This window comes from Lethenteron reissneri, chromosome 69 (assembly GCF_015708825.2).
Source record: "Lethenteron reissneri isolate LAM-NWPU_2019-01 chromosome 69, ASM1570882v1, whole genome shotgun sequence".
NCBI lineage: Eukaryota > Metazoa > Chordata > Hyperoartia > Petromyzontiformes > Petromyzontidae > Lethenteron > Lethenteron reissneri.
The window spans coordinates 7,570,854-7,858,159 of NC_083847.1; the positions used below are offsets into that span (position 1 = coordinate 7,570,854).

The 287,306-nt window shown below is 48.3% G+C and overlaps 13 protein-coding genes, 3 long non-coding RNA genes and 1 pseudogene across 20 annotated transcripts in view; 2 read left to right on the forward strand and 15 right to left on the reverse strand.

Moving 5' to 3' along the window:
- Positions 1-7,282: 7,282 nt before the first annotated feature.
- LOC133360458 (mucin-5AC-like) lies at positions 7,283-34,384 on the reverse strand. Of its 4 annotated transcripts, none has more exons than XM_061579176.1 (27): positions 34,226-34,384; positions 33,309-33,641; positions 33,077-33,160; positions 32,645-32,800; positions 32,193-32,351; positions 31,178-31,609; positions 30,460-30,528; positions 30,010-30,342; positions 29,773-29,856; positions 29,341-29,496; positions 28,901-29,056; positions 28,469-28,624; positions 27,854-28,009; positions 27,185-27,616; positions 26,077-26,145; positions 25,527-25,958; positions 25,307-25,375; positions 24,709-24,861; positions 22,092-22,523; positions 20,384-20,800; positions 19,578-19,709; positions 18,395-18,481; positions 17,250-17,422; positions 15,590-15,660; positions 13,418-13,569; positions 10,961-11,097; positions 7,283-9,971 (listed from the first exon to the last, which is right to left on the reverse strand). In XM_061579176.1, exons 19-27 carry the CDS (start codon positions 22,435-22,437, stop codon positions 9,870-9,872), a joined length of 1,617 nt encoding a protein of 538 aa, XP_061435160.1. In that variant the 5' UTR covers positions 22,438-22,523; positions 24,709-24,861; positions 25,307-25,375; positions 25,527-25,958; positions 26,077-26,145; positions 27,185-27,616; positions 27,854-28,009; positions 28,469-28,624; positions 28,901-29,056; positions 29,341-29,496; positions 29,773-29,856; positions 30,010-30,342; positions 30,460-30,528; positions 31,178-31,609; positions 32,193-32,351; positions 32,645-32,800; positions 33,077-33,160; positions 33,309-33,641; positions 34,226-34,384; the 3' UTR covers positions 7,283-9,869. The 4 variants fall into 4 exon arrangements, with proteins under 4 accessions (XP_061435160.1, XP_061435159.1, XP_061435158.1 ...); XM_061579175.1 differs by having other exon boundaries at positions 19,578-19,706; positions 25,527-25,961; XM_061579174.1 differs by having other exon boundaries at positions 25,527-25,961.
- On the reverse strand, positions 28,452-64,190 carry LOC133360681 (mucin-5AC-like). Its single transcript, XM_061579472.1, has 34 exons — positions 64,181-64,190; positions 63,801-63,959; positions 62,850-63,182; positions 62,606-62,692; positions 61,662-61,817; positions 61,215-61,373; positions 60,164-60,595; positions 58,760-58,828; positions 58,211-58,642; positions 58,008-58,076; positions 57,026-57,184; positions 55,188-55,343; positions 54,536-54,694; positions 54,038-54,193; positions 53,599-53,754; positions 53,167-53,322; positions 52,719-52,877; positions 51,802-52,134; positions 51,564-51,647; positions 51,132-51,287; positions 50,753-50,845; positions 49,166-49,321; positions 48,717-48,875; positions 43,835-43,990; positions 40,048-40,203; positions 39,601-39,759; positions 38,014-38,169; positions 37,134-37,292; positions 35,547-35,702; positions 34,669-34,824; positions 32,645-32,800; positions 32,193-32,351; positions 29,341-29,496; positions 28,452-28,624 (listed from the first exon to the last, which is right to left on the reverse strand). The coding sequence occupies exons 1-34, from the start codon at positions 64,188-64,190 to the stop codon at positions 28,452-28,454; spliced, it is 5,730 nt and encodes a 1,909-aa protein (XP_061435456.1).
- Positions 64,191-65,128: 938 nt separating this feature from the next.
- Positions 65,129-66,639, reverse strand: LOC133360597 (uncharacterized). Its single transcript, XR_009757279.1, has 3 exons — positions 66,313-66,639; positions 66,069-66,155; positions 65,129-65,278 (listed from the first exon to the last, which is right to left on the reverse strand). It is a non-coding gene; the product is annotated as an uncharacterized LOC133360597 (long non-coding RNA).
- A 1,304-nt stretch (positions 66,640-67,943) lies between these two features.
- On the reverse strand, positions 67,944-70,205 carry LOC133360596 (uncharacterized). Its single transcript, XR_009757278.1, has 4 exons — positions 70,058-70,205; positions 69,109-69,441; positions 68,865-68,951; positions 67,944-68,077 (listed from the first exon to the last, which is right to left on the reverse strand). It is a non-coding gene; the product is annotated as an uncharacterized LOC133360596 (long non-coding RNA).
- A 113-nt stretch (positions 70,206-70,318) lies between these two features.
- LOC133360682 (basic proline-rich protein-like) lies at positions 70,319-85,072 on the reverse strand. Its single transcript, XM_061579473.1, has 13 exons — positions 85,060-85,072; positions 84,752-84,907; positions 84,095-84,250; positions 83,435-83,593; positions 82,042-82,374; positions 81,798-81,884; positions 80,854-81,009; positions 80,196-80,354; positions 72,555-72,887; positions 72,311-72,397; positions 71,367-71,522; positions 70,713-70,868; positions 70,319-70,323 (listed from the first exon to the last, which is right to left on the reverse strand). Exons 1-13 carry the CDS (start codon positions 85,070-85,072, stop codon positions 70,319-70,321), a joined length of 1,956 nt encoding a protein of 651 aa, XP_061435457.1.
- Positions 74,193-75,674, reverse strand: LOC133360598 (uncharacterized). Its single transcript, XR_009757280.1, has 3 exons — positions 75,349-75,674; positions 75,105-75,191; positions 74,193-74,316 (listed from the first exon to the last, which is right to left on the reverse strand). It is a non-coding gene; the product is annotated as an uncharacterized LOC133360598 (long non-coding RNA).
- Positions 85,073-88,653: 3,581 nt separating the features above from the next.
- LOC133360683 (mucin-2-like) lies at positions 88,654-130,088 on the reverse strand. The gene is made up of 30 exons (XM_061579474.1): positions 129,983-130,088; positions 120,838-120,870; positions 119,266-119,406; positions 117,609-117,726; positions 116,829-116,967; positions 115,579-115,665; positions 113,914-113,986; positions 112,127-112,264; positions 110,193-110,348; positions 109,786-109,874; positions 109,374-109,500; positions 108,371-108,481; positions 108,086-108,215; positions 107,594-107,643; positions 107,417-107,446; positions 106,580-106,683; positions 105,465-105,610; positions 104,738-104,876; positions 103,709-103,810; positions 103,082-103,276; positions 101,869-102,108; positions 100,405-100,558; positions 99,205-99,330; positions 98,164-98,311; positions 96,729-96,766; positions 95,579-96,256; positions 93,982-94,038; positions 91,942-92,097; positions 91,284-91,439; positions 88,654-88,826 (listed from the first exon to the last, which is right to left on the reverse strand). The coding sequence occupies exons 1-30, from the start codon at positions 130,032-130,034 to the stop codon at positions 88,654-88,656; spliced, it is 4,086 nt and encodes a 1,361-aa protein (XP_061435458.1). The 5' UTR covers positions 130,035-130,088.
- A 27,137-nt stretch (positions 130,089-157,225) lies between these two features.
- On the reverse strand, positions 157,226-163,340 carry C69H15orf40 (chromosome 69 C15orf40 homolog). 2 transcript variants are annotated; one of them, XM_061579380.1, is made up of 5 exons: positions 163,178-163,340; positions 162,271-163,089; positions 160,833-160,959; positions 159,797-159,933; positions 157,226-158,176 (listed from the first exon to the last, which is right to left on the reverse strand). In XM_061579380.1, exons 2-5 carry the CDS (start codon positions 162,370-162,372, stop codon positions 158,078-158,080), a joined length of 465 nt encoding a protein of 154 aa, XP_061435364.1. In that variant the 5' UTR covers positions 162,373-163,089; positions 163,178-163,340; the 3' UTR covers positions 157,226-158,077. The 2 variants fall into 2 exon arrangements, with proteins under 2 accessions (XP_061435364.1, XP_061435363.1); XM_061579379.1 differs by having other exon boundaries at positions 162,271-163,340.
- Positions 163,341-167,690: 4,350 nt separating this feature from the next.
- Positions 167,691-175,010, reverse strand: LOC133360684 (beta-1,3-galactosyl-O-glycosyl-glycoprotein beta-1,6-N-acetylglucosaminyltransferase-like). The gene is made up of 2 exons (XM_061579475.1): positions 174,969-175,010; positions 167,691-169,025 (listed from the first exon to the last, which is right to left on the reverse strand). Exon 2 carries the CDS (start codon positions 169,020-169,022, stop codon positions 167,691-167,693), a length of 1,332 nt encoding a protein of 443 aa, XP_061435459.1. The 5' UTR covers positions 169,023-169,025; positions 174,969-175,010.
- Positions 175,011-198,503: 23,493 nt separating this feature from the next.
- On the reverse strand, positions 198,504-202,169 carry LOC133360685 (beta-1,3-galactosyl-O-glycosyl-glycoprotein beta-1,6-N-acetylglucosaminyltransferase-like). The gene is made up of 3 exons (XM_061579476.1): positions 202,165-202,169; positions 199,528-200,984; positions 198,504-198,574 (listed from the first exon to the last, which is right to left on the reverse strand). The coding sequence occupies exons 1-3, from the start codon at positions 202,167-202,169 to the stop codon at positions 198,504-198,506; spliced, it is 1,533 nt and encodes a 510-aa protein (XP_061435460.1).
- Positions 202,170-216,638: 14,469 nt separating this feature from the next.
- On the reverse strand, positions 216,639-218,090 carry LOC133360524 (beta-1,3-galactosyl-O-glycosyl-glycoprotein beta-1,6-N-acetylglucosaminyltransferase-like). Its single transcript, XM_061579306.1, has one exon. The coding sequence runs from the start codon at positions 218,020-218,022 to the stop codon at positions 216,709-216,711; it is 1,314 nt and encodes a 437-aa protein (XP_061435290.1). The 5' UTR covers positions 218,023-218,090; the 3' UTR covers positions 216,639-216,708.
- Positions 218,091-226,439: 8,349 nt separating this feature from the next.
- Positions 226,440-227,635, reverse strand: LOC133360686 (beta-1,3-galactosyl-O-glycosyl-glycoprotein beta-1,6-N-acetylglucosaminyltransferase-like; annotated as a pseudogene).
- A 7,532-nt stretch (positions 227,636-235,167) lies between these two features.
- LOC133360514 (zinc finger protein 70-like) lies at positions 235,168-242,056 on the reverse strand. Its single transcript, XM_061579294.1, has 2 exons — positions 241,936-242,056; positions 235,168-239,565 (listed from the first exon to the last, which is right to left on the reverse strand). Exons 1-2 carry the CDS (start codon positions 242,033-242,035, stop codon positions 238,289-238,291), a joined length of 1,377 nt encoding a protein of 458 aa, XP_061435278.1. The 5' UTR covers positions 242,036-242,056; the 3' UTR covers positions 235,168-238,288.
- Positions 242,057-244,764: 2,708 nt separating this feature from the next.
- LOC133360687 (zinc finger and SCAN domain-containing protein 2-like) lies at positions 244,765-258,662 on the forward strand. The gene is made up of 7 exons (XM_061579477.1): positions 244,765-244,925; positions 245,377-245,478; positions 247,332-248,709; positions 253,155-253,196; positions 254,558-254,659; positions 254,849-254,986; positions 255,588-258,662. Exons 3-7 carry the CDS (start codon positions 247,374-247,376, stop codon positions 256,718-256,720), a joined length of 2,751 nt encoding a protein of 916 aa, XP_061435461.1. The 5' UTR covers positions 244,765-244,925; positions 245,377-245,478; positions 247,332-247,373; the 3' UTR covers positions 256,721-258,662.
- A 978-nt stretch (positions 258,663-259,640) lies between these two features.
- On the forward strand, positions 259,641-266,049 carry LOC133360572 (uncharacterized). The gene is made up of 7 exons (XM_061579372.1): positions 259,641-259,995; positions 261,375-261,487; positions 261,857-262,256; positions 262,701-262,787; positions 263,641-263,842; positions 264,672-264,853; positions 265,605-266,049. Exons 5-7 carry the CDS (start codon positions 263,775-263,777, stop codon positions 265,982-265,984), a joined length of 630 nt encoding a protein of 209 aa, XP_061435356.1. The 5' UTR covers positions 259,641-259,995; positions 261,375-261,487; positions 261,857-262,256; positions 262,701-262,787; positions 263,641-263,774; the 3' UTR covers positions 265,985-266,049.
- A 2,403-nt stretch (positions 266,050-268,452) lies between these two features.
- Positions 268,453-270,912, reverse strand: LOC133360489 (zinc finger protein OZF-like). The gene is made up of 2 exons (XM_061579250.1): positions 270,780-270,912; positions 268,453-270,414 (listed from the first exon to the last, which is right to left on the reverse strand). Exons 1-2 carry the CDS (start codon positions 270,883-270,885, stop codon positions 268,907-268,909), a joined length of 1,614 nt encoding a protein of 537 aa, XP_061435234.1. The 5' UTR covers positions 270,886-270,912; the 3' UTR covers positions 268,453-268,906.
- Positions 270,913-275,279: 4,367 nt separating this feature from the next.
- Positions 275,280-287,306, reverse strand: part of LOC133360689 (zinc finger and SCAN domain-containing protein 2-like) — a 14,233-nt gene continuing 2,206 nt past the window's right edge. Inside the window, exons 4-8 of the mRNA XM_061579478.1 lie at positions 286,241-287,306; positions 283,088-283,145; positions 278,124-278,436; positions 277,153-277,266; positions 275,280-277,020 (exon numbers count right to left, since the gene is read on the reverse strand). The exon at positions 286,241-287,306 is cut by the window's right edge and continues 168 nt beyond it. Coding sequence (XP_061435462.1) covers positions 275,786-277,020; positions 277,153-277,266; positions 278,124-278,436; positions 283,088-283,145; positions 286,241-287,306 — 2,786 coding nt within the window. The 3' untranslated portion in view covers positions 275,280-275,785. The remainder of the gene's footprint in view (positions 277,021-277,152; positions 277,267-278,123; positions 278,437-283,087; positions 283,146-286,240) is intronic.

Sequence of the window (287,306 nt, forward strand, 5' to 3'; positions counted from 1 at the left end):
AATTTCCAGGGGGAGGGGGGGGCAGAGGTCGCTTCCAGAGATTGATGCCGGCAGCACGAGGTCACCCTCGAAGCCTTTTGGCATCAGTTGCTCGAGAAAGGGGAACGGGCAACCCGGGGGTGGTGTTGGGAGCGGTGGCGGTGGTGTATCGGACGTCATGCAATTGCTGTTGCTCATGTGTGCGCATGTCGCGTCGTGTTTTTTTTCTTTGGGTGCAATAAAAGTGGCCGGTGCGGCGACAAATCCTTGAAGACTCAGTCGTGCTTTTCCACGCCGTCGGCGCGTACGTGCATTGCGTACGTACGTATGTACGTACGTACATATTTGTCTAAGTACGTGTGTGCGTGCGTACTGTCTCGGCCTCGCTGTGCGCTGCGTTGCACCACTATCCGAGTAGCTAACCTCGCATTCAATAAAACTTCAGAGCCAGGGTGAACATCTGACTCCAACGTATTTAATGAATGACGCGAGGTAAAACTGATGGAAAAACACAGCACAAAATACAGCATTTGTTAATCCTTGCAATATCAATACAATTGTAGTGGTTTAACACGCGCCAAGGGAGGAAATTGCACACACGTGCGTGTGGGGTACAGTGGGGGCATATCGGGGCACGCAGCTGTTGCCAGGGGAACGAAGGGTGAGTCGGAGATGGGCCGCTGGGCAATTAAGGATGCGAGGCTGTAATTGGCTGGTTGTTGTTGTGCGTGGGATGGCGCCTCCCAAGTCTGGGAAAAAAGACAGGTGGCAGCGGGCGCTGGGGGTGAGGGGCGTTGGGAGGATGCCAACTAATTAATTAGGAATTAATAAGGACCGGGGATAAATAGAAGGGAGTTTGAGAGTTGCAGGGAGTTGGAACGGAGTCGTGTCTGGGAAAGGATGCAGATGGTCGGAGCTGAAGAGAAGTATAGGGTAGCAGCGGAGTAACGGAAGTATAGAGTAGCAGTGGAGTAACGGAAGTATAGAGTAGCAGTGGAGTAACAGAAGTAAAGAGTAGCAGTGGAGTAACAGAAGTAAAGAGTAGCAGTGGAGTAACAGAAGTAAAGAGTAGCAGTGGAGTAACGGAAGTATAGAGTAGCAGTGGAATAACGGTAGTAGTATACAGTAGCAGTGGAATAACAGAAGAAGCTTAGAGTAGCAGTGGAGTGAAGGAAGAAGTATCGCGTAGCGGCTAGAGTGGAGTGAGACGCAGAAGCCGCGAGAGAGCGGCTGGAGTGAGATGGAGAAGCCGAGAGAGAGCGGCCGGACTGTGACGGAGGAGCAGAGAGGAGAGTCGGGAGAGACGGCAGAGCAGAGCGAGCGAGACCAGCGGAGCGTGGCAGGCGAGCGAAGAATGTGCCGGAGAATGTTGCTGGAATGTGCTGCGCTAGTAGAAATAAAGTGACGGCAGAAAAGCAAGAAGTTGTCCATGCAAAGTAAAGCACTACACAATGAGTGAACACTGCAGCATCATAACATTGTCTTAGATAACATGAATCTCAACAATAGGTCCTGGATGGACCAGGCACCTACATTAGCACTGAATAATCACTGGATAAGATTTGAATCTCCTTCCCCTGTGGCGTGTTTGGTCATGACCAATCTGTGCGCGAACTCGACCGTTGGATTTGGGAAAGCCATCAGGATTCTGCCTCGGAAGACTTCGTATCCGGACAAAGATGGAGAAAACACGAGGATAACGTGGCGCTTGCTCGGGGACTCATCGGCGACCAAGATGGACGACATCGGGGCCGACTGTTCGAGATCAACTCGGTGGCAACTATCGGGGCTGAAGATCGCTGTAGGAATTACGTGCGCGTCAGTTGTTACACTCGGAACTGTAAATACAGGTAGTCCTCTACTTACGATGGAGATGCGTTACGACGACCCCATCTTCTTGGTTCTTTCGGTAAAGTCACGTAGAAGGGAAAAAATAAAATAATAAAAATAAAACATTAAAATAATTCTCACGACGTTTCGGCCACAATGCAAGCAGCCGTCCTCAGGTGAAGAACAGGTCTGTCGGAAGGACAGCATCTGAATGAACACCACCAGGCTTGGAAGCGTATATTTAAGCTGGGTTGGAGGGGCCGAAACGTCGTGAGAATTATTTTATTATGTTTTATTTTTATTATTTTATTTTTTCCCTTCTACGTGACTTTACCGAAAGAACCAAGAAGATGAATCCCTGCAGTCACAAAAGCTTTAAATCGAAAGACCCCATCGTAAGTCGAAGATGGCCTATAGCCTACCCAGGAGTCTTAAAGAATGGTGATAATTTAGCAAAACAGAGCAATTTACAGTACCAAACTGTATAAACTATAAACTGTATGTATTTATTAATTACAATACTGTATTGCACAGTACAATGTAAAGTAAAAGAACAAGGTAAATTCTTAGCCTACCTATATGAACTGCAATTTAATAGAAAGTTTATTCAGTAAACAATCCTATCTGCATCACACAAGGCGGGAGATGCGTACATCCCGGCAGCATCCCAACGTACAGTATCGTACCTCGGACGCTACTGCGTTTGCCTGCCGCGCCAAATTTCAAATATTTTACAATTTTGTCATATCGCTATCGCCATCGTAAGATTGAAATATCGTAAAGTCGGACCATCGTAACTCGGAGACTATCTGTACAGTTAAGTTAGAAATGAAGCCCTACTTCTACAAAAAATTCATGTCTCTAAGGAGCTTCTTTACAAAGGTATCTTAAGTTAGGCTTAATATGGTAGAATTGACGCCCGTAGGTTCCCAAGTCCTCTGCAAGTCACAATAACATTTGAGTTTATTCTCATCTAGATGATGATGATGATGTTTGTGTTGATGTAGGTGATGCGAGTTCATGAAGTTGACAATCGTATTGATTATTCGTGTTCATTTTTTTGGGGGGGTTAGATCACGTTATAAAGTGTCACAATCTGACCCCAAAGAAATCAGATACCAATCATAATATTAGTCGTGAAAAGCCTACTTGTTGCATAGTTATTGCTAATTACAGTAAAACCTCATTATTTGATCATTCGTAATTGGGGACAATTCGGCATGGCTGCGCTTTCGGCATATATTTAATGTATATTAGTAATTCGCCATGAGCAGAATTGCCGTACCGAATGATCCAATTTCGGCAAACACGTGGAGCGATGCCGCACCCCACTACCAGAACAACGACTCAGTATAGTGGCGGTGCACGTGGTGAGCGCGAGTGCAGACCTGTTGCTTTCGACTTTTCCTTGCTTGTGCACTCTGTGCAAGCCACAACCCTCGTCGTCTACACCTACATCAAGAAGTAATAGAAAGGGACTGAAGTATAAATCGCTTAGTCTGCGAGATAAATCCAAAGAATTGGATAGACTTGATGTAGGCGTGTCAATATGTATGGTGTGTGAAGAATTTCGAGAACAAATTTAGATTATTTTTAATTGGGGCAGGAGGCACGGTTGAGTACCATTGTACAGAATATTGGATAATTCGTCAAGGCCAGAGCCCCATGTGTCGAATTAACAAGAGTTTACTGTATTTTCATTTTGATTGTTAACAGTTGTTTTTCATGATGTGCACGATACATTTCATATATATTAGTTAACCATAATGTAATGGTCGATTACTCTAAAACCTTGCCTATCGCGGGGGTTATGTTCGTGAAAATAGCAACAATCAGCAGTTTCACACTCCGAAACTACAAAGGCATACAGGGAAAATAGGGTTTGCTTCGGGGTTTTGTAATACAACAACCCCTGCCATTAGCTTTATATTACCCTACATTAGCCCAACATGAAATGAGCAGTATATTTTGTTCAATATCGGATCTTATATGGTATTAAAAGTGGTGGTTGCAAGCCATGGAGTCAACATTGCGGGGGACCAAATCTTCCAGGGGTCTGGGGGACCCCCCCAGAAAAAAAAATCTAAATTTGAAAACAAATTTCCTGCCCAAAATATAAAAAAAATTCACTAACACATGGGATGTACTTTATATTTTTTACAATAATGTCTAATAGTATATTGTATTACATTGCTCTGTTTTTTTTCTGTTTTACCTTTTCTTGTTTCATTGTATGTATAGTGCTGAACTTTACGCGGACAACTTATTATTTTTCCGTCGTCACTTTATTTGACCAAACTCACCTCTTTCTCTCAGTCTCTCTCCCCAGACTCTCCTCTCTGCTTCGCCCGTCTCGCTCTCCCTCGGCTTCGCCGTCTCACTCCAACTGTCTCTCGCCTCCATCTCACTCCAACTGTCTCTCTCTCGCTTCCGTCTCACTCCAACTGTCCCTCTGTCTTCTCTGCTCCGTCTCACTCAAGCTGTCGCTTTCTCTCAGATTTCCGTCTCACTCGACTGTCTCTTCGTTCCCGTTCCATGTAGCCTATACTTCATGGTCTCTTATTCTTGATGCCTCACCACTACCCTATTCTACCTCTATTCTTATCGTCTCTACTGCTACCCTAACTTCTTCTTCTGCTCCATGCTACCCTTATTCTATCTTATCATATCTTCTTCTCTGCCTCCGACCGTCTCCGTCCAGCTCCCCGCACCACTCCCCGTTCTCACTTCTCAGTCGCTTCCCGTATTTATCCCAAGTCCTCTATTACTTTCCAATTCTAATTACCAGCCACCCCACCATGCCCCGCGCCCGCGGCCCCCGACCGCCACCTGCTCCCATTCCCAGACTTCCTGACAACAACAACAACAACCGGCCAATCACTGCCCTGCATCCCATAATTACCTAACGAGCCGTCTCTGCCCGGCAGTTGTCCCCCAGCAACACCTGTTTGTCCTGATACGACCCCACTGTTCACAATCCACACGTGTTTACAATTTCCCCCCTTGGCGTGCGTTAAACCACTACATACATATATAATGGCAGAGATTAGGAATTAATAAAGTACAACCATAACCACAATCATATAAACAGAAATCTATTTTATAGCAATATATTGGGGGGGGACATTTTGAGCATATTTGAATATTGGAGGCAAGAGAACATGGGGGAGAGGTTAAAAAGGGGTTTGTGAAGGCCTGGTTATAGCTGGGGGCTGGAAGCATTCAATAGTAGTAAGGGTAGTGTTAGGGGTAGGTGTAGTGATAGGGGTAATGCTATGGGTTTGGGTAAGTTTGGTCATAGCTAAAACTATTTAATCTTGATTTGAAGCTTTCGTGACTGCAGGAATCCATACTCTTTGGTTCTTGAGGTAAAGTCACGTAGGTAGAAAAATAAAAGATCACGACGTTTCGATAGCAACACAAGCCATCGTCCTCAGGTGAAACAATACAGCAGGCTGACTGCTGAGGCAAGACGAAATGCAGCGAGAGAGCTACTGCCACCAGGGGAGATATACGTGCGTGGTGGGTACACCCAAGGGTAAGTGGGCGGGGCCAGGGATGGAATTTTCAGTAAGGGGCCGTCCATAAATGACGTCACGCACCTAGGGGGGGGGTCAGACATTTGTGACAATGTGTGACGAGGGGGTAGGGGGGGTTTGAGAAATGTGACATCACATCAAAATGAGCAACTTTAAATAAATATAGAATTGTTATAACAATACTAATTGTTATAACAACACTCCTACAACATCAGAGTGCAGCACCACATTAAATACGCACTACAATGACAATAGTTTAAAGCGATTTGAAGCATGTTTAATTTCAAAATGGAAATATGGTTTTGGGGGGGCGGGGGTGGGCAGAGCTTTGCGACGTCATATTTGAGGGGGGGTCTGACTTTTTGTGACGCCGTGTGACGAGGGGGGGGGGCGGCAAAAATCGTCCAAAATCGTGTGACGTCATTTATGGACGGCCCCTAAATGGCCAAATCCGCGATGTGAAACCCCGCGATGTGCAAGGTTTTGTTGTACATTACAAATGACGATGTTCGTGATTTAAGTGTTGAATTTGACGATGGTTATCGAGTTAGTAACGATGTAAGTGTTGATATTGATGACGATGCTAATGATGTATATGTTGGTTTTGACGATGATGATCATGATGGTGATGAAGTGATGATATTAATTTTGCTGCTGTAATTAGCTACTGCATGGGGACACACGAACATACGCAAAGGACATGGGGAGACATTGGGACACATTGCTGCTGTAATGTTGCTACTGCATGGGAGACTATTGCACAGCCTACACATCGGGCAGCAACGCCATGAACAAGGGAAGCCCAAAAGTCTATCGGTGTGTAAACAAGGAATCACTGTCGGTTTTGTATGCAACAGCCTATCACACAGTAGGTACACGTGTCGTGACTAACGCGGAGACAGGTAGACTTGGAGACCACTTCTTTATTTAACAAGCACCATCGGGATAAAACACTGGGCTATGCCCATCCCCAAACCCTTATCAACAGTTTGCCTTTGACGACCGCTTGTGTTGCGATCGAAACGTCGTTATTTATTTCATTTTATTTTCTACCCACGCGACTTTACCGAAAGAACCAAATAGTATGGATTACTGCAGTCACGAAAGCTTCAAATCGAGATTAGTTAGAACAGTTGGTAGGCCGTCTGACTAGCGGCGCCCCGGGATGGTGAAGACGAAGACGACGACGAGAAGAACGGTGGCGATGGACTTCAGCGGCACGGCAGGAGATCACCCCACTTCCAGCGACAGCCACGAGGTTCCCCACAGGGACCCCTCTTATACGGCCAGCGTGGCCACGCCCCCTTTCTGGAACCTACCAGCGGGTTCCTGATGGACCCCTTCTGTGAACTTCCCCCTCGATCCCCCTATCGTGTATATCACGGCCTGCCGACGTCAGAACTGCCGTACGCCGCAGATCCCCTTTTTCGCCAGCAGCCAGCGCTATGCCACTACGCATGCATGGCAGGCTGTATGCAATTTGCTGTTTTTCTTGGTTCTTTCGGTACAGTCACGTAGAAGGGAAATAATAAAATAATACACATTAAACATAATAAAATAATTATCTGAATGACGCTGTCTTTCCGACAGACCTGTTCTTCACCTGAGGACGGCTGCTTGCGTTGTGACCCGAAGCGTCGCGAGAATTATTTTATTGTTTTATTATTATTATTTTATTATTTCCCTTCTACGTGACTTTACCGAAAGAACCAAGAAAATGAATCCCTGCAGTCACGAAAGCTTTAAATCGCAATTTGCTGTTCTTCGCTGTGTTATATGTCTGTGGATCTGTATGTAAGGCTTAGGGCTCTATGCGAGTCTTTGGGCAATTTTGAGTCGAGTGTTTTTTGTCAAATTTCCTGCCTCCTTATTGGTCATCCAGAAATCTCCACCCCCTGCCCCCCCCACCACAAAAAACAATCCACATTGTAGAAGAGGAAAATTTGGGATTTATTGTTTTTATTTGCATAGGACATTTGCAGTGCAGAAGTTGTACAGAACCCCAATCGTCCCCCCATCGTTGCTTAACACTATGCCCGGAGAATGGATACAGCAGATTCATATTGACGATTAAGCAGACATTGTGATGATCTGGGCTTAGGCAGGACATAACAGTTCATTTAAGGAAGAACACGGCACATTGGAGACTATAGCAGTACATTGTAGAGAGCAGGAGAGATGCGGCGAAGTGACCGCTTGGTTGAAAAACAAAAGCCTACACAGCTGAGCCAACAGTTGGGCTTACTGGCTTCACAATTCTTTGGCGACAGCGGATGAACATCATGAACGGCATGAGACCATCACATGAATGTGTGGATACTTTATGCATGAATGGAGCATCAAAGACACTTCACCGTGTGGGTGTGTGATGAACAACTTTAAAGTGATGGGACATCCAGTGGACCATTCGCTGTTACTATTCTATGAAAAGTTTCTGAAATTTCTGAAAGCTCTTGACTGGCTTACACAACTTAATACCGAACTGTTATATGTTGCTATTCCTGCTTGCGACATGCCCATTGTAGAGCCACTAGTACCCGTTGTGTTAACAGAACAAAACCGACTATTAACTCGCAATCGCTGTCCCTGAATTGGGAAACGTGGAATATCGAGGGGGTATGGAATCTGTACAAGTCTTGCAAGTGTAGATGTATGTGTTTGCTTCTATATGCTAATGTGCAAATATGTGCTAATGGATTATAATGTCCACATCTGATCCACAATGGAGAGATAAATTGTATGTATTATATTTGTATTGAACATATGTATCGTGGTGGCAGAGCAGTGGTGCAGTTGTCCGGATTGACAAACGGACTGTAATATATAACAATTATCACTTCATCCGGTCAACGGTGGTGAATCTTTGCTGATTTTATCTGTGCTACATATCGAGTAGTAGAATAGATTAATGAAGTCTAGAGTTTTCCTTGCTGCGGCCTTGCTCAAAGATAGAGGTGTGGTGTCTGTTATGAACCTATAAAGAGAACCAGTAATCTGCTGTAAGAAGAAATAACCCTGAATATGCCCAGTCTTGTCACATCTCTGAAGCTAAGTGGAGTCGGGCCCGGTTAGTGGCTTGATTGGTCCAGTGCCAGGTTCTGGATAAATAATTGGCATTTTTTGTATTATTATGTAAGTGCTGAGTGTAGTCCCTTCGGATGTATGTGTGGTTTGTTTTCTTTCGGATTTTCCAATTTCCTCCCACATTAAGTGCAATTCTCACGAATGGAATCTTCATCGAAGCGAACCCGAGGCGGGTGCAGTTGTCGCCATGAACTGTAGCAATATCTGAGTGATGGATGGTGGGGTTATGCTTAATAGTGCGGTGGTGCGGGGGAAGGGGAGTCACACTTTCAGCTCAGGTGACCAAAAGCCCCGTGCATCGATGGGCTGAGATGTGTTTTTAGTTGTGCAATGTATTTAAGTCGTTATCACTCCTATGTAAGTGCCATGCATATTTCTATGTCTCTAGCAGCAAATATTTATTATCACTATGTTACATTACATGTTCTACTGCAGGACGATCCATTTATAGTTAACCCACTAAAATAATATGGAGAAATCATACATAAAACAACATTTTTTCAAAGCCTCTACATATCTCCCACCAATCTCAATACAATGATGACATTTTAACAATATCCTCTGCCGGATATGGAGCCATCGCTTTCACAATATTCGGTCACTTTTGAGAAGTGATCGAATATTGGAGTATCTATAAATGGACCACCCTGTATATTATAAGTGCAGATGCTTTTGCTGTTGGTGGAGGACGTGATTGTGGTTAATGTTGCCAGTCGTAATGCGTCATCAATGTGTTTTGTGGTGGTGATGGTCGCTGTTGTGGTTGTATCGTTTGTTCCGGTTGCATCGATTTGCGATGACGGATATCTTGACAGGATTGTTGATAATGGTAGTTGCTGTTCTGGTGGTATCAGCGCCTCTTGGTTTTATCGACGATGAGAATCGTAGTGACGATGTTGCTGGTGAGAGGTATTATAGCTACCAAATTTCTGGTTGACCTTCCGGAACATGTAGGGAACTGGTGGCCCCTCCCTCAGTCAGCCACACCTCCTGCTGATAGGCCCCATCCACTCCTCTGCCAATTCCACCCATAACATGAGTTAAGCATAAGGCATGAAAATATAAAATATTGACAAGATCCCAATGTTCACAAATGCGCTTCAGCACACCGGGACAGCCTTTCTGAAACCATCCCTGCCAAACCAGGACGTTTGGTTGCTTTAGGTGATACTGGTGGTGATGGCAAATCTGTCCAGAGAAGATTGTGCGGTCTGATGACGTTTACAAAGATGACGATGAGGATGGTGTATTGTGACAGGCATTACTCTCGTGGCTACAGTAGCAGCGGCTCTGGTTATTTGAGTAATTTGCTGGTGACAGGTGCGATGCGAGTTTTGCCAAATGTGTTTGTCATTGCCGATGTGGGCTGACATTTCTGCAGCTGCTGCTGCTGCTGCTGTTTCCATTGCTGTGTGAGTTGCTTCACCACGGAGATGTTCAGAAAGACTTGCGGAGGTCCAAGTGCGGGTAGTACATTCCCCATGGGATCTTCAGCACTTTGTAGGCGTCGCCTCTGTTCTTGAAGTATCTCACGAGAGCCTGTGATTGTTGGCCAAAAGTGTGTGTGAGGTTGGGAGGTGGGGTAACAAAGATGGAAACAATCAGCCATATTTAGATTTATCCACAAGTATGCACGCCAGTGGCAGCTCCTGCAAAATCTCTCAGGGGGGGCAAATGTTTGGATGATTGATAAGGATAAGGTCCACCCTATGCAATGGATAAATTAACAGCTTAAGCATGTAAAGGCAACTTCACTTCTTTAATATTAATGAAAAATAAAGTGACTCTTACAACACATCTTGTTTGTTTCTATACTCACTATTATTACAATCCACTCAGTTTCTTTTATTAAAGATTCCACTAGGTGGCGACAAATAATATTGTTGACTGAAACGTGCTTACGTATGATGACGTAAGCACGTTAGTGCGAGCCCTCCCGGAAGCCATAGAGAATGCATTGCAGCGCCCGCCGTTCAAAAAAAAACATCTTTGAATGTAAGTCTATGGGAACACTCTGGGCGATTCTCAGCCGGAGTGAAATCGCCCAAAAAGAGGCGGTACTCCACAGAACGTGACATGACGCTGATTGGACTATATCCAGAGGCACAGTGACGGCTAGCGTAACTCTGTGGTTGAGATTTGTGGTGCGTCGCCCAATCGCCCTAATGAAGAAACCGCCCCTGATGCACGCACATGTTTTTTGTGTTTAATTTCTTGCCCTTTCCCCATACCTCCGATTAGCACAGTTGGATACTTACGTAAAGGAGAAGTTCACACTGGAATTGCAATCCAAATTGGTACACCACAGTCAATCGATTGTTGGGTCACATATGGTAGATTTAAAAACGTTGTTCAGCGTGGAAAAATAGGCTAAAATGCTCCCCAGAGGTATAGTCTAGAGCTCCCCCTAATGGAGACTCTTCCATCAACAGTGGCTTGAACATACAGCTTTCGAAGCTGTGCAACGGTGTTTTTGTAAGACGTTAAATACTATACGGACGAAATAATGAACGGGCATGTTGCCATACCAGCACGATGTAGGCGATGATCAGGGCCAACAGAATGAGGCAGCAGAGGGCGATGATGAAGTAGACCCAGTATGGCAGGGATCTGTTCGGACTTGAACTTGTATTCGTATTCGTGTAGTACACCACCTCCTTGTCAACTGCACCGACACACACCGCAGACAATTTTAGCCACGGTTCATAATTCTCTTTCCGGTTTGAAGTCATTGTTTAAAAAAAAATCCTCGATTTCATCACGCTACTGGCATAAGGTCACGATTTCATCCTCACCACTTAATAGTTGTACCGCACCTCTCGTGCGGTAAATTTCGAGGTGCCCTGCGGCAGGAGACCCCCAGTATCGGCAGTTATTGTGTGGCACAAGGTGAAATGTGACATCGGCAACTAAGTGGGAATTATTGTTCCAATAGGGAGTGATATTGGTTACGTGATTTTTTTAAATCCAGTTTCAGTTCTATCAGTAATTGACCATGACGCTGATACACAATGGCCTCCTTTTTGAATAACGTCACGTGATCTTTAACGTCCACTGTGAAGCAGAATGCGCTTATTTGTGGTTAATTAACCCACAGCTTAACCAGCGTGGCCACTGGCCTTGAACCGAGAGTCGCTGCAACAAACGGAAAATGCACTACCGATTGGCCATATTACCAGCCATGTTGATGAATTATTACAAACCAGGGTCCACATTTAATTTAACGATCCTTTGAGTAATGTGTACCATCTCAGCTATTGTTGTCTCATGTTCAAATTTTGTTTCATTTGTTCCATTACCATGAAGTGAATGTATGTCATTTAAATACGATTTGCATAAAAGTACATAAATAGTCCTGTCCTCAAAATCAACCAGAATATGCCTGATCTTGCCGGATTTCAGAGGCCAAGCATGTTTGAGCCTGGATAGTGGTTAAATTGTCCATGCATTGTATAGGTGTGGGCTAATGCAGGTCTGTGTTGTCAACAGAGGGCCATGCTTGAAAAAAAATCACTGCGCAGTCATTTATGCTCTTACATATGTATCGCATGCCTTCACCAATAAACACCATGATGTGATGTGTTTTTTCATTTTAAAAAACACATTTAAACAATAAAATGAGCAATGACTATCAGGATAAATAAAACCTCGTTATTTCGGTATTTGATCATTCATAATTTGGGATAATACGGCACGGTTGCACTTCGGCATATATATAGTGTATATTAGTAATTCGCCATGAGCCAATTTGCCGTTCTGAATGGTCCAATTTCGGCGTACACGTGGAGCGATGCCTGCGCCCCACTACCAAAACAACGACTCAGTATAGTGGCGGTGCGCGTGGTGAGCGTGAGTGCAAGACCTGTTGCTTTGGACTTTACCTTGCTTGTGCACTCTGTGCAAGCCACAACCCTCTCAGAAATCTCGTCTACATCTACATCAAGAAGTAATAGAAAGGGACTGAAGTATAAATCGCTTAGTCTGCCAGACAAATCAAAAGTTTTGGATCGAATTCATGCAGGTGTGTCAATGTGTATGGTGTGTGAAGAGTTTAGAGAACAAATTTGGTGCAGGAAGAATTGTACATAATTCGGAATATTGGATAGTTTGGCAAGGCCAGAGACCCATATGTATCGAATTAAGAAGGGTTTACTATATAACGATATTTCGTAAAACAAACGATATGGTTATGCATCTTAAGGCGTACACATTTTTTTTTTATCATAGTTGTTGAGCACGTGCCCAAAACTCCAACAGGCCATCAATAATCAGCACTGTTAAAATTGTATTAGATAAGAGCTAGTACGTTTTTTTTGTAATTCAGCAAGATTAAAGAGACGACGGCGAATTCTAAATTTGAGAAGTGCGACGAAAGAAGCAGCAAGAACAGGTCCCTGCGGGATGGGCTGGTAGGAACGAACAAATGAATGGCTATAATAATATGAAATGGCAGGGGTACGATACGAAGGGAGAGTTTGAGGCCTAGTTCTAGGCTTTAGGCCTAGCTGTAGGCTTTAGGCCGCTGTGAGTTAATTTTTTATTTAAATGTTTTAATTAAAAACTATCTCAGGGAATTATAAGGGAATGTTACACTTGTTTAGCCAGGAAAGCCTCACTGAGTCTAAAGGTTTTTGTAGGGTCCTGCCAAGTGTTTGCAGTAGGGGGCGATGTTGCTACACCTAATGGGACATCGGACGGACGGACGGACGATATAATCTATTGTAGGCTGGTTCACTTCGTTCCTACCAGTATAACGGTTGTCACCTGGAGTATGGTGGATGAGAGTGATATGGAAGAGACAAAACAGCCATTCTGGTCGGAGTAGTAGTGATAGACGAGCGACAAGGAGGAAACTAACCGTCGGTGAGCAAGTGATCGGAGTCAATCGGCAATATATTATAGGACTGCCGTATCGCGCAAACCCTACCCAGGAATTGTAACGGTGTGGGTTGACGATGGGCTCCATGCCACTCCTCTGTACTCACCGTACACCTTGAGGCTGCCCGGCCGCAGCCGGTACGGTCCCAGGTAGGTCATGTTATTGGTTCCTTCGGTGAACTCTTTCATCAGCGTGGGCACGTTCTCACCACCGTTCTTTAGGAAAGAGCATTTGCCCTCCACAGTAATGGAGCCGATCCTGCAATGAGAGAAGCAAAGCTGCTTCTGTTAAGTCGATTAAAAACATGTACAGTCCACTGCTCGCAGAAAGGACCTCCACTATACCCCGCCACATGCATCCTGTGTTGTACCTATTTATACAGATGGGGGGGGGGGGGGGGGTGGAGTATTTAAACATTGGAAAATAATAAAATCTAACAACCTCCCCGCAACCCAAGAAAGGGTTTTGATAATCTGATCAATGATTGAATTAACAATCTCCAGGACATTAGTCACTTCTGTGGCTGAACTATTCGCTTTTATCGGTGGGTTTGTGGTTAGAGCTCCTTGGCTACCGTGGATGTATTTATGTACGTTGAACTTCTTTTGCACCATACATAGCCAACCGTGCTAATCGGAGGTGCGAGGAAAGGACAAAAAACTAAACACAAAGCCGTTCTCAAGAAATTCGTTTTCAATCTAGAGTATTTAAACGTGCGTAGCTCCTGGAGCTTCCTACTATCAGAACAAAGAGAGACACCCGCAGAAATGCACTCGAAAGGGTGCAATGCACCGACCGTCTTTGATGGATAGCCAAAATCCGCTACGAGGATGACCAGAATTGGCGTGATGGTGTATGTTCCTTGACGAGATCAGCAAGGATAATACTGCAGGTATATTAACCATACATGTTCACCAAATCCTTTACCGTAGACTTTAAGATCCCAGGACATAATCTGAGGAAAAGTATGACATGTGCGTTTGCATCACAGCCCAATTTGCCAAAGTTTTGAGATTACTCACAAATTACGAAATTAGAAATAAAAACGTAGTAACATTGCCCCTTACCGACAGCTTATACGCATTTGCAGGAAGACCCAAGTCGGCCGAAGACATCTAGGATCCTGGACCAAGCCCTCCAGCCCTTATCAGGACTAGGGCTCAGTGTCACCAGTGGTCGGGGAGAGAGCCCCTAGGTCCAGCCAGAGGACGCTGGGATAGCAGGGAGATTAGATAGCCTGCAAGGTCCGGAGGCTGTACCTCCTTAGAATAGGAGCTAAGCGTGAGCGTGGAGCTGTACAAGGTCCGGAGGCTGTACCTCCTCAGGGTAACGGGTGACGGGACCATATACCCCTTTGTGCGATAGGGACTGTGTATTAAGACAATAAACAGTGTGTGCCATAAAGAAGTTCAGAAGTCCGTCCTTTACAACACTACATATGCACCATGTGCTTCACAGGGACAGCTAGCCAATGGGTGGGTTCCTTGGTTAGACTTCCGGTGCATTGGAATAGTTGAGATGAAATAGTGATGTATGGGGTTTGAAATGATGAGGTATTTAAGCTCCGTTATACTTCTAAATGGTAAAATAACGCCATCTAAACAAAACTTCACACTCAGAGAGCAATAATGAACCAGTTTGGAAACAGATGAAATGTCTTCACTTGTGAGGCTTTCGTGACTGCAGGAATTCATCCTCTTTGGTTCTTTCGGTAAAGTCACGTAGATGGAAAATAGAAATAAATAAAATAATAGATCACGACGTTTCGATCGCAACAACAAGCGACTATCTTGTTGTTGCGATCGAAACGTCGTGATCTATTATTTTATTTTATTTATTTTTATTTTCCATCTACGTGACTTTACCGAAAGAACCAAAGAGTATGAGTAAGTTCTAGATTTGAAGCTTTCGTGACTGCAAGGATTCATATTCTAAGGTTTTCGGTAAAGTTACGTAGGTAAAACATTTTAATTAATAAAAGTAAAATAAAATAAAAATCACGACGTTTCGGAGGCAACACAAGCTTCCGTCTTCAGGTCGAACCGTCACAGCACGATAGCTGTATCAAATATCTTACTTGATACAGCAAGTATCTTACTTGATACAGCAATCGTGTTGTGACGGTTCCACCTGAAGAAGGAAACTTGTGTTGACTCCGAAACGTCGTGATTTTTAGTTTTATTTTACTTTAATTCATTTTAATTTAAAATGTTTACCTACGTGGCTTTACCGAACACCTTAGAATATAGTACTGAGTAAGATTAAATGTTGTTCGTACCAGAAGCTTGAGACATTGTATTCCCGGTATAAATATCTTGCCCGCTGTTCTTTCTGGAATAACTTGGTAATCTATGAGAGAACAAAGAGAAAAATATTAGCCTTTCCCGGACAAGAGACATGGCACATGTGGTGGTTGGTACAAGCAGTTATTGGTACATGTAATAGTGTCATACATAGTAATGCAATGCAATTACATCATGCATTTACAAATCATCTAAATGCTACTGCATCTGAATGTTGCCTGACCGGAAACAGTGGAATGTATATGTTATAGAGGGAAAGAGGCCGTCCAGTCATGGGCAGAGGAAAACATGGAAGGTCGGCAGCCGGGGGAGTCAAGAACATGGATAGGTAGGAGAAGGTAATTCCAGACTATGAAGAGTAACAGAGAGGAATAAGCAAAGATTGACTGCGGGCTTCTCCAAAAGCTTTGGATGCTGCAGCAGAGAGTGTTTGTCGGGGAGTAGAGTGAGGTGTGAGGTGAGTGATAAAGGAGCACGTGGAGAGAACTAAAGTGAGATGAGAGGGGAGAGAGATAGGAGGATTGTGTGACCCCCACTTAAACATGGTACAATTGTAATACGAGAGTTCACCGCAGAGGTCGCAACCGGGTACCCGATACCCGTACCCTACCCGATACCCGGCTACCCGTACCCAGCCGGGTACGGGTACGGGTACCCGTTTGCGACCCTGGTGCGGCCGGGTACTGGTAGGCCGTGAGTCACTGGTGAGTAACCGTTTGTCGCACATTTCCCAACGTCTTGTCTCTTCTCACAATTCAAGTTCCTAGAATCAACCCACCCACGCCTGCAACATGGCTTCATCCCAGAGGTCGCAATCAGGTACCCGATACCCGTACCCTACCCGTACCCGGCCGGCCGGGTACGGGTAGGGTACGGTTACGGCCGGGTACGGGTACCCGTTTGCGACCCTGGTGCGTACGGGTAAGGAATCAAAACCCGTTTGCGACCTCTGGGCGCGAGTAACCACCGAGCCGCGTGGAACGGAGTGCAGCCGTGTCAGAGAGAGAGCGAGAGAGCAGAGCTGTCTAGCTGTGGGAAAGAAGTAATAAAGACGAAGACACAAGCCCAGATCGTCGTCGCAGTGGCTTATTTGCGTGGTGGTGCGGGAAGCCGTTGAATCTTAATGGACTCCCCACTGTATTGTATAAAGGCGGTGAGTGGTATAATTCTAGATTTGAAGCTTTGGTGACTGCAAGGATTCATATTCTTAGGTTTTTTTGGTAAAGTCACGTAGGTAAAACATTAAAACATTAAAATTAATAAAAGTAAAATAACATAAAAAATCACGACGTTCCACCTGAAGATGGAAGCTTGTGTTGCCTCCGAAACGTCGTGATTTTTATTTTATTTTACTTTTATTAATTTTAATGTTTTAATGTTTCACCTACGTGACTTTCCCGAAAAAACTTAAGAATATGAGTGGTATAATGTGAGTCGATGAGTGGTGACTGTCATGTGAGCAGGACGTGTCTGATGAAATGTCAGAAGCGCGTCACTGGTCCAGGGGAGACAGTTAATTCAGATGCAGCAGTAGGGTTACGGCGGTATCATTTTTTTCTGATACGATAGAATATCAACTTTCACGATATAATGACCATCACCAAAACTTGTGATATGAATACAGCAGTTCCTTACCTCCGTGGTGATGTTTCTGGCATATTCAATGTAGAGTGGCTTTTCAGGGTTGTAGAGATCCTGATGAAATTCACGATTGATAATGGTGAACTGGACCTTGTATGATTCCAGTTCCTCTGGTTTCTTGGTGGTTGACACTGTGGTGGTGGTTGTCTTCGATTTGGTCGGTTTCACTGAAAATACACAGAGCTCAGATCACACTTGCGCTTATGTTCGAACATGTCTTCATCATCAGCAGCCATGGTCAATCCACTGCTGGATAAACGTATTCTCGAACCGCCATCATCTCTTGACGATCCTACGATGTAACGATCCACCCAGCATGTGCACTGATTGTATCGCTTCATCAACTCAGTGAATTCCCGCAGATGTCCCTGATTCCTTGGACCATCGGCCATCGTGCCCTCTAGCCATGACGTGTCCCGTCCCAAGCCCACTTAGATTGCTGAACAATTTGAGTTATTAACTTAACCTGCGTTTTCTCATCCACGTGTCACTCGTTTTGTCTCAAAGCAATTCTAAACATAGATTTTTCCATGCTTGTTTTCACGCTTAAGCTTCTATTCATGTTTCTGATCGATACCAGCGCTGATAATATGCAACGTAAAAAACTTTATTGTATAGGCACTTAGGAATGTTGCTTCAAATATTATATTTATGAACCTAAGATCATCACTCGCTCGTGTATTTAGAGAATTAATAAAGCACAGAGTGGGATGTGAAATGTCATGGTAGGAAATAATCTGTCATCCCCATGTAGATGGGTGCAGTCGGTTGCCACCTACTGGCAGACTAATGACCTCTTAAATACACCTTGTGCAGCACAGGGACATCTACCACGGGGGGGGGGGGGGGTGTCTGCTTGTCTAGACTGCAGATATAGATTTATTTATTTGTTATCCTGGTCAATATTCGAATATTCTAATGTTAAGAAAATGCAATGCCAAAATATGACTATGGAATAATTATCTTGTCTCTAATTATATGGTTGCAACAATTAAATAAAATTGTCTTATACCCCGATAATGATGCATTACACTTCTATTAGAGCTGTGTTTTGAAGGTGATAGGTCAATCTTACTGACTTGTTTTTTTTACACAACTGGAAAATTAACAATGTTCACGTCCCAATGTCGTGTAGTTACCTGCAGCTGCTGTTGATCGTTTCTTGGAGGCAACCGTGGTTGGTTTTTTAGCCTCAATTTGTTTGTGTGTTGCTGGAACAATCACTTCTGCACAAAATATATATGGATTAGGGTGTATATGTATATAATACAACACGAGACAACTTCATCACTGAATATGATATGTCCACAAAGGAGTTGTTGCCATGGCAGGTTTGGAGTCTTTATCTCTCTTCTAAAGTGACTACCGTCGTCACTGTTCCCATAAACTTCACTCGTTGATTCCTGCACCCATGTTGAAGACTCGGTCTACCAGACTTGACTGTTGCGTCTCATCCATACTGTGTTCAACCAACAAATAGCTATTTTTCGGGTCATTTGGTAAAGTCACGGAGATAGGTTCAAAGAAAATGACAAAAAACTAAAATATTATTTGGGTCTTTCAGTAAAGTCACGTAGATAGGTGATTTTTTGTTATTTTCTTTGAACCTATCTATGTGACATTACCGAAACACCCAAAGAACATGAATTCCTACAGTCACGAAAGCTCGCAACACAAGCGGTCGTCTTCTGGAAAGGGGGGGGGGGTTAGCTCCCAAAGACAAACTGTTTATAAGGGGTTTGAAATGGGCGTAGCCCAAATGTCAGCAGCCAATGGCAATGCAGGTGGTGGGCAGCCAAACCGACGTGGTTGGTTTTCCACCACCTGGCGGCCCTTTGATTGCTGGAAAACCAACCACCATCGGGTTGGCTGCCCACCACCTGCATTACCATTGGCTGCTGACATTTGGGTTACACCCATTTAAAACCCTTATAAACAGTTTGCCTTTGGAAGTTAACCCCCCTTTTCCTGAAAATGACTGCTTGAGTTGCGATCGAAATGTCGTAGTTTTTGTTATTTTATCTGAACCGATCTACCTGACTATTTACAAAAGACCCAAATAATATGAATTCCTGCAGTCACGAAAGCTTTAAGTCAAGATTCAACATATAGCTGGTGAAAACATTTATCTTTCAGCGTCTTCCCTGGCACTGCTTTACATTGGAATTCCATTCTACTGCCTCTCTTCCCTTGTTCAAGTCAATAAATACATTATCTCCGATTGCATTCATGTTTTCAAGATCAATGGTCAATCTTACTGACTTGTTTTCTTTACACAACTGAATACTGCATGATCGTGTCGTCCCAATGTCGTGTAGTTACCTTCAACTGCAGGGGTCTTTTTGGGTTTATTTTTCGTTGTTTCATGAGCAGCTGCTGTTGATCGTTTCTTGGGGGCCACCGTAGTTGGTTTTTTAGCCTCAATTTGTTTGTGTGTTTCTGGAACAATCACTTCTGCACAAAATATATATGGATTAGGGTGTATATGTATATAATACAACACGAGACAACTTCATCACCGCATATGATATGCCCACAGCGGAGTTGTTGCCATGGCAGGTTTGGAGTCTTTATCTCTCTTCTATAGTGACTACCGTCGTCACTGTTCCCATAAACTTCACTCGTTGATTCCTGCACCCATGTTGAAGACTCGGTCTACCAGACGTGGCTGTTGCGTCTCATCCATATTGTGTTCATCCAACAAATAGCTATTTTTCGGGTCATATGGTAAAGTCACGTAGATAGGTTCAAAGAAAATGACAAAAAACTCAAATATTATTTGGGTCTTTCAGTAAAGTCACGTAGATAGGTGATGTTTTGTTATTTTCTTTTAACCTATCTATGTGACATTACCGAAACACCCAAAGAATATGAATTCCTGCAGTCACGAAAGCTTTAAGTCAAGATTCAACATATAGCTGGTGAAAACATTTATCTTTCAGCGTCTTTCCTTGCACTGCATTACATTGGAATTCCATTCTACTGCCTCTCTTCCCTTGTTCAAGTCAATAAATACATTATCTCCGATTGCATTCATGTTTTCAAAATCAATGGTCAATCTTACTGACTTGTTTTCTTTACACAACTGAAGAGTGCATGATCGTGTCATCCCAATGTCGTGTAGTTACCTTCAACTGTAGTGGTCTTTTTGGGTATATGTTTAGTTGTTTCATGAGCAGCTGCTGTTGGTCGTTTCTCAGGGGCCCCTTTGGTTGGGGCCTGAGTAATGGGTGGTGCAGGGGGGCCACCTGCTCTGGAGCAGCAGAATCTGACCTTGTAGTTGTAACATGGCAGTCCTCCTTGATCCTCATTTACACATTTCAGTCCTTCATTCTTGTCACAAGTTATTGTCTGGCCCAATTCCTCCCATGGGGTATTAGGGAATCTCTCTGCTTTGCAGTCAATTTTTTCCACTGATGAGTCAGCCAGACAGACCACTTTCCCTGAGGCTGTGACCTTCTGGTAAGATTCCTCATCTCCGCCATTGTCTAGATCTGGATATTGCTCATCGTACCACTGAGACCAGCCTGTAGCACAGTCTTCTTCTGCAAAGATATCATCTTAATCAGTCTTCAAACGCAAACATATTGGGAGATGTTTAAGACATGTTTATGCATTAAAACAGGCCGAATGACAGTCACCGAACCCCATCCTTGTGTTTCAGTTGATTTTGTTGCCTCAATGTGTTGCTGTGTTGCTGGAACAATCACTTTGCACACAATATACATTAATTAAGGTGTATCTAATATTAAACAATACACATCTTCATCACTGAATAGGATACGTGCACAAAGGAGTTGTTGGCACGGCAGGTTTGTAGTCCTTATCACACTTCTATTGTGACTGCCATGGTCACTGTTCCCATAAACTTGACTCATTAATTTCTGCACCCATACCATTGGAGCCTCATTTGTCAGTAAAAAATATGATAATTGTTTTTTTTACCCTCCTATCTGGCAACAAAACTGACACCTTTTTTTACAAAGAGTCATGTTTGCATAGACCACAATACCTGCAGTCATAGTGGGCCTTTTGGCGTCATCTGGTCCAACACCATGTGAGACTGGGCTCTAAGGAAAGCTGTCTCGGGTGTGGACCAATCAACTTCAAGGACAGTGCATACATTATCAGAGTTGTGTTTTGTTTACATTCCGTCAATGCAAACATGACTCCTTGTAAAAAAGGTGTCGGTTTTGTTGCCAGATAAAAGGGTAAAAAACAATTATCATATTTTGCTACTGGCAAAGGAGGTTCCAATGGTGTAAATGCTTAACCCCGAGCTCTCATACTCTGATGGTGCATTGTCTTTGAGTTGTGCACCTTTTGGCGTCATCTGGTCCAACCCATGTGAGACTAGGCTCTAAGGAAAGCTGTCTCGGGTGTGGACCAATCAACTTCAAGGACAGTGCACATTATCAGAGTTATGTTCTTTTGTTTGTATTATGACTGCAGGTATTGTGGTCTATGCAAACATGACTCTTTGTAATAAAAAGTGTCAGTTTTGTTGCCAGATAGAAGGGTAAAAAAACCAATTATCCTGCACCCATGTTGAAGACTTTGTCTACCAGAGCTGACTGTTGCATCTCATCCATACTGTATTCAACCAACATTTAGCAGGTGATAAAATGTGTCCGTCTGCGTATTCCCTTGCACTGCTTTACTTTGAAATTCCCTTTTATTGCCTATTTTACTATGTGGCTACAACCTCGTTCAATGCAATGCGTACATTAACATATATCTATTATACCTTCAAAACTGTTTGTTAATAACCACTTGCCATTTTCGGCTGATGCTCAAGAATTGATGAATAAATAATGTCACGTGTCATAGAATTACCTTCAGCTGCGGTGGTCAGTCTTGGAGTTGTTGATTTCTCTGGATTCTTCAGAGTTGTCCAAGGACCGACTGTTTTGGGTGGATGTTTAGTTTCCTTCCTGGGTGGAGCATTAGTTGTGATCGGATGAGGACTTACCACCTCAGAGCAGCAGAACCTGACCATGTAGTTGAAGCATGTCAATATGCCCTGGTTCTCATTCGCACATCTCAAGCCGGTCTCCTTATCACAGGTGATCGTTTGCCATAGTTTTTTCCAATTCTTATGTGGGAACTTATCCGCTCTGCAGTCGATTTTTTCTACAAAGGTGTTATCCGGGCAGACCACTTTGCCCGACTCTATGACCATTTGGTAGGTTTCCACATCGCCTCCATTTGCCTCAGTTGGAGTGTGCTCGTCGAACCACTGGGACCAGCCCGTACTGCAATGCTCTTCTGCAAAAGCGGACATTTTCCAACAAGACATTTTCAGATATATTAAAACATTGACTTAAAGCTTTCGTGACTGCAGGAATTCATATTCTTTGGGTCTTTCGGTAAAGCCACGTAGATAGAAAAAAATCTAAATAATAACAATATCACGACGTTTCGATCGCAACACAATCAATCGTCTTCAGGTGAAAAGAAGACAATTGATTGGGTTGTGATTGAATCGTCGTGATATTATTGTTATTATTTTGATTATTTTTCTATCTACGTGGCTTTACCGAAAGACCTAAATAATAGTTTAAAACATGTCTTCGTATTCTCCACAATTTTATCCCAATTGTGCTGTGGGCATCACGTCACAGGACAAAGCATACTTTACGATCTCACAGAGCAGTGCAACCCTTCATGTTAGAGAACAGCCCAACAGAAACGGATATGATGGCGCATCTTTTGAGATCTTTTCAAGTGACCTGTGCTCCAGACATAGTTAGAATGAAGCACTTCCCACCCGCCCCCCACTCACTCTGTACATAAAATTGAGGTGTGTCATATGACAGTCAAACTGATGATTTAATTTTGAGAGGGCAGAGCCACATACAGTTGAGGACCCGGTGGCTGCCTGAATTCACGCCCAAAACCTTATCAGTGCTCTAACCTCTGAGCCACTCGGCAACCTCAGAAGGTTATTCTGGCACCCCCCCACCCACCTCTCAGGCTCAGTCCTTTGTTATGTAGACTAGCCGTAGTCTCAAGCCGCACCTTGCCATAATAAAGGCTCAGTCCTTTGTTATGTAGACTGGCCATAGTCTCAAGCCGCACCTTACCATAATAATAAAAAGTGGGCCGTTCCTGGCCCATTACCCCCACCCTCAAACAGTATATATACGGGGTAGTATCCCTTGGAATCTCTCATTTACTTGATACAGCTATCGTGCTGTGACGGTTCCACCTGAAGATGGAAGCTTGTGTTGCCTCCGAAACGTCGTGATTTTTATTTTATTTTTATTTTACTTTTATTCATTTGTATTTTTTACCTACGTGACTTTACCGAAAAAACCTAAGAATATGAATACTTGCAGTCACCAAAGCTTCAAATCTAGAGTTATATTTCTAAACTGCTGGTGAAAGAGCCTACACCAAAGGCGGCTAAATAGTGGATGTGATGGTTGCACATATAGCCATCGCATATCCACCCTGACCAATGAACTGCTCACACCCAGTGCAGTATTTGTGCATGCTGTGACTGATATTTGATATAGATGTTCACACATCCCAAATGTTCACGTGCATGGTGTAACTCAGTTATTTTTAAATCCTTTATATTAAGTTCGCTTGCTTGCTTGCTTGCATGCTTGCTTGCTTACGACCGTGCAAATCTTTCGGTCGTTTTTTAACCCACTTCCCATGATCCAATCGAGCTGACATTTTCCACACAGACTCGTTGTACCAGACAATTAATGTTCGTGAAAAAAATTCCCAAAATGTTGCACTTTTTAGGCAAAAAAAAATATTTTACATATATTCAAAAGAACTCATTCTTGGCTTTGGCTGAACGTCACAGTATAAGAGCCCAGAGCGTAACCCCTCCACAGGCCGTGGTGGAGTAGCGCAGTTGGTAGCGCCCTCGCTTCCCATGCCAAAGGTTGCGGGATCGATCCCCGCGTCCTCCACAGGCGAATATATTTTTAAATCCTTTATATTAAGTTCGCTGCCACGCATATAAAAGATTTATAGTGATAAACTTTATTTTTACGGGTTATACTTATTTTATATAGATTTTCACATATCTACATACACCTCAGTCCCCAGCAATACAAATATGCAACATTGTACAGTAAACCAAATCGATTGACATTTTCCCACGTGACAATTTCATTTGATTGACTCTGTCCGGTAGTGGAGGGTTATAGTTAAAATTTGACTTTATACTTTCACGATCTTACCCCATAGAAACAAATTATAATTCACATTGGTCGTGAAAGCCTACGTATAAAAATATACAGTTTTTCAACTCGACAAGATATAAACACTTCATAAAGAATTCTTCTTAAATATGGAGCATATATTTTCGTGGTGAAATTCATATTCCTATTATGATGGCCAAGGATACATAACTCACCTGGATTTTTGAAAATTCTATTGATCAAAACGTATTAAATTATGCAGGCCATTATTTGGGAAAACAACGTACCGTCATCTTCCGTCGTTGTAGATATTGCTTTTTTGGTTGAGGTTTGTGGTGCTTTTGTGGAGACATCTGGAGTCTTTTGTTTCGGAGCTGCTGAGCTTTTCACTACAGCACTCCGTTCCGTTGACTTTTCTTCAACTGCTTGTGAGGACGTCACTTGGAGAGAAACGCGGCAGAAAGAAAACGCAATGAGTGTGGGGAGGTTCAACTATGAGTTTGATTTATTCACTTTCCCTACAATGGTGATAATGAAGCTCTCGCACAATGCAGACCAATTCAATTCTGATCAAGTGTGGTCAAAATTGGAAATCACTGCTGTATCCCTGTTTATTTTACATTGGAACGTGTAAGTTGCCTATGCAAACTGAAGTAAAAAATGTGAGCGTCAAAAATCCCCGGTCAAATGTCATATTATCCAAATATGATGTTGTAACTAAGTTACAGTGGGTAAGGATATATGTCAAATACTGTCTTTAAAATGTAATACAAGTTTCATGAATGAAATCTTGACAATTATGATGAAATGGTCTTTTAAAAAAGATGATTAGAAAAACGAACACTTATTTTCTTAAAATATGCTGTCACGTTTTCCATGATTTACCTTTAGGTGTTGGTTTTACAGATGGCCGTGGTGCCTGTTCTGTTGCTTGTGTCACAGGAACACTGCGGCCTGCAAATAAAACGACAGAACTTAAATACATCAAATTATATAGATTTGGTGTATCCAATTTATGTTCTAAATGCAATGACATTTATTAAGTATGAAGAAAACTTTTGCTCATTAAAATCAATACTGATCACTATTCTCACTCCAAGTTTACCGTCAGCTGCAGTGGTCTCTTCGGGCACTGGTGGCGACTCTGGTTTGCTTTTCTTTGTTTCTGGAGCAGCTTCTGTCGATGCTTTCTCAGGGGCCCCTTTGGTTGGGGTCTGAGTAATGGGTGGTGGCGGGAGGCCACCTGCTCTGGAGCAGCAGAATCTGACCTTGTAGTTGTAACATGGCAGTCCTCCTTGATCCTCATTCACACATTTCAGTCCTTTATTCTTGTCACAAGTTATTGTCTGGCCCAATTCCTGCCATGAGGTATTAGGGAATCTCTCTGCTTTGCATTCAATGTTTTGCACTGGTGAGTCAGGCAGACAAACCACTTTCCCTGAGGCTATGACCTTCTGGTAAGATTCCTCATCTCCGCCATTTTCTTCATCAGGATATTGCTCATCGTACCAGTCAGACCAGCCTGGAGCGCAGTCTTCTTCTGCAAATAAATGATCTTATCAGTTATCAAATGCAAACAGATTGTGGAAAAGATTTAAGCCCTATTCATGCATTCAAACATGCCTCGTGACTTGTTACCACAATGCAATGCTTACCTTGTTCGGTGGGTGTTTTAGTTGGTTTTGAGGCCTCGATTGGTTGCTGTGTTGCTGGAACAATCAATTCTGCAAAAGAATATACGTGAATTATGGTGTGTATAGTATGAAATAAAACACATCATCATCACTGAATATGATACGTCCCAAAATCAAGTGTTTTTTCAGGACAGATTCGAGTTTCTCTTGATTGCAGTGAAGTGAAACCAAGTGTTGGGTGTAGACATTGAAATGGAAGACTTCCATAAAGTGACCAACTGGTTGGCTTTTTACACCGTTTGATTTTTAAAAAGTTGTTAACATTGATTTATACGGACGAGTGGAATGGGGGAATAATAACTTCAGAAAATGCGTATCTGGAGCAGTGTGTGAACATCACCACTTTGGAAATTATCCACGTGCAGTGTGTGCCTGTTAAATACATGTATTACCTGAAGCATAGTGTTTATCAATATAATATACATACACGGTGGCTTTCGAACGTGTATTTTTGTTAACATGGATTATAATATATCGTTATTTTACCTCTCAAAAACGTGTTAAATGTAATTTTCAATATATTTTTGAACGTACATTTTTTGTAAGTCAAACATTACAAACACGCGTCCAAGCATTATGCTCGTATCCCAAACTATAGGGTTGCAATTGTTGATTCAAAGTTGTCATTGGTCCCAAAGAGATGCAATACTTCCTCTTGGTGGAATGTTTGCAAGGTGAAGGGTGACAATATTACCGACTTAACATTTTAACACGTCAGAGGCTTTCGCGACCAATATCATCCATAAAATAGGTTTTTAGGGTTAAACCCGCTACCACACAACACAGCCAATTAGTAAGGTTTGTCGCATAAACAAAACATGCCAAATCATTACTAGTGTGTTGAAGATTGCAAATGGGGATTTGCTCTCCAACACACTGGTGTACTGTACTAGTAACGAATTTGCATGTTCTGTTTAGGTGACAAACCTTACTAATTGGCTGTGTCGGGTGGTGGCGGGTTTAACGACGTACGTATATTCACGCGATCTAATATTATGGATGACTTCATATTGTTTTATAACTCGTAGAGAATGTCTGTTGTTCATGTGCCCAGTGTTGTCATAGTCACCTTCAGCTGCAGTGGTCTCTTCGGGCACTGGTGGCGACTCTGGTGTGCTTTTCTTTGTTTCTGGAGCTGCTTCTGTCGATGCTTTCTCAGGGGCCCCTTTGGTTGGAGCCTGAGTAATGGGTGGTGGAGGGAGGCCACCTGCTCTGGAGCAGCAGAATCTGACCTTGTAGTTGTAACATGGCAGTCCTCCTTGATCCTCACTCACACATTTCAGTCCGTTATTCTTGTCACAAGTGATTGTCTGGCCCAATTCCTGCCATGGGGTATTAGGGAATCTCTCTGCTTTGCATTCAATGTTTTGCACTGGTGAGTCAGGCAGACAAACCACTTTTCCTGAGGCTATGACCTTCTGGTAAGATTCCTCATCTCCGCCATTTTCTTCATCAGGATATTGCTCATCGTACCAGTCAGACCAGCCTGGAGTACAGTCTTCTGCAAAGATACATTCTTAATCAGTTTTCAAACTATGACTATGCATATATCAACTCCATTTACTCTAAGAGATTGTTCTGAAAGCTATAAAATGTATCAAACCTATGAATGTCCCATTGGTAGGAGTGTACATCAAAATATGAATTTACATACAGCAAGTATTGAGTGAATCTCTACATCATGTATGGACTGTACATAGAGCTACTGTATTTTCTTTGAAAATCAACCTGAACACACCTGGCCCTTCGGAGGGTGAGGGTTCTAGCTTCTTGATGCCAGAGGTTGAAGGTGCGGGTGACTTCTCCTTCGGTGCAGTTGGTTCTTGAGGAGGAGCGCCACTCTCTTCAGGAGCTGGCTTTGTTGATTTTTCCTCAACCGGAGGTTTCGGTGTCACTTTGAAAGAAAAGCAAGGGATGGATGTTGACAGAATGAAGATTGCTGATGCATTCTCAATTACCCCTTGAAAAATGTTGTAAACAACCTTCAGACGATACTTTTAATCTGCCTTTCAAATGAGTTACTGGAAAGTGTTCTAAAATAATGTACAATTTTGCCAAACCACTGTTCATTTAAGGCCTCCTCACGCTCTCTTTAGTGTGAATGTGGGGATCATGGATGGGGAAACATGGAAGTACAGCACAATAAAGGGTTCTGGCATTCTGCACTCTGTAGTCCACATTGTAAATATTCAGCCTTATGACATCAGTTATGCAGGTAGTCACCCATTTAAAAGTCATCCTTGCGTCACCCTATTTAGTTTCTAGCATCTAACACAATCAGTCACATTCTGTGTGATTTGATCCTAAGCAGTATAAATCTGTATATAAATATACTCTTAGAAAATGAACACACCTGGCCCTTCTGAGGGCGATGGTTCTGGCTCCTTGTTGCTGGCGGTTGGAGGTGCGGGTGACTTCTCCTTCGATGCAGTTGGTTCTTGAGGAGGAGCGCCACTCTCTTCTGGAGCTGCCTTTGTTGGCTTTTCCTCAACCGGGGGTTTCGGTGTCACTTTGAAAGAAAATCAAGATACAGATGTTGAAAGAATGTACATTTAAAAGACGTGGGAAGATGGACACACAGTAGAATAAATGCGTTTAGCATTCAGCCCTCTGCCGCCTATAACTTGCAGTTTATAACTCACATTGTGGACGTGGTCACCCGTTCATGCCATTCAGTTACAAACATACTTCGTCTCTGAGATCTAAAAATGTAGTTGCATTTTGCGTGATTTGATTATGAGCATTATGTATCACGTGTTTTTATATTCTTAGAACATGGACACACCTGGCCCTTCTGGCTTTGAGGGTTCTGGCTCCTTGATGCCAGAGGTTGGAGGTGCGGGTGTCTTGTCCTTCGGTGCAGTTGGTTCTTGAGGAGGAGCGCCACTCTCTTCAGGAGCTGGCTTTGTTGGCTTTTCCTCAATGGGGGGTTTTGGTGTCACTTTGAAAGAAAGTCAAGGGATGGATGTTGACAGAATGTAGATTGTTTAGACGTGGGAGCATGGACATACAGAACAATAAAGGTGCGTGGCATTCTGCCCTCTCCAGCCACATTGTAAAAATTTTGCCCATGATATCTGTTACACAAGTAGTCACCAATCCAAACCTCATCCAGGTGCAATTTTAATTCGATTATGAAATCTAACATATTAAGTCGCATTGTATGATTTGATCCTAATTATTATACAGCCGGTATATATATAAAATATTGCAAAATGAACACACCTGGCCCTTCTGGGGGTGATGGTTCTGGCTCCTTGTTGCTGGAGGTTGGAGGTGCGGGTGACTTCTCTTTCGATGCCGTTGGTTCTTGAGGAGGAGCGCCACTCTCTTCTGGAGCTGCCTTTGTTGGCTTTTCCTCAACCGGGGGTTTCGGTGTCACTTTGAAAGAAAATCAAGATACAGATGTTGAAAGAATGTACATTTAAAAGACGTGGGAAGATGCACACACAGTAGAATAAATTCGTTTAGCATTCAGCCCTCTGCCGCCTTTAACTAGCAGTTTATAACTCACGTTGTGGACGTGGTCACCCGTTCATGCCATTTAGTTACAAACATACTTCGTCTCTGAGATCTAAAAATGTAGTTGCATTTTGCGTGATTTGATTATGAGCATTATATATCATCTGTTTTTATATTCTTAGAACATGGACACACCTGACCCTTCTGGCTTTGACGGTTCTGGCTCCTTGATGCCAGAGGTTGGAGGTGCGGGTGTCTTGTCCTTCGATGCAGTTGGTTCTGGAGGAAGAGTGCAAACCTCACTGATTGGCTTTGCCAGGTGGTGGTGCATTTACATACACATTTACCTGATTAACCCAAAAAAACACAATTATGAATGATGGCATTTCATATGTTATCGATGTGATTTTGCAACTAATTCCAGAATGGTACCTGGGCTTGCTTTAGATGGAATTGGTGCAGGGGGTCCACCTGCTCTGGAGCAGCAGAATCTGACCTTGTAGTTGTAACATGGCAGAAAGTCCTGATCGTTATTAGAGCATTTTAAGCCTGTGCTCTTGTCACAAGTGATCGTCTGGCCCAATTCCTCCCATGGAGTATTAGGGAATCTCTCTGCTTTGCAGTCAATTTTTTCCACTGATGAGTCAGGCAGACAGACCTCTCTCCCCGAGTCTATAACCTTTTGGTAGGATTCCTCATCTCCGCCATTTTCTTCATCAGGGTATTGATCATCATACCACTCAGACCAGCCTAAAGCACACTCGTCTGCAAAAATATAACATTAATCAGTGATGAAATTCCAGCAGATTTTGCAAAATATTTCAACCATATGTATGCATTCAAACAGGCCTCAAGATTATGTTACCACACTCTAATCCTTACCTTGTTTGGTGGGTGTTTCATTTGGTTTTGTAGCCTCAATTGGTGGCTGTGTTGCTGGAACAATCCATTCTGCAAAAAATATACTTGAATTATGATGTGTGTATCGCATAAATAATACACATCATCATTATCACTGAATATTACATCTCCCAAAATAATTTTTGATCGGACAGATAAGTAGTTTTGAGTTTGGTAACATTGAATCATAGGGACGAGTGGAATGTGGAACAATAACTTCAGAAAATTAGAATCTGGAGCACTGTGTTAACATCAGAAATTGGGAAATTAGCCAGGTGTAATGTGTGTATTTATTACGTGGATACCTGTAGCATGATGTTTATCTATATAGCATGCGTACACGGGCAATGTATTTTACTTGATTTTGTTTAATTTTCAAACGTTCATTATTTAAACGTGTATTATAACCTATCATGTGATGTCACAAAACGTCTTTAAAGTAATTTTAAATGTTTTTGATCTCACGTGTTTCGAATATATTCATAAGTCAAATATTGGAAAAACTGCCAAAGCATTGTTATTATTATTTTCCAAACTATATGTTTTAAGTGTTGAGTAAAAGCTGTCTTTGATGCCAATAAAGATACACTACTTCTGATTGGTAGAATGTTTACAAGGTGAAGGTCGGTAATGTTACTGACGTGATTTAATTTAACTAGCAGAGAATTGATGTTGTTCATGTTCCAATTGTCATAGTTACCTTCACCTATAGTCGTCTCTTTAGGCACTGGTGGGGACTTTGGTTTCCTTTTCGTTGTTTCCGGAGCAGCTGCTGTTGGTGGAATTTCAGGGGCCCCTTTGGTTGGGGCCTGAGTAATGGGTGGTGCAGGGGGGCCACCTGCTCTGGAGCAGCAGAATCTGACCTTGTAGTTGTAACATGGCAGTCCTCCTTGATCCTCATTTACACATTTCAGTCCTTTATTCTTGTCACAAGTTATTGTCTGGCCCAATTCCTCCCATGGGGTATTAGGGAATCTCTCTGCTTTGCATTCAATGTTTTGCACTGGTGAGTCAGGCAGACAAACCACTTTCCCTGAGGCTATAACCTTCTGGTAAGATTCCTCATCTCCGCCATTTTCTTCATCAGGATATTGCTCATCGTACCAGTCAGACCAGCCTGGAGTACAGTCTTCTGCAAAGATACATTCTTAATCAGTCTTCAAACTGTTACTATATATCAACTCCATTTCTACAAAGTAATGTTCTGACAGCTATAAAATGCATGATACCTATGAATGCACGCTGGCTACAAGTGTACAGTAAAACATGTATTTACGTACAGCAAGTATACAGTGAGTCTTTATCATGAATGGATTGAACATAGAGCTACTTAAATTGTTGTTGAATATCAACCCGAAAGCCTGGTGAGCTGCCATACCCCTTCTGTTAGCACCAAATACATTTACAAAGTCACGGTCGCTCAATTACTCTGACACAGGCTGACCTACTGCTTCGTAAATTCCTCCTATTCTTTACCAATCCAGCCTAGAGTCTGTTAGTCATACCCTGTTCCAGTAAATGAGCCAAGTTTGGGAATGGAAGACTGTAAAGCAGGACAAAAGCCCAAATTGTAAATGCTGAAGGACACTAGGATAGCCTTTTTGTCACCGGGAATGTCCTAGCACAACCAGAACATATGGTTGCTTTGACTGAACATATGATTGCTTGCAATATATTATCCACATGCGATGTTGCAACTATTTCCACCATTGTACCTGGGCCTGGAGTTGCGGGTGATGGTTCTGGCTCCTTGCTACTGGAGGTTGGAGGTGCGGGTGTCTTTTCCTTCGATGCAGTTGGTTCTTGAGGAGGAGCGCCACTCTCTTCAGGAGCTTGCTTTGTTGGCTTTTCCTCAACGGGGGATTTTGGTGTCACTTTGAAAGAAAGTCAAGGGATGGATGTTGACAGAATGTAGATTGTTTAGACGTGGGAGCATGGACATACATACAGAAAAATAAAGGTGCGTGGCATTCTGCCCTCTCCAGCCACATTGTAACAAAAATTGCCTATGATATCTGTTACACAAGTAGTCACCAATCCAAACCTCATCCAGGTGCAAGTTTGATTTGATTTTGAGATCTAACATATTAAGTCGCATTGTATGATTTGATCCTAATTATTATACAGCCAGAACATATATATATAAAATCTTGCAAAATGAACACACCTGGCCCTTCTGGGGGTGATGGTTCTGGCTCCTTGTTGCTGGAGGTTGGAGGTGCGGGTGACTTCTCCTTCGATGCAGTTGGTTCTTGAGGAGGAGCGCCACTCTCTTCTGGAGCTGCCTTTGTTGGCTTTTCCTCAACCGGGGGTTTCGGTGTCACTTTGAAAGAAAATCAAGATACAGATGTTGAAAGAATGTACATTTAAAAGACGTGGGAAGATGGACACACAGTAGAATAAATGCGTTTAGCATTCAGCCCTCTGCCGCCTATAAATTGCAGTTTATTACTCACGTTGTGGACGTGGTCACCCGTTCATGCCATTTAGTTACAAACATACTTCGTCTCTGAGATCTAAAAATGTAGTTGCATTTTGCGTGATTTGATTATGAGCATTATATATCATGTGTTTTTATATTGTTAGAACATGGACACACCTGGTCCTTCTGGCTTTGAGGGTTCTGGCTCCTTGATGCCAGAGGTTGGAGGTGCGGGTGTCTTGTCCTTCGATGCAGTTGGTTCTGGAGGAAGAGTGCAAACCTCACTGATTGGCTGTGCCAGGTGGTGGTGCATTCACATTCACCTGATATAACCCAAAAAAACACAATTATGAATGATGGCATTTAATATATTATCGATGTGATTTTGCAACTAATTCCAGAAGGGTACCTGGGCTTGCTTTAGATGGAATTGGTGCAGGGGGTCCACCTGCTCTGGAGCAGCAGAATCTGACCTTGTAGTTGTAACATGGCAGTCCTCCTTGATCTTCATTTACACATTTCAGTCCTTTATTCTTGTCACAAGTTATTGTCTGGCCCAATTCCTCCCATGGGGTATTAGGGAATCTCTCTGCTTTGCATTCAATGTTTTGCACTGGTGAGTCAAGCAGACAAACCACTTTCCCTGAGGCTATAACCTTCTGGTAAGATTCCTCATCTCCGCCATTTTCTTCATCAGGATATTGCTCATCGTACCAGTCAGACCAGCCTGGAGTACAGTCTTCTGCAAAGATACATTCTTAATAAGTCTTCAAACTGTTACTATATATCAACTCCATTTCTACAAAGTAATGTTCTGACAGCTATAAAATGCATGATACCTATGAATGCACGCTGGCTACGAGTGTACAGTAAAACATGTATTTACGTACAGCAAGTATACAGTGAGTCTTTATCATGAATGGATTGAACATAGAGCTACTTAAATTTTTGTTGAATATCAACCCGAAAGCCTGGTGAGCTGCCATACCCCTTCTGTTAGCACCAAATACATTTACAAAGTCACGGTCGCTCAATTACTCTGACACAGGCTGACCTACTGCTCCGTAAATTCCTCCTATTCTGCTACCAATCCAGCCTAGAGTCTGTTAGTCATACCCTGTTCCAGTAAATGAGCCAAGTTTGGGACCGGAAGACTGTAAAGCAGGACAAAAGCCCAAAGTTTAAATGCTTCAGGACACTAGGATAGCCTTTTTGTCACCGGGAATGTCCTGGCACAACCAGAACATATGGTTGCTTTGACTGACCATATGAGTGCCTGCAATATAATATCCACATGTGATGTTGCAACTACTTCCACCATTGTACCTGGGCCTGGAGTTGCGGGTGATGGTTCTGGCTCCTTGCTACTGGAGGTTGGAGGTGGGGGTGTCTTTTCCTTCGATGCAGTTGGTTCTTGAGGAGGAGCGCCACTCTCTTCAGGAGCTGGCTTTGTTGGCTTTTCCTCAACGGGGGGTTTTGGTGTCACTTTGAAAGAAAGTCAAGGGTTGGATGTTGACAGAATGTAGATTGTTTAGACGTGGGAGCATGGACATACTGAACAATAAAGGTGCGTGGCATTCTGCCCTCTCCAGCCACATTGTAAAAAAATTGCCTTAGATATTTGTTACACAAGTAGTCACCAATCCAAACCTCATCCAGGTGCAAGTTTAATTCGATTATGAGATCTAACATATTAAGTCGCATTGTATGATTTGATCCTAATTATTATACAGCCGGTATATATATAAAATATTGCAAAATGAACACACCTGGCCCTTCTGGGGGTGATGGTTCTGGCTCCTTGTTGCTGGCGGTTGGAGGTGCGGGTGACTTCTCCTTCGATGCAGTTGGTTCTTGAGGAGGAGCGCCACTCTCTTCTGGAGCTGCCTTTGTTGGCTTTTCCTCAACCGGGGGTTTCGGTGTCACTTTGAAAGAAAATCAAGATACAGATGTTGAAAGAATGTACATTTAAAAGACGTGGGAAGATGGACACACAGTAGAATAAATGCGTTTAGCATTCAGCCCTCTGCCGCCTATAACTTGCAGTTTATAACTCACATTGTGGACGTGGTCACCCGTTCATGCCATTCAGTTACAAACATACTTCGTCTCTGAGATCTAAAAATGTAGTTGCATTTTGCGTGATTTGATTATGAGCATTATGTATCACGTGTTTTTATATTCTTAGAACATGGACACACCTGGCCCTTCTGGCTTTGAGGGTTCTGGCTCCTTGATGCCAGAGGTTGGAGGTGCGGGTGTCTTGTCCTTCGGTGCAGTTGGTTCTTGAGGAGGAGCGCCACTCTCTTCAGGAGCTGGCTTTGTTGGCTTTTCCTCAACGGGGGGTTTTGGTGTCACTTTGAAAGAAAGTCAAGGGATGGATGTTGATAGAATGTAGATTGTTTAGACGTGGGAGCATGGACATACTGAACAATAAAGGTGCGTGGCATTCTGCCCTCTCCAGCCACATTGTAAAAAAATTGCCTTAGATATTTGTTACACAAGTAGTCACCAATCCAAACCTCATCCAGGTGCAAGTTTAATTCGATTATGAGATCTAACATATTAAGTCGCATTGTATGATTTGATCCTAATTATTATACAGCCGGTATATATAAATATATAAAATCTTGCAAAATGAACACACCTGGCCCTTCTGGGGGTGATGGTTCTGGCTCCTTGTTGCTGGAGGTTGGAGGTGCGGGTGACTTCTCCTTCGATGCAGTTGGTTCTTGAGGAGGAGCGCCACTCTCTTCTGGAGCTGCCTTTGTTGGCTTTTCCTCAACCGGGGGTTTTTGTGTCACTTTGAAAGAAAATCAAGATACAAATGTTGAAAGAATGTACATTTAAAAGACGTGGGAAGATGGACACACATTAGAATGAATGCGTTTAGCATTCAGCCCTCTGCCGCCTATAACTTGCAGTTTATAACTCACGTTGTGGACGTGGTCACCCGTTCATGCCATTCAGTTACAAACATACTTCGTCTCTGAGATCTAAAAATGTAGTTGCATTTTGCGTGATTTGATTATGAGCATTATATATCATGTGTTTTTATATTCTTAGAACATGGACACACCTGGCCCTTCTGGCTTTGAGGGTTCTGGCTCCTTGATGCCAGAGGTTGGAGGTGCGGGTGTCTTGTCCTTCGATGCAGTTGGTTCTGGAGGAAGAGTGCAAAACTCACTGATTGGCTGTGCCAGGTGGTGGTGCATTTACATACACATTCACCTGATATAACCCAAAAAAACACAATTATGAATGATGTCATTTAATATATTATCGATGTGATTTTGCAACTAATTCCAGAATGGTACCTGGGCTTGCTTTAGATGGAATTGGTGCAGGGGGTCCACCTGCTCTGGAGCAGCAGAATCTGACCTTGTAGTTGTAACATGGAAGTCCTCCTTGATCCTCATTTACACATTTCAGTCCTTCATTCTTGTCACAAGTTATTGTCTGGCCCAATTCCTCCCATGGGGTATTAGGGAATCTCTCTGCTTTGCATTCAATGTTTTGCACTGGTGAGTCAGGCAGACAAACCACTTTCCCTGAGGCTATAACCTTCTGGTAAGATTCCTCATCTCCGCCATTTTCTTCATCAGGATATTGCTCATCATACCAGTCAGACCAGCCTGGAGTACAGTCTTCTGCAAAGATACATTCTTAATCAGTCTTCAAACGGTTACTATATATCAACTCCATTTCTACAAAGTAATGTTCTGACAGCTATAAAATGCATGATACCTATGAATGCACGCTGGCTACGAATGTACAGTAAAACATGTATTTACGTACAGCAAGTATACAGTGAGTCTTTATCATGAATGGACTGAACATAGAGCTACGTAAATTTTTGTTGAGTATCAACCCGAAAGCCTGGTGAGCTGCCATACCCCTTCTGTTAGCACCAAATACATTTACGAAGTCACGGTCGCTCAATTACTCTGACATAGGCTGACCTACTGCTCCGTAAATTCCTCCTATTCTGCTACCAATCCAGCCTAGAGTCTGTTAGTCATACCCTGTTCCAGTAAATGAGCCAAGTTTGGGACCGGAAGACTGTAAAGCAGGACAAAAGCCCACATTTTAAATGCTGCAGGACACTAGGATAGCCTTTTTGTCACCGGGAATGTCCTGGCACAACCAGAACATATGGTTGCTTTCACTGAACATATGATTGCTTGCAATATATTATCCACATGTGATGTTGCAACTATTTCCACCATTGTACCTGGGCCTGGAGTTGGGGGTGATGGTTCTGGCTCCTTGCTACTGGAGGTTGGAGGTGGGGGTGTCTTGTCCTTCGATGCAGTTGGTTCTTGAGGAGGAGCGCCACTCTCTTCAGGAGCTGGCTTTGTTGGCTTTTCCTCAACCGGGGGTTTCGGTGTCACTTTGAAAGAAAATCAAGATACAGATGTTGAAAGAATGTACATTTAAAAGACGTGGGAAGATGGACACACATTAGAATAAATGCGTTTAGCATTCAACCCTCTGCCACCTATAACTTGCAGTTTATAACTCAAGTTGTGGACGTGGTCACCCGTTCATGCCATTCAGTTACAAACATACTTCGTCTCTGAGATCTAAAAATGTAGTTGCATTTTGCGTGATTTGATTATGAGCATTATATATCATGTGTTTTTTATATTCTTGGAACATGGACACACCTGGCCCTTCTGGCTTTGAGGGTTCTGGCTCCTTGATGCCAGAGGTTGGAGGTGCGGGTGTCTTGTCCTTCGATGCAGTTGGTTCTTGAGGAGGAGCGCCACTCTCTTCAGGAGCTGGCTTTGTTGGCTTTTCCTCAACGGGGGGTTTTGGTGTCACTTTGAAAGAAAGTCAAGGGATGGATTTTGACAGAATGTAGATTGTTTAGACGTGGGAGCATGGACATACAGAACAATAAAGGTGCGTGGCATTCTGCCCTCTCCAGCCACATTGTAAAAAAATTGGCTATGATATCTGTTACACAAGTAGTCACCAATTCAAACCTCATCCAGGTGCAAGTTTAATTCGATTATGAGATCTAACATAATAAGTCGCATTGTATGATTTGATCCTAATTATTATACAACCGGTATATATATATATAAAATCTTGCAAAATGAACACACCTGGCCCTTCTGGGGGTGATGGTTCTGGCTCCTTGTTGCTGGAGGTTGGAGGTGCGGGTGACTTCTCCTTCGATGCAGTTGGTTCTTGAGGAGGAGCGCCACTCTCTTCTGGAGCTGCCTTTGTTGGCTTTTCCTCAACCGGGGGTTTTGGTGTCACTTTGAAAGAAAATCAAGATACAGATGTTGAAATAATGTACATTTAAAAGACGTGGGAAGATGGACACACATTAGAATGAATGCGTTTAGCATTCAGCCCTCTGCCGCCTATAACTTGCAGTTTATAACTCACGTTGTGGACGTGGTCACCCGTTCATGCCATTCAGTTACAAACATACTTCGTCTCTGAGATCTAAAAATGTAGTTGCATTTTGCGTGATTTGATTATGAGCATTATATATCATGTGTTTTTATATTCTTAGAACATGGACACACCTGGCCCTTCTGGCTTTGAGGGTTCTGGCTCCTTGATGCCAGAGGTTGGAGGTGCGGGTGTCTTGTCCTTCGATGCAGTTGGTTCTGGAGGAAGAGTGCAAAACTCACTGATTGGCTGTGCCAGGTGGTGGTGCATTTACATACACATTCACCTGATATAACCCAAAAAAACACAATTATGAATGATGGCATTTAATATATTATCGATGTGATTTTGCAACTAATTCCAGAATGGTACCTGGGCTTGCTTTAGATGGAATTGGTGCAGGGGGTCCACCTGCTCTGGAGCAGCAGAATCTGACCTTGTAGTTGTAACATGGAAGTCCTCCTTGATCCTCATTTACACATTTCAGTCCTTCATTCTTGTCACAAGTTATTGTCTGGCCCAATTCCTCCCATGGGGTATTAGGGAATCTCTCTGCTTTGCATTCAATGTTTTGCACTGGTGAGTCAGGCAGACAAACCACTTTCCCTGAGGCTATAACCTTCTGGAAAGATTCCTCATCTCCGCCATTTTCTTCATCAGGATATTGCTCATCGTACCAGTCAGACCAGCCTGGAGTACAGTCTTCTGCAAAGATACATTCTTAATCAGTCTTCAAACTGTTACTATATATCAACTCCATTTCTACAAAGTAATGTTCTGACAGCTATAAAATGCATGATACCTATGAATGCACGCTGGCTACGAGTGTACAGTAAAACATGTATTTACGTACAGCAAGTAAACAGTGAGTCTTTATCATGAATGGACTGAACAAAGAGCTACTTAAATTTTTGTTGAGTATCAACCCGAAAGCCTGGTGAGCTGCCTTACCCCTTCTGTTAGCACCAAATACATTTACGAAGTCACGGTCACTCAATTACTCTGACACAGGCTGACCTACTGCTCCGTAAATTCCTCCTATTCTTTTACCAATCCAGCCTAGAGTCTGTTAGTCATACCCTGTTCCAGTAAATGAGCCAAGTTTGGGACCGGAAGACTGTAAAGCAGGACAAAAGCCCAAATTTAAAATGCTTCAGGACACTAGGATAGCCTTTTTGTCACCGGGAATGTCCTGGCACAACCAGAACATATGGTTGCTTTGACTGAACATATGATTGCTTGCAATATCTTATCCACATGTGATGTTGCAACTATTTCCACCATTGTACCTGGGCCTGGAGTTGGGGGTGATGGTTCTGGCTCCTTGCTACTGGAGGTTGGAGGTGGGGGTGTCTTTTCCTTCGATGCAGTTGGTTCTTGAGGAGGAGCGCCACTCTCTTCAGGAGCTGGCTTTGTTGGCTTTTCCTCAACGGGGGGTTTTGGTGTCACTTTGAAAGAAAGTCAAGGGATGGATTTTGACAGAATGTAGATTGTTTAGACGTGGGAGCATGGACATACAGAACAATAAAGGTGCGTGGCATTCTGCCCTCTCCAGCCACATTGTAAAAAAATTGCCTATGATATCTGTTACACAAGTAGTCACCAATTCAAACCTCATCCAGGTGCAAGTTTAATTCGATTATGAGATCTAACATAATAAGTCGCATTGTATGATTTGATCCTAATTATTATACAACCGGTATATATATATATAAAATCTTGCAAAATGAACACACCTGGCCCTTCTGGGGGTGATGGTTCTGGCTCCTTGTTGCTGGAGGTTGGAGGTGCGGGTGACTTCTCCTTCGATGCAGTTGGTTCTTGAGGAGGAGCGCCACTCTCTTCTGGAGCTGCCTTTGTTGGCTTTTCCTCAACCGGGGGTTTTGGTGTCACTTTGAAAGAAAATCAAGAAACAGATGTTGAAATAATGTACATTTAAAAGACGTGGGAAGATGGACACACATTAGAATGAATGCGTTTAGCATTCAGCCCTCTGCCGCCTATAACTTGCAGTTTATAACTCACGTTGTGGACGTGGTCACCCGTTCATGCCATTCAGTTACAAACATACTTCGTCTCTGAGATCTAAAAATGTAGTTGCATTTTGCGTGATTTGATTATGAGCATTATATATCATGTGTTTTTATATTCTTAGAACATGGACACACCTGTCCCTTCTGGCTTTGAGGGTTCTGGCTCCTTGATGCCAGAGGTTGGAGGTGCGGGTGTCTTGTCCTTCGATGCAGTTGGTTCTGGAGGAAGAGTGCAAAACTCACTGATTGGCTGTGCCAGGTGGTGGTGCATTTACATACACATTCACCTGATATAACCCAAAAAAACACAATTATGAATGATGGCATTTAATATATTATCGATGTGATTTTGCAACTAATTCCAGAATGGTACCTGGGCTTGCTTTAGATGGAATTGGTGCAGGGGGTCCACCTGCTCTGGAGCAGCAGAATCTGACCTTGTAGTTGTAACATGGAAGTCCTCCTTGATCCTCATTTACACATTTCAGTCCTTCATTCTTGTCACAAGTTATTGTCTGGCCCAATTCCTCCCATGGGGTATTAGGGAATCTCTCTGCTTTGCATTCAATGTTTTGCACTGGTGAGTCAGGCAGACAAACCACTTTCCCTGAGGCTATAACCTTCTGGAAAGATTCCTCATCTCCGCCATTTTCTTCATCAGGATATTGCTCATCGTACCAGTCAGACCAGCCTGGAGTACAGTCTTCTGCAAAGATACATTCTTAATCAGTCTTCAAACTGTTACTATATATCAACTCCATTTCTACAAAGTAATGTTCTGACAGCTATAAAATGCATGATACCTATGAATGCACGCTGGCTACGAGTGTACAGTAAAACATGTATTTACGTACAGCAAGTAAACAGTGAGTCTTTATCATGAATGGACTGAACAAAGAGCTACTTAAATTTTTGTTGAGTATCAACCCGAAAGCCTGGTGAGCTGCCTTACCCCTTCTGTTAGCACCAAATACATTTACGAAGTCACGGTCACTCAATTACTCTGACACAGGCTGACCTACTGCTCCGTAAATTCCTCCTATTCTTTTACCAATCCAGCCTAGAGTCTGTTAGTCATACCCTGTTCCAGTAAATGAGCCAAGTTTGGGACCGGAAGACTGTAAAGCAGGACAAAAGCCCAAATTTAAAATGCTTCAGGACACTAGGATAGCCTTTTTGTCACCGGGAATGTCCTGGCACAACCAGAACATATGGTTGCTTTGACTGAACATATGATTGCTTGCAATATCTTATCCACATGTGATGTTGCAACTATTTCCACCATTGTACCTGGGCCTGGAGTTGGGGGTGATGGTTCTGGCTCCTTGCTACTGGAGGTTGGAGGTGGGGGTGTCTTTTCCTTCGATGCAGTTGGTTCTTGAGGAGGAGCGCCACTCTCTTCAGGAGCTGGCTTTGTTGGCTTTTCCTCAACGGGGGGTTTTGGTGTCACTTTGAAAGAAAAAGTCAAGGGTTGGATGTTGACAGAATGTAGATTGTTTAGACGTGGGAGCATGGACATACAGAACAATAAAGGTGCGTGGCATTCTGCCCTCTCCAGCCACATTGTAACAAAAATTGCCTATGATATCTGTTACACAAGTAGTCACCAATCCAAACCTCATCCAGGTGCAAGTTTAATTCGATTATGAAATCTAACATATTAAGTCGCATTGTATGATTTGATCCTAATTATTATACAGCCGGTATATATATATAAAATCTTGCAAAATGAACACACCTGGCCCTTCTGGGGGTGATGGTTCTGGCTCCTTGTTGCTGGAGGTTGGAGGTGCGGGTGACTTCTCTTTCGATGCCGTTGGTTCTTGAGGAGGAGCGCCACTCTCTTCTGGAGCTGCCTTTGTTGGCTTTTCCTCAACCGGGGGTTTCGGTGTCACTTTGAAAGAAAATGAAGATACAGATGTTGAAAGAATGTACATTTAAAAGACGTGGGAAGATGCACACACAGTAGAATAAATGCGTTTAGCATTCAACCCTCTGCCGCCTATAACTAGCAGTTTATAACTCACGTTGTGGACGTGGTCACCCGTTCATGCCATTCAGTTACAAACATACTTCGTCTCTGAGATCTAAAAATGTAGTTGCATTTTGCGTGATTTGATTATGAGCATTATATATAATGTGTTTTTATATTCTTAGAACATGGACACACCTGGCCCTTCTGGCTTTGAGGGTTCTGGCTCCTTGATGCCAGAGGTTGGAGGTGCGGGTGTCTTTTCCTTCGATGCAGTTGGTTCTTGAGGAGGAGCGCCACTCTCTTCAGGAGCTGGCTTTGTTGGCTTTTCCTCAACGGGGGGTTTTGGTGTCACTTTGAAAGAAAGTCAAGGGATGGATGTTGACAGAATGTAGATTGTTTAGACGTGGGAGCATGGACATACAGAACAATAAAGGTGCGTGGCATTCTGCCCTCTCCAGCCACATTGTAAAAAAATTGTCTATGATATCTGTTACACAAGTAGTCACCAATCCAAACCTCATCCAGGTGCAAGTTTAATTCGATTATGAGATCTAAAATAATAAGTCGCATTGTATGATTTGATCCTAATTATTATACAGCCGGTATATATATATGTAAAATCTTGCAAAATGAACACACCTGGCCCTTCTGGGGGTGATGGTTCTGGCTCCTTGTTGCTGGAGGTTGGAAGTGCGGGTGACTTCTCCTTCGATGCAGTTGGTTCTTGAGGAGGAGCGCCACTCTCTTCTGGAGCTGCCTTTGTTGGCATTTCCTCAACCGGGGGTTTCGGTGTCACTTTGAAAGAAAATCAAGATACAGATGTTGAAAGAATGTACATTTAAAAGACGTGGGAAGATGGACACACATTAGAATGAATGCGTTTAGCATTCAGCCCTCTGCCGCCTATAACTTGCAGTTTATAACTCAAGTTGTGGACGTGGTCACACGTTCATGCCATTCAGTTACAAACATACTTCGTCTCTGAGATCTAAAAATGTAGTTGCATTTTGCGTGATTTGATTATGAGCATTATATAACATGTGTTTTTATATTCTTAGAACATGGACACACCTGGCCCTTCTGGCTTTGAGGGTTCTGGCTCCTTGATGCCAGAGGTTGGAGGTGCGGGTGTCTTGTCCTTCGATGCAGTTGGTTCTTGAGGAGGAGCGCCACTCTCTTCAGGAGCTGGCTTTGTTGGCTTTTCCTCAACGGGTGGTTTTGGTGTCACTTTGAAAGAAAGTCAAGGGATGGATTTTGACAGAATGTAGATTGTTTAGACGTGGGAGCATGGACATACAGAACAATAAAGGTGCGTGGCATTCTGCCCTCTCCAGCCACATTGTAAAAAAATTGCCTATGATATCTGTTACACAAGTAGTCACCAATTCAAACCTCATCCAGGTGCAAGTTTAATTCGATTATGAGATCTAACATAATAAGTCGCATTGTATGATTTGATCCTAATTATTATACAACCGGTATATATATATATAAAATCTTGCAAAATGAACACACCTGGCCCTTCTGGGGGTGATGGTTCTGGCTCCTTGTTGCTGGAGGTTGGAGGTGCGGGTGACTTCTCCTTCGATGCAGTTGGTTCTTGAGGAGGAGCGCCACTCTCTTCTGGAGCTGCCTTTGTTGGCTTTTCCTCAACCGGGGGTTTTGGTGTCACTTTGAAAGAAAATCAAGATACAGATGTTGAAATAATGTACATTTAAAAGACGTGGGAAGATGGACACACATTAGAATGAATGCGTTTAGCATTCAGCCCTCTGCCGCCTATAACTTGCAGTTTATAACTCACGTTGTGGACGTGGTCACCCGTTCATGCCATTCAGTTACAAACATACTTCGTCTCTGAGATCTAAAAATGTAGTTGCATTTTGCGTGATTTGATTATGAGCATTATATATCATGTGTTTTTATATTCTTAGAACATGGACACACCTGGCCCTTCTGGCTTTGAGGGTTCTGGCTCCTTGATGCCAGAGGTTGGAGGTGCGGGTGTCTTGTCCTTCGATGCAGTTGGTTCTGGAGGAAGAGTGCAAAACTCACTGATTGGCTGTGCCAGGTGGTGGTGCATTTACATACACATTCACCTGATATAACCCAAAAAAACACAATTATGAATGATGGCATTTAATATATTATCGATGTGATTTTGCAACTAATTCCAGAATGGTACCTGGGCTTGCTTTAGATGGAATTGGTGCAGGGGGTCCACCTGCTCTGGAGCAGCAGAATCTGACCTTGTAGTTGTAACATGGAAGTCCTCCTTGATCCTCATTTACACATTTCAGTCCTTCATTCTTGTCACAAGTTATTGTCTGGCCCAATTCCTCCCATGGGGTATTAGGGAATCTCTCTGCTTTGCATTCAATGTTTTGCACTGGTGAGTCAGGCAGACAAACCACTTTCCCTGAGGCTATAACCTTCTGGAAAGATTCCTCATCTCCGCCATTTTCTTCATCAGGATATTGCTCATCGTACCAGTCAGACCAGCCTGGAGTACAGTCTTCTGCAAAGATACATTCTTAATCAGTCTTCAAACTGTTACTATATATCAACTCCATTTCTACAAAGTAATGTTCTGACAGCTATAAAATGCATGATACCTATGAATGCACGCTGGCTACGAGTGTACAGTAAAACATGTATTTACGTACAGCAAGTAAACAGTGAGTCTTTATCATGAATGGACTGAACAAAGAGCTACTTAAATTTTTGTTGAGTATCAACCCGAAAGCCTGGTGAGCTGCCTTACCCCTTCTGTTAGCACCAAATACATTTACGAAGTCACGGTCACTCAATTACTCTGACACAGGCTGACCTACTGCTCCGTAAATTCCTCCTATTCTTTTACCAATCCAGCCTAGAGTCTGTTAGTCATACCCTGTTCCAGTAAATGAGCCAAGTTTGGGACCGGAAGACTGTAAAGCAGGACAAAAGCCCAAATTTAAAATGCTTCAGGACACTAGGATAGCCTTTTTGTCACCGGGAATGTCCTGGCACAACCAGAACATATGGTTGCTTTGACTGAACATATGATTGCTTGCAATATCTTATCCACATGTGATGTTGCAACTATTTCCACCATTGTACCTGGGCCTGGAGTTGGGGGTGATGGTTCTGGCTCCTTGCTACTGGAGGTTGGAGGTGGGGGTGTCTTTTCCTTCGATGCAGTTGGTTCTTGAGGAGGAGCGCCACTCTCTTCAGGAGCTGGCTTTGTTGGCTTTTCCTCAACGGGGGGTTTTGGTGTCACTTTGAAAGAAAAAGTCAAGGGTTGGATGTTGACAGAATGTAGATTGTTTAGACGTGGGAGCATGGACATACAGAACAATAAAGGTGCGTGGCATTCTGCCCTCTCCAGCCACATTGTAACAAAAATTGCCTTTGATATCTGTTACACAAGTAGTCACCAATCCAAACCTCATCCAGGTGCAAGTTTAATTCGATTATGAAATCTAACATATTAAGTCGCATTGTATGATTTGATCCTAATTATTATACAGCCGGTATATATATATAAAATCTTGCAAAATGAACACACCTGGCCCTTCTGGGGGTGATGGTTCTGGCTCCTTGTTGCTGGAGGTTGGAGGTGCGGGTGACTTCTCTTTCGATGCCGTTGGTTCTTGAGGAGGAGCGCCACTCTCTTCTGGAGCTGCCTTTGTTGGCTTTTCCTCAACCGGGGGTTTCGGTGTCACTTTGAAAGAAAATGAAGATACAGATGTTGAAAGAATGTACATTTAAAAGACGTGGGAAGATGCACACACAGTAGAATAAATGCGTTTAGCATTCAACCCTCTGCCGCCTATAACTAGCAGTTTATAACTCACGTTGTGGACGTGGTCACCCGTTCATGCCATTCAGTTACAAACATACTTCGTCTCTGAGATCTAAAAATGTAGTTGCATTTTGCGTGATTTGATTATGAGCATTATATATAATGTGTTTTTATATTCTTAGAACATGGACACACCTGGCCCTTCTGGCTTTGAGGGTTCTGGCTCCTTGATGCCAGAGGTTGGAGGTGCGGGTGTCTTGTCCTTCGATGCAGTTGGTTCTGGAGGAAGAGTGCAAACCTCACTGATTGGCTGTGCCAGGTGGTGGTGCATTCACATTCACATTCACCTGATATAACCCAAAAAACACAATTATGAATGATGGCATTTAATATATTATCGATGTGATTTTGCAACTAATTCCAAAATGGTACCTGGGCTTGCTTTAGATGGAATTGGTGCAGGGGGTCCACCTGCTCTGGAGCAGCAGAATCTGACCTTGTAGTTGTAACATGGCAGAAAGTCCTGATCGTTATTAGAGCATTTCAAGCCTGTGCTCTTGTCACAAGTGATTGTCTGGCCCAATTCCTCCCATGGAGTATTAGGGAATCTCTCTGCTTTGCAGTCAATTTTTTCCACTGATGAGTCAGGCAGACAGACCTCTCTCCCCGAGTCTATAACCTTTTGGTAGGATTCCTCATCTCCGCCATTTTCTTCATCAGGGTATTGATCATCATACCACTCAGACCAGCCTGAAGCACACTCGTCTGCAAACATATAACGTTAATCAGTGATAAAATTCCAGCAAATTTAGCAAAATATTTAAACCATATGTATGCATTCAAACAGGCCTCAAGATTATGTTACCCCACTCCTATTCTTACCTTGTTTGGTGGGTGTTTCATTTGGTTTCGTGGCCTCAATTTGTTGCTGTGTTGCTGGAACAATCCATTCTGCAAAAATATACGTGAATTATGATGTGTGTATCGCATAAATAATACACATCATCATTATCACTGAGTATTACATCTCCCAAAATAACTTTTTGATCGGACAGATAAGTAGTTTTGAGTTTGGTAACATTGAATCATAGGGACGAGTGGAATGTGGAACAATAACTTCAGAAAATTAGAATCTGGAACACTGTGTTAACATCAGAAATTGGGAAATTAGCCAGGTGTAATGTGTGTATTTAATACGTGGATACCTGTCGCATGATGTTTATCTATATAGCATGCGTACACGGGCAATGTATTTTACTTGATTTTTTTTACTTTTCAAACGTTCATTATTTAAACGTGTATTATAACCTATCATGTGATGTCACAAAACGTGTTTAAAGTAATTTTAAATGTTTTTGATCTCACGTGTTTCGAATATATTCATAAGTCAAATATTAGAAAAACTGTCAAAGCATTGTTATTTTTTCCCAAAGTATAGGTTTTCAATGTTGAGTAAAAGCTGTCTTTGATGCCAATAAAGATACAATACTTCTGATTGGTAGAATGTTTACAAGATGAAGGTCGGTAATGTTACTGACGTGATTTAATTTAACTAGCAGAGAATTGATGTTGTCCATGTCCCCATTGTCATAGTTACCTTCACCTATAGTCGTCTCTTTAGGCACTGGTGGGGACTTTGGTTTCCTTTTCGTTGTTTCCGGAGCAGCTGCTGTTGGTGGAATTTCAGGGGCCCCTTTGGTTGGGGCCTGAGTAATGGGTGGTGGCGGGAGGCCACCTGCTCTGGAGCAGCAGAATCTGACCTTGTAGTTGTAACATGGCAGTCCTCCTTGATCCTCACTCACACATTTCAGTCCGTTATTCTTGTCACAAGTGATTGTCTGGCCCAATTCCTGCCATGGGGTATTAGGGAATCTCTCTGCTTTGCATTCAATGTTTTGCACTGGTGAGTCAGGCAGACAAACCACTTTCCCTGAGGCTATAACCTTCTGGTAAGATTCCTCATCTCCGCCATTTTCTTCATCAGGATATTGCTCATCGTACCAGTCAGACCAGCCTGGAGTACAGTCTTCTGCAAAGATACATTCTTAATCAGTCTTCAAACGGTTACTATATATCAATTCCATTTCTACAAAGTAATGTTCTGACAGCTATAAAATGCATGATACCTATGAATGCACGCTGGCCACGAGTGTACAGTAAAACATGTATTTACGTACAGCAAGTATACAGTGAGTCTTTATCATGATTGGACTGTACTTAGAGCTACTGATTTTTCGTTGAGTATCAATCGAAAGCGTGGTGAGCTGCCATACACCTTCTGTTAGTACCAAATACATTTACGAAGTCACGGTCGCTCAATTACTCTGACACAGGCTGACCTACTGCTCCGTAAATTCCTCCTATTCTGCTACCAATCCAGCCTAGAGTCTGTTAGTCATACCCTGTTCCAGTAAATGAGCCAAGTTTGGGACGGAAGACTGTAAAGCAGGACAAAAGCCCAAATTTTAAATGCTTCAGGACACTAGGATAGCCTTTTTGTCACCGGGAATGTCCTGGCACAACCAGAACATATGGTTGCTTTGACTGAATATATGAGTGCCTGCAATATATTATCCACATGTGATGTTGCAACTACTTCCACCATTGTACCTGGGCCTGGAGTTGGGGGTGATGGTTCTGGCTCCTTGTTGCTGGAGGTTGGAGGTGGGGGTGTCTTGTCCTTCGATGCAGTTGGTTCTTGAGGAGGAGCGCCACTCTCTTCAGGAGCTGGCTTTGTTGGCTTTTCCTCAACGGGGGGTTTTTTTGTCACTTTGAAAGAAAGTCAAGGGATGGATGTTGACAGAATGTAGATTGTTTAGACGTGGGAGCATGGACATACAGAACAATAAAGGTGCGTGGCATTCTGCCCTCTCCAGCCACATTGTAAAAAAATTGCCTATGATATTTGTTACACAAGTAGTCACCAATCCAAACCTCATCCAGGTGCAAGTTTAATTCGATTATGAGATCTAACATAATAAGTCGCATTGTATGATTTGATCCTAATTATTATACAGCCGGTATATATATATATATAAAATCTTGCAAAATGAACACACCTGGCCCTTCTGGGGGTGATGGTTCTGGCTCCTTGTTGCCGGAGGTTGGAGGTGCGGGTGACTTCTCCTTCGATGCAGTTGGTTCTTGAGGAGGAGCGCCACTCTCTTCTGGAGCTGCCTTTGTTGGCTTTTCCTCAACCGGGGGTTTTGGTGTCACTTTGAAAGAAAATCAAGATACAGATGTTGAAAGAATGTACATTTAAAAGACGTGGGAAGATGAACACACATTAGAATGAATGCGTTTAGCATTCAGCCCTCTGCCGCCTATAACTTGCAGTTTATAACTCACGTTGTGGACGTGGTCACCCGTTCATGCCATTCAGTTACAAACATACTTCGTCTCTTAAAACTAAAAATGTAGTTGCATTTTGCGTGATTTAATTATGAGCATTATATATCATGTGTTTTTATATTCTTAGAACATGGACACACCTGGCCCTTCTGGCTTTGAGGGTTCTGGCTCCTTGATGCCAGAGGTTGGAGGTGCGGGTGTCTTGTCCTTCGATGCAGTTGGTTCTGGAGGAAGAGTGCAAACCTCACTGATTGGCTGTGCCAGGTGGTGGTGCATTTACATACACATTCACCTGATATAACCCAAAAAAACACAATTATGAATGATGGCATTTAATATATTATCGATGTGATTTTGCAACTAATTCCAGAATGGTACCTGGGCTTGCTTTAGATGGAATTGGTGCAGGGGGTCCACCTGCTCTGGAGCAGCAGAATCTGACCTTGTAGTTGTAACATGGAAGTCCTCCTTGATCCTCATTTACACATTTCAGTCCTTCATTCTTGTCACAAGTTATTGTCTGGCCCAATTCCTCCCATGGGGTATTAGGGAATCTCTCTGCTTTGCATTCAATGTTTTGCACTGGTGAGTCAGGCAGACAAACCACTTTCCCTGAGGCTATAACCTTCTGGTAAGATTCCTCATCTCCGCCATTTTCTTCATCAGGATATTGCTCATCGTACCAGTCAGACCAGCCTGGAGTACAGTCTTCTGCAAAGATACATTCTTAATCAGTCTTGAAACTGTTACTATATATCAACTCCATTTCTACAAGGTAATGTTCTGACAGCTATAAAATGCATGATACCTATGAATGCACGCTGGCTACGAGTGTACAGTAAAACATGTATTTACGTACAGCAAGTATACAGTGAGTCTTTATCATGAATGGACTGAACATAGAGCTACTTAAATTTTTGTTGAGTATCAATCCGAAAGCCTGGTGAGCTGCCATACCCCTTCTATTAGCACCAAATACATTTACGAAGTCACGGTCGCTCAATTACTATGACATAGGCTGACCTACTGCTCCGTAAATTCCTCCTATTCTGCTACCAATCCAGCCTAGAGTCTGTTAGTCATACCCTGTTCCAGTAAATGAGCCAAGTTTGAGACCGGAAGACTGTAAAGCAGGACAAAAGCCCACATTTTAAATGCTTCAGGGCATTAGGATAGCCTTTTTGTCACCGGGAATGTCCTGGCACAACCAGAACATATGGTTACTTTCACTGAACATATGATTGCTTGCAATATATTATCCAAATGTAATGTTGCAACTATTTCCACCATTGTACCTGGGCCTGGAGTTGGGGGTGATGGTTCTGGCTCCTTGCTGCTGGAGGTTGGAGGTGGGGGTGTCTTTTCCTCAACGGGGGGTTTTGGTGTCACTTTGAAAGAAAGTCAAGGGATGGATGTTGACAGAATGTAGATTGTTTAGACGTGGGAGCATGGACATACAGAACAATAAAGGTGCGTGGCATTCTGCCCTCTCCAGCCACATTGTAAAAAAATTGCCTATGATATCTGTTACACAAGTAGTCACCAATCCAAACCTCATCCAGGTGCAAGTTTAATTCGATTATGAGATCTAACATATTAAGTCGCATTGTATGATTTGATCCTAATTATTATACAGCCGGTATATATATATATAATCTTGCAAAATGAACACACCTGGCCCTTCTGGGGGTGATGGTTCTGGCTCCTTGTTGCTGGAGGTTGGAGGTGCGGGTGACTTCTCCTTCGATGCAGTTGGTTCTTGAGGAGGAGCGCCACTCTCTTCTGGAGCTGCCTTTGTTGGCTTTTCCTCAACCGGGGGTTTCGGTGTCACTTTGAAAGAAAATCAAGATACAGATGTTGAAAGAATGTACATTTAAAAGACGTGGGAAGATGGACACACATTAGAATGAATGCGTTTAGCATTCAGCCCTCTGCCGCCTATAACTTGCAGTTTATAACTCAAGTTGTGGACGTGGTCACCCGTTCATGCCAATCAGTTACAAACATACTTCGTCTCTGAGATCTAAAAATGTAGTTGCATTTTGCGTGATTTGATTATGAGCATTATATATCATGTGTTTTTATATTCTTAGAACATGGACACACCTGGCCCTTCTGGCTTTGAGGGTTCTGGCTCCTTGATGCCAGAGGTTGGAGGTGCGGGTGTCTTGTCCTTCGATGCAGTTGGTTCTGGAGGAAGAGTGCAAACCTCACTGATTGGCTGTAACAGGTGGTGGTGCATTTACATTCACATTCACCTGATATAACCCAAAAAAACACAATTATGAATGATGGCATTTAATATATTATCGATGTGATTTTGCAACGAATTCCAGAATGGTACCTGGGCTTGCTTTAGATGGAGTTGGTGCAGGGGGTCCACCTGCTCTGGAGCAGCAGAATCTGACCTTGTAGTTGTAACATGGAAGTCCTCCTTGATCCTCATTTACACATTTCAGTCCTTCATTCTTGTCACAAGTTATTGTCTGGCCCAATTCCTCCCATGGGGTATTAGGGAATCTCTCTGCTTTGCATTCAATGTTTTGCACTGGTGAGTCAGGCAGACAAACCACTTTCCCTGAGGCTATAACCTTCTGGTAAGATTCCTCATCTCCGCCATTTTCTTCATCAGGATATTGCTCATCGTACCAGTCAGACCAGCCTGGAGTACAGTCTTCTGCAAAGATACATTCTTAATCAGTCTTCAAACGGTTACTATATATCAACTCCATTTCTACAAAGTAATGTTCTGACAGCTATAAAATGCATGATACCTATGAATGCACGCTGGCTACGAATGTACAGTAAAACATGTATTTACGTACAGCAAGTATACAGTGAGTCTTTATCATGAATGGACTGAACATAGAGCTACTTAAATTTTTGTTGAATATCAACCCGAAAGCCTGGTGAGCTGCCATACCCCTTCTGTTAGCACCAAATACATTTACGAAGTCACGGTCGCTCAATTACTCTGACATAGGCTGACCTACTGCTCCGTAAATTCCTCCTATTCTGCTACCAATCCAGCCTAGAGTCTGTTAGTCATACCCTGTTCCAGTAAATGAGCCAAGTTTGGGACCAGAAGACTGTAAAGCAGGACAAAAGCCCACATTTTAAATGCTTCAGGACACTAGGATAGCCTTTTTGTCACCGGGAATGTCCTGGCACAACCAGAACATATGGTTACTTTCACTGAACATATGATTGCTTGCAATATATTATCCACATGTGATGTTGCAACCATTTCCACCATTGTACCTGGGCCTGGAGTTGGGGGTGATGGTTCTGGCTCCTTGCTACTGGAGGTTGGAGGTGGGGGTGTCTTGTCCTTCGATGCAGTTGGTTCTTGAGGAGGAGCGCCACTCTCTTCAGGAGCTGGCTTTGTTGGCTTTTCCTCAACGGGGGGTTTTGGTGTCACTTTGAAAGAAAGTCAAGGGATGGATGTTGACAAAATGTAGATTGTTTAGACTATGGGAGCATGGACATACAGAACAATAAAGGTGCATGGCATTCTGCCCTCTCCAGCCACATTGTAAAAAAAATGCCTATGATATCTGTTACACAAGTAGTCACCAATCCAAACCTCATCAAGGTGAAAATTTAATTCGATTATGAGATCTAACATATTAAGTCGCATTGTATGATTTGATCCTAATTATTATACAGCCGGTATATATATATATAAAATCTTGAAAAATGAACACACCTGGCCCTTCTGGGGGTGATGGTTCTGGCTCCTTGTTGCCGGAGGTTGGAGGTGTGGGTGTCTTGTCCTTCGGTGCAGTTGGTTCTTGAGGAGGAGCGCCACTCTCTTCTGGAGCTGCCTTTGTTGGCTTTTCCTCAACCGGGGGTTTCGGTGTCACTTTGAAAGAAAATCAAGATACAGATGTTGAAAGAATGTACATTTAAAAGACGTGGGAAGATGGACACACAGTATAATAAATGCGTTTAGCATTCAGCCCTCTGCCGCCTATAACTTGCAGTTTTTAACTCACGTTGTGGACGTGGTCACCCGTTCATGCCATTCAGTTACAAACATACTTCGTCTCTGAGATCTAAAAATGTAGTTGCATTATGCGTGATTTGATTATGAGCATTATATATCATGTGTTTTTATATTCTTAGAACATGGACATACCTGGCCCTTCTGGGGGTGATGGTTCTGGCTGCTTGTTGCTGGAGGTTGGAGGTGCGGGTGACTTCTCCTTCGATGCAGTTGGTTCTTGAGGAGGAGCGCCACTCTCTTCTGGAGCTGGCTTTGTTGGCTTTTCCTCAACCGGCGGTTTTGGTGTTACTTTGGAACAAAAGCAAGGGATTCGGTGTTAACAAAAGGTACATTCCATTGACATGGAAGCATGTAAGTACAGCAAAATAAAGGAATGTGGTATTCTATCCTCTGCAGACTAAAACATGCAGTCCATAACATATGTTACAGATATGGTCACCCATTCCTGCCAACCAGGTCAAGCCTATTTAGTTTCTGAGATCTGAGAAATGTATGTGCATTCTGTGCTAATTGATTGTAAGTATTTTACGGCTGGTATAAATATATATATAATCTAGCAACATTAACACACCTGGCCCTGATCGGGGTGATGGTTCTGTCTCCTTGTTGCTGGAGGTTGGAGGTGGGGGTGTCTTGTCCTTCGATCCAGTTGGCTCTGGAGGAGGAGGGCCACTCTCTTCTGGAGCTGGCTTTGTTGGCTTTTCCTCAACCGGGGGTTTGGGTGTCACTTTGAAAGAAAAGCAAGGGATGGATGTTGACAGAATTTAGATTGCTCATACATTTTCAGTTGAACCTTGTAAAATGTTGTAAGCAACCTTCAGTCGATACTTTCAATCTGCATTACAAATAATGTAATTGAAAGTTATACTAAATGTGAGGCAAGTATGGGACCAGTAGCCTCTAAAGCAGGACAAACTCACACTTTTACAATTCTTCAGGACCCTACGATGGCCTTTTGTAACCGGCAATGATTTGACCCTACCAGAGTATACGGTGGCTTGAATTGAACATATTATTCCATTTAATATATTATCCATATTTGAGTTTGCAACTAATTCCAATATGGTACCTGGGACTGGAGTTGGGGGTGAGGGTTCTGGCTCCTTGATGCCGGAGGTTGGAGGTGCGGGTGTCTTGTCCTTCGGTGCAGTTGGTTCTTGAGGAGGAGCGCCACTCTCTTCAGGAGCTGGCTTTGTTGGCTTTTCCTCAACAGGGGGTTTCGATGGCACTTTGAAAGAAAAGCAAAGGATGGATCTTAAGCGAATGCAGATTTCTTAAACATTCTTAGTTGAACCTTGTAAAATGTTGTAAGCAACCTGCAGACAATACTTTAATCTGGAATACGAATACGTTACTGGACAGTTATACTAAATAATGTACAGCTCTTTGCCAATACACTGCTCAATTAAATCCTCCCCATGGTGTCTGCGTTGGGGGGGTTATTTGACCATCCTTTATCATGCTCATTAGTGCGGGTTAGTGAACGTGGAATGGGGAGCATGGATGTACATCACAATAAAGAGGTGTGGCATTCTGCTCTGTGCAGTCCATATTGTAAATATTCAGCCTATGACATCTGTTACACAGATTGTCACTATTCAAAACCCATCCAGGCGCAAGTCTAATTCGATTCTGAGATCTAACAAATTAAGTCACATTGTTTGATTTGATCCTAAGCAGTATACTTCCTGTATATATATAATTTTACAAAATGAGCACACCTGGCCCTTCTGAGGGTGAGGGTTCTGGCTCCTTTATGCCGGAGGTTGAAGGTGGGGGTGTCTTGTCCTTCGGTGCAGTTGGTTCGTGAGGAGGAGCGCCACTCTCTTCTGGAGCTGGCTTTGTTGGCTTTTCCTCAACCGGCGGTTTCGGTGTTACTTTGGAAGAAAAGCCAGGGATTGGGTGTTGACAGAATGTACATTGCATTGACTTGGGAACATGTAAGTACAACAAAATAAAGGAATTTGTTATCCTGCCATCTGCAGCTGATAACATGCAGTCTATGTGTGGCACATTAGGAATGGATCACTCTTTTAATTATGTCCTTGTGAAGCAAGGGAGTACAGTGTGGTTCTGTGAAAGTCCTGATGTGCTGTGCAGTGCATCAATGCATGTGTGTACAGCAGCATGTGATGACTGAGTCGAGCCTGTAGGTGGCTGGCAGGGTTATTGAATGACCGCGCGGATATACCAGTCACATGGTTAATGGCGACTCGGGAGCAATGCTGGTCGTAACACACGTGCTGTTGCATTTTACAGGTAAAGGAGCCAAAGGTTGTTTTTGATCGTTATATAAATGTTCTAGACTTGTTATAGACTTTAAGCTTGGCTTTGAATTGTTCGTTTGTGATATATGCAATTAGAGGCGTTTTAGCACTGTGCACTGTAAAGGGATGATGCACTGTAATTACCTACTGTCATTGTAATTCTCTAACCCTAATACTGTTTAGTCTATAACCATGCCCATGTACCCAGAGTATGGCTACTTGCAATGCTATTGAGAATAGAACACATGTAAAGTAGTAAGCTGTACAATGGTGATATACAGTACGTATACTGTACACATACAGTACATATAATGGGTGTAAGATACCGATATAAGTGAATGGTATAGACATAAAGCTTAGGATTAAAGGAATATTCGAATAGTGATGTGCAAATGTGATTGTCAAAGACAAAGATGGTTTATCAGTAGTAGAATTGGGTTGAAGAGAAAACTGTTAATGAATAATCATGGTTAATGGCGACTCGGGAGCAATGCTGGTTGTAACATGTGCTGTTGCATTTTACAGAGTGACGGTGCTGTTCTTCACAATATTGCTATTAACCACAATAAATGTGCTTGCCCTCGATTTGGAGCACATGCCCACGTCCTTCATTTCGAGTGTGCTACATATGACACATCATACGAATGAGGTCACATTTTCCTACCATCCAGGGAAACCCTATTTTGTTTTTGAGATCTGAGAAATGTATGCACATTCTGCGCTATTTGATCAATAATATTAAACAGCTGGTATAAAGATATATTCATAAAAAACTAGCAACATTAACACACCTGAGAATACAACAAACTGTGTATATCATTACGCACATGAAGTATACAATGAGTATCTTCATCCCGAATTAATTGTACGAAACGCTTCAGAATGTTGTGGAGGATCAACGCTAAAGCACAGTGAGCTGCAAACCCCTTTTGTTAGCACCACCTACTTTTACGTAGTTATGCTGCCTGAATCATCAGCACTGCCCACATTGTTGGTAGTGTCACTATGAAACAGCCTGACCTACTGCTCGGTAAGTTACTTCTATTACGCTAAAAACCCAGCTTAGAGTCCGTTGGTCCCACCCTGTTCCAGTAAAATGAGCCAAGTATGGGACCAGAAGACTATAAAGAAGGGCAAAATGACACTTTTGCAATGCTTCAGGACCCTAGGACAGCCTTTTGTTACCGGCAACGACCTCACCCTACCAGAGCATATGGTTGCTTTCATTGAACATAGGATTGCATTTTATATATTTTCCATATGTGATTTTGCAACTAATTCCACCATGGTACCTGGGCCTGGACTTGGGGGTGATGGTTCTGGCTCCTTGTTGCCGGAGGTTGGAGGTGGGGGTGTCTTGTCCTTCGGTGCAGTTGATTCTTGAGGAGGAGCGCCACTCTCTTCAGGAGCTGGCTTTGTTGGCTTTTCCTCAACCGGGGGTTTAGGTGTCACTTTGAAATAAAATCAAGGGATGGATGTTAACAGAATGCAGATTGCTCATGCATTCTCAGTTTAACCACATAAAATGTCGTAAGCAACCTTCATACGATACTTTAAATTTGCATTATGAATGGGTTACTGGAAAGCAATACTAAATAATGTACATCCCTTTGCCAATACACTGCTTAATTGAAGCCTCCCCACTCTGTTTGAGTTGCGGGGGTTATTTGACCGTGCTTCATCATGCTCTTCAGTGCGAATTAGTGAATGTGGGATGGTGGAGCATTTACATACAGCACAATAAAGGGGATGTGGCATTCGGCTCTCTGCAGTCTATAACATGCAGTTTAAATATTCTTTGGATCTTTCGGTAAAGTCACGTAGATAGGTACAAATGAAAAAAAAATAGAAAATTATAATTACATAAAAATATTCGACCGGAAGACTTTAAAGCAGGAAAAAATCCCAATTTTGCCAATGCTTCCGCACACCAGAATAACTTTTTCTGAAACCAGGACTCCCCCCTGCCAAACCAGAACATTTGGTTCCTTTAACTGTATGATAGAATTCAACATTATCCCATCGTGATTCTGTAACAAATTCCACCATGATACCTGAGCCTGGGGTAGATGGTGGTTCTGGCTCATTCTTTATGTAAGTTGGAGGTGCGGTAAACATGGAAGTCTGCAGTGAGCAAATCTGTCAAATGCATTTTTTCTTCGAAATGTAAGAGATGTCCCATCATTTCCATTTCTATAATTGATATTATGGCCTTGTAAAAATATGGATATATGACGTTGGACTTTTAACACTGCAATCACATTCATGAATTACCGTTGGGTGTTGGTTTTTCAGATGGCTGTGGTGTCTTTCTTGAGGCTTGTGTCACTGAAACACTGCCGCCTGCATAAAAAACAATAGATCTCAAATTAATACCAAAGTAAACATTTGCTCATGCTAAAGGCTTTGAATTATATTTTTTTAAAACAATGTTTGGTCAGCATTAAATTCAACTTTGATCGCTATTCTTACTTTACCTTTAGCTGAAGTTGTTTCTTCAGGCACTGGTGGGGGCGCTGGTTTCCTTTTCGTTGTTTCTGGAGCCACTGCTGTCGTTGGTTTCTCAGGGGCCCCTTTGGTTGGGGCCTGAGTATTGGATGGTGGAGGGGGGCCACCTGATTTGGAGCAGCAGAATCTGATCTTATAGTTGTAACATGGCAAAAAGTCCTGATCGTTATTAGAGCATATCAAGCCTGTGCTCTGGTCACAAGTGATTATTTGCCCCAATTCCTCCCATGGGGTATTAGGGAATCTCTCTGCTTTGCAGTCAATTTTTTCCACTGATGAGTCAGGCAGACAGACCTCTCTCCCCGAGTCTATAATCTTTTGGTAGGATTCCTCATCTCCGCCATTTTCTTCATCAGGATATTGATCATCGTACCATTCAGACCAGCCTAAAGCACATTCGTCTGCAAACATATAACATTAATCAGTGATTAAATTCCAACAGATTTTGGCAAATATTTAAACCATATGTATGCATTAAAACAGGTCTCAAGACAATGTTACCACACTCCAATCCTTACCTTGATTGGTGGGTGTTTCATTTGGTTTTGTAGCCTCAATTTGTTGCCGTGTTACTGGAAGAATCCATTCTGCAAAGTAAAAAACGTGAATTATGGTGTGTATAGAATAAAGAAATGCACATCGTTATCACTGACTAGAATATGTCCCAAAATAATGTTTGTTAGGACAGGTAAGTAGTTTACAGTTTCAATTGATTCCAGTGAAGTGGACCCATCCAAATGTTGGGTCTGCAAATTGAAATGGATGGTTGCATCATTTGACCAAATGGCTGGCTTTTTACACCGTTTAAATTTTGTTTAAAACGTTCTAAAGATTGACTCATATGGACGAGTGGAATGGGGAACAATAACTTCAGAAAATTAGTATCTGGAGCACTGTGTTAACATCAGCAATTGGGAAATTAGCCAGGCGTAGTGTGTGTATTAAATAAGTCGATACCTGTACCATGATGTTTATCTACATAGCATGCGTACACGGGCAATGTATTTTACTTGATTTTGTTTACTTTTCAAACGTCCATTATTTAAAGGTGGATTATAACCGATCATGTGATGTCACAAAACGAGTTTAATGTAATTTTAAATGTCTTTTAACTCACCTGTTTCGAATATATTCGTAAGTCAAATATTACAAAAACTACCCAAGCATTATGCTTATATCCCAAACTATATGTTTTAAGTGTTGAGTAAAAACTGTTTTTGATGACAATAAAGATACAATACATCTGATTGGTAGAATGTTTACAAGGTGAAGGTCGGTAATGTTACTGACGTGATATATTTTAACTATAGTAATAGGTTTTTATCCTTTCAACTGGTACAAAAACTGACGCCTTTATACAAGACATCATTTTTGCAATAACCACAACACAAGCAGTCAAAATGCAAACAAAAAGAAACAACTCTGATAATGATAATGATATGCACTGTCCTTGAAGTTGATTGGTCCACACCCGAGACAGCTTTTTTAAAGCCTAGTTTCCATTGGTGTTGGACCAGATGACGCCAAAAGGCGTACATCTCAAAAACAGCGCACTATCAGAGTATTGAGAGCTCGGGGTAAGCATTTACACTGCACTGTTTTGAGTTGTACGCCTTTTAGCGTCATCTGGTCCAACACCAATGGAGACTAGGCTCTAAGAAAAGCTGTCTCGGGTGTGGACCAATCAACTTCAAGGACAGTGCATATCATTATCAGAGTTGTTTATTTTTGTTTGCATTTTGACTGCTTGTGTTGTGGTTATTGCAAACATGATGCCCTGTTTAAAGGTGTCAGTTTATGTACCAGTTGAAAGGATAAAAACCTATTACTATATTTTGCCACTGGTAAAAGTTGACTCATTGTGTAGTATATTTTAACTAGTAGAGAATTGATGTTGTTCATGTTCCAATTGTCATAGTTACCTTCACCTATAGTCGTCTCTTTAGGCACTGGTGGGGACTTTGGTTTCCTTTTCGTTGTTTCCGGAGCAGCTGCTGTTGGTGGATTCTCAGGGGCCCCTTTGGTTGGGGCCTGAGTAATGGGTGGTGGAGGGGGGCCACCTGCTCTGGAGCAGCAGAATCTGACCTTGTAGTTGTAACATGGCAGTCCTCCTTGATCCTCATTTACACATTTCAGTCCTTCATTCCTGTCACAAGTGATTGTCTGGCCCAATTCCTGCCATGGGGTATTAGGGAATCTCTCTGCTTTGCATTCAATGTTTTGCACTGGTGAGTCAGGCAGACAAACCACTTTTCCTGAGGCTATGACCTTCTGGTAAGATTCCTCATCTCCGCCATTTTCTTCATCAGGATATTGCTCATCGTACCAGTCAGACCAGCCTGGAGTACAGTCTTCTGCAAAGATACATTCTTAATCAGTCTTCAAACGATTACGATATATATGTCAACTACTTGTTCTCCAAAGTATTGTTCTTAAAGCTATGAAATCTATAAAAACTGAATGCTCCATTGCTATGAGTGTACAACAAACTTTCTATATCATTATGCACAGGAACTATACAATGAGTCTCTTCATCCTGAATTTAACGTACGTATAGCTTCAGAATGTTGTGGAGGCTAAAAGCTAAATAACAGTTAGCTGTCAACCCCTTCTGTTAGCATCACCTACTTTTACGTAGTTATGCTGCCTTAATCACCATCACTGCCCACATTTAAGAAGTGTCACTCTGAAACAGGCTGACCGACTGCTTGGTAAGTTACTCCTACTCCACTACCAACTCAGCTTAGAGTCCGTAAGTCCCACCCTGTTCCAGTAAAATGAGGCAAGTATGGGACCAGAAGCCTCTAAAGCAGGACAAAATCACACTTTTACAATTCTTCGGGACCCTACGATGGCCTTTTGTAACCGGCAATGTTTTGACCCTACCAGAGCATACGGTGGCTTGAATTGAACATATGATTCCATTAAATATATTATCCATATTTGATTTTGCAACTAATTCCAATATGGTACCTGGGCCTGGAGTTGGAGGTGATGGTTCTGGCTCCTTGATGCCAGAGGTTGGAGGTGGGGGTGTCTTGTCCTTCGGTGCAGTTGGTTCTTGAGGAGGAGCGCCACTCTCTTCTGGAGCTGGCTTTGTTGGCTTTTCCTCAACCGGGGGTTTCGGTGTTACTTTGGAAGAAAAGCCAAGGATTGGTTTTGACAGAATGTACATTGCATTGAGTTGGGAACATGTAAGTACAGCAAAATAAAGAATGTGGTATCCTGCCATCTACAAGGAATAACATGCAATCTATAATACATGTTATGTAGTTGGTCAATCATTCCTGACTTCCAGGGCAAACCTATGTCCTTTCTGAGATCTGAGAAATGTATGCGCATTCTGCGCTATTTGATTGTAAGTATTATATGGTCGGTATAAACATTTATACATTAAAAAAACTTGCAAACGTAACACACCTGGCCCTTCGGGGGATGTCGGTTCTGGCTCCTCTTTGCCGGAGGTTGGAGGTGGGGGTGTCTTGTCCTTCGGTGCAGTTGGTTCTTGAGGAGGAGCGCCACTCTCTTCTGGAGCTGGCTTTGTTGGCTTTTCCTCAACCGGGGGTTTGGGTGTCACTTTGAAAGAAAAGCAAGGGATGAGTATTGACAGAAGGTATATTGCATTTACTGGGGAGCATGTAATTACTGCAAAAGGAAGGAATTTGGTATCCTGCCCTCTGCAGCCTAAAACATGCAGTCTATGACAAATCATACGAATGTGGTCACATTTTCCTACCATCCAGGGCAACCCGATTTTCTTTCTGAGATCTGAAAAATGTATGCACATTCTGCGCTATTTGATCAATAGTATTATACAGCTGGTATAAAGATATATTCATAAATAACTAGCAACATTAACACACCTGAGAAAACAACAAACTGTGCATATCATTACGCAAAGGAAGTATACAATGAGTATCTTCATCCCGAATTAACTGTACGATACGCTTCAGAATGTTGTGGAGGATCAACGCGAAAGCACAGTGAGCTGCAAACCCCTTTTGTTAGCATCACCTACTTTTACGTAGTTATGCTGCCTGAATTACCAGCACTGCCCACATTGTTGGTAGTGTCACTATGAAACAACCTGACCTACTGCTCGGTAAGTTACTTCTATTCCGCTACGAACTCAGCTTAGAGTCCATTAGTCCCACCCTTTTCCAGTAAAATGAGCCAAATGTAGAACCAGAAAACTATAAAGCAGGACAAAATCACACTTTTGCAATCCTTCAGGACCCTCGGAAAGCCTTTTGTAACTGGCAATGACCTCGCCCTACCAGAGCATATGGTTGCTTTCATTGAACATCTGATTGCATTTTATATATTATACATATGTGATTGTGCAACTAACTCCACCATGTTACCTGGGCCTGGACTTGGGGGTGATGGTTCTGGCTCCTTGTTGCTGGAGGTTGGAGGTGCGGGTGTCTTGTCCTTAGATTTAGTTGGTTCTGGAGGAGGAGCGCAAACATTACTAATTGGCTGTGTCCGGTGGTGGCAGAGTTAAAAACTCATTTATATTTACGTGATGTAACCCAGAAAACATCATGGATATGATGACATGTAATATATTATCCATGTGCTTTGCAACTAATTTTACCAATGTACCTGGGCTTCGTGAAGATGGAGTTGGTTCAGGGGGTCCACTTGCTCTGGAGCAGCAGAATCTGACCTTGTAGTTGTAACATGGCAGTCCTCCTTGATCCTCATTTACACATTTCAGTCCTTCATTCTTGTCACAAGTGATTGTCTGGCCCAATTCCTGCCATGGGGTATTAGGGAATCTCTCTGCTTTGCATTCAATGTTTTGCACTGGTGAGTCAGGCAGACAAACCACTTTCCCTGAGGCTATGACCTTCTGGTAAGATTCCTCATCTCCGCCATTTTCTTCATCAGGATATTGCTCATCGTACCAATCAGACCAGCCTGGAGTACAGTCTTCTGCAAAGATACATTTTTAATCAGTCTTCAAACGATTACGATATATATCAACTACTTGTTCTCCAAAGTATTGTTCTTAAAGCTATGAAATCTATAAAAACTGAATGCTCCATTGCTATGAGTGTACAACAAACTTTCTATATCATTATGCACAGGAAGTATACAATGAGTCTCTTCATCCTGAATTTAACGTTACATATAGCTTCAGAATGTTGTGGAGGCTAAAAGCTAAATAACAGTTAACTGTCAACCCCTTCTGTTAGCACCACCTACTTTTACGTAGTTATCCTGCCTTAATCACCATCACTGCCCACATTTAAGAAGTGTCACTCTGAAACAGGCTGACCGACTGCTTGGTAAGTTACTCCTACTCCACTACCAACTCAGCTTAGAGTCCGTTAGTCCCACCCTGTTCCAGTAAAATGAGGCAAGTATGGGACCAGAAGCCGATAAAGTAGGAGAAAATCACACTTTTACAATTCTTCAGGACCCTACGATGGCCTTTTGTAACCGGCAATGTTTTGACCCTACCAGAGCATACGGTGGCTTGAATTGAACATATGATTCCATTTAATATATTATCCATATTTGATTTTGCAACTAATTCCAATATGGTACCTGGGCCTGGAGTTGGGGGTGATGGTTCTGGCTCCTTGATGCCGGAGGTTGGAGATGGGGGTGTCTTGTCCTTCGGTGCAGTTGGTTCTTGAGGAGGAGCGCCACTCTCTTCTGGAGCTGGCTTTGTTGGCTTTTCCTCAACAGGGGGTTTCGATGGCACTTTGAAAGAAAAGCAAAGGATGGATCTTAAGGGAATGCAGATTTCTCAAACATTCTGAGTTGAACCTTGTAAAATGTTGTAAGCAACCTGCAGACAATACTTTAATCTGGATTACGAATAAGTTACTCGACAGTTATACTGAATAATGTACAGCTCTTTGCCAATACACTGCTAAATTAAAGCCTCCCCACGGTGTCTGGGTTGGGGGGGGTTAATTGACAATGCTTCATCGTGCTCTTCAGTGCGGGTTAGTGAACGTGGAATGGAGAGCATGGAAGTACATCACAATAAAGTGGTGTGGCATTCTGCTCTGTGCAGTCCGTATTGTAAATATTCACCCTATGACATGTGTTACACAGATTGTCACCTATCCAAAACCTATCCAGGATCAAATCTTAATTAGTTTCTGAGATCTAACAAATTAAGTGACATTGTTTGATTTGATCCTAAGCAGTAAACTTCCTGTATATATATAATCTAACAAAATGAACACACCTGGCCCTCCTGAGGGTGAGGGTTCTGGCTCCTTGATGCCGGAGGTTGGAGGTGGGAGTGTCTTGTCCTTTGGTGCAGTTGGTTCTTGAGGAGGAGCGCCACTCTCTTCAGGAGCTGGCTTTGTTGGCTTTTCCTCAACAGGGGGTTTCGATGGCACTTTGAAAGAAAAGCAAAGGATGGATCTTAAGAAAATGCAGATTTCTCAAACATTCTGAGTTGAACCTTGTAAAATGTTGTAAGAAACCTGCAGACAATACTTTAATCTGGATTACGAATAAGTTACTGGACAGTTATACTAAATTATGTACAGCTCTTTGCCAATACACTGCTCAATTAAAGCCTCCCCAAGGTGTCTCGGTTGGGGGGGTTATTTGACGATGCTTCATCATGCTCATCAATGCGGGTTAGTGAACGTGGGATGGGGAGCATGGAAGTACAGCATAAAAAAGAGGTGTGGCAATCTGCCCTCTGCAGTCCACATTATAAATATTCAGCCTATGACAATCTGTTATAGGCTGAATATTTACACAGATTGTCACCTATCCAACACCTATCCATTAGCAAGTCTTAATTGTTTTCTGGGATTTAACAAATTAAGTCACATTGTTTAATTTGATCCTAAGCAGTAAACTTCGTGTATATATATAATCTAACAAAATGAACACACCTGGCCCTCCTGAGGGTGAGGGTTCTGGCTCCTTGATGCCGGAGGTTGGAGGTGGGGGTGTCTTGTCCTTCGGTGCAGTTGGTTCTTGAGGAGGAGCGCCACTCTCTTCTGGAGCTGGCTTTGTTGGCTTTTCCTCAACCGGGGGATTGGGTGTCACTTTGAAAGAAAAGCAAGGGATGGGTGTTTTGACGGAAGGTATATTGCATTTACTTGGGAGCATGTAATTACTGCAAAATAAAGGAATTTGTTATCCTGCCCTCTGCAGCCTAAAACATGCAGTCTATGACAAATCATACGAATGTGATCACATTTTCCTACCATCCAGGGCATCCCGATTTTGTTTCTGAGATCTGAGAAATGTATGCACATTCTGCGCTATTTGATCAATAGTATTATATAACTGGTATACAGATATATTAATAAAAAACTAGCAACATTAACACACCTGAGAATACAACAAACTGTGTATATCATCACGCAAAGGAAGTATACAATGAGTATCTTCATCCCGAATTAACTGTATGAAATGCTTCAGAATGTTGTGGAGGATCAACGCTAAAGCACAGTGAGCTGCAAACCCCTTTTATTAGCACCTCCTACTTTTACGAAGTTATGCTGCCTGAATCACCAGCACTGCCCACATTGTTGGTAGTGTCACTATACAACAGCCTGAACTACTGCTCGGTAAGTTACTTCTATTCTGCTACGAACTCAGCTTAGAGTCCGTTAGTCCCACCGTGTTCCAGTAAAATGAGCCAAGTATGGGACCAGAAAACTATAAAGCAGGACAAAATCACACTTTTGCAATCCTTCAGGACCCTCGGAAAACCTTTTGAAACCGGCATTTACCTCGCCCTACCAGAGCATATGGTTGCTTTCATTGTACATATGATTGCATTTTATATATTATCCATATGTGATTGTGCTACTAATTCCACCATGGTACCTGGGCCTGGACTTGGGGGTGATGGTTCTGGCTCCTTGTTGCTGGAGGTTGGAGGTGCGGGTGTCTTGTCCTTAGATTTAGTTGGTTCTGGAGGAGGAGTGCAAACATTACTAATTGGCTGTGTTCGGTGGTGACGGAGTTAAAAACTCATTTATATTTACGTGATGTAACCCAGAAAACATCATGGATATGATGACATGTAATGTATTATCCATGTGCTTTGCAACTAATTTTACCAATGTACCTGGGCTTCGTGAAGATGGAGTTGGTTCAGGGGGTCCACTTGCTCTGGAGCAGCAGAATCTGACCTTGTAGTTGTAACATGGCAGTCCTCCTTGATCCTCACTTACACATTTCAGTCCTTCATTCTTGTCACAAGTGATTGTCTGGCCCAATTCCTGCCATGGGGTATTAGGGAATCTCTCTGCTTTGCATTCAATGTTTTGCACTGGTGAGTCAGGCAGACAAACCACTTTTCCTGAGGCTATGACCTTCTGGTAAGATTCCTCATCTCCGCCATTTTCTTCATCAGGATATTGCTCATCGTACCAGTCAGACCAGCCTGGAGTACAGTCTTCTGCAAAGATACATTCTTAATCAGTCTTCAAACAATTGCTATATATATATGTCAACTCCTTTTTTCTCCATGGTAATGTTCTTAAAGCTATAAAATGTATCAAAACTGAATGCTCCATTGCTATGAGAGTACAAGAAACTTTCTATATCATTATGCACAGGAAGTATACAATAAGTCTCTTCATCCTGATTTAACCATACGTATAGCTCCAGAATGGTGTGGAGGCTCAAAGCTACATAACAGTGAGCTGCCAACCCCTTCTGTTAGCACTTCCTACTTTTACGTAGTTATGCTGCCTTAATCACCATCACTGCCCACATTTAAGAAGTGTCACTCTGAAACAGGCTGACCTACTGCTTGGTAAGTTACTCCTATTCCACTACAAACTCAGCTTAGAGTCCGTTAGTCCCACCCTGTTCCAGTAAAATGAGCCAAGTATGGGACCAGAAGCCTCTGAAGCAGGACAAAATCACACTTTTAAGATTTTTCAGGACCCTACGATAGCCTTTTGTAACCGGCAATGTTTTGACCCTACCAGAGAATACGGTGGCTTGATTGAACATATGATTCCATTTAATATATTATCCATATTTGATTTTGCAACTAATTCCAATATGGTACCTGGGCCTGGAGTTGGGGGTGATGGTTCTGGCTCCTTGATGCCGGAGGTTGGAGGTGGGGGTGTCTTGTCCTTCGGTGCAGTTGGTTCTTGAGGAGGAGCGCCACTCTCTTCAGGAGCTGGCTTGGTTGGCTTTTCCTCAACAGGGGGTTTCGATGTCACTTTTAAAGAAAAGCAAAGGATGGATCTTAAGGAAATGCAGATTTCTCAAACATTCTGAGTTGAACCTTGTAAAATGTTGTAAGCAACCTGCAGACAATACTTTAATCTGGATTACGAATAAGTTACTGGACAGTTATACTAAATAATGTACAGCTCTTTGCCAATACACTGCTAAATTAAAGCCTCCCCACGGTGTCTGGGTTGGGGGGGGTTATTTGACGATACTTCATCATGCTCTTCAGTGCGGGTTAGTGAACGTGGAATGGAGAGCATGGAAGTACATCACAAGTCAGAGGTGTGGCATTCTGCTCTGTGAAGTCCATATTATAAATATTCAGCCTATGACATCTGTTACACAGATTATCGCCTATCCAAAACCTCTCCAAGATCAAGTCTTAATTAGTTTCTGAGATCTAACAAATTAAGTGACATTGTTTGATTTGATCCTAAGCAGTAAACTTCCTGTATATATATAATCTAACAATATGAACACACCTGGCCCTCCTGAGGGTGAGGGTTGTGGCTCCTTGATGCCGGAGGTTGGAGGTGGGGGTGTCTTGTCCTTCGGTGCAGTTGGTTCTTGAGGAGGAGCGCCACTCTCTTCAGGAGCTGGCTTTGTTGGCTTTTCCTCAACCGGAGGTTTGGGTGTCACTTTGAAAGAAAAGCAAGGGATGGGTGTTGACAGAAGGTATATTGCATTTACTTGGGAGCATGTAATTACTGAAAAATAAAGGAATTTGTTATCCTGCCCTCTGCAGCCTAAAACATGCAGTCTATGACAAATCATACGAATGTGGTCACATTTTCCTACCATCCAGGGCATCCCGATTTTGTTTCTTAGATCTGAGAATGTATGCATATTCTGCGCTATTTGATCAATAGTATTATACAACTGGTATAGAGATATATTCATAAAAAACTGGCAACATTAACACACCTGAGAATACAACAAACTGTGTATATCATTACGCAAAGGAAGTATACATTGAGTATCTTCATCCCGAATTAACTGTACGAAACGCTTCAGAATGTTGTGTAGGATCAACGCTAAAGCACAGTGAGCTGCAAACCCCTTTTATTAGCACCTCCTACTTTTACGTAGTTATGCTGCCTGAATCACCAGCACTGCCCACATTGTTGGTAGTGTCACTATACAACAGCCTGAACTACTGCTCGGTAAGTTACTTCTATTCTGCTACGAACTCAGCTTAGAGTCCGTTAGTCCCACCGTGTTCCAGTAAAATGAGCCAAGTATGGGACCAGAAAACTATGAAGCAGGACAAAATCACACTTTTGCAATCCTTCAGGACCCTCGGAAAACCTTTTGAAACCGGCATTTACCTCGCCCTACCAGAGCATATGGTTGCTTTCATTGAACATATGATTGCATTTTATATATTATCCATATGTGATTGTGCTACTAATTCCACCATGGTACCTGGGCCTGGACTTGGGGGTGATGGTTCTGGCTCCTTGTTGCTGGAGGTTGGAGGTGCGGGTGTCTTGTCCTTCGATCCAGTTGGTTCTGGAGGAGGAGCGCATACCTTACTAATTGGCTGTGTCCGGTGGTGGCGGAGTTAAAAACTCATTTATATTTATACGATGTAACCCAGAAAACATAATGGGTATGATGACATGTAATATATTATCCATGTGCTTCGCAACTAATTTTACCAATGTACCTGGGCTTCGTGAAGAAGGAGTTGGTGCAGGGGGTCCACTTGCTCTGGAGCAGCAGAATCTGACCTTGTAGTTGTAACATGGCAGTCCTCCTTGATCCTCACTTACACATTTCAGTCCTTTATTCTTGTCACAAGTGATTGTCTGGCCCAATTCCTGCCATGGGGTATTAGGGAATCTCTCTGCTTTGCATTCAATGTTTTGCACTGGTGAGTCAGGCAGACAAACCACTTTCCCTGAGGCTATGACCTTCTGGTAAGATTCCTCATCTCCGCCATTTTCTTCATCAGGATATTGCTCATCGTACCAATCAGACCAGCCTGGAGTACAGTCTTCTGCAAAGATACATTTTTAATCAGTCTTCAAACGATTACGATATATATCAACTACTTGTTCTCCAAAGTATTGTTCTTAAAGATTTGAAATCTATAAAAACTGAATGCTCCATTGCTATGAGTGTACAACAAACTTTCTATATCATTATGCACAGGAAGTATACAATGAGTCTCTTCATCCTGAATTTAAAGTACGTATAGATTCAGAATGTTGTGGAGGCTAAAACTAAATACCAGTTAGCTGTCAACCTCTTCTGTTAGCACCACCTACTTTTACGTAGTTATGCTGCCTTAATCACCATCACTGCCCACATTTAAGAAGTGTCACTCTGAAACAGGCTGGCCGACTGCTTGGTACGTTACTCCTACTCCACTATCAACTCAGCTTACAGTCCGTTAGTCCCACCCTGTTCCAGTAAAATGAGGCAAGTATGGGACCAGAAGCCTCTAAAGAAGGACAAAATCACACTTTTACAATTCTTCAGGACCCTACGATGGCCTTTTGTAACCGGCAATGATTTGACCCTACCAGAGCATACGGTGGCTTGAATTGAACATATGATTCCATTTAATATATTATCCATATTTGATTTTGAAACTAATTCCAATATGGTACCTGGGCCTGGAGTTGTGGGTGATGGTTCTGGCTCCTTGATGCCGGAGGTTGGAGGTGGGGGTGTCTTGTCCTTCGGTGCAGTTGGTTCTTGAGGAGGAGCGCCACTCTCTTCAGGAGCTGGCTTTGTTGGCTTTTCCTCAACAGGGGGTTTCGATGGCACTTTAAAAGAAAGGCAAAGGATGGATCTTAAGGGAATGCAGATTTCTCAAACATTCTGAGTTGAACCTTGTAAAATGTTGTAAGCAACCTGCAGACAATACTTTAATCTGGATTACGAATAAGTTACTGGACAGTTATACTGAATAATGTACAGCTCTTTGCCAATACACTGCTAAATTAAAGCCTCCCCACTGTGTCTGGGTTGGGGGGGGTTAATTGACAATGCTTCATCGTGCTCTTCAGTGCGGGTTAGTGAACGTGGAATGGAGAGCATGGAAGTACATCACAATAAAGTGGTGTGGCATTCTGCTCTGTGCAGTCCGTATTGTAAATACTCACCCCATGACATGTGTTACACAGATTGTCACCTATCCAAAACCTATCCAGGATCAAATCTTAATTAGTTTCTGAGATCTAACAAATTAAGTGACATTGTTTGATTTGATCCTAAGCAGTAAACTTCCTGTATATATATAATTTAACAAAATGAACACACCTGGCCCTCCTGAGGGTGAGGGTTCTGGCTCCTTGATGCCGGAGGTTGGAGGTGGGAGTGTCTTGTCCTTCGGTGCAGTTGGTTCTTGAGGAGGAGCGCCACTCTCTTCTGGAGCTGGCTTTGTTGGCTTTTCCTCAACAGGGGGTTTCGATGGCACTTTGAAAGAAAAGCAAAGGATGGATCTTAAGAGAATGCAGATTTCTCAAACATTCTGAGTTGAACCTTGTAAAATGTTGTAAGAAACCTGCAGACAATACTTTAATCTGGATTACGAATAAGTTACTGGACAGTTATACTAAATTATGTACAGCTCTTTGCCAATACACTGCTCAATTAAAGCCTCCCCATGGTGTCTGGGTTGGGGGGGTTATTTGACGACGCTTCACCATGCTCATCAGTGCGGGTTAGTGAATGTGGGATGGGGAGCATGGAAGTACAGCATAATAAAGAGGTGTGGCAATCTGCCCTCTGCAGTCCACATTATAAATATTCAGCCTATGACAATCTGTTACACAGATTGTCACCTATCCAAAACCTATCCAGGATCAAGTCTTGATTAGTTTCTGAGATCTAACAAATTAAGTGACATTGTTTGATTTGATCCTAAGCAGTACACTTCCTGTATATATATATAATCTAACAAAATGAACACACCTGGCCCTCCTGAGGGTGAGGGTTCTGGCTCCTTGATGCCGAAGGTTGGAGGTGGGGGTGTCTTGTCCTTCGGTGCAGTTGGTTCTTGAGGAGGACCGCCACTCTCTTCTGGAGCTGGCTTTGTTGGCTTTTCCTCAACCGGAGGTTTGGGTGTCACTTTGAAAGAAAAGCAAGGGATGGGTGTTGACAGAAGGTATATTGCATTTACTTGGGAGCATGTAATTACTGCAAAATAAAGGAATTTGTTATCCTGCCCTCTGCAGCCTAAAACATGCAGTCTATGACAAATCATACGAATGTGGTCACACTTTCCTAACATCCAGGGCATCCCGATTTTGTTTCTGAGATCTGAGAAATGTATGTACATTCTGCGCTATTTGATCAATAGTATTATACAACTGGTATAAAGATATATTCATAAAAAACTGGCAACATTAACACACCTGAGAATACAACAAACTGTGTATATCATTACGCAAAGGAAGTATACAATGAGTATCTTCATCCCGAATTAACTGTACGAAATGCTTCAGAATGTTGTGGAGGATCAACGCTAAAGCACAGTGAGCTGCAAACCCCTTTTATTAGCACCTCCTACTTTTACGAAGTTATGCTGGCTGAATCACCAGCACTGCCCACATTGTTGGTAGTGTCACTATACAACAGCCTGAACTACTGCTCGGTAAGTTACTTCTATTCTGCTACGAACTCAGCTTAGAGTCCGTTAGTCCCACCGTGTTCCAGTAAAATGAGCCAAGTATGGGACCAGAAAACTATAAAGCAGAACAAAATCACACTTTTTCAATTCTTCAGGACCCTCGGAAAACCTTTTGAAATCGGCATTTACCTCGCCCTACCAGAGCATATGGTTGCTTTCATTGAACATATGATTGCATTTTATATATTTTCCATATGTGATTGTGCTACTAATTCCACCATGGTACCTGGGCCTGGACTTGGGGGTGATGGTTCTGGCTCCTTGTTGCTGGAGGTTGGAGGTGCGGGTGTCTTGTCCTTCGATCCAGTTGGTTCTGGAGGAGGAGCGCATACATTACTAATTGGCTGTGTCCGGTGGTGGCGGAGTTAAAAACTCATTTATATTTATACGATGTAACCCAGAAAACATAATGGGTATGATGACATGTAATATATTATCCATGTGCTTCGCAACTAATTTTACCAATGTACCTGGGCTTCGTGAAGATGGAGTTGGTGCAGGGGGTCCACTTGCTCTGGAGCAGCAGAATCTGACCTTGTAGTTGTAACATGGCAGTCCTCCTTGATCCTCACTTACACATTTCAGTCCTTTATTCTTGTCACAAGTGATTGTCTGGCCCAATTCCTGCCATGGGGTATTAGGGAATCTCTCTGCTTTGCATTCAATGTTTTGCACTGGTGAGTCAGGCAGACAAACCACTTTTCCTGAGGCTATGACCTTCTGGTAAGATTCCTCATCTCCGCCATTTTCTTCATCAGGATATTGCTCATCGTACCAGTCAGACCAGCCTGGGGTACAGTCGTCTGCAAAGATACATTTTAATCAGTCTTCAAACGATTACGATATATATGTCAACTACTTGTTCTCCAAAGTATTGTTCTTAAAGCTATGAAATCTATAAAAACTGAATGCTCCATTGCTATGAGTGTACAACAAACTTTCTATATCATTATGCACAGGAAGTATACAATGAGTCTCTTCATCCTAAATTTAACGTACATATAGCTTCAGAATGTTGTGGAAGCTAATAGCTAAATAACAGTTAGCTGTCAACCCCTTCTGTTAGCACCACCTACTTTTACGTAGTTATGTTGCCTTAATCACCATCACTGCCCACATTTAAGAAGTGTCACTCTGAAACAGGCTGACCGACTGCTTGGTAAGTTACTCTTATTTCACTACCAACTCAGCTTAGAGTCCGTTAGTCCCACCCTGTTCCAGTAAAATGAGCCAAGTATGGGGCCAGAAGCTTATAAAGCAGAACAAAATCACACTTTTACAATTGTTCAGGACCCTACGATAGCCTTTTGTAACCGGCAATGTTTTGACCCTACCAGAGCATACGGTGGCTTGAATTGAACATATGATTTCATTTAATATATTATCCATAATTTTTTATTTTGCAACTAATTCCCATATGGTACCTGGGCCTGGAATTGTGGGTGATGGTTCTGGTTCCTTGTTGCTGGAGGTTGGAGGTGGTGGTGTCTTGTCCTTCGGTGCAGTTGGTTCTTGAGGAGGAGCACCACTCTCTTCAGGAGCTGGCTTTGTTGGCTTTTCCTCAACAGGGGGTTTCGATGGCACTTTGAAAGAAAAGCACAGGATGGATATTAAGCGAATGCAGATTTCTCAAACATTCTGAGTTGAACCTTGTAAAATGTTGTAAGCAACCTGCAGACAATACTTTAATCTGGATTACGAATAAGTTTCTGGGCAGTTATAGTAAATTATGTACAGCTCTTTGCCAACACACTGCTCAATTAAAGCCTCCCCATGGTGTCTGGGTTGGGGGGGTTATTTGACGATGCTTCATCATGCTCTTCAGTGCGGGTTAGTGAACGTGGAATGGAGAGCATGGAAGTACATCACATGATAGAGGTGTGGCATTTTGCTCTGTGAAGTCAATATAAATATTCAGCCTATGACATCTGTTACACATATTATCACCTATCCAAAACCTATCCAGCATCAAGTCTTAATTAGTTTCTGAGATCTAACAAATTAAGTGACATTGTTTGATTTGATCCTAAGCAGTAAACTTCCTGTATATATATAATCTAACAAAATGAACACACCTGGCCCTCCTGAGGGTGAGGGTTCTGGCTCCTTTGATGCCGGAGGTTGGAGGTGGGGGTGTCTTGTCCTTCGGTGCAGTTGGTTCTTGAGGAGGAGCGCCACTCTCTTCTGGAGCTGGCTTTGTTGGCTTTTCCTCAACCGGGGGTTTGGGTGTCACTTTGAAAGAAAAGCAAGGGATGGGTGTTGACAGAAGGTATATTGCATTTACTTGGGAGCATGTAATTACTGCAAAATAAAGGAATTTGTTATCCTGCCCTCTGCAGCCTAAAACATGCAGTCTATGACAAATCATACGAATGTGATCACATTTTCCTTCCATCCAGGGCATCCCGATTTTGTTTCTGAGATCTGAGAAATGTATGCACATTCTGCGCTATTTGATCAATAGTATTATACAACTGGTATAAAGATATATTCATAAAAAACTGGCAACATTAACACATCTGAGAATACAACAAACTGTGTATATCATTACGCAAAGGAAGTATACAATGAGTATCTTCATCCCGAATTAACTGTACGAAATGCTTCAGAATGTTGTGGATGATCAACGCTAAATAACAGTGAGCTGCAAACCCCTTTTGTTAGCACCACCTACTTTTACGTAGTTATGCTGCCTGAATCACCAGCACTGCCCACATTGTTGGTAGTGTCACTATGAAACAGCCTGACCTACTGCTCGGTAAGTTACTTCTATTCCGCTACGAACTCAGCTTAGAGTCCGTTAGTCCCACCGTGTTCCAGTAAAATGAGCCAAGTATGGGACCAGAAAACTATAAAGCAGGACAAAATCTCACTTTTGCAATCCTTCAGGACCCTCGGAAAGCCTTTTGAAACCGGCATTTACCTCGCCCTACCAGAGCATAAGGTTGCTTTCATTGAACATATGATTGCATTTTATATATTTTCCATATGTGATTGTGCTACTAATTCCACCATGGTACCTGGGCCTGGACTTGGGGGTGATGGTTCTGGCTCCTTGTTGCTGGAGGTTGGAGGTGCGGGTGTCTTGTCCTTCGATCCAGTTGGTTCTGGAGGAGGAGCGCATACATTACTAATTGGCTGTGTCCGGTGGTGGCGGAGTTAAAAACTCATTTATATTTATACGATGTAACCCAGAAAACATAATGGGTATGATGACATGTAATATATTATCCATGTGCTTTGCAACTAATTTTATCAATGTACCTGGGCTTCGTGAAGAAGGAGTTGGTGCAGGGGGTCCACTAGCTCTGGAGCAGCAGAATCTGACCTTGTAGTTGTAACATGGCAGTCCTCCTTGATCCTCACTTACACATTTCAGTCCTTTATTCTTGTCACAAGTGATTGTCTGGCCCAATTCCTGCCATGGGGTATTAGGGAATCTCTCTGCTTTGCATTCAATGTTTTGCACTGGTGAGTCAGGCAGACAAACCACTTTCCCTGAGGCTATGACCTTCTGGTAAGATTCCTCATCTCCGCCATTTTCTTCATCAGGATATTGCTCATCGTACCAATCAGACCAGCCTGGAGTACAGTCTTCTGCAAAGATACATTTTTAATCAGTCTTCAAACGATTACGATATATATCAACTACTTGTTCTCCAAAGTAGTGTTCTTAAAGCTATGAAATCTATAAAAACTGAATGCTCCATTGCTATGAGTGTACAACAAACTTTCTATATCATTATGCACAGGAAGTATACAATGAGTCTCTTCATCCTGAATTTAACGTACGTATAGCTTCAGAATGTTGTGGAGGCTAAAAGCTAAAACAGGTCCCTGCGGGGTGGGCTGGTAGGAACGAACAAATGAATGGCTATAACAAAATGAAATGGCGGGGGTACTATACGAAGGGAGAGTTTGAGACCTAGTTCTAGGCTTTAGGCCTAGCTGTAGGCTTTAGGCCGCTGTGAGTTAATTTTGAATTTAAATGTTTTAATTAAAAACGATCTCAGGGAATTATAAGGGAATGTTACACTTGTTTAGGCAGGAAAGCCTCACTGAGTCTAAAGGTTTTTTAATTAAAAGCTATCTCATGGAATTATAAGGGAATGTTACACTTGTTTTGCCAGGAAAGCGTCACTGAGTCTAAAGGTTTTTGTAGGGTTCTGCCAAGTGTTTGCAGTAGGGGGCGATGTTGCTACACCTAATCGGACATCGGACGGACGGACGGACGATATAATCTATTGTAGGCTGGTTTCCCTTCGTTCCTACCAGTATAACAGTTAGCTGTCAACCCCTTCTGTTAGCACCACCTACTTTTACGTAGTTATGCTGCCTTAATCACCATCACTGCCCACATTTAAGAAGTGTCACTCTGAAACAGGCTGACCGACTGCTTGGTAAGTTACTCCTACTCCACTACCAACTCAGCTTAGAGTCCGTTAGTCCCACCCTGTTCCAGTAAAATGAGCCAAGTATGGGGCCAGAAGCCTATAAAGTAGGACAAAATCACACTTTTACAATTCTTCAGAACCCTACGATGGCCTTTTGTAACCGGCAATGTTTTGACCCTACCAGAGCATACGGTGGCTTGATTTGAACATATGATTCCATTTAATATATTATCCATATTTGATTTTGCAACTAATTCCAATATGGTACCTGGGCCTGGAGTTGGGGGTGATGGTTCTGGCTCCTTGTTGCCGGAGGTTGGAGGTGGGGGTGTCTTGTCCTTCGGTGCAGTTGGTTCTTGAGGAGGAGCGCCACTCTCTTCAGGAGCTGTCTTTGTTGGCTTTTCCTCAACAGGGGGTTTCGATGGCACTTTGAAAGAAAAGCAAAGGATGGATCTTAAGGGAATGCAGATGTCTCAAACATTCTGAGTTGAACCTTGTAAAATGTTGTAAGCAACATGCAGACAATACTTTAATCTGGATTACGAATAAGTTACTGGACAGTTATACTAAATAATGTACAGCTCTTTGCCAATACACTGCTCAATTAAAGCCTACCCACGGTGTCTGGGTTGGGGGGGGGTTATTTGACGATGCTTCATCATGCTCTTCAGTGCGGGTTAGTGAACGTGGAATGGAGAGCATGGAATTACATCACAAGAAAGAGCTGTGGCATTCTGCTCTGTGCAGTCCGTATTGTAAATATTCACCCTATGACATCTGTTACACAGATTGTCACCTATCCAAAACCTATCCAGGATAAAGTCTTAATTAGTTTCTGAGATCTAACAAATGAAGTGACATTATTTGATTTGATCCTGGCAGTAAACTTCCTGTATATATATCATCTAACAAAATGAACACACCTGGCCCTCCTGAGGGTGAGGGTTCTGGCTCCTTGATGCCGGAGGTTGGAGGTGGGGGTGTCTTGTCCTTCGGTGCAGTTGGTTCTTGAGGAGGAGCGCCACTCTCTTCTGGAGCTGGCTTTGTTGGCTTTTCCTCAACAGGGGGTTTCGATGGCACTTTGAAAGAAAAGCAAAGGATGGATCTTAGGGGAATATAGATTTCTTAAACAATCTTAGTTGAACCTTGTAAAATGTTGTAAGCAACCTGCAGACAATACTTTAATCTGGAATACGAATACGTTACTGGACAGTTATACTAAATAATGTACAGCTCTTTGCCAATACACTGCTCAATTAAAGCCTCCCCATGGTGTCTGGGTTGGGGAGATTATTTGACGATGCTTCATCATGCTCATCAGTTTGGGTTAGTGAACGTGGGATGGGGAGCATGGAAGAACAGCATAATAAAGAGGTGTGGCAATCTGCCCTCTGCAGTCCACATTATAAATATTCAGCCTATGACAATCTGTTACACAGATTATCACCTATCCAAAACCTATCCAGGATCAAGTCTTAATTAGTTTCTGAGATCTAACAAATTAAGTGAAATTGTTTGATTTGATCCTGAACAGTACACTTCCTGTATATATATAATCTAACAAAATGAACACACCTGGCCCTCCTGAGGGTGAGGGTTCTGGCTCCTTGATGCCCGAGGTTGGAGGTGGGGGTGTCTTGTCCTTCGGTGCAGTTGGTTCTTGAGGAGGAGCGCCACTCTCTTCCGGAGCTGGCTTTGTTGGCTTTTCCTCAACAAGGGGATTCGTTGGCACTTTGAAAGAAAAGCAAGGGATGGGTGTTGACAGAAGGTATATTGCATTTACTTGGGAGCATGTAATTACTGCAAAATAAAGGAATTTGTTATCCTGCCCTCTGCAGCCTAAAACATGCAGTCTATGACAAATCATACGAATGTGGTCACATATTCCTACCATCCAGGGCATCCCGATTTTGTTTCTGAGATCTGAGAAATGTATGCACATTCTGCGCTATTTGATCAATAGTATTATACAACTGGTATAGAGATATATTCATAAAAAACTGGCAACATTAACACACCTGAGAATACAACAAACTGTGTATATCATTACGCAAAGGAAGTATACATTGAGTATCTTCATCCCGAATTAACTGTACGAAACGCTTCAGAATGTTGTGGAGGATCAACGCTAAAGCACAGTGAGCTGCAAACCCCTTTTATTAGCACCTCCTACTTTTACGTAGTTATGCTGCCTGAATCACCAGCACTGCCCACATTGTTGGTAGTGTCACTATACAACAGCCTGAACTACTGCTCGGTAAGTTACTTCTATTCTGCTACGAACTCAGCTTAGAGTCCGTTAGTCCCACCGTGTTCCAGTAAAATGAGCCAAGTATGGGACCAGAAAACTATAAAGCAGGACAAAATCACACTTTTGCAATCCTTCAGGACCCTCGGAAAGCCTTTTGAAACCGGCATTTACCTCGCCCTACCAGAGAATATGGTTGCTTTCATTGAACATACGATTGCATTTTATATATTATCCATATGTGATTGTGCAACTAATTCCACCATGTTACCTGGGCCTGGACTTGGGGGTGATGGTTCTGGCTCCTTGTTGCTGGAGGTTGGAGGTGCGGGTGTATTGTCCTTCGATCCAGTTGGTTCTGGAGGAGGAGCGCATACCTTACTAATTGGCTGTGTCCGGTGGTGGCGGAGTTAAAAACTCATTTATATTTATACGATGTAACCCAGAAAACATAATGGGTATGATGACATGTAATATATTATCCATGTGCTTCGCAACTAATTTTACCAATGTACCTGGGCTTCGTGAAGATGGAGTTGGTGCAGGGGGTCCACTTGCTCTGGAGCAGCAGAATCTGACCTTGTAGTTATAACATGGCAGTCCTCCTTGATCCTCACTTACACATTTCAGTCCTTTATTCTTGTCACAAGTGATTGTCTGGCCCAATTCCTGCCATGGGGTATTAGGGAATCTCTCTGCTTTGCATTCAATGTTTTGCACTGGTGAGTCAGGCAGACAAACCACTTTCCCTGAGGCTATGACCTTCTGGTAAGATTCCTCATCTCCGCCATTTTCTTCATCAGGATATTGCTCATCGTACCAGTCAGACCAGCCTGGAGTACAGTCTTCTGCAAAGATACATTTTAATCAGTCTTCAAACGATTACGATATATATGTCAACTACTTGTTCTCTAAAGTATTGTTCTTAAAGCTATGACATCTATAAAAACTGAATGCTCCATTGCTATGAGTGTACAACAAACTTTCTATATCATTATGCACAGGAAGTATACAATGAGTCTCTTCATCCTAAATTTAACGTACATATAGCTTCAGAATGTTGTGGAAGCTAAAAGCTAAATAACAATTAGCTGTCAACCCCTTCTGTTAGCACCACCTACTTTTACGTAGTTATGTTGCCTTAATCACCATCACTGCCCACATTTAAGGAGTGTCACTCTGAAACAGGCTGACCAACTGCTTGGTAAGTTACTCTTATTTCACTACCAACTCAGCTTAGAGTCCGTTAGTCCCACCCTGTTCCAGTAAAATGAGCCAAGTATGGGGCCAGAAGCTTATAAAGCAGAACAAAATCACACTTTTACAATTGTTCAGGACCCTACGATAGCCTTTTGTAACCGGCAATGTTTTGACCCTACCAGAGCATACGGTGGCTTGAATTGAACATATGATTTCATTTAAAATATTATCCATAATTTTTAATTTTGCAACTAATTCCCATATGGTACCTGGGCCTGGAGTTGTGGGTGATGGTTCTGGTTCCTTGTTGCTGGAGGTTGGAGGTGGTGGTGTCTTGTCCTTCGGTGCAGTTGGTTCTTGAGGAGGAGCGCCACTCTCTTCAGGAGCTGGCTTTGTTGGCTTTTCCTCAACAGGGGGATTCGATGGCACTTTGAAAGAAAAGCACAGGATGGATCTTAAGCGAATGCAGATTTCTCAAACATTCTGAGTTGAACCTTGTAAAATGTTGTAAGCAACCTGCAGACAATACTTTAATCTGGATTACGAATAAGTTACTGGGCAGTTATAGTAAATTATGTACAGCTCTTTGCCAACACACTGCTCAATTAAAGCCTCCCCATGGTGTCTGGGTTGGGGGGGTTATTTGACGATGCTTCATCATGCTCTTCAGTGCGGGTTAGTGAGCGTGGAATGGAGAGCATTGAAGTACATCACAAGATAGAGGTGTGGCATTTTGCTCTGTGAAGTCAATATTATAAATATTCAGCCTATGACATCTGTTATACAGATTATCACCTATCCAAAACCTATCCAGCATCAAGTCTTAATTAGTTTCTGAAATCTAACAAATTAAGTGACATTGTTTGATTTGATCCTAAGCAGTAAACTTCCTGTATATATATATATAATCTAACAAAATGAACACACCTGGCCCTCCTGAGGGTGAGGGTTCTGGCTCCTTGATGCCGGAGGTTGGAGGTGGGGGTGTCTTGTCCTTCGGTGCAGTTGGTTCTTGAGGAGGAGCGCCACTCTCTTCTGGAGCTGGCTTTGTTGGCTTTTCCTCAACCGGGGGTTTGGGTGTCACTTTGAAAGAAAAGCAAGGGATGGGTGTTGACAGAAGGTATATTGCATTTACTTGGGAGCATGTAATTACTGCAAAATAAAGGAATTTGTTATCCTGCCCTCTGCAGCCTAAAACATGCAGTCTTTGACAAATCATACGAATGTGATCACATTTTCCTTCCATCCAGGGCATCCCGATTTTGTTTCTGAGATCTGAGAAATGTATGCACATTCTGCGCTATTTGATCAATAGTATTATACAACTGGTATAAAGATATATTCATAAAAAACTGGCAACATTAACACATCTGAGAATACAACAAACTGTGTATATCATTACGCAAAGGAAGTATACAATGAGTATCTTCATCCCGAATTAACTGTACGAAACGCTTCAGAATGTTGTGGAGGATCAACGCTAAAGCACAGTGAGCTGCAAACCCCTTTAATTAGCACCTCCTACTTTTACATAGTTATGCTGCCTGAATCACCAGCACTGCCCACATTGTTGGTAGTGTCACTATACAACAGCCTGAACTACTGCTCGGTAAGTTACTTCTATTCTGCTACGAACTCAGCTTAGAGTCCGTTAGTCCCACCGTGTTCCAGTAAAATGAGCCAAGTATGGGACCAGAAAACTATAAAGCAGGACAAAATCACACTTTTGCAATCCTTCAGGACCCTCGGAAAGCCTTTTGAAACCGGCATTTACCTCGCCCTACCAGAGCATATGGTTGCTTTCATTGAACATATGATTGCATTTTATATATTATCCATATGTGATTGTGCAACTAATTCCACCATGGTACCTGGGCCTGGACTTGGGGGTGATGGTTCTGGCTCCTTGTTGCTGGAGGTTGGAGGTGCGGGTGTCTTGTCCTTCGATCCAGTTGGTTCTGGAGGAGGAGCGCATACCTTACTAATTGGCTGTGTCCGGTGGTGGCGGAGTTAAAAACTCATTTATATTTATACGATGTAACCCAGAAAACATAATGGGTATGATGACATGTAATATATTATCCATGTGCTTCGCAACTAATTTTACCAATGTACCTGGGCTTCGTGAAGATGGAGTTGGTGCAGGGGGTCCACTTGCTCTGGAGCAGCAGAATCTGACCTTGTAGTTGTAACATGGTAGTCCTCCTTGATCCTCACTTACACATTTCAGTCCTTTATTCTTGTCACAAGTGATTGTCTGGCCCAATTCCTGCCATGGGGTATTAGGGAATCTCTCTGCTTTGCATTCAATGTTTTGCACTGGTGAGTCAGGCAGACAAACCACTTTCCCTGAGGCTATGACCTTCTGGTAAGATTCCTCATCTCCGCCATTTTCTTCATCAGGATATTGCTCATCGTACCAATCAGACCAGCCTGGAGTACAGTCTTCTGCAAAGAAACATTTTTAATCAGTCTTCAAACGATTACGATATATATCAACTACTTGTTCTCCAAAGTATTGTTCTTAAAGCTATGAAATCTATAAAAACTGAATGCTCCATTGCTATGAGTGTACAACAAACTTTCTATATCATTATGCACAGGAAGTATACAATGAGTCTCTTCATCCTGAATTTAACGTACGTATAGCTTCAGAATGTTGTGGAGGCTAAAAGCTAAAACAGGTCCCTGCGGGGTGGGCTGGTAGGAACGAACAAATGAATGGCTCTAATAAAATGAAATGGCGGGGGTACGATACGAAGGGAGAGTTTGAGGCCTAGTTCTAGGCTTTAGGCCTAGCTGTAGGCTTTAGGCTGCTGTGAGTTAATTTTGAATTTAAATGTTTTAATTAAAAACTATCTCAGGGAATTATAAGGGAATGTTACACTTGTTTTGCCAGGAAAGCCTCACTGAGTCTAAAGGTTTTTTAATTAAAAGCTATCTCAGGGAATTATAAGGGAATGTTACACTTGTTTTGCCAGGAAAGCGTCACTGAGTCTTAAGGTTTTTGTAGGGTCCTGCCAAGTGTTTGCAGTAGGGGGCGATGTTGCTACACCTAATCGGACATCGGACGGACGGACGATATAATCTATTGTAGGCTGGTTCACTTCGTTCCTACCAGTATAACAGTTAGCTGTCAACCCCTTCTGTTAGCACCACCTACTTTTACGTAGTTATGTTGCCTTAATCACCATCACTGCCCACATTTAAGAAGTGTCACTCTGAAACAGGCTGACCAACTGCTTGGTAAGTTACTCCTACTCCACTACCAACTCAGCTTAGAGTTCGTTAGTCCCACCCTGTTCCAGTAAAATGAGGCAAGTATGGGACCAGAAGCCTATAAAGTAGGACAAAATCACACTTTTACAATTCTTCAGGACCCTATGATGGCCTTTTGTAACCGGCAATGTTTTGACCCTACCAGAGCATACGGTGGCTTGATTTGAACATATGATTCCATTTAATATATTATCCATATTTGATTTTGCAACTAATTCCAATATGGTACCTGGGCCTGGAGTTGGGGGTGATGATTCTGGCTCGTTGATGCCGGAGGTTGGAGGTGGGGGTGTCTTGTCCTTCGGTGCAGTTGGTTCTTGAGGAGGAGCGCCACTCTCTTCAGGAGCTGGCTTTGTTGGCTTTTCCTCAACAGGGGGTTTCGATGGCACTTTGAAAGAAAAGCAAAGGATGGATCTTAAGGGAATGCAGATTTCTCAAACATTCTGAGTTGAACCTTGTAAAATGTTGTCAGAAACCTGCAGACAATACTTTAATCTGGATTACGAATAAGTTACTGGACAGTTATACTAAATAATGTACAGCTCTTTGCCAATACACTGCTCAATTAAAGCCTCCCCATGGTGTCTGGGTTGGGGGGGGGGGTTATTTGACGATGCTTCATCATGTTCTTCATTGCGGGTTAGTGAACGTGGAATGGAGAGCATGGAAGTACATCACAATAGAGGGCTGTGGCATTGTGCTCTGTGAAGTCCATATTATAAATATTCAGCCTATGACATCTGTTACACAGATTATCACCTATCCAAAACCTATCCAGGATCAAGTCTTAATTAGTTTCTGAGATCTAACAAATTAAGTCACTTTGTTTGATTTGATCCTAAGCTGTATACTTCCTGTATATATATATAATCTAACAAAATGAACACACCTGGCCCTTCTGAAGGTGAGGGTTCTGGTTCATTGTTGCCGGAGGTTGGAGGTGGGGGTGTCTTGTCCTTCGGTGCAGTTGGTTCTTGAGGAGGAGCGCCACTCTCTTCAGGAGCTGGCTTTGTTGGCTTTTCTTCTACAGGGGGTTTCGTTGGCACTTTGAAAGAAAAGCAAAGGATGGATCTTAAGGGAATGCAGATTTCTCAAACATTCTGAGAAGAACCTTGTAAAATGTTGTAAGCAACCTGCAGACAATACTTTAATCTGGATTACGAATAAGTTACTGGACAGTTATACTAAATAATGTACAGCTCTTTGCCAATACACTGCTCAATTAAAGCCTCCCCACGGTGTCTGGGTTTGGGGGGTTATTTGACGATGCTTCATCATGCTTTTCAGTGCGGGTTAGTGAACGTGAAATGGAGAGCATGGAAGTACATCACAATAAAGGACTGTGGCATTCTGCTCTGTGAAGTCCATATTATAAATATTCAGCCTATGACATCTGTTACACAGATTATCACCTATCCAAAACCTATCCAGGATCAAGTCTTAATTAGTTTCTGAGATCTAACAAATTAAGTGACATTGTTTGATTTGATCCTAAGCAGTAAACTTCCTGTATATATATATATATAATCTAACAAAATGAACACACCTGGCCCTCCTGAGGGTGAGGGTTCTGGCTCCTTGATGCCGGAAGTTGGAGGTGGGGGGGTCTTGTCCTTCGGTGCAGTTGGTTCTTGAGGAGGAGCGCCACTCTCTTCAGGAGCTGGCTTTGTTGGCTTTTCCTCAACAGGGGGTTTCGATGGCACTTTGAAAGAAAAGCAAAGGATGGATCTTAAGGGAATGCAGATTTCTCAAACATTCTGAGTTGAACCTTGTAAAATGTTGTAAGCAACCCGCAGACAATACTTTAATCTGGATTACGAATACGTTACTGGACAGTTATACTAAATAATGTACAGCTCTTTGCCATTAGACTGCTCAATTAAAGCCTCCCCATGGTGTCTGGGTTGGGGGGGTTATTTGACGATGCTTCATCATGCTCTTCAGTGCGGGTTAGTGAGCGTGGAATGGAGAGCATGGGAGTACATCACAATAAAGGACTGTGGCATTCTGCTCTGTGAAGTCCATATTATAAATATTCAGCCTATGACATCTGTTACACAGATTATCACCTATCCAAAACCTATCCAGGATAAAGTCTTAATTAGTTTCTGAGATCTAACAAATTAAGTGACATTGTTTGATTTGATCCTAAGCAGTAAACTTCCTTATATAGTCTAACAAAATGAACACACCTGGCCCTCCTGAGGGTGAGGGTTCTGGCTCCTTGATGCCGGAGGTTGGAGGTGGGGGTGTCTTGTCCTTCGGTGCAGTTGGTTCTTGAGGAGGAGCGCCACTCTCTTCAGGAGCTGGCTTTGTTGACTTTTCTTCTACAGGGGGTTTCGTTGGCACTTTGAAAGAAAAGCAAAGGATGGATCTTAAGGGAATGCAGATTTCTCAAACATTCTGAGTTGAACCTTGTAAAATGTTGTAAGCAACCTGCAGACAATACTTTAATCTGGATTACGAATACGTTACTGGACAATTATACTAAATAATGTACAGCTCTTTGCCAATACACTGCTCAATTAAAGCCTCCCCATGGTGTCTGGGTTGGGGGGGGGGTTATTTGACGATGCTTCATCATGTTCTTCAGTGCGGGTTAGTGAACGTGGAATGGAGAGCATGGAAGTACATTACAATAGAGGGCTGTGGCATTCTGCTCTGTGAAGTCCATATTATAAATATTCAGCCTATGACATCTGTTACACAGATTATCACCTATCCAAAACCTATCCAGGATCAAGTCTTAATTAGTTTCTGAGATCTAACAAATTAAGACACTTTGTTTGATTTGATCCTAAGCTGTATACTTCCTGTATATATATATATAATCTTACAACATGAACACACCTGGCCCTTCTGAAGGTGAGGGTTCTGGTTCATTGATGCCGGAGGTTGGAGGTGGGGGTGTCTTGTCCTTCGGTGCAGTTGGTTCTTGAGGAGGAGCGCCACTCTCTTCAGGAGCTGGCTTTGTTGGCTTTTCCTCAACAGGGGGTTTCGTTGGCACTTTAAAAGAAAAGCAAAGGATGGATGTTAAGGGAATGCAGATTTCTCAAGCATTTTCAGTTGAATCTTGTAAAATGTTGTAAGCAAACTTGAGACAATACTTTAATCTGGATAACGAATACGTTACTGGACAATTATACTAAATAATGTACAGCTCTTTGCCAATACACTGCTCAATTAAAGCCTCCCCATGGTGTCTGGGTTGAGGGGGTTATTTGACGATGCTTCATCATGCTCTTCAGTGCGGGTTAGTGAACGTGGAATGGAGAGCATGGGAGTACATCACAATAAAGGACTGTGGCATTCTGCTCTGTGAAGTCCATATTATAAATATTCACCCTATGACATCTGTTACACAGATTGTCACCTATCCAAAACCTATCCAGGATAAAGTCTTAATTAGTTTCTGAGATCTAACAAATTAAGTTACATTGTTTGGTTTGATCCTAAGCAGTAAACTTCCTGTACATATATATAATCTAACAAAATGAACACACCTGGCCCTCCTGAGGGTGAGGGTTCTGGCTCCTTGATGCCGGAAGTTGGAGGTGGGGGGGTCTTGTCCTTTGGTGCAGTTGGTTCTTGAGGAGGAGCGCCACTCTCTTCAGGAGCTGGCTTTGTTGGCTTTTCCTCAACAGGGGGTTTCGTTGGCACTTTAAAAGAAAAGCAAAGGATGGATGTTAAGGGAATGCAGATTTCTCAAGCATTTTCAGTTGAATCTTGTAAAATGTTGTAAGCAAACTTGAGACAATACTTTAATCTGGATAACGAATACGTTACTGGACAATTATACTAAATAATGTACAGCTCTTTGCCAATACACTGCTCAATTAAAGCCTCCCCATGGTGTCTGGGTTGGGGGGGTTATTTGACGATGCTTCATCATGCTCTTCAGTGCGGGTTAGTGAACGTGGAATGGAGAGCATGGGAGTACATCATAATAAAGGACTGTGGCATTCTGCTCTGTGAAGTCCATATTATAAATATTCACCCTATGACATCTGTTACACAGATTATCACCTATCCAAAACCTATCCAGGATCAAGTCTTAATTAGTTTCTGAGATCTAACAAATTAAGTGACATTGTTTGGTTTGATCCTAAGCAGTAATCTACCTGTATATATATAATCTAACAAAATGAACACACCTGGCCCTCCTGAGGGTGAGGGTTCTGGCTCGTTGACGCCGGAGGTTGGAGGTGGGGGTGTCTTGTCCTTCGGTGCAGTTGGTTCTTGAGGAGGAGCGCCACTCTCTTCTGGAGCTGGCTTTGTTGGCTTTTCCTCAACAGGGGGTTTCGATGGCACTTTGAAAGAAAAGCAAAGGATGGATCTTAAGGGAATGCAGATTTCTCAAACATTCTGAGTTGAACCTTGTAAAATGTTGTAAGCAACCTGCAGACAATACTTTAATCTGGATTACGAATAAGTTACTGGACAGTTATACTAAATAATGTACGGCTCTTTTCCAATACACTGCTCAATAAAAGCCTCCCCACGGTGTCTGGGTTGGGGGGGTTATTTGACGATGCTTCATCATGCTCTTCAGTGCGGGTTAGTGAACGTGGAATGGAGAGCATGGAAGTACATCACAATAAAGTTACGTGGCATTCTGCTCTGTGAAGTCCATATTATAAATATTCAGCCTATGACATCTGTTACACAGATTATCACCTATCCAAAACCAATCCAGGATCAAGTTTAATTAGTTTCTGAGATCTAACAAATTAAGTGACGTTGTTTGGTTTGATCCTAAGCAGTAAACTTCCTGTATATATATATAATCTAACAAAATGAACACACCTGGCCCTCCTGAGGGTGAGGGTTCTGGCTCCTTGATGCCGGAGGTTGGAGGTGGGGGTGTCTTGTCCTTCGGTGCAGTTGGTTCTTGAGGAGGAGCGCCACTCTCTTCAGGAGCTGGCTTTGTTGGCTTTTCTTCGACAGGGGGTTTCGTTGGCACTTTGAAAGAAAAGCAAAGGATGGATCTTAAGGGAATGCAGATTTCTCAAACATTCTGAGTTGAACCTTGTAAAATGTTGTAAGCAACCTGCAGACAATACTTTAATCTGGATTACGAATACGTTACTGGACAATTATACTAAATAATGTACAGCTCTTTGCCAATGCACTGCTCAATTAAAGCCTCCCCATGGTGTCTGGGTTGGGGGGGGGGGTTATTTGACGATGCTTCATCATGTTCTTCAGTGCGGGTTAGTGAACGTGGAATGGAGAGCATGGGAGTACATTACAATAGAGGGCTGTGGCATTGTGCTCTGTGAAGTCCATATTATAAATATTCAGCCTATGACATCTGTTACACAGATTATCACCTATCCAAAACCTATCCAGGATCAAGTCTTAATTAGTTTCTGAGATCTAACAAATTAAGACACTTTGTTTGATTTGATCCTAAGCTGTATACTTCCTGTATATATATATAAAATCTTACAACATGAACACACCTGGCCCTTCTGAAGGTGAGGGTTCTGGTTCATTGATGCCGGAGGTTGGAGGTGGGGGTGTCTTGTCCTTCGGTGCAGTTGGTTCTTGAGGAGGAGCGCCACTCTCTTCAGGAGCTGGCTTTGTTGGCTTTTCCTCAACAGGGGGTTTCGTTGGCACTTTAAAAGAAAAGCAAAGGATGGATGTTAAGGGAATGCAGATTTCTCAAGCATTTTCAGTTGAATCTTGTAAAATGTTGTAAGCAAACTTGAGACAATACTTTAATCTGGATAACGAATACGTTACTGGACAATTATACTAAATAATGTACAGCTCTTTGCCAATACACTGCTCAATTAAAGCCTCCCCATGGTGTCTGGGTTGGGGGGGGTTATTTGACGATACTTCATCATGCTCTTCAGTGCGGGTTAGTGAACGTGGAATGGAGAGCATGGAAGTACATCACAATAAGAGGCTGTGGCATTCTGCTCTGTGAAGTCCATATTATAAATATTCAGCCTATGACATCTGTTACACAGATTATCACCTATCCAAAACCTATCCAGGATCAAGTCTTAATTAGTTTCTGAGATCTAACAAATTAAGTGACACTTGTTTGATTTGATCCTAAGCAGTATACTTCCTGTATATATATATAAATCTACAAAATGAACACACCTGGCCCTTCTGAAGGTGAGGGTTCTGGCTCATTGATGCCGGAGGTTGGAGGTGGGGGTGTCTTGTCCTTCGGTGCAGTTGGTTCTTGAGGAGGAGCGCCACTCTCTTCAGGAGCTGGCTTTGTTGGCTTTTCCTCAACAGGGGGTTTCGTTGGCACTTTAAAAGAAAAGCAAAGGATGGATGTTAAGGGAATGCAGATTTCTCAAGCATTTTCAGTTGAATCTTGTAAAATGTTGTAAGCAAACTTGAGACAATACTTTAATCTGGATAACGAATACGTTACTGGACAATTATACTAAATAATGTACAGCTCTTTGCCAATACACTGCTCAATTAAAGCCTCCCCATGGTGTCTGGGTTGAGGGGGTTATTTGACGATGCTTCATCATGCTCTTCAGTGCGGGTTAGTGAACGTGGAATGGAGAGCATGGGAGTACATCACAATAAAGGACTGTGGCATTCTGCTCTGTGAAGTCCATATTATAAATATTCACCCTATGACATCTGTTACACAGATTGTCACCTATCCAAAACCTATCCAGGATAAAGTCTTAATTAGTTTCTGAGATCTAACAAATTAAGTTACATTGTTTGGTTTGATCCTAAGCAGTAACTTCCTGTATATATATATAATCTAACAAAATGAACACACCTGGCCCTCCTGAGGGTGAGGGTTCTGGCTCCTTGATGCCGGAGGTTGGAGGTGGGGGTGTCTTGTCCTTCGGTGCAGTTGGTTCTTGAGGAGGAGCGCCACTCTCTTCAGGAGCTGGCTTTGTTGGCTTTTCCTCAACAGGGGGTTTCGTTGGCACTTTGAAAGAAAAGCAAAGGATGGATCTTAAGGGAATGCAGATTTCTCAAGCATTTTCAGTTGAATCTTGTAAAATGTTGTAAGCAAACTTCAGACAATACTTTAATCTGGATAACGAATACGTTACTGGACAATTATACTAAATAATGTACAGCTCTTTGCCAATACACTGCTCAATTAAAGCCTCCCCATGGTGTCTGGGTTGAGGGGGTTATTTGACGATGCTTCATCATGCTCTTCAGTGCGGGTTAGTGAACGTGGAATGGAGAGCATGGGAGTACATCACAATAAAGGACTGTGGCATTCTGCTCTGTGAAGTCCATATTATAAATATTCACCCTATGACATCTGTTACACAGATTGTCACCTATCCAAAACCTATCCAGGATAAAGTCTTAATTAGTTTCTGAGATCTAACAAATTAAGTTACATTGTTTGGTTTGATCCTAAGCAGTAAACTTCCTGTACATATATATAATCTAACAAAATGAACACACCTGGCCCTCCTGAGGGTGAGGGTTCTGGCTCCTTGATGCCGGAAGTTGGAGGTGGGGGGGTCTTGTCCTTTGGTGCAGTTGGTTCTTGAGGGGGAGCGCCACTCTCTTCAGGAGCTGGCTTTGTTGGCTTTTCCTCAACAGGGGGTTTCGTTGGCACTTTAAAAGAAAAGCAAAAGATGGATGTTAAGGGAATGCAGATTTCTCAAGCATTTTCAGTTGAATCTTGTAAAATGTTGTAAGCAAACTTGAGACAATACTTTAATCTGGATAACGAATACGTTACTGGACAATTATACTAAATAATGTACAGCTCTTTGCCAATACACTGCTCAATTAAAGCCTCCCCATGGTGTCTGGGTTGAGGGGGTTATTTGACGATGCTTCATCATGCTCTTCAGTGCGGGTTAGTGAACGTGGAATGGAGAGCATGGGAGTACATCACAATAAAGGACTGTGGCATTCTGCTCTGTGAAGTCCATATTATAAATATTCACCCTATGACATCTGTTACACAGATTGTCACCTATCCAAAACCTATCCAGGATAAAGTCTTAATTAGTTTCTGAGATCTAACAAATTAAGTTACATTGTTTGGTTTGATCCTAAGCAGTAAACTTCCTGTATATATATATAATCTAACAAAATGAACACACCTGGCCCTCCTGAGGGTGAGGGTTCTGGCTCCTTGTTGCCGGAGGTTGGAGGTGGGGGTGTCTTGTCCTTCGGTGCAGTTGGTTCTTGAGGAGGAGCGCCACTCTCTTCAGGAGCTGGCTTTGTTGGCTTTTCCTCAACAGGGGGTTTCGATGGCACTTTGAAAGAAAAGCAAAGGATGGATGTTAAGGGAATGCAGATTTCTCAAGCATTTTCAGTTGAATCTTGTAAAATGTTGTAAGCAAACTTCAGACAATACTTTAATCTGTATTACAAATAAGTTACTGGACAGTTATACTAAATAATGTACAGCTCTTTGCCAATACACTGCTCAATAAAAGCCTCCCCATGGTGTCTGAGTTGGGGGGGTTATTTGACGATGTTTCATCATGCTCTTCAGTGCGGGTTTGTGAATGTGGGATGGGGAGCATGGAAGTACATCACAATTAAGAGGTGTGGCATTCTGCTCTGTGCAGTCTATATTGTAAATATTCAGCCTATGACATCTGTTACACAGATTGTCACCTATCCAAAACTATCCACTAACAAGTCTTTATTAGTTTCTGAGACCTAACAAATTAGGTGACATTGTTTGATTTGATCCTAAGCTGTATACTTCCTGTATATATATATATATATAATCTTACAAAATGAACACACCTGGCCCTTCTGAAGGTGAGGGTTCTGGCTCCTTGTTGCCGGAGGTTGGAGGTGGGGGTGTCTTGTCCTTCGGTGCAGTTGGTTCTGGAGGAGGAGCACCACTCTCTGCAGGAGCTGGCTTTGTTGGCTTTTCGTCAACCGGGGGTTTCGGTGTTACTTTGGAAGAAAAGCCAGGGATTGGGTGTTGACACAATGTAGATATTTCTCGAATTCTCAGTTGCACTTTGTAAATGTTGCAAGTCAAGTTTTAGACGATACTTTCAATCTGCATCATGAATTTGGTTATAGAAACGTATTCATCACGCTTGCTGAGCACAGATCTATGGGCCCCAAATTCCAAGCAGCCTTCAACACAACGGTATTAAATAATTAATAGTTTTCTTTTTGAAAGGATATAATATCTTGGGACAGAGACTTTATTATATAATTCCTAAGTGGAGCATTGTGAGAGAAGAGGTGGTGTCTATAACTATCTGTTGGCTTAACACCGAAATTTACGAGACGAAAAATCAGACAGATAGATCAGATATTCTTAGGTTTTACCTACGTGACTTTACCGAAAAAACCTAAGAATATGAATCCTTGCAGTCACGAAAGCTTCAAATCTAGATAGATCAGATCCTTGACATAGGTGGAGGAATCATTGAGTGAAGTTCACAGGAACAGTAGTCATAGTCGTGGTGATGGAAGAGTGACAAGGAGCGGCTGGAGTCAATTAGTGAGTGCTGGATCATCTATTGAAAGGTATTACTTAGGTAATGTTCTAATGTGAGTAACCACAAGTTCAGAACCAGACTGACCACCCGGTTTGTTCAACTTGCTTTGCTTCTTCAGAAACTCGGATTGTGAGAAGGAAAGACTTAAGAACACTGGAGAGTTTTACGACGTGGATATGAAGAATTGTCGTAAAATGCAAATAGAGACTGTTAATCATAATCAACGTTTTTGGGTTTAGATCGCGTTATTTATAAATGTGTCGTAACCCTCCACCACCCGACACGGCCAATCAGTAAAAAAGTGTCACGTTGACAAAAGACAAATAGTTCACTGCTTTAGCCCACCGATGTGTTGAAGCGTGAAACCACAACATTTACACGCTTCAATACACCGGTGGGCTAAAGCAGTGAACTCTTTGTCTTTTGTCAACGTGACACTTTTTTACTGATTGGCCGTGTCGGGTGGTGGAGGGTTACGACACATTTATAAATAACGCGATCTAAACCCAAAAACGTTGATTATGAATAATATCGGTCGCGAAAGCCTACGTGTTAAAGAGACTGTTAAGTAAGCGATGTGTATTGGGCACTTTGTTGGAGGTGAAAGTGTAGTTTTGGAAGGAAGTTGAAAAGGAGACCGAAACTGAAAGAACAAAAAAGATCAAACTTGATCCGGAGCTTTCATGACTGCAGAAATTACTCTTTGGTTCTTTTGGTAAAGGCACGTAGAAAAAAGAAAATAGAATACGACGTTTCTATTGCAACACAAGCAACCGTCATCAGGTAGAACTACATTTCAGAGAGAGACAAAACACAGACAGACAAACAAGCAGAGAGACACACACAGAGACACACAAAGAGAGACACACAACATAGACACACAGATACCCAATGCCTCTGTGTCGAGGCTTTAAATAGAGAGGGGTTGGGTGAGAGATAGAGGTGGGTCTGCTGGAGCAGATAAATTAGCATGCCAATGAAAGACCCAACAAGACTGGCACATTTTAGAGAGAGTTGTGTGGAAATTATTTAATTTATTTTCTTTCTACATGACTTTACCGAAAGAACCAAAGAGTAATCAAAAAAGATCCTTGACGTTTAGAGAATGATGGGCCGTGTGGTGAAATGGAGGAAGCTTCGGATCAGAGGAGGATGGAGGGAGCGAGTTGGAGCCAAAGACCTATCATTGGGCAGATGACTAAAGATCACACATCCCAAGATACACTCCAATATTGTATTCATTCTCAAACTGTTTGTAGTGTATCAGTACTTAAGTTGCACCTTGAAAACTGTAATAATGTTGCCTACTTGTATGGGTATTTACCATTTTTTGTGGTTGGCCCAGGTGGCCTTGTGGCTTCAACTGGTGGAACGATGATTTCTGCAAAAACATGGCATGTGATATACGTAAATTAAAACTGTTTGCACAGCTACACATATTTCTCAACTGGAATTCACGAAGCAATTAGCGCCCCCCCCCCCCCCCCGACTGCAAAAACCTTGGCAGGACCCTCCTGAAAATGAGTCGTGAAACTTAGTGAAGCTATTCTGGGTGAACCAGCGGGTAATAACATTTTTAAAAATACCATTTACAGTTAATTCTTAAGTGAATGTCGGCCGATAATCAGATTTACAGATTAGCAACGCTTCATTGCACCTTTTATGCGCAGGCTTGTTTTTATTAATACATTGTTTTATTACTAACTAGTGCAAGCAACATGTTTCAATAAATATAATAATTCACCTGATATGATTTTTTGGAAATGTGTTATCTATGATCAGACCACTAACAACTACTCCAAACATTTGCTATTTTTCTGCAAAAAAAATGTTGATGAACTTGATTCAACTCCTTATATTTAAAGACGTAGCCATCGGAAACTGCTCAATGTAAAGATTCGTTCTGGTTTTTTTTGGAAAGAACAAAAAATAATTCACCTAAGACTTCATGAGGGGAAGCTCTCCTACCTTTTACCGTTTTCGAATTATTCGGATTTGAACATATTAAACTGTGTATGTTTTTGTTCAAATTATTTTAATCTGAAAAATCTCAACGATTCTCGCTTCAATGTTACGTGCTGTTTAATGCATCTATCAAAGGAAAAAGCCGCAATCTTATAATTTTTAACGATTTCTGAATGACAAGCACAAGCATTTTTATGGGGTAATTTAAATCGAGATTTGGGAGCCTTAAAATTAAAAATGGCGATTTTTCTGATTGGTTTTCTGTGTCCTAAAAGCTATGAATGTACCAAATGTCAGCTTTCTACCTTGTCAGTAAGTACCCTTGAGGTTTTTGATACGTAGATACATACAGATCAACGTCTTTATTTACATAGTAGATTAATACCAGCGTTCAGGGTTTGTGACTTGGTGCTCACATAATCGCAAACATGTAAGCAAGAATAAACAATTTTGCATTATCTGTGTCTTTGCTCTGTACGACTTAATCCCTCCGCCCCAGGAGTGATGGCACAGAGGTCACAGCGTTGATCTGGTACCACTGTTAACCTGGGTTCGATTCCAGGCAGTTGCCTGTGGATATGTATATCGCCCTCAATTGCAGTGAATTTATTTACTGCCCGGTCACCAATCATTTACGCACTTGATTTAGCTAAATTCCAGCTGTGAGATAAAAATATCGGGTGGACTACCATGCTATTTCCCTCACTCTCATAAGCAGAGCGAGTGGGAGGTTAATTCGTGTACTGTGTGTGGACCTTAAAAATAGCTTCAAGGGATTTGTGAGGTCGCTTTATAATATCCGTTTTCGTGGGCCGTTTTCAAACACGAAAGATTGAACTTCTCTGCCAGAGTTCCATTCGTCTTGTGACGTGACACCAATAGTAAAATCAGGATAAAATTGGGGAGGGGGGAATTACATCAATGAACCTGAAAACCACCATCAAAGCGTAAGTTACCTTCATCTGGCACTGGGGATGTCGGTGCTGTTGACAGAGGAGCAGTGGTTGCTGGCGAAATCAGCGAGCAGCAAAACCTGACCTTGTAGTTGTAGCAGAATGGCATGGCCTGATCCGTGTGTGAGCATTTCAACCCCACGTCCTTGTCACAAGTGATTGTCTGGCCCAACTCCTCCCACGGTGTGTTCGGGTATTTGTCCGCACGGCAGTCGATGTTTTCCACCAAGAATCCCGGCGCGCAGACAACTTTCCCCGAGGCTGTGACCTTCTGGTACGATTCCTCGTCGCCCTCGTTGTCGGCATTCGGAGACTGCTCGTCGTACCACTCAGACCAGCTTCCTGAGCAGGGCACTTGACTCGCGCTCGTCGTTGCTGTTGGCTGCTGTGTGGTGTCACCTTCAACCGGAGCGCCCACCGTGGTCGTACGACCCTTGGGCGGTTGCGTCGGAGCCACGTCGGGCACAGCTGTGCTCGAGCCGACGATGGGTGGCTCGGTTGGGAGCGGCGGTACGGCGGCGGTCGCGGTAGTGGTGTTGGGAGTTATCCCACACTCCACTGAGTCTACCACCTCCCCGAGATGCGAGCAAGTTTTGGTGGTCGCACAGTACCCATCGGGGTCGAATTCTTTTGATATGAAGGAGCCCAGCTCGTACAGTCGTTCGTGGTAACAGCATCCATCTGAATATAAAATATTAGTGAGCGTTACAGGTGGGGGGGGGGGGGTTGTAATAACTGGCTTTTGAGCAATTGATTGCTCATGCCACTGCTAACACACTGCTGGGTGGACAGAGGCGAGGTGGGATTTGAGAAACCTTCACCATATTTTCAACTTCTGCGCTGGGAGATTGAATCAAACTGGCAGCCTCTGGATGGCAAGACCAGTATGCCGAGCAATACGCCGCAGCAGTCCACCAATGTTGGTTTAATCGCATCGGTTACGCAAATCATTTGAGGGTGGCTACGTATTATGAAAAAGATCGCAATTATATCTGCTAATGACACGGACGCAAAAAGGTGATTTTGAGACAACAAAAGGTGATACTGTGACCATAGCCTCGGTCTCCCCATCGTGCCTGGGCATGTCACATGACATCTTAAGGAAAAGGTTTCCCCCTGTCCCTGACATAAAGGAATGGCTGTCCTTGGGTACCTGGTATTTCGCAAAGCAGCTCAGCATTGTCGCATGTGCTGCAGTCACACAGAGAAGACACACAACAAGGACAATTATACAAGCACATACAGCTGTATTTGTAAAATAATGTTCAAAATGAATGTGATACTGGAGAGAACGAGCGCTCTAGCAGAGCGCATGGATGGCCGTCGGTGTCCAGTGGAAGAGGTTCAGTAATTCCGTACAAACCGATGGCTTTTAAATCACCAGTGCGTGTACGTGTGCCGTCTGCTGCTGCATTCAACTTAAATTATCACGCAAGCGATGTTCCGACCGAATGTTTTCGTTTTTCTTTTGTGTTGCAACTGCCGCGATTGGGGATTTACCTTGTGACCTACGTTGTTACAGGACTGTAAATTATCATAATATAAACTATCTACATAAATAAAGACCCTATGTCTCTAAAACCTCTAGCGTACATTCCGACAAGGGCAAAAGTTGAAATGTGGTACCCAGGTAACTTTTAGGACACAATTAGCAGAAGAAACAATCTGAATATCACGGATTCTTTTTTAAGGCCCCCAAATCTCGATTTTAAGCACTCAATAAACATGTTTGTGCGTGTCATTCAGCAGAAACCGTTCAAAATATAAGATTGCGGGTTTTTTTCTTTTGATAGAACGTTAAACAGCAATAAAATTGAAGCGAGAACCATTGTTCTATCTTTTATTGTTTTTTAGATTTGTCGGATTCAAGTGATTTAAAATGAAAAAATGCACATGTTATGATGTTCAAATCTGAATAATTCCAAAGAACGTAGTCTTTAAATTGAGCGATTTCCGATGGGTACGTCTTTAAATATGAGAAGTTGAATCAAGTTGTCAACGCATTTTAGTGTTTTTTTTGCAGAAGATACCCAATTTTTTTAGTAGTTGTTAGTGTCTGATCGTAGATAAAAATTGTAAAAAGAAACATCAGGTTCATTATTATATTTATTGAAACCTTTTGTCTGGCGAAGACAGGCTTTATGAACTAATTCTAATATAAACTATGATCATTATTTTTTTCTTTTACCAGGTAGGGCTCACTGTACCTATATAGCTATTTTTATTAAAAGCCACCTTGTCCACAAGTGAGAGCCCAGCGAATTGGCTTAAGTGGAAATATATAGCAACCAAATACTCTAAATGCGTGTTCCTAAATGTGGAGGGAAAGATCGGAGGACTCCGGGGAAAATCAACGTGACCACGAGCAGAGAGACACGCAAACTCCAAATATAAAAGCGTCAGGGTCGGGATCCAACCCACGACCTCCTGCATACCAGGCGAGGCAGTTAACATCTCCTAGCCACCGTGCTAACCCATCGCACCACGGCAGCATCCGTGCATTAGGGACAGACAAAACATGTTAAATGGACGCGATATTGATCCGTGAGCACGCGGTGTCAATGTGGGTGAAAGCAGAGGGACCTCACCAGATTTGGCATGTCTTGGCGATGTGGATCTGCTGCCCGGCCAGGATGACGTCATCCTCAACAAAGCAGCTGCAGTTGGCTTTTGGCACGCAGTGCATGGTGTTCTCGTCCAAGTATGGCGTGTCTGGCGGGCAGTGCGGGTAGCAGCCTGCAGCGAGAATAGCGGTGAATCGTTATCCCTACGTCACTACTAAGACTAAGGTGCCATTCATAAATGGCGTCACGTGATTTTGGATAATTTTTGACCCCCCCCCCCCCCCCCTTGTCACACGGCGTCACAAAAAGTCAGACCCCCCCTCAAATGTGACGTTACAAAGCTCTGCCCCCCCCCCAAACCATATTTCCATTTTGAAAATAAAACATGCTTCAAATCGCTTTAAACTGTTTATAGGTGGCGTCGTGTCGCCACTTTGGAAGGGTTTAGCCAGAGATCAATCGATAAAAAAAATTGCTCCGCGTTTTGGGCAACTGAGAAAATGGGAGACGTCTTCTTGCGTTGCTTGGCACAAAGGGCAGCAGTTTGGAACGTTTGGGTCGATTCGATTTTGGTAATCAGCGAGCATGGAGCAGTAACCTGACACTGCTCGTACCAGTTGACGGTAAGTCCAATCAGCTCCACATACTTCTGCTCCACATCAGTCCATCTCTTCTCTAGCCTGTGCCATGCCCGTTTAGTCCCATATATCTGGCCAACCAGAAGCTCCTTGGACATGTCGTGGCTTAGCATGCAGGCTACATAACCCAGCCAACGCAGCCAACCACTAACACCACCACGACCGCTATTAACATTGGCAACCAATGCCATCAGTACCGGCACCACCACTGCCACCAAAACTATCATCATAATGGAGCGTTTTGTAAGGTTGCACTCAGGGTCAGTAGATCAGAGGAGGTGGACAAACGTATGCATTCGGAGGATGTTGATACTGACGATAACGATGATAACGACGATGACGATAATGGTAATGATGACTATAATTACGACAAGAATGACTAGTATGATGCTAACGAGTTGACGGTGATGATGCAGTAAAAACAAACCTTCGATGGGAGGCAGGGAACCTTGGTTCAGTTTCTGGAGGTGGCTGCAGGTGCTGGGAAGGGAACTGCATGGATTGTAGTGCCACGTGCATTCCGACTCCTCGTTGTAGAAGTCGCAGAAGACGGCTGAAGGCGGGGGGAGGTGCGTAGTGTGGAGGGGAGGGATTAACAGAGGTAACATCGTAAGAAACTCATCACTGGCATCGATCTCCACGATACCTGTAGCGTTGCACCACTAGCTTGGCACGACATCCAACATTTCTCACCGCGCGCTGGGGGCTTCTTCAGGAAATCATTTGCCAGAGAAGCTCGCAGCGTGCGAAGCTAAATGTCGGGAAAATCGTCCGGAGCAAAACGTGGTATGACCCGAAAAACACACCGTCAGGCTATGTGTATGTGTGTGTGTGTTTGTTGAACTTCTTTCCCACCGTACGTAGCTAATCGTGCTAACCGGAGGTGTGGACTATATGGTAGATACCCTCTTAACGACGGCATTTGGTTCAACAAAATCGGTCATTAAGTGATTTGCTCGTTAAGCGAGTATAGTAAATACAGGCAAGTCCCCAGGTTACGGAAGGGTTAGGGGTTCCCGAGAAATATCCACAATCCGAGTTTTCCGTATGTCGGAAACTGAATTATTTTAGATAATTTAACATTTATTTGGTGTTCTTTTAGTCTTACGCTGATGTAATGTCACGTCTGTCCAATATAGCATCTGCCACATAAGCAATTAATCTGATATACACCTTCTGTTGATAATTTTGGTAATTCGTCTTTAGTACAAGATACTAGTTTTTTAATTTGTGTACTGTACCAAATCTTACTTTAATGTTTTGCTTTTGTCGGACAAACCGACAGTCATTAAGGGGAGAAGTGGGTGCAATCGAGGTCGAACAGGTGGGAACGTTGAGGTTGGAGGTTGGCGACGGGGTGACGGGAGATGGGGGGGGTGATGATAAGGGATTAATGAGGACACCTGGCGCCGGGCAGGCGGTGGGCTTAAGGGGACTCGGAATGAGCAGGCAGATATAAGCGGGAGTGTGCGTGAACGGAGAAGAGTTGCCCGGTAACCAAGAGAGAGACATCTCGCCGCTGCCGCTCAAGCCGTCAACGGGACCTGAACCCTCACACGATCGCCGGGTGGGTGTTGGCTGAACACCTACCCCCCCCCCCTCCCCCTGTTGCATGCGTTCTACTCACGGCAGCGGTCGGGCGTCCTCCACTTGATGCACACGCCAGCTTCGTTGCAGACCTGGGCGTACGCAGCCACTGCAGTGCAGAAACACTCGCAGTCGCCACCATCGCATGCGCACGAGTCGCGAATGCACGCCTCCAGGAACGGCGCGTGGTCCACCTGGGTCAGGACAAGGGGAGCGAGGTAATATTAAAAATCCGCGATCAGTCGCCAACAGAAAGGCAAGGGAGAGGAGCAGCCGCGTCGGGTGTCGAGGGCGTCCACATAACAACAACAACCGCCGTTCACCACTAAGTAGCGGTTACGTTACCACGGAGGCGCGCTTGTGCCATGCTAAGTGCACTTAGAGGTTGCGTAAAGTGTCGAAGGCCCGCTGGCAGGAGGTCACGTAACAGACCAAGGTGCCATGGGTTGACTGACTGAAATGACTGGCAGATGCACCAACTGTGCTCCATACTGCGCTAACTGTCTGCGTTTTAGCCGCCCGGCACTCCGCTCAATGTTGTGAGCGTCGTTCTTCTGCCCCCTCGTTGTTGCTGGAGGGTGACTGCCTCCAACCCCCCAGCAGCATCCTTCCTGACCCTCCTGCAGAAAGTCCGATTTTGACACTGCTGGTACCGGTCATCGGAAAGTCCAATACTTGAACGGTCAGCACACACATCACACACCTCCTCGCATGCACGGTCAAGACAAATACAAAAACAAAGATCTCCTGTTAGCGGGCACCTATGAAGGCCAGCACAGTACATAAAGGCATGGGTGGCCCGCACCACGCCGGGCTGTCCTTTATTTCCCCAGTGGCGATGTTTACACAGGCTGAGTCGACCTAGGGGAGGCCCAGGACCAGTTCAGATAATCGTCACTGGTGTTAGTGGCCGTCAGTAGGCATAAAATTCGGGTCACCAGGATCATAGCGCATCGCGCTACCCGCACAGCCACTGCTCCCCAACACCCATTCAATACGTATGGTTATCACTCAGCCGCAAACAGCGTTGAACAAAGGTGTATAATTCGTTTAACACGTAGGCTTTCGCAACCAATATTATCCATAAGAGGTTTTTTGGGTGAGATTGCATAAATATAAACGTGTCGTTAAATATAATTGTGGCCGTGTCGGGTGGTGGCGGATTTAACGACGCATTTATATTTACATGATCTAGCCCAAAAAAACCTCTTATGCGTGTCGTTGTTTGGTGCAAACTACCCCGGCGACGGGGAAACCACAGACAAGCAGAAAGGTAGCCAGAACCAGTGTCAACAGTTGCCTAGGCTCTGTGGTGAGAAATTTGGGTGTTTATTTATATCATTAACCCCTCCACTTGCTACTCCTGCCTTCACATCATGAACCATCGACGACCCACGGGAAGTCCGAGGGGGTTTTACGGCTGCGTGCCGAGTTCCAGAGGCCACCAGCGGCCAGCCCCCTCCCCCTCGACCCGCCTTGTCCACGCCGTCCGTAGGCGACTCACGTGGTCGTGGCACGAGCTGAAGACGTCACTGGCGAGCACGTGGCACTGGCGCAGCGCCCACGCTTGGCGGTGCGGGTTCTGCTGGCACGGCTCCACCGCCTCCGTCATGACGGCGCAGCTCTCCTTGATCCTCCAACTGTTGCCGAACGCCAGCACGGACGCGGTCGTGGAGCCGTCGGCCGCTGTCAAGTCGTCGCTGTCGCGCCCATTGTAGTTGCCACAGAGGCCACACAGGGTGCCCTGGGGTGGGTAAGGGGGGGTCGGGAGTAGGGTGGCATCGAGCCGTGAGCGAAACGAAGCCGAGAGTAGACAGTTCCCGGGCAGCCCAAAGGGGTTGACCCCCTCGGATTCGCAAGACAAACTGTATCAACTTGAACTCGTTTGATCCTAATACAATAATTACAATGATCCGGCGGCTTACAGGGAGGAGGGAGAGGGCAGATTTTCAAAAACGCCGGAAAATCACCAAACATCATGATTTTAAATGACTTAATTTTGGGCATTCTTGTATGACGTAACTTTTTTTTAGGTGTTTCCGTGTGTTTTTAGGGTCTTCTATAGTAGTGTAGTAGTATAGTAGTTTAGTATAATAGTGTAGTAGTATACTATAGTAGTGTGATGGGCCTTTGTAGGATGAATGTTGAGAGATTTATGAGGGGCATTGGATGACCAATAAGGTCTGAATTGGTCTGTAATAAGGTAGGGCACTAATACGGGGTTGACAGGTATGGGTCTAAGATCGGAAGTTCATGCGCCTGTGGAGGAGTTAAGTATGCAGCTCCAATCTCTTCCGGGTCATCTAGCCGGTGTAGGGCTTTCTAGAACTCCCCTCTAGGGAGGCCGTTCCGCCGGCATGGTCATGAGCAAGCAATTGCAGTGCCCCGCCATTCCCTTTGTCCCTAACACCTCTCTTTGTCCAGTCAGTGAGCTCGGCGGTTGAGTGAGCGGCTCGCAATCGGAAGATTGCAAATCCCTGGTTGGGAGATGACAACTCGGCCTCCGTCATCCGTCTGCGATCTATATGCTGATTAAGACTCTGTTGGGAAGTCTGAATAATCATTTGAGTAGGATAAAAGTGTGATTGTTTTATTCAAAATATAGCTCTTTTTCTCTTATAATCTCTCCTCCATCTAACAATAATTATTATTATTTAACACGCACCATTACCACCATCCACCACCAAAATCACCACCACCACCACAGTGACCCTGACCTTGTACTTGGAGTCGACCTTGACGAAGATGCTCGTGCGTCGGTCCCACATGACCATGATGCCGATGCCGGTCTGCACGATGCGGTAGAGCCCCACCGAGTGGATGGTCAGATCGTCCACCATCGCCGGGATCTTTCCGGCCACGGGCACCACCATCACCTCCCCGTTCACCATGTGAACCTCCACGTTGTAATCCTGGAGTGGACGAGGGAGGAAGATGAGGAAGGGAGGGAGGTGAGGGAGGGAGGGAGGTAAAGGAGGGAGATGTGGGGGGGAGGGAAAGTTGGAGGGAGGGAGATGACAGAAAGACCCCAGTGGCCAAGCACATTCGGAATAGACCCTGATGCCAGGGAATAAACTGGCGATGGGGTGAGAGAACCTGTTGTCTAATCCTCCTGGACCTCTCCTGGCCCGTAGACACCCCTAACTTTTGCACTCCCTTGTTTGCACACTCAATTGCTATGCCAAGAACAAAGAGCCATGGTCCAGCATAGACTTGCGAAGAAACCAATCGACTCGCGCGTACACGGAGACCAGTAAGCTCATCAGCTCGCAGCGCTTGGAAACCTCAAGCCAGCCCACGTCGCACCGCCGTCCGCCGGCCACTGGAATGGTCCTTGATTTCACCTTGATGTAGAAGCGGATCGCCTTGGAGCAGCTCGAGTCCACAGCACTGCAGTCCTTGCCGGTGATGATCTGAAAGTTGCCCTCGGCTGAGGAGCAGTAGTCCTGGTCGGCACAAAGCGAGGGCAATTAGGTGATCCATCCATCCAATCGCTGTGCATCCCTCCGTTTGTCCATAGATAAATCCGTCCATTTGTGCGATAATTCTCCCCCACCCAGTTGTGGAGCTGCCCGCTGTATAATGTAGAGTGTATAGTGTACTATACACTCTACACTATGCAGTAAACATTACTATATACTACACACTATACTATACACTACACTACTATACACTACACTACTATACACTACACTATACACTACACCAATATACTCAATTGAAAACTCATTTCTTTAGAACTGCTTGATGGTGTTGCTGTGTTTTTGTTTGCTGTGCTTCCCGCGCACCTCTGATTAGCGCAATTGGTTACGTACAGTGCCAAAAAAGTTAAACATTCACATATACATACGTACTACACTTTACACTACATACTACACTACACTATACACTACGCTACTATACACTACACTACTAAACACTACACTACTATACACTACACTATACACTTTTATACACTAAACTACGATACACTACATCACTATACTACATTTCTTTTGAACTGATTGTTGTGTTTAGTTTGCTGTCCTTACCCCGCACCTCCGATTAGCACGGTTGGCTATGCACGGTGTGAAAGAAGTTCAACACACATATATACATATTGATGTCTGTAAGTCCCGACTAAAAACACATATCACCAAAACCAGTTTCCTCTCGTGCACTTTGATTCTCTGACTCTTATTCTGCACCCCCCCCCCCCCTGGTTCCTGCTTAATTAGCAGTGCTCCTCTTTGTGCGTGGCGCTTTGAGACTTTATTGTGAAAGGCGCCTGATAGTCACAAATGATTGTTACGGATTCATTCGTAATGAATGAATTTGCTCGCCCGTCGTCAGTCCGTGGCGTGCGTGAGCGGCGCGTCCGTTCTGGTGCCCACCTGCACGATGCTGGAGTCGCAGTTCCCGTCGAAGATGAATCTCTTGCCGTCGAAGGTGACGTAGTGGCCGTCCCCGTACATGCGGCACGTACCAGGGCACTCGGCCGAGTTGCAGCTCCACGCGCCGCTGCCGCACGTGCTGCACCCACGCACGCGCGCGACGTCTCAAAGGGACGGAGCGGCGGGCCCTTCAAACCCCCTAGCCCAATATTTTCTCTCGTAATAACAAAAAATGTATATCCCGACGGGTATTTCGTAAAGTATAAGGAGATATGACGTCACAGGCGGGTCCCTGCTGCTTTCGCAATGTTACGAACGTGCTCCTGGAAAACCCCGTCCTCGCAAATCGGATCGTCGCAAATCGGATACCTTTTATTCTCCCATAAATGGCAGAAACAGTAGACGCGTCACTTGCCCGTGTGTGTTTTTCCTCCTTGTCAGCCATATTCAACGGGGTTTAACTGGTACAAATCCACAAACGCACTTAATAATAACAAAAGCTCGCTGCGCCAAAATGACACCGGAAACCGGACTGACTATGTCCAAACGTGCTCGGAGTCTTGTCGGAAGATGCGCCGTAAATCAAGTTTCTGTGTCCTAAACCTATCCAGGTGAAGAAATGCTGTTGTCTTTCCCCCCCACAAAGCAGTAGCCATCTAATCTCGCAGCCACCAGACTCGGGACAGCTGCGCCGCGCCAAGCCCCCCCCCCCCCCCACTTCACTCACCACACGTTGCAGTCCACCTTGATGGTATCTCCCTTGCCATAGACAATGCCGTGATGCTGGCACGGGCAATCCTCCGGAGGGATACAGTTGCCGTTGTCGTCTGGGATAAGTCCATCCCCGCACGGGCAGTCCGATTCGCACGGCGGCTAAGACAGGGGCCGAGAAGTGGGGCAAACAACACAGAGGAAGAGTGAAACGCCGGGGATTCATCTTTCGCTCCGAGCCATCCATCGTGCAATGCCTGTGTTACTAATCTGGCCAAGAGGGCATCGAAGAAGGTCGGTTTTTCCTTTTCATGTCAAAGTCCTTCGTCTTTAACGCCCAGCAATTATCACTGTCGCATGAAGCACACTTTTGGCTGATGTTTACCCCTGCTACTGTCGTGTCTGTAGTGGAGTGCCCAGTGACTGCCTCACTGCTGCAGCAGAGAGAATTTAGAGTGAAGCAGTTGTCAGGGGCGATTGATGATCCGGCACTCGCCGATTCACTCCAGTCAGCTCCTGATTGTTCACTGGCAGTCAGTCGCCTGCTGGTCACTCTTCTATCGCTACTACTATGACTATAGTGGTTACTCGTTCCCATGAACTTCACTCGCCCGTGTTGAGGACTCTATCTCTACTGGACACTAACCAATTCGTCCCGTCCATACTGTATTCAACCTCCACCATCACACAGGTCAAAACGCTTGTGTCGCGAAGCATATGTTTGTCACTGTTGCTAAGCACAGACCAAAAATCCTAAAAGCCAATAAAGGACATTTGCTAAAGTCTGAATTCATATCCCACGGTTTAACATTTTATGTCCACATGCTCAATGCATGACATGGGCAAATGACATGGCTGCCCGAGTGGCATGGAACAGGTATTAAGCCACTTTGGACTACGCTCTTTCAACAGAGGAGTAGCAAAACGACGCGAACTTTCTCTTCTTAAGCCCTCTTGTCGTGGCCAGCAGACCTGAGGCATTGGCCATTTAGCTGCTGAACCATATCGCTGATACTGCTGATGCTGCTGATGCTTCTGCTGCGATCATACAAGAGAGCATAGAACAGAACCCTGAGTGGTGGGCAGAGCGATCCCCTTGGGCTGTGTCTAAGGGGGGTCGAGTGTACTCACGCAGGGCAAGTTGATGGTCTGGCAGGTCCTCTCGCAGGCCTTCGCGTGGCTCCTGCCTCTCAGGGCGCTGCCATCGACCAGGAGCTGGAGGGCATTTTCGACCTCTGCCCAATGACATTTCACCATGGAGGACGTTAAAAACAAAATATCCCGTGCCGCCATTCGCGAAAGAGTAGCAGGCAGCTGCGCACGCCGGGTTCGTCGAGGTCACAATTTGCCAAATTCGAACCCAAAAGAATTGATCGCAAATTACTCGATTAGCATCACAACAACAACAGCCGCTATTTGCCACTAAGTGGTGGTGACATCACCATGGCGCTTGTGCCAGGCTATGTGCACGTCATGTGAAGTGTTGAACGCTACCCGCCGGCAGGACGTCATAGGACAGACCCTCCTGGCACCATGAGAAACAGTGCGATTGCCAAAGGTGTTCGTGATTCAATTTTGTTTATTGAGATGGGCCGAGGTTGTCCGAAGCTTCGGGAAAGAGACGATGATGGGAGGGAGGCAATTCGACTGTTGAGTGGCGCGAGGGAAGAAGCAGACAGAGAAGTGGACGTGATCTGCAGTGCGGTGAGTGGGTGGCTGAGTTGGGTGGTGAGTGTGGGGAGAGCGGCAGTGTGGCGGTTAGTTAGCGCATTGCACTACGGACCCGGTGGCCCGAGTTCGATTCCTGCTCACGACCAATAACGCTGGTGAATATCTGAATTGGTCCTGGGCCTCTCCTAGGTCGACTCAGCTGTGCTGGCCTTGCTGGGTGAGGAAGTTAGTAAGTGAGCGAGTGAGTTGTGAGCTGTGGTGGTGGTTGATGCGGTCTGTGAGGGCGGGCAAACTTACGGAGGGGGCTTTCACGTCGCATTCTTCCACCTGTGATCACGCGGGGATACAGAGAGTGCCAGACATCAGTGAGCACCTCACGTCATTGGTGGTGGTGTGATTAATAGTATCGTTTGTGGTGTTGGTGGTGGGGATGGTAGTGGTGGCGGTGGGGGAGATTGGAGCTGCAGGACTCACCGAGCATGGTGATGGGGTTTTCGCACCTGAGGACTCCATACTCGCAAGCACTGCCAAGGAGACACATCAACATGTCGTGGTTAAAGCTCTCGTGTGTACTAATTTACCCCTCCGCACCCCCCCCCCCCCCGTCCCTGGGAGAGTGACATGGCCCGGCTAAAAAAAGCCAGAAATCCATTATTCCAATTGTTGGTAAAGACAATCCTTGGAACAAGCCGAGACACTTGCAAATGGCGCGGCGATGTCGCGTCATTTGCACGTGTTACTTACTGAACGTCACGCCGCCACAAAGGCATCATTTGCCCAGCCCCTGGCCCTGCTTGCCAGATGTTTTTTTGTGAGGCCGTCACATATCACGGCTTTAGCTCTAGCTCGGCACTTGCAAACGGCCAGTGGGAGGAAAAAATTCCACCTATACCGCAAAAGGTCGCTCTGCTCTGGCTCGGCTCAGATGCGGCAGTGGAAAAAGCACATGAGAGCGACCATTCGTACCAGGCTAGATCGCCGACCCAGTAGAATTTCCCAGGCGGGACAATGTCGTGGCCTGTGTAGCACGGGCACTCGATGCCCGGAACACATGCTCCCTCGTGGTCCAGGAAAGTCCCCTCTGTGCACACGCAGCCTGTGGGTTACAGAGCAGTGTCAATGAGTTTAGTCTGTCGGGCAGGTTAGATGCAGTGGGTAAACGAGCATAATCGTAACAACATTAATGTGATGATAATAACATAGGACCCTGCCCGATTGCGTGCGTGAGGAAATTGGGCGCGGTGGTGGTACCTGTAGAAGGCCCCTCCCCGGCGCAGGCGTGTGGTTCCCCGAGTCCGTGGCACGTGCTCTGGCACGAGTCCACCGAGTAGGAGAACTGCTGCCCGACCGGGCACGACTCCTCTGTAAGCCAGAGCGATCGGCAGCAGCGACAATGACAACAACGACAGCAAACCATCAGCCACCGCCGCAATTGTATATCACCAAGAGCACACATCAACGACAGTGGCAACCATCGTTCGTCACTTAATTGGCAGGGACTTCACACAGGCGCTTGTGCCGGGTTGGGTGCTAGGTCACAGGACAGACCCAGGTTCCGTGGCTCGACTGACTGAGATGACTGGCAGATGCACCACCTGACTCCCCACCGTGCCAACTTGCTGCGCTTTCGCCACCCGGCGTTCCACCCGTTGTTGTGAGCGTCGCTCCTCTACCGTCCGCTGCTGTTGGAGGGCGACTGCCTCCAACTGCCAAGGGGCATCCTTCGTGAACCTCCTCCACAGAGACGGATCTTAACACCGCTGGTACCAGTCATTGGCAAGTCCACTCAGCTCCTCACCTTCCATCTACTTTATTAATCTCTAATATAAATGTACTACAATTTTATGCCGCTTGTGCCATCGGTGTCATGTCATGAGATGAAGAATCCTCTCTACAGAGCAGTGCGACCCTCCAGTCTAATAGAACGGCCCGCGAAAGCAGATATCACAGAGCTCCTTCCGGGATCCCCTCATCTTATGCAAGTGACACTCTCGTCCAAGCAAAAGGGCCCGCGGAAGCGGATATTACAGAGCTACCTCTGAGATTGCTTCAAGTGACACTCTGATCCACACACAGAGCAAAAGGCAGCACTTTTCCATGCACTGCGCCACATGAGATGCAGGTTCATCTTTTGACAGCCAAACCAATATTTCATTCTTAGAGCTGTGAATTTTGTCAATTGTAATGTGATCGGGGTGTTTTTTTGTCGTGAATTCGTCAGCGGCCGGTGCCAACCCTGTCCTTAGGTTCTCACCGCAGACTCCGCGGCTCCAGTTGTACACGGGCACCCCGCGCAGGGCACAGGCCCGAGCCAGAGAGCCCAGCGCCGCACAGTAGCATAGCTCGCTCCTCTCACAGTGGCACACGTCAAACTCACAGCTCTGTAAAGACAAAAAAAGACAAACATCCAACGTATAGCCTTAACAGACTGTTGGGGCAAGTGCTGTTAGCGAGCACCTATGAAGGCCGGCACGGCACACGAAGGGGTGGGTAGCCAACACCACGCCCGGCCGCCTTTATCTCCCCAGTGGCGATGTTTACACAACGCACCAGGTACTCATTTGAGGCTGAGTCAACCTGGGGGAGGCCCAGGACCGGTTCAGATAATCATCACTTGTGTTGGCCGTGAGTGCAGGGAGGCCGAGATCGGTGCCAGGGCTTGGCACCTGAAGATGCGGAGTGGGGTCGAGGTGGCTGAGGCAGTCGCGGAAGACGTCTGAGAAGATCTCGTCGTGGCAGCTTCGCTTGAGCTCGTCTGCGAAGACAAAACGGCACCATCCTTGGGTTATTTGGTTGTTTTGGCCAGCAAAGAGGCACCTTGTCGCCCTCCCCCCTACCCCACCCCCCCCCCCCCCATTTTTATACCCCCTAAAGATGTCACAGGTATCCCCGAGAGATATCACAAGTACCCCCTACACATGTCACGAGTATCCCCCTGGAGGAATCTCACCTAACCCCCTAGAGTTGCCACCCCCCACCCAGTACCCCAAGTTGAACACCCTACCCCTCCACCGGCACGACCAGTGGAGGAGGCGGGCAGGGGGTGGTGGGGTGCGGGGGTCGAGTGCCTCACCGTCCGCGCACGCCTTGGATGCGTGGGTGAAGCGGTGGTAGGAGACTCCCTGCAGGAGGTTCCAGGAGGAGAGGAACGCAGCCTCGCTCGCCTCGGGCACTCGCTGCGGCGTCACACGCTCGTCCGCCTCCTCCCCGTTGAAGTTGCCGCACAGTCCTGGGGACCGCACAGGAGCGCCGGGGTGAAGTTCGTCGGGAACCGAGCGCGTTGTTACCCGTCGCTCGTTCGTTGATGGCTCGCAGGAGTACAGGTGACCCTCCCTCCCCCGACTTGTGCACCCCCCCCCCCCCCCCGCTTTTACGACCTTATAGGCAGTAAGACCCCCATGGTTCACGACCAAAACTCGCATCTAACGACTGCTACCAACGCCGAGTCGATTGGCGACGAGCCTGCACGTGTCATGCACAGACTGTAGTGTATAGTAGTGTATAGTTGTGTAGTGTATAGTAGTGTACAGGTGGCATCTCTTTCGCAATGCTCTTCACTTGTTTGTAAAACTTTTTTTTTCACCTTCCGCTTCGTCTGAGAAGAGGAAACGTGATGCACGTGCAGAAGAGTAGTTGAGGATTTTCCAATGTAAAGTGTTTGTTTTTGCTAAATACATTTTGGTAAAAGTTATGGTTATTTTCATTGGTTTTCGTGGTCAGTTTTGGTATTTTCATGGTACGTGACGGGTTTCCGGGAATGGAACCCCCAATTGATAACGTTGCACCTATGGGAGATAAGGGTTCCACCTATGGCGACGGCTTGACTTCCGGCCGTCGTTCAGGATCCAATTAGATTGTAGGTGCGGGGGTCACGTGTACAGAGAACCCTCAGTTTAATGCACTAATGGGGGCAGGTAGGGGTGTCCGTAGAATCCGATTGGCCAGTTAATGGCAAAATGACACATTCTGAGCACTAAATCCACACCCTAGGGCGCACAAACTACTCACTGATATCACGGGAGACATTTTTTGCCAGGATCGTATGAAAAATAAGAATAGATTTTACCCTTTCTGGCAATAAAACACGTGTTAAGATGTTCAAACACCAGATATAAGTATTTTGCAAGGACTCATGTAGTGCATTAACCACATACAGTACTTGTGGGGAACATGCAAACAAACATGGCTCTCATAATTTATGGCATTGTCTTTGAAACTGATAGGCCTACACCAAAGACAGCTTTTTTAAATCCTTTATATTAAGTTCACTTGCTTGCGTGCTTGCGTGCTTGCTTGCTTGCTTACGACCGTGCAAATCTTTCGGTCGTTTTTTAACCCACTTTCCGTGATCCAATCGAGCTGACATTTTCCACACAGACTCGTTGTGTGTGACAATTAATTTTCGTGAAAAAATGTTTCCAAAATTTTACACTGTTTAGGGAATTTTTAAAAAATATTTAATTACCAATTGCTTAATGCTGGCAGACAATCATCTGACCCATAGGTGGCAGCCATCTCAAGCCAGAGGACGAGAGGACTCTAGCCGCCACGCATATAAAGGATTTATAGTGAAAAACTTAGTTTTTACGGGTTAATTTTTTAGGACCTAGTCTCACCAGTATCGGACCAGAGAACGCTAAAAGGCAAACAGCACATAGACAACGGACTATCAGAGCATTTATAGATTGGGGTGAGCAGCTACAACATGGGATAATACAGTACCATGCATTCACACTTTGCATACATGATCTGAGTGGTGGGTTTACATGTAAAGCCTTTGTACTCTAATGCCATACTAACCCGTACTGATAATGCTGTTGCACAAACTCATTTTCGACTTTCATTTCTCCTACTTTGACCAATTTTTTTACAATAAAAACCACGTGTTGTGTCATTAACACCATGTACCCCCCATTAAGGGGAAGGAAGTGAATTTTTGACCGGACTGATTTGCCCCAGTACGGCGAGGTATTGGTTGCGACGGTGGTTCCGCATTGAACGACGTACCCGTGACGTGACCCTGCATCGCGTCCGGCAGGCTCAAGTAGACCTGCATGATCGGTTGGACCTGGACCTGGATCTTGAGCCCGAAGTGCGTGATCACCTGGATGTAGTCCGAACTCTGGCGGAAGACCTTCAGGTAGTCTGGAGATAACGCCGAGCACGAGGATGCGTGAAGGCATAGGGGGCAGAGGGGGGGGCAAGGTAAATATAAAAATACAGTCCTTGTTTAGTGCAGTAGTAGTAGTAGATGCATCGTTCCTGAAAAGTGCGTGAAGCGGAGAGACCAATGTCCCCATAAATAATGTGACGATAAAGTTCGGCGAGATACGGTGTACTAATCGCACACACTGAGGTTGTGCCACCGCGTCACCGTATCACTGTACCGCTCACCTGCGCAGCTCAAGAAAGTACTTCGTCGTCGACAGCTCAGAAGCCGCGTTACAATGGAACGAGCGCTCCACGTTCCAACGGAGCATGTTTTGCGTTGTGACAGAATGAGCGTTTTGCGTTATAACCGAGCGAGCGTTCCGCGTTATGACAGACCGAGCGTTTCGCATTGTGACGGAGGGAGCATTCCACGTTACGACAGAGCGAGTGTTCCGTGTTGCGACGGAGCGAGTGTCAACTCCATGCGTGAGAGTGAGGATGTAGGAGGGGAGGGGGTTAAGCTCCCGGGCAAAAGCTCGCATTTGACAGAATAATAGACGTCGTGGGAAAAAGAGGGTTGCGTTCCCGCTTTCGAAATGATCACTCCCACCCCACCCAGGCCCCCTCCTCCGCCATCTTCATTTGGAATAATCCTACACGGTTCCCAGCCGCTTGCTTTCGTACCAACGGGAGGTCGTGGATTCCATCTCGACCCCTGACGATTCCTGCTGCTGTATATTTGAAGTGTGCGTGTCTCTCTCTCATCGTGGTGAGGTATTAACTACCTCGCCTGGTATACAGGAGGTCGTGGGTTCCATCTCGACCCCTGACAATACCTGCTGCTGTATATTTGGAGTGTGAGTGTCTCTCTCTCCCCGTGGTGAGGTGTTAACTACCTCGCCTGGTATACAGGAGGTCGTGGATTCCATCTCGACCCCTGACAATAACTGCTGTTGTATATTTGGAGTGTGCTTGTCTCTCTCTCCCCGTGGTGGCGTGGATTTGTCTCCGGGTTCTTTGGTTTTTCCCCCGCCACATTTAAAATCAACATCTTCATGCGTGTAGAGTATTAGGCTGCTGCTCTGAATGCCCACGTGATGATGACATTAGCCGCCTGGTTGAGCTGCTATCATCTGTAGTGGCCAGTTCTGCTTCTGGAAAAAGCTATCAACCAGCAGCTCAGTGAGGGGACCTTACACCTGGTGGAATAATGAACAGAATAAAATGGAGCGTGGCTGATGGCAATTGAGGTGCCGGTAGTTCAGTTTCAGGTTTTTCGAGTTTCAGTTTCATTTATTAGGTATAGCCCTGTGAGCCATGCGACTCTTGAATCGGGTGCAACCGCAACAAACAAAAACATGAACAAGGAACATCTTAAAGTGACTACGCGCAACAGAAAATTCAGGAAAAAACAGCAAAGTCTTCCAGAAAAAGCACCGTATATCAACGCTGTGTGAAAAATCCCAGTAGGATGTAATTCAAACAATAACAACCATAAGACAATGTAGATTAAAGTTATCAGTCTAACTCTGTACTACAACAAACAAATATGGTTAAACCAAAACGTTTTCGAAATCACTAAAATAAAGCTGGCGTTCCCCAGCAATGGCCGGACCGAGCGCTTTGCTCCCTTTGTCACTCACCTGACCGATACGGCAGCTGCAGCAAACTCTCTTCCTTGAACACCAGGCCGTCCCTCCCGAACTCCAGCGAGTCCTGTAGGGGGGGGTGGTGGTGGTGAGGTGGGATGAGAGGTAAGGCAAGGTGGTTGATCTACACCACCACGTCGCTCTGAACCTCTTCCTCCAGCGTTGCTGCACACACCCCTCTTTCGGTTCTCAATCTTTACAAACAAAATGTAACAATGTGAATAGGTACATAGAGCTTGATGCAAACAAATTAAGTTGTAACCTAACGTGCCCTGTGCTTAATTTGGGTGTTTCGATTATTTAGCTTTTCAAGAAATAATTTAGCCATGTCTCGCACACCCCCAGAAAGGGCATCACGCACCCCAACTCGTTACTAGTACAGCACTAAACCGGTTGTGTGTTGGAGTAGTGAACCAATTCGTTACTAGTACAGCACTAACCGGTTGTGTGTTGGAGAGTAAACCAATTCGTTACTAGTACAGCACTAACCGGTTGTGTATTGGAGAGTGAACCAATTCGTTATTAGTGTAGGGGTGTTACGGGAGGGAAACGGACGGGTACACAGGGGTGTCCACATCCACGTCCGCAAACGGTTACCACCCTGGGGGGCTGTGGGGGGATGCTGTGATCCCACACAGCCCCACCCCTCGGTGGCAAGTTGGTATAAAAGGCAGGAAGCGAGAGAGCTCGAGGAGAAGTGTTGGGGAGCTAAAGAGCGAAGAGCCAGTGAAGACCGAAGACCGGCAGATAGGCCCTGGAACTCCTCTGACCCGCTGTCCTTCTCAAGACCGGGTAGAGCAGGCCAGTGGCGCGGCTCCAGAGCCTCAGAGCCGATGTTCTTCTAAGAGCCGGGTCTGTCTGGCTGGGTGTCGTGACCTGTGCCTTGACCAGGGCCAGGTCAGATAGCCACCCCTAGCGCCCTTAGCGGAGGACCTGGGAGCATAACAGTTAGGCAGATAGCCTAGGGGTGTATCCCAGTCCAGTACGGGTGAAGAGGCCGTTACCCTTGCCATTGTTACCCTGTGAGTTATAATAAATAGTGTGCCTCGACTACACCGTCCATAACGGTTCACCAGTAATTACAACAACAAGCAGCAGCATCAGGCGGCAACCACAAATCTGGTTGTTGCTTCATCCGATCTGCGGATTAACCGCGTGTGTTCGATGGTGCGAAAGGAGTTCAATGCACCTGGAGACACAGAGACTTATAGAGACCGGAATTTTTATTTAGACTGGAGGAGTGGGAGGAGAGCGAGGAGGAATCCGCTCTTTGTCACAAAAGCCCAGTAGGGGCACATCTGGCGGTATCGCTGAAATCCACACTTCTTCAACCACATCGTTAGACTGGACGAGGAACATTTGCATTCATTTTTGAGGATCATTAACAAAAAATTAAAACTGTTGCCATACGAAAGAAGAAGAAGAAGAAGTAGGGACTGAGGGGGTGGGCTCATTACAGCAACAATCACAAGACAAACACGAGAGAGGAGTGCAAAATAGAGAAGGGGTAGGCAAGTCGTTGTAAGTAAATGAATATAAAGTAAAACGGAACAAGTGGCATTGGCACATAAACAACATTCCTGCCGATTTGTCAACCGCTAAATGCACGGTCGGGGGCAGGGCAGCCCCGTGGGTTCAGGGTTAGGGTTGGATTCTTACCGAGGGCGTGAGGAGAGCCACAGAATCCAGCTGTGGCAAACCCCAGTCTGCCTCCCGTGTGAAGACCTGCACACTCCACACGGATGTCTGCACACAAACACACAATCACACACAGACAATAACAATAACCGCCATTCGCCACTTAGTGGCGAATGGTCTGGCACAAGCCTGGCACAAGCACCATTCACCACGGCGTTTTGCCAGGCTATGTACACGTAGGACAAGGGGAGATCATACAAACTTCACCCACTCTCACTCTGTAGAACAAGGGCAGATCATACAAACTCTACTCAGTAGAACAGGGGGGAGATCATACAAACTCTATTCAGTAAAACAAGGGGGAGATCATACAAACTCTACTCGCTCAGTAGAACAAGGAGAGATCACACAAACTCCACTCACTCAGTAAAACAAGGGGAGATCATACAAACTCCACTCACTCAGTAGAACAAGGGGAGATCATACAAACTCCACTCACTCTATAGAACAGGGGGAGATCATACAAACTCCACTCATTAGAACATGGGGGAGATCATACAAACTCTACTCGCTCAGTATAACAAGGGGAGATCATTAAACTCCACTCACTTTCACTATATAGAACAGGGGGAGATCATACAAACTCCACTCACTCGGGAGAACAAGGGGAGATCATACAAACTTCACTCGCTCACTCTGTAGAACAAGGGGAGGTCATACAAACTCCACTCACTCTGTAGGACTGGTGGATTCATACAAACTCCACTCACTCTCACTCTGTAGGACAAGGGGAGATCTTATAAACTCCACTCACTCTGTAGCACAAGGGGTGATCATACAAACTCCACTCACTCTGTAGGACTGGTGGATTCATACAACCCCCACTCACTCTCACTCTGTAGGACAAGGGGAGATCGTATAAACTCCACTCACTCTATAGCACAAGGGGAGATCATACAAACTCCACTCACTTTTACTCTATAGAACAAGGGGATATCATACAAACTCCACTCACACACTCTGTAGAACAGGGGGAGATCATACAAACTCCACTCACTCACTCACTCTGTAGAACAGGGGGAGATCATACAAACTCCACTCACTCTCACTTTGTAGAACAGGGGGAGATCATACAAAATCCACTCACTCAGTAGAACAAGGGGAAGATCATACAAACTCCACTCACTCTTTTGAGAGTGAGACTGAGTGGAGTTTGTATGATCTCCACAGTGTTCTTGGGGGCGGGGAGGGCGTGCCCGGGCTCTGCGTACCGCTGCCATGATGTAGTCGCCCTCGGTGAGGAGGCGATGGGACGCCAGGTCGAAGGAGGTGAGGAGGCCCGCGCCCTTCACGGAGCACTCTCCTCCCCGGGGCCACGCGCGGCACTGCCAGTGGGCGCCCGTGCACGTGCTGCGGCGACGTCGTCTCTCATCATTGGGGCGTTGTGATTGAGGTCATCGTCGTCGCCATCATCGTCATTATCATCGGCATTATCATCATCATCACCACCATCATTGCTATCATCACCATCATCATCGTTATCATCATCGTCGTCGTCGTCGCCATCATCGTCATTATCATCGGCATCATCATCATCTTCGTCATCATCAACCCCAATATTGCTATCATCAACATCACCATCGTTATCATCATCGTTATCATCACCATCATTATCATCACCACCACCATCGTTAGCATCATCGTCGCCAGAGTCAACATCATCGTTATCATCATCGCCACCACCATCATCACAATCATAACACACGCCTTCATCATTATCAACACCACCTTTGTCAACATCATAATCATACATCCATCACCACCCACCGGTATCGACAGTAGCATCATCATTGTCCACGTAATAATCAGCACCACCATCATCATACACCTGAAGGCCCGTGCAGTGAAGATCAGTGTAGTGAAGATCCTTGTCGTGAAGGTCCGTGTAGCGTAGACCCATGTAGCAAAGACCCATGTTGTAAAGACCGTGTAGTAAAGACCGTGTAGTGAAGATCCGTGTAGTGAAGATCCGTGTGGTGAAGGCCTCTCACCATGAGCCCAGGGCGTCATGCGTGGTGTCCCCAGGCTGGTACTTGGCGCCTCTGTACACGCACGGGCACTGGCGCCTCGCTATGCACTCCCGTGACCCGTGGTCGTTCCGCACCGAGCCTGGCACGCGCGGGACCGAGACAACGGCAGAGATGCCCCAATGTCACAATCAGAATCTCTGCGTTTGGGCTGGAGGAAGAGGATACATCTGAGTTTGGGCTGGAGGCAGAGGAGCAACCCGAAGAAGCTATGACAACTCCTTGTTACAGATGTCACGTAGTGGGTTGGGGGGGGGGGTTCAGAAGTGACACAAATACACAGCCGGCGAATCGGGCGACTGCCCCGGGCCCCGCGCTTTGGGAGGCGACCCTCTTTTAGACGTCACGGCATCAGATATAAGACTTTCTGATTGGGTTGAAGCCGTCAAGGGGGTGGGGGGGAGGCTGGGGAGCCCACACAGTGTGATTGTGCCCCCTGGGTCACGCATCCCTGGTGAACGTGAGTGGGTGATGCTGCTGCCCCCTCGGGTCAAACATCAAAGAGCACCGACACGGACGTCACCGCATGTTCCCGCGCGCCCCCAAGCGGCTCTGCCGCCCTTCACGATCGGTCGCCCCATGCCAATCGAGCCGCCGAGTGAGCGGGCGCCGATCGCTCGCCCACCCACCCTTACCCTCGGGGCAGAAGCAGCTCGGCACTCACTCCTCGTGACAACTGATCTCTCTGATAAGAGTCGGAGAGTGAGTGAGCGAGTAAATTATTGAGCGAGCGAGTGAGTGAGTAAGTGACTGAACGAGTGAGTGAGCGAGTAAGTGAATGACCGAGTGAGCGAGCGAGCGAGTGATTGAGCAAGTGAGCAAGTGAGTGACCAAGTAAGCGAGTGAGCGAGTAAGTGATTGAGTGAGCGAGTGATTGAGTGAGCGATTGAGTGAGTGAGCGAGTAAGTAAATAACCGAGTGAGTGAGCGAGTAAGTGAGTGACCGAGTGAGTGACCGAGTGAGTGACCGAGTGAGTGACCGAGTAAGTAAATGACCGGGTGAGTGAGCGAGTAAGTGAGTGACCGAGTGAGTGAGCGAGCGAGCGAGTGATTGAGCAAGTGAGCGAGTGAGTGACATAGTGAACGAGGGAGTGAGTGAGTTAGTGACCGAGTGAGCGAGAAAGTTATTGAGTGAGCGTGAAGTGAGCGAGTGACTGAGCAAGCAACTGAGTTAGTGACCGATTGAGTGAGTGAGTAAGTGAATGACCGAATAAGTGAGTGAGTAAGTGAATGACCGAGTGAGTGAGCGAGAGAGTGAGTGACCGAGTGAGTGAGTGAGCGAGTAAGTGATTGAGCAAGCGAGTAATTGAGTGAACGACTGAGTGAACAACTTGAATTTGTGACCAAGTGAATGACTGAGTGAGCGAGTGAGTGACCAAGTGAGTGAGTGACCGAGTGAGTAAGTGACCGAGTGAGTGGGCGAGTGAGTGACCGAGTGAGTGAGTGACTGAGTGACTGAGTGAATGAGCGAGTGAGTGAGCAAGTGAGTGAGTGACCAAGTGAGTAAGTGACCGAGTGAGTGGGCGAGTGAGTGAGCGAGCGAGTGAGTGAGTGACCGAGTGAGTGAGTGACCGAGTAACTGAGTGAGTGAGCGAGTGAGTGAGCAAGTGAGTGAGCCGTACCCTCGGGGCAGAAGCAGCCCGGCACGCACTCCTCATCACAGCTGATCTCTCCAACAGGGTTGGAGCAGCTCTTCTCGCACGGTGAGCCGCAGTGCCGGAACTCCTCTCCCTCCGGGCACAAGGATGAGGAACCTGGTGATACTGAGGGCGGCGGACATGATTAATCAGCGTTATCAATCTATTAAGCTCAACAATTTTTTTACCAGGTGTAAGGTCCCCCTGAGCTATGGAGCTCTTTCTCAGAAGCGACCCGGCCATCACAAATGATAACCCAACGAAGTGGCTGATATCATCATCATCATCATCACGTGCAAATTTACAGCAGCAGCCAAATTACTCGAAATGTGTGACGTCGATTCTAAATGTGGAGGGGGGGGGGGGAACGGAGGAGCCGGTGAAAAATCCACGCGATCACGGCCAGAGAGTCGGCATCGAACTCATGACCTCCTGCATACCGGGCGAGGTAGTTAGCATCTCCCTAGCCAACCTTATTTGGCCATGCATTTGTGGCCAAGTCGCTTCTGAAATCAGCGGCAGCAGCAGAATTGTATAACAGGGCGATGCGGTGAAGGTCCTCGCGGTGCAAGTGACGTTTGCAAGTGTGAGGCTAGCGGAACGCTCTAGGCTAGTGGTTCTTCTTAACCTGGGGTACATCACTACTATACACTATACACTACACCCTACCACTACATTATACAATACAACACTATACACTACACTATACACTACATACTACCACTACATTATACACTACTATACACTACATACTACACTACATTATACATTACTATACACTACACTATACACTACAGGAATACTTTGCACTTTCGTCTGGTTAGGAACCAGAGGATGGACAAATGTCAAAAATGGACGAATGTCAAAGCAGAGCCTTTATTTAGCTTGCAAATTTATTTTGGCAAGCGAAAAAAGTACATGCAAATAACAGTAATCACAAAAATAAGCACAGTATGAATATAGTAGTATTATACTCTTATTTCAAAAATAACCATGAATTGTTTAAGTATAATTACAGTATTAATAATATATGAATAAACACGAATATAAGAAAAATAATAGATCACGACGTTTCGATCGTAACTACAGCAATTCTTGCTGTGGTTGTCCCACCTGATGACTATTGCTTGTGTTGCGATCAAAATGTCGTGATCTATTATTTTTCTACCTACGTGACTTTACGGAAAGAACCAAAGAGTATGGATTCCTGCAGTCACGAAAGCTTCAAATCAAGACGAATATAAGAGATGCTGACTGAACAGCTTCTATTCAAATACTGAACGAAAAAGATGGCGAGTGGCGCAAACGTCGTGGAAGTTTGGATGAAATCGGACAAAAGGGGAAAGCCACGTGGATGAAACTTGAAATGTGGTTATAATTGAAAACGGCCGAAAGAGTGAAGCGAAGAAAGTCAAGTGGACAAAAGCCAAGGTATCGCTGTACTATGTACTACACTATACACTACACTATACACTACACTACTATACACGACACCACTACTATACACTACACTATACACTACACACACGGAGGGGGGGGGGGGGGTTCCACTCTTACCTCTCAGCCTCTGGCGCTCCCCGACTCCCGCAGCTGGGAATGAGAGGAGGGAGAGCACGGAGCGTTAGAAAGCAGAAGTTTGAGAGGCGCGCAAATAAATGGGGCGGGCGTCCTGCAAGCGCGTTCCACTAATCCACCGACTGGATGAGGTTGCCTCTCCTCGCCACGCCCGCTCGGGTTTCTGCCGAGGGTGGCGGTGGGGTGGTCTATCGAATTAAAACACGTGGCCTTTGATGGCCATTTTGTAGACGGTAGTGGGTTTAACTCTCCAACAAGCAGTCCGGTTCAATGCTGTACTAGTAATGAAATGGTTCACAACTCAAACACACAACCGGTTTAGTGCTGTACTTGTAACGAATCGGTTCACTTTCCAACACAACAACCGGTTAGTGCTGTACTAGTCACGAATTGGCACCACGTGTTTGATCACGTGACAAACCTCTCACTAATTGGGCTGTGGTGGCTGGTTTAAATATGACAAAACATTTTATATTCACGCGATCGAAGTCCCTCCAAAAACAAAACTATTTGGAATAAAGTTTTATCCAGCGTGGGTTTGGTTAAAGGCGGGGAGCGTAGGCGGTATGGTACAACGGTGGTTTCCGCCAAACTGGCCCTCTGCTGCCCTGCCACGTAAACCACATCCCGCGGGCAACCTGTCATGCGTCACTTTGATACGTAGTCGGGCTTTCGTGACCAATATTAATCCATCAGCCACCTTTGTCTCCCCATTGGTCACGTTTTGACGCACCGCACCAGGTACCCATTTGAGGCTGAGTCGAACTAGGGGAGGCCCAGGACCGGTGTTCACAGTGAGCGGGTACTCGTGTCACCAGGTATCGTAGCGCGTATCGCTACACCACCACTCCCGAGACACACAGGCCCATACAGACAATGTAAATGTGCTTGGTAACTTCAGAATATATTTCGTAACTATAACGTCATGTATATTTATTTATGGCCCCTTCCCTCCTATTAGCCTCAAGGCCCACCCCCCCCTTACGAACTTAATCGGGCCTTGGACTGCTGCTGATGCGATGCTTTTCCATCGGCACTGGGAGACGAAAAGTGACAGATCGGGCGGGTTGCGGGCAGTCGAGAAACGCAATCGCCTTGGAGGTGGCTGACCTGGCCTGAGTGCACCTTAAGGGACCGTCCATAAATGACGTCACGCGATTTTGGACGATTGTTGACACCCGCCCCCACCCCCCTTGGTCACACGACGTCACAAAAAGTCAACCCCCCCCTCAAAAATGGCGTCACAAAGCTCTGCCCCTCCCCCCATAAAAATATATAAAACATGCTTCAAATCGCTTTAAACTAGTGTCATTGTAGTGCGTATTTAATGTGCCGCTGCACTCTGATGTTGTAGGATCAAACATCTATTAAAAATTATATTTAATTAAGTAGAACGTGTTGTCTATATTGATTTAAAGTTGCGCATTTTGATGTGACGTCACATTTCTCAAACCCCCCTCGTCACACATTGTCACAAATGTCTGACACCCCCCCCCCCCCTAGATGCATGACGTCATTTATGCACGACTCCTAAGCTGATGCGTGGTAGTCACGCAGAGCCGTACCCTTAGTCGGGGGGTGGGGGGGGCGTGGGGGTGGCCGCCCCAGGCTCCGCGCTTTGGGGGGTCGCCGCGGTGTCACAGATGAGGCACGATCGTTCCAACGCCTTTGCTGCCAATCTCGTCAAGCGGCCATAAATCGTCGTCACGCCGACTCCGCTCATCATCCTCACAGCAGCAGTGGCTATTGGCTATTGGTTGCTGGACGTCGAACAAAGACGGTGGTCACCGTATCATCGGGCGGCGCTTTCAGATGCTATATACACTGCACTATACACTACGCTATACACTGCACTATACACTACGCTATACACTACACTATACACTACTATATACTACACTATACACTACTATATACTACATTATACACTATACACTACTATACACTACACTATACACTACACTACACACTACACTATACCCTACACTATACACTACACTATACACTACTATATATTAAACTATACACTACTATATACTGCACTACACTATACCCTACACTATGCTACTATACACTACACTATACACTACTATACATGACACTATACACTACTATACACTACACTACTATACACAACACTACACCACTATACTACGGGTGCCAAATAAGTTCAAACGTACACGCCGTGCGTCAGATGAAATATGCTTTGGCTCAGTTTTGTGGGGTCGTACACGGCGTGACTTGCCCTGGGCACACGCGCACCAACGCCCCTGCTACTGACGGCCATGGGAGGGGTGGTTGGGGGATGTCCGTGATGAATGCACGAAATGTGCTGAAGTTCGCGCTGCCCGCTGAGGTGGCCAGAGGGGTTCGCTCACAAGGACCACGCCGAATCGTCCTGAGGCGGAGGTGGCCTCGTCACTGTGCTAGACGGACGTCTGCACGCAGGCACCAACGCACCCACCCGCCAATCAACACACCCACTAACCCACTCACCCGCCAACCCACTCACCCGCCAACCCACCCACCCACCAACCCACCCACCCGCCAACCCACTCACGCACTAACCGACTCACCCACCAACCCACCCACCCTCCAATCAACACACCCACTAACCCACTCACCCACCAACCAACCCACCCGCCAACCCACCCGCCAAACAACACACCCACTAACCCACTCACCAACCCACCCACCAACGCATCAACACACCAACGCACCAACCCACCCACCAACCAACCTACCCATCAATGCAGCAACGGATAAACCCGCCAACAGAACATGAAAAACCAATGGCATCTACATCTGCAGAACTTGAACAACCAGTGGCATCTACATCTGCAGAACATGAAAAACAAGTGGCATCTACATGTGAGGAACGTTAAGAACCAGTGGCATCTACATCTGCAGAACGTGAACAACCAGTGACATCTACAGAACGTGAAGAACCAGTGGCATATACATCTGCAGAACATGAAGAACCAGTGGCATCTACATCTGCAGAACATGAAGAACCAGTGACATCTACAGAACGTGAAGAACCAGTGGCATCTACATTTCTATAACTTGAAGAACCAGTAGCATCTAGATCTGCAGAACGTGACGAACCTGTGGCATCTACATCTGCAGAACGTGAAGAACCAGTGGCATCTACATCTGCAGAACGTGAAAAACCAGTGGCATCTACATCTACAGAACGTGAAGAACCAGTGGCATCTACATCTGCAGAACGTGAAGAACCAGTGGCATCTACATCTGCAGAACGTGAAGAACCAGTGGCATCTACATCTGCAGAACGTGAAAACCCAGTGGCATCTACATCTGCAGAACGTGAAGAACCAGTGGCATCTACATCTGCAGAACATGAAGAACATGTGGCATCTACATCTGCAGAACGTGAAGAACCAGTGGCATCTACATCTACAGAACGTGAAGAACCAGTGGCATCTACATCTACAGAACGTGAAGAACCAGTGGCATCTACATCTGCAGAACATGACGAACCAGTGGCATCTACATCTACAGAACGTGAAGAACCAGTGGCATTTACATCTGCAGAACGTGAAGAACCAGTGACATTTACATCTACAGAACATGTGGAATCTACATCTGCAGAACGTGAAGAACCAGTGGCATCTACACCCTAGGGTATGGCTCTTCATGACCACCACGCATCAGCTTAAGGTGCACTCAGGCCAGGCCAGCCACTGCGTTTCTCAACTGCCCCCAACCGGCCAGATCCTTCTCTCTCCGTCTCTCTCCGTCTTTCTCTCTCGGATGCGCAGTGCCGATGCAAAATCATCGCAGCAGCAGTGGCAGCAGTCGATGGAACGAGGATGCCCAAGGCCCGATTAAGTTCGCGAGAGCGGGGGGCTCTGAGGCTGATAGCAGGGAAGGGGCCATGAATAAATATATATTACATTATCGCAGTGAAAAATATATTGTGCAGTCATCAAGCAAACGTGCTAGTTTGTCTGTATGTGCCTGTGCGTCTCGTGAGCGGTGGTGTAGCGGTTCGTGCTACGCTGCCGCTACGAACCTGGCGACACGAGTTTGATTCCCGCTCGCGGCCAACACCTGGTGATGATTATCTGAACCGGTCCGGGGCCTCCCCTAGGTCGACTCAGCGTCAAATGAGTACCTGGTACGGGGTGTGTAAACATCGCCACTGGGGAGACAAAGGCGATCAGGTGTGGTGTTGGCCACCCACCCCTTCGTGTGCCGTGCCGGCCTTCATAGGTGCTCGCTAACAGCACTTGCCCCAACAGTCCGTGAAGGCTACACGCGGGATCTTTGTATACTTTACGGAAATAACCAAAGAGTATGGGTTCCTGCAGTCACGAAAGCTTCAAATCAAGATTGATATTTGTATATTTGCGCGTCTCTAGAAGGTGATCACTTTGCGCTCCGCAGCGCCCCCTTGTGTGTGTGTGTCCGTCTGGCCGAGCAGAGAGATCCTTGAGTCTGGGGGGAGGGTCAAACTTTGCCAAGGGGCTCGTGGGCGAACTCCGAGTTGGTGACACGAGGCCCACAGAGATATCCCACAAGCAATCAATCGTCCGTCCATCCGCTGGCAATGATCGCAAAAATGGAATCACCCACGTGGTGTATTTCTATTTTCTACGGGAACTCCAGTTCTATATTTCACTCCACGTTTGGAAAGCGTGCGTTGAGACTATTTACGTGATAGTTTTGGCTGTTTGTATTATACACTACAATATACACACTGCTATACACTACACTATAGACTACTTTACACTACACTACATACTACGATACACTGCTAAACACTATACATTACACTATACACTACACTATACACTACTATACACTACGCTATACACCACTATATACACTACAATATACACACCTATACCAATACCCGCCATTCGCCACTGAGTGTCTGTGACGTCACCACGGCGCCATTGCCAGGCTAGGTGCACTTTGAGGTCACGTGAAGTGTCGAAGGTTCGCTGGCAGGAGGTCACGGGGCAGACCCAGCAGGTGCCATGGGTTGGCTGACTGAGATGACCGGTAGATGCACCACCAGCTGTACCCCCTACTGTGCAACTTGCTGCGTTTTAGCCGCCCGGCGCTCCACTCGTTGTTGTGAGCGTCGCTAACTCTGCCCTCCATTGTTGTTGGAGGGCGACTGCCTCCAACTGTCCAGTAGCAGCGTCTTTCACGATCCTCCTGTATAGAGGCCGATCTTGACACCGCTGGTACAGGTCATCGGCAAGTCCACTCAGCTCCACATCCTCCTGTGCCACATCACTCCATCTCTTCTCTAGCCCGTGTCGTACCCATTTAGCCCCTCTATGTGGCCAAACAGAAGCTGCTTGGGCATGCGGTGGCTGGGCATGCGGGCTACATGACCCAGCCAACGCAGCCTTGCCTGCCGGAGGAGCTCACCGATGCCCAGATCTTTCAAGGATTTGTGAGCTCCTCGCACAATCCAGCCTGGTTAAAGCCAGGATGGATCGTAGGCAGGCCAGCCTAAATATGTATTACCGGCAAAGATGTCCATATTTCGCAAGCATAGCGAAGGGAGGGCATGCATGTGGCCGAGAAGAGCCGATTATTCGTGCAGGCGACAGATCAGGTAACTTCCACACAGCAGCTTTACGCAGCTGATAAAACAAATAATGCCGCATGACTGATTCGGAGTGAGACATCTGTTGTCAAACCGGAGCCGGTCATGAGCACACTGCCCAGGTATGGGAAACTCTCCACTCTCTCCACAACTGCTCCATCACCAATGAGGAGGTAAGGGGTTGGAGTGTTTGGTCGCACACTACACTATGCACTACACTATCCAATGCACTATACACTACGCTATACACTACACTATACACTACACTCTCCATGCATTAAGACTATTTCGGTTATATTATGGCCGCTTATAAAAGTTCCAAATGATATCGGCCCACTGTGTTGAGCGGCTATAATTTGTGAGGGCTTTGCCTTGGAGGATGGGGAATGGTTTAGTGTGTGTGTCTGCGTGTGTTTGTGTGTATCTATGTGTGTCTGGGTGATTGTGTGTGTCTGCGTGTGTCTGTGTGTATATGTGTGTGTCTGGGTGATTGTATGTGTCTGCATGTGTATGTGTGTGTCTGTGTGTATCTGTGTGTGCCTGGGTGATTGTGAGTGTATGTGTGTGTCTGTGTATGTCTGTGTGTGTCTGGGTGATTGTGTGTGTCTGGGTGATTGTGTGTGTCTGTGTGTGTCTGGGTGATTGTGTGTGTCTGTGTGTGTCTGCGTGTATCTGCGTGTGTCTGGGTGATTCTGTGTGTTTGTGTGTATCTGTGTGTGTCTGGGTGATTGTGAGTGTATGTGTGTGTCTGTGTGTGTCTGGGTGATTGTGTGTGTCTGTGTGTGTCTGGGTCATTGTGTGTGTCTGGGTGATTGTGTGTGTCTGTGTGTGTCTGTGTGTATCTGTGTGTGTCTGGGTGATTGTGTGTATCTGTGAGTGTCTGGGTGATTGTGTGTATCTGTGTGTGTCTGGGTGATTGTGTGTGTCTGTGTGTGTCTGTGTGTGTCTGAGTGGTTGTGTGTCTGTGTGTGTCTGTCGTGTTTGTGAGCAGCCAGTGTTGTTGTTGTAACGTTCTGACTGACCCGTGTCCCCTAACTGGACAACTGTGATTAAAGAGATTTATAGCTCATCGGGATTCCTCCTCCTCCAGTCTAAATACAATGATCCGGATTATTCTAAAATGATATCGGCCCACGTGGTTGAGCTGCTTTCGTTTGTGATCGCTGCGTCGCTTCTGAAAAAAAGTCTACACAGCTCAGTGGGACCTCACACCTGGTAACATAAACATGTTCTTGGTTCTTTCGGTAAAGTCACGTAGAAGGGGAATAATAAAATAATAAAAATAAACATAATAAAATACAATTCTCACGACGTTTCGGCCACAACGCAAGCAGCCGTCCTCAGGTGAAGAACAGGTCTGTCGGAAAGACAGACCTGAGGACGGCTGCTTGCGTTGTGGCCGAAACGTCTTGAGAATTATTTTATTATGTTCTATTTTAATTATGTTATTATTTCCCTTCTACGTGACTTTACCGAAAGAACCAATAAGATAAATCCCTGCAATCACGAAATCTTTAAATCGAAACATAAACATTATTTAGTTTCAGCCTACAGGCTCATTCCGTAGAGACCCATAGACTCATCACACAGAGACCCATAGACTAATTACATAGAGACCCATAGACTAATTACATAGAGACCCATACTCATCACACAGAGACCCATAGACTAATTACATAGAGACCCATAGACTCGTCACACAGAGACCCATAGACTCATTACACAGATACCCATAGATGCATCACACAGAGACCCATAGGCTCATCACACATAGACCCATAGACTCATCACACAGATACCCATAGATGCATCACACAGAGACCCATAGACTCATCACACAGAGACCCATAGACTAATTACATAGAGACCCATAGACTCGTCACACAGAGGCCCATAGACTCATTACACAGATACCCATATATGCATCACACAGAGACCCATAGACTCATCACACATAGACCCATAGACTCATCACACAGAGACCCATAGACTCATCACACAGAGACCCATAGACTCATCACACATAGACCCATAGACGTGCAAAGTGTCTGTCTGCTGTTGTGAACGTCCACGTGATGATGATGACGATATCAGCCACGTGATGATGATGATGATGTTGATTTAAGCCACGTAATGATGATGATGATGATTTCAGCCACGTGCTTGGGCTGCTATCGTCTGCGAAGCCCCACTACCCAGCAGCTGGGTGGAGCTTGCACCTGCTAAGAAAGGCACAGCTGAGCTGCGTGTGTGAGTATTTGTTTGTAAGTGACTTGTTTATCTGCGATTTAAAGCTTTCGTGACTGCAGGGATTCATCTCCTTGGTTCTTTCGGTAAAGTCACGTAGAAGGGAAATAATAAAATAATAAAAATAAAACATAATAAAATACAATTCTCACGACGTTTCGGCCACAACGCAAGCAGCCGTCCTCAGGTGAAGAACAGGTCTGTCGGAAAGACAACGTCTGAATGGGCACCACTAGGCTTGGCAGCGTGCTCTTCACCTGAGGACGGCTGCTTGCGTTGTGGCCGAAACGTCGTGAGAATTATTTTATTATGTTTTATTTTTATTATTTTATTATTTCCCTTCTACGTGACTTTACCGAAAGAACCAAGAAGATTGTTTACCTGCTTTGTACTTTTCCCTGCTATCGTGTTTGTGAGAATTGTGTTGTTTGGACGTGTTGAGTGCCCCCGTGCCCTCGACCTGGACAACATCCGTGATTAAAGAGCTTTATAGCTAATCGGGTTTTCCTTCTCCTGCCAGTCGAAACACATTGATTCTGATTTCGCTACGTAACACAATTTTTGTTCCTGGGCACAAAGTGTTATTTTTTAATTGCTTATGCCTAAAACGTTTAGAACATGGCTATTATTCCGCACAAACTTTGCTTTTGTGACCAGGACTTTAGGTGCAGGAATGGCAGAAATGCACACCACGTTTTCACAGTGAAAATTAGGTACATTTAAAAGTATCAATGTCCTGGTCACAAAAGCAAAGTTTGTGGGAAACAATAGCCACTTTCTGTACTTTTTAGACAAAAGCAATTAGGAAATATTACTTACTACCCAGGGACAAAAAAATGTAAGAGATTTTTGTCACGCGCAGTTTTATCCTCGAATGGGATCGCCCCACTGTGTTGAACGCCGATCATTTGTGATGGACAGGTCGCTTCTGAACAATTAGTTCACACCCTCAGTAGGGGTCTTTGCCTTGTAGGATGGGGGATGGTTTAGTATTGTATCTGGGTGATTGTGTGTGTCTGTGTGATTGTGTGTCTGTGTGTATCTGTATGTCTGTGTGTGTATCTATGTGTGTCTGTGTGTATCTCTGTGTGATTGTGTATTTACCCATCTCGTACTTTGCACTGATATCGCGTTTGTGAGTTATGTGCTGCTGCTATTGTCATTGTTGTGGTGTAACCGCGACGACTTTCTCCGACTTAAAGATCTCCACGGCTCATCGGGAATTCCTCCTCTCGCCGCGTGAGCACCGTGCAAGTCTCTCTCGCCCCCCACCCTCCTCCTCCTCACCTGCGAGCGTGAGGATGATGCCCAGGTGAGCCACCACCGCCATCGTCACCATCGCCGCTCCTCGGAGTGGCGACAGTCCTCCTCTTGGGCCGTGAAGACGCTGGAGTTGTGAAGTGAGAGGTGTAGAATAAGAAGAAGAAGAGGAGGAACAAATGGCGTGGTGCCCTCCCTCCCTTCCCCCCCCCACACACACACTTAGTAGACCTCCCTCTGTGACAACATTCGGCGCTGCCTCTGCAGCCCGAGATGAATCCACGACGCGAATTGAACCGAGCGAGCTGTCACACGTCTTGGGGTGTCTCTCTCTCCTCTCTCCCTGTTCCCCCCTCCGGCCGCCGCTAATTTGCAATGATTAAAAACCAAAACGGAGACCAAAAAAAACCCCGAAAAAGTGTTTTCCGATCTACTTCGGAGGATGTGAGCCACTGGTTCGCGAGGGCATGAAATTGCCAAATGTGCCCCTGCTCTGATGGGGCCAATGCCTCTCCCAGTTGACCCGATGATGGTGGTGGTGGTGGTGGTCTGAGCCACGTGCTGAATCGCGGTTCCCCGTGCTGCCTTTGGCTCTCCTGTTCACTTCTGTGAGACCTTCCCCTCTGCTATTCCTCTTTGTGTACGTGAGAGTGTGTGGAGGCGTGTGCGTGTGTGTGTGTGGAGGCGTGTAAGTGTGGAGGCGTGTGTGTGCGGAGGCGTGTGCGTGTGTGTGTAGGCGCGTGTGTGTAGGAACGTGTGTGTGTGTGTCTCCGGTAGTCACCCTCTGTGCGTGTAGGCGTGTGTCTGTGTGCCTCTTTCTCCGGTAGTCACCCTCTGTGTGTGTGTGCGTGTGTGTGTCTCTGGTAGTGTAGCGGTTAGCGCGCTGCGCTATGAACCCGGCGACCCGAGTTCGATTCCCGCTCACGGCCAACACCAGTGACGATTATCTGAACCGGTCCCGGGCCTCCCCTAGGTCGACTCAGCCTAAAATGAGTACCTAGTGCGATGTGTAAACATCGCCGCTAGGGAGACAAAGGCGGCCGGGCGTGGTGTTGGCCACCCACCCCCTCGTGTGCCGTGCCGGCCTTCATAGGTGCTCGCTAACAGCACCTGCCCCTACAGTCTGTTAAGGCTATACGGGGGATCTCTGGTAATCACCCTCTGTGTGTGTACGTGTGTGTGTCTCCGGTAATCACCCTCTGTGTGTGTATGCGTGTGTGTGTGTCTCCGGTAATCACCCTCCGTGTATGTGTGTGTCGCTGGTAGTCACCCTCTGTATGTGTGTGTGTGTCTCTGGTAGTGTGTGTGTGTCTCTGGTAGTCACCCTCTGTGTGCGTGTGTGTGTCTCCGGTAATCACCCTCTGTGTGTGTCTCTAGTAGTCACCCTCTGTGTGCGTGTGTGTGTGTCTCTGGTAGTCATCCTCTGTGTTTGTGTGTGTGTGTCTCTGGTAATCACCCTCTGTGTGTGTGTGTGTCTCTGGTAGTCACCCTCTGTGTTTGTGTGTGTCTCCGGTAATCACCCTCTGTGTGTGTGTGTCTCTGGTAGTCACCCTTTGTGTGCGTGTGTGTGTCTCTGGTAGTCACCCTCTGTGTTTGTGTGTGTGTGTCTCTGGTAGTCACCCTCTGTGTGTGTGTGCGTGTGTGTGTGTCTCTGGTAGTCACCCTCTGTGTGTGTGTGCGTGTGTGTGTGTCTCTGGTAGTCACCCTCTGTGTGCGTGTGTGTGTGTCTCTGGTAGTCACCCTCTGTGTGTGTGCGTGTGTGTCTCCGGTAATCACCCTCTGTGTGTGTGTGCGTGTGTGTGTGTGTCTCTGGTAGTCACCCTCTTTGTTCGTGTGTGTGTGTCTGGTAGTCACCCTCTGTGTTTGTGTGTGTGTGTCTCTGGTAGTCACCCTCTGTGTGCGTGTGTGTGTGTCTCTGGTAGTCACCCTCTGTGTTTGTGTGTGTCTCTGGTAGTCACCCTCTGTGTGCGTGTGTGTGTCTCTGGTAGTCACCCTCTGTGTTTGTGTGTGTCTCTGGTAGTCACCCTCTGTGTGCGTATGTGTGTGTGTCTCTGGTGGGCACCCTCTGTGTGCGTGTGTGTGTGTCTCTGGTAGTCACCCTCTGTGTTTGTGTGTGTCTCTGGTAGTCACCCTCTGTGTGCGTGTGTGTGTCTCTGGTAGTCACCCTCTGTGTTTGTGTGTGTCTCTGGTAGTCACCCTCTGTGTGCGTATGTGTGTGTGTCTCTGGTGGGCACCCTCTGTGTGCGTGTGTGTGTGTCTTTGGTAGTCACCCTCTGTGTGTGTGCGTGTGTGTGTGTCTCTGGTAGTCACCCTCTGTGTTTGTGTGTGTACGTGCCACCCCGTAGTGAGTGAGAGACACACACCTGAGAGACACAGACAGGTGAGGAATTTGAAGGGCCACCCTGCCTGCCCTCTGTAAAAAAAATGCCACTACGCAATGAGTTTTCTTTTTGAACAGATCGCCTCTGGCATCTTCCAAAAAGGCAACTAACACCTTCACCACCACCACCACAATCATCATCACGAACGCACACACACACACAGAGTACGATGACCCTCTGGGGCTTGCACAGACACACACACCACCCTGTTCCCTGATCGATCATCGATGGATTTACAATGGAAATTACAATGGAAATTACAATAAATACCCATCGTAGTTGAATTAATTTATATGATTTGTGTTGGATTGCATTGTATTTATAAGTTCACTCGGTTTGTTTTCTACCCGATGACGATTGCTTGTGTTGCAATCGAAACGTCGTATTCTATTAATCTAGATTTGAAGTTTTCGTGACTGCAGGGATCCATACTCTTTAGTTCTTTCGGTAAAGTCACGTAGGTAGAAAATGAAATGAATAAAATCACGACCTTTTGGGCGCAACACAAGCGTCCGTCATCAGGTGGGACAACCACAGCAAGAAACAATTGCTGAAGTGGGCAAAAAATTGTTTCTTGCTGTGATTGTCCCGGTTTGAAACACCTACACACACACCTACACACACACCTACACACACACTTACACACACACCTACACACACACCTACACACACACACACACCTACACACACAACAACAACAACCGTCATTCGCCACTAAGTGGCGGTGACGTCACCACGACGCTTGTGCCAGGCCATGTGCACCTTGAGACCACGTGAAGTGTCGAACGCCCGCTGGCAGGAGGTCACGGGGAACACCCAGGTGCCACGGGTCGACTGACTGAGATGACCGAGTTGGCTGGATGATGCACCACCTGTGCCCCCTACTGTACCAACTTGCTGTGCTTTAGCCACCCGGCGCTCCGCTCGTTGTTGTGAGCGTCGATCCTCCACCCTCCGTTGTTGTTGGAGGGCGACTGCCTCCAACTGCCAAGTAGCGTCCTTCACGAACCTCCTCCACAGTGGCCGATCTTGACACCGCTGGTACCAGTCATCGGCAAGTCCACTCAGCTCCACGTCCTCCTGTACCACATCACTCCATCTCTTCTCTAGCCCGTGCCGCGCCCGTTTAGCCCCCTCGATTCGGCCGACCTACACACACACACCTACACACACACCTACACACACACCAACACACACCCCTGCACACACCTACACACACACCTACATACACACACCTACACACACCTACATACACACAAACCTATACACACCTACACACACACATCTACACACACACCTACACACGAGGTAGTTTCACTGTGAGTTGTCCCTTGACCACCGTTCCCCGAGGCTCTTTGCCAGCCACGCAGCGTGGTGGTGATGGTGACGTTGGTGGTGGTGGTGACGGTGGTGGTGGCGATGGTGGTGGCGATGTTGGTGATGACGGTGATGGTGGTGGTTGTGGTGGTGGTGACGGTGGTGACGGTGGTTGTGGTGGTGGTGACGGTGGTTGTTGTGGTGGTTGTGGTGGTAGTGGTGACGGTGGTTGTGGTGGTGGTTGTGGTGGTGGTGGTTGTGGTGGTGGTGGTGGTTGTGGTGGTGGTTGTGCTGGTTGTGGTGGTGGTTGTGTTGGTGGTTGTGGTGACGGTGGTGGTGGTTGTGGTGATTGTGGTGGTTGTGGTGGTTGTGGTGGTTGTTGTGGTGGTGGTGGTTGTGGTGGTGGTGGTGGTTGTGGTGGTAATGGTGGTAGTGGTGGTTGTGGTGATGGTTGTGGTTGTGGTGGTGGTGGTGGTGGTGGTGGTTGTGGTTGTGCTGGTTGTGGTGGTGGTTGTGTTGGTGGTTGTGGTGGTGGTGGTAGTGACGGTGGTGGTGGTTGTGGTGATTGTGGTGGTGGTTGTGGTGGTTGTGGTGGTTGTGGTGGTTGTGGTGGTTGTTGTGGTGGTGGTGGTTGTGGTGGTAATGGTGGTGGTTGTGGTGGTAATGGTGGTAGTGGTGGTTGTGGTGATGGTTGTGGTGGTGGTGGTGGTGGTGGTGGTTGTGGTTGTGCTGGTTGTGGTGGTGGTTGTGTTGGTGGTTGTGGTGGTGGTGGTGGTGGTGACGGTGGTGGTGGTTGTGGTGATTGTGGTGGTGGTTGTGGTGGTTGTGGTGGTGGTTGTGGTGGTGGTGGTTGTGGTGATTGTGGTGGTGGTTGTGATGATGTTTGTGGTGGTGGTTGTGGTGGTTGTGGTGGTGGTTGTGGTGGTGACGGTGGCGGCCTCGCTTGGGCGTGAGAGGAATCCGCGCGGTATTCGCTGACCGAGCAGATTTCTCAAGAATGAAGTTGACATTTTGAGATGTCCACGTCTCTGTCTCTCCTCTCTCTCTGTCTTTTTGTGTCTCTCTCTCTGTGTCTGTCTCTGTGTGTGTGTCTCTCTCTGTGTGTCTCTGTGTGTGTATCTCTCTGTGTCTTTCTCTTCTCTCTGTCTGTGTGTGTGTGTTTATCTCTCTGTGTCTCTGTGTGTATCTCTCTGTCTCTGTGTGTGTCTTTCTCCCTGTGTCTCTGTGTGTATATCTCTCTGTATCTGTGTGTATGTCTCTCTCTGTGTCTCTGTGTGTGTCTCTCTCTGTATCTCTGTGTGTGTTTCTCTCTCTCTGTCTCTGTGTGTGTGTCTCTCTCTGTCTCTGTGTGTGTCTCTCTCTCTGTCTCTCTGTATGTGTCTCTCTCTGTCTGTGTGTGTGTATCTCTCTGTCTCTTTCTCCTCTCTCTCTGTCTCTGTGTGTCTCTGTCTCTCCTCTCTCAGATCTCTGTCTCCCTCTCTCTGTCTCTGTCTCTCTCTCTGTGTGTCTCTCCTCTTTGTTTCTCTCGCTGTCTCTGTGTGTCTCTCTGTCTCTCTCCTCTCTGTCTCTCTGCCTCTCTCCTTTTTCTCTGTCTCTTTCCTCTGTCTCTGTTTGTCTCTCCTCTCTCTCCACTCTCTCTCCCCCAAGGGTCTCTCTCTAAGCTGAAATTTATTGTGCTGTGTTGCCCTTTTCTCGGTGTGTGCTGTGCCTAGTACGACGGGAGATGGTTTCGTGTTCGTCGCAGTCTGTGTCTGAGTGATTGTCTTTACCTGGCTTATACTTGACAGTCCTGTCATGTTTGTGAGTTCCGTGTGTTGTTGTTGATTTTGTTGATTCCTCCTCCTTGCAGTCTAAATATTCAGATTTTTCTGAAATTATGATGGGTCCGCTTTGCTGAGTGGCTATCATTTGTGATGGCCAGGTCGTTTCTGAACAATCAGTCCATACCCTCAGTGGGGCTTTGCCTGGTAGGATAGGGGATGGTTTAGTGCTGTATCTGCGTGTGCCTGGGTGATTGTGTGTGTCTGTGTGTGTGTGTCTGTTAGAAACATTTAGGCTGGCCTGCCTACGATCCAACCTGGCTTTAACCAGGCTGGATTATGTGAGGAGCTCACAAATCCTTGAAAGATCTGGCCAAAGTCCCATCGGTGAGCTCGAATTCCAAATATACAGCAGGCGTCAGGGTCGAGATCGAACCCACGACCTCCTGTATATCAGGCGTGGTAGTTAACATCTCCTAGTTACTGGGAGAGAGACAACGCAAACTACAAATATACCACAGCAGGCATCATAAGGAATCGAACCCATGACCTCCTGCATACCAGGCGAGGTAGTTAACATCTCACCATGAGAAGAGACGCAGACTCCAAATATACAGCCGCGGGTATCGTCAAAATCGGGATCGAACCCACGACCTCCTGCGTACCATGCGAGGTAGTCAACATCTCACCATGAGAAGAGAGAGGCGCAGACTCCAAATATACAGCAGCAGGCATCGTCAGGGTCGAGATCGAACCCACGACCTCCTGTACACCAGGCGAGATAGTTAACACCTCACCATGAGAAGAGAGAGACGCAGACTCCAAACATAAAGCCGCGGGTATCGTCAAGATCGGGATCGAACCCACGACCTCCTGTACACCAGGCGAGATAGTTAACACCTCACCCCCTTGGCGTGTCCCTCAAATAAATAAAGTATTTAAGTTCAAATCGCATCAATTGCCCCATGCCATTTATTTGGATGTTATCGGCAAAACCTGTGAAGCTGTTCCTGTGGGTAGGAGATTGGATCACCCTTTTCTTCTTAAGGACCGTGAGAGATGTTGCACTGCAAGTTGTTATTTTGATCGAATTGAAGATTGATTTGTAATCTAGCCTGTGCTACTCGTCCACCCACCCATCGACCCACCCACTCATCCGCTCACTCATTCACTAACCCACTCACCCACTCATCCTCCCACTCACCCACCCACTTACTCAATCACCCACCCACCCGCTCATCCACCCACCCACTCATACACTCACTCACTCACTCACGCGCTTATTCACCCACCCACCCACCAACCCATCAACCCATACAAGTCACTGGGAGAGAGAGAGACCACACAGACTCCAAATATACCACAGAAGGCATCCTCAGGGCTCGAACCCAAGACCTCCTGCATAGAAGGCCACCGTGGCACCATCAAGGAGGGGGCGACGCATCCACAAAGTGACGGCAGCCTCCCTCAAACTCCGCTCTGATCGCAGATGTAATGGACGCCAAGGAAGTCGTCTTTGGCATTGCGTTTGGGCCGCACCGCAGCCGATCCACGTCAGCTCAGTGTCCAGACTTTACCCATTCTCTGGGACACAAAGATGCGGTTCTTGTGAGTGCCCTCTGAGAAATGAAATCCTCCCCAGTGCAGAATAGCGGCCATTTGAAGAGCTGCAACCATTGTTTTTTGGAAGAGTGGCGGAAACTTTTCTAAAGAGTGGCGGCCATTTATTTTGAGTGGCGGACATTTTCTATGAAGAGTGGCGGTCAATTTTTGTTTGAAGAGTTGCGGCCATTGTTTTTTGGAAGAGTGGCTGCAACTTTTTTAAAGAGTGGCGGCCATTTCTTTTGAGTGGCGGCCATTTTTCTTATGAAGAGTGGCAGGCCATTTTTTGTTTGAAGAGTTGCGGCCATTGTTTTTTGGAAGAGTGGCGGCAACTTTTTTAAAGAGTGGCGGTCATTTCTTTTGAGTGGCGGACATTTTTTTTATGAAGAGTGGCGGCCATTTTCAAAATGACGTCGCATGAGCAGACCGTTTAAAAATCATTAAACTAGATGCCCAGACACCATATAGACACCGGTCTATATGGCTATGTACGGTGCCAAAGAAGTTCGACCTACATTGCCGTTGAGTCTGTAATTACAACTGACAATGCATGCATCATTTGTTTTCACACTTTGTCGTGTGTGACATGCTTTCTGACAGCAGCGTGTTCAGGCTATATGGGGGGATCTGTGTTTGATGTGTGACGCGTGATGTCAGATAGCGCACGGCTCTGTGCCTGCAGAGTCAGCGCCTGGCTCGGCACGGCTCGGATCGGCTCGGCACAGCTCAGCATGGTACGGCACGGCTGTAGAGCAGGAAAGAGGCATAGCAGAGGGTGCTTTGGGGGGGTCACCACGCCTCTGTGAAGGCTAAAGTTGTCGCTGTTGAGAGAGAGAAAGAGAGAGAGCAGGCAAAAGAGAGAGAGAGAGAGTTGCGTCGCCACTGCAGGCTAGAACGGCTGGGTTGGGTTAATGGCTCAGGTTTTGTTTGTTCTTCTGGCCCGGGGCTCTGGAAACAGCATGCGCAGCACTCTGCGTTACTGCAGCGTGCGCGTGCGGGTGGTGTAGTTCCATTGTTCGTGCGCGTGTGGGGAGCGGTGGCGTAGCGGTTAGCGCTGCGCTTTTAACCCCGGCAGAGACCCGAGTTCCTTTCCTGCTCACGACCAACGCCGGTGACGATTATTTGAACCGGTTCTGGGCGTTCCTCCCCTCGGTCAATTCTGCCTCAAATGAATACCTGGTGTGGCGGTGTGATGTAGTAAACATCGCCACTGGGGGAGACAAAGGCGGCCGGGCGTGGTTACTAGCCACCGCACCCCCTCGTGTGCCATTCCGGCCTTCATAGGTGCTGCTACTCGTTAACAACACTTGCTCTTACAGTCTGTCACAGGCTATATGAGGGATCTTTTTTGGGTTACTGCAGAGAGCAGAGGTGTAGCGGTAAGCGCTGCACTACGAACCTCCGGCAGAGACCCGAGTTCGATTCCCGCTCACGGCCACCACCAACACTGGTGACAGCGATTATCTGAACCGGTCCCGGGACTCCCCTCCTAGGTCGACTCAGACTCAAATGAGTACCTGGGGTAGCGGTGTGTAGTAAACATCGCCACTGGTAGAGACAAAGGCGGCCAGGGACCGTGGTTGCATGACCTAAGTCCATCCCGCCCGTGCGCCATTTGGTGGCATTTTGTGGGAGCTATTCGCTTGCTCACTCATCATCAGCGCTTGTCCTCCCCAAAAGGTCTATTCGTGGGGCTTACGTGGAGGGGAGGGGAAGGGGAGGTGGGGTGGATTCCGTTTGCGATGAACTCAGGTCACCGGCGTTCGTGACGCTTTCGTGACGCGCCACGGGCACCGACCCTCGCGCATGCACTTGGTTGGCTGCCACTCTTCATAAAAAAATGGCCGCCACTCTTGCAACAAAAATGGCCGCCACTCTTCCAAAAAATGCCCACCATCTTGCACTGGGGGGGGAGTTCATTTCTCTAAGGGCACTCACGAGAACCGCATCTTAGTGTCCCAGAGATGGGGTAAAGTCTGGACACTAAGCTGATGAAGGCAATTGTATAGATGCCCTTCTTGGCGTCCTTCCGATGTTACCTCCCGAGCATTCCGAAAAGAGAGAAAAAAAATAATAATGATAGGCGATTTTTTTTTTCAGCCAATGGCACATTTTTGCGAGCTATGCCTGCCCTATAAGCTACGGTGATGTCACAGGGGGGAGGGGGGAGGTGCGACACAGGTGAACTTGTTGTTGGTAACCGTCATGTCACATAAATCATTATTTTTCACATTTTTTCTCCAACCCTCCCCTCCCCAACCCCTCCAAAAATTCTGCCCGCATCATCATTTTTTCATGCCGTATCATTTAAAAAAAAAGTTTGGCTTGCTGGCATGCGAATTTATTTAGAACTGCTGCTTGTTGTTGTTGTTATGTTTAGTTTGTTGTCCATTCCCCACAAGTAGCCAAACGCGATTAGCACGGTTATTTACATGCGGTGCAAAAGAAGTTCAACATACATATGTACTACACTATACACTACACTATATATACACATACATACTACACCATACACTATAAAGACAAAGACCGCCCGTATAGCGTTAGACAGACTGTTAGGCTAAGTGTTCTTATGGAGCACCTATGAAGGCCGGAGCCGTACACGTGGGGCTGGATGGCCAGCACCACGACCAACCGCCTTTGTCTCCCCCAGTGATGACGTTTTTACGTGCTGCACCAGGTACTCATTTTAGGCTGAGTCGACCTAGGGGAGGCCCAGGACTGGTTCAGATAATCCCCACTAGTGTTGGCCGTGAGCGGCGATCGATCTCGGGACGCTGGTTTGTTAGCGTAGCGCTAACCGCTACACTACCATTACCATTAATGTTCATTGATAAACATTCATTGATGAACATTAATCCCCCCTCCCCTTTGCACGTGAAGGGCTCACAAGTGACGGCAACACATCTACCCGCTCTACTTAAGGAACGAAACAGGAAGAGGATTTCTCCACAACTCTGGCTGCCGCCTGATGGTGCCGGTTGTAATCACTGGCGAAACGTCACTGTACTCACTATACTATACACTTCACTATTATACACTACACTTTACACTACACTCTACACTACACTATACACTACACTACTATACACTACTACACTTTACACTACACTATACACTAGTGCTGTACACTAGTGCTGTACTAGTAACGAATTGGCACGTTCTATTTAGATGACACAACTTACTAATTGGCTGTGTCGGGTGGTGGCGGGTTTAACGACACATTTATATTTATGCAATCTAACCAAAAAACACACACACTCCACTATACACTACAACAACCGCCATTCGCCACTAAGTGACGATGACGTGCCAGGCTAGGTGCACTTTGAGGCAGTCACGTGGAGTGTCGAAGGCTTGCTGCCGACAGGAGGTCACAGGACAGACCCAGCCGGTGCCATGAGTTGGCTGGCTGAAATGACCAGTAGATTCACCACCAGCTGTACCACCTACTGTGCAAAACTCGCTGCGTTTTAGCCACCCGGCACTCCGCTCGTTGTTGTGAGCGTCGCTCCTGTACCCTCCGTTGTTGCTGGAGGGCAACTGCCTCTAACTGCCCAGTAGCAGCGTCCTTCACGAGCCTCCTCTATAGAGGCCAATCTTGAGACCGCTGGTACTGTCATCGGCAAGTCCACTCAGCTCCACATCCTCCTGTACCACATCACTTCAAATCTTCTCCAGCCCGTGTCTTGCCCGTGTAACCCCCTCTCTGTGGCCAACCAGAAGCTGGTTGGGCATGCGGTGGCTGGGCATGCGGGCTACGTGACCCAGCAAGTTACAACACCACGATTGGAGTGCAAAGTACAAGACAGGTAAACACCACACCCAGTCAACAACAACAACCGCCATTCGCCACTAAGTGGCGGTGACATCACCACGACACTTGTGCCAGGCCATGTGCACCTTGAGGCCATGTGAAGTGTCGAACGCTCGCTGGCAGGAGGTCACGGGGCAGACCCAGGTGCCTGGGGTCGACTGACTGAGATAACCAAGATGACTGGCTGATGCACCACCTGTGTACCCTACTGTGCCAACTTGCTGTGCTTTGGCCACCCGGCGGTCCGTTCATTGTTGTGAGCGCCGCTCCTCCGCCCTTTGTTGTTGTTGAAGGGCAACTGCCTCCAACTGCCCAGTAGCGTCCTTCACGAGCCTCCTCCACAGAGGCCGATCTTGACATCGCTGGTACCAGTTATCGGCAAGTCCACTCAGCTCCACATCCTCCTGTACCACGTCACTCCATCTTCTCTCTAGCCCGTGTTGCGCCGATTTAGCCCCCTCGATCCGGCCGAACAAAAGCTGTTTGGGCATGCGGTGATTGGGCATGCGGGCTACATGGCCCAGCCAACGCAGCCTTGCCTGCCGGAGGTGCTCACAGATGGGACTTTGTCCAGATCTTTCGAAGATTTGTGAGCTCCTCACACAATCCAGCCTGGTTAAACCCAGGATTGATTGTAGGCAGGCCAGCCCAAATGTTTTTAACCGGCGAAGATGTTCCATTAGGGGGGTCCACGTTTCGCAAGCGTAGAGAATGGAGGGAACGACTGTGGCCGAGAAGACCTGAAGCTTCGTGCGGAGCGACAAACCAGGTAGCTTCCACACAACGTTACGCAACCGATGAAAAAATAATGCCGCTCGACTGATTCGGAGTGAGACCTCTGCTGGTAAACCGGAGCCGGTCATGAGCACACTGCCCAAGTATGGGAAACTCTCCACTCTCTCCACAACTGCCCCATCGCCGATTGGGAGTTGTGGGGGTGGCGTTCCCGATGGTACAAAATACCAAGGCAGGTGCTTAGTTTTGGTGGGGCTGATGGTAAGGCCCCACCTCTTAGTGGCACACTCCAGCTTCAGCAGCAGCGCCTCCATCTCCTCCTCTGAGTGAGCTGCAATTACCAGGTCGTCGGCATACATAACGTGGTTGACCAATAGGGAGCCATCCCTTGACCGCACCCGGGCATCGATCAGCCTCCCATTGTATCTGTACCAGATGGAAATTCCTCCGGTACAGCTACTAAAGGCTTCACGAACTACGTGGTCGAAGTAGATGTTAAATAATGTTGGAGCCAGAGGACATCCCTGTCGCACCCCAAGGTGTACAGAGAATGGCTCAGACTCCCGGCCACGTAGTTTTACCAGGGCCTGCTTACAATCATGAAGATCCTTAATGAGCGTGAGCAGAGGGTCAGGGACTCCGAAAGCACGAAGAACAACCCAGAGCCCAGGCCTACTGATGGTATCATAGGCCTTGACCAGGTTAATGAAGCAGAGATGTAGGTCTTGTTGGAATTCTCAACACCTCTGCTATAGCAGACGGACAGAAAATATTGCATCTGTGCAGGACCGACCTTTCCTGAAACCGCATTGGGGCTCCGCAAGCCTCTCTTCAACGTGCCTAGCAATGCGATGTTTAATAATCCTTGCCAGGACCTTTCCCGACACACTGAGGAGTGAGATGCCCCTGTAGTTGTTACAAACTGTGCGGTCCCCCTTCTTAAAGAGGGGGACCACCAGGGCATCCTTCCAATCCTGTGGAACCCGTCCAGTGGCCCAGACTGTTGTTATAATGTAATGTAGGGCAGTTTGCGCACAAACGCCACACTCCCTCAGCATTTCGCTTGGGAGATCATCTCTACCCGGTGCCTTTCCTGGTCTCAGACTCTGGATCGCCTTCAGTATTTCCTCAACGGATGGCACCTCAGCCAGCCACTCACAGGGGGTGACTTCCTCCTCGAATATTTGAGCCACCGCAGCCTCGGCAGGGTCACCCCCACTTTGTCCCATGATGTTTTCCAGGCTGAGGGATTCCCCCTCCCCCAGGACCTCACAGAAATGCTCAGCAAATCTGCAAGCCTGTTTCTGAGGGTCAAAGATTGGATCACCGTTCTTTCCCCTAATGATGGTAAAAGGTGTGGCGCTGCAGGTTACTTTTTGATGGAGTTAAATAGGGATTTCTGATCGCGGGCCATTGAGGCAGACTCTATCTTCTCAGCAACCCGCGACCACCACCCATCCTTGCAGCACCTCATGGCTTTCCGAACCTCCGAGCGAAGGCTGCGGTAAGCCTCCTCATTCTCTGACGTGGGATGCTGGAGACGATGAGAGTGAGCCTGTCACCCAGACACACACAGACACACAGACACACACAATCACTCAGACACATACAGATTTAAACACTAAACCATTCCCCATCCTATCAGGCAAAGCCCCTACTGAGGGTATGAACATATTTTTCGGAATCGACTTGGCCATCACAAACGATAGCCGCTCAACAAAGTGCAGGAATATAATTTAGACGTTTATAGCAGTCAACATAATCAAAATAACCTCAATGTATGTTGAGTCTGAATGTGGAGGGAAAAACCTGAGGACCCAGAGAAAATTCTACGGGACCACGGGGAGAGGAAGAGAGAGATGCAGACTCCAACAATACAGCAGCAGGCATCGTCAGGTTCGGGATCGAACCCACTACCTCCTGTACACTAACATATCCCTAGCCACCACGGTGCGTACTACGGTCTGTGTTCTGGGTGAGCACAGTCGCCACACAACTACCCTCCGTGGGTAACTGGGTGAGTGGATAGGTTAGTGGATGGGTGGGTGAGTGTGGGTGTGGGTGGGTGGGTGAGTGGGTGGGTGGGTGGGTGAGTGGGTGGGTGGGTGAGTGGGTGGGTGAGAGGATGGGTGGGTGTGTAAGTGAGTGGGTGGGTGGGTGAGTGAGTGGTTGGGTGGGTGGGTGAATGGGTGGGTGAGAGGGTGGGTGAGTGGGTGGGTGTGTGAGTGGGTGGGTGGGTGAGTGAGTGGGTGGGTGAGAGGATGGGTGGGTGTGTAAGTGAGTGGGTGGGTGGGTGAGTGAGTGGTTGGGTGGGTGGGTGAATGGGTGGGTGAGAGGGTGGGTGAGTGGGTGGGTAGGTGAGTGGGTGGGTGGGTGTGTGAGTGGGTGGGTGGGTGAGTGGGTGGGTGAGAGGATGGGTAGGTGTGTAAGTGAGTGGGTGGGTGGGTGAGTGAGTGGTTGGGTGGGTGGGTGGGTGAATGGGTGGGTGAGAGGGTGGGTGAGTGGGTGGGTGGGTGAGTGGGTGGGTGAGAGGATGGGTGGGTGTGTAAGTGAGTGGGTGGGTGGGTGAGTGAGTGGTTGGGTGGGTGGGTGGGTGAATGGGTGGGTGGGTGTGTGTGTGAGTGGGTGGGTGAGTGGGTGGGTGGGTGAGTGGGTGGGTGAGAGGGTGGGTGGGTGGGTAGGTGAGTGGGTGGGTGGGTGAGTGGGTGAGAGGATGGGTGGGTGTGTAAGTGAGTGGGTGGGTGGGTGAGTGAGTGGTTGGGTGGGTGGGTGAATGGGTGGGTGAGAGGGTGGGTGAGTGGGTGGGTGGGTGCGAGCACCCCTCGATATTAAGTGGCTCATGGGCACTGTGGTGACTACCTCGCCTGATACGCAGGAGGTCGTAGGTTCGATCCCGACCCTGACGATGCCTGTAGCCACTGTAACTCATGAGATGTTGACTACGTCGCATGGTACACAGGAGGTCGTGGGTTCGATTCCGACCCTGACGCTGCCTGCTGCTGTATATTTGGAGTCTGCGTCTCTCTCTCCCCGTGGTCGTGTGGATTTCCTCCGGGTTTTCCCCTCCACATTCAGCATCAGCATCTCCACGCGTCTAGAGAGTAATTTGTCTGCTGCTATGAATGTCCACGTGATGATGATGCTGATAATATCAGCCCACGTAGCTGAGCTGCTACCATTTGTGACAAAAGAGCTATTACACAGCAGCTCATTGGGGGCTTATACACCTGGTAACATCAACGTTGTTTAGTTTCAGTATGGGTCTCTGTGGGTCTCTATGAGTATGGGTCTCTATGGGTCTGTACGTGTCTCTGTGAGTGTGGGTCTCTCTGGTTCTGTACGTGTCTCTGTGAGTGTGAGTCTTTATGGGTCTGTATGTGTCTCTGAGTATGGGTCTCTCTGGGTCTGTACGTGTCTTTTATGAGTATGGGTTTCTATGGGTCTGTACGTGTCTCTATGAGTATGGGTTTCTATGGGTCTGTACGTGTCTCTATGAGTATGGGTCTCTATGGGGCTACTACACAACAACAGTTTGGTTTAGTTTGGAGATAGAGAGAGAGAAACAGAGCAACCAGCAACACCACCAAGGCTACGGAACCCCAGGCCGTGTAGATCGCCTCTAGCGGGCTGTGCTCAACCCCCCCTCTTCCCCCTTTGTGACGTCACTGTGCACGTCATTGCGGGAGGGGCTTGCCCGGTCCGCCTTAGGCAGGGGCCCGTGGGGTTTGGGTGGCTAGGTCGCTACTGCTGGGCAGTGCCAGGCTAGGTGCACCGTTGAGGCTCCAGCAACAACAACGGAGGGCGGAGGAGCGACACTCACAACAACGAGCGGAGCACCTGGTGGCTAAAGCACAACGAGTTGCCACAGTAGGGGGCATGGGTGGTGCATCAGCCACTCATCTCAGTCGTCTCAGTCAGTCGACCCGTGGCACCTGCTGGGTCTGTCCCGGGACCTCCTGCACCTAGCCTGGCACAGTAGTGGGCACAGGTGGTACATCGGCCACTCATCTCAGTCAGTCGACCCTGTGGCACCTGCTGGGTCTGTCCCATGACCTCCTTCCGGCGGGGGTTCGACACTTCACGTGGCCTCAAAGTGCACCTAGCCTGGCACAGGCGCCGTGGTGACGTCGCCGCCACTTAGTGGCGAATGGCGGTTGTTGTTGTTGTCTGTTTATGTGTCTGTTGGTCTATGTATGTGTCTGTGTGTGTGTCTGTGTCAGTGTTTGTTTGTGTCTGTGTGTCTGTGTGTGTCTGTCTGTGTGTCTGTGTGTGTCTGTGTGTGTGTGTGTCTGTGTGTCTGTGTGTGTGTCTGTGTGTGTGTCTGTGTGTGTCTGTGTGTGTGTCTCTCTGTATGTATGTGTCTGTGTGTGTGTGTATGTGTGTGTGTCTCTGTGTGTGTGTCTCTGTATCTGTGTGTGTCTCTGTGTGTGTGTGTGTGTGTCTGTGTGTGTGTGTGTCTTTGTCTGTGTGTGTGTCTGTGTGTGTTTGTGTGTGTCTGTGTCTCTGTGTGTCTGTGTGTGTATATGTGTGTCTGTGTGTGTGTCCTTGTTATTTTCTCACTCTCGTGGCATTCGCCGTGGGCTCTCCTCGCTGCCTCTTGGAATTCGCGGCAGCAGCAGCAGCAGTGCCTGGGGAGCGGGCGAGACGTGCGCGTGTGTGTGCGTGAGTATGTGTGCGTGCGTGCGTGAGTGTGCGTGTGTGTGTGCGTGAGTGTGTATGCGTGTGTGCGTGAGTGTGTGTCTGAGTGTGCGTGTGTGTGCGTGAGTGTGTGTGTGCGTGCGTGTGTGTGCGTGAGTGTGTGTGCGTGTGTGCGTGAGTGTGTGTCTGAGTGTGCGTGTGCGTTCGTGAGTGTGTGTGCGTGTGTCTGAGTGTGTGCGTGTGTGTGTGCATTAATATGTGTGAGATCATTATAATTATCTGAACCAGTCCTGGGTCTCCTCCCCTATGTCTACTCAGCCTCAAATGAGTACCTGGTGCAGTGAGTGGTGTGTCGTTAAACATCGCCACTGGGGGAGACAAAGGCGGCCGGGCGTGGTGCTGGCCACCCACCCCCACGTGTGCCGTTCCGTCCTTCATATGTGCTGCTACTCGCCAACAGCACTTGCCCCTACAGTCTGTTAGAAGCTATACGGGGGATCTTTGTCTTGATTTGAAGCTTTCGTGACTGCAGGAACCCGTACTCTTTGGTTCTTTCGGTAAAGTCACGTAGGTAGACAAATCATAATCGGTCACGACGTTTCGATCGCCAACCCTACCTGCAGACGGTTGCTTGTGTGGCGATCGAAACGTCGTGACCGATTATTATTTTTTTACCTACGTGACTTTATCGAAAGAACCATAGAGTATACGGGGGATCTTTGTCTTTTTGTGTGCGTGTGTGCGTGTGTGTGTGCGTGCATGAGTGTGAGTGTATGTGTGCGTGTGTGTGTGCTTGAGTGTGTGTGTGTAAACGTAGACCTCCTCCAAACGAAGATCTGGACACAGTACCACCATCAGCGAGCTCCTCCGGCAGGCGAGGGCTGCGTTATTTGGGTCACGTAGCCCGCATGCACAGCCACCGCTTGCTGACCCAGCAGCTTCTGTTTGGCCGCACAGAGTGGGGTTAGACGGGCAAGACACGCGCTGCCAAAGAGGTGGATTGATGGTTGACTGAGTGGGTGGGTGGAAGAGTGGGTGAGTGGGTGGGTGAGCGGGTGAGTGGGTGGGTGGATGGGTGAGTGGGTGAGTGGGTAAGTTGGTGGGTGGGTGGATGGGTGAGTGGGGGATTTGTGGGTTGGTGGATGAGCAGTGCAACATCTCTCACGGTCCTTAAGGAGAAAAGGGTGATCCAATCTCCTACCCACAGGAACAGCTTCGCAGGTTTTGCCGATAACATCCAGATAAATGGCATGGGACAATTGATGCGATTTGAACTTAAATACTTTATTTATTTGAGGGACACGCCAAGGGGGTGAGGTGTTAACTATCTCGCCTGGTGTACAGGAGGTCGTGGGTTCGATCCCGACCCTGACGATGCCTGCTGCTGTATATTTGGAGTCTGCGTCTCTTTCTTCTTATGGTGAGATGTTGACTACCTCGCCTGGTACGCAGGAGGTCGTGGGTTCGATCCCGATCTTGACGATATCCGCGGCTGTATATTTGGAGTCAGCGTCTCTCTCTTCTCATGGTGAGGTGTTAACTATCTCGCCTGGTACGCAGGCGGTCGTGGGTTCGATCCCGACCCTGATGATGTCTGCTGCTGTATATTTGGAGACTGCGTCTCTCTCTCTCATCATCACGGTGGCTAGGAGATGTTAACTACCTCGCCTGGTATAAAGGAGATCGTGGATTCGATCCCGACCCTGACCATGCCTGCTGTATTTTTGGAGTCTGCGTCTCTCTCATCATCACGGTGGCTAGGAGATGTTAACTACCTGGCGTGGTGCTGGCCACCCACCTCCCTCTGTGTGTGCAGCTACAGTGCCGGTAGCCTTCATAGGCGCTGCTGCTGCTACTCGCTAACAGCAGCACTTGTCCCAACAGTCTGTCTAAGGCTGTCAGACCTACGATTAGCACGGTTGGCTGCGTACGATGCAAAAAAAGTTCAATATTCATACATACGCACAAAACACTATACACTCACTATACACTACTATGCACTACACTATACACTACTATACACCACTATACACTACACTATACACGACACTACTATACACTACTATACACTACACTATACACTACACTATACACTACTATGCACTACACTATACACTACTATACACTTCACTATAGACTAATATACAATACACTATAGACTACCCTATACACTACACTATACACTAATATGCACTGCACTATACACTACTGTACAATACACTATACGCTACACTATACCCTACACTATACACTACTATATATTACACGATACACTACTATACACTACACTATGCACTACACGATACACTACTGTACACTATAAACTACATTATACACTACTATGCACTACACTATACACTATTATACACTACACTATACACTACTATACACTATGCACTACACTATACACTACTATACACTATACACTATTATACACTACTATACAATACACTACTATACACTACACTATACACTACACTATATACTATTATACACTACACTATACACTACTATACACTACACTACGCACTACACGATACACGAGACGAGAGAGAGAGAATGCCATGAAAACGTCGACACTTGAATCGTGAGTGAAGGTCACGGCGTGCTCCTAGCCGAGAGGTCGCTGACCTATCCGCGGTGTGAGATGCTGACACGGGGAATTGGGAGGGGAGCTTCAGGGGGAGGAGGAGATTGGCCTACAACGTTGTCTCACTACCCAGTGTCTCACTACCCAGTGTCTCACTACCCAGTGTCTCACTACCCAATGTCTCACCACCCAGTGTCTTACTAGCAGTGTCTCATTACCCAGTGTCTCACCACCCAGTGTCTCACTACCCAGTGTCTCACTACCCAGTGTCTCACTACCCAGTATCTCACTATCCCAGTGTCTCACTACCCAGTGTCTCACTACCCAGTGTCTCACCACCCAGTATCTCACTACCCAGTGTCTCACTACCCAGTGTCTCACTACCCAGTGTCTCACCACCCAGTATCTCACTACCCAGTGTCTCACTACCCAGTGTCTCACCACCCAGTGTCTCACTAGCAGTGTCTCACTACCAGTGTCTCACTAGCAGTGTCTCACTACCCAGTGTCTCACTAGCAGTGTCTCACCACCCAGTGTCTCACTACCCAGTGTCTCACCACCCAGTGTCTCACTAGCAGTTTCTCACTACCCAGTGTCTCACTACCCAGTGTCTCACTAGCAGTGTCTCACTACCCAGTGTCTCACTAGCAGTGTCTCACCACCCAGTGTCTCACTACCCAGTGTCTCACCACCCAGTGTCTCACTAGCAGTGTCTCACTACCCAGTGTCTCGCTACCCAGTGTCTCACTAGCAGTGTCTCACTACCCAATGTCTCACTACCCAGTGTTTCACTATCCAGTGTCTCACTACCCAGTGTCTCACTAGCAGTGTCTCACTACCCAGTGTCTCACTACCCAGTGCTTCACTACCCAGTGTCTCACGACCCAGTATCTCACTAGCAGTGTCTCACTACCCAGTGTCTCACTACCTAGTGTCTCACTACCCAGTATCTCACTAGCAGTGTCTCACTACCCAGTATCTCACTACCCAGTGTCTCACTACCGAGTGTCTCACTACCCAGTGTCTCACTAGCAGTGTCTCACTACCAGTGTCTCACTAGCAGTGTCTCACTACCCAGTGTCTCACTAGCAGTGTCTCACTACCCAGTGTCTCACTACCCAGTGTTTCACTACCCAGTGTCTCACTACCCAGTATCTCACTAGCAGTGTCTCACTACCCAGTGTCTCACTACCCAGTGTCTCACTACCCAGTGTCTCACTAGCAGTGTCTCACTACCCAGTATCTCACTACCCAGTGTCTCACTACCGAGTGTCTCACTACCCAGTATCTCACTCGCAGTGTCTCACTACCCAGTGTCTCACTACCCAGTGTCTCACTACCCAGTGTCTCACTACCCAGTATCTCACTACCCAGTGTCTCACTACCCATGGCGTCACCACCCAGTGTCTCACTACCCAGTGTCTCACTACCCAGTGTCTCACTACTCAGTGTCTCACTACCCAGCATCTCACTAGCAGTGTCTCACTACCAGTGTCTCACTACCCAGTGTCTCACTAGCAGTATCTCACTACCCAGTGTCTCACTAGCAGTGTCTCACTACCTAGTGTCTCACTACCCAGTGTCTCTCTACCCAGTGTCTCACTACCAAGTGTCTCACTAGCAGTGTCTCACTACCCAGTGTCTCACTACCCAGTGTCTCACTAGCAGTGTCTCACTACCCAGTGTCTCACTACCCAGTGTCTCACTACCCAGTATCTCACTAGCAGTGTCTCACTACCCAGTGTCTCACTACCCAGTGTCTCACTACCAGTGTCTCACTAGCAGTGTCTCACTACCCAGTGTCTCACTACCCAGTGTCTCTCTACCCAGTGTCTCACTACCCAGTGTCTCACTAGCAGTGTCTCACTACCCAGTGTCTCACTACCCAGTGTCTCTCTACACAGTGTCTCACTACCCAGTGTCTCACTAGCAGTGTCTCACTACCCAGTGTCTCACTACCCAGTGTCTCTCTACACAGTGTCTCACTACCCAGTATCTCACTACCCAGTGTCTCACTAGCAGTGTCTCACTACCCAGTGTCTCACTACCCAGTGTCTCTCTACACAGTGTCTCACTACCCAGTGTCTCACTAGCAGTGTCTCACTACCCAGTGTCTCACTACCCAGTGTCTCTCTACCCAGTGTCTCACTATCCAGTGTCTCACTAGCAGTGTCTCACTACCCAGTGTCTCACTACCCAGTGTCTGTCTACACAGTGTCTCACTACCCAGTGTCTCACTAGCAGTGTCTCACTACCCAGTGTCTCACTACCCAGTGTCTCTCTACACAGTGTCTCACTACCCAGTATCTCACTACCCAGTGTCTCACTACCCAGTGTCTCACTATCCAGAGTCTCACTAGCAGTGTCTCACTACCAGTGTCTCACTACCCAGTGTCTCACTAGCAGTGTCTCACTAGCAGTGTCTCACTACCCAGTGTCTCACTACCCAGTGTCTCTCTACCCAGTGTCTCACTACCCAGTGTCTCACTAGCAGTGTCTCACTACCCAGTGTCTCACTACCCAGTGTCTCACCACCCAGTGTCTCACCACCCAGTGTCTCACTAGCAGTGTCTCACTAGCAGTGTCTCACTACCCAGTGTCTCTCTACCCAGTGTCTCACTACCCATGGCACCTGCAGGGTCTGTCACGTAACCTCCTCCTCATGCTCCTAGCCTGGCACAGCAGCCAACCCATGGCACGTTCAGGGTCTGTTCCTTGACCTCCTCCTCATGCACCGAGCCTGGCACAGCAGCACAACCCATAGCACGTGCTGGGTCTGTCACGTGACCTCCTCCTCATGCACCTAGCCTGGCACAGCAGTACAACTCATGGCACCTGCTGGGTCTGTCCCGTGACCTCCTCATGCACCTAGCCTGGCACAGCAGCACAACCCATGGCACCTGCAGGGTCTGTCACGTGACCTCCTCCTCATGCACCTAGCCTGGCACAGCAGCACAACCCATGGCACCTGCATGGTCTGTCCCGTGACCTCCTTTTCATGCACCTAGCCTGGCACAGCAGCACAACCCATGGCACCTGCAGGGTCTGTCACGTGACCACCTCCTCATGCACCTAGCCTGGCACAGCAGCACAACCCATGGCACCTGCAGAGTCTGTCACGTGACCACCTCCTCATGCACCGAACCTGGCACAGCAGCGAATGGCGGTTGTTGATGTTGTTGGTGTTGTTGTTGTTGGTCTTGTTGGTGTTGTTGTTGTGGACGGACAGCGAATGTCGCTGTGCTGCCCTCTACCGACCACAGCGAGTAACGAGCACGGAGGTGGAGGTGGTGGCAGGGGGGGCGCTGTATCCATGGCGACGCGAGCTACAGACCCCTCCCCCACCTCGCCCCCTCCCCCACCTCGCCCCCTCCCCCACCTCGGCCCCTCCCCCACCTCGCCCCCTCCCCCACCTCGCCCCCTCCCCCAGCTCGCCCCCTCCCCCACCTCGGCCCCTCCCCCACCTCCCCACTGTGACGTCACCTTCGCGTCAGCTGGGGTTGGGTGGTGCTGGATCAGCGTCGTCATCGATTGACTTATCCGAGGTTAATAACAACAATCATCTGTGGGGTTGATTATCGATTATCCAGCTGTTTCCAACATTGTGTAGTGTATAGTGTAGTGTATCGTAGTGTATAGTGTAGTGTATAGTGTAGTGTATAGTAGTGTATAGTGTAGTTTATAGTGTAGTTTATCGTAGTGTATAGTGAAGTGTATAGTGCAATGTATAGTGTAGCGTATAGTGCAGTCGATAGTGTAGTAGTGTAGTGTATAGTGTAGTGTATACTAGTGTATAGTGTAGTGTATAGTAGTGTATAGTGTAGCGTATAGTGCAGTCGATAGTGTAGTAGTGTAGTGTACACTAGTGTATAGTGTAGTGTATAGTAGTGTATATTGTAGTGTATAGTAGTGTATAGTGTAGTATGTATGTGCGTGTGGTGCGTTTGTTACGCACCACACGCACAGACACAACAACAACAACCGCCATTCTCCACTACGTGGCGGTGACGTCACCACGGCGCTTGTGCCAGGCTATGTGCACCTTGAGGCCACGTTAAGTGTTGAACGCCCGCTCGCAGGAGGTCAGAGGACAGACCCAGCAGGTGCCACGGGTCGACTGACTGAGATGAGTGGCGATGCACCACCTGTGCCCCCTACTGTGCCAACTGGCTGTGCTTTAGCCACCCGGCGCTCGATGTTGTGAGCGTCGCTCTTACGCCCTCCGTTGTTACTGGAGGGCGACTGCCTCCAACTGCCCAGTAGCGTCCTTCACGAGCCTCCTCCACAGAGGCCGATCTTGACACCGTTAGTACCAGTCATCGGCAAGTCCACTCAGCTCCACATCCTCCTGTACCACATCACTCCATCTCTTCTCTAGCCCATGCCGTGCCCGTTTAGCCCCCTCGATCCGGCCGAACAAAAGCTGTTTAGGCATGCGGTGGCTGGAAATGCGGGCTACATGGTCCAAGCCAACGCAACCTTGCCTGCCGGAGGAGTTCACTGATGGGACTTTGTCCAGATCTTTCAACGATTTGTGAGCAGCTCCTCACACAATCGAGCCTGCAGGTTAAACCCAGTTCGGATCATAGGCAGGCCAGCCTAAATGTTTATAACCGGTGAAGATGTTCCATTAGAGGGGTCCACGTTTCGCAAACGCAGAGAAGGGAGGGCATAACCTGTGGTCGAGAAGACCTAAAGCTTCGTGTGGAGCGACAGACCAGGTAGCTTCCACACAGCGTTACGCAGCCGATGAAAAGATATTGCCGCTCGACTGATTCGGAGTGTGACCTCTGCTGTTAAACCGGAGCCGGTCATGAGCACACTGCCCAGGTATGGGAAATTCTCCACTCTCTCCACAACTGCCCCATCACCCCTACACACATACACACACAGACATATGTGCACACACACACATCTACACACACACCTCCACATACACACCTACACATACACACATACACACTTACACACACACACACCTACACACACACCTACACACACACACCTACACATACACCTACACGCACCTACACACATACCGACACACACACACCTACACACACAAACCTACACCTACACACCTACACACAAAGACCTACACACACCTATGTACATACACCTACACACACACACCTACACACACAGACACGTGTACACACACACCTACACACACCTAGACACACACCTACACACACCTACACACACCTACACACACCTACAAGACAAAGACAAAGATCCCCATATAGCCTTAACAGACTGTAGGGGCAAGTGCTGTTAGCGAGCACCTATGAAGGCCGCAACGGTACACGAGGGGGTGGGTGGCCAGCACCACGCCCGACCGCCTTTGTCTCCCTAGTGGTGATGTTTACACACCGCACCAGGTACTCATTTGAGGCTGAGTCGACCTAGGGGAGGCCCAGGACCAGTTCTAATAATCATCACTGGTGTTGGCCGTGAGCAGGAATCGAACTCGGGTGGCCGGGTTCATAGCGCAGCGCGCTAACCGCTACACTACCGCTCCCCACACACACACCTACACACACACCTACACACACACACCTACACACACATACCGACACACACACACCTATACACACACCTACAAACACACACCTACACATACACACACCTACACACACACGTACACACACATACCAGACACACACCTACACACACAGACACGTGTGCACACACACCTACACACACACCTACACACACACACCTACACACACACCTACACACACACACCTACACAAACACCTACACACATCCCTGCGCACACCTACACACACACCTACACAAAAACCTACACACACACACCTACACTGGGAGGCTTATTTATAACTTCACGTAGCCCCAAGAGCTGAGCCATCCGACTCAAATGTCAGGTTTCCGTGACTCAGCCAAACAGAGTTGAAGAATCTCCTGACCGAGCATATTTGTGCTGGTGGCAAATGTGTAGAAGTTTATTTAATTTGTTCTCTCTTCGTGCCGTCTTGGAATGCATCCCAGAGGAGCGGTAGTGTAGTTGTTAGCGCTACACTGCACTACGAACCCAGCGACCGGGTTCGATTCTCGCTCACAGCCACCACCAGTGACGATTATCTGAACCGGTCCTGGGCCTCCCCTGGGTCGACTCAGCCTCAAATGAGTACCTGATGCGGTGTGTAAACATCGTCACTGGGGAGACAAAGGCGGTCCGGCATGGCGCTGGCCACCCACCCCCTCGTATATCGTTCCGGCCTTCATAGGTGCTCGCTAACAGCACTTGACCCTACAGTCTGTTAAGGCTATATGGGGGATCTTTGTCTTTGTGTGTTTGTGTGTCTGGCACAGTAGGGGGCACAGGTGGTGCATCGGCCAGTCATCTCAGTCGGTTGACCCGTGCCACCTGCTGGGTCTGCCCCGTGACCTCCTGCACCTCGCCTGGCGCAGTAGGGGGCACAGGTGGTGCATTGGCCAGTCATCTCAGTCAGTCGACCCGCAGCACCTGCTGGGTCTGCCCCGTGACCTCCTGCCAGCGGGCGTTCGACACTTCACGTGGTCTCAAAATGCACCTAGCCTGGCACAGGCGCTGTGGTGACATCACCGCCATTTAGTGGCGAATGACGGTTGTTGTTGTTGATGTTGTCTTTGTGTGCTAGTGTGTGGGTGTGTTAGATTTCAGCCAACCCATGGCACCTGCTGGGTCTGCCCCGTGACCTCCTGCCAGCGGGCGTTCAACACTTCACGTGACCTCAAAATGCACCTAGCCTGGCACAGGGGCCGTGGTGACGTCACCGCCACTTAGTGGCAAATAGCGGTTGTTGTTGTCTGTGTCTGTGATGTGTCAGTTGTGGAGACAGTGGAGAGTTTCCCTTACCTGGGCAGTGTGCCCATGACCGGCTCCCGTTTGACAGCAGAGGTCTCACTCCGAATCAGTCGAGCGGCAATATATTTTCATCAGTTGCGTAACGCTGTGTGGAAGCTACCTGGTCTATTGCTCCGCACGAAGCTTCAGGTCTTCACGGCCACGGTCATTCCCTCCCTTCTCTACGCTTGCGAAACGTGGACCACCCTAATGGGGCATCTTCATCGGTTAAAAACATTTAGGCTGGCCTGCCTATGATCCATCCTGGGTTTAACCTGCAGGCTGGATTGTGTGAGCTCACAAATCCTTGAAAGATCTGGACAAAGTCCCATCGGTGAGCTCCTCCGGCAGGCAAGGCTGCGTTGGCTGGGCCATGTAGCCCGCATGCCCAGCCACCGCAAGCCTAAACAGCTTCTGTTTGGTCGGTTAGAGGGGGCTGAATGGGCGCGGCACGGGCTAGAGAAGAGATGGAGTGGTGGGTGGGTGAGTGGGTGGGTGGGTGGAAGAGCGGGCAGGTAGGTGAGTGGGTGGGTGGGTGAGTGGCATGGGCTAGAAAAGAGATGGAGTGATGTGTGAGTGGGTGGGTGAGTGGGTGGGTGGAAGAGTGGGTGGGTGGGTGAGTGGGTCGGTGGGTGAGTGGGTGTGTGAGTGGGTGGGTGGAAGAGCGGGTGGGTGGGTGAGTGGGTCGGTGGGTGGGTGAGTGGGTGGGTGAGTGGGTGAGTGTGTGGGTGAGTGGGTCGGTGGGTGAGTGGGTGTTAGAGTGGATGAGTGTGTGAGTGGGTGTGTGTGTGTGGGTGAGTGTGTGTGTGGGTGAGTGGGTGTGTGAGTGGATGAGTGAGTGGGTGAGTGTGTGAGTGGGTGTGGGTGAGTGGGTAGGTGGTTTGGTGGGTGTGTGAGTGTAAGAGTGGATGAGTGTGTGAGTGGGTGTGTGTGTGAGTGGGTGTGTGTGTGGGTGAGTGGGTGAGTGGGTGTGTGAGTGTGCGAGTGTAAGAGTGGGTTAGTGTGTGAGTGGGTGTGTGAGTGGGTGGTTGAGTGGGTGTGTGAGTGGGTGAGTGTGTGTGCGAGTGAGTGGATGAGTGTGTGAGTGGGTGGGTGAGTGGTACAGTCTAGAGAAGAGACGGAGTGATGTGGTACAGGAGGACGTGGAGGCACCAAGCAAGAACGCGCTTCCCCACACTGCCCTCAGACGACGGATTTGGTGCGGCGGGAATCACCGAGATGCAAACCCATGGGCGACCTCCACATCCCGGTGTTCGTGGCAGCGCTGTAGGCTGCGGCCTCCGCATGCCGAACGCGCGTTTTTGTTGGGGTTAGAGAGCGCAAGGGTCAACGTGTCGCTAAACCCGCCACCGCCCGACACGGCCCATTGGTAAGGTTTGTGTCACATAGACAGAGCGTGCCAATGTTCTGTTTACGTAACAAACCTCACGTGACAAACCCTTCGTTACAAACCCTTACAAAACGGCTGTGTCGGGTGGTGGCGGGTTTCACGACAAGTTCAGATAGAGGGTGCTTCAAAAAAATGTCAACACTTATACGGGACGATCGTTTGTAATGGAAAGAGAACGCATAATCTTACATTGTGAATGTGATAACGGATGTAATGTTGATAGCTTCAAGAAGTCAAAGAGTCTCTCCCACTTGTTCGCCATCGTTGTCAACGCGCGTCTCGAATCTTCTGCAGGTGGTCTCTAGAGCCCGGAGGAGGCACATTTCTTGCAGTCGCAGCAGCCCCAGCATCCGCAGCAGCAGCAGCGCAAGTAGCCCCAGCCACAGCAGCAGCAGCCACAGCAACAGCAGCAGTCAGCAGCAGCAGTCAGCAGCAGTCAGCAGCAGCAGCGAAAATAGCCCCACCAGCAGCCGCAGTAGCAGCAGCCGCAGCCACAGCAGAAGCAGCAGCAGTGGAAGCATCCACAGCCACAGCCCCAGAAGAAGAATTCGCAGCAGCAGCAGCCCCAGCAACAGTCAGCAGCAGCAGCCGTGGTGTAGTACTCTAGTAATAGTGCAAATGCAGGAATCACTGAACCGGAATTGATAGCTTGAAAGCATTTAGCGCGGGGCCCTTGAAAGCGCAGGGCCCATAGCATTTGTAGATACTTTAGCTTACTGGTATCATCCGGCACTGCCTGGGCCTTACACACAGCGGCCGTGTCAGCGTCCTGACACATCTGTAACGCTGACTGCCCCACCACCCCTCTCCTCTCTGGCCCCCCCCCTACCTGGGATTTCGTCTGTGACACGAAGAGCTTTCTGTGGTTGTCACACCTGATGAAGATTGCTTGTGTTGCAATCGAAACGTCGTGATTTGTTATCTTTAATTTTATTTCTACCTACGTGACTTTACCGAAAGAACCAAAGAGTATGGATTCCTGCAGTCACAAAAGCTTCAAATCTAGCTATCCGGCTCTTCTCCTGCCCCAGACCTCGCTCCGTCACGTTTTCCCGAGGGCGATTTGCAGACGCTGGTGCACCGCGTCTGGCGCGAGACGCCCAGCGGCCAGGCGCACCACCTTCTCCCTGGAGTGGGCACCCTGCGGGGAGACACGCGGAGAGAGACACAGACAGACAGAGACAGAACGAGACAAAGACAGAGGCAAGGCAAATTATCAGAGAAATCGTCAAGTTTCTGAATTAACCACACAGACACACGCACACACACACAAAGACCCCCGTATAGCCTTCACAGACTGTAGGGGCAAGTGCTGTTTGCGAGCACCTATGAAGGCCGGAATGGTACACGAGGGGATTGGTGGCCAGCACCACGCCCGACCGCCTTTGTCTCCCCAGTGCGAGCGATGTTTACTACACTACGCTGCTACACCAGGTACTTATTTGAGGCTGAGTCGACCTAGGGGAGGCCCAGGACCGGTTCAGATAATAGTCACCGGTGTTGGCCGTGAGCGGGAATGGAACCCGGGTGGCTGGGTTTATAGCGCAGCGTAGCGCTATGAACCACTACACCACCGCTCCCCACACACACACACACACTCAGAGACATACACAACAACCACAACCGCCATTCGCCACTAAGTGGCGGTGACATCTCCACGACGGCTTGTGCCAGGCCATGTGCACCTTGAGGCCAGGTGAAGTGTCGAACGCCCGCTGGCAGGTCACGGGGCAGACCCAGGTGCCATGGGTCGACTGACTGAGATGACCGAGATGACCGGCTGATGCACCACCTGTGCCCCCTACTGTGCCAACTTGCTGTGCTTTAGCCACCCGCCGCTCCGCTCGTTGTTGTGAGCGTCGCTCCTCCGCCCTCCGTTGTTGCTGGAGGGCGACTGCCTCCAACTGCCCAGTAGCAGCGTCCTTCACGAGCCTCTTCCACAGAGGCCGATCTTGACGCCGCTGGTACCGGACATCGGCAAGTCCACTCAGACTTGATTTGGCGCTTTCGTGACTGCAGGAATTACTCTTTGGTTCTTTCGGTAAAGTCACGTGGAAAGATAAAATAATAAATTAAATAATAGCATACGACGTTTCGATTGCAACACAACGTCGCCCCGACGTCGCATCCCCAACGTCGCGTCCCCGACGTGGCCGCGACGTCGCCCACCTTTGGAACCTCATTTGCCAGTAAAAAATATAATTTCTTTTTACCCTTTTATCTGGCAACAAAACTGACACCTTTTTTACAAGGAGTCATGTTTGTATAGACCACAATACCTGCAGTCATGATGCAAACAAAAAACATAACTCTGTATGCACTGTCCTTGAAGTTGATTGGTCCACACCCGAGACAGCTTTCCTTAGAGCCTAGTCTCACATGGGTTATACCAGATGACGCCAAAATGCATCATGTGATAATTGGTTTTTAGGGTAAAAAACCAATTATCACATTTTTTACTGGCAAATGAGGTTCCAATGGTGTAAATGCTTACCCCGAGCTCTCATACTCTGATGGTGCATTGTCTTTGAGTTGTGCGCCTTTTGGCGTCACCTGGCCCAACCCATGTGAGACTAGGCTCTAAGGAAAGCTGTCTCGGGTGTGGACCAATCAACTTCAAGGACATTGCATACAGAGTTATGTTTTTTGTTTGCATTATGACTGCAGGTATTGTGGTCTATGCAAACATGACTCCTTGTAAAAAAGGTATCAGTTTTGTTGCCAGATAAAAGGGTAAAAAAACAATTATCATGTCGCCCACCTTATCGAGGGCGAGGTCGCCCTTGCGCACGCCGAGGGCGGCGGCGAGGAAGCGGAGGAGCTCCACGTTGGCGGCGCCGTCTACGGGGGGCGCCGAGACAGAGACGGAGACGGAGCCCCCCGGCTCCTCCTCCACGCCTGCACGCAGCGGGCAACCACACAGTGGGTGACACACACACAGTGGGTGACACACACACACAGTGGGTGACACACACAGTGGGCAACTCACACACACACACAGTGGGTGACACACACACAGTGGGTGACACACACACAGTGGGTGACACACACACACAGTGGGCGACACACACACACAGTGGGTGACACACACAGTGGGCAACTCACACACACACAGTGGGTGACACACACACAGTGAGTGACACACACACAGTGGGTGACACACACACAGTGGGTGACGGTGACACACACACACAGTGGGTGACTCACACACAGTGGGTGACTCACACACACACAGTGGGTGACACACACACACACAGTGGGTGACACACACAGTGGGTGACACACACACACAGTGGGCGACACACACACACACAGTGGGCAACACACACACAGTGGGCGACACACACAGTGGGTGATAGTGTAGCGGTTAGCGCGCTGCACTATGAACCCGGCGACACGAGTTCGATTCCCGCTCACGGCCAATACCAGTGACGATTATCTGAACTGGTCCCGGGCCTCCCCTAGGTCGACTCAGCCTCAAATGAGTACCTGGTGAGGTGTGTAAACATTGTCACTAGGGAGACAAAGGCGGTCGGGCGTGGTGCTGGCCACCCACCCCCCTCGTGTACCGTTCTGGCCTTCATAGGTGCTCGCTAACAGCACTTGCCCCTACAGTCTGTTCAGGCTATATGGGGGAATCTTTGTGTGACGTCACCGCCACTTAGTGGCGAATGGCGGTTGTTGTTGTGTGAGTGAGTGAATGGCTAGTTGGGTGGGTGGGTGAGTGTGTGTGTGAGTGAGTGAATGGGTAGTTGGGTGGGTGGGTGAGTGTATGAGTGTGTGTGAGTGAGCCTCACCCGTCACGGCGCTCTGCTTCGCCCCGGGCTTCGCGTGGACCCTGATGCTGACGCTGCCGTCCGCGTTCAGAGACACGGGGCCTGAGGGGCCCTGGGAGGCCGCAGCGGCCGCAGCCTCAGCAGGGGGCTGTGACACCGATCAACACCCAACAGCAATACCCACTCAGCTGTGAGTGGGTGGGTGGGTGAGTGAGTAGGTCGGTGAGTGGGTAGGTGGGTGAGTGGGTGGATAGGTGGGTGGGTGAGTGGGTAGGATAGTGGGTTGATGGGTGAGTGGGTGGGTGGGTAGGTGGGTGGTTGGGTAGGTGGGTGGGTGAGTGGATGGGTGGGTGGATGGGTGAGTAAGTGAGTGGGTGGGCGAGTAAGTGAGTGGGTGGGTGAGTGAGTGGGTGGGTGAGTGAGTGGGTGGGTGGGTGAGTGAGTGGGTGGGTAGGTGGGTGGGTGGGTGAGTGGGTGGGTGGGTGGGTGAGTGGGTGGGTGGGTGGGTGAGTGAGTGAGTGAGTGGGTGGGTGGGTGAGTGAGTGGGTGGGTGGGTGGGTGAGTGGGTGAGTGGGTGGGTGAGTGAGTGGGTGAGTGGGTGGGTGAGTGAGTGGGTGAGTGGGTGGGTGAGTGGGTGGGTGGGTGAGTGAGTAGGTGGGTAGTGAGTAGGTGGGTGAGTAAACTGGCCATTATCCCTCCAGTTAAACTGAAACTATGTTTATGTTACATTACACTACTATAGACTACACTATACACTACTATAGACTACACTACATTACTCTACACTATACACTACTATACACTAAACTATACACTACTATAGACTGCACTACTATACTCTACACTATACACGACTTATACACTACATTACTATAGACACTATACACTACAGAATACACTATACACTACACTATACACTCCTATACAATACTAGACACTACACTATACACGCCTATACAATACTAGACACTACACTATACACTCTTATACAATACTAGACACTACACTATACACTACTATACACTACACTATACACTACTATAGACTGCACTACTATACTCTACACTATACACGACTTATACACCACATTACTATAGACACTATACACTACAGAATACACTATACACTACACTATACACTCCTATACAATACTAGACACTACACTATACACTCCTATACAATACTAGACACTACACTATACACTCCTATACAATACTAGACACTACACTATACACTACTATACACTACACTATACACTACACTACTATAAAAACTACACTACTATAAAAAAAAAACTGCTACACTATACACGACTATACTATACACTACACTATATGCACTACACTGCTACACTATACACTACTATATACTAAACTATACACTACTATATACTAGACTATACACTACTACACACTACACTACTATACACTACACTATACACTACACGAAGGGAGTTTACCATCGCTCCGTGGGGGTTCGTGCGCTTGGCTCTGGGCATCTCGAGCAGGAATGTCGAGGGCCTCGCCAGCGAGGAGGTCGTCAGCGAACGCAGCAGCAGCATCGCTCACCACATGGAAGGAGCGCTCAGCACCATCGCTCACCAGTTGGTGAGCGAGTGAGTGGTTGACTGGGTGAGCGAGTGAGTCGGTGAGTGAGCGGGTGAGTGGGTGATTGGGTGGGTGAGTGAGTGGGTGAATGAGTGGGTGAGTGAGTGGGTGAATGAGTGGGTGAGTGAGTGGGTGAATGAGTGGGTGAGTGAGTGGGTGAATGAGTGGGTGAGTGGGTGAGTGAGTGGGTGAGTGAGTGGGTGAGTCAGTGGGTGAATGAGTAGGTAAGTGAGTGGGTGAGTGAGTGGGTGGGTGGGTGAGCGAGTGGGTGGGTGAGCGAGCGAGCGAGCGGGTCGGTGAATGAGCGGGTGAATGAATAAGTGGGTGAGTGGAACCAGGCTCAGGAGAGAAAACTCGCTCGCAGCCCTCTGCCCCTACAGCCTCAGATGCTACACGGGGGGGGTGGTGGTGGCGGCGGCGGTCGTCTTTGCCTTGCGTGGGAGCGGTGGCGCAGCGGTTAGCGCGCCGAGCTCAGGGCCACCAACAGTGACGGCACAGCGATTATCTGAACCGGACCTCGACTCTCCCCTAGGTCGACTCGGCCTCAAATCGCCGCTTAGGGAGATAAAGGCGGCCGGGCGCTGCGTGTGCCAGTGCCTGCCGCCTTAGTAGGCGCTGCTGCTGCTCGCCACTAACACTGCACTTTCCCCTACAGCCCTGCTAGAGGCTACCTGGGGGAGCTGTGTCTGTGTGTGTTATAGGCGCTGCTGCTGCTCGCTACTCACACTGCACTTGCCCCTCCAGCTTTCTAGAGGCTACCTGGGGGAGCTTTGTCTGTGTGTGTTATAGGCGCTGCTGCTGCTGCTCGCTACTCACACTGCACTTGCCCCTCCAGCTTTCTAGAGGCTACCTGGGGGAGCTTTTTGTCTGCGTCTCTGTGCGCGAGAGAGAGCGAGGGCTCGGAAGTGAAACGGAAGTGACGCTCGAGTGAAACGGAAGTGACGCTAGGGGTGAAACGGAAGTGACGCTAGATAAAACGGAAGTGACGTTAGGGTTAAACGGAAGTGACGTTTGGGTCAAACGGAAGTGACGCTTTTGATTGAAACTAATTGCTACAGAGTGAAACAAAAATGGCGCTGAGTGAAACAGAAGTGTGAAATTCGCGTTTTGAAGGTCTGGTCGACTCGCCTCTCCATCGCCCTCTTCGTGGCGAGCTCCATAGAAGCTGGCGAGGCTATAGGCGGCTCAACGAGACTCAACACTGAATCGCGATCAGAACGTTTATTTAGACCGCAGCAGGAGGAAACCCGATGAGCCATGAAGCTCTTTTATTCGCAGATGTCCAGTTAGGAGCACGGGGGTCAGAACGGTGCAATAACAAACAGTTTTACACAACAACAACCGGTTAGTGCTGCACTAGTGTAGTGACGTAGATCGGAGACAGTAATACTTGGAGGCACTTCTTTAATTTCACAATCACCATCAGGATAACACACACCACCCTACGTGGGTGCACACTTATTATGAAGACCATCGATTGTCGGCAGCACTACTTAGAACAGTTGGTAGGCCATCTAACAGCACCCCGGAATAGTGAAGATGGAGACTACGACGACAATCTTGAACAGCATGACAGGGATCCCACTTCCAGCAACAGCCCCGAGCTCCCCCTCAGGGCCCTCTCTTTTACTCCCTACACTCCCTTCCTGGAACCTACCGGCGGGTTCCCCAGGCCTTCCCAATGAGCCCCTTCTGTGATCTTTCCCCCCTAGATGTCCCCCTCTCGTATATATCGTGGCCTGCTGACGCGAGTACTGGGGTACACCGCAGTTCCCATTTTCCACAAAGCAGCCAGCGCTATACCACCACACTAGGTTAGTGCTGTACTAGTAACGAATTGGTTCACTCTCCAACACAACCGGTTTAGTGCTGTACCATTAACGAATTGCTTTAATACTCCAACACACAACCGGTCAGTGCTGAACTGGTCACGTATTGGCTACGTTTTGTTGGATGGTGGCGGGTTTAACGACAAACATCTATAGCTACGAGATCTAACCCCATTATTTTATGCAGAAGTCAACATTTAAAAAAAAAGTACAATAATAAACTCACCGAAATGAAGCCATATACGAAGTTGTGGCATTTGGTGGGCAATGCAACCTTATGACTGCACCAAAGACATGAGTGCGAGTATATTTTACAGTCCACTGTTTCTTTTACGTATAGAGTTTGCGGCCATCACTATGCCCGGCCGCCTTTGTCCCCTGAGTGGCAATGTTCACACACCGTACCAGGTACTCATTTGAGGCTGAGTCGACTTAGGGGAGGCCCAGCACTTTCTCAGATGATCGTCACCGGTGTTGGCCGTGAGCGGGACTCGAACTCGGGTTCGTAGTGCGGCACAGTGCTCACCGCTACAGCGCTCCCCTTGACATGCGTATGTACATCGACACACACACGGTACGCACAACTCCCTCGAGAATAACAAAGCTCACTCGCAATTGCGAGAGGTGTGAAGGCGAAGACGGGGGGAGGGGCAAGTGCCACGGCGACGCCGTTTTACGTGACATAAAAAACGAATGAAAAATGTGTTTGAGATCGGTTTAAAGCAGCGGTTATTAACCTTCACTGCAACCTTGCACCCCTTCAGTTCTAAATCGTTACAAAAATTTAATCATGTTATATATACATAGGGGTTTGATGAAACAAAGCTTAATTTGTGTTTCGATTATTTACCTTCATAAGAAAATCTGGCCACGTCTCGCACCCCTGCTGTTGTGTGCATATGCGGGCATGATACTCCCTAATCCCTCTCTCCCTAATCTCCCCCATTAACACAACTGATGTGGTTGCGTCCGTGGATGGAATTCCTTTCCAGCTCAGACCCCGCTTGCTTTCCCATCGCCAGCTCTCTCGCTGGTTCAGCAGTTCCACTGCTGGATTATATTTTTTCCGCCTGAGGACGACCGCTTGTGTTGCGATCGAAACATCGTGATTTTTTTTATTTTATACCTAAGAGTATGGATTCCTGCAGTCACGAAAGCCTCAAATCAAGATTGAGCACTGCTTTGTTAGGGATCCCACGTGGAATGTCACGTGAGCCTCTCTGTGACGCCACAGTCTCTCCGGATCACAGGGGGTTAAAAGGGGGCACATTCCCGATGCTTGAACGTTGAATCGGAACGCTTATTTAGACTGCGGGAGGAGGAATCCCGATGAGCTATGAAGCTCATTTATTCACAGATGTCCATACTCTTTGGTTCTTTCGGTAAAGTCACGTAGGTCTTAAATTAAAATAAATTAAATAACGACGTTTCGGGTTCACACACAAGCGTCCATTATCAGGTGGGGCAACCACAGCAAGAAACAAATTGCTCTTTGTCAGATAAGCGACGTGACCATCACAAACGATAGCAGCTCAACGTAGCAGCTGATATCGCTGTCATCACGTGAAAATGCATAGCGGCATTCAAATACTCTGAAGGTCTGACATCGATTTCGAAACTTGTGGTGAACATGCAAATAAAACAATCACTACACTACACATTACAATGTACACTACACTATACACTACACTATCCACTACACTATACACTACTACACTACACACTACAATATACACTACACTACACACTACGATATACACTACACTATACACTACACTATACACTACACTATCCACTACACTACTATACACTACAATGTAATCTACACTACACTATACACTGCACTATACACTACACTACTATACACTACAATATACACTACACTATACACTACACTATACACTACTATACACTACACTATACACTACACTACTATACACTACAATATACACTACACTGCACACTACACTATACACTACACTATACTACACTATATACTACTATACACTACTACACTACACTATACACTACACTACTATACACTACAATATACACTACACTATACACTACTATACACTACACTATACACTGCACTATACACTGCACTATACACTACACTACTATACACTACACTATACACTACTACACTACACACATGCTCTGGTAGTACATGATACATTGTCTTTGAAACTGATTGGTCCACACCAGAGGCAGCTTTCTTTAGAGCCTCGTCTCAAACAGCGTTAGATCAGAGGACGACACCAAATAGGGCGACCAGAACAAAGACAATGCCACTATCAGGACATTGAGACCTCGTGGTTAGCAGCTACATCATTGGACCTCCCTTGCCGTTATCAAAATAGAATAATTGGTTTTACCCTCTCTTAAGATCTTAAAACACCAAACAGAAACCTGTTGCAAGGAATCATGTCACTGCATTAGCCACATATACTTGTGGTGAACATGCAAATAAAAAATATGCTCTCGTAAAAATATTTGTTATCACAGTTCACAGTGTATTATTATCATCCTGTTCTTTTTCCATTAAAAACGATAGTCCCGTATAAGTGTTACGCATTATTTTTTTAAGAACCCTGTATACATATTCTGTCAATGTATCCAGCGTTGTCGACTGTGGGTAGTCGCGTGCAATAGCATTCGCTTGAATAAATTAGGGCTCCGTCGCTCGACCCACGGTTAGAGGCAACGGTGCGAGGGTTGCGGTCGGAGCTATTAGTCGGCCAACCTAGGCCTCGGTGAAGTAAGGTAATTTACCCTTTTTACCGGGTAAAAGGGTAAAGGGTAAAGGTGTCGACATGCCAAGGGGTAAGGTAAAGGTTAGGGTAAAGGTAGCGCGGAAGAATTACCCGGTAAACACCTTGTTTACCGCTCGCTAAAAGCTCAGTTGCGCAAGTCCAGTGGCCGCCATTTAAAATTAGAATCATCGAGAGTATTCTATACGAATAAAGCGCTCTACCTAGCATTTACCTGTTATAACTTTGTTCATGTGTAGTAGTACCCCAGTAATAACCCTTTAATCGGGTAATTTGTATGGGGTAAGGATAAACGGCAGGGTAAATGTAGGCTCGTTGCTTTTGACCTTTTACCTTGCCGAGGACTAGGCCAACCCGCGAGTTGTGGGCCCAGCTGTTGGTGGGCTTTGTAAATTAGCGGGCGCGGACCGGCTAAATGTAGGTCGGGGGCTTTGCGTCGGGAGATGCTGCCAGCTTACCACGTGTCCACCCCTGCCCCACGCCCACAGGTATTGAAACGTGGTGATACAGCGTGAACCCTTCCCCACTCACCTCCCTTCCTCAATCCTTACCACACCCCCCCCCCTACCACGTGGTGGTACAGCTTGAACCCTTCCCCACTCACCTCCCGTCCCCACCCAATTCCTCTCTAGCACAAACCCCATCCCCCCTCCCCACCCCGCGGCACCATCAGAGCGCTTCGCTTGCCTCCCCGAGCGCCCTGCGCCTCAGGTGCTCCTCGAGGCAATGGATGGCCACGGGGTCAACGGCCGAGTCGACCTTGTTGACGAACAGGTGACGCTGCTGCAGCACCCAGGCCAGGTCGCCCGCGGTGTTGACGCAGACGGCGCGGACGTGGGGGCCCCTGCAGTGCGGGTAGACGCCGCCCGCGAGGTTCTCGCCCTCGCGATCGCCCCAACGCACGAGGCGCGCGATCGACACGACGGCGTCCACGTCGTGCTTGCGGTGGATGGGGCGCGAGCCGGGCACCCCAGGCATCCGCTGGAGCGTTGCCCACATGTGCTCGTCGGGGCTGTAGGTGTCCTTCTCCCATTCGGCGAGGGCCCGGGCTGTGGGGTCGCTCAGCACGTGCTCGACGAAGGCACGCGTCACCACGATGTACGTGTTGCCGGCGAACATCGGCGACGGGATGGGCGGAGGGGACTTCAAGACCTTTGTGATTTCCACGTTGCCATTCACGACCTCGAAGTGGTTTTCCCAGCGCCATGTCTGGTACGCGATGGCCCTCGACTCCAAGCAGTTGCGGCCGTGCAGCCCGCGCAGTGCCCGCACGATCTCCAGGTTGGTCTTGATGGGGAAGTCGAGGCCGCAGAGATTGATGAAGTACCTCCAGGGGTACTCGTCGGCCCGCTCCACCAGCTCGCGCATGCAGTTGAGGTCGGCCTGCACGCGTGACCACGAGGCGTAGACCACCGTCTCCAGCCGGCGGGCCACGAACACGTTGGGGAAGCAGGCGGCGAGGGCGCGCGCCGCCTCCAGGTAGGCGCGGGGGGACTTGGCGTCCACGTGGAGGCAGTAGAGGTTCTGCGGCGCGTAGATGGCACGCAGCAGCCTCTCCAGCATGTCCACGCGGTGGTGGACAACGATGGAGTAGGCGATGGGGAAGGTCGCCTCCTCGCGGCTCAGCGGCGAGGTCAAGTAGCGCCGCTCGCGCTTGAAGGCGGCGCAATCGCGTGTCGCGTTCAGCAGGCTGCGCTCGTCCAGGGGCTTCTGCCGCTTCTTGTACGCCACGGTTATGTGCAGGAGCTCGGCGCGGTTCACCTCTTCCTCGTCACCACGCACCACCGCCTCACAGTCGACGGGGAACAGGGGGTCGCCCTCGTGGAGCAGCAGGCGGCTCCGGTTGTCCCCCGCCGATCTCCGGACGTGCGTCATCAGCAGGGAGCGCGGCCCCACGCCCTTCAGGACGCGCGGGGCGACCGTGATGAAGGAGATGGTGAGCCCAGTGCCAAGAAGGCACAGCAGTGCGCACCGTGCCAAGGTCCCCTTCCTCATCTTCATGGTCTGGGGGGGTGGGTACGGGGGGGGCGGTGAGGGAGGTGGGAAGTCGAGACGTGTGCGGTGAACGGGGTATGACGGCCGGTCGCTCAATGCACCAAGGTGTTCACTACCGCGCGGCTGTTCTTCCATGCGGGGGAACACTTTTCGCACGACACAAAATGCACGCCGTTATAAGGCGGTCCTCAACGTACGGACGCCCTCAGTTACGAACACCCACACTTAGCAACATAACAACAACAACAACAACCGCCATTCGCCACTAAGCAGTGGTGACATCACCACGGCGCTTATGCCAGGCTATCTGCACTTTAATGCCAGGCTATCTGCACTTTAATGCCACGTGAAGTGTCGAATGCTCACGGAACGGACCCAGGTTCCATGGATCGACTGACTGAGATGGCTGGCCAATGCAAGACCTGTGCCCCCTTCTGTGCCAACTTTCTGTGTTTTAGCCACCCAGCGCTCTACTCGTTGTCATGAGTGTCACTCCTCTGCCCTCCGTTGTTGCTGGAAAGCGACTGCCTCCAACTCCCCAATAGCATCCTTCACGAGCCTCTACCACAGAGGCCGATCTTGACACTATTGTTACCGGTCATCAGCAAGTCCACTCAGCTAAACATCCTCTTATACCACATTCCATCTCTTCTCCATCTTGTACCGTTCAGCCCCCTCTATCCAGCATGTGGTGGCTAGGCATGCGGACTACATGACCCAGCCCATGCAGCCTTGCCTGCTGGAGGAGCTCGCCGATGTCCAGATCTTTCCAGGATATATGAGCTCACACTATCCAGCCGGGTTAAACCCAGGATGAATCTTAGACAAGCCAGCCTGAATATTTATAGCTGGCGAAGATTTTCTATTAGGTGGGTCCACATATTGCAAGTGCAGAGAAGCGAGGGCATGACCGTGGCTTCGAAGACCCGAAGCTTTGTGTTGAGTGACAGATCAGGTAGCTTCCACACAGCATTACGTAGCCGATGAATAGATGTTGCCACTCGACTGATTTGAAGTGAGACCTCTGCTGTCAAACTAGAGGTGGTCATAAGCACACTGCCCAGGTAGGGAAAACTCTCCATTCTCTCCACAACTGCCCCATCACCAATGGGGAGTTGAGGGGGTGGATTGTTTAATGGCACAAAATACCCAGGCAGGTGCTTAGTTTTGGTGGTGCTGATGGTAAGGCCCCACACTTCTTAGTGGCACGCTCCAGGTCTAGCACATCGCCTCCAACTCCTCCTCTGAGTGAGCAGCAATCACCAGATCATCAGCATACATAACATGGTTGAACAATAGTGAGCCATTCCTCAACTGCGTTTTGGCATCAATCAGCCTCCCATTGCATCTGTACCAGATGGAGATTCCTCTGGTAGAGCCATGGAAGGCTTCTCTAGAACTTCGTCGTCGAAATATGTGTTAAATAATGTGGGAGCACCCCAAGGTGCGACAGGGGTGTCCTCAGGACTCTCCGAACCTCCAAGCGAAGGCTGCGGTAAGCCTCGTTACTATCTGACATGGGATGCTTTAGACGTTCAGAGTGGGCCTGTTGGTTTTTTTTCAGCCAGACAGAACACCTCCGCCATCAGCCTGGGAATCTGGGGACGTCTATTCCGTGTATCCAACGCAGCCATTGCAGCTGCACGAGCCACCGTCCGAACTTCGCCCATTGCCCGTCAGCATCAGGAGGAAGGCGGAATGATGCCAACCCCAGCTACAAGCCGTGATAGCATTCTCGCTTGCAAATTTCATCAGCTAGCTGAGACCAGGTAACTGTGGGTTTGAATTGGGCCCTAGATGTACACCCACAACCGGAGTGAAAAAATGGCAGGCGCATCTTACAGATGACAAGGCGATAGTGAGTGGGCAGATTAGCTCCACGGTAGGTTCTGGTGTGAAGGAAATGAGTCTGCATCCGCTGTTCCATCACTATATGGTCCAGCAGATGTTATTGCATCCATAATGGTGTGTGAATGTGCAAATGCTGGAACAGCGTGTTGGTAATTACAAGCCATTGGGCTGCACAGAAGTCTAGCAGCCTCCTGCCGTTGTTATTGAGCTGATCTGGCCCATGCCTTTCAATCACTCCAGCCCAGGTGCCAGCATCATGACCCATTCAGGCATTAAAGTAAATAACCATTGCCACCACTCCTCGCCTCTGTTTGTTGGGGAGGTGAGCCCAAAATAGCCTGCGGCTTATAGCTTCCTACACCTCACTGCCACGCTCCCACGCCCCCTTCATTATTTTGCTCAGAAGAAGAGCCAAACCCTATTGTTTGGTAGTCTCCTGTCCCAAGTAGAGGACTGTCCACCCCTCATGGTGGCAGGAGCCAGAGCCAGTCCACCGGACCTCCTGAATACCACAAAAATAACACACCGCACCAGGTACTCATTTGAGGCTGAGTCGACCTAAGGGAAGCCCAGGACCGATTCAGATAATCGTCACCGGTGTTGACCTTGAGTGGGAATTGAACTCGGGTCGCCGAGTTCGTAGCACAGCGTAGCGCCAACCACTACTACACTAGCGCTCCCCACTATTCACACACACAAATACACACTATGCACGTCAGAGACTTCCTCATAATCCTCCTTTATCCAAAAGAGTACTTTTAATGCCCTTTAAAATAGCGATTCATGGCCGGGTTCAAAGACCTGAAGTTTACAGCACTTCTACGGTGCCGTTTGGTTGTGGGGACGCCATGGTAGGCAGATGTTAACTACCTCGCCTGGTGTACAGCAGGTCGTGAGTTCGATTCCGACCCTAAAAATAATTTCTGTACATTTGCAGTCTGCGTCTCTCTCTATCTCTTCCATCATCACGGTGGCTAGGGAGATGTTGACTACCTCGCCTGGTGTACAGGAGGTCGTGAGTTCGACCCTGACCCTGACCGTGACTGCTGTACATTTGGAGCTTGCCTCTCTCTCTCTCATCATAATCACGGTGGCTAGGAGATGTTGACTACCTCGCCTGGTGTGCAGGAGGTCGTAGATTCCATCTCGACCCTGACAACACCTGCTGCTTTCTATTTGGAGTCTGCGTCTCTATCCCCGTGGTCACTGCGTGTATTTGTCTCCGGGTCCTCCTTCGGGTTCTCCCTCCAAATTTAGAATCAACGTCACCACACGTTTAAAGTAATTTGTCTGTTGCTATAAATGCCCACGTGATGATATCAGCCCACTTGGTTGAGCTGCTATAATTTGTAATGGTCAGGTCGCTTCATAGCAGCCCTAATTTCGATCGTATCATTGGGGTTTATCTATCTATATGTATAAAAGGTAAATTTGTTAGGAAAAGTGTCTGTTCGAAATGTTTAGTATACTTCCCGACATGCAACAAACTTGAAATTTGGCATGTGTGTAGCTTCTAGACTGTATACATTGCAAAAAGTATAAAAATAGACTTTTGTATTTTGGGGGGTGGGGGTCGCAATAATGGATATATTTTGCACGGCCAAGTGAGCAGTGACGTCACATCTGTGATGTCACCCGCATGCGGCAGCGTCACGCAGTGTGCCTGCTGACGTCACGCATCCCCCCCCAACCCTCCGCGTCGGCCGTGTATTAATCCAAAACAAGAATCCAAGTCTACGGGGCAAAGCCGGATAGTAAAGCTAGTCTATATATAAAACAATAAAAATTGTGGCGGGGTTTGTGGGTTTTTGTGTGGGTTTGTGTGTGGTCGCGCGCTTGGCTCTCCAACGGTGAGGTTTATGTAAAATAAAAATAGCCAGGCACCACGCCGTAAGCCCCGCGGTCAGCAAGCGCTATTCCTTTTTCACATCCGTCAACTTTAAATTAGTTTAATCATCGATTTAGTGCGATTTTTGTGCGCTTCCATTTGATTTATTTGTGACGCCTGCACGACCGTACCAACTCACGCGCCTTTGGTGGGGGGAACGGCCCATGCCAAGTTGCGCGCCTTCGGTAGGAGTGAGGGAACATTTTCTTTCGCGTTAAAAATTCTATTTAAAAAATACACTAAACGCTCACTTAAATTATTCACTGTGTGATGTCCCCCCAACCCCGATGCGTGCAGTTATTACAACTATACAGTCGCTAGATGCTACCTCTATATCTCTATATGCCGTAGATATTACTTTAGAGCGGCCGGGGAGATCGTCGCTGCGGGGGGGGCAGAGGTAGTAGCCCAGCCCCAGCCTGTCAAGGTGCCACCTCGGCCAGCTGGACAATCTAGGCGAGGCCGGAGGCTCTGCACGAAACTACGCCTCACCACGCCACTCTGTCAGGTGAGTACTTTGTGCTATACAGTCGATAAATACTGCTATAGAGTCAACATGTACTACTGTAGTGATAACAGGTACCACCACAGTCGGTATGCACTGCTGTAATCATAGCAGGTACCACCAAAGTCAGTATGTACTGCTGTAATCATAGCAGGTATCACCACAGCATGCACTGTTGTAATCATAGCAGGTACCACCACAGTCGGTATGAACTGCTGTAATCATAGCAGGTACTTGTGGCAGTGAAAGCAGGTACCACCACAGTATGCACTGCTGTAATCATAGCAGGTACCACCACAGTCAGTATGCACTGCTGTAAGATTTTTAAGTGTAGTTTTGAAATATTTTTAAGACCCGGGCAACGCCGGGTACTTCCCGCTAATTAGTAATAAATCGTCATTTTGCGACCACACTGCCACTGTGTAGCATATTATTACGTGCCAGGCAGTCTATGAGATGATAGTACAATAGTCTGAGTCCATAATTGGCAATAAGTAACGGCAAACGGTTATAAGTGACTCACATAATTGTGCGCAGTTGCATATACAGTACACGACTTCCCTGAAGGCAAACACCTTCATCGAGCGCGATGCCGATCACACACGGTTCGAATTCGACCCTCGATCAATGGCTGCACCATCGCCGCACACGCGTCGAATAAAAATCAAGGAACGAGTCCTTACTAACAACTCCTTACTTACTAACAACTCCTCTATCATTTTTCATTGCTGGAGGGGTTGCCCCCCCTACCTGAAAATCCTGCCTCCGCCATTGAATCTATGCCCGTCATTGTGGAAGAAGTACGTCGATGACACGTTTGTCATCTGGCCACATAGCCGACCAGCTCTAAACCAATTCCTCAACCACATCAATTCCATACACTCAGCCATCAAATTCACCATGGAAGGTAGAAAAGGATGGCATGCTACCTTTCTTGGATGTCCTAATCAAAAATAAACTAGATGGCTCAATGAGCCATTCTGTCTACAGGAAAGTAACCCATAGTGACGCCTACCTAAAATCGGATTCCCACCACTATCCATCCCAGAAGAGTTCCCTCATCAAAAAGCTACACCATAGAGCTCAATGTATCACCTACCACGAACACCTAACCAGTGAACTCAAACGCGTACACCAAGCTCTCAAGGCGAATGGATATTTTGACAACACAATCCGCAAAGCCATCACCCCAAACGTGAGGAAGGAGACTCCAAATATACAGCAGTAGACATCGTCAGGATCGGGATCGAACCCACGACCTCCTGGACACCAGGCGAAGTAGTCAACATCTCACCATGAGAAGAGAGAGACGCAGACTCCAAATATAAAGCCGCGGGTATCGTCAAGATCGGGATCGAACCCACGACCTCCTGTGTACCAGGCGAGGTAGTCAACATCTCACCACGGTAAGAGAGAGACGCAGACTCCAATTGTACAGCAGCAGGCATGGTCAGGATCCGGGATCGAACCCACAGACTCTTATGTACCAGACGAGGTAGTCAACACCTCACTAGCTACAGTGGCTACAGGCATCGTCAGGGTCGGGATCGAACCCACGACCTCCTGTGCACCAGGCGATGTAGTCAACATCTCACTAGCAACAGTGGCTACAGGCATCGTCAGGGTCGGGATCGAACCCACGACCTCCTGTGCACCAGGCGAGGGAGTCAACATCTTCCCAGCCACCGGCGTCTTGAGTCGCTCCTACCTTGGGGCTCACCCCGCGCGTTCCTTCCGCTACTCTCCCGCGCCTCCCAGATGTTGAATGATGAGGAGGACCTCTCTCACGATGGGTGGTGGTGGTGGGTGGTGGGGGTGGTGGTGGCGGTAGTGGGAGTGGTGGTAGCGAGGGTGGTGGGGGTGGTGGTGGTGACAGGAGATTAGAGGTGGATGGAGGAGTGTGAGGGAGGGAGGGGAGGGAGGAGGAGGAGGGGGGGACTTGATTTTTAAAGAACTTTTATTGCCGCCAGCAGCAAAAGCACTGGAGGCGATTTCGATATGAAATACACAAAGTCACCAGCAAACAAATGAAAATAAACGCCAGAAATCGACGCGCTGTGGCGCTAAAAGCACCGCGCACAACACAAAAGAAAAGCCACGTGGTTGTGGTGGTCATCGCGCACGCCACGGTGACGAGTGAGCGCTTCAGAAGTTGAACATGAGTGTGCCGCCCACGCTGGTACGGGAGGAGGAGGAGGATAGGTAGGAGGGGGGGAGGCGGAGGCGGAGGAGGGGGGAGGAGGGGGGAGGAGGAGGGGGGAGGAGGGGGGGAGGAGGAGGGGGATGATTTTCTCAAAGTGACATTTTGCATGCCGAGTTTGACAACTCATGTTTCACAATAAGTAACGTCACATAATTCTACAAACCGCTTCCTACTTGGAATAGCTAGAAATGTTCAGAGGAATTTTTTTATATCTTTTGTCATTTTCTTTTTTACGTGGTATTATTTTTTTTTAATAAACTAACATCTTGTTTTTTTACGTGTGTCAAGTGTATTTTAACATCATTAACTGAAAGAAAAATATTTCGACAAAGACTCTGTAGATTACCAACCAATTAGTTATTTATCACATTCAAACAAACCAAAAAGTTCTGACCTCATCTACGAAGTTAAAATTGTGTTTTGCATAATATGCAAATGTGTGCATATTTAATGAACTAACACATAATATGAACATTCATGAGGGGGGAAGTCACAATACAATTTTTATTTTTGTGCATAGTCATCTGGTAATGTTTTATTCTCATCAAAGGACAGGAATTTGTTTTGCCTATTCACCTGTAGTACTCCCCTTAATGTAGGTAACATTAGTTCAGATATATTTTACCCTTCATCAATGTTAGTTTTGATTTCGGTTTGTAACTCTCTGCTGACGTCAATGCGTAACCATAGTACTGACTGATTCGTAGGTATTTACACTATGAGATCTCTTTTACCAGTGGCAAAATATAGTAGTAGGTTTTTACCCTTTTAAACTGGTACAAAACTGACACCTTTATTCAAGGCATCATGTTTGCAATAACCACAACACAAGTAGACAAAAAAGCAAACAAAAGAAGCAACTCTGATAATGATAATAATATGCACTGTCCTTGAAGGAAGCAACTCTGATAATGATAATATGCACTTAATATAATATGCACTGTCCTTGAAGGACGGTGCATATTATTATCATTATCAGAGTTGCTTCTTTATGTTTGCTTTTTTGACTACTTGTGTTGTGGTTATTGCAAACATGATGCCTTGAATAAAGGTGTCAGTTTTGTACCAGTTTAAAAGGGTAAAAACCTACTACTATGATTCGTAGGTATAAAATATCGTTCTTTCAGTTAATTATGTTAAAATACACTTGACACATGTTAAAACAAAACAGATTTTCGCCTATTTTTTGGGATATAATACCACGTAAAATGAAAATTAAAAAAGTTATACAAAATATTTATTTTATTTTATACCTACGTGACCTTACCGAAAGAACCAAAGAGTATGGATCCCTGCAGTCACGGAAACTTCAAATCTAGATTACTGACAGACTAATTCAGGTTTTGCATTAAAGTAATGGTGCTTTCTGATTATACTGTGTGGTTCAGGTGAACACTGACTGAATATGGCCACCGTTGAACAAACAAAAGTAACAACCTACTACCAAAGCTACCATGATTGGATTGCATCGTCTACTGTTCTGATGATACGGATAAGCCGGTGTCACCACAGAGTGTTGACTCCTGGAGAACTTTGCTCACGGAAGCTCAGATACGAAATCATGCACCAGTTTTGGAACTGGCAGAAAATACATTCCTGAGGGACAGATTCCAGAAATCGACTACCACAGAAAGTGTCGCAGTATCTTCACGATGGAGAAAGTTCGTGATGTGCATCCTTGCAAATAGAAAAGCAAAGTGCCAGTGGCTCTGCTGAAGAGAAAGAATCTAAGAGAACAACTCGACATGCCCCGAAGTACGTCGAGGACTTATGACGCAGAGTGAATATTTTGTCAGAAAACCAACAAACATGCCAAGAGAAAGAATTCGAGAGAACTACTGGTACAGTGTCGAGAACTGCGAGCTGACGCAAAGATCACGAGTGCAGCCACGAATCAAATGGACAGCAGAATCCTTGCCATCGTGAGTAGATAGGGGGCCGTCCATAAATTACGTATCGCACCTAGGGGGGGGGGGGGGTCAGACATTTGTGACGATGTGTGACGAGGGGGGGGGGGGGGTTTGACAAATGTGACATCACCTCAAAAAGCGCAGCTTTAAATAAATATAGACAACACGTTCTACTTCATTGAATAGACTTTTCAATAAATGTTTTCTCCTACAACATCAGAGTGCAGCGCCACATTAAATACGCACTACAATGACAATAGTTTAAAGCGATTTGAAGCATTTCTATTTTGGGGGGGGGGGCAGAGCTTTGTGACGTCACTATTTGAGGGGGGGTTTAACTTTTGTGACGCCGTGTGACGAGGGGGGGGTCAAAAATCGTCAAAAATCGCGTGACGTCATTCATGGATGGCCCCATACCTTGTAGCAGATGAAGGGCACTACCACAGGTCATGCTATAGACTGTACACCAAAGAGGAGGTTTCCAAAGAAGAGGTTACCAGCAATGAAGATTATCATGCTGCAGCCCAGTACGAAGCTGTTGTGAACAGTCGTACAATGAGCTGTTTCCTCTTCACCAGGATGGAGCTTTTTGGCAATCCTCAAGTGATGAACAATGACTGATCTCACTTCTAGACTGGTTGTTTCAATGAACTCCATAGGCATTGTCCAAGTCAAGGAATCAACCAAGAAGCACACAAGGCGAAAACTTGGGAGAGTGCGTTTGCTGGAGCCTTGCAAATCTTCCCTGATGGGAAAGGAAAACTCCTCCTCTATCCAGATAACCTTTGCGTGAGGGAACTTGCCAAAGAAAATCAGTCTCTCAAAAGGGAGCTGCAGACCCTGAAAAGTGTCGGTGCACAAGATGTTATAGCCAAACCCTTGTAAACACCATTTAAGTACACACAGAGCTTGATAACAATAATGTAACCTTCTTCACATATACCCATCACTAACGATATATATGGGATATTACATATATGATTGACTAAGTGTATGCGAATGTCAATGTTTATAATATTCAAGTAGTTCCTTACCTCGCCATGGTATTCATTATTATCCTGTGTTTTCATTGTGTATTTAAACCAACAAAGACCAATTTGTGACCCAACTGGCTTTGGTCTCGGGAGTTTTTCAGTAACAATGCCCATTTCATCGTTCCGGACGCCTGTCACACGGTACGCGTATCAAAGTCATGGTAACCACAACTAAGCTGACACCTCAGGTGGTCCCAATAAGTGATGTTTTTGATCTGGGCCCATGGACTACGTGTGCCGTGCCGGCCTTCATAGGTGCTCGCTAACAGCACTTGCCCCTACAGTCTGTTAAGGCTATACGGGGGATCTTTGTTTTTGTATATGTGTGTTATGTGTGTTATGTGTGTGTATGTATGTGTATGTATGTGTGTATGTGTGTATGTATGTGTGTATGTGTCCGGCAAAACAACCCCCTACCTCCTCGCGGTCTCAGGACGGGCAACTTTGTCGTGGACAGTGCTGTGGGGGGAGGGCCAATGCTGATTGGCCTCTTCCCTCATGGCGTCTGTGACCACCACAGTGGCTAAACGGGGACTATGGACGGGTGCGAGGGGCTGGTAACCCCTCCGCCTTCAATTCATTACCACTAAACTACGATGTAAATATGTAACTAATAAGCTTGTGCCGGAGGCCCCGGGGGGACAGGCGTCTATGACGTCTCCTGGCGAAACCCCAATTAACGGAGCCAGGAGATTGAATCTTTACCCTCGGGGTTCCTCCAGAAACAACGACAAGCCACTTCGTGTGGCCACGTGGAATGTTCGAACCCTCACTGCGGAGGCGAGGAGTGGTGGTCGTGATTACTTATGCCCCCATCGAAGACGAACATCCGTGGAGGCATGCAGGCAAAGCCGGTGAGTCAGATGCCTTCTATGACCTCCTGTCACAGGTGCTGGCCAAAGTGGCCACTCGGGAGTCATCTTGTTGGGTGATTTCAATGCCCGAGTTGGTCATGATGCTGGCACCTGGTCTGAAGTGATTGGAGGGCATGGGCCAGATCAGCTCAATAACAACGGTAGGAGGCTGCTAGATTTTTGTGCAGCCCATGGGCTTGTAATTACCAACACGCTCTTCCAGCATCGGTGCATCCACACAACATCATGGATGTGTAATAAATCCCCTCCGGACGAGATCGTGTCTTTTGTCTTTTCTTTATTCGTTCTTCATTACACAGCTCCCTCACACGCTGGGTTCCTTTTTCCCCGTTACTCCCGTTCCTTGAGCGTGGCGTTCGCTCGCTTCCTCGCTCCTTCACACCGCTGGCTGTCGGCGTGTGGGAGACAGCCTCCAGCCTGCCACGTGGCCGCTGGCGTGCCGGAGGCACAGACGTGGTCTCTTTTCAACCCCTCTCCACACTGACCTCGAGCTGTCTCTCTCCACCCCTTATAACACCTGGCCCACGTGATACCACGCAGCCAATCATCAGCCTCACCCCTGGAACCTTCTAGCCCCTGGCTAGACGTCCCATTGGCTGCGGGCTGAGGCCGGCATTACATCACCCCCCCCCCCCCCCCCCCCCGGTGTAAAAAGTCAGCCGTCTCGGCTGGGAAAAGGGCGATGCACCGTAACAACCCACCGAGATGTGTAAACCCACGAATGCACATTTAGGGCGCCGAACAATGCGCGACTTAAGATAAAGAACACAATTGCAGCATCGGAAAGGAAGGCGCAACACAACAATCAACATTAACAGAACGGAAGTGATTTAAAGCACGTACGCGATGCCGGCAGAACGTGGTCGTCTTGCTGACTGCCCAGCAGGAGGGGGCAGCGGTGCTGGGGCAGGACCAGCGTCTTTCGTGGAAGGAACAGGTCTGGCTGGAGGCCGCTCATCAGGGGGCGCGGTGTCCTTGGAGGCCTGTGCGTCTGTGGGGAGCAGAACAGCTCCCCCCTGGGGATCAACTGGCAAGCCAGGTAGCACGTCGGACACATCAGACCCCGGCAGGTCAGCAAGTGGGGATGAAGGGCCAGTGCGTGGTGCGAAATAAGGTTTCAACCGCGACGAGTGTACATACCAGCGACGCAACCCCAACTGGATGCGAACACACTGGGGATTGCGAACTTCTATCAATTTAACGGGCCCTTGCCAAGGCCTGTGCAGTTTAGGGGATGTACCCACAGGCACCTGCGGACAATGGAGCCAAGCCGCGTCACCCACAGCCCATGGCATGTCGCGTCTCGACCGACGAGCATATCGCTCGTTCCGGGCCTGTGTCTGTCCGGGCCAAAGTGAGCCTGGCGGGCTCCCGTGCCTCCGTGACAGGGCGAAGCGACTCGCGGACGTGTTCAGGAAAGGACAGGGGAGGTTCCTTCACGGCCATAGCCAGTTGCACTTCAATGGGAGGCACATTCTCCCGCCCGTACATAAGGAAAAATGGCGAGTATCCCGTAGAAGCGTGCGGGACCATGTGGTAGGCAGACAGAACGCCAGGTATGTGCAAGTCCCAGTCGGTCTGCTTGTCACTCACCATGTGACAAAGCATGGCCGACAGGATACGGTTAAACCGTTCCACCATACTATTCATCTGCGGGTGGTAAGGGGAAGTGCGAATTTTCTTTGTGCCCAAAGCTGCGCACACATCCCGGAGCAATTTAGAGGAGAAGTTACGGCCCTGGTCCGTGAGTAACCTTTCCGGAACACCTTTGTCCATCACGTAGCCATTCAGGAATGCTTCGGTGATGGACGAAGCCGATTGGTCGGGCAGGGGCCAGGCCATCGGCCAGCGAGAAAAATATTCAACTCCAACCAAGAGAAATTTGTTACCCCTAGCTGAAGGGGGGAACGGCTCAAGGATATCCAGAGCAACCAGCTCATTAATCTGTTTCGATCAATTTCAAGGGCGGAATATATTTCCCACGCGGCGGTTTCCGCCTCGCACATTCCTGGCATGTCTGGATAGCCTTGATGACATCCGCCGTCATACCGTGCCAAAAGAAATCCCTCTGCATCGTGAGCAAGGTTTTCTGCAAGGGTGGGTTAGCAGTCCTTCACTCACCCACCCACTTACCCACACTCACCCACCCACTCACCCACCCACTCACTCACCAATTCACACACCCAACCACTTACTCACCCACTCACCCACGCACTCACCCACCCACTCACCCACTCACTCACCCACCCACCCACCCACTCACTCACTCACCCACCCACTCACTCACCCACCCACTCACTCACCCACTCACTGACTCACCCGCTCACCCACTCACTCACCCACTCACTCACTCACCCACTCACTCACCACTCACCCACTCACTCATTCACCCACTCACCGACTCACTCACCCATTCACCCACTCACCCACTCACCTACCCACCCACTCACCCACTCACCTACCCACCCACTCACTTATTCACCCATTCCCTAACTCACCCACTCACTCAACAGCCGTGAAATCTCCCCTGTATAAGATTACGGGCTTAACACCGTATGGGTTGACAGCATCGATGATGTAAAGGAAACGAATTGCGCAATCGTGTGCTGCCGTTGCGCGAACAGCAGCACGTTGACGCAGATTCCCCACGCACGCCACGGTTTTCATAGACGATAAGGAGATGTGCACACAAATTAAATGCGAAACATTCTTTGATGATTAGACACGGATTATGAGAGCGAGCTTTTGTTCCGAGGTTAAATTTATCGCCGTGAAGGGTTTGACCCCTGCCCCGCGTGCGTGCGTTTAGCCGGATAGACAGCGGCGGAGGGGAAGGTTTGGGGCTGAACGAGCATGGAGAGAGCTAGAAAAGAGATGGGCTTATGGGTGGGTGGGTGAGTGAGTGGGTGAGTGAGTGGTTGGGTGAGAGAGTTTGTGAGAGGGTGGGTGAATGTGTGAGTGAGTGGTTGGGTGAGTAAGTTGGTGAGTGAGTGGGTGGGTGAGTGAGTTGGTGAGTGAGTTTCTGAGTGAGTGTGTGCGTGAGTGTGTGAGTAAGTGTGTGAGTGAGTGTGTGAGTGAGTGGGCGAGTGGGTGGGTGAGTGGGTGAGTGGGTGAGTGTGTGGGTGAGTAAGTGGTTGGGTGAGTGAGTGGGTGAGTGAGTGAGTGGGTGAGTGAGTGGGTGAGTGAGTGGGTAGGTGAGTGAGTGTGTGAGTGAGTGTGTGAGTGAGTGTGTGAGTGAGTGGATGAGTAAGTGGTTGGGTGAGTGAGTTGGTGAGTGAGTGGGCGAGTGAGTGAGTGGGTGTGTGAATATATTTGGCCAGGCGAGTTAGTTGACATCTAGCCACCATAACCGGATTTTACCCAGTTTAACACGTCATAGCAGTAGGCTTTCACGACCAATATTACCCATTATAAAGGGTTTTTTTGGGGCGGTTATAACGCGTAAATATAAATGCTGGGTCGTTAAACCCTCCACCACCCGACACGGCTACTTAGCGTAAGAGGGTTGTGTCACGTAAACAAACGTGCCAATTCGTTACTCGTACAGACACAGACACACACTGACACACATACACAGACACGCAGACACACACACAGGCTGACAGACACACAGACACGCTGACACACATACTGACACACACTCTGATACAAAGATAAAGACAAAGATCCCCCATATAGTCTTAACAGACTGTAGGGGCAAGTGCTGTTAGCGAGTACCTACACACTCTGATACACACACTGACACACACACCCAGCATCAATTCTCTCGCTCCCTGCCCTATGACGCCTCCAACGATGCCAAGGCGTACGAGGGCATTGCAGTGGGGGGCACACGAACAGGGCTGGGGGGGGGGACCAGAGGGTCTGCAACAAACCCGTCGCCACGTGCGCAGCGATCACTGTCAAAGAAAGTGAATGTATTATTTACGCGCACACATTCCATGTACATCTGTCTCATACATTCGTTAAAGATTAGGAAAATTTGACTTGGAGTGTTCCAACTGTTCAGTATCTCCCTAAGTTTGACGCTCCGTTTGTTGAGCCCGGGACGTCACTTCCGGTCTGGCAGTGAACCGGACGCCACGAGGACAATAAAATGGAGCATGTGAACCGAGTCTTTTGACCACGCGTGACAACGCGATAAAGTAAAAACGAGATGCAACTTTGAAAACCGTTCGTTTTCTTCTGCAAAATAAAGAAACGGGTGTTTTTTTACACGCTTTTATTTAACTCACTCTGTTGTTGTATCCTCAAATCTTGTAACTCAATTTTAACCCACTTTTCAATGGGGTTTCGACTGCAAACTTGGTATACTTATGTCATACTGATGACAATACTATATTCTATCGTAAAAAAATAAACATTTTAAAACATTATTTTTCTATGTTATTTTTCGGATTGGGTCTCATTGTCCACGGTAAACTGGCGTTGGCTGTAATTGACCACGGTCCCTCAGGTTATAGCAAGCTTCGGGGTCACTTCCTGGAGTAGTAGAGTTCTTCCATTACTAGTAAGGTAATTTCATTAAAGCGTGTTTTAGAAGTAATTTTTGGTTCAGGAATCGCTGCGTCTGCGGTCACCTGACCGAGTGTCGCTCGGAAATCGGACCGCTCGGTCGCCGCCAATCCGGCTCGCGGCGAAATTTCAAATACGTATCGATTATGCCGATGATCGATTCGGTGTGTGTGCATGCACGTGTGTCTGCCCCAGAGCCGTGCCGAATTGCCCCCAACCCCTCCCCCGCCGTCCCCCCCTCGACAAATGACGAATTATCAAATGCTGATAGAACGAGGGTTTTATAACTAGTAGTAGGTCTTTACCCTTTCAACTGGTACAAAACTGAGACCTTTATACAAGGCATCATGTTTGCAATAACCACAACACAAGCAGTCAAAATTCAAACAAAAAGAAACAACTCTGATAATGATATGCACTGTCCTTGAAGTTGATTGGTCCACACCCGAGACAGCTTTTCTTAGAGCCTAGTCTCTATTGGTGTTGGACCAGAAGACGCCAAAAGGCGTACAACTCAAAGACAGCGCACTATCAGAGTATTGAGAGCTCGGGGTAAGCATTTACACTATAAGACCTCCTTTACCAGTGGGGTAAAAACCTACTACTATATTTTGCCACTGGTAAAGGAGGTCTCATGGTGGATGTATAACTGTTACATCTTTAAAGACACCAGAACCGTTGGCTACGGCTGTAAACCCGGCCCATTGGCGTGGTTTTATTCTCTTTTTGAGAGCGTTTCATCCACCCCACCCCACCCACCAAAGACACAGACCCCCCTGTATAGCCTTAACAGACTGTAGGGGCAAGTGTTGTTAGCGAGCACCTATAAAGGCCGGCACAGGACATAAAGGGGTGGGTGGCCAACACCACGCCCGGACGCCTTTGTCTCCCTGGCGGCGATATTTACACATCGCACCAGGTACTCTTTTGAGGCTGAGTCGACCTAGGGGAGGCCCAGGACCGGTTCAGATAATCGTCACCGGTGTTGGCTGTGAGCGGGAATCGCGCCCGGGTCGCCAGGTTCGTAGCGCTAACCGCTACACCACCGCACCAGCACCACCAGCAACAACCCCGTGAGTCGCAAAGTCAAAGGTGTGGGGGGTGCACGCGGGGTCTATAGCCGGACACGGTGACGGGATGTAGGATTGGAGAGAGAAGTGGATGGGTGGGATGGATGGTGGGGGGGGGGTGTGGTCTAAATTTAGAGTTGGTATTTGTTTTGCATCGGTTACAGGTCAAGAGTCTTGCGGGGGCCGGGAGGATTCGGGAGGGAGGTAGGGAGGGGAAACAGAGGCTACAAGCGAGCTGTGAACCCCATGGCCCAGGCAGGTGAGTTCATCATCGTGGTGGTGGTGACGCTTATATTGAGAAACAGCGAGAGAGAGAGGAGCCACACGGAATAGAGAACACACGCAGGGAAGAGACATCACCACCACCACCACCTCGATCTCCATCCATCTGTGGATAGACCACGGGTGATGACGATTACATTAGAGAACACACGCAGCGTAGAAAGAGCATCATCATCATCATGGTGGTGGTGATGGTTGTTTGCATGTTCAGTACACGTGGTTGTGATTAATGCGGTAACTTGATTCCTTGCCAAAGGTTTCTGTTTGGTGTTGTAACATCTTAACACCTCCTGTTTTATTGCCAGAAAGGGTAAAACCTATTCTTATAAATCCTACGTCCTAACTTCTGAGCCACCCTGTATAACAACAACCACCACCATTCACAACAACAACAACCACCATTCACAACAACAACCACCACCATTCACAACAACAACAACAACAACCACCATTCAGTGAGTGAGTGAGTGCGCGGGTGAATAGGTGCGTGAGTGCGCGGGTGGGTAGGAGCGTGAGTGGGTGCGTGAGTGAGTGAGTGAATGGGTGGGCGAGTGAGTGAGTGAGTGGGTGAGTGAGTGGGTGAGTCAGTGAGTGGGTGTGTGAGTGGCTGGGTGAGTGAGCGGCGGTGAGCGAGTGAATGGGTGAGTGAGTTAGTGGGTGGGTGGGTGGGTGAGTGGGTGAGTGAGTAAGTGGGAGAGTGAGTGGGTGAGTGAGTTAGTGGGTGGGTGAGTGAGTGGGTGAGTGAGTGAGTTAGTGGGTGGGTGAGTGAGTGAGTTAGTGGGTGAGTTAGTTGGTGGGTGGTTGAGTTAATCTTTGAAGTTCATTTCCTTTAACCGGCTGCCATAACTCAGGCGAGCCGAGGATAAGAACCTCATTTACAAGAGTGACCTGGAAGGAACGCGTGTGTGGGTGCACGCGTGTGTGTGTGCGCGCGTGTGCGTGTGTGCACGCGTCTGTGTGTGTGTGCGCGCGCGTGTGTGTGTGTGCGCGCGTGTGTGTGTGCGCGCGCGTGTGTGTGCGCGCGTGTGTGTGCGCGCGTGTGTGTGTGCGCGCGTGTGTGTGTGCGCGCGTGTGTGTGTGTGCGTGTGTGTGTGCACACGTATGTATGTGCACGCGTGTGCGTGTGTGTGTATGCGCGCGTGTGTGTGTGCAAGCGCGCGTGTGTGTGCGCGTGTGAGTGTGTGTGCGCGCGTGTGTGTGTGTGCACGCGCACGTGTACGTGTGTGTGCGCGTGTGTGTGTGCACGCGCGTGTGTGCGTGTGTGTGCGCGCGTGAGATTATCTGAATAGATTCCCGGGCCACCCCTAGGTCGACTCAGCCTCCAATGAGTACCTGGTGTGGTCGTGTGTAGTAAACATCGCCACTGGGGAGAGACAAAGGCAGCCGGGCGTGATGGTGCCACCCACCCACCCCCTCGTGTGCCACAGTGCCGGTAGCCTTCATAGGCGCTGCTGCTCGCTAGCAGCACTTGCCCCGACAGCCTGTTAAGGCTACACGGGGGGTCTTTGTGTCTGTATGTAAGCTGCTCACTAACAGCACTTGCCCCTACAGCTTGTCGCAGGCTACACGGGGGATCTTTGTCTTTGTTACTCGCTAACAGCACTTGCCTCTGCAGCCTGTTACAGGCTACATGGGGGATCTTTGTCTGTGTGTGTGTGTAAGCTGATCGCTATCAGCACTTGCCCCTACAGCCTGTTACAGCCTACAAGGGGGATCTTTGTCTCTGTGTGTGTATGTAAATTGCTGGATACTAACAGCACTTGCCCCTACAGCCTGTAACAGGCTACACGGGGGATCTTTGTCTTTGCTACTCGCTAACAGCACTTGCCCCTACATCTTGTCGCAGGCTACACGGGCGATCTTTGTCTTTGCTACTCGCTAACAGCACGTGCCCCTACAGCCTGTCGCAGGCGGGGGGGGGGGGTTCCGGGGAGTTCGTGGGCGTGGTGACGTCACGAGCTGAGTGGACTTTGCAGATGACCGCTACCAGCGGTGCCAAGATCGCCCCCTATCGAGGAGTCTCGCGAAGGACGCTGCCGCTACTGGGCAGTACCAGGCTCGGAGCACCTTGGGGGCCGTCCATAAATGACTTCATGCGATTTTGGACGGTTTTTGACCCCCCCCCACCTCGTCACACGGCGTCACAAAAAGTCAGACCCCCCCCCCTCAAATACGACATCACAAAGCTCTGCCCCCCCCCCCCACAACAATAAAACATGCTTCAAATCACTTTAAACTATTGTCATTGTAGTGCGTTTTTAATGTGGCGCTGCACTCTGATGTTGTAGGAGAAAACATTTATTAAAAGTCTACTTAATTAAGTACAACGTGTTGTCTATATTTATTTAAAGTTGCGCATTTTGATGTGACGTCACATTTCTCACCCCCCCCCCCCTCGTCACACATCGTCACAAATGTCTGACCACCCCCCCCCCCCTAGAAGCGTGACGTCATTTAGGGACGGCCCCTTGAGGCTATTGGGCAGTTAGAGGCAGTCGCCCTCCAGCGTCAACGGAGGGCATGGGGAGGCGACGCTCACAACAACGAGCCGAGCGCCGGGTGGCTGAAATGCAGCGAGTTGACAGTAGGGGGTACAGCTGGTGGTGCATCTCCCGGTCATCTCAGTCTGCCATCCCATGGCACCTGCTGGGTCTGTCTCGTGACCTTCCTGCACCTAGCCTGGCACAGTAGAGGGTACAGCTGGTGGTGCATCTACCGGTCATCTCAGTCAGCCAACCCATGGCACCGGCTGGGTTTGTCCTGAGACCTTCCTGCACCTAGCCTGGCACAGTAGGGGGTACAGCTGGTGGTGCATCTACCGGCCATCTCAGTCAGCCAACCCATGGCACCTGCTGGGTCTGATCCCGTGACCTTCCTGTACCTAGCCTGGCACAGTAGGGGGGTACTGCTGGTGGTGCACCTACCGGTCATCTCAGTCAGCCAACCCATGGCACCTGCTGGGTTTGTCCCGTCACCTTCCTGCACCTAGCCTGGCACAGCTGGTGCATCTACCGGTTATCTCACTCAGCACAACCCATGGCACCTGCTGGGTTCTGTCCCGGGACCCCCGTCAGCAGCAAGCCTTCCCATGACTGCCTCTAAGTGCACCTGGCCTTGCACGGGCGCCGTGGTGACTTCAGTGGTATTGGGTATTGGGTCACGTCAGGGCACGAGTGTGCGACTCGAGCCCGTGGCCGCCACACATACCCCCAGCCCATGGCCTCCGAGTAATTCAAAATACAAATAATCACCAAGCGGATCCTTCCATCCCCCTTTAAGTCAAATATTTAAGTTCAATGAGTGCACGGCAAGCCACTCCCTTGCCGTCTGCTGGTTCAGAACGGGGCGTTTAAATATTTTGCAAGGATAATTCTTTGTGAAAACGCGGTAGTGGTGGTGGTAGTGGTGGGGAGCGGTAGTGTAGCGGTTAGCGCTACGAACCCGGCGACCCGGGTTCGATCCCGGCTCACGGCCATCACCGGTGACGATTATATGAACTGGTCCTGGGCCTCCCCTAGGTCGACTCAGCCTCAAATTAGTACCTGGTGTAATGTGTAAACATCTCCACTGGGAGACAAAGACGGCCGGGCGTGGTGTTGGCCACCCACCCTCTCGTGTGCCATGCCGGCCTTTATAGGTACTCACTAACAGCACTTGCCCCAACAGTCTGTTAAGTCTATACGGGGGATCTTTGTCTTATTTTTTGGTAGTGGTGGTGATAGTCGTGGTAGTAGTGGTAGTAGTAGTAGTGGTGGTCGTGGTAGTAGTAGTGGTAGCTTTAGTGGTGGTGGTAGTAGTGGTAGTGGCAGTGGTGGAAATAGTAGTAGTGGTAGTAGTATTGGTAGTCGTAGTAGTAGTAGTAACAGTAGTAGTAGTGGTAGCAGTAGTGGTAGCAGTATTGGTAACGGTAGGGGTAGCGGTAGTGGTGGCCGTAGTGGTGGTAGTAGTAGTAGTGGTGGTAGTAGTAGCAGCAGTAGTGGTAGTAGTAGTGGTAGCAATAGTGGTATCAGTAGTGGCAGTAGGTTCGATGCTTTTTTGAAAAGTCACACGTTAAACGAAAAACGCGTGACAGCGAAAACGATGCCCCCATGGATAATGTAACATAACAGTGAAGTCATTCATAGAGTTTTTTTGGGTTAAAATGCGTAAAATATATAAATGTGTCGTTAAACCCGCCACCACCCGACACAGCCAATTAGTAAAGTTTGTCACGCAAACAAAACATGCCAATTCGTTACAAGTCCAGCACTAGTGTATAGTGTAGTATATATTAGTGAATCGTGTCGTGTATAGTAGAGTGTATAGCAGTATAGTGTCGTGAATAGTGTAGTGTATAGTAGTGTAGTGTACAGTATAGTATAGTGCATAGTAGTGTAGTGTATAGTGTAGTGTATAGTGTAGTATACATTGTAGTATACTAGTACAGCACATCGGTGTATTGGAGAGCAAATCCACAAAATTTGCAATCTCAGTTACCGCGAAGCTTCGCCAGTAATTACAATCAGCATCATCAGGCGGATAGCCAGAATTTGTGGAGAAATCCTCCTCCGGTTTGCTACCTTAAGTAGAGCGGGTAGATGTGGTGACGTCACCTGTGAGCCCTTCTTGAGCGAAGTAGGCGGCGGGGGTGCGGTGGATTAATGAATGTGTTTCAAGATCTGGTACAAGAGATGGTCTACTCTGCGGCAGGATATCGCGGCTCCAGCCAGTGGGCGAGAGCCCGCGCACGGAGCTGGCAAATACCACAGCAGCGACTGCCATGGCTTCCGGCCCTCGCGAACGACGCTCTTCCGCCCGCGATGCTGCCACTGCCACCGCCGCCGCCGTGTGTGTGCGTGCATTCGTGCAATGGAGCGCCCCACAAGGCCATCAGAAATCCGATCCCTCTGATAGACAAGGACATCTCCATGCCTTTCCGGCAGGTATGCAAAGAACCTCCATGACGACGACAAGAAGAAGACATATTTTGAACAACCGCCCAATTGTATGGTAATGTATAGTCGTGTAGTGTATAGTATAGTGTAAAGTAGCGTAGTGTATAGTGTAGTGTAAAGTAGCGTAGTTTATCATTGAGTGTAAAGTAGAGTAGTGTATAATGTAGTGCATAGTAGTGTATAGTGTAGTGTAAAGTAGTGTAGTATATAATGTAGTGTATAATGTCGTATGAAAAATAAGAATCGGTTTTACCATTTCTGGTAGTAATAAAGCAGGAGTTGTGTTAAGATGTTCAAACACCAATTAGATTGTAGCTTTTGCAAGGAATCATCAAGTACCGCATTAACCACACACAGTAGAACCTGGATCTGACATACCGAGGAAAATCTTGGTCCTCCTTAAATCAAATCCGGACGATGCATGGAAGATGTGGACACTTTTCTCCACGAGTGAAAAATGTAACGAGATTTCCAGTTTGTAGCTGTGGTGGCGGAGCCACATCTCAGACCCGTGCAAAACGTATCGTGAACGACCTCCCAATCGGATCATGCGAATGGATATCAAATCTCAACATCAATTTGTAATCTGTTGCAATCCCCAACAATGCCATACGAAAGAAGAAGAAGACCGTATCACTCCGCGTGTCCTATCACTGCCCCGTGCTCAGCTGCACGGCTCGAGAAAGTAGTTCGTCGTCGACGCACGGTTATCAAAACGCGTTTCCGCGTTATGGTAACGGTGCGTGTTCTGAGTTGTGCTAAAAGTGTCGCGGACCTGACAAAAGCGTTTGACACCGTGAGCAGGCAGGGACTTTGGAAAATCCTGGACAAGCTAGGCTGCCCACCGAAGTTCCTCACCATGATCGTCCAGCTTCATGAAGACCAGCTTGGACAAGTCAGACATAGCAACAATCTCTCGCAGCCCTTCCCTATTGCAAACGGCGTGAAACAGGGCTGTGTTCTTGCTCCCACGCTGTTCACCATTTTGTTCAGCATGATGCTCCAGCAGGTCACAGAGGACCTCGACGACGCTGATGGCGTATACATCCGTTTTCGTCTCGACGGGAGCGTGTTCAACCTGAGGCGTTTGCAGGCCCACACAAAGACCATGGAGCAACTGATCAGGGAGCTGCTTTTTGCTGACGATGCCGCCCTCCTTGCTCATACAGAGGCAGCTATGCAGCGAATTACGTCCTGTTTCGCGAAAACAGCTCAGATCTTCGGCCTTGAAGTCAGCCTGAGGAAGACTGAAGTTCTTCATCAGTCCGCACCCCAGGAGGAGCACCATCCACCAAGCATCTTCATTGAACAAACAGAACTGAAAGCTGTCCACCAGTTCAGCTACTTGGGGTGCGTCATCTCGTCTGATGCCAAGATCGACAACGAAGTCGACAACAGGCTGGCCAAGGCAAACAGTGCATTTGGCAGACTATACAAACGTGTCTGGAACAACAGAAACCTTAAAAGAGCCACAAAGGTGAACGTCTACAAAGCTGTTGTGCTAACCACTCTCCTGTATGGCGCTGAGTCATGGGTCACGTACCGTCGTCACCTGAGTCTCCTCGAGCGTTTCCATCAGCGCTGCCTCCGCACAATCTTCAATATTCACTGGAGTGACTTCGTCGCCAACACTGAAGTCCTCAAGTCAGCGAAGGTCATCAGCATCGAGGCCATGGTCCTCAAGACACAGCTTCGTTGGGCAGGGCACATCGCCAGGATGGAGAACCACCGCTTGCCTAAGATTGTGCTGTATGGGGAACTGTCCTCTGGCCATCGCGACATAGGGGCACCACGAAAGCGATACAAAGACTCCCTGAAGAAGTCCCTCACTGCTTGCTGCATCGATCACCGTCAGTGGGCAACACAAGCAGCTGATCGCAACTCCTGGCGGCACACAGTCCACCAGGCCACCTCCTTCTTCGAAGATACCCGCAGGGCCCGTATGGAGGACAAAAGGAGAAGGAGGAAGAACCGTGATCCCTCAGCACCCATCCCAGATGAGACCTTCACTTGCAGCTGTTGTGGCAGGACCTGCCTGTCCCGCATAGGCCTCTTCAGCCACCAGCGTGCCTGCAGAAGACGTGGATGTCCTTCCTAGATCTTCGTTCGCGAAGCCAAGCCATGATGGGGTGGACCTCATCCTTATCAATCATCCAGACATTTGCCCCCCCTAAGAGATTTGCCAGGAGCCGCCACTGCTATGTATACACGCACACGTGTGACGTCACTATGCCGGGAGCATCACTACCACGTGGGTCTACACACACACGACGTCATCCCGACTGGAGGCGGGAATAACGTCAGGGGCGGTTCTGGACTCGAGAGGCCACGGGGGTGGTGAGAGGTCGTGGCACTCTCTGTGATCCCGGCTGGACACGTGACCGGATCCCAGTGGGGGCCAGGAGCCCAGGGGGCACCTCGGGGGCACGTGGACAGCAAGGAGGCTTCGAGAGGGTTCTCAAAGGGAGGCATGGCCGGGGTGGGGCCCGGGCACGCCGAGGCCCATATAAGCAGCCTCCTCACGAGGTTCGGGGCTGCCCGTGCCAAGGATGAAGATGCATCGTGAAGACGTCAAGAAGAGTCAAGCCTCCAGTCAGCGGACCTGCCAGTAGCCCACCTGGAGTAGCTGAGAGTTAGAGAAGTGTGTGTTAGCTAGAGTAGGTCGGTGGTCACCACCCTATGTGTAATGTAAAGTGTTATAATACTTACTGTTCTAATAAATGAGTGTTGCCTCCCAAGAAGTTGTGTGCACCTAAATTGAACCCACTACATGTGTATAGCCAAAACAGCACCCGCTGTGTTCTGGAAAACAGAGCTCATCAGGTGAACCGTGTATAGCGATCACCCCCCTATTTCAGATAACAGCTCATCAGGTGACCCGTGTATAGCCAAAACAGCACCCCCATGTTCAAGATAACAGACCTCATTAGGTAAACCGTGTATAGTCGAAGCATCACCCCCCTGTGTTCTGGAAAACAGAGCTCATCAGGTAAACCACGCAGAGCTGAAACACGCGATCGACAAGGCTGCGATGGGCGAGGTTTTCCTGTAATCGTAACCTTTATTTATCGAGCACCTTCCATGCCACAAGCTCCAATGCCACTTGCACAATGGGTTAAATGTGAAGCGAAACATTCACAGGGGTTGGACAAGTGTTGTACAAAAAAAATAAACCACGCACCAAAAACAATCGCCAACCACATACAGAGCAGGCAAACGTTAATAGAACGGTGAGATTATCACGAGATGCCGCGGGAAATCCAGGAGGCTATATATTACATAAAGGGGCCGTCCATGAATGACGTCACACGATTTTGGACAATTTCCCCCCCCCCCCCGTCACAAGACGTCACAAAAAGTCAGACCCCCCCCCCTCAAATATGACGTCACAAAGCTCTGCCCCCCCAAAATGTGTTTAAACATGCTTCAAATCGCTTGAAACTATTGTCATGGCAGTACGTATTTAATGTGAAGCTGCACTCTGATGTTGTAGGAGAAAACATTTATTAAAAAGTATATTTAACTAAGTAGAACGTGTTGTCTATGTTTATTTAAAGTTGCGCATTTTTACGTGACGTCACATTTCTCACCCCCCCCCCCCGTCACACATCGTCACAAATGTCTGACCCCCCCCGCCTCCTAGGTTCGTGACGTCATTTATGGACGACCCCTTACCATTTGTGCATCATTATCATCATTAGGTATCATCCGCATCTGCTGCGGATTAGGGATGTCCCACAAACAGCTTCGTTGTAGAATCAAACCCCAGGGGATCTTCTGCGTTGGGCCCTTTCACAACAACGCGGTGTTTGCGAGGTTATTTTGAACTCCAAATCTGTTCTCCAAGCTTCATGGCTATTACAAACCGTGAACCAGAAACCCCCCCCCCCCCCCCCGTTTTCTTATTGTCGCTTAAGAGTTTGCCATCTCCGGCAAGACCTTCAAAGGGCGCCGCCAAACCAATCCGTCAGCTTGCAGCCAAACCCTGTTGAATGGCTGAACGAACGCGGCCGTCGATTAACAACTTTCATTGCCGATCTAAAAACTATAAAGACCCTTGTCGCCACAAAATCCCAGACGAAGGGCGAAGAAGATTGCTCTTTTTTTACCTCGTGAACAATTTGTTAACGAACAAAAATAAGTCAATGGAATACCCTGGGACCAGTCTGGGACATGCTGGCGGGACGATGTCTTTCAGCTGGCCTGGGAACGCCTGGGAATTTCCCAGGAAGTGCTGGAGTCTGTATAGTAGTGTCTAGTGTAGTGTATAGTGTAGTGTATACTATAGTAGTGTATAGTATAGTGATGTAGAGTAGTGTATAGTATAGTGATGTAGTGTAGTAGTGTATAGTGGTGTAGTCGTGTATAATGTAGTAGGTATAGTCCTGTATAGTGTAGTGAATAGTAATGTCAAGTATAGTAATGTATAGTGCAGGGGTCGGCAACCTACGGCTCCGGAGCCGCATGCGGCTCTTTACAGGCTGCTTCTTGACGATATGTACAGTATGTACTCAGATGCATTGCGGCTCTTGAAATACTGAATTTTGTACCGAATTGGAAAGAAATGGCTCTTCTTGTTATTTTGGTTGCCGACCCCTGGTATAGTGTATAGTGTAGTGTATAGTGTAGTGTATAGTAGTGTAGTGTGTAGTAGTGTAGTGTGTAGTAGTGTAGTGTATAGTAGTGTAGTGTATAGTGTAGTGTATAGTAGTGGAGTGTGTAGTAGTGTAGTGTGTAGTAGTGTAGTGTATAGTAGTGTAGTGTGTAGTAGTGTAGTAGTGTATAGTGTTGTGTGTAGTAGTGTAGTGTGTAGTAGTGTAGTGTATAGTAGTGTAGTGTATAGTGTAGTGTATAGTAGTGGAGTGTGTAGTAGTGTAGTGTATAGTAGTGTAGTGTGTAGTAGTGTAGTGTATAGTAGTGTAGTGTGTAATAGTGTAGTGTATAGTAGTGTAGTATTTAGTGTAGTGTATAGTAGTGTATAGTAATGTATAGTGTAGTAGTGTATAGTGTAGTAGTGTATAGTGTAGTAGTGTATAGTGTAGTGCAGGGGTCGGGAACCTTTTTGACTGGGAGAGCCATAAAAGCCAAATATTTCTAAATATATTGCATTGAGAGCCATATAGTATTTTTAACGTATAATAAATTAAATATGTCTTACTTTTAATGCAACTTCTGGTGCTGCATGGTTTTGCTGATGGCCTTGTAGTCTGGTTCGTACGTGGTGAGGGTTGAGCTTCATGCAGGCGTTGAGGCCCCGTGACCCGTGAAATTTATCTTCAAAACTAATTTCTGTTTAGTTTAAAATGACATCGTATTATTAAGCAATATCACAAGTATTTTAAAATCAGTTCCAAACTTTTTTTTTTCAACTCAAAATTGTCTGGGAGCCATATGCCGTCACCAGAAGAGCCATATATGGCTCGCGAGCCATAGGTTCCCGACCTCTGGTGTAGTGTGTAGTAGTGTAGTGTGTAATAGTGTAGTGTATATTGCAGTGATGCAAGCGTCTATCGCTGGGACAATCGGATTGAGAAATTAACGATTGTGACACCAATTACAACCCAATACCGGACTGAACAATGCGATAACGCAGTAGTATCCCAAAATCTTAAACGTAAGTGCAGGACTAGACCGGGTTGTTCCGCACATTCACGACGCAGTGTCACGGGTGCGACAAATCTGCGTCGCTTTGCATAGGGGGCCGTCCATAAATTACGTCACGCACCTAGGGAGGGGGGGGTCAGACATTTGTGACGATATGTGAGTGACGATGGGGGGGGGGGGGTTGAGAAATGTGACTTTACATCAAAATGTACACCTTTAAATAAATATAGAATTGTTATATTTTGATTTAAAGCTTTCGTGACTGCAGGGATTCATCTTCTTGGTTCTTTCGGTAAAGTCACGTAGAAGGGAAGTAATAAAATAATAAAAATAAAACATAATAAAATTATTCTCACGACGTTTCGGCCACAACGCAAGCAGCCGTCCTCAGGTGAAAACCAGGTCCGTCGAGGCGACAGTCCGAATTGTTATAGCAACCATAATTGTTATAACAACACTCCTGCAACATCCGAGTGCAGCGCCACATTAAATACGCACTACAATGACAACAGTTTAAAGCGATTTGAAGCATGTTTTATATTCAAAATTTAAATATGGATTTTGGGGGGGGGCAGAGTTTTGTGACGTCATATTCGAGGGGGGGTCTGACTTTTTGTGACGCCGTGTGACGAGGAGGGGGGGGGGGTCAAAAATCGTCCAAAATCGCGTGACGTCATTTATGGACGGCCTCTAGCCACATTCATTGACCTTCGTGTGCGTACATTTTCTACCTCCCCCATCATGTCGATTCGTAGGTGTCCCCGCCAAAGTTAAATCATTTTGTTTAAAAGGTTTTTTTTTTAACCTCTATTACTTCGTAAAGGTTTTATTTTAAAACTTGTATTACTTCGTGACGGGTTCTTTTTTTTACCTTAACAAGGTCATACAACTGTGAAGGGAGCATAAAGACGCAACCAAATTCGTTTCTTTGTTAATTTGTCAAGCCAGCTTGGCAGGGAGGAATGCGGAAAACCTTGCCCACAATTCACCAGGACGCAAAGGAGAGAGCAGCGTTGCACACTGCAACCCCCCCCCACCTCCCCCTTGTGGATCTTTGGCTGTCCCCTTGTGACTCTTTGGCTGCCCCCCCCCCCTCGTGACTCTTTGGCTGCCCCCCCCACGTGACTATTTGGCTGCCCCCCCCCTTGTGACTCTTTGGCTGCCCCCCCCCCCCCCCCCGTGACTCTATGTCTGCCCCCCACCCCTCGTGACTTTTTGGCTGTCCTCGCTTGTGGGCAGCCGGGTTTTTTTTGTTACATAATTAAATCTTAAACGTAATTTAACACAAATATAATTATCTTTTATACATATATATACGACAGAGAATGGGTTGCTTTGGAACCATATGATGATGACAAAAGTGTGCAGTATTGTTGAAGAATAACCGTGGAGGACAAATCATTTTTAAATACACGGAAGTTTATTTCATCGCCCACTTTGTTGATTTAAGTCAGAATGTGTGCGTGTTTGTCATCTCGCTGCATGCTCGCTCAATCAAAGTAATCAAACTTTGAAGGTAACAACAACACACAACCGCAGCGATCGCATTACTTTATTTGTTGATTTGTCAAGCCAGCTGACAGGGCAAAATGCGGAAAACCATGCCCACTATGCACCTGGACACAATGAGAGAGCAGCAGAGACTGAACTAAGTGATATTCATCATTAGACCTCCTTTGCCAGTACCAAAATATAATAATAATAAGGCTTTTCCCCTTTTCTTTTCTGGCAACAAAACTGAAACATTTTTACGAGGATTCGCGTGTGCATCAACCACAATACTTGTGGCCAAAATGCAAACCAAAAACACACTCTGATCATATAGGCATTGTCCTTGAAACTGATTGGTCCACACCAGAGATGGCTTTTTTTTAGCCTCGTCCCAATCGGTGCTTGATCAGAGGACGCCAAAAGGCGTACACATCTCAAAGACAATGGACTATGAAAGTAGTCAGGGCTCGGGGTAAGCATCTACATCATTAGACCTCCTTTACTCGCCTGACAATTAAATCTCAGAGCAACATATGCTTAATAAACACAATGAAGAGACGAAGCAAAGTTGCACACTGCAAACCAACCCCCCTGTGAATCTTTGGCTATCCCGCTTGTGGGCAGCCGGGTGCTTTTTGTTATATAATTTTATCTTAAACGTAATTTAAAGCAAATATAATTATCTTTTATATATATACGGCAGTGAATGGGTCACTATGGAACGATATGATGACGACAAAAATGTGCAGTATTGTTGAAGAATAACCGTGGAGGACAACATTAGTTGTTAAATAGACAGAAGTTCATTCCATCGCCCACTTTGTTCATTTAAATCAGAGTGTGCGTGTTTGTTATCTCGCTGCATGCTCGCTGCATGCTCGCTCCGTTTGTGTTCCTGTACAGGTATGTGATGCGGATCTCTTTTTAGTCAATCAGATGTTTCCATTTTGAAACATTTGCCAAGCCACTGCCCAATATCAACCCAAACATTCAACAGGAAGGGCGTATCAACGTAAAACACGATCCTTACTTTTTTAGTGTTAGCTATAACGTGTACGGGAGATGCAGAGAATTAAAGGAAGATTCAGCCCAGAGGTCGCAAACGGGTTTTGATTCCTTACCCGACCCGGCCGCACCAGGGTCGCAAATGGGTACCCGTACCCGGCCGGATACGGTTACCCGTTCCCTACCCGTACCCTACCCTACCCGAACTGAGTGACAAACGGTGACTCACCAGTGACTCACGGCCTACCCGTACCCGGCTGCACCAGGGTCGCAAACGGCTACCCGTACCGGGTATCGGGTACCCGGTTGCGACCTCTGATTCAGCCGCAACGCGATTTTCCAGGAAAGCAAATCGCGGTGAGGCTGAACCTCATGGCCTCCTCGTTGGAGGCTGGGAACACCGCATGACCTGGGAGCCCCGATCGGGAAACGAGACAGAGACCAGGCGGAGGGAGACAAGACGGAGGAAGACAAGGTGGAGACAAGATGGAGGAAGACAAGGTGGAGACATGACAGAGGGAGACAAGGCAGAGACAAGATGGAGGGAGACAATGTGGAGACAAGATGGGGGAAGACAAGACAGAGACATGACAGAGGGAGACAAGGTGGAGACAAGGTGGAGACAAGATGGAGGAAGACAAGGCGGAGACATGACAGAGGGAGACAACGCGGAGGGAGACAAGGTGGAGGGAGACAAGGTGGAGACAAGATGGAGGGAGACAAGACAGAGACAAGATGGAGGGAGACAAGACAGAGACAAAATGGAGGACGACAAGATGGAGACAAGATGGAGGGACACAAGGTGGAGGGAGACAAGATGGAGGGAGACGAGGCGTAGACAAGACGGAGGGAGACAAGGCGGACACAAGACGACGCTGCGTGGGTTCTTCCACAGCAACGTCATTGCGAGTAGTGCAGTTGCGACACTGCACAGCTGGAATTTTGCAGTGAACCACGAATGGTCGAGCCAGGGTGGCGCCATCGGTCAAATATAAATTCGCTGTGAAACCACAAAACCGCGAGAGGGATGGGTTTGCTGCATTAGTATAACATACCAATAAAAACTGATTTTTTTTTTTTATACTCTTTGGTTCTTTCGGTAAAATAAAATAAATCACAACGTTTCAGGGGCAACACAAGCGTGACTTTATCGAAAGAACCAAAGAGTATGGATTCCTGCAGTCACGAAAGCTTCAAATCAAGATTTTTTTTTTTACTTAAAATCTCATTGACGGTCCTCAAACTATCCCGAATGGCATTGTACTGATGTCCTCAAGGCTGCATTAAAAAAAAAACATAGGCACAATTCCGTCAAGCGAGGAACCACTCAATCCCAAGACAAACATTCAATTTGCATCCTGTCCGCCCACGTCACCGCCCTGTTGCGGAGGTACCACTCCAGGCAATGCACAGCCACAGGGTCGACCGCTGTGTCCACTTTGTTGGCGAAGAGCTGGCGCTGCCGCACGAGCCACGGCAGGTCGCCCACCCCGTAGACGCAGATCTGCCTCACGTAAGCGCCGCGGCAGGGCGGGTAGGCCGCCCCCGTGGCCACGTCTCCCTGGAACGAGGACCATTTGACGGCGCGCACGATCGCCGACACGTCCGTCGCGTCGTACGCGTTGTGCCAGGGCGTAGAGCCGGGAACCCCGGGCATCCGCTGCAGCGTCGCCCACAGGTGCTCGTCGGGGCTGTAGGTGTCCCTCGACCACTCCACGAAGGCCTGAGCCGTGGGGTCGCTCAGCACGTGCTCCACGAAGGCACGCGTCACCACCATGTAGGCGCTGCCCGCGAACATCGGCGACGGGATGGGCGGGGGGGACTTCTTGACGTCCGTGATTTTCACTAGGTCGCCCACGACCTCGTAGTGATACTCCCAACGATGCCTCTTGTAGCCCGGGGTCTTCGTCGACTCCAAGCTGTTGGAGCCGTGCAGCCCACGCAGCGCCCGCACAATCTCCAGGTTGGTCTTGATGGGGAAGTCGAGGCCGCAGAGGTTGATGAAGTACCTCCAGGGGTGCTCGCCGGCCCGCTCCACCAGCTCGCGCATGCAGTTGAGGTCGGCCTGCACGCGCGACCACGAGGCGTAGACCACCGCCTCCAGCCGGCGGGCCACAAACACGTTGGGGAAGCAGGCGGCGAGGGCGCGCACCGCCTCCAGGTAGGCGCGGGGGGACTTGGCGTCCACGTGGAGGCAGTAGAGGTTCTGTGGGGCGTAGACGGCACGCAGCAGCCTCTCCAGCATGTCCACGCGGTGGTGGGCGATGATGGCATAGGCGATGGGGAAGGCCGCCTCCTCACGGCTCAGCGGCAAAGTCAAGTAGCGCCGCTCACGCTTGAAGGCCGCGCAGTCGTGCGTCGCGTTTAGCAGGCCGCCCTCGTCGAGATTCGCCCCCTTCCGGAATTCCACCGTCAGGGCCAGCAGTGCCGCGTTCGAGGTCGCGTCGTTGTCGGCGTTGTCGCCCCGCACAACGACGGCCTCGCAGTCGATGGGGAATCGGGATCCCCCGATGTCGGGCATCTGGAGGTGCCGCATCGCCTGCGGTCCCGTGGACAACTTCACGCGAATGAAGCTGATGCTGACCGTCAAGCCGACCAAGAAGCACACACCCGCTGCAGCTATTTTCTTGAACCAGGCCATCTCATTGAACGCTCGGCGGCAGCTGTAATCGGCTCCCCGGGTCGGGCTCAGCAGACACAACTGGCTGCTTCTGCTGCCGCCACCACCGCCGCCGCGGTCGATAAGCCGGGGCAACAGGATCCTCGAAGAGTCCCCGACTGAAGGCGTCTTGCGGCTGCCGCTTCGGATTTATCGACGTGGACACCCCCGCACACCCCCCACCGAGGTGCTCGAGTGAGCAAGTGAGCAAGTTTGCTTTCCTTGCTGCCTCTTTTGTTACAGAATATGAAGAGAGCTGCAAGCGTTTGAGAGTATTTGGCTGCCCGCTACAAACTTCCACGTAAAAATTATATTGGCCACTTTGCTGAGCTGCTATACTTTGCGATGGCCAGGTTGCTTCAGACAAAAGAAGCTACGCAGGTCAGTGGGGTTTTACACCTGGAAAGATAAAATAAATGGCTCGGTTTGGTTTTAGAAATTATGCGATGAGTAAATATCTCAAAATAGTTTCCGCTTTAGCCCCAACCCCCCATCTGCCACCCTCCACTCCACACCCCACTTTTTCTGTCACCCACATCTGCTCCAGACTGCATTGACACGCACGGTCAAACATTGCCAAATAGCCCGCATGAGCAGCGTCCTGTGGAGTGGCTTTCATTGGGCAGTGAATATAACAGCATTCTTCAGATCTTTCATGGCTCTACAGAATGCCCACGGCCGTCTTTGTGGGTTTTATTTCTGGTGGGAGTGTGACTTCTCCATTTCGGGAGATTTATGAGAGAAAAAAATGTGTTGTTTGGTTGATGCAACTAGCCGGGGTGCAGATGATTTGGGGTCGAGGCATTATAGGGTTTTTATTTTATTTTGGGGTGATTCCAGGTGAGTTGTTTGGTTTCAAGGTGACTGAATGTGTATCCACTAGGCACTGCTCTCATGTGACCCCGTCCCCTATCCCTCCCTACCCCCTACTCACCCCTCTACTGTGACGCCCGACCCCTCCCCTATCCCCTACTCACCCCTCTATTACCCCCATAGGCCGAGTTTGACTCCTATATTTGGAGTGGAGTGGTGGAGGGGGCAGGGCTTTGCTTTGTCCCTCACACTAGGAATCGAGGGGGGCATATCATTCATTTATTTGCAACTTTTATTGTAAACTACTGAAAATAAATGTAATGAAGGTATGCATCGCTTTATCTTGACCGCCGGTTTAACTAATTCTCCATGGTTCCCACTCTTGTTATTGTACCAAATGATGCTGGGTTGCTCTCCACTTAGCGTGCGCGTGTGTGCGTCTATATATTCCATATATTTCCTAATTTGCCGCCTTACTATCTTATACCGTATCAACCTATACGGTTTACCCCATGTTATTGTACAGGGAAATTGAGTTTTCAAGTCCACACGGTGGACAGCCGGTTCAAAACTGGCAAAACAATATTTTATGTCTATTTGTTTGTGTTTCTCCCTTGTGATGGGTCTTTGTAGGATGAACGTTGAAATGTATAAGGGGCATGGGGTGACCACTTGGGTCTGAATTGGTCTGTGATAAGGTAGGGCACTGATTAGGGTTGGCAGGTATATAGGAGTGTAGTGGTATAGTAGTGTATAGTAACGTAGAAAGTGTAGTGTATAGTAGCGTCGTGTATAGTAGCATACTTGTCACAACCCAAACGGTTTACCCCGTAATCTTATACAGGGGAAATTTAATTTTTAGGTCCATATATCGTAGAGCCGTTTAAATACGGGCAAAAAGTATACATATTTTTTGTTTATCTATTTGTGTTTTTCCTTGTGATGGGACTTTGTAGGATAAACGTTGAGATTTATAATAAGCACGGGGTTAGGGGCCATCCATTTAGTACGTACGCATTTAGGGGGGAGGGGGGGTTAACCCAAATTCTTACGCTTGCGTATGGGGGGTCTACTGACAATGTACGCATAGGAAACGGGGGGGGGGGTTGACGCCTCGATAATAGTTTGTCTACATTGGCCTTCACATGAGTTAGATAGTCCGGCGGTGGACTATCTGTTTGCTTAAACACGTTAATATTATTCATTCTTGATCGTCTCTGCGTGGATTAAAAATCGGGCATTCTATAGGATTCGGGGGGGGGGGTGCGTCAAACGTGCATAGGGGTCAAGTTTTGACAGATTTTTGCGTACGTAACAAATGAATGGCCCCTTACCAATAAGTTCTGAATTGGTCTGTGATAAGGTAGGGCACTGATAAGGGGTTGACGGGGATGATTACACTGGTCTACAGCCAAAATTCTTCCGAAATAAATGTAGTCCAACTTTACTAATTATGGATCACTGAGAATTAAAATTATTATGCTTAAAATTGTTGATTGGCTCTAGTTTTCAAGATATGCGACTGGGTCAGTATATACGACCATTGTCGTGGGAATGGCGGAGGATAAGTGAGTTATAAAGGGAAGGGATCTCAATTTACACCAGAAATGACTAACATACATCTTTGACTGGATCTATGAATAAATCTATGACTGTATTTGGACAATATTTGTTTTTTTAGCAAAACAATGAATGATGCAATCTGAACCTGGTATTGCATCATACATGATTTTAATTGCATCATTTTATTCCTGGAAGTCATGGATAATGTAATCATAACTAAGCTTACATCCCTCTGCTGAACATATTTCCCTATATCAGCTCTAGAAATGATACCACCCTTACACATCAAGCTGGGTCTGATGAAGAACGTTGTCAAAGCCATGGACAAAACACAAGCAGCTTTCAAGCAGAGTGATACCTCAGTTCACGAACGCTTCTGTTCACGAACAACTCGGTTCACGAACAGAAAAATTCATAAAAATATGCTCCGGTTCACGAACTCTGCTTCGGTTCACGAACAGGAGCCGCGGCCATTTTAATGCTATTTCCAGGCTGTCACATGGTCGTGACTTCCTGTAGGAAGATCGTGGAGAGAAGAAGAGACACAGAAAGAAGTACTGTGAGTACTGTGAAGACACTTTCAGTGACTTTTTGCTTTTTGGTGTGCTTTTTAGCACATACAGTACTGTACTGTACTATTGTACTGTACTGTACAATACTGTACTTACTGTATTGTACAGTTCACCCGTTTGAGTGCTTACTGAAGTCATCTCAAGCAAGGTTAGTGTTCTCTCTTTATACATTACTATACTGTACAGTACTAATGTGTATTGTAATTTGTTTCATATTTTTGTGCTTCAAAAACCAAAAAAAAAGGTCAGAACGGATTAACCGGATTTACATTGAACCCTATTGGAAAATGTGCCTCGGTTCACGACCAATTCGGTTCGCGACCAGAGTCAGTTCACGAATTAAGTTCGTGAACCGAGGTATCACTGTACCTCGGTGGAAAATTTCCAAGGTTAAGTGAAGCTAAGATAAAGGAATGTGTCTTTGTTGTCCTCAGATTCGTGAACTTCGTTGAGGTGATGCATTTGACAGTGCACTGCATGGCAAGGAAAAGACGGGATGGAAAGCCTTTCACAGTTAGTGGCAACACATTTTCTCGAAAACCACAAGGCAGACAACTACGGGGAGTTAGTGGAAAACTTCCTCAAGGCATACAAAAGCCTTGGTTGCAACACGTTACTAAAAATACATTTTTGCACTCTCATCGAGATTTTTTACCACCGAACTGCAGAGCAGTGAGCGACGAGCATGGCGAGCGATGTCACCAGGACATTGCAACAATGGAGAAACGCGATCAGGGCAAATGGAGCCCATCACTGCTTGCAGACTATTGCTGGACAGTGTCAAGGGATGCTCCATTTAATTAATACAAGAGACAAGCCAAGAAGCGCCAAGTAGACACTGAATAAGGACTAAACGATGTACTTATATATACTTCGTAGTTTTTTTGGCTTTTGCTTGGCTTTTGCTTCAAAATACATTTGATTTATTTAACCCTGTTACATGAACAGAACAGGTGACATGTTATCATGTAAAGCGACCATAAACACATGAAAAGAATTAGGTTTACAATTTATGATCTAAAACTACACAATATAGATGTAAAATGTAAATACTTAAATATCTTGGGAACAGTAGCCAATCATTTCTTTTCATTGTCGTATTTGAATTCAGCCCATCAAAATCCATAATAAACAGCACATTTCGTCTCTGAAGCAGACGGCGTCTAAAAAATTGTAGACCAGTGTTATAGTCAAAGACCACCGTACTCTGGATGGTTTCCTAACAATAAAACTCGTTATTGATAACAACAGCGACAAAGGGCGGGCGACCACGAAGCCCCACGGTATCGCTCCAACTCACGGCGTGGCTCACTGTCCCAAAACGTCAGGAAGAGAATGGCTCAGCCCCTTCTTAACATGACGACAAAAGTGTCGGTTCCATAACAAATGTGTTTTTTTGGGTGAGATCGCGTAAATATTTTTTGTACGCGTCTAACCCAAAACACCTGGGTAATATCGGTCGTGAAAGCCTATGGGTTAAAATGTAACTTGTCTCCACACGGCCTCTTTCTGACGCTTAAATCGGCCCCCCCTGCTTTGCGATTAAAACTGGGACATTGACATTAACAACAAAAACAAACTTCGATACTATGTACCAACAACATAAACCATGTTATGGTGCATAAGCACTTCTACTTTTAGGCGCACGCCAAGTCCTCAAGTCTTGCCGGTGGGTGGCGTTGACGTTTGCGGACATGTATCCAATGGTGCGGAGGCTGATGTCTCCTAAGTAATGTCGGTAGGCATCTCCGTTTCACCGGCACCGCTGGTGTCAGTCTGATGCTGTTGCGATGGTGTCTCAGGTGACACCTCCTCCTCCTCCTCACTAGAGCTGTCGTCTGCTTGTCGCTGGTGCCGCAACTTAAATCGAGACACGTGGCGTCTTGTGACGTGTCGTCAGTTGTGATACTAACAGATGCCGCAAATGCAACGTTTAACGTGGTGATGGGCAGCCAGCAGGGATGTTGCCCAAGTTGGTTGCCATTATATCATCGGCACCACTCTAGTGTCTTGTTGCTGGTGGACCCCCGTTGTTGCTGTAGCGTGTCGTGTTTCCGGTGATGGATGGTGTTGTTTGCCCCTTCATTTGGGTCTCATTTTTTCATCCTTGGGACCGTGTCTGTTCTTGATTCCAGTGTCCCAGTTCACGTTTGAAGATACGATCGGCAAGCCCTCTGCAGGCCTCTTCGACCTCTTGGAGATCATCGTGCAGGTAATTATCGGCGTTGCAGTGGGCGCGCACAATCCGGTGCAAGCTCAGCTCACAGGACCGCAGACCAATCACCAGTAGCTTTTTTTAAAATCTGAGAACTCCAAATGAAGTTCCTGGCATAGTCTGACCTATTTCATAGAAGTAGGCCATCGTGCTTTCCTGCCTTCCCAACACTCGGGCCTTCATCCGCTCCAAATGCTCGGGAAGGATCAACGCGCCAATGAAAGTTCATTTGAAGCACTGCACGAAAATCCGACCGTGACTCAACAGCTGTACTCACGTGTCAAATACCAATCCAGTGCTTGCTCCCTTTGGGTGCAATCGAGCCGACTGCAGCATGATTTACGGCCTTCGGTGAAGGTTCGCCGTTGTTTCGACAGGTGCGCAGCCACTCACGTACGATCGCTCTGATCCCTTCACCCGTGAAGTTTGGGATGACTTGACTCAAGTCTAGCATCACTGGGTAGTTTTTTCGTCCTGACATGACACGAAAATGGGCTTTACCCTTTCTGGCCATAATGAAACAAGAGATGTTACAACACCAAACTGAAACCTTCAGCGAGGAATCAAGTTACTGCATTAACCAAACACACAGGGCACTTGTGGCGAACAAGCAAACAAAAAAGATGCTCTGGTAGTGGATGATGAAGGCATTGTCTTTGAAACCGATTGGTCCACACCATAGACAGCTTTCTTTAGAGCCCAGTCTCAAACAGTGTTAGGCAGCGTTGCCTTTTGGTGTCCTCTGGTCTAACACTGTTTGAGACTAGGCTCTAAAGAAAGCTGACAGAGACAGATCGACACGTGGATTAGAGAGTGCACGCGTGGGTAGAGACATCATCATTATGATCACCACCACCGCATTTATCTCCGTCCAGCAGTGAATAGACCATGGTGGTGATGATTACATTAGAGAACACATACAGGGTGGAGACATCATCATCTAGTATTAGAAAAATCCTGGTGACGATTGCACTCCATCCAGCAGTGGATAGACCCCTTCCCCTCTGCACCCATCAGGGACCCAACAATAAACAGGGGTCGGTTTAACGGAGCTCATGGGGGTGACCCCAATAGCCCCCCCCTACCCCCCTCATCGTTATATGTGGGGCCCACGGGGCGCGGAATGTCGTCAACCCCACTATCTCGGCGATCCCATTGAACGCTGCGGTCATAAACAAACAGCCGCGTGCGATCCTTTGATTCAAGGGCAGTGAAAGATGTGAAAAGTCGTAGGGGGATGTGGGGGGGGGTCATTCACAGATACGATATCTTAGTTGGGGCCATGAATTGGCCAGGGTAATGGCTGGGCTAATGCCGCCCATCGGGGAGCGGTAGTGCAGCGGTTAGTGAGTGGGCAGGTGAGTGGGTGAGTGGGTGGGTGAGTGGTGGGTGAGTGGATGAGTGGGTGGGTGAGTGGGTGGGTGAGTGGGTGAGTGAGTGGGTAAGTGAGTAGGTGAGTGAGTGAATTTCTGTTTAGTTTAAAATGACACCGTATTATTAAGCAATATCACAAGTATTTTAAAATCAGTTCCAAACTTTTTTTTTTCAACTCAAAATTGTCTGGGAGCCATATGCCGTCACCAGAAGAGCCATATATGGCTCGCGAGCCATAGGTTCCCGACCTCTGGTGTAGTGTGTAGTAGTGTAGTGTGTAATAGTGTAGTGTATATTGCAGTGATGCAAGAGTCTATCGCTGGGACAATCGGATTGAGAAATTAACGATTGTGACACCAATTACAACCCAATACCGGACTGAACAATGCGATAACGCAGTAGTATCCCAAAATCTTAAACGTAAGTGCAGGACTAGACCGGGTTGTTCCGCACATTCACGACGCAGTGTCACGGGTGCGACAAATCTGCGTCGCTTTGCATAGGGGGCCGTCCATAAATTACGTCACGCACCTAGGGAGGGGGGGGGTCAGACATTTGTGACGATATGTGAGTGACGATGGGGGGGGGTTGAGAAATGTGACTTTACATCAAAATGTACACCTTTAAATAAATATAGAATTGTTATATTTTGATTTAAAGCTTTCGTGACTGCAGGGATTCATCTTCTTGGTTCTTTCGGTAAAGTCACGTAGAAGGGAAGTAATAAAATAATAAAAATAAAACATAATAAAATTATTCTCACGACGTTTCGGCCACAACGCATGCAGCCGTCCTCAGGTGAAAACCAGGTCCGTCGAGGCGACAGAGTCCGAATTGTTATAGCAACCATAATTGTTATAATAACACTCCTGCAACATCCGAGTGCAGCGCCACATTAAATACGCACTACAATGACAACAGTTTAAAGCGATTTGAAGCATGTTTTATATTCAAAATTTAAATATGGATTTTGGGGGGGGGCAGAGTTTTGTGACGTCATATTCGAGGGGGGGTCTGACTTTTTGTGACGCCGTGTGACGAGGAGGGGGGGGGTCAAAAATCGTCCAAAATCGCGTGACGTCATTTATGGACGGCCTCTAGCCACATTCATTGACCTTCGTGTGCGTACATTTTCTACCTCCCCCATCATGTCGATTCGTAGGTGTCCCCGCCAAAGTTTAATTATTTTGTTTAAAAGGTTTTTTTTTTTAAACCTTTATTACTTCGTAAAGGTTTTATTTTAAAACTTGTATTACTTCGTGACGGGTTCTTTTTTTACCTTAACAAGGTCATACAACTGTGAAGGGAGCATAAAGACGCAACCAAATTCGTTTCTTTGTTAATTTGTCAAGCCAGCTTGGCAGGGAGGAATGCGGAAAACCTTGCCCACAATTCACCAGGACGCAAAGGAGAGAGCAGCGTTGCACACTGCAACCGCCCCCCCACCACCTCCCCCTTGTGGATCTTTGGCTGTCCCCTTGTGACTCTTTGGCTGCCCCCCCCCCTCGTGACTCTTTGGCTGCCCCCCCCACGTGACTATTTGGCTGCCCCCCCCCCCTTGTGACTCTTTGGCTGCCCCCCCCCCCCGTGACTCTATGTCTGCCCCCCACCCCTCGTGACTTTTTGGCTGTCCTCGCTTGTGGGCAGCCGGGTTTTTTTTGTTACATAATTAAATCTTAAACGTAATTTAACACAAATATAATTATCTTTTATACATATATATATATACGACAGAGAATGGGTTGCTTTGGAACCATATGATGATGACAAAAGTGTGCAGTATTGTTGAAGAATAACCGTGGAGGACAAATAATTTTTAAATACACGGAAGTTTATTTCATCGCCCACTTTGTTGATTTAAGTCAGAATGTGTGCGTGTTTGTCATCTCGCTGCATGCTCGCTCAATCAAAGTAATCAAACTTTGAAGGTAACAACAACACACAACCGCAGCGATCGCATTACTTTATTTGTTGATTTGTCAAGCCAGCTGACAGGGCAAAATGCGGAAAACCATGCCCACTATTCACCTGGACACAATGAGAGAGCAGCAGAGACTGAACTAAGTGATATTCATCATTAGACCTCCTTTGCCAGTGTAGGGCTGTTACAGAGGGGCTGTATGCATAGGATCTAACGGATAACAAACACAGTGGGCGGGGGCTCCGTCAGTACACGGGGTGGTGCCCGCAACGACGTCCGCACCGGGCGGCGTGGGGGGGGTTGTGATCCTCTGGGGGGGTATAAAAGGGGATGAGCCAGAGAGCGCGGGGTTGAGTCTTAGAGTAAATAGGGGAAGACGGAAGATCGACCAGATAGGCCCTGGACTCCCCTGGGACGCCGCCCTTATCAGGGCAGCGCAGGACCGAGCCAGTGGCGTGGTCCCGTGAACCAGAGTTAGTACTCTGGGACTCCGGGTACCGTAGCCCGACTGACCAGTGTCGGGCCAGATAGCCTCCTCGTTAGTGGAGGACTAAGGATAGGTCAGGGGTAGCTAATAGGAGATTCCCAACTATCCGGGTGAGGGGGCCGATACACCCCTCTAGTGTTGTACGACTATTTGTATAAATAAATACGTGTGCCTTACAACGGTGCCCAAGCGTCTTCAAGGGTACTTCACCAGTGAAGTATGGGAATTGACGGCAGGAACTTCTTGACGGGTAACACACTTTTATTAAATCCTTTAGGTATCACAATACAACGTGTGGTCTTCCTTCTTCCTCCGACACACTCCACTAATCTCGTGTAAGCTCTAGGCCTCTGGCTACACACCATATACTCGACTCGTGTAAGCCCTATGCCTCTGGCTACACAATACACTCGACTCGTGTAAGCCCTATGCCTCTGGCTACACAATACACTCGACTCGTGTAAGCCCTATGCCTCTGGCTACACAATACACTCGACTCGTGTAAGCCCTATGGCTACACCCACTACACTCGCCTCTGGGTTACACAGAGTCCCGGTCCCCTTAGGACAGCGGGGCTAGGTACCGCAGGGCTCTAGGTCTTCATCCCCGTCTTCATTCTTCGCTGGTTACACACTCCCCTTACGCCTGTGTGCATCCCCTTTTATAGCCCCTGCTCACGAGGGACGGAGCTGATGCGGCGTCGACGTGTGCGTCGTTCCTTAATGACCCAATCACGACGCACTCTCTCTACGATCCGCTCTCCCCAGCGCGTGTTAACATTACCCCACCAATCACACTGCGCTGCCACCTAATCACTCCCTCTCAGCGCGTCACCGCCCACAGCCAATCGGTACCCCGTAACCCACGACCCCGCGCTGACCCCTGATCCTCCACCGTCAGCGCGCGTCACCACCTACACAGCCAATCATCACACACTGTGCATACGATCCTTAATCCCAGCGCGTATCACCTCTACATCACCCCCTCCCACATAGCTTGCAGCCGGCCCGGCTGTTAACCTACAACACAACATAACGCAACGCAGTAATAAAGAACTCCACATCCCAGTGTGCCCCGTAACACAACAACAACAACAACATAACACAACCTTAAATACGAAGCAATATACAGCCCGACGAACAACACAATAAAAGCGAACACCGTAAAACGAACGCGCCAAGTGTCACCGTGACCCACGCAGTGCCGAGGGGCTCGGATCAACCTGCGCAGTTTATGAATATTAAATTTAATATGCTCTCCTCCGCAGGGACCCGTGCCGCGTGAGCCAGCACGGTGCCCTGCTGAATGACGGCCGGCCGCGCCCCAGCGTTTAAAACCATGACAAACGGATCCCTGTCTGCCCCAACCAAAGTGTGAGCCACCGATAAATCGAGACCTCCAACAGCCCTATTAGAAGGACCCAAAAGCATGGCCTGTTCCGAGGCCTCCTTCCCCCATGGCTTCCGTAACCGGAGGGGAATCAACATTTGTGAACCCGGGGGCACGTGCACGGTCTGTGTTGCTAACGCCTGAATGGTAGCGCACGCCGTCCGAATTACATTAGGGCTCGTCAAAAATGAAATACGGCGACCCGATGGTAGTTCAATGCAACGCTGATCAATGAGAATTTTGATGGGCATTTTCGCCAAAAAATCAGTGCCCAATAGGCAAGGAACCGCCAGGGAAGATGAAACGAAAACGGGTCCCGACAATTTGATATCACCAATGCAAATGGACGCCCTAATCTGACCGATAATGCCCAACGATCCCCCGTTAGCGGCGTAAAATGGCACATCCACCGGAAGAAGCGGACGACATTGTACCGGGAGAATATTATAAATGAGATCCGAAATAATAGTCGCCGATGCCCCCGTGTCCACTAACACCCTGACCTCGACCCCATCAATCGATCCGGTAACGACGGATGAACCCGCTGAGGCAGCCACAATTCTGTGCCCCAATTCCGACCATTTAATGTCTCCCCGGTCCCGGCCGAACCCCCCTCTCCGAACCGAATCTCCGAACTCTACTCGGCTCTCCCTCGTCGCAACGCGACGACCCATACGTGTCGAGTATGCGGGCCAAGCATGTGAGGTGCCGCGACTTGCCGGGGTTTGCAGTGATGACTTGGGGCCTTGGTCGTCGTCCAGCCGAGGTCCCATGGCGCGCTGACGTGGGGCACGGCAACCGGAGGCCACGTGGCCACGAAGGCCGCAGTTATAGCAGGTGATGACAGTAGTCGGAGATCTCGGTTGCTCCAGCTTGCGGGCCGCTCGCAGAGGCGAACGACCCCCCGACCTCCAGTCCCCCGCTCGTCCCGCGATGAACGCGTCCTCTCGTGGGCTGACGACTTGGGGCACGGTGTCAACCGGACCCGGAGTTGAGGCCACAGCAGCGTTGCAGACGACCCCCTGCTTTCGTTGAAGGACCTCGTGCGCTTGCATGCTCGTGGCGACCCGTAATGAAGAAATATCGGTGTCGTCGGCCGTGTTGATGGGGACCCCCAGGTCCTGCGCCAACTTGAGCAGCTGCTCCAAAACCATCGCATCTTGGCCCTCCTCGTCCATACGAGGGAACGCGGCGTCAGCGAGAGCGAGCAACGCCGTGCGGTAGGCGAGCACGGTCTCCGTGTCCGCCTTCCGTCTTGCGTAGAAATGATGGCGGCACGCCGAGGGAGGACCGTAGACTTTTGCCATGAGAGCCAGCGCATCCTTGAGCGTGGAGCGGTCCGACCTGCGTGCGGACGTGAAGGCCGCGAGCGCGTTGTCGTCCAGCATGGCAGGCAGTGCCCGCAGTGCCGTAGCGTCGGACCAGGCGGACATCTCTTGATGCGCCAAAAATCTGCGCTGAAATAGGCTCCAATCCCCGCCTTCCGCCTTGAATGCTGACAACGTGGGAAGGCGCTGCTGAAAGATAAAGTCGTCCTCCTCCTCGTGCTTCCTCTCTGCCCCGCCGTCGGTGTGTAAGATGGCGGCCCCAGTGGCGGGTGTGTGATGGCGGTCCGCCGCGCGCGTTGGTGACGTCAGCGGCCGCGCATGGAGAACCGCTGCCACGTGGTGATGGCCGTTCCCGCCAAAAGTTGGAGCGGATGAAATGGCGGGAATCGCCAAATCGTTTTGGCGGAAATCTGCAGGGCGACCCTGTAGCACGTCGGCCGCCGTCCCCGCTCCCCCCGACGAGCTGATCTCCGCCAAGATGGACGCGGCGGCGAGCAGCAGCTCCGCCAGACGGGAGTGTGCCTCGCGAAGCACGGTGTCAGTCCCCCGTCTCTCGTCCGGCGCCGTCGGTGGATCCTGCCCCGTGGGCAGCTCCTCTTCCTCACCCCCTGATGCCCGCTGGCCCGCATCGTCGAGGTTGTCCTCGTGGTCAATCCCGTGGGTCCGACGGTTCCTCCTTGTATCCATGCTTGGAGGACCGTTTCACTTCTGACGCCAGTTGAAGTATGGGAATTGACGGCAGGAACTTCTTGACGGGTAACACACTTTTATTAAATCCTTTAGGTATCACAATACAACGTGTGGTCTTCCTTCTTCCTCCGACACACTCCACTAATCTCGTGTAAGCTCTAGGCCTCTGGCTACACACCATATACTCGACTCGTGTAAGCCCTATGCCTCTGGCTACACAATACACTCGACTCGTGTAAGCCCTATGCCTCTGGCTACACAATACACTCGACTCGTGTAAGCCCTATGCCTCTGGCTACACAATACACTCGACTCGTGTAAGCCCTATGGCTACACCCACTACACTCGCCTCTGGGTTACACAGAGTCCCGGTCCCCTTAGGACAGCGGGGCTAGGTACCGCAGGGCTCTAGGTCTTCATCCCCGTCTTCATTCTTCGCTGGTTACACACTCCCCTTACGCCTGTGTGCATCCCCTTTTATAGCCCCTGCTCACGAGGGACGGAGCTGATGCGGCGTCGACGTGTGCGTCGTTCCTTAATGACCCAATCACGACGCACTCTCTCTACGATCCGCTCTCCCCAGCGCGTGTTAACATTACCCCACCAATCACACTGCGCTGCCACCTAATCACTCCCTCTCAGCGCGTCACCGCCCACAGCCAATCGGTACCCCGTAACCCACGACCCCGCGCTGACCCCTGATCCTCCACCGTCAGCGCGCGTCACCACCTACACAGCCAATCATCACACACTGTGCATATGATCCTTAATCCCAGCGCGTATCACCTCTACACCAGTACCAAAATATAATAATAATAAGGCTTTTCCCCTTTTCTTTTCTGGCAACAAAACTGAAACATTTTTACGAGGATTCGCGTGTGCATCAACCACAATACTTGTGGCCAAAATGCAAACCAAAAACACACTCTGATCATATAGGCATTGTCCTTGAAACTGATTGGTCCACACCAGAGATGGCTTTTTTTGCCTCGTCTCAATCGGTGCTTGACCAGAGGACGCCAAAAGGCGTACACAGCTCAAAGACAATGGACTATCAAAGTAGTGAGGGCTCGGGGTAAGCATCTACATCATTAGACCTCCTTTACTCGCCTGACAATTAAATCTCAGAGCAACATATGCTTAATAAACACAATGAAGAGACGAAGCAAAGTTGCACACTGCAAACCAACCCCCCTGTGAATCTTTGGCTATCCCGCTTGTGGGTAGCCGGGTGGTTTTTGTTATATAATTTTATCTTAAACGTAATTTAAAGCAAATATAATAATATTTTATATATATACGACAGTGAATGGGTCACTATGGAACGCTATGATGATGACAAAAATGTGCAGTATTGTTGAAGAATAACCGTGGAGGACAACATTAGTTGTTAAATAGACAGAAGTTCATTCCATCGCCCTCTTTTATCATTTAAATCAGTGTGCGTGTTTGTTATCTCGCTGCATACTCTCTGCATGCTCGCTCCGTTTGTGTTCCTGTACAGGTATGTGATGCGGATCTCTTTTTAGTCAATCAGATGTCTCCATTTTGAAACATTTGCCAAGCCACTGCCCAACATCAACCCAAACATTCAACAGGAAGGGCGTATCAACGTAAAATACGATCCTTACTTTTCTAGTGTTAGCTATAACGTGTACGGGAGATGCAGAGAATTAAAGGAAGATTCAGCTCAGAGGTCGCAAACGGGTTTTGATTCCTTACCCGTACCCGGCCGCACCAGGGTCGCAAATGGGTACCCGTACCCGGCCGGGTACGGTTACCCGTTCCCTACCCGTACCCGTACCCTACCCGAAATGAGTGACACACGGTGACTCACCAGTGACTCACGGCCTACCCGTACCCGTACCCGGCCGCACCAGGGTCGCAAACGGCTACCCGTACCCGTACCCGGCCGGGGACGGGTAGCCGGGTATCGGGTAGGGTACGGGTATCGGGTACCCGGTTGCGACCTCTGATTCAGCCGCAACGCGATTTTCCAGGAAAGCAAATCGCGGTGAGGCTGAACCTCATGGCCTCCTCGTTGGAGGCTGGGAACACCGCATGACCTGGGAGCCCCGATCGGGAGACGAGACAGAGAACAGGCGGAGACAAGACGGAGGGAGACAAGGCGGAGGGAGACAAGATGGAGGAAGACAAGGTGGAGACAAGATGGAGGGAGACAAGGTGGAGACACGATGAAGGAAGACAAGGCAGAGACATGGCAGAGGGAGACAAGGTGGAGACAAGACAGAGGTAGACAAGACAGAGGGAGACAAGGTGGAGACAAGATGGAGAAAGACAATGTGGAGACAAGATGGAGGAAGACAAGGCAGAGATAAGATGGAGGAAGACAAGGCAGAGACAAGACAGAGGGAGACAAGGCAGAGACAAGACAGAGGGAGACAAGACGGAGGGAGACAAGGTGGAGACAAGACGGAAGGAGACAATGTGGAGACAAGATGGAGGGAGACAAGGCAGAGACAAGATGGAGGAAGACAAGGCAGAGACAAGACAGAGGGAGACAAGGCGGAGGGAGACAAGATGGAGGAAGACAAGGCAGAGACAAGACAGAGGGAGACAAGACGGAGGGAGACAAGGCAGAGACAAGATGGAGGGAAACAAGGCAGAGACAAGATGGAGGGAGACAAGGCGGAGACAAGATGGAGGGAGACAAGGCGGAGACAAGGCGGAGGGAGACAAGATGGAGGGAGACAAGGCGGAGACAAGGCGGAGGGAGACAAGATGGAGGGAGACAAGGCAGAGACAAGATGGAGGGAGACAATACAGAGGGAGACAAGGCAGAGACAAAATGGAGGGAGACAAGGCAGAGACAAGATGGAGGGAGACAATACAGAGACAAGAGGGAGGGAGACAAGGCGGAGACAAGATGGAGGGAGACAGATGGAGGGAGACAAGGTGGAGACAAGATGGAGGGAGACAAGATGGAGGGACACAAGGTGGAGGGAGACAAGGCAGAGACAAGACGGAGGGATACAAGGCAGAGACATGACAGAGGGAGACAAGACGGAGGGAGACAAGGCGGACACAAGACGACGCTGTCTGGGTTCTTCCAAGGCAGCGTCATCGCGAGTAGCGCAGTTGCGACACTGCACAGCTGGAATTTTGCAGTCAACCACGAATGGTCGAGCCAGGGTGGCGCCATCGGTCAAATATAAATTCGCTGTGAAACCACAAAACCGCGAGAGGGATGGGTTTGCTGCATTAGTATAACATACCAATTAAAAACAGATTACATTTTTTATACTCTTTGGTTCTTTCGGTAAAATAAAATAAATCACAACGTTTCAGGGGCAACACAAGCGTGACTTTACCGAAAAAACCAAAGAGTATGGATTCCTGCAGTCACGAAAGATTCAAATCAAGATTTTTTTTTTACTTAAAATCTCATTGACGGTCCTCAAACTATCCCGGAATGGCATTGTACCGATGTCCTCAACCTAGGCTGCGTAAAAAAAAAACACCATGGGCACAATTCCGTCAAGCGAGGAACCACTCAATCCCAAGACAAACATTCAATTTGCATCCTGTCTGCCCACGTCACTGCCCTGTTGCGGAGGTACCACTCCAGGCAGTGCACAGCCACAGGGTCGACCGCTGTGTCCACTTTGTTGGCGAAGAGCTGGCGCTGCCGCACGAGCCACGACAGGTCGCCCGCCCCGTAGACGCAGATCCCCCTCACGTAGGTGCCGCGGCAGGGCGGGTAGGCCGCCCCCGTGGCCACGTCTCCCTGGAACGCGGACCACTTGACGGCGCGCACGATCGCCGACACGTCCGTCGCGTCGTACGCGTCGTGCCAGGGCGTGGAGCCGGGCACGCCAGGCATCCGCTGCAGCGTCGCCCACAGGTACTCGTCGGGGCTGTAGGTGTCCCTCGACCACTCGGCGAAGGCCTGGGCCGTGGGGTCACTCAGCACGTGCTCGACGAAGGCGCGCGTCACCACCATGTAGGCGCTGCCCGCGAACATCGGCGAGGGGATGGGCGGGGGGGACTTCTTGACGTCCGTGATTTTCACGAGGTCGCCCACGACCTCGTAGTGATACTCCCAACGCCGCCTCTTGTAGCCCGGGGTCTTCGTCGACTCCAAGCTGTTGGCGCCGTGCAGCCCGTGCAGCGCCCGCACGATCTCCAGGTTGGTCTTGATGGGGAAGTCGAGGCCGCAGAGGTTGATGAAGTACCTCCAGGGGTGCTCGCCAGCGCGCTCCACCAGCTCGCGCATGCAGTTGAGGTCGGCCTCCACGCGTGACCACGAGGCGTAGACCACCGCCTCCAGCCGGCGGGCCACGAACACGTTGGGGAAGCAGGCGGCGAGGGCGCGCGCCGCCTCCAGGTAGGCGCGGGGGGACTTGGCGTCCACGTGGAGGCAGTAGAGGTTCTGTGGGGCGTAGACGGCCCGCAGCAGCCTCTCCAGCATGTCCACGCGGTGGTGGGCGACGATGGCGTAGGCGATGGGGAAGGCCGCCTCCTCGCGGCTCAGCGGCGAGGTCAAGTAGCGCCGCTCGCGCTTGAAGGCCGCGCAGTCGCGCGTCGCGTTTAGCAGGCCGCCCTCGTCGAGATTCGCCCCCTTCCGGAATTCCACCGTCAGGGCCAGCAGCGCCGCGTTCGAGGTCGCGTCGTTGTCGGCGTCGTCGCCCCGCACGACGACGGCCTCGCAGTCGATGGGGAATCGGGATCCCCCGATGTCGGGCATCTGGAGGTGCCGCATTGCCTGCGGTCCCGTGGACACCTTCACGCGGATGAAGCTGATGCTGACCGTCAAGCCGACCAAGAAGCACACACCCGCCGCAGCTATTTTCTTGAACCAGGCCATCTCATCGAATGCTCGGCAGCAGCTGTAAACGGCTCCCCGGGTCGGGCTCAGCAGACACAACTGGCTAATTCTGCTGCCGCCACCACCGCCGCCGCGGTCGATAAGCCGGGGCAGCAGGATCCTCGAAGAGTCCCCGACTGAAGGCGCCTTGCGGCTGCCGCTTCGTATTTATCGACGTGGACACCCCCGCACACCCCCCACCGAGGTGCTCGAGTGAGCAAGTGAGCAAATTTGGTTTCCTTGTTGCCTCTTTTGTTACAGAATATGAGGAGAGGTGCAAGCGTTTGAGAGTATTTGGCTGCCCGCTACAAACTTCCACATAAAAATTATATTGGCCACTTTACTGAGCTGCTATACTTTGCGATGGCCAGGTTGCTTCTGACAAAAGAAGCTACGCAGGTCAGTGGGGTTTTACACCTGGAAAGATAAAATCAATGGCTCGGTTTTAAAAATTATGCGATGAGTAAATATCTCAAAATAGTTTCCGCTTTCGCCCCAACCCCTCATCTGCCACCCCCCACTCCACCCCCCACTTTTTCTGTCGCCCACATCTGCTCCAGACTGCATTGACACGCACGGTCAAACATTGCCAAATAGCCCGCATGAGCAGCGTCTTGTGGAGTGGCTTTCATTGAGCAGTGAATATGACAGCATTCTCCAGATCTGTCATGGCTCTACAGAATGCCAACGGCCGTCTTTGTGGGTTGTATTACTGGTGGGAGTGTGGCTTCTCCATTTCGGGAGATTTATGAGAGAAACAAATGTGTTGCTTGGTTGATGCAACTAACCGGGGCGCGGATGATTTGGGGTCGAGGCATTATAGGGTTTTTATTTTATTTTGGGGTGATTCCAGGTGAGTTGTTTGGTTTCAAGGTGACTGAATGTGTATCCACTAGGCACTGCTCTCATGTGACCCCGTCCCCTACCCCTCCCTAGCCCCTACTCACCTCTCTACTATGACCCCCTACCCCTCCCTACCCCCTACTCACCCCTCTACAATGACCCCCTCTACTATCCCCTACTCACCCCTCTACCTTGACCCCTGACCCATCCACTATCCCACCCCTCTACAGTGACGACCGACCCCGTCCCCTATCCCCTACTCACCCCTCTACCATAACCCCCGACCCCTCCTTACCCCCTACTCACTCCTCTACCATAACCCCCTACCCCCATAGGCCGAGTTTGACTTCTATATTTGGAGGGGGGTGGTGGTGGGGGCAGGGCTTTGCTTTGTCCCTCACATTAGGAATCGAGGGGGGCATATCATTCATTTATTTGCAATTTTTATTGTAAACTACTGAAAATTAATTTAATGAAGGTATGCACCGCTCTATCTTGACCGCCGGTTTAACTAATTCTCCATGGTCCCCGCTCTTGTTATTGTACCAAATGATGCTGGGTTGCTCTCCACTTAGCGCGCGCGTGTGTGCGTCTATATATTCCATATATTTCCTAATTTGCCGCCTTACTATCTTATACCGTATCAACCTATACAGTTTACCCCATGTTCGTGTACAGGGAAATTGAGTTTTCAAGTCCACACGGTGGACAGCCGGTTCAAAACTGGCAAAACAATATTTTATGTCTATTTGTTTGTGTTTCTCCCTTGTGATGGGTCTTTGTAGGATGAACGTTGAAATGTATAAGGGGCATGGGGTGACCACTTGGGTCTGAATTGGTCTGTGATAAGGTAGGGCACTGATTAGGGTTGACAGGTATATAGGAGTGTAGTGGTATAGTAGTGTATAGTAATGTAGAAAGTGTAGTGTATAGTAGCGTCGTGTATAGTAGCATACTTGTCACAACCCAAACGGGTTACCCCGTAATCTTATACAGGGGAAATTAAATTTTTAGGTCCATATAGCGTAGAGCCGTTTAAATACGGGAAAAACGTATACATATTTTTTGTTTATCTATTTGTGTTTTTCCTTGTGATGGGACTTTGTAGGATAAACGTTGAGATTTATAAGAAGCACGGGGTTAGGGGCCATCCATTTAGTACGTACGCATTTAGGGGGGAGGGGGGGTTAACCCAAATGCTTACGCTTTCCGTATGGGGGGTCTACTGACAATGTACGCATAGGAAACGGGGTGGGGGGGGTTGAAGCCTCGATAATAATTTGTCTACATTGGCCTTCACATGAGTTAGATAGTCCGGCGGTAGACTATCTGTTTGCTTAAACACGTTAATATTATTCATCCTTGATCGTCTCTGCGTGGATTAAAAATCGGGCATTCTATAGGATTCGAGGGGGGGGGGTGCGTCAAACGTGCATAGGGGTCAAGTTTTGACAGATGTTTGCGTACGTACCAAATGATTGGCCCCTTACCAATAAGGTCTGAATTGGTCTGTGATAAGGTAGAGCACTGATAAGGGGTTAACGGGGATGATTACACTTGTCTACAGCCAAAATTCTTCCTAAATAAATGTCGTCCAACTTTACTAATTATGGATCACTGAGAATTTAAATTATTATGCTTAAAATTGTTGATTGGCTATCGTTTTCAAGATATGCGACTGGGTCAGTATATACGACCATTGTCGTGGGAATGGCGGAGGATAAGTGAGTTATAAAGGGAAGGGATCTCAGTTTACACCAGAAATGACTAACATACATCTTTGACTGGATCTATGAATAAATCTATGACTGGATTTGGACAGTATTTGTTTTTTTAGCAAAACAATGAATGATGCAATCTGAACCTGGTATTACGTCATACATGATTTTAATTGCATCATTTTATTCCTGGAAGTCATGGATAATGTAATCATAACTAAGCTTACATCCCTCTGCTGAACATATTTCCCTATATCAGCTCTAGAAATGATACCACCCTTACACATCAAGCTGGGTCTGATGAAGAACGTTGTCAAAGCCATGGACAAAACACAAGCAGCTTTCAAGCAGAGTGATACCTCGGTTCACGAACGCTTCTGTTCACGAACAACTCGGTTCACGAACAGAAAAATTCATAAAAATATGCTGCGGTTCACGAACTCCGCTTCGGTTCACGAACAGGAGCCGCGGCCATTTTAATGCTATTTACAGGCTGTCACATGGTCGTGACTTCCTGTAGGAAGATCGTGGAGAGAAGAAGAGACGCAAAAAGAAGTACTGTGAGTACTGTGAAGACACTTTCAGTGACTTTTTGCTTTTTGGTGTGCTTTTTAGCACATACAGTACTGTACTGTACTACTGTACTGTACTGTACAATACTGTACTTACTGTATTGTACAGTTCACCCGTTTGAGTGCTTACTGAAGTCGTCTCAAGCAAGGTTAGTGTTCTCTCTTTATACATTACTATACTGTACAGTACTAATGTGTATTGTAATTTGTTTCATATTTTTGTGCTTCCAAAACCAAAAAAAAAGGTCAGAACGGATTCACCGGATTTACATTGAACCCTATGGGAAAATGTGCCTCGGTTCACGACCAATTCGGTTCGCGACCAGAGTCAGTTCACGAATTAAGTTCGTGAACCGAGGTATCACTGTACCTCGGTGGAAAATTTCCAAGGTTAAGTGAAGCTAAGATAAAGGAATGTGTCTTTGTTGTCCTCAGATTCGTGAACTTCGTTGAGGTGATGCATTTGACAGTGCACTGCATGGCAAGGAAAAGACGGGATGGAAAGCCTTTCACAGTTAGTGGCAACACATTTTCTCGAAAACCACAAGGCAGACAACTACAGGGAGTTAGTGGAAAACTTCCTCAAGGCATACAAAAGCCTTGGTTGCAACACGTTATTAAAGATACATTTTTGCACTCTCATCGAGATTTTTTTACCACCGAACTGCAGAGCAGTGAGCGACGAGCATGGCGAGCGATGTCACCAGGACATTGCAACAATGGAGAAACGCGACCAGGGCAAATGGAGCCCATCAATGCTTGCAGACTATTGCTGGACAGTGTCAAGGGATGCTCCATTTAATTAATACAAGAGACAAGCCAAGAAGCGCTAAGTAGACACTGAATAAGGACTAAACGATGTACTTATATATACTTCGTAGTTTTTTTGGCTTTTGCTTGGCTTTTGCTTCAAAATACATTTGATTTATTTAACCCTGTTACATGAACAGAACAGGTGACATGTTATCATGTAAAGCGACCATAAACACATGAAAAGAACTAGGTTTACAATTTATGATCTAAAACTACACAATATAGATGTAAATTGTAAATACTTAAATATCTTGGGAACAGTAGCCAATCATTTCTTTTCATTGTCATATTTGAATTCAGCCCATCAAAATCCATAATAAACAGCACATTTCGTCTCTGAAGCAGACGGCGTCTAAAAAATTGTAGACCAGTGTTATAGTCAAAGACCACCGTACTCTGGATGGTTTCCTAACAATAAAACTCGTTATTGATAACAACAGCGACAAAGGGCGGGCGGCCACGAAGCCCCACGGTATCGCTCCAACTCACGACGTGGCTCACTGTCCCAAAACGGCAGGAAGAGGGTAATATCGGTCGTGAAAGCCTACGGGTTAAAATGTAACTTGTCTCCACACGGCCTCTTTCTGACGCTTAAATCGCCCCCCCCCCTGCTTTGCGATTAAAACTGGGACATTGACATTAACAACAAAAACAAACTTCGATACTATGTACCAACAACATAAACCATGTTATGGTGCATAAGCACTTCTACTTTTAGGCGCACGCCAAGTCCTCAAGTCTTGCCGGTGGGTGGCGTTGACGTTTGCGGACATGTGTCCAATGGTGCGGAGGCTGATGTCTCCTAAGTAATGTCGGTAGGCATCTCCGTTTCACCGGCACCGCTGGTGTCAGTCTGATGCTGTTGCGATAGGTGTCTCAGGTGACACCTCCTCCTCCTCACTAGAGCTGTCGTCTGCTTGTTGCTGGTGCCGCAACTTAAATCGGGACACGTGGAATCTTGTGACGTATCGTCGGTTGTGATACCAACAGATGCCGCAAATGCAACGTTTAACATGGTAATGGGCAGCCAGTAGGGATGTTGCCCAAGCTGGTTGCCATTATATCATCGGCACCACTCTAATGTCTTGTTGCTGGTGGACCCCCGTTGTTGCTGTAGCGTGTCGTGTTTCCTGTGATGGATGGTGTTGCTTGCCCCTTCATTTGGGTCTCATTTTTTCATCCTTGGGACCGTGTCTGTTCTTGATTCCAGTGTCCCAGTTCACGTTTGAAGATACGATCGGCAAGCCCTCTGCAGGCCTCTTCGACCTCTTGGAGATCATCGTGCAGGTAATTATCGGCGTTACAGTGGGCACGCACAATCCGGTGCAAGCTCAGCTCAGGACCGCAGACCAATCACCAGTAGCTTTTTTTTTTATCTGAGAACTCCAAATGAAGTTCCTGGCATAGTCTGACCTATTTAATAAAAATAAGCCATCATGCTTTCCTGCCTTCCCAACACTCGGGCCTTCATCCGCTCCAAATGCTCGGAAAGGATCAACGCGCCAATGAAAGTTCATTTGAAGCACTGCACGAAAATCCGACCGTGACTCAACAGCTGTACGCACGCGTCAAATACCAATCCAGTGCTTGCTCCCTTTGGGTGCAATCGAGCCGACTGCAGCATGATTTACGGCCTTCGGTGAAGGTTCGCCGTTGTTTCGACAGGTGCGCAGCAACTCACGTACGATCGCTCTGATCCCTTCACCCGTGAAGTCTGGGATGACTTGACTCAAGTCTAGCATCACTGGGTAGTTTTTTCATCCTGACATGACACGAAAATGGGCTTTACCCTTTCTGGCCATAATGAAACAAGAGATGTTACAACACCAAACTGAAACCTTCAGCGAGGAATCAAGTTACTGCATTAACCACACACACAGGGCACTTGTGGCGAACAAGCAAACAAAAAAGATGCTCTGGTAGTGGATGATGAAGGCATTGTCTTTGAAACGGATTGGTCCACACCATAGACAGCTTTCTTTAGAGCCCAGTCTCAAACAGTGTTAGGCAGCGTTGCCTTTTGGTGTCCTCTGGTCTAACACTGTTTGACACTAGGCTCTAAAGAAAGCTGACAGAGACAGATCGACACGTGGATTAGAGAGTGCACGCGTGGGTAGAGACATCATCATTATGATCACCACTACCGCATTTATCTCCGTCCAGCAGTGAATAGACCATGGTGGTGATGATTACATTAGATAACACATACAGGGTGGAGACATCATCATCTAGTATTAGAAAAATCCTGGTGACGATTGCACTCCATGCAGCAGTGGATAGACCCCTTCCCCTCTGCACCCATCAGGGACCCAACAATAAACAGGGGTCGGTTTAACGGAGCGCATGGGGGGGACCCCAATAGCGCCCCCCTACCCCCCTCATCGTTATATGTGGGGCCCACGGGGCGCGGAATGTCGTCAACCCCACTATCTCGGCGATCCCATTGAACGCTGCGGTCATAAACAAACAGCCGCGTGTGATCCTTTGATTCGAGGGCAGTGAAAGATGTGAAAAGTCGTGGGGGGAGGTGGGGGGGTCATTCACAGATACGATATCTTAGTTGGGGCCATGAATTGGCCAGGGTAATGGCTGGGCTAATGCCGCCCATCGGGGAGCGGTAGTGCAGCGGTTAGTGAGTGAGCAGGTGAGTGGGTGGGTGGGTGGGTGAGTGGTGGGTGAGTGGATGAGTGGGTGGGTGAGTGGGTGAGTGAGTGGGCAAGTGAGTGGGTGAGTGAGTGAGTGAGTGGGTGAGCAGGTGGGTGGGTGAGTGGGTGGGTGAGTGGGTGGTGGGTGAGTGAGTGAGTGGGTGAGTGGGTGGGTTAGTTGGTGAGTGAGTGAGTGGGTGAGTGAGTGAGTGGGTGAGTGAGTGGGTGAGTGGGTGAGTGAGTGAAGGAGTGGGTCAGTGAGTGGGTGAGTGAGTGAGTGGGTGAGTGAGCGAGTCGGTGAGTGGGTGAGCGGATAGGTGGGTGAGCGAGTGGGTGAGTGGGTAGGTCAGGGAGTGTAGTGGGTGGTGGGTGAGTGGGTGGGTGAATGCGTGGGTGAGTGAGCAAAAGGATGATTGGGCGAATGGGTAGGTTGGTGAGTGAGCGGGTGAGTGAGCGAGTTGGTGAGTGAGTGGATGAGCAGATGGGTGGGTGAGCGAGTGGGTGAGTGGATGGGTCAGTAAGTGGATGAGTGAGTGCGTTCGTGAGCAAATGGGTGAGTGGGTAGGTGGATAATTGAGGGTGTGAGTGTGTGGATATTTGAGTGAGTGAGCGAGCGGGTGAGTAGGTGAGAGAATCGGTGAGTAAAATAACTAACCGCTGCACTACCGCTCCCCATTAACCCAGGGGCTCTCCATGGATTTGTGGGAGCAGTCGTGCCAAGTTTCGACCTTGACAAAAATGGACACGGGATCTTGGTGGCGGATTAATATTGGCAGCAGAATAATCCACAGGGACAGCTGTCCACTCAGTCATTCACCCATCCACTCGCTCACTCGATTGTTCACTCACCCACTCACCCACCCACTTACCAACCCATCCACCCACCCACTCACTCACCCACTCAGTTACTCACCCACCCACTCACAGAAGACTAATGCACAGGGACAGCTGCCAAATCATTCGCTCACCCACTCACTCACCTACTCACTCACCCACTGACCCACTCACATACTCACTCACTCATCCACCCGCTCACCCACTCAATCACACAGCCACACACCCACTCACATACTCACTCACCGACCCACCCATAGCAGACTAATGCACAGGGACAGCTGCTCACTCACTCTCACCCAATCAATCACCTACTCACCCACTCACTCACCCACTCGCTCACAAACCCACTCGCTCACCCACCCACCCATCACACACTCACTCTCTCACCCACTCAATCACCTACTCACCCACTTGCTCACTCACCCACTCACTGACCCATTCATTTACTCACCCACTCACTCACCTACTCACTCACCCATATTCGCATTCACTCACCCTCTGACCCACTCACTGACCCACCCACTTACCCACTCACCTACTCCGTCACTCACCCACTCACTGACTCATTCATGCATTCACTCACCCACTCACTAACCTACTCACTCACCCACTCACTCACGTATTCACCCATTCCCTCACCCACCCACTTAACCACCTACTCACTTACCTACTCACACGGTCCCTCACTTACCCACTCACTGACCCTTTAATTCATTCACCCACCCACTCACTCACCCAACCACTCACTCACCCACCACCCACCCACTCACTGACCTATTCACTCACTCACCCAACCACTCACTCACCCACCCACCCACTCACTGACCTATTCATTCACTCACCCAACCACTCACCCACTCACTCACCCACCCACTCACCGCAAATAAATGCACACGGACTGCTGCCCCTGGTCGACCACCACCTCCGGCCCACCCACCCACCAGTTTAGTTCCGGGGTGGGGAGAGGGGGCGGATGCGCGGCCTGGGCATCAGCCACCTCTGCGTCTCAGGTGTCGCTCCAGGCAGTGGACGGCCACGGGGTCGACGGCCGAGTCAACCTTGTTGACGAACAGGTGACGCTGCCGCAGCACCCAGGCCAGGTCGCCCACGGTGTTGACGCAAACGGCGCGGACGTGGGGGCCCCTACAGCGAGGGTAAGCCGCCTCCTCCCCCCCGCCACCGCGGCCGTCCCCCTCCAAGTAAGACCACCTGACCAGGCGCGCCAGGGCCTGCACGTCCTCCACGTGGTACTTGGTGTGCGCGGGCGTGGAGCCGGGAACCCCGGGCATCCGCTGGAGCGTCGCCCACAGGTGCTCATCGGGGCTGTAGGTGTCCCTCGACCACTCGGCGAAGGCCCGGGCCGCCGGGTCGCTCAGCACGTGCTCCACGAAGGCACGCGTCACCACCATGTAGGCGCTGCCCACGAACATTGGCGAGAGGATGGGCGGGGGGGACTTCTTGACGTCTGTGATTTTCACTAGGCCGTCCACGACCTCGTAGTGATACTCCCAACGACGCCTCTTGTAGCCCGGGGTCTTCATCGACTCCAAGCTGTTGGCGCCGTGCAGCCCGCGCAGCGCCCGCACGATCTCCAGGTTGGTCTTGATGGGGAAGTCGAGGCCGCAGAGGTTGATGAAGTACCTCCAGGGGTACTCGTCGGCCCGCTCCACCAGCTCGCGCATGCAGTTGAGGTCGGCCTGCACACGCGACCACGAGGCGTAGACCACCGTCTCCAGCCGGCGGGCCACGAACACGTTGGGGAAGCAGGCGGCGAGGGCGCGCACCGCCTCCAGGTAGGCGCGGGGGGACTTGGCGTCCACGTGGAGGCAGTAGAGGTTCTGCGGCACGTAGACGGCACGCAGCAACCTCTCCAACATGTCCATGCGGTGGTGGGCGGCGATGGCGTAGGCGACGGGGAAGGCCGCCTCCTCGCAGCTCAGAGGGGCGGCCGCGTAGCGCCGCGTGCGCCTAAAGGCGGCGCAGTCACGCGTCGCATTCAGCAGGCCGCCCTCGTCGAGGGGCCTCAGCCATCTCTTGAACTCCACCGTCCGGACGAGGAGGGCGGCGCTTTCCACCGCCGAGGCGTCGCCTGCGACGATCGCAGGGCAATCGACGCGAAATCGCCCGCGGCCGGGTCGGCCTCCCTCGGGTCGACCTTCCTCCTCCCCCGCCCCCAGGAGGCCATCTTCCTCCTCCCCGAGGGCCTCCGGACGTTCCGTCTCCGCGCCCTCCGGCAACGACGGACACCCGGGGCGAGCGGCGAGGCGCGCGATCAGCGTCACGGAGATGACGACCGCCGCCGCACACGCAAGCTGCGTGGACCAGCGCCGCCACCACCGTCGCTGTCGCCGCTGTGTCCTGGGGGCCATCGTCGAGGCCGTCCGGGTCTCGGGGACCTCCTTCACGTTCGCTGCGTTGGGGGTCGTCTTCGGATTTCGGGTCAACGTCTGCCTCTGGCACTCGACGGTGAAAATCACAGTGGTCACGCTGAGCAGTGGCGGTGGTGGTAGTGGTGATAATGGTGGCGGTGGTGGTGGTGGCAGTGGTAGTGGAGGTGGTGGCGGTGGTAGTGGTGGCGGTGGTGGTGGTGGTGATAGTGGTGGCGGTGGTGGCAGTGGTAGTGGAGGTGGTGGCGGTGGTCGTGGTGGCGGTGGTGGCGGTGGTGGCGGTGGTGGTGGTGGTGGCGGTGGTGGTGGTGGCAGTGAGCGGGAGTCGAACTCGGATCTCTAGCCTCACCAACTGCTCCCCACACGTAACAAAGATAAAGATCCCCCGTATAGCCACGACAGGCTGTTGGGGGTAAGTGCCGTTAGCGGCTAACAGCGCCTATAAAAGCCGGCACGGCACATGTATGCGCGTATACATGTACACACACACACCTGTATATATTTCGGTGTGCATAGGGATTGAGAATTATAAATTCGCCAAAAGTCTTCATACGTTCGTTCCGTTGAACGATCGGTGAGGAACTACGCGGTGGGCAGGGAGGGGGGGTCGCTCGCACGCGTTGCTGGCCACTTTTGAGTCCGTGGAGTTTGTGCTGAGTCCGTTATTAGCTGGAGCTATAATCTCTGGACTAGGTTGTGGATGGAAGGAGGGGGTGGGAGGAAGGGAGGGAGGTCGGGGTGGGGAGGGGAGGGAGGAGAGTGGAGGGAGGGGAAGGGATGGGAGGGAGGGGAATGGAGGGAGGGAGGGGAGTGGAGGGAGGGGAGTGGAGGGAGGGAGGGTCCACCTTTGCATTTCAGCAATTCACTTAATTTACGCTGGTGGCCACTTTTGTTTTAATAAATCATGAAGGGTTATTTCACGAATGTTAAACAAATGTTCGTACGTACAAATGTGCGTTGAACTTCCTTCGCACCGTACTTTTGGGCCACTCTGTGTAATAACAACCCTACGTGTCCTGACTTTTGGCACCACCCTGTAGACACTGGGTAGAGTAGAGGGCTTCATTGCGTGCGGAGAAAAACAAATAATTTAGAAATACGTGCCGTGTTCCGCAGTGGGTTTCCTCCGCCCACAGTGGAACTGGCATTAACCCATAAACCACATGCCTCACCACCCACCCTCCCCCTCGCGTAGCACTCGCAAGCGAGAAAGGGGACCTGGGTTCGATTCTCACCTCCCTGTGCGGAATTTGGCACGATTTTCTTCATCCGTACAGATGCAGAGACAACAACAATAACAACTACATACTCTCTGGTTCTTTCGGTAAAGTCACGTAGATAGAAAAAATAATCAAAGAAAACACGACGTTTCGGTCGCAACACAACCAGCCGCCTTCAGGTGGATGGCAGTCGTGTTTTCTTTTATTGTTTTTTCTACCTACGTGACTTTACCGAAAGAACCAAAGAGTATGTAGTCACGAAAGCTTCAAATCAAGATTGAACAACAACTACGTCACGGTTTAGTACGCAGGGCTTTCGCGACCAATATCTGCCAGATAGAAGGGTAAAAACCCAATTATCATATTTTTACTGGCAAATGAGGTTCCCATAGTGTAGATGCTTGCCCCGATCTCTCATACTCTGATGGTGCATTGTCTTTTAGTTGTGCGCCTTTTGGCGTCATCTGGTCCAACGCATGTGAGACTAGGCTCTAAGGAAAGCTGTCTCGGGTGTGGACCAATCAACTTCAAGGATAGTGCACATTATCAGAGTTATGTTCTTTTGTTTGTATTATGACTGTAGGTATTGCGGTCTATGCAAACGTGACTCCTTGTAAAAAGGTGTCAGTTTTGTTGCCAGATAGAAGGGTAAAAAACCAATTATCATATTTTTACTGGCAAATGAGGTTCCCATAATAATGATCTCGTTGTGTCTATTTGTTTGTGTTTATTCCTTGCGATGGGACTTTGTAGGATGAGCGTTAAGATTGATAAGGGCACGGGGTGTGACAAATCAGGTCTGAACTGATCTGTAATAAGGTAGCGCACAGGTATGGTAGTGTAGTGACATAGAATGGATCACTACTGCGTGTAGCGCGAGGTACAGTAGAATGAAGGAATGTGAGTGTAGCAGCCAGCACAGCATGTAATGCCACGAAGTGGTTCACTAGGGGGCGTGGTGCAGGCTGCTGGCGGAGGGGGGCACGTGGGGACATGGCACCCTGGCCGGCTGGCGAAGCACGTGATGGGCTGGGGTGAGGGAGGTAGGGCAAAGGTGACCGAGTGGACACGGGGAGCATGGCCCAGAACGTCCTGGAAGGTTCCAGAAGGGGGCGTGGCCTAGAGCGGAGCCAGTCCACGCTAAGGGACATAAAAGGGAAGCCCCGAGGCTGAATCGGGGCTGTCGACAGGTGGAATGGAACCCGAGGTGCTATGTCTTCGTCTCTGGCGTCATGGGTCAGACAGCATGTTGGCTGCTCTGACCCTTAAATAGTTATCACGTGTGTGAACAGTGTGCAAGATATAGTGTAGAATAAACGTTGTTGCCTCCTAAAATAGCGTCTCAGAAATGACTCACTACAGTAGTGTAGTGGTATAGTAGGTTAGTGGTATAGTAGTATAGTGTGGTATTGTAGTGTAGTGGTATAGTAGGTTAGTGGTATAGTAGTGTAGAGGAGTAAAATGGGGACGTGACGTGATGTGTGCCGTTCAGTGCAATGACGTCACGTCTACTAGAGTAGTTAAGGGAGACCCCGTGATGAAAGCGGGGGTCACTGTGGGAACGGGTAGAGTACGAAGGGTGGAGAGGGAACCAGGGGTAGAGAAGGATCGAGTAGTGAGTCTGGGGAGAAGCCGGTGGTAGCCGATAGAGGTGCTCTCTCTCCGGTCGGTGGAGTCGGCAGAGTCCCCGATCCGACCCGAGAGAGACCAGGGCTAGCCGGGCAGGGACCAGGACTCAGTGTAGGACCCCGAGCCCCTGGGAGTTGTGTACCCTTGTGTGTATTGTGAAGTCTTTAATAAACCCTTGGCGAAAGCCCATAACTTACCTCCGTCTCCGAGTGCGTCCGTGGGAACTTCTCTACAGTAGTATAGTGTGGTATAGTAGTGTAGTAGTATAGTAGTATACTAGTGTAGTAAGTATATATGGAGGCTTGACGACAGGATCGGAGGCACACTTATTTATTACACCAACACAGTTATTACAGGTCACTTGGCTACAGGGATTTCTCGACAGCTAACCCCTCTAGCCTATACCAACTCCTCCACTACGGGACTAGGGGAGGCTATCTGTCCCAGCTTGGTTAAGCTGGGATCCCGGCTCCCTGAGTCACCAGACCAGCTTCGTCTGGGCTCTCGGGGCCACGCCACCGGCTTGCCCTGGTCGGCCCTTAGAAGGACAGCGAGCCAGGGGAGCTCCGGGGCCTATACTAGCAGGTCTTCGTTCTTCTCTGGTTAAAGCTGAGTCCCGACCTCGAGCCCTCGAGCTCATCACCTTTTATAGGACTCGCCCCCGAGGGGGGGCCCGTGGGGGATACACATGCGGACGTCGGTGCGAGCGCCACCCTTGTGTACGGCCGTAACCCCGCCCCTTGTGTTTGTTGGCCATCCGTGGCCATGCATAATCACACCTCAACATTCGTAGCCATGCGCAATTACACCTCTACACTAGTGTAGTAGTGTAGTAGTAGTATAGTAGTGTACTACATTAGTGTGATGGGACTTTGTAGGATGAACGTTGAGATTTATGAGGGGCACGGGGTGACCTATAAGGTCTGAATTGGTCTGTGATAAAGTTTACAGCTATGCGCTACATTTGTAATGACATCCGACACATGTGGTTTCTTCTCCGTTACTTAGAGACGTAGTTAGAAATAAAATAAAACAAATCACGGCGTTTCGATCGCAACACAAGCGGTCGTCCTCAGGCAAGGGGATTCTTATTTTTTTCCGCCTGAGGACGACCGCTTGTGTTGCGATCGAAACGTCGTGATTTGTTTTATTTGATTTGATTTCTAACTACGTGACTTTACCGAAAGAACCAAAGAGTATGGATTCCTGCAGTCACGAAAGCTTAAAATCAAGATTAATTACTAAGAGCCCTGTACTTCGCTGCTTGACACACGAACTTTTCTCCAAGTGTCACCTTCCCCTCATGCTATCCCCACTCATAACATACCTCGAGTCCCCTACCCGCCCCTTTTCTGGAAGGTTCCGCTCACCCCCATTTCCCTCCGCCAAATCCTCGTCCTCCTTCTCCAATGCCCCCCCCCCCCCCCCCCATGACACTCAATCCTCATTCCACCGCCTTTTACATTTCAATTTCCCCTCCGCCAATAATTTACATTCCCTGTCCTTAGCCAGCGCACCATGTCAGGTAAGTAGTCTCTGTTTTTTCGGTCTGTACATTCTATGTAGATACAGACCTTAATATGTCTGCCTCAACAAACCTCTGGGGTACTTCCTGACAAGGTAGAAAGCTGAAATGTGGTGCACAGGTAGCTTTTAATAAGAATCATATTCTTCAATAATAATACTCTTCTATCTCTATAAATAAAGACCTTATTCTGTATGTCTCAAAACCCTCTAGGGGAAACTTCCCAAAAAGGTAGAAAGCTGACATTTTGAACCAAGGTAGCTTTAAGGACGCAAACAACAGGGAGATAAATATATCTATATATATAAAATCGTTCATGTCTGTGTGTCTGTGTGTGTGTATTTCGGCCCATACGCACTTTCATTGGACGGCGGTTGCCCCTGGCAACGGCTAGCCACGCCTTCGCCGCTTTCATTGGACGGCGGTTGCCCCTGGCAACGAGTAGCAACTTTTCTCCGCGGGGTGGACGCCATTTTTAATAGCGCGGCGGGGGGGGGGGGGACCGGCACCCGTACCCAGCGTTCGCCGGGTGGGAAAATCAGGCAAGGCGGGAGGCTCTGCACGGTGCTAGGCCTCGACACCCAACACGCCACTCTGAGGTAAATTCATACAAATTTCACGTCCTCTACAGAGTGGCGAGGGAGGCAGAGTGGCGAGGGAGGGACTCAGCCTCAAAACGAGTAACTGGTGTGGCGTATTAACATCGCCACTGGGGAGACAAAGGCGGCCGGGCGTGGTGGATACAAGTCCCGGGCAAAGCCGGGTCATGACTATGTGTGTATGTGTTTATGTGTATGTCTGTGTGTCTGTATGTATGTGTGTATGTATGTGTCTGTATGTGTTTGTGTGTATGTATGTGTGTGTCTGTATGTATGTGTGTGTGTATTGTGTATGTGTTTGTGTGTATGTATGCGTGTGTTTGTATGTATGTGTATGTCTGTGTGTATGCATGTGTGTGTATGTGTTTGTGTGTATGTGCGTGTATGTATGTGTGTGTATGTGTGTGTCTGCAGCAAGCGCGTGTATGTGTACCTATGGACGCGCGCGCGTGTGTTGTGTAGGGGGAACGGTAGTGTAGTGCTTAGCGTGCTGCCTGTGTCTATGTGTGTGTGTCTGTGTGTGTGTCTGTGTGTGTGTGTCTGTGTGTGTGTCTGTGTGTGCGTGTGTGGTGTGTAGGAGGAACGGTAGTGTAGTGCTTAGCGTGCTGCCTGTGTGTGTGTCTGTGTGTGTGTGTCTGTGTGTGTGTGTCTGTGTGTGTGTCTCTGTGTGTGTGTGTCTGTGTGTGTGTCTGTGTGTGTGCGTGTGTGGTGTGTGGGGAGCGGTAGTGTAGTGGTTAGCGTGCTGTCTGTGTGTCTGTGTGGTTGTGTCTGTCTGTGTGTCTGTGTGTGTGTTCCTGTGTGTGTGCGTGTGTGGTGTGTGGGGAGCGGTAGTGTAGTGGTTAGCGTGCTGTCTGTGTGTCTGTCTGTGTCTGTCTGTGTGTTTCTGCGTGTGTCTGTGTGTGTGTCTGTGTGTGTGTCTGTGCGTCTGTGTGTGTGAGGAGCGGTGGGTGTAGTGGTTAACGCTACGCTGCGCTACCAACCCGGCGAACCGAGTTAGATTCCCGCTCATGGCCACCACCGGTCAAGATTATTTGAACCTCCCATAGGTCGACTCAGCCTCAAACGAGTAACTGGTGTGGCGTATTAACATCGCCACTGGGGAGACAAAGGCGGCCGGCCGTGGTGGATACAAGTCCCGGGCGAAGCCGGGTAGTACAGCTAGTATTCTATATAAATACAGACCTTGATCTGTATGTCTCAAAGCCCACTAGAGGTAACTTCCTGGCAAGATAGAAAGCTGACATTTGGCAAATAGGTAGCTGTTAGGATGCAAACAGGAGAATCATAAAATCTAAGATTTTTCATGTTAAGGCCCCCAAATCTCGATGTTAAGCGCCCCATAAACACGTGAGTGTGCGTGGTGTTATTCAGCAGAAAACATTCACAAAATAAGACTGCGGGTTTTTTTCATGAAGTCAAGCTGAGTGACTTCCTGAGTCAGGCTCAGTGAGTAACGCTGACCGAGTTAGACGGCAAATAAAATTAAAGCGAGAACCATTGGTTGTGTTCTACCTTTCATATTTTTTTTAGATATTTCAGATTCGAGCGGTTTCGAACGAAACAATACAAGCATTATATGACGTCCACATCTGAATAATTCGAAAACGGTAAAAGATAGAGCTTCCCCTCATAGAGACGAAGTTCATTCCATTTTTTTCTTAATAAGAACAAAAAAACGGAAACTTTAAATGGAGCGATTTCTGATGAGTACGATTCTAAATAGAAGTTGAATTGCGTCGTCAGCAATTTTTTGCGGGTTTTTTTTTTGGCGGAAAAATACCAAATGTTTGGATGTACAGGTAGTCCCCGAGTTACGGTGGTCTGACTTAAGATATTTCGATCTTACCATGGCGATAGCGATATGACAAAATTGCCATCAACAACCTAACATCGTTCAAGTATGCAGACGATGGACAGAATCTTGGCGAGTACAGTACAATGATACATTATGATACATTACGATACGTTCAATGCATGTATGATACGTATAGCTTTAGCGATTTCATTTTAGGGTTACCACGATACGATGATATGCATGTTAAAAGTTTTTATAGCAGATAGGATTGTTTCCTGAAAAAACTTTCTATTAAATTGCAGTTCATATCGGTAGGCTAAGAATTTACCTTGTTTTTTTACTTTACATATTACTGTGCAATACAGTATTGTAATTAATAAATACATACAGTTTATAGTTTATACAGTACGGTACTGTAAATTGCTCTGTTTTGCTAAATTATCACCATTATTTAAGACTCCTGGGTAGGCTAGGCCATCTTCGTAAGTAGAGGACTACCTGTAGTTGTTATGGTGTTTGTGTCACTGTTTGTTGCTCTCACGTTCTGACCCCGTGCCTCTAACTGGACATCTGTGAATAAAAGAGCTTAATAGCGCATCGGATTCCTCCTGCAGCCTCAATAAACGTTCTGATTCCCATTCAGCATTAAGTCTCGTTGAGCCTTCTATAGCCTCACCAGCTTCTATGGAGCTGGCCACGAGAGGGCGACGTAGAGGCGAATACAAAATGTTTGGCGTAGTTGTTCGTGATATGATCGTAGATACAAATCGCAAAGACAAAAAAATCACATCAGGTTCAGTATTATGTTTATTGAAAACGTTTGCCTGGCAAATGCAGGCTTCATGAACTGGTTTGTAGATATATATAATTTAAAGGGATTTGATTGCATGTCCCAAACTCTGCACTCCTATCGTGTTTTGGTATTAACACGCAGTAGGGCTTTCGCGACCAATATTATCCACGATCGGGGTTCTTTTTTTTTAGTTAGATCGCGTACCCGTGTGTCGTTAAACACCGCCACCCAACACGGCCAATCAGTAAGGAGTATGTGTCACGTAAAACGGTCCGCCAATTCGTAATACACCGGCGAAACGTCACAACTACTCGAATTGTAAATGTTATAGTGGGTTTGCTCTCAACACACAACCAGTTAGTGCTGTACGAGTAACGAATTGGTTCACTCTCCAACACACAACCGGTTTAGTGCTGTACTAGTAACGAATTGGTTCACTACCCCAACACACAACCAGTTAGTGCTGTACTAGTAACAAATTGGTTCACTACTCCAACACACAACCGGTTAGTGCTGTACTAGTAACGAATCGGTCACTACTCCAACACACAACCGGTTAGTGCTGTACTAGTAACGAATTGGTTCACTCTCCAACACACAACCGGTTAGTGCTGTACTAGTAACAAATTTGTTCACTCTCCAACACACAACCGATTTAGTGCTGTACTAGTAACGAATTGGTTCACTACTCCAACAACCGATTTAGTGCTGTGCTAGTAACGAATTGGCACGTTTTGTTAATGCGACACAAACCTTACTAATTGGCTGTGTCGAGTGGTGGTGGCGGCGGGTTTAATGACAAATGTATAATTACGCGATCTAACCACCCCAAAAAAAACCCGTTTCGGACACTATTAGTCGCGAAAACCTACACCTGCGTGTTAAACGACGTATTACTCTACGGTTAACGCCCTCTCCTCTGTATCCGCGAGGGTAGCATTCTTGTAATGCAAATTCGCGAATGCAGAAAACCTCATTCCAATGTGGAGAGGGTGGGGAAATGTCATTACGTTCTTGGTACGAGGCGAACATACAGCGGGGGGGAATTGTCAATGTGTAATAACAATGACCACAATACATTATAAGGAACAATGTATTATTGGGTCTTTCGGTGAAGCCACGTAGATAGATCAAATAATAAAAGTAATTTTAAAAAATACAATATCACGATGTTTCGATCGTAACACAAGCAATCATCAGCAGGTGAGAAATATCGCAGGAGAGCTGCTGAGAATATCAGCAGCTTTGATCTATCTACGTGGCATTACCGAAAGACCCAATAATATGAATTCCTGCAGTCACGAAAGCTCTAAGTCAAGATTTAAAGAACAATGTGTTCCATTTGTATTACCTTTGATGATGATTGGACGACGATGGGAGGTGGTGGAGGTGAGGATTTCGGGAGGGTGGATGACTCCGCATTGGAAGATGCGGGAGTTCGATGATTAAAACGACCGCACAGTTTAAGTTTTTTTCATTTTGAGCCAATCAAAAAAGTATATTGGTCGCATACACAGCTACGTTTCATGTTGTAGCGGGTGCAGTGAAATGCTCGAGGTATCAGCTCCGCAGCATTGCAATAGAACGTCTCACGAATAAATGATTATAATTAATCGACGAAAAATTCGAAAAGCGAATCAAGAAAAATCACGAAATATCCGAACGAACCCAAATGACAAACCAAATAACACTCTAATAATCATCCAAATAACAATGTGTGCGTGTGCACGGGATGAATGAACACTATGAATAATATCTACAACAACAGATACATTAGGGTGAGCTTTTGTCGAGTATACGGTATGTAGATACACAATGTGTCTAAGCAATATATAAATTGGAAGTGTCCACTCTGGGGAGGTAGCGATCTCCCCCGAAACACTCTCCCCGAATGCGTTCGCTCCCTTCCCGATGGACCTCGCGGTCGACCCGTTGATAATACTATTTGGTTCTTTCGGTAAAGTCACGTAGTTAGAAATAAAATAAAACAAATCACGACGTTTCGATCGCAACACAAGCGGTCGTCATCAGGCAAAACTTTTGACAAAACTTTTGCCTGATGACTAACTACGTGACTTTACCGAAAGAACCAAAGAATATGGATTCCTGCAGTCATGAAAGCTTCAAACCGTTGATAATAACCAAGAGCGTATAAAGGAGTAAGCATGAAGTGAGCAAATGCACAGCGGCGAGTCCGGAGAGGGATCACTGCGAGATGGAGGCCTGAGCGGGTGGCCGAGCGGGGTTCTACGTGCATCTTCCCGCCCCCCGCCCCCACCACTCACGACCGGTGTCGTTGGTCTGTAGGCGCTGCGTGACGCTCGCGAGCACAAGGGTATTACAGCTGCGACGTTTGGTCTTCTTCTCTTTCGCGTGGACTCAACAGCAGCAGATTGAAGATGCAGTTTTAGACTGCTGTCATTCACTCAGTCGTCCGTTCGGAAGGCAAGAGCGGATCTCGTTCCAGCCCTCCTTTTAAAAGGGTGAAGACATTCTATTCAGTGGCTCGCGAATGCGCGAGGCTCGCTAATCCAGAGCACGCGCATTTACAACATCCATGGGATCACTCTCCAGCACTCGCCGGGGTGCTGAAGTGGTAAACCGACCGGCACGTTTTGTTCACGTGACAAAACCCTGAATCAATTGGCCGTGGCGGGCGGTGTGGCGGGCCTAATGGCGCGTTTACGTCGACGCGATCTAACCCCCAAAAGTAAACCAAAACTTTGCTATGAATCACGTTCAAACGGATTGTACTTGAATTGTCTCAGTGATGGAGACACTTCATTAGGAAGTTAAGGTTCGAGCGATATGCAAAGTGTGAATTGTCTTGGTCATTGAGACACTTCACATTAAAGTTGAGATTCTAGGGATCTGGACAGTTTGAAGTGTCTCAGTGATTGAGACACTTCATGTGGAAGTTGAGATTTGAGAGATCCGCAAAGTTCCTCCCGCAGACGAAACACTTGTATGGCTTTTCCACGCTGTGTGATTTCATGTGCCGGCTGCAGGCCGACGACTTTATGAAGTCCTTGTCGCATATCGGACACCGGTGTGGCCTCTCGCCCGTGTGGATCATCGCGTGGACCTTCAGGGCCGACAGGTGTGCAAAGCCCTTCCCGCAGACGTCGCAGCAATGCGGCCTCTCTCCCGAGTGGCCCATCGCGTGGACCCTGAGGGCTGCCAGCTGGGTGAAGGCCTTCCCGCAAACGTCGCACTTGTGCGGCTTCTCGCCCCCGTGCGTCGACTCGTGGTTCCTGAGGAAGGACGGCTTTGTGAAGCCCTTGCCGCACGCGGCGCACTTGTGCGGCTTCTCGCCCGTGTGGGTCATCAGGTGGTTCTTGAGGTCCGACGACTCGACGAAGCCCTTGTCGCACACGGGGCAGCGGTGCGCCCGCTCGCCCGTGTGGATCTTCGTGTGGCTCCTGAGGTTGGAGAGGTGCGCGAAGGCCTTGCCGCACGTCGGGCACTCGTGCGGCCTCTCGCCCGTGTGGATCCTGGCGTGGCTCCGGAGCGTCGACGAGTCGGTGAAGGCCTTGCCGCACGTCGGGCACGCGTGCGGCCTCTCGTCCGTGTGCTTCATCACGTGCCTCTTGAGGGCGAACGACTGGACGAAGCCCCTGGGGCACAGCGGGCACTTGAAGGGCTTCTCGCCCGTGTGGATCATCGCGTGGCTCTTGAGTGCCGACGACTTCCTGAAGCCGTTCCCGCACACCGAGCAGCGGTAGGGCCTCTCTCCCGTGTGCGTCATCGCGTGCCTCTTCAGGGCCGATGAGCAAGTGAAGGCCCGGCCGCACAAGGGGCACTCGTGCGGCCTCCTGTCGTCGCCGTCCGTCCGGTTCCTCCGGCCCCTGCTGCTCTCCAGGACCACCTCGATCTCCGCCACGTCCGACGGAGTCCCCCGGTCTCCCCGCGACTCGCCGGTTCTCTCGGTAGAACCGCCAGGCCGAGGGTCCTCATTCCCCAAAGGCCCTTCTTTGACGTCAAGACCCTCTTCATCCGAATCAAGGTCCCCATCGTCACTCCCAAGCTCATTCTCCAAAGGTTCCTCTTTAACACGAATATCCTCATCATCGGACTGAAGGACCCCGCCATCTGACTGAAACTCCTCTTCTTCACCGAGGTCCTCCGCTACGCCGAGCTCATCCTCTTGAGAATCAGGGTCCTGACCTAGGAGGCGAAAGGTTCACCGTTGAGCTCCGTGCAAATTTCAAGTAAAACTTTTGTCCGTTACCGGACAAAGGTCTCTCCCCCCCCCCCCCCCTCCTCCAACAACAAATAAAACAACAACAATACGAATACCACATTTTGCGCACATACTCAAAATCGGCATCAATTAATCAATTAATTCGCTACTTTAAAGCAATTTACATTTTGTATGGACGCCTTATCATTTATATCTATTTTTGTGTCAGTCAAAAACGCCGCGGTCCCTGATCTGTGGAATCGGCTCGCACACAAAGCAGGCGCCGCATGTCTCAGGCGCCATTGACGTACTTCTCGACGACCGTGAGTTAAACGAAGTTGTGAATAAAACCGTTGTTTTGTAAAAAAAACTTTTTTAAAGGAGTTTTTGCTGCCCCAAAAGGTAAAAATACCCATCCTTAGTTTTCATACTTTGATGTCGGCAACAGGTCCCCATGATAATAATCATCATTATTATAGTTTAACACGTAGGCTTTCACGACCAATATCATCCATAAGAGGTTTTTGAGTTATACCGCGTAAATATATAAATGTGTCGTTCAAACCAGCCACCACCCGACACAGCGAACTAGTAAGGGTTGTCACGTGAACAGAACGTGCCAATTCGTCACTAGTACAACACACCGGTGTGTTGGAGAGCCAAGCCACAACATTTACAAACTGAGTACGATGTTTCCCCAGTAATTACAACTAGCTTCATCAGGCGACAGCCAGATTTGTGAAGTGGAAGCTGACAGAGCTCTACCATTTCTGGATATTCTGCTCGGATGGGGTAGAAATGGTAATATAACATGCAGCGTTTACCGAAATAAAACGCACACTGACGCCTATCTGAATGCAGAGTCACACCATCACCCCGTAAAAAAATCTGCTCTTATCAAGACGCTCATTCATCGAGCTAAGAAAGTGTCAGATGGTGACAGTCTGAGAAGTGAAATTCAACATGTTTAAGAAGCGCTGCAAATGAACGGTTACAATAATGCACAAATCAACAGGGCATTGAATACCAAAACCAAATCAAACAACGAGAGCACTGAAACTGCCCAAATCATTAAAACGATCAAAATACCGTACATTGCGGGAGTAACAGAAAAACTAGCCAGATGTTTGGAAAAACAAAACATCTGAGTCAGATTTGGCACGGGACATAAAATACAGAATCTAATATCTGGTACAAAAGATGTATTACCGAAGCTATCAACAGAAGGTGTGTACAGGATTAACTGCACGTGTAGTAAATGCTGTGTTGGGCAAACAGCACAAGACTAAAAGAACATCAGAGAAATATTAAATACTCCCAAATAAAACTGTCATCAGTAGCAGAACATGTGTGCCAACAAGGACACTCAATTGATTTTGTTGAAGTTTTGTGCAAAACTAGCTACTACTGTAACCATTCGTCTTAGTTCTGCGTGGAAGCGAATCATCAAATAAGTCATTATTTAAATGCATGCCTACAAAGGGTTCGCATAATGCACATGCAGAATGTACGTCGCTTCCGTAATTCCCCCCCCCCCCCCCCCACATTGTGCAAGAGCGCAGCAGGGTGGTCAATACATCTACGCCTCTATATAAGGAAAGAAGCAGTAAGACTTCTCCACAAATCTGGCTGTCGCCTGGTGAAGCTGGTTGTAATTACTGGCGAAATGTCGTACTCAGTTTGTAAATGTTGTGGCTTGGCTCTCAAACACACCGGTGTGTTGTACTAGTACACTACACTATACACTACGCTACTATACACTACACTATACACGACACTATACACTACTATACACTACTATGCACTACACACTACTATACAGTACACTATACACGACTATACACTACACTATACACGACTATACACTACACTATACACTACTATACACTACACTACTATACACTACACACTACACTACATACTAGTGCTGTACTAGTGACGAATTGGTACGTTCTGTTTACGTGACAACCCTCACTAGTTGGCTGTGCCGAGTGGTGGCGGGTTTTAACGACACATTTATATATTTACGCGATCTCACCCACAAACCTCTATTATGGATTATTATAATAATCATTCTTATTATCAGAGCACGTTTGCTTGCATTGCTGTTGTGCTGTTCACCGTTTGACGTTCGTCCTCCGGTCCAAACATCGGTGCACACTGAAACGGAACTACGTTTACGTTACCAGCTGTAAGTCCCCACTGAACCGCTGTGAAAGCCGCGGCCCTGACCATCACAAACGATGTTGTTAATGGGCGTCGTGTTTAACTCGCCGCGGAGAACCGTGATCACCACTCACCACCACCGCTCGCCACCACCACCACGTCTCACCACCACCATCACGATCACTCACCAGCATCACCACCTCCATCGGCGTCTTCTCTCTCCACCTTCACGGGTGGCCACGTCTCACCGCCCGGCTCCTCCACCTCTCGCTTCACGAACACCTCCATGGGTAGAGAAAGAGCCTCCTCCTCCACCTCCTCTGCCTCCTCCTCCACCTCGTCCACCTCCTCCTTCACCTCCTCCACGTTTCCTGTCCCAAGAGGAACCCAGCGCGGTGAGAGACTCAAGACGACGCCGCTGCCGTCGCCGCCACTCTCCATGAGGTTTCAGCGGGGGGGGGGGGGGGGGGGGAGCAAACGCAGAGACAATGCACCTAGCCCACCACGGCCGCTCGTGCCAGGCTAGGTGCACCTCGAGGACTGCTCACCGGCGGCGGCGGCAGCAGCAGTCCGACAACAACCGCCGTTCGCTACCGAGGTTTCATCAATTCAACTAAAACCTTGTTGATGTTTCCAGCTGTAAGGCCCCACTGAGCTGCTACTGTGTAGTAGATATTTTGTCAGAAGCGACGTCGCCATCACAGATGATAGCAGCTCAACCACGTGGGCTGATATCATCATCGCCGCGTATTTTTAGCAGCAGCCAAATGCTCTAAGCGTGTATTTCTACAGACTCACAGACACCCATAGAGACCCATAGATCCACAGATACCAAAAGTGACTCATACTCACAGAGACTCATAGAGACCCATCGATCCACAGAGACCCATAGAGGTCCATAATCATCGAGATTCATACTAGAAACTAAACTATGTTTATTTTACCATCTGTAAGGTCCCACTGAGCTGCAATGTAGCTTTTTGAGAAGGGACCTGACCATCACAAATGATAGGAGCTCAACCACGTGGGCCTGATGTCATCATCATCACGTGGACATTCATAGCAGTAGACAAATTACTCTAAACGCGTTGTGACGTTGATTCTAAATGTGGAGGGAAAAACCGGAGGAGGACCCGGAGACAAATCCACGCAGCGACCACGGGGAGAGAGACGCAGACTCCACATAGACAGCAGGCGTCTTCAGGGTCGGGATCGAACCCACGACCTCCTGCACACCAAGCGAGGTAGTTAACATCTCACCACAGGCAGAGAGAGATGGGGGAGGAGGGGGGGAGGAGGAAGGGGGATGAGGAGATGCAGGATGCCCAACTGGTGCCCGGACACGCGAAGTCGCACGAAACGTCGAAGAGTCGCACAGCCAAGGCGAATATAAAGATTCAAGATTCAAAGTTCCCGAGGCGGCTTTCTGTCCCGCCCGGCCTCCGGTGACGACGTTCCAACAGACGGCGCCGCTGTCCCCGTGGCCATTGCCACGGCCATCACTGTCACTCCGCTCGTTTCGCGCCCGGTAACCTCGTGCAGCCGCTGGACAAGATGTCGCATAGGCCAGGGGTCCCCAACCCCCGGGCCGCGGGCCACGGGCCGGTCCGTGGCCTGTTAGGAACCGGGCCCCATAGCAGGAGGTGAGAGCGGTGAGTCCGTGCGTGGCCCGCTCCCATTATTTTATTGACCACTTCCGTCCGCGCCTCTTTGCCACACCACGAACTCGTCTCAGCGGTCGCGGTTTTGGTAAGCCCACAAGCTCACCCCTGGCCAACATGAGTAAAAAACAAACGTCGCCGGAGAGCTTCTTTGAAAGGGGGGAAAGACCCAATGATTAAACCCCTCCCGTCCCCCCCGGTCCGTGAAAAAATTGTCTTCCACGAAACCGGTTTCTGGTAACAAAAAGGTTGGGGACCGCTGGCAAAGACAGCACGGTCCACCAGGAGGGAGACATCCCTCGACCGCACCCGGGCATCGATCAGCCTCTCATTGTATCTGCTGTACTCAATCACTCACTCAACTATTCACTCACTCAATCACTCACTCAACCACTCACTCAACCATTCACTCAACCACTCACTCAATCACTCACTCAACTATTCACTCAATCACTCACTTACTCAACCACTCACTCACTTAACCACTCTCTCACTCAACCATTCACTCAACCACTCACTCACTCAACCACTCACTCAATAATTCACTCAACCACTAACTCACTCAACCATTCACTAAACCACTCACTCGATCAACCATTCACTCAACCACTCACTCACCCACTCACTCACTCAACCATTCACTCAACCACTCACTCACTCACTCAACCACTCACTCAACCACTCAATCACTCACTCACCCACTCACTCACTCAACCACTCACTCATCACTCACTCAACCACTCACTCACTCAACCACTCACTCACCCACTCACTCAACCATTCAACCACTTACTAAACCACTCACTCACCCACCACACACTCACCAGGTCAACAGTTGCTGCTGGTACTGAACCAATGGGTGAATGGAGACCGACTGATGAGACCACTCAACGTTGGAACCAGATCCAGGGAGAGAGCGACAGTCCAGCTTCTGCTGAACCACACACACACAGTGTGTTCACGTGCGATGAGTCGGTGAACACCTCACACACACACACACAGTGTGTTCACGTGTGATGAGTCGGTGAACGTCACACAGCGGGGTCCGTACTACCTGCAGGATTCCAGGGAGCCAATGCCACTAGTCTTGTCCCGCATCTCGTCTCTCCCGCTATGCAGATTCCGGGGCCACCCTCCCGCTCTCCCCTCCCATTGGCTATGCACGTTCTGAGGCTCCCTTAACCACGCCCTCCTCCTGGATATGCAGATTCCGGGGCCATCTCCCGCTCTCCCCTCCCATTGGCTATGCACGTTCTGGTGTTCTTTTAACCACGCCCCTCGTAGCAATGCAGATTCCGGGGCCCAGAGGCAGCTGCTATTCACGTTCCGGGGTCTCTCCTACCCCCAGCCCCCCCATTCATTCACCGCTCCACGCTCCCTCGCTCCGTCTCCCCCACGGAGGTTCCACGCGCTCCGAATCCACTACCACCACCACCTCCAGCACCACCACCTCCACCACCTCAACCACCACCTCCACCACCACCACCTCCTGCTGCTGTTCAGGCTCTCTAGCCCAGGTAAACTGAACTCAGAACAGCTGTAAAGGTTTGTAGAGTTACTAAAGTGGTGCATTGTGTAGTGTTCAAGTTACTAAAGTGGTGCAGTGTGTATTAGTGTATACACTCAACTATACACTCCACTATACACTACTTTACACTACACTATACACTACTACGCACTGCACTACTATACACTACATTATACACTACACTATACACTACACGACTATACACTACCATACACTACACTATACACTACACTATACACTACCATACACTACATTATACACTACACTATACACTACACTATGCACTACCATACACTACACTATACACTACACTATACACTATACACTACACACTACACTACTATACACTACACTATACACTACACTATACACTACACTACTATACACTACACTATACACTACACTATACACTGCATAAACCTGACGTGCCGTGCCCACAGGTGAGGTGAGGCCGCTTCGAAAACTCCCGCGGGAGGCGGCAGGAGGAGATCCTCCCGGCCGTGAGATGTCGCGGGGACACCCTGGCGCTGCTGCCGCTACCGGTGAGTAGTCCTCTGGGTACACTTAGCCTGGCACTAGCGGCCGTGGCGGTGGTGGTGGTGGTGGTGACGTCACTTGGTGTAGCCGGATCCGCCCTGTCCCCTCTCCTCCCGTCTTGAATCCTTGCAAGGTGGGGGGGGTCAGCAACAGCGGCAGCAACGATACCAAAAAACAATTCATTACGCGCGTCGATTACCCCATGAATAAGCCAACCGGTAATGGTCATCCATTGCGACGTTTATGATGTCATTAACCCACCCGCCTCTGGTCTACGCACCTCATTGGCTGACAAGTGTCGCCTGGTGATGCTGGTATTTGTTGTAATTCCCAGCGGCGCCACGTCGCGGCTACTCGAATAGCGAACGTGGTCGCGGGTTTGCTCTCCAAAAACACGGCAAACTGGTGAGTGCCGTACCGGTAACTAATTGGCACCACGTTGTATTTACGTGACAAACCCCTCGACTTAGTTTTGCGGTGGTGGTGGTGGTGGCGGTGGCGGGTTTCACTACGTTTAGGCCACGTCCGAGGAAAATATCCACGAATTGGGATGGGTCCATTAGCCACCTCCACTTCCATCTCTCCCGCTCCTCACCGTCCCCGCCTCTCCTTGTGCACAATCCACCATTTCCGCTCCGTTTTCCTGCTCGCCCCCTTGCACTGGAACAAACGTCCCCCTCCACGTGTAGCCAGAAGCACCGCTCCCTATCTAATTTCTACTTCTCGCTCAAGACTCCCACCTCTTATTCCTGGCCACGTCCTTCCCTCCATTCCTAGGTACCCCCGTAATTCCCGTTCCCACTAAGCACACCCTCCCAATACCCCATCCCTATTCACCGTATCACTTTTAGTTACCCAATTGTACCGCTCGTAAACCTTGTAAGGCGCCTTCGATAAAAGCGCTATGCAAATATAAGATAAGATCGTGAACTGGGTGGCTGGGTTTAGCGAGTCGAGATGATTTAGAAACTCACAAAGTGCATCTTCACCGTGCGGCCAGACCACCAATGTGACATCATTTCAACTTGCACGATTGAAACACTGCACGTCAAATTTCCTAGTGATGGTAGTGTGCAAGGCTGGGAGTAAAAGAGATGCAAACACGCTCTTAATAATACATGGATTGTCCTTGAAACTTCTTGGCCTACACCCGAGATACAGTCCCTTTTATAGCCTCGTCTCACCACCAGTGTTTGACCAGAGAACATCAACAGTACAAGGACAATGCAAGCCTTGATAGCCTGGGTTGAGCAGTTCTATATTCCATTTCCCTCCCTTTATTGCTGCTAATCCTACATAATACACGAGCATAATATGACTTTGAGACCCCCCCACCGCCTACACATTCCACAAGGAGTGACTAACCCAATATCTGCATTTGTCATCAATATGCTAAATTCCTCTGTTGATATGTAAACTATTTTGTCAAGGCGCTCTCCTCCCACCCAGCTTAAAATATGCTGCCAAGCTTAGCAGTGTTCATTAGGATGCTGTCTTTCCGACAGCTCTGTTTTTCACCTGAGGACGGCTGCTTGCGTTGTGGCCGAAACGTCGTTAGAATTTTATTTGATTACGTTTTATTTTTATTCTTTTATTATTTCCCTTCTATGTGACTTTACCGAAAGAACCAAGAATATGAATCCCTGCTGTCATGAAAGCTTTTAATCGAAAAATATCGAGGTTTTTGTTTTTTTATCGAATTCGAAAACGATGGCACTTCTTGTTTTTTTGGTTGCCGAAGCCCGCCCACAACCGAAAGGTGTGAAAGGAGGAGACAACTCATCCGGTAGTAGACATGTTTTTTCTATTTCCTTCTTAAAATTTGCGCGGAGCTCAAATATGACGTTTCGCCTTCCAGGTCAGGAGCCTTGTTTTCAAGAGGACCTCCGGTCTGAAGCGGATGAGCTCGGCTGAAGCGGAGGACCTCGGTGAAGAAGAGGAGCTTCAGTCCGATGACGGGGAACTTCAGTCAGATGACGGGAAGCTACAGTCAGACGAAGAGGATATTCGTGTTAAAGAAGAACCTTTGGAGAATGAGATAGAGGACCTTGAGTCCGACGACGGGAAGTTTCAGTCTGATGAAGAGGATATTCGGAGTGACGATGGGGACCTTGATTCTGACGAAGAGGGTCTTGACGTCAAAGAAGGGCCTTTGGAGAATGAAGACTCTCGGCCTGGCGCTTCAACGGAGAGACCCGGGAAGTCGCGGGGAGATCCGGGAACTCCCTCGGACGTGGCGGAGATCGAAGTGGTCCTGGAGAACAGCAGAGGTCGGAGGACTCGGACGAACGACCAGAAATCCGGCGACGACAAGAAGCCGCTCAGTTGCCCTCTGTGCGGCAGGGCGATGGCATGCTTATCGGCCCTGAAGAGGCACACGATGACGCACACGGGGGAGAGGCCCTTCAAGTGCTCCGTGTGCGGGAACGGCTTCAGGCTCGCGTCGACCCTCAAGAGTCACATGATGATCCACACGGGGGAGAAGCCATACAAGTGTTCCCTGTGCGCTAGGGACTTCATCCATTCATCGGCCCTCAAGAGGCACATGATGAACCACACCAACGAGAAGCCGCACAAGTGCTCGGTGTGCGGCAAGGCCTTCACCGACTCGTCGACGCTCAAGAGCCACCTCAAGAGCCACACGGGCGAGAGGCCGCACGAGTGCCCGACGTGCGGCAAGGCCTTCGCGCACCTCTCCAACTTCAGGATTCACGTGAAGATCCACACGGGCGAGCGGGCGCACCGCTGCCCCGTGTGCTCCAAGGGCTTCCTGGAGGCGAAGTCTCTCAAGAACCACCTGATGACCCACACGGGCGAGAAGCCGCACAAGTGCGCCGCTTGCGGCAAGGGCTTCACGAAGCCGTCCTTCCTCAGGAACCACGAGTTGACGCACGCGGACGAGAAGCCGCACAAGTGTGACGTGTGCGGGAAGGCCTTCACCCAGCTGGCGGCCCTCAGGGTCCACGCGATGGGCCACTCGGGAGAGAGGCCGCACAAGTGCGACGTCTGCGGGAAGGACTTTGCGTACCTGTCGGCCCTGAAGATCCACGCGATGATCCACACGGGCGAGAAGCCGCACCGGTGCCCGATATGCGACAAGGACTTTAGGAAGTCGTCGGCCTGCAGCCGGCACATGAAGTCGCACAGCGTGGAGAAGCCGTACAAGTGCTTCGTCTGCGGGAGGAACTTTGCGGATCTCTCAAATCTCAACTTCCACATGAAGTGTCTCAATCACTGAGCCCGTGTGAAGCCCTCAAGCACGGTCCATTCCGTTTGAACGTAGATATCGCTGTTTTCAACCCCCATCTTGACATCCACTGGGGTAAGATTACGACGATCATCGCCAGCAGTCTTCCCCCGGGCATCGGTTACCGCATCGTTTCCAGTTATCATTCCTCGTTTCCATTATGCTCTAATGCGCACTCATGCCTACTTTATAGAGGGCGATATTGGCACGTAAAAATAAAGATTGATTGTGGCTAGATGTTAACTACCTCGCCTGGTATGCGGGGGGTCGTAGGTTCAATCATGACCCTGACGCCTGCTGCTGTATATTTGGAGTTTGCGTGTTCTCCCCGTGGTCGCGTGAATTGTTTTCCCTCCGCAATTTAGAATCACTGCGTGTTTACAGTATTTGTCTGCTATAAGTGTCCACTTGCTGAGGTTGCTGCAACAGCAGCAGCTATCGTCTGTCATCTGAGTTGGATGATGGCATTCCAGTCATTTGCTAGGGGGGTGCCTGTGAATATATTTGTTCCGATTCTGGGCAATTTGTTTTCAGAGTTAATTTCCCCCCGCATCCCCAGCGTTTGGCATTGCTACTGCTTTGGCATTGTTGCTTCATTGGCAACCCCCCACCGCTCTCTCTCCCACTAGCTCTCCCGTCGCCTCCGCAGATCTAACTGCCCCCCCCCCATCTCTAGCCCCGCCCATGTACCTTACCTATATACAGTAGAACCTCTGGTCACGAACGCTTCTGACCACGACCAAATCGGGTTCCGACCAAAAAATTCACAACATTTTTGAATCTGGTCACGAACACAAACTCGGGTGGCGATCAAACATGGCCGTGGCAGATTTCCCCTTCCACGCCATTTTTTTTGTAAGCGCCAAATTTCCTGTTGTTTGTTTACAAACAACACAAAGCGTAACAGTTATGTATATAACTTTTGTTATATAAAATTCCTAGAAAGATATTATTTTGTCAGTGTAGTCATACCCCTCCCCCCTCATTCAAGCCGTAATTTAGAGAGCGAAAGTGCTGAGTACATAAATCGCTAACATAAGAATCCGTTAATCTCTTCTCGCATCATTCATACGATGATGCGGTGAAGTAAACGTTCTTATGATATTACCCTGAATGCTTCCAAAAACAATACTGTACCCAAATATTACTGTTAACTTACTTTAAATAGAAACATGAATTGCTCGTATGAATATTCTCTCTCTCAGAATCGACCGACTGATGTAGCAGACGAAACAATCATCTTGTTGAACGATTCTAAACATTGACGCGGCAATGTTAGTTTTCTCTGTTCAGGTTTTCTCAGTGTTATTCAATGTTTTTACATTTAGTTTACTATTACACTGTGAATTCTATGGCATAATTAACTATTTTTGTGCTTAAAAATCTTTAAAAAACAATATTTATATACAGTTCGTAGGAGTCTGGAACGGATTAATCGTATTTACATACAATCCAATGGGGAAATTAGGTTCGAGTCACGACCAAATCGGGTTGCGACCAAAGTTATGGAACGAATTATGGTCGTGACCAGAGGTTCTACTGTAGTCTATATAACCTCTTGACACGACAGCCCTCTCGCCTTCTTCAGCAGTTGTTTCTTGCTGTAGTTGTCCCACCTGATGACGATTGCTTGTGTTGCGATCACGTCGTGATTTATTTTATTTTATTTCTACCTACGTGACTTTACTGAAAGAACCAAAGAGTATGGATTCCTGCAGTCACGAAAGCTTCAAATCAAGATGGTGTAACAATGTTTTTGTTCCTGGGTAGTGTTATTTCCGAATTGCTTATGCCTCAAAAGTACAGAAAATGGCTATTATTCACCACAAACTTTGCTTTTGTGACCAGGACAGTGATATTTTGAAATTTAGCTATTTCCCAGAACATTCCAGATAGATTCAGTTCTGAGTACACTTAGAGTAGCTTCTAGAACATTCTAGAACTTTCCAGTAATATAAATAGTAGTATAAATACAGGGGCTATTTTGAACAGAGGAAGTCCTCCCGGCCAAATAGGATGCGATCCATTTTAGGACTGAACCTCCGATTCCAAAGTCGGACTCGAGAAGATTGGCAAAGCCGAAGGTGACTGACAGTCTCAAAAGGCGATGAGATGTCACAGGCCGACGAGAACCGTGATTGCTCCGGAGTCGACGATTGAAAGAACGTCGTCGAAGACTTCGGCGATCGCAGTCCCCGTGGAGTAAGTCTTGACGGTAGGGCAGATGAAAGGTTTTTTGGGTTAGATCGCGTAAATATAAATATACAAGCCCACTGAGACCCACACTCATCGAGACCCATACTAACACATTCCTGCGGAGGAAGCTGGTAGGAACGTTGGGTTGCTCGGTCAATGGCCTGCAGGGTCAGCGGCCAGGGCGTGGTGTATTCCGCAAATATGGCCGACTGTGAGGGCGGGCACAAGCCGGCGTGAGTAGGTTAAACGTTGAGTTTTATAAGGGCACCACGGGGTGGCCAGCCCCTCCCCACCCAGCCCCACCCCTCCCACCCAGCCCCTCCCCACCCTCCCCTCTCCACCCGGCCCCACCCCTCCCATTTTTTGATGCACGACGGACGGACACAATAATCCCCTGTGGGCTGGTGTAACCAGGAGGTTCCTACCAGTAAAACTAACCTCTGTTTATGTTACCAGGTGTGAGGTCCCACTGAGCTCTATCGTAGCTCTTTTTCACATAAGCGACCCTTGGCCATCACAGACGATGGCAGCTCAACCAAGTGGCTTATCGTGGTGGAAATGTTTCGAGCAGCAAAATACAGTACTCTGAACGTGTGGCATTGATGTCTAAATGTCGAGGGAGAAACCGGAAGACCCGGAGAAAATTCCACGCGGCCACGGGGAGAGACGCAGACTCCAAATATCCAGCAGCAGGCATCGCCTGATGAAGACCGCTTGTGTTGCGATCGAAACGTCGTGAATTTTAGGTTTTTATTAAAACATTTTAAAAGTTTATTTTTTTCTATCCACGTGACTTTCATCGAAACAACCAAAAGAATGTGATTTCCTGCAGTCACGAAAGTTTTAAATCACAACACTATACACTACTATACACTTTACACTACACTATACACTACTATTCACTTTACACGACACTATACACTGCTATACACTTTACACAACACTATATACTACTAGACACTTTACACGACACTATACACTGCTATATGCTACACGCTACACTATATACTACACACTACTATACACTTTACACGGCACTCTACACTGCTATACACTTTACACTACACTATACACTACTTTACACTACACTATAAACTACTAGACACTTTACACTACACTATACACTGGTAGACACTTTACACGACACTCGACACTACTATACACTTTACACTACACTATACACTTTACACTACTCTACACTGCTATACGCTACACTATATACTACACTACGCACGAGTGCTGTGCAAGTAACGAATTGGCACCGCGTTCTGTTTGCGTGACACTAAAACCCGTGTCGGTGCTGGCGGGTCAAACGACGCCGCGGCTACGCGGGGAGGAGAGTCGAGGACGCGGTGCGAGGAGAAAAACATTGAAAGGAAATGGGAGAGATAGAGAAGGAATGAGAAGCAGAGGATGGAAAGGGAACGGGGAAACGGGCGGGCAAGGGGTCATCACTCGGAATCCGGTCACACTACACTATACACTACACTACTACACACTACATTACTATACACTACACTACCATACACTACACTATTATACACTACACTATTATGCACTACACTACTATACACTACGCTATACACTACACTACTATACACTATACACGACACTACTATACACTACACTATTATACACTACTATACACTACACTACTATACCTACACTATACACTACACTAGTATACACTACTATACACTACACTATTATACACTACTATACACTACACTACTATACCTACACTATACACTACACTACTATACACTACGCTAAACACTACATTACTATACACTACGCTATACACTACTATACACGATACATTAATAGTTTATTGATTGGCGAATGCGGTTGAGATTTGTAGCCGATGCCAAGGCTTGGCTCGCGTCTCGACGCCCTCCACCACCAATCGCTATTCAGGTTCCGGGCCCTCACCACGACCAATGGCCTGCAGGCTCCGCCCCCCCCAAATAGGCTAGTGCAGGTTTCGGGGCCCCCACCACCAATCGACTTTGCAGGCTCCGCCCCCCTCTCAATAAGCTATGCAGGCTCCCCCCCCCCTCTAGGATATGCAGGTTCCGGGCCTCCCTCCACTATTCGGGCCCCCACACTATTCATGTTCCGGGACCCCCATCCTCGTCTCGCCCCGGGTTCGCCCTCCTCTAGGTGGACTCAGCCTCAAATGAGTACCTGGCGTAGCCGTGCGTGTGGTGTGGGGTGTTAACCGTCGGCGCTGGGGAGACAAAGGCGGCAGGGTGTGGGTGCTGGTCACCCACCCCCTCTGTGAGTGCCACAGTGCCGGTATCCTTTCGTAGATGCTGCTAACAGAACTTGCCCCTACAGGCCTGCTGGAGGCTACCTGGGGGAGCTTTGTCTATGTGTGCATCATAGATGCTGCTACTCGCTACTAGCAGCACTTGCCCCAACAGCCCTGCTAGAGGCTACCTAGGGGAGCTTTGTCTGTGTGCACATCATAGGTGCTGCTACTCGCTACTATCAGCACTTGCCCCTACAGCCCTGCTAGAGGCTACCTGGGGGAGCTTTGTATGTGTGTACATCATAGGTGCTGCTACTCGCTACTAACAGCACTTGTCCCTACAGCCCTGCTAGAGGCTACCTGGGGGAGCTTTGTCTGTGTGTGTGCATCATAGGTGGTGCTACTCGCTACTAACAGCACTTGCCTCTACTGCCCTGCTAGAGGCTACCTAGGGGAACTTTGTCTGTGTGTCAGGTGCTGCTGTAAATGTCGACGTGATGATGATGATGATGAGGATATCAGCCATTGGGTTGAGCTGCTATCATCAGTGATAGCCAAAGGTCTCTGTGGGTCTCTATGAGCATGGGTCTCTGTGGGTCTCTGTGGGTCTCTATGACTATGGGTCTCTGTGGGTCTGTGTGGGTCTCTATGACTATGGGTCTATGTGGGTCTCTGTGAGTATGAGTCTCTGTGGGTCTGTGTGGGTCTTTATGAGTATGGATCTCTTTGGGTCTCTGTGAGTATGAGTCTCTGTGGGTCTGTATGAGTATGGATCTCTGTGGGTTTCTGTGAGTATAAGTCTCTGTGGGTCTGTGTGGGTCTGTGTGGGTATGGGTCTCTGTGGGTCTCTGTGAGTATGAGTCTCTGTGGGTCTGTGTGGGTCTCTATGAGTATGGATCTCTGTGGGTCTCTGTGAGTATGGGTCTCTGTGGGTCTGTGTGGGTATGGGTCTCTGTGGGTCTCTATGGGTATGGGTCTCTGTGGGTCTGTATGGGTCTCTGTGAGTATGGGTCTCTGTCGGTCTGCATGGGTCTCCATGAGTATGGGTCTCTGTGGGTCTGCATGGGTCTCTGAGTATGGGCATAGTGTAGTTTGTAGTGTAGCGTACAGTAGTGTATAGTGTAGTATATAGTGTAGTTTGTAGTGTATAGTGTAGTGTATAGTGTAGTGTATAGTAAATCTTGATTTTAAGCTACTATACAATACACTATACACTACACTATACACTACTATACACTACACTATACACTACTATACACTACTATACACTACATTATACACTACACTATACACTACTATCCACTACACTATACACTACACACTACACTATATACTACACTATACACTACACTATACACTACACAAACCTGACGTGCCGTGCCCACAGGTGAGGTGAGGCCGCTTCGAAAACTCCCGCGGGAGGCGGCAGGAGGAGATCCTCCCGGCCGTGAGATGTCGCGGGGACACCCTGGCGCTGCTGCCGCTGGCGGTGAGTAGTCCTCTAGGTGCACCTAGCCTGGTGGTGGTGGCGGCGGTGGTGAGTCGTCCTCTGGGTGCACCTAGCCTGGCACTAGTGGCCGTGGTGGTGGTGGTGGTGGTGGCGGTGAGGGTCCCTGGTTGCTGGAGAGCGGCGGCGCCGTCTTGAGATTCTCACTGTGCTGGGTTCCTCTTGGGACAGGAGACGTGGAGGAGGTGGAGGAGGAGGAGGAGGTGGAGGTGGTCCCTTCTCTAACCGTGGAGCCGCTCGTGAAGCGAGAGGAGCCGGGCGGTGAGACGTGGCCGCCCGTGAAGGTGGAGAGAGACGACGCTGACGACGGTGAGTGGTGGGTGGTGGTGGTGAGTGGTGGTGAGTGGTGGTGGGTGGTGGTGGGTGGTGGTGGGTGGTGCGTGGTGGTGGTGAGTGGTGGTGGGTGGTGGTGAGTGGTGGTGAGTGGTGGTGGTGGTGAGTGGTGGTGAGTGGTGGTGGGTGGTGGTGAGTGGTGGTGGTGAGTGGTGGTGGGTGGTGGTGAGTGGTGGTGGGTGGTGGTGAGTGGTGGTGAGTGGTGGTGAGTGGTGGTGGTGAGTGGTGGTGAGTGGTGTTGAGTGGTGGTCGTTAACAGGGCTGCTCTACCATAACAGAGCCCGCCCAGGGGGCGGAGCTGGCGACGGCGTAATGCGTGACGTGACGCGTCATCACGCGGGCAACATCGATGGCGAGCGGCCAATCTGAACCCCGGTGTTGCACTGCACCCACCCCCCACCCCCCACCCTCTCGCCCCCCACTCCCCCTTCCTCCCCTCATCACTCAACCTGCACTGCTGCCCAGCGTGGCGAAAGTTGTAGTCACATGACCCCTCCCCCTCCACCCCCATAGCTGGATAAGTTTTTCTTTTCATGGAAATTCGCGCGGAGCTCAACGATGACCTTTCGCCTCCTAGGTCAGGAATCTGATTTTCGCGAAGTCCTCCGATCTGAAGAGGTGGGGGACTTCGGCGAAGAAGAGGACCTTGACTCCGACGACGGGAACCTTCGGTCCGACGAAGAGGATATTCGTGTTAAAGAGGAACCTTTGGAGGATGAGAAAGAGGGCCTTGAGTCCGACGACGGGAAGCTTCGCTCTGACCAAGAGGATCTTCACGGCAAAGAAGGGCCTCGAGAGGTTGAGGACCTTCCTGCTGGCGCTTCAACGGAGAGACCCGGGAAGTCGCGGGGAGATCCGGGGACTCCGTCGGACGTGGCGGAGATCGAGGTGGTCCTGGAGAACAGCAGGGGCCGGAGGAACCGGACGGACGGCCGGAAATCCGGCGACGACAAGAAGCCGCTCAGCTGCCCTCTGTGCGGCAGGGCGATGGCGTGCTTATCGGCCCTGAAGAGGCACACGATGACGCACACGGGGGAGAGGCCCTTCAAGTGCTCCGTGTGCGGGAACGGCTTCAGGCTCGCGTCGACCCTCAAGAGTCACATGATGATCCACACGGGGGAGAAGCCGTACAAGTGTTCCCTGTGCGCCAAGGACTTCATCCACTCTTTGGCCCTCAAGAGGCACATGATGAACCACACCAACGAGAAGCCGCACAAGTGCCCGACGTGCGGCAAGGCCTTCACGGACTCGTCGACGCTCAAGAGCCACGCAAGGATCCACACGGGCGAGAGGCCGCACGAGTGCCCGACGTGCGGCAAGACCTTCGGGCACCTCTCCAACTTCAGGAGCCACGTGAAGATCCACACGGGCGAGCGGGCGCACCGCTGCCCCGTGTGCTCCAAGGGCTTCCTGGAGGCGAAGTCTCTCAAGAACCACCTGATGACCCACACGGGCGAGAAGCCGCACAAGTGCGAACTCTGCGAGAAGGAGTTTGTACAGCCGTCGGCCCTGAAGGTCCACGCGATGATCCACACGGGCGAGAAGCCGCACCGGTGCCCGATATGCGAGAAGGACTTCAGAAATTCGTCGGCCTGCAACAGGCACATCAAGTCGCACAGCGTCGAGAAGCCGTACAAGTGCTTCGTCTGCGGGAGGAACTTTGCGGATCTCTCAAATCTCAACTTCCACATGAAGTGTCTCAATCACTGAGTCCGTGTTAGCCAAGGTACCGGCACGTGTGCACGTACGTTGAACTTATTTCGCACAGTACGCAGCCAACCGCGGCTTATCGGAGGCGCTGGGGCAAGGACAACAAACTAAACACAATGACAACATCGACAAGCGGTTCTAAAGATGTTAGTTTTGTCAATGTGGATGATTTAAAAGTACAGCGTAGCTCCCAGCGGCTCCCTGATATTGGTAAGGAAGAGCGTTCCAGACTGCCAGTGGCGGCAGCAGCAGCCGCATCTCAAAGCGCCGCGCGATGATGCGGTGGCCGCCATCTTTGTTCGATGGCCAACCAGAGCCTGCTGCCGCTGCGAGGATGACTGTTATGCAGCGCGTTGTACCCTCGCGCAAACAGATGCACCGGTCAACACACCCACAACATCGCTTGTGACGCGGCCCCCGTAGGTTCGTTGACCTTGTTAATGTTTGTCCTTCAAGCCACTACTTTTGCTCGTACATCTGACCCATTCTGTTCCGTTGCTGCTGTTGCTGCTGCAGCCCGTTCGTGATGCGTAGTCAGCGACAGGGCCCGCTTGCTGCCTCCAAACGCGCGACCTCTGTTGCGACAGCGATCAGCATAAACCGCTCTTGCAGCCATCCCAGTAACCGGTGTCTCGAGTGACTTGTTTGATCCATGGATTACAGGGGGGTGGGGGGGACGACCATGGGGATAGTGGCGGTGCCAATAATTTGTGCGTACGTATGTTGAACTTACGGAATGTTCGTAAGTGCGGAATGTTCGTAAGTAAGGAACGTTTTTGGGTGAGGAATGATCGTAAGTGTGGAACGTTCGTAAGTGAGGAACGTTCGTAAGTGTGGAATGATTGTAAGTAAGGAACGTTCCAAGAAGAATCGGCCAAAACCCTCGGCAGTGGGACGCAGCTACACGTTGACACGGAGAGGTCGTTCAGATAATAATGCGTCATCGGTTGTACGTTCGTGTGTGTGTGTGTGTTGAACTTGATCCCTCGATTTAAGAACGAAACAGGAGGAGGATTTCTACACAAATCTGGCTGTCGCCTGATGATGCCGGTTGTAATTACTGGCGAAACGTCACGGGACTCAGATTGTAAATGTTGTGGGTTTACTCTCCAACACACCGGTTTAGTGCTGTACTGGTACACTACACTATACACTACACTATACGATACACTATACACTACACACTACACTAGTTCTGTACTGGTATACTACACTATACACTATACGATACACTATACACTACACTATACACTACACTAGTGCTTTACTAGTAACGAATTGGCACGCTCTGTTTACGTAAAACAACCCTCTTACTCGTTGGCTGTGTCGGACGGTGGCGGGTTTAACGACACGTTTGTATTTACGCGATGTAACCCAACGAAAACCTCTTATGGATAATGTTGATCGCGAAAGCGTACGCGTTGAAGTGGTGTTGAACTTCTCATACCGTGTCAACCCATACGGACTTACCCCGTATTCTTGCACAGGAAAATTAAGTTATCAGGCCCATTCGGCGTTCAGATAATCGTCATGCTGAGACACAAAGATAAAGATCCCCCATATAGCCTTAACAGACTGTTGGGGCAAGTGTTGTTAGCGAGCAGCACCTATGAAGGCTACCGGCATTGTGGCACACACAGAGGGGTCGGTGGGTGGCTAGCACCACCACGCCCGGCCGCCTTTGTCTCCCTCAGTGATGATGCCTACTACACTACACCAGGTAACTCATTTGAGGCTGAGTCTACCTCGGGAGCCGCACGAGTTTGTAGGGCAGCGTAGCGGTCTAAGGGGCCGTCAATAAATGACGTCACGCGATTTTGGATGATTTTTGACCCCGCCCCCCCTCGTCACACGGCGTCACAAAACGTCAGATCCCCCCCTCAAATATGACGCCACAAAGCTTTGCCCCCTCCCCCCAAAATAAAACATACTTCGCTTTAAACTATTGTCATTGTAGTGCGTATTTAATGTGGCGCCGCACTCTGATGTTGTAAGAGAAAACATTTATTAAAAAGTCTATTTAATTAAGTAGAACGTGTTGTCTATATTCATTTAAAGTTGCGCATTTTGATGTGACGTCACATTTCTCAAACCCCCCCGCCCATCGTCACAGATCGTCACAAATGTCTGACCCCGCCCCCCCCCCCCCCCATTTATGGACGGCCCCTAATCAGTTCCACACGGAGTCGGGCTTTATACCACCCCCTAATGCAGGTGGTGATTTGTTTTTTTGTTGGGTTAGATGGCAACTGGCTGCCGCCTGATGGTGCCGGTCGAAATTGGTGGCGAAACGTCGTACTCGGATTGTAAATGTTGTGGATTTGCTCTCCAACACAACCGGTGTAGTGCTGTACTAGTATACTACACTATACACTACACTATACACTAGTGCTGCACTAGTATACTACACTATACACTAGTGCTGTACTAATATACTACACTATATACTACACTATACACTACACTATACACTAGTGCTATACTAGTATACTACACTATACACTACACTATACACTAGTGCTGTACTAGTATACTACACTATACACTACACTATACACTAGTGCTGTACTAGTACACTACACTATACACTACACTATACACGACACTATACACTAGTGCTATACTAGTATACTACACTATACACTACACTATACACTAGTGCTGTACTAGTATACTACACTATACACTACACTATACACTAGTGCTGTACTAGTATACTACACTATACACGACACTATACACTACACTATACACTAGTGCTGTACTAGTATACTACACTATACACTACACTATACACTACACTATACACTAGTGCTATACTAGTATACTACACTATACACTACACACTAGTGCTGTACTAGTATACTACACTACTACACTATACACTAGTGCTGTACTAGTATACTACGCTAGACACTACACTATACACGACACTATACACTACACTATACACTAGTGCTGTACTAGTATACTACGCTAGACACTACACTATACACTACACTATACACGACACTATACACTACACTATACACTAGTGCTGTACTAGTATACTACACTATACACTCGTGCAGGAGGGGGTAGGCTGGGTAGAGGCCACGTGCCCAGTCTTGTACCGCATCTTGCCATTGCTGTGCAGATTCCGGGGCTCCCCCCACTCGGCTATGCAGATTCTAGGGCCACAGGGGCCGTTGCTATTCACGTTCCGGGGTCTCTCCCACCCCCAGCCCCCACTCATCCACCGCTCCACGCTCCCTCGCTCCGTCTCCTCCACGGAGGTCCCACGCGTTCCGAGTCCACCACCTCCTCCACCACCACCACCTCAACCTCCACCACCACCAGCACCTACCACCACCACCTCAACCATCACCACCTACCTCCACCACCACCTCCACCACCAGCACCTACCAACACCTCCACCACCACCAGCACCACCACCTCCTCCACCCCCACCACCTCTTCCACCACTTCCACCACCACCTCCACCCCCTCCTCCACCTCCACCACCACCACCTCCACCACCACCTCCACCCCCACCACCTCCTCCTCCACCACCAGCACCTACCACCACCACCTCCACTACCTCCACTACCTCCACCACCAATACCTCCACCACCACTACCTCCACCAACACCTCCACCAGCACCTCCACCACCACCTCCCCCACCCCCACCACCTCCACCCCCTACTCCACCACCTCCACCCCCACCACCTCCACCACCACCTCCACCACCAGCACCTACCACCACAACCTCAACCACCACCTCCACCATCACCAGCACCTCCACTACCTCCACCAACACCTCCACCACCACCTCCACCACCTCCACCACCACCTCCACCACCTCCTCCACCACTTGTGTCAGTCTCTAGTTCTCTTTCGTGAGTCTGTGAGTCTCCGTATGAGTCTATGGGTCTCCGTGTGAGTCTACGTGGGTCTCCGTGTGAGTCTTCGTGGATCTCCGTGTGAGTCTACGTGAATCTCCGTGTGAGTCTTTGGATCTCTTGCGTGAGACTTTGGGTCTCCGTGTGAGTCTCCAGTTCTCTTGCGTGAGTCATTGGGTCTCCGTGTCAATCTCCGGATCTCTTGCGTGAATCTGTGGGTCTCTGTGTGAGTCTCTAGTTCTCTTGCGTGAATCTGTGGGTCTCTGTGTGAGTCTGTGGGTCTCCGTGTGAGTCTTTGGATCTCCGTGTGAGTCTACGTGTCTCCGTGTGAGTCTTTGGATCTCTTGCGTGAGACTTTGGGTCTCCGTGTGAGTCTCCAGTTCTCTTGCGTGAGTCTGTGAGTCTCTGTGTCAATCTCCGGATCTCTTGCGTAAATCTGTGGGTCTCTGTGTGAGTCTGTGGTTCTCCATGTGAGTCTTTGGATCTCCGTGTGAGTCTACGTGTCTCCGTGTGAGTCTCTAGTTCTCTTGCGTGAGTCATTGGGTCTCCGTGTGAGTCTCCGGATCTCTTGCGTGAATCTGTGGGTCTCTGTGTGAGTCTCTAGTTCTCTTGCGTGAATCTGTGGGTCTCTGTGTGAGTCTCTAGTTCTCTTGCGTGAGTCTGTGGGTCTCCGCTTCAGTCTTTGGATCTCCGTGTGAGTCTGTGGGTCTCCCTGTCGGAGGTCGGGCGATTGCCTCGCTGTTTGGTGCTATCTCGAGTGTCGTGCCCGCAGGTGACGTGACGGAGCAACGGAGGCCGCAGGAGGAGATCCTCCCGGCCGTGAGATGTCGCGTCGTAGAGGAGTTGATGAGCCACGGAGACACCCTGGCGCTGCCGCCGCTACCGGTGAGTAGGCCTCTAGGTGGACCCAGCCTGGTACTAGCGGCCGTGGTGGTGGCGCTGCCGCCGCTACCGGTGAGTAGGCCTCTAGGTGCACCCAGCCTGGCACTAGCGGCCGTGGTGGTGGCGGTGACGTCCCAGGCCACCCTAACGATGCCTGCTGCTGCATATTTGGTGTCCGCGTCTCTTTCTTTCACTCTTCGCGTGGTGAGATGTTAACTACATCGCCTGCTATGCAGGATGTCGTGGGTTCGATCCCAACCGCGACGCTATTACGATGGATAGGGGATTGTCAGGGTCGGGATCGAAGTCACGCCCTCCTGCACACCGGGCGAGGTAGTTAACATCTCACCACCGTGGGTCGCTTGGGGACAGGAGACGTGGAAGAGGATGAGGAGGAGGAGGTGGAGTCCCCTTCTCTGCCCGTGGAGCTGCTCGTGAAGCGAGAGGAAGAGGAGGCGGAGGAGGGCGACGAGGGGAAGCCGTCAGCGCCCCCCGAGCACGACGCGGCGGCCAGCGCCGGGCGCCCACTGCTCGTCAAAGAGGAGGAGAGCGGCTGGACACGGCGGTGCGGGGGGGCGAGGGCGGTGGTGGTGGGCACGGCCTCGGCGTGGGGCGGCGGCGGTGGGCACGGCGGCGGTGGTGGTGGTGGCGCTCCGGCGACAATGGACGGAGACCGCCGGAGCGACGGTTCGCCCCCTCCGGGCCGGCGTGGGCGACGCCCGGAGGCAGGCGGAGGTGGCGGAGATCGAGGTGGTCTTGGAGGAGGAGGACGGTAATGGTGGTGGGGGGTGGGGGGAGGGGTGCGGTCTCAGTGGGGGCCCCGTGCTGGGTAGGAGATGTTGACGACCTCGCCTGATACGCAGGAGGTCGTGGGTTCGATCCCGACCCTGACGACACCTGCTGCTGGCTATTTGGAGTCTGCGTCTCTCTTTCTCTCTCTTCCCGTAGTCGTGTGGAGATTTTCCCTCCACATTTAGAATCGTGTAGTGTATAGTAGTGCATAGTGGCGTATAGTAATGTATATTATAGTATATTATAGTGTAGTGTATAGTGTAGTGTATAAAGCATCTGAAACTGGCGGGCGACGATGCGGTGACCAGAGTTTTTGGTCGACAGCCGGCCAAAAGCCGCCCCGCCGCTGCTGCTGCTGACCACCAGAGTGATTGTTGTACTTGTTGTGGTGATGGTGGTGGTGGTTGTTGGTTTTGCCATTTAGGAACACGCCGAGCGACGGTTCCCGGTGCGGCCTCGGAGGCGTCGCCACCGGACGCGGCGACGGTCGGCATCCCCAACGCCCCCAATGGTCAGTTCCACCGTTGGACATCACAGCGAGGTCCACAACACCACCACCACCACCACACCACCACTACCGCCGCCACCACCACCACAACCACCACCACACCACCAGTACACCACCGCCACCACCACACCACCGCCACCACACCACCACTACACCACCGCCACCACCACACCACCACCACACCACCACCACAACCACCACCGCCACACCACCACCGCACCACCACCACACCACCACCGCCACACCACCACCGCCACCACCACAACTACCACCACCACACCGCCACCACCATCACCATCACTACCAACGCCGTTACGGCACCACCCTCCGCGGTATCACCACCGTCTCTGATTTCGCTGCCGCCGGAGTGGGAATGACGGCAGCAGCCTTCACACACCTCATTCTTACTGCTAACTCCTCCCCCCCTACCTCCCTCCTCCTTCCTCCTCCCTCCATCTCCTCCTTCCCCCCCTTCCTCCCCCTACCTCCTGCTCCCCCCTCCCTCCTCCCCCTACCTCCTCCTCCCCCTTCCCTCTCCTCCCTCTCCTCCCTCCCTCCCTCAACCCCTCTTCCCCCTCTATCCTCTCCCCTCCATCCTCTCCCTTCCATCCTCCTCACCCCTCCTGTTTAAATAGAGATTTAAATCTTGACTTAAAGCTTTCGTGACGGCACAAATTCATATTCTTTGGGTCTTTCGGTAAAGCCACGTATATAGGTTCAAATAAAATAACGAAAAAATACCAACAAACTACTTTTATAATTTTTTTGTTAATTTCTTTGAACCTATCTACGTGACTTTACCGAAAGACCCAGATAATATAAGTAGAGATTCTAATGATTTCCTCTCTCTCTGCAGGATCGCACCAATCGGGCATCCAGTGGGCTCGCGAGGCGATCCTGCTCCTCATCGACACGTACCGCCGCCACCGGGGGGACTTCGAGTCACCCCTGGTGAAGAAAGTGGACGTCTGGAGACGGATCTCCAGCGTCATGGCCGCAAGCGGCTACACCTACAACCCGGACCAGTGCGATAAGAAGATGCGGGCGCTAAAGTTCAGGCACGGTTATTACGGCGCCGGGCGGTGCATGTCACTGCCCATAGACTCAGCACTGCCCATAGACTCAGCACTGCCCATAGACTCAACACTGCACCATAGACTCAACACTGCCCATAGACTCAACACTGCATCATAGACTCAACACTGCCCATATACTCAACACTGCCCATAGACTCAGCACTGCCCATAGACTCAGCACTGCACCATAGACTCAGCACTGCCCATATACTCAGCACTGCCCATACACTCAGCACTGCCCATATACTCAACACTGCACCATAGACTCAGCACTGCCCATATACTCAACACTGCACCATAGACTCAGCACTGCCCATAGACTCAACACTGCCCATAGACTCAACACTGCACCATAGACTCAATACTGCCCATAGACTCAACACTGCACCATAGACTCAACACTGCCCATAGACTCAGCACTGCCCATATACTCAACACTGTCCCATAGACTCAACATTGCCCATAGACTCAACACTACCCATAGACTCAACACTGCACCATAGACTCAGCACTGCACCATAGACTCACCACTGCCCATAAACTCAACACTGCACCATAGACTCACCACTGCACCATCGACTCAACACTGCACCATAAACTCAACAATGTCCATAGACTCAACACTACAGTATATATTCAATACTGCACCATAGTCTCAACACTGCACTATCCTCTCTCTTCTTTCTCCACGATCGCAAGCACAGCGTCGCGTCACGCGGTTGACGTTTGCCGCTCTGAACCAGCACCGTCGCCGTCAGTGAGGCACCGCGCGGACAACATTCCCCCCGCCCCGACCCACCCCACGGTCCAGGTACAAGACGATCCGGGACAATGTGGGCAAGGCGACGGCACGCGGCCGCTCTTCCTGGGAGTTCTTCGACCTCGTGCGGGACCTCGTGGGTTCAGCGCCTCACCGCGGTGGTGGGGCGGCAGCGGCGGCACAAGCGGCAGCGGTGGCGGTGACCTCGGCGCCACCGCCCAAAGCACGCAAAGGTCGGTGACTTAGTTTATTTATTTGTTGTTATTATAATTTTATTATCATTCGATTTATTCTTTTGCCTATTTTTTTCTCTCTCTTTTTCTTTCGTTTTGTTCTCCCCGCCACAGATTTTGTCTTTTGACTCTGGGGCGCCCGAATGACATGGGGGGTGGGGGGGAGCGGGTGGGGGGATCGGGGGGGGGGGGTTTACATGACATCTGAACCACCCCTGTACAGGGACTCCTTCACTTACGAACGAGTTAGGTTTCAGAGATTTGTTCGTAAATCGATTCGTTCGGAGGTCCAATTTGACTTTTTTATTCCAAACGTGTTGTACCATACATCATATACTACACTACATTATATACTAAAACACTACATTATATACTACTACACTATAGTATATACTACTATATACGATATAATATACTCCACTACATTATATACTATATACTATTATATACTGCTACACTACATTATAGGAACCCCTCTACTTACGAACGTGGAAGGTTCCAGAGATCTGTTCGTAAGTCGTGAGAATTATTTTATTATGTTTTATTTTTATTATTTTATTATTTCCCTTCTACGTGACTTTACCGAAAGAACCAAGAAGATTATTTATACTCTTTGGTTCTTTCGGTAAAGTGATTTCTTTTACTTTATACCTACGTGACTTTACCGAGAGAACAAATGCTGTATGGATTCCTGCAGTCACGTAAGCCTCAAATCATTATTATTATTTACTCATCGCCTCCCGTTCTTTAGTTCGTTCAGACGACGACGACGACGCCGCCGTGCCTCCCGGGAGCTCTGCGCCCAACGTCGCTGGGACGTCGCCTCTTCTTCCTCCTCCGCCTCCTCCTCCTCTGCCTCCTCTTCCTCCACATCCCGGCAACAACGTAGCGGCGGCGTCGCCATCATCGTTCGACCGTCGGAGGAAACGGAAGAGAGGAGGTGGAGGAGGAGCTGGGGAGCCGGTAGATGATGGACCCCCGCCGAGGTGGTTCCGGGAGTTTGCGAGGTCGCAGGACGAGGCGATGAGGGAGTTGATGAGCATCCAGCGGGAGGCGCTGAGGGTCGCCCGCGACAGGAACGACCTCCTCCGCTCGTTCACCGACCTGCTGAAGGAATCTCTGAAGAAGTAAACGAATAAATGTAATGTCTGTTGCCGCGGTTCTAACTTAACGATTAAACTCACCCATTTATGTTACCGGCTTGTAAGGCCCTCACTCTATGGGTCTCAGTGTGGCGAGTCTGTGGGTCTCTGTGTGCTGAGTCTATGGGTCTCTGTGTGTTGAGTCTATGGGTCTCTGTGTGCTGAGTCTATGGGCCTCTGTGTGTTGAGTCTATGGGTCTGCATAATGAGTCTATGGGTCTCTGTGTGATGAGGCTATAGGTCTCTGTGTACTGAGTCTATGGGTCTCTGTGTGGTGAGTCTATGGGTATCTGTGTGATGAGTCTATGGGTCTCTGTATAAATGAGTCTATGGGTATCTGTATAATGACTCTATGGGTCTCTGTGATTAGGCTATAGCCTAAAACTAAACAATGTTTATGTTACCAAGTGTGAAGTCCCAGCATCCCACGTCAGAAAATGAGGTTTACCGCAGCCTTCGTTCGGAGGTTCGGAGAGCCGTGAGGCGCTGCAAGGATGGGTGGTAGTCGCGGGTTACTGAGGAGATGGAATCAATGGCCCGCGATCACAAATCACTCTTTAATTTCTTCAAAAAAGTTGCGCCACCCCTATCACCATCATTAGGGAAAAGAACAGTGATCCAATCTCCAACCCCCAGGAACAGGTTTGCAGATTTGCTGAGCATTTCTGTGAAGTCCTGGGGGAGGGAAAATTGCTCAGTCTGGAATAGATCATGGGACAAAGTCTGGAAGACCCTGCTGAGGCTGCAGTGCCTCAAATATTGGAAGAGGAAGTCACCCCCTGTGAGTGGCTGGCTGAGGTGCCATCTGTTGAGGAAGTACTGAAGGCGATCCAGAGTCTGAGACCAGGAAAGGTACCAGGCAGAGATGATATCTCAAGCGAAATGCTGATGGAGGGTGGCGTTTGTACAAAGACTGCTTTACATGACATCATTATAAGTCTGGACCACTGGACAGGTTTCGCAGGATTGGAAGGATGCCCTGGACCGCACATACTATAACAACTACAGGGGCATCTCACTCCTCAGTGTGCCGGGAAAGGTCCTGGCAAAGAATTATTCAACGCGATTTGGACGACTTTTCACCCCCCCCCCCCCCCCGTCACACGGCATCACAAAAAGTCAGACCCCCCCTCAAATATGACATCACAAAGCTCTGCCCCCCCCCAAACCATATTTCCATTTTGAAAATAAAACATGCTTCAAATCGCTTTAAACTATTGTCATTGTAGTGTGTATTTAATGTGGCGCTGCACTCTGATGTTGTAGGAGAAAACATTTATTAAAAAGTCTATTTAATTAAGTTAAACGTGTTGTCTATATTTATTTAAAAGTTGCGCATTTTGATGTGACGTCACATTTCTCACCCCCCCCTCGTCACACATAGTCACAAATGTCTGAACCCCCCCTCCCCTAGGTGCGTGACGTCATTTATGGACGGCCCCTAACCCTAAAAACCTGTATTGTGGATATTGGTCGTGAAAGCCTCCGACGTGTTAAAATGTCGCCTTGCGAGTCTTTCTCGAAACACTTTCATGCACTTGGACAATGTGGTGGACCGTAGGTTGGTGCAACGTCTCAGATAACCGTGCCGATTCCATTCAGAAGATACTTCACGAGGAATCCCGATGAGCTATAAAGCTCTTTAATTACAGATGTCCAGTAGAGGCCACACGTGGCCGTCGGAACGTTACAGGAACAACAACCCACAGAACTCACAAACACGATATGAGTGCAAAGTACAAGACAGGTAAACACACAATCGCCTAGACAGACACAAACAACCGCCATTCGTCACTAAGTGGTGGTGATGTCACCACGACGCTTGTGCCAGACCATGTGCACCTTGAGGCCACGTGAAGTGTCGAACACCCGCTGGCAGGTCACGGGGCAGACCCAGGTGCCACGGGTCTACTGAGATGACTGGCTGATTGCACCACCTGTGCCCCCTACTGTACCAACTTGCTGTGCTTTAGCCACCCGGTGCTCCGCTCGTTGTTGTGAGCGTCGCTCCTCCGCCCTCCATTGTTGTTGGAGGGCAGGTAAACACACAATCACACAGACACACAACACACACAAAGACACACACAATCACCTAGACACACAGATATAACACTAAACCATCCCCCATCCATATCAAGCAAAGCCCTACTGAGGGTGTGAACTGTTTGTTTAGAAGCGACGTGGCCATCACAAATGATCATCATCATCACGTGGACATTTATAGCAGCAGGGGCCGTCCATAAATTACGTCACGCGATTTTGGACGATTTTTGATCCCCCCCCCGCCTCGTTACACGGCGTCACAAAAAGTCAGACCCCCCCCCTCAAATATGACGACAAAGCTCTGCCCCCCCCCCCCCCAAAAAAAAAAAACATGCTTCGAATCGCTTTAAACTATTGTCATTGTAGTGCGTATTTAATGTGGCGCTGCAGGCTGATGTTGTTATAACAATTCTATATTTATTTAAAGTTGCGCATTTTTACGTGACGTCACATTTCTCAAACCCTCTCCCCCTCGTCACACATCGTCACAAATGTCTGACCCCCCCCCCTAGGTGCGTGACGTCATTTATGGACGGCCCCTAAAAACGATAGTCCTATAAAAGTGTTGACATTTTTTTGAAGCACCCTGTATTATAGGAGCCATGTTTGTTTGCAAGTTTTGCCACAAGTGCCGAGTGTGGTTAACGCAAACCTGATGCCTTGCAAGGGGTGTCCATTTTGAGTTTGACCATCTGAACACAACTTCCTGTTTTATTGCCAGAAAGGGGAAAGTCAAGGTTCAGGACGTCTCAAATAAACTCAAAGCCCTCGCGTGGCGTCGCGAGCTCTTCTTTCCGAATCTTCATCGTTGTCGTCTGCGCCCAGACATCCCCTTCCTTGTCCCCCCGCCCCCCGGATCTCCAGAGCCTCAATCTACCTCGGGGCTCTCGGTTTTTGGTTCGAGCGAAGCCCCGGGTTTTAAACGGCCCACGCTCTGGGCCCAAGGCCCGTAGTGGTTCAGACACTTGACGTGAAAGTCGAGGTTCGAAAGCTCCGCAAAGCTCCTCCCGCACACGAAGCACTTGTGCGGCTTCTCCGCGCTGTGCGTCCTCGCGTGCTTGTCGCGAGCCGACGGGTTGACGAAATCCTTGGCGCACGTCGGGCACTTATACGGACTCCTGCCTGCGTGCGTCATCTTGTGAATCTTGAGCGCCGACAGATGGGCGAAGTCCTTCCCGCACGTGTCGCACCTGTGCGAATCTCCCGCGTGGGTCCTCGTGTGAGCGTTGAAAGCCGACAACTGCGCAAAGTCCTTGCCGCACGCGGCACACGTGAATGGCTTGCACCCCGTGTGGCTCATCATGTGGTACCGGAGGGACTTGGCGACGACGAATCCCCTCCCGCACACGGGGCAACGGAGGGGCTTCTCGTCCGCATGGACCTTGGCGTGGACCCTGAGGTCCGAGAGCTGCGCGAAGGCCTCGCCGCACAGCGAGCACCGGTGCGTCTTCTCGCCAGCGTGGACCCTGACATGGGCCCTCAGCGACGACGGGTCGGCGAAGGTCCGGCCGCACGGTGGGCAGGCGCGAGCCCCGCCGCCGCCGCCGTCGTCGTGGCTCGCCATGTGCCTCTTGAGGGAGAAGGAGAGGACGAAGCCCCTCGCGCACTGCGGGCACCTGAACGGCTTCTCGCCGCCGTGCACCACCGCGTGGCTGGCGAGGGTGGACGCCTTCCGGAAGGTCTTGCCGCACGCAGGGCACACGACGGGCCCCTGCCCGGCGTGCGTCGCCTTCGCGTGGGCCTTGAGGGACGATGGGTGCAGGAAGCCCCTACCGCACACGTCGCACCGGTGAGTCTTCTCGCCCGCGTGAGCCCTCGCGTGGGCGTTGAAGGCAGAGCGCTGCGCGAAGGCCTTGCCGCACACGGGGCACCGGTGCGGCTTCTCCCCGGTGTGGCCCATCATGTGGTACCGGAGAGACTTCGCCACCACGAACCCCTTTCCGCAAACGGCGCAGCGCAGCGGCTTGTCGTCCGCGTGGACTTTCGCGTGCCCCCTGAGGTCCGACAATTCGACGAAAGTCTCTCCGCACAGGGAGCACCTGTGTGACTTCTTCTTATTCCCCTCCTTGCCGTGGGTTTTCTGGCGATTCCTCAGCTTGCCGTGACCCCTTTCACCCTCCAGGACCACCTCAATCTCCGCCACTTGCCGTGAAGTCGGAGGGCCTCTGCACGAGATTGCTGTCTCTCCCGGCCTGTCGCTGGAAGCGGCATCCTGTAGGTCCTCCTCCTCCCCCTCCTCCTTCTCCTCCTTGATGCGAATATCCTCTCCGTCGGAATGAAGATCGGCCTCCTCATCAAATAGCTCATCCCCTGCCTTGTTAAGCTCATCTCCCGCAGTCCGCAGGGCTTCTTGAACTCGCTCGTCGCATCCATGACCTTAGCGGTAAAACGACAGCACAGCGGGTCCTCGGTTTAACGCACTCGTAGTAGTAGTGGCGGTAGTAGTGGTGGTAGTAGTAGTGGCAGTAGTAGCAGTAGGAGTAGTGGTAGTGGCGGTAGTAGTAGTGGTATTGGTGGTAATAGTGGCGGTAGTAGTGATAGTGGTCATAGTAGTGGTAGTCGTAGCGATAGTCGTGGTAGTAGTGGTGATAGTAGTGGTCATAGTAGTGGTGATAGCAGTGGTAGTAGTGGTATTAGTAGTGGTGATGGTAGTATTGGTAGTAGTGGTGTGGATGGGGATCTTTCAATGCGGACAATTTTTACGGTCGCAAACCTTCGCCAGGTCAGAGTAGATCACTCACCACCACCGTCACCACCACCACCACTGTCACCACCACCACCGTCACCACCACCGCCATCAGAGTCGGCTCTCTCAACCTTGACGGGTGGCCACGTCTCAGCACCCATCTCCTCCTCCTTCACCTCCACCTCCAACTCCTCCTTCACCTCCTCCTTCACCTCCTTCACCTCCTCCTTCACCTCCTGCTCCATCTCCTCCTTCACCTCCTCCTCCTCTCGCTTCATGAGTGGCTCCACGCGCAGAGAAGGGGACTCCACAACCTCCTCCTCCTGCTACACCTCCACCGCCACGTCTCCTGTCCCAAGAGGAACCCAGCGCGGTGAGAAACTCAAGACGCTGCCGCTCTCCGTGGGTGTGTGAGTAGCTGAGTGAGTGCGCAGCTGAGTGGGTGGGTGAGTGAGTCGGTGGGTGAGTGGGTGTCTTAAGTGTGTGAGTGGCTGGGTGGGTGTGTGAGTAGCTGAGTGAGTGGGTGGATGAGTGGCTGAGTGGCTAGTTGAGTGAGTGGGTGTCTAAGTGTGTGAGTAGCTAAGTGGGTGGGTGAGTGAGTCGGTGGGTGAGTGGGTGTCTTAAGTGTGTGAGTGGCTGGGTGGGTGTGTGAGTAGCTGAGTGAGTGGGTGGATGAGTGGCTGAGTGGCTAGTTGAGTGAGTGGGTGTCTAAGTGTGTGAGTAGCTAAGTGGGTGGGTGAGTGGCTGAGTGGGTGGCTGAATGTGTGAGTGGCTGAGTGAGTGGGTTGGTGGGTGAGTGGCTGAGTGGGTGGGTGGGTGGCTGAATGTGTGAGTGGCTGAGTGAGTGGGTAGGTGGGTGAGTGATTGAGTGGCTGAGTGTAGTCGTCAGCGCTACGAACCTGGCGCCCCGAGTTCCCGCTCACGGCCAACACCGGTGACGATCATTTGAACCGGTCCTGTCGCCTCCCCTAGGTCGACTCAGCCGTAAATTAGTACCTGGTGCGGTGCGTAAACATCGCCACTGGAGAGACAAAGGTGGCCGGGCGTGTGGGTGGGTCCACAATGGCCAACTGGGACGGTGAGGAGCAGCGCGAATCTCGAGATGAGAGTCAAAGTGAGACAGACAGAGACAGAGTGAGTCAGACGTAGCCACTCAGCCATAGCCCCCGCGTATGGCGAATGGGGTGGAGTCGAGGGCGTGAGAGGCGGTAGATGCACGGCCAAGACGAAGCACTCCATGTAGACTCCAGATGGCACGCAGCGAATGCCCCTACTTACAAACAAGTTTGGTTTGCAGGAGGTCTGTCTGTAAGTCGATGTATTCGTAAGTCCCAACTTCACTCCTGTCGATTATACTATACTAAATTATATACTACACTACATTATATACTACACCACATCATATACTACTACACTACATTATACACTACTATACTACATTATATACTACACTACATTATATACTACACTACATCATATACTACTACACTACATTATACACTACTATACTACATTATATACTGTTACACCACTGTACAGGGACTGCCTCGACTTACAAACGAGTTGGGTTTGCAGGAGGCTCTGTCTGTTCGTAAGTCCCAACTTTATTCCTGTTGACTGCAAATGTATTGTACGGCATGTACGGTACTACTATACATGATACACTACTATACTAAATTATACACTACTACATTACTATATACTACACTGTATTATAAAACTACACTACATTATATAGTACTTGCTACTGGTTCTTCACGTTCTGTAGATGTAGATACCACTGGTTCTTCACGTTCTGCAGATGTATATGCCACTGGTTCTTCACGTTCTGCAGATGCCACTAGTTCTTTACGTTCTGCAGATGAAGATGCCACTGGTTCTTCACGTTCTGTAGATGTAGATACCACTGGTTATTCAGGTTCTGCAGATGTAGATGCCACTGGTTCTTCACGTTATGCAGATGTAGATGCCACTGGTTCTTCACGTTCTGCAGATGTAGATGCCACTGCTTCTTCACGTTCTGCAGATGTAGACGCCACTGGTTCTTCACGTTATGTAGATGTAGATGCCACTGGTTCTTCACGTTCTGTAGATACAAATGCCACTGGTTCTTCACGTTCTGTAGATGTAGATGCCACTGGTTCTTCACCTTCTGCAGATGTAGATGCCACTGGTTCTTCACGTTCTGTAGATGTAGATGCCACCACCGCCATCTATTGCGAGGCGGATGAACTTACGACTCTCAATCCCAACAGGCTGCAGCTGGACAAACGGGACCTGGTTTGTTCATATGTCAGAGTCCGTAAGTCGAATGTAGAGGAGTCCCCTATATATACTTTTTCTAAGTGGCTACAATTCAAAGATTACCCCAGGGCATCCTAGGGGACTTGAGAGAAAAGGAGGTTGAGGAGGGTGGACTGCTTTATATACGGAGGCAGTTTTTAATCTATGGTGCAGTGCTGAGCCTATGGTGCAGTGCTGAGCCTATGGGCAGTGTTGAGTCTATAGTGCAGTGTTGAGTCTATGAGGCAGTGTTGAGTCTATGGTGCAGTGCCGAGCCTATGGTGCAGTGCCGAGTCTATGGTGCAGTGCCGAGTCTATGGGTAGTGCTGAGTCTGTGGTGCATTTGTAATGGGTTCTGGAGACACTTTGTAAATGCAACTTCTTTATTACATTACACCTTTCCAACAGTTCTTATACACTGTTACAGCCTAGGGACACAGCCTACTTCTAGCGTGCCTAACACTGGCTACGCTCTCGGGTCCTCCGACTATAATTACCCTAGGTGAGGCTACCTGACCCGACCCAGCCAAGATGCGGGTCTAGACTCTGGCTTACTCGGACCTCGCCCTTACAAGGGTCCCAGAGTCCCACCACTGGCCCGCACAGCGTCCCGGCCTTTCCAAGGACAAGCGGGGCGAGGGGGTCCAGGGTCCTAAGCTGGCTGGTCTTGGGTCTTCAGTGGCGATTGGTCCTAATCGGCTGGGGAGCGGCCCTTTTATCTCCCTTGCCCATCGAGGGATGGGGTTGCGTGGGTTCGCAGATCCCCTGCAGCCCCCCATTTGGTGGCGCCAAGGGGCTCAGCAGTCTGGGAACCTGAGGCCCTGGCGCCGAGGGCTTAGCTGCCTAGGATCCTGAGCCCCCAGCAGCCCCCCCCCTCTTGGGCTGGCACAGTGGCCCCTCCCCTAGGGGTCCGAGGTACCTGCAGATGGGCCCTGTCCACCACTGCCGGTAAGTGTGGCCCATCTACGGCACTACACAGTGTCTATGGTGCAGTGTTGAGTCTATGGTGCAGTGTTGAGTCTATGGGGCAGTGTTGAGTCTATGGTGCAGTGTTGAGTCTATGCTGCAGTGTTGAGTCTATGGTGCAGTGTTGAGTCTATGGTGCAGTGCTGCGCATTCGAAACGCGTCGCTCCGACGATTCATCTCGTGGGTCAGCAACGCTTTCACGCACATCCAGACGAGAAGGGAGCGTTCGCTAACCCGCCATTCGGGGCAATGCGCATTTATTTGATCGGCGAGCAACAAAAAAACCATCACGCAAACTCCGGTCATGCTCGCAGGAGCAGAATTGGCAGCGGCTTTTGGGCGGCCATCGAATGAAGACGGCAGTCGACGCATCGCGTGGCGCTTTCAGATGCGCTGCTTCTGCGGCCGTCTGGAACGCTCTTCCTTCCGATGTTAGGAAGCTACTGGAGCCAATCTATGCACTTTTGAATCATCTAGATTGACGAACTAATTTGTTTAGAACTGCTTGTTGTTGTGTTTAGGTTGTTGTCCACCCCCCCCCCCCCCCGCTTACCTCTGATTAGCACGGTCGGCTACGCACGAAGCGAAAGAAGTTCAACATACATACGAAGCAACTAAACTAATTTAAAATTGTTTTAATCGCTTGGTAAGCACTGCATGAATAGTTTAGTGCTGCAGTAAATGTCGCATGCCGGTTCTGAACCACCAGTACTTATTTCTTTAATTCTCTACATTTAACGAACAATTTAGAATTTTTGTTACTTAACAAAATACTTCCCGTTTGGTGTGTTGGGTCGACGCAGGGTAGCAACATAACAACAAAGGTAGGTCCGTGGGTGTCCGTACTACGCTGAGCGCCGAACCAAACCGCAGTGTTTCCCCCCCCCCCCCCCCCCCCATGTAACGGCCTTCCGAGTTTTCGGATGATCGCGGATTTGCCGATTACGGTTCAGATTTTCAATAAAACGTATCAACCGCACCCCCGCCGTGGTGGGCGAGGGTTCGCTGTACCGCTTCCCTTTCACCCGCACTCGGTTCAAGCAGAAAAGACCTCCACCGCCGCACCTCTGGTTCGCTACATACATTGGTGTGCGAAAGAAGTTCAACGCACACACACACAAGCGTACGTAACAATTCAACCGCAATGCAGTTGACGGTTCCTACTTCCTTGCTGATCTAAAAGTTCCGGACTCTTTGCCATTCGTGCTGCGCATTGTCCGTGGTGCGTTCTGGGTTGGGCTACCGTGTGCCCGCCCGCTCCACACCACCGCGATTTCATTTTCGCGCGCCATGTTGGAAAAAAAATTTGGAAAGCATTTACCGCTGTTAAGTGAGGGAGCAGACCTGCGTGGTGGAATTCGGCCTCTTGAAAGTGGAACTGGGGTTCCATTTAACACGTAGCAGCAGGAGGCTTTTGCGATCAATGTTATCCATGATGGAGGTTTTTGGGTTTAGATCGTGTAAATGTGTCGTTAAACCCACCAGGGGGGGGGAGGGGTTAACCCCTTACCTAATTGGCTGTGGCGGGTGGTGGTGGGTTTAACGACACATTTATATTTACACGCTCCAACACAAAAACCCCTATGATGGGATTCCATTGATGCGAGCAGGTTTCCCAGATGACTCAAAGGTATACTTGATAAATAAACACCGTAGTGGGATGAATAGGTGGTAAGAATGTGCATCGGAACACGATTAAATCTGCAGCTTCCCAATGTCAGCAACGGGCGATAGCAGCCAAGCCTCCAGTGGCCGTCAAGCCAAGGAGTTTAAAGCGATGCCTCTGAACGTTAAACGGCACGCGCTCGGCTTCAAGACTCGTAGTGATTAAGACACTTGATGTGAAAGTTGAGGTTCGAAAGGTCCGCAAAGTTCCTCCCGCACACGAAGCACTTGTACGGCTTCTGCACGTTGTGCGTCTTCGTGTGCTTGTCGCGGGCCGACGGGCTCACGAAGCCCTTCTCGCAGATCGGGCACTGGTGCGGCTTCTCGCCCGTGTGGGTCATCATGTGGATCTTCAGCGCCGAAAGGTGTACGAACTCCTTCTCACACAGGGCGCACCTGTGTGACTTCCTGTCCGAGTGGGTCATCAGGTGACTCTTGAGGGTCGAAAAATGCGTGAAGGTCTTCGCGCACAGGTCGCACTTGTGCGGCTTCTCGCCCGTGTGGGTCTTCATGTGGACGTTGAGCGTGGATATCTGCTTGAAGTCCTTCCCGCACACGGAGCACTTGTGCGGCTTCTCTCCCGTGTGGCTCATCATATGATTCTTAAGTGACTTCGACTCGATGAAGCCCTTGCCACACGCGGGGCACCGATGGGGCTTCTCACCCGTGTGGATCTTAGTGTGGCTCCTGAGGTTGGAGAGGTGCGCGAATGTCTTCCCGCACGTCGCACACTCGTGTGGCTTCTCGCCCGTGTGGATCAGAAGATGGCTCTTGAGGGTCGACGAGTCCGTGAAGGTCTTCCCGCACACCGAGCACATGTACGGCTTCTCGTCCGTGTGCTTCATCATGTGCCTCTTAAGGGCAAACGACTGGATGAATCCCTTTTCGCACAGCGAGCATCGATACGGCTTCTCCCCCGTGTGGATCATTGCGTGGCTCTTGAGGGCCGACGACTTTCGGAAACCCTTCCCACACACGGAGCACTCGAGGGGCCGTTCTCCGGTGTGCGTCATCGTGTGGCTCTTGAGGCGCGACAGGCAGGAGAATCCCTTGCCACACAGGGTGCACCGGTGGGACTTCTTCTCATCATGGGCCTTCTGGTCGATCGTCGAACACTTCCGACTCCGGCTGTCCTCCAGGACCACCTCAATCTCGGCCACGTCCGACGAAATCACCCCGTCTCTCCGTGAGCTCCGTGGCCCTCTCCGAAGCCTCCCTTTGGAACCGGTGGCCTCGAAGGCTTCCTCCTCATCGTGGTCGTCATCATCCCCCTCGTTGGAATGAAGGTCTCGCTCATCGGATTGAAGATCCTCATCCTCACTGCTAAGGTCCTCTCCTTCGGAGTCTTCTTCTTTCAAACGAATGTCGGATTCTTCTTGACCTAGGAGGCGAAACGTTAAGAGTTGACCCTCAGTGCGAAGTCATACACGGGACAACGTCAGCTCGTGATGCATATGCAGCAAAGCGGGAATGCTAAGAAATGGTAATCTTACCAGGAGACAAAGCCACTTACTATCATCAGTGTCTTCACTCTTAACTTTCACCCGTGGCCACGCCTCATTCCTCGGCTTTTCTTGACCCGCTTTCCCGTCACGTGGCTCCACCAGCAAAGAGGCTGCCATCTCATCTGCCCAAAGTGAGAGCACAGCAGAACTACTGGACATCTGTGAACACTACTGGATACTAATCTTGATTTGAAGCTTTCTTGACTGCAGGAATCCATACTCCATAGTTCTTTCGGTAAAGTCACGTAGGTAGAAAAATAATAGATCACGACGTTTCGATCGCAACACAAGCAATCCTCATCAGGTGGGACAACCACAGCAAAAAAAACTGCTGAAGTAGGCGAGAGATCTGCCGTAGCACAAGGATATCTGTGACACTGCTGGACATCCGTGAACACTATTGGACATCCGTGAACACTACTGGCTATCAGTGAACACGACGGTACATTCGTGAACACGACTGGACATCCGTGAACACTACTGGACACCACTTTTACGCCCCCTCTAAGGCCGGAAGACTTCTTCACAATTGATGGCTAATCGCCTGATGGAAGCTGCTGGCTGTTGTTGTAATCACCAACGAAACGTCACCAGCTACTCGAATGCGTAAATGTTGCTGCGGGTTTAACTCTCCAAACACGTAACAACACACCTGGTTTAGTGCTGAACTCGGTAACTAATCGGCCACGTGTTGTTTCGGTGACACAAACCCCAACCCCCCCCTCACTGATTGGCCATGTCGGGTGGTGGTGGTGATGTTGGCAGTGGTGGCGGGTTTAAGGACACAACGTTTATATCCACGCGATCTAACCTAAACAACAAAACGCCCAAACCAATATTATGGATATTGGTCGCAAAAGCCCACGACTACCACTACGACTACTACTACTACGCATTAAACTGACTCAATGCTAATGCCACCTGCTCGCCCCGCGACTTTGCAGCCTGAAGGGAAAAGTGCGGGGAAGAAATCGCTCACCGGCGGCGGCATGAACATCCTCGCGCTGAGCATTTCCTCCAAGGGACAGCGTCTCACGGCCGGGGTCCCCTCCAGCGTCTCGCCCGACGGGCGACTGCCCCTCCTCGGACGACGGAGCCTCGGACATGCCCTCGTCACTGACCGTGATGCAGAACGTGAAGAACCAGTGGCATCTACATCTGCAGAACACGAAGAAGCAGTAGGATCTACATCTGCAGAACGTGAAGAAGCAGTGGGATCTACAGCTGCAGAACGTGAAGAACCAGTGGTAAATACATCTACAGAACATGAAGAACCAGTGGCATCTACATCTTTAGAACGTGAAGAACCAGTGGCATCTACATCTGCAGAACATGAAGAACCAGTGGCATCTACATCTACAGAACATGAAGAACCAGTGGCATCTACAGAACATGAAGAACCAGTGGCATCTACATCTGTAGAACGTGAATAACCAGTGGCATCTACATCTGCATGACATGAAGAACCAGTGGTATCTACATCTACAGAACATGAAGACCAGTGGCATCTACATCTACAGAACATGAAGAACCAGTGGCATCTATAGAGCATGAAGAACCAGTGGCATCTACATCTGTAGAACGTGAAGAACCAGTGGCATCTACATCTGCAGGACATGAAGAACCAGTGATATCTACATCTACAGAGCATGAAGAACCAGTGGCATCTACATCTACAGAACGTGAAGAACCAGTAGCATCTGCAGAACGTGAAGAACCAGTGGCATCTACATCTGCAGAATGTGAAGAACCAGTGGCATCTACATCTGCAGGACATGAAGAACCAGTGATATCTACATCTACAGAGCATGAAGAACCAGTGGCATCTACATCTACAGAACGTGAAGAACCAGTAGCATCTGCAGAACGTGAAGAACCAGTGGCATCTACATCTGCAGAATGTGAAGAACCAGTGGCATCTACATTTGCAGAACATGAAGAACCAGTGGCATCTACACCTGCATAACACGAATAAGCAGTGGCATCTACATCTACAGAATGTGATGAACCAGTGGCATCTATATCTACAGAACGTGAATAACCAGTGGCATCTACGTCTGCAGAATGTGAAGAACCAGTGGCATCTATATCTACAGAACGTGAAGAACCAGTGGCATCTACATCTACAGAACGTGAAGAACCAGTGGAATCTATATCTACAGAACGTGAAGAACCAGTGTCATCTACATCTACAGAACATTAAGAACCAGTGGCATCTACATCTGCAGAATATTTTACAACTTTTAAAGCCATTTCCCGTGTTTAGTGCACGCGCAGCACAACACGTTTGTACTTACGACGAGACAGACCACCTACAACACAACTCGTTTGTAAGTAGAGGCTGTTCCTACAAGGTCATCGCTCACACACACACAGAGAAAGACCCATATACGTTGAGAGTCATTTTGCTGCAGGACTAGGAGGGAGGCATGGGAGCAGATGAATAGGAGGTGCAGCAGGAATAGAAGGAGAAGGAATAGGAGCAGGATTATGAATAGCAAGGGGGACAGGAAGAATAGGAGCGGCAAGAATAGGAGAGAAGAGGATGAGGAGGAATAGGAGGAGCAGGAGGCTAACGATGAGAAGCAGGAATAGGAGGAGGAAGAGGAGAACGCGGCTCGCACCCGAGGAGGTGGTGGAGGAGGCTCCTCGCTCTGCCCCCAGGCCGAGCGGTGGTGGTGGGGGTGAGTGTGGGGGGGTGAGTGTGGTGGGGGGGGTGAGAGTGGGGGGTGAGTGTGGGGGGGTGAGTGTGGGGGGGGGTGAGTGTGGGGGGGGGTGAGTGTGGGGGGGGGGTGAGTGTGTGGGGGGGTGAGTGTGGGGGGGGTGAGTGTGGGGGGGTGAGTGTGGGAGGGGTGAGTGTGGGGGGGTGAGTGTGTGGAAGGGGGGGTGTGGGGGGTGAGTGTGTGGGGGGGAGCAGCAGCAGAGAGGCGAGATACCGCAGGAGACGCTTCACTTCCTGAGCGGCAGTGGCCGTGGTGGTGCAGCTCTCACCGCTCCAAGCCGGTTGGAGGAAGAGGGGGCGGAGTCACGGGTGGGGAGGGGCGGTACCACAAAAGTGAGGGCGGAGCTAGAGATAAATGGCCTTTATCTAAGGATGTGAGTGGTCGAGGGCCTTAGAGTGGGCGGTGCCACTTATAGAAGGGGCGGGGCATCTGGTGAGAGGGGCGTGGTTACAGAAATGGGGGAGGGGGTTCAGGAGGTGAGGGGTCTGAGCCGGCCATGACGAAGGGTCGTTGCCCGAAACGTCTCCCCCCCCCCCCCCCCGTCAAAGTGGAGTAGTAGTGGTGGTGGTGGTGGCGGCGTTTGGAGTGCTCCGTCTTGGCTGTGCATTCACTTGCCAGTTGTAGACCCCCACCCACCCACTCAGCCACGCTCCGCGTTCGACATTTCGCGCTCCGCCTCTCTCCCGCGGTGTGATCCGGGAGATGTTCACTGCCTCGCGTGGTGTACAGGAGGTCGTGTGTAAGGTGTGTGTGTAGGTGTGTGTGTGTGTAGGTGTGTTTGAGACCAGGAAAGGCACCGGGCAGAGATGATCTCCCAAGCGAAATGCTGAGGGAGGGTGGCGTTTGTGCACAGACTGCCCTATATGACATCATAACAACAGTCCGGACCACTGGACGGGTTCCGCAGGATTGTAAGGATGCCCTGGTGGTCCCCCTCTTTAAGAAGGGAGACCGCACAGATTGTAACAACTACAGGGGCATCTCGTCAGTGTGCCGGGAAAGGTCCTGGCAAGGATTATTCAACATCGCCTTGCTAGGCACGCTGAGGAAAGGCTTGCGGAGCCCCAATGCGGTTTCAGGAAAGGGCGGTCCTGCACAGATGCCATTTTTTCTGTCCGTCTGCTACAGCAGAGGTGTAGGGAATTCCAACACGGCCTACATCTCTGCTTTATTGACCTGGTCAATGCCTATAATACCATCAGTAGGCCTGGGCTCTGGGTTGTTGTTTGTGCTTTCGGAGTCCCTGACCCTCTGCTCACGATCATTAAGGACCTTCATGATGGTGAGCGGGCCCAGGTAAAACTACGTGGCCGGGAATCCGAGCCATTCCCTGTACACCTTGGGGTGCGACAGGGATGTCCTCTGGCTCCCACATTATTTAACATCTATTTTGACCACGTAGTTAGTGAAGCCTTCAATAGCTGTACCGAGGGAATTTCCATTTGTTACAGATATAATGGGAGGCTGATCGATGCCCGGGTGTGATCAAGGGATGGCTCTCTATTGGTCTACCACGTTATGTATGCCGATGATTTGGTAATAGCTGCTCATTCAGAGGAGGAGTTGGAGACGCTGCTGCTGAGACTGGAGCGTGCCACTAAGAGGTGGGGCCTTACCATCAGCCCCACCAAAACTAAGCACCTGCCTGGGTATTTTGTACCATCGGACACTCCACCCCCACAACTCCCAATCGGTGATGGGGCAGTAGTGGAGAGAGTGGAGAGTTTCCCATACCTGGGCAGTGTGCTCATGACCGGCTCCGGTTTAACAGCAGAGGTCTCACTCCGAATCAGTCGAGCGGCAATATCTTTTCATCGGTTGCGTAACGCTGTGTGGAAGCTACCTGGTCTGTCGCTCCCCACGAAGCTTCAGGTCTTCTCGGCCACAGTCATTCCCTCCCTTCTCTACGCTTGCGAAACGTGGACCCCCCTAATGGAGCATCTTTGCCGGTTAGAAATATTTAGGCTGGCCTGCCTACGATCCATCCTGGGTTTAACCAGGCTGGATTGTGTGAGGAGCTCACAAATCCATAAAAGATCTGGAGCTGAGTGGACTTGCTGATGACTGATACCAGCAGTGTCAAGATCCGCCTCTGTGGAGGAGACTCGTGAAGGACGCTACTGTGCAGTTGGAGGCAGTCGCCGTCCAACAACAACGGAGGGCAGAGGAGCGACGCTCACAACGATCTGTGTTTTAGCCGGGCAGCTAAACACAGCAAGTTGGCACAGTAGAGGGCACAGGTGGTGCATCGGCCACTCATTTCAGTCAGTCGACCCATGGCACCTGCTGGGTCTGCCCCGTGACCTCATGCCAGCAGGCGTTCGACACTTCACGTGGCCTCAATGTACTCGTTCACTGGCACAAGCGCCATGGTGACATCACCGCCACTTAGTGGGTGAGTGGGTGGGTGGGCGAGTGGGTGAGTGTGAGCAGGTGAGTGGGTGGGTGAGTGTAACGAATTGGCATGATCTGTTTACGTGACAAACCTGACTAATTGTCTGTGTCGGGTGGTGGCAGGTTTAACGACGCAGCATTTATATTTCCGCGATCTAAGAGCCATCCATAAATGACGTCACGCGATTTTGGACGATGTTTTACCCCCCCCCCCCCCCGTCACACGGCGTCACAAAAAGTCAGACCCCCCTCAAATATGACGTCACATAGCTCTGCCCCACCCCCCCCGACAACCATATTTCCGTTTTGAAAATAAAACATGCTTCAAATCGCTTTAAACTATTGTCATTGTAGTGAGTATTTAATGAGACGCTGCACTCTGATGTTGTTGTAGAAAACATTTATTAAAAATTCTATTTAATTAAGTAAAACGTGTTGTTTATATTTATTTAAAGTTGCGCATTTTGATGTGATGTCACATTTCTCAAACCCCCCCCCAATCGTCACACATCACAAATGTCTGACTCCTCCCCCCCTCCTAGGTGCGTGACGTCATTTATGGACGGCCCCTAACCCTAAAAAACCTGTATTGTCGATATTGGTCATCAAAGCCTCCGACGTGTTAAAATGTCGCCTCACGAGTCTTTCTCGAAACACTTTCATGCACTTGGACAAGGTGGTGGACCGTAGGTTGGTGCAACGTCTCCGATAACCGTGCCTATTCCATTCAGAAGATACTTCACGAGAAATCCCGATGAGCTATAAAGCTCTTTAATCACATGTCCAGTAGAGGCCACATGGACAACCACAGCCTGCGGCGGCCCACCCAGCTCCATCGGCCCACCCGGCCCCGTCGGCTCCATCGGCTCCCTCCGTCGGCTCCCCTGGCACCCGCACAAACGGCCTCGCCAGCCCCGGGAGCGCGAGCCTCAGGCGGCCATCAGTGGAGAGCACGGAGCTCCCTCAGGGCAGCAGTGGACGGAGCACGGCTCTCCCTCGGGGCAGCAGTGGAGAGAGCGCGGCTCTCCCTCAGGGCAGCAGTGGAGAGAGCGCGGCTCTCCCTTAAGCCAGCAGTGGAGAGCACGTTAAATTATATACTATTATACTATATTATACACTACATTATACACTACTATTCTACATTCTACACTACTATACTACATAATACACTACTGCACTATATTATACACTACTGCACTATATTATACACTACTACATTACATTATACTACGACACTACGTTATACACTACTACACTACATTGTACACTACTACACTACATTATACACCACTATACTATACACTACTAGACTACATTATATACTACTATACTACAATATACACTACTATACTACATTTTATACTGTTACACTACTGTACAGGGACTGCCCCGACTTACAAACGAGTTGGGTTTGCAGGAGGCTCTGTCTGTTCGCAAGTCCCAACTTTACTCCTGTCGACTGCAAAGGTATTCTACGGCATGTACGGTACTACTATACATGATACACTACTATACAAAAATATACACTACATTACTATATACTACACTGTATTATAAACTACACTACATTATATACATGCCACTGGTTCTTCACGTTCTGTAGATGCCACCGATTCTTCACGTTCTGTAGATGAAGATGCCACTGGTTCTTCACGTTCTATAGATATAGATGTCATCTACAGAATGGGCAGTGTTGAGTCTATGAGGCAGTGTTGAGTCTATGGTGCAGTGCTGAGCCTATGGTGCAGTGTTGAGTCGATGGTGCAGTGTTGAGTCGATGGTGCAGTGTTGAGTTGATGGTGCAGTATTGAGTTAATGGCGCAGTACGCGTCACTCAGACGATTCATCTCGTGGGTCAGCAACGCTTTCACGCACATCCAGACGAGAAGGTGTTCGCCAACCCGCGATTCGGGGCAATGCGCGTTTATTTGATCAGTGAGCAAAAAAACCACGCAAACTCCAGTCATGCTCGCATGAGCAGAATCGGCAGCGGCTTTTGGGCGGCCATCGAACGAAGACGGCGGTCGACGCATCGCGTGGCGCTTTCAGATGCGCTGCTTATGCGGCCGTCTGGAACGCTCTTCCGATATTAGGAAGCCACTGGAGCCAAACTACGCACTTTTGAATCATCTAGATTGACAAACTAATTTGTTTAGAACTGCTTGTTGTTGTGTTTAGGTTGTTGCCCCCCCCCCCCCTTACCTCTGATTATCGCGGTTGGCTACGCACGGTGCAAAAGAAGTTCAACATACATACAAAGCAACTAAACTAATTTAACATTGTTTTAATGGCTTGGTGAGCACTGCATGAATAGTTTAGTACTGAACCACCAAATTCCCACTCTCGTCCATCGCATGACCGGCTTTGTTCACGTATCCGTGTCTTACGGCGCAACTGTTCCTAGCCAGTAAATGCTGCTATCCAGACTACCATCCTCAACACGGCACGAAGCGCCTCGAAACTCACCGAACACCAAACTCTCACGCTCTCGTGGGTTCAGACACGGCGCTCCCTTCCCGCTCGTGGCGCGGCTCGACAAATCTCGCGGTTTCGACCGCGAGATTCCTGCTGGACAGCGTCGTGACTGCACTGCTCGCGGTGACAACGCTGCTGCGGAACAAACATGGCGCCGTCTCTTCTCGCCCCATCTCGTCTCCCCCTGTCTCGTCTCCAGTGGTGTGTACTGTGTGCGGATACCACGTGTACAGTATTGTACACGGATACCATGTGTACAGTATTTATTTCTTTAATTCTCTACATTTAACGAACAATTTAGATTTTTGTACTTAATAAAATAATAAAACGTAGCACCCCCGCCGTGGTGGGCGAGGGTTTCCTGTACCGCTTCCCTTTCACCCGCACTCGGTTCAAGCAGAAAAGACCTCCACCGCCGCACCTCCGGTTAGCTACGTACGGTGGTGTGCGAAAGAAGTTCAACGTACACACACATACAAGCATACGTAACAATTCAACCACAATGCAGTTGACGGTTCCTCCTTCCCTGCTGATTTAAAAGTTCCTGACTCTTTGCCATTCGTGCTGCGCATTGTCCGCGGTGCATTGTGGGTTGGGCTACCGTGTGCCCGCCCGCTCCACACCACCGCGATTTTGCTTTCGCGCGCCATGTTGGAATTTTTTTTTTGGTGGGAAAGCATCTACCACTGTCAAGTGAGGGAGCAGACCTGCGTGGTAGAATTCGGCCTCTTGAAAGTGTAACTGGGATTCCATTTAACACGTAGCAGCAGGAGGCTTTCGCAATCAATGTTATCCATTATGGAGGTTTTTGGGTTTAGATCGCCTAAATGTGTCGTTAAACCCGCCACCACCCGACACAGCCAATTAGATAAGGGGTTAACCACTTCCCCCCCTACACCACCTCTAGCCTTTGCACCTGATTGGCTAACAAGTGATAACATCACATGTATCCCTCTATTTAAGAGCGAAGCAGGAGGAGGATTTTATCCGCAACTCTGTTGCTATCGCCCGATGATGCCGGTTGTTGTTGTAATTACTGGAGATACATCACGGCTACTCGAATTGTAAATGTTGCAGTGAGTTTACTCTCCAACACACAGCAACCGGTTAGTGCTGAACTAGTAACTAATTGGCGCCACGTTTTGTTTACGTTACAAACCCCTTCACTTAATTGGCTGTGTGGGGGGGTGGCGGGTTTAACGACACATTTATATTTACGCGCTATGCCCCAAAAACCTCTATAATGGGATTCCATTGATGCAAGCAGGTTTCCCAGATGACTCAAAGATATTTGATAAATAAACACCAGAGTGTGATGAATAGGTGGTAATGTGCATGGGAACACGATTACATCTGATTATTGATGAATTCAACCAAAAACGTGCTTCTGCAGCTTCCCAATGTCAGCAACGGGCGATAGCAGCCAAGCGTCCAGTGGCCGTCAAGCCAAGGAGTTTAAAGCAATGCCTCTGAACGTTAAACGGCCCACGCTCAGCTTCAAGACTCGTAGTGATTAAGACACTTGATGTGAAAGTTGAGGTTCGAAGGGTCTGCAAAGTTCCTCCCGCACACGAAGCACTTGTACGGCTTCTGCACGTTGTGCGTCTTCGTGTGCTTGTCGCGGGCCGACAGGCTCACGAAGCTCTTCTCGCAGATCGGGCACTGGTGCGGCTTCTCGCCCGTGTGGGTCATCATGTGGATCTTCAGCGCCGACAGGTGTACGAACTCCTTCTCGCACAGGGCGCACCTGTGCGACTTCCTGTCCGAGTGGGTCCTCATGTGACTCTTGAGGGTCGAAAAATGCGTGAAGGTCTTCGCGCACAGGTCGCACTTGTGTGGCTTCTCGCCCGTGTGGGTCTTCATGTGGATGTTGAGTGTGGATATCTGCTTGAAGTCCTTCCCGCATACGGAGCACTTGTGCGGCTTCTCTCCCGTGTGGCCCATCATGTGATTCTTAAGTGACTTCGACTCGATGAAGTCTTTGCCGCACGTGGGGCACTGGTGGGGCTTCACGCCCGTGTGGATCTTAGCGTGGCTCCTGAGGTTGGAGATACGCGCGAAGGTCTTCCCGCACGTCGCACACTCGTGCGGCTTCTCGCCCGTGTGGATCAGAAGGTGGCTCTTGAGCGTCGACGAGTCCGTGAAGGTCTTCCCGCACACCGAGCACATGTACGGCTTCTCGTCCGTGTGCTTCATCATGTGCCTCTTGAGGGCGAACGACTCAATGAATCCCTTTTCGCACAGCGAGCACCGATACGGCTTCTCCCCCGTGTGGATCATCGCGTGGCTCTTGAGGGCTGATGACTTTCGGAAACCCTTCCCACACACGGAGCACTCGAGGGGCCGCTCACCGGTGTGCGTCATCGTGTGGCTCTTGAGGCGCGACAAGCAGGAGAATCCCTTGCCGCACAGGGAGCACCGGTGGGACATCTTCTCGTCGCGGGCCTTCTGGTCGATCGGTGAATTCCTACGACTGCTGTCGTCCTCCAGGACCACCTCAATCTCGGCCACGTCCGACGAAATCACCCCGTCTCTCCGTGAGCTCCGTGGCCCTCTCCGAAGCCTCCCTT

Excerpts from the sequence above, each read along its gene's own strand:
- LOC133360514 (XM_061579294.1), bottom strand. The coding sequence starts at position 242,035 with ATGGAGGTGTTCGTGAAGCGAGAGGTGGAGGAGCCGGGCGGTGAGACG. Across the intron at positions 239,566-241,935 it reads CGATGGAGGTGGTGATGCTG|GTCAGGACCCTGATTCTCAA; the intron begins GTGAGTGATCGT and ends TTCGCCTCCTAG.
- LOC133360458 (XM_061579176.1), bottom strand. The coding sequence starts at position 22,437 with ATGGTCATAGAGTCGGGCAAAGTGGTCTGCCCGGATAACACCTTTGTA. Across the intron at positions 15,661-17,249 it reads CCAGAAACATCACCACGGAG|ATTACCAAGTTATTCCAGAA; the intron begins GTAAGGAACTGC and ends GTTCTCTCATAG. Across the intron at positions 9,972-10,960 it reads TCATCGCCTACATCGTGCTG|GCTCTCGTGAGATACTTCAA; the intron begins GTATGGCAACAT and ends CAACAATCACAG.
- LOC133360489 (XM_061579250.1), bottom strand. The coding sequence starts at position 270,885 with ATGGGTGCTGAGACGTGGCCACCCGTCAAGGTTGAGAGAGCCGACTCT. Across the intron at positions 270,415-270,779 it reads TGGTGGTGGTGACGGTGGTG|GTCATGGATGCGACGAGCGA; the intron begins GTGAGTGATCTA and ends TTTACCGCTAAG.
- LOC133360681 (XM_061579472.1), bottom strand. Across the intron at positions 40,204-43,834 it reads ATCACCCCCAGAAGGGCCAG|TGACACCAAAACCCCCGGTT; the intron begins GTGTGTTCATTT and ends TTTCTTTCAAAG. Across the intron at positions 38,170-39,600 it reads ACCCCCAACTCCAGGCCCAG|TGACACCAAAACCCCCGGTT; the intron begins GTACAATGGTGG and ends TTTCTTTCAAAG.
- LOC133360683 (XM_061579474.1), bottom strand. The coding sequence starts at position 130,034 with ATGGTGACGATGGCGGTGGTGGCTCACCTGGGCATCATCCTCACGCTC. Across the intron at positions 112,265-113,913 it reads GCAGCTGCCGTATCGGTCAG|ACTACCTGAAGGTCTTCCGC; the intron begins GTGAGTGACAAA and ends CGTTATCTCCAG. Across the intron at positions 107,447-107,593 it reads AAACCCCATCACCATGCTCG|GTGGAAGAATGCGACGTGAA; the intron begins GTGAGTCCTGCA and ends GCGTGATCACAG.
- C69H15orf40 (XM_061579380.1), bottom strand. The coding sequence starts at position 162,372 with ATGCTGCTGCTGCGTTCGCTGACGACCTCCTCGCTGGCGAGGCCCTCG. Across the intron at positions 159,934-160,832 it reads GAAGCAGAGCGCCGTGACGG|GCGTGGAGGAGGAGCCGGGG; the intron begins GTGAGGCTCACT and ends CGCTGCGTGCAG. Across the intron at positions 158,177-159,796 it reads GCGACCTCGCCCTCGATAAG|GGTGCCCACTCCAGGGAGAA; the intron begins GTGGGCGACATG and ends GTCTCCCCGCAG.
- LOC133360684 (XM_061579475.1), bottom strand. The coding sequence starts at position 169,022 with ATGAAGATGAGGAAGGGGACCTTGGCACGGTGCGCACTGCTGTGCCTT.
- LOC133360687 (XM_061579477.1), top strand. The coding sequence starts at position 247,374 with ATGAGCTCGGCTGAAGCGGAGGACCTCGGTGAAGAAGAGGAGCTTCAG. Across the intron at positions 248,710-253,154 it reads CATGAAGTGTCTCAATCACT|ACAAAGGCGGCAGGGTGTGG; the intron begins GAGCCCGTGTGA and ends GGCGCTGGGGAG. Across the intron at positions 253,197-254,557 it reads GCTGGTCACCCACCCCCTCT|GTGAGGTGAGGCCGCTTCGA; the intron begins GTGAGTGCCACA and ends CCGTGCCCACAG.
- LOC133360572 (XM_061579372.1), top strand. The coding sequence starts at position 263,775 with ATGGCCGCAAGCGGCTACACCTACAACCCGGACCAGTGCGATAAGAAG. Across the intron at positions 263,843-264,671 it reads ATGCGGGCGCTAAAGTTCAG|GTACAAGACGATCCGGGACA; the intron begins GCACGGTTATTA and ends CCCACGGTCCAG. Across the intron at positions 264,854-265,604 it reads ACCGCCCAAAGCACGCAAAG|TTCGTTCAGACGACGACGAC; the intron begins GTCGGTGACTTA and ends CCCGTTCTTTAG.
- LOC133360685 (XM_061579476.1), bottom strand. Across the intron at positions 198,575-199,527 it reads GGACAGGATGCAAATTGAAT|CCTCCAACGAGGAGGCCATG; the intron begins GTTTGTCTTGGG and ends CGGTGTTCCCAG.
- LOC133360682 (XM_061579473.1), bottom strand. Across the intron at positions 72,888-80,195 it reads ACCCACAACTCCAGGCCCAG|ACGACTGTACCCCAGGCTGG; the intron begins GTACCATATGGG and ends GTATCTTTGCAG. Across the intron at positions 72,398-72,554 it reads TCCATCTTCACGAAGCCCAG|AACCAACTGGATCGAAGGAC; the intron begins GTACATTGGTAA and ends CTCCTCCTCCAG.
- LOC133360524 (XM_061579306.1), bottom strand. The coding sequence starts at position 218,022 with ATGGCCTGGTTCAAGAAAATAGCTGCGGCGGGTGTGTGCTTCTTGGTC.